Source organism: Thermobia domestica, chromosome 14 (genome assembly GCF_964235325.1).
Source record: "Thermobia domestica chromosome 14, izTheDome1.hap1.1, whole genome shotgun sequence".
NCBI classification, from domain to species: Eukaryota; Metazoa; Arthropoda; class Insecta; order Zygentoma; family Lepismatidae; genus Thermobia; species Thermobia domestica.
The window spans coordinates 130,761,719-131,050,076 of record NC_137467.1 but is presented as its reverse complement, the minus strand read 5'-3'; the positions used below and the strand labels follow the sequence as shown (position 1 = coordinate 131,050,076).

Sequence of the window (288,358 nt, the reverse complement as noted above, 5' to 3'; positions counted from 1 at the left end):
GGATGTCATTATACAAGATAACATTGAAGTAATAACACATCAGAAGTACAAAAGTATGTTGTGGAGATATAAGCACAGTATAAGAATCCATAGATACGCAATAATGCTCTCTTCAAAATATTATGTATATTATGGTGAACTAAAATGAGGGAAATTTTATCTTAAAAAGGGAATTTTTGAACATTCCTGAGGGAAATTTTAACTTGAAAACCTAGAATCACTGCGGATATGTATGATGAGGAAGTGGGAAGTCAACCGTCATCACAGACGATCTTCTGGACCTTGTTCGGGAAAGCATCATGCAGAATCGTCGCTTCACAATAACGGAATTCAGCGGTCAGTTCCCGCAGATTTCCCACTCGTTTTTACATCACCATTATCACTGCTCATACTTCACACGCAGCGGGAGTGTTATTGTAATTTTTTTTTTAAAGTTTGTTCAAAAAGTACATATTTCAAAGAGCACTGTAGGGAATTACTCCTTCTTCTATCACCAAATTATACATTCATAATAAAATCTAAAGTCCTAAAACTTGTTTGCAATGTTTTTAGTGCGTCTATTATTATTTAGCAATGTGTTATAATTTTTAAAAGGCCTAAAAGCCCCAGGATACTATAATAAACAAGGTCAGATTAGCCCAGGATCGAAAGTGTAAATTTCTATGGAGTCTAAGGAAGATAAGAAAAAATTCTCAACGCAGTTCAAAAGAGGTTATTTTTAAACGAAAAACATAGAAATTTAGGCACTTTTAGTTGAAGTAGAAACTCTAAACTTGGCATACTCGTAAGTTTTTGAAACTACCAAACATGAAAATAGTCAAAAATACTTTTAAAAATCTGCTTTTAGAAGGTTTTATGAGATTTTTAAAATTCACTCAATGTATTTTAAATGAGACTATACTTCCATTTCCCTAACTGTTAGGTACTTCCAACAGATGCAGGATCTTGACATTTTTGTAAATTTTTGGGATTTGCGATGTAACCAACAGGAAATGTTTGTTAGGTTTGTTTTATATAGGGGGAAGCTATTAGAAAGTATACACAGGGTGTTTCAAAATAACACCGACAACGTTTGGGAGGTGATTCCTGACACCAAGATAAGACAAAAAGTATAGACCAACTTGGGTGCACAAATGCTTCCTTTCGGAGTTATAGGCTGCTGAAACCATGAAAAAATTAACTTTATAGATCATTATTTATAGATAACTTTATAGCATTGAAACACTATATATATATATATATATATATATATATATATATATATATATATATATATATATATATATATATATATATATATATATATATATATATATAGTTATAACTATAGATATGCCACATTGACTTGACACCTACTTCTCCATTCCAAGTGCTGCTATCGGCTGAAGGAATTCCACTCCCTATCGCTAATTCTCTCTCGCTTAGCTCAACGCGTGGGTCTGGTTGTGTCGAGGGTGTGAGCTTTAGTTCGAATTTTTCCCACGGCTGAAGACATTTTGGCAGCTCTATAATCTTAGTGATACGATAGCGTTCGCTGTTTTGATCGTACCAAGATGATACATGGTATGTTCATTTGCTTGGTAGAGTAGTTGGTTTTATTTTTGGTGAACTACATTTGCCATCTTGAATCAAAAGGGTAGCCGTTTGAAGTTATAAATGGTCCGTAATTCCTTAATATTCACGCTAGAAGAAAAATGAAAAAGGTTTCTCAATCCTCGTAAGGATTTCTATCTCTCTTTCTATTATAATTTTTTTTTTCGATACGCCATGTTATTTCAAAATGGCAGTTGTTTTAAATTAAAAATATCCATAATTCCCTTACTGTTGATCGCAGAGGGAAAAAAAATGAAAAGCTGTTTTAACAAAAAGTAGAAATAGTAACAAAAAAAACTGTGCGAAGCTATACGCCGGGCAAACGCAGGGCTCTGAGAGAAAAGTTTTCAGCTAGCCGAAGGCTAGTCTATAGATATATTATTTGGTCTAGGAATTAATTCGTGCGGTTGGTACGCACATATTGAAGCTGTAGTACAAACACAAAATACATAAATACCTTAAGAAAAATATTGTCCATCGCTAGCCACCACTTTCGCCCATCTGTCAGGCAATGTACGGATTCCGAGGCGAAAGAAGTCCTCATCCTTGGAAGCGATCCAGTCAGAGACCCATGTTTCGATATCTTCTGAAGAAGTAAACCGCTGTCCAATCAAATCGTTGTTCATGCAATCGAACAAGTAGTAGTCCGAAGGAGCAACGTCTGGTGAATACGGCGGGTGGGGTAAAACTTCTCATCCGACATTTTCTAAATAGGTTTTGACCGGTTTTGCGACATGTGGGCGAGCGTTATCATGTTGAACAATAAGTTTATCATGTCTGTTCTCCCATTCTGGTCGTGTTCTGGCCAGAGCTTGCTTCAAACGCATTAATTGTCGTCGATAACGTTCTCCATTCATAGTTTCACCCGGTTGCAGCAGCTCATAGTACACCACACCTTTCATATCCCACCATATGCACAGCATAACCTTTGCACAGTGAATATCTCGTTTTGGTTGTGATGGACCTGGTTCACCTGGTTTCACCCAGGCCTTTTTTCGTTTAGGGTTCTCGTAATGGATCCACTTCTCATCACCCGTAATAATTCGATGCAGAAACCCCTTTCTGCTCTGTCGTTGAAGCAGCAATTCGCAAATGGTTTTTCGTCTTTCAACGTCTCTGTCTTTCAATTCATGTGGAACCCAATGTGACATCTTTTGAATCATTCCCATGGCTTTCAAGCGTTTGGAGACTGTTGTTTGATCAACGCCTAATGCTGCTGCAAGTTGTTCCTGCGTTTGACACGAATCCTGCTCGAGCAATGCTGTCAATTCTTCGTCTTGAAATTTTTTTGGCTGTCCAGCTCGCTCTTGGTCTGCCAAGCCGAAATCACCACTTGCAAACCACTTCTGACACGTTCGCTCAGCTAGAGCATGGTCACCATACACTTCCACCAAAATACGATGACTTTCAGTCGCACTTTTCTGCATGTTAAAGTAATGCAGCAGGACACCCCGCAAAAACACTTTATCAGGCACAAATTGCGCAATGTTCACTTAACTACAAACTGGTGTTGTTGACGCTTTAATCCACTGCCCTATACTACGAACGATACGCGATGACAGGGGTTTGCAACACATGTGTGGATACACGGAACTGTGGGACGCTCCGTTCGTTGCGCCATCTCTTGTCCACCCGCACGAATTAATTCCTAGACCAAATAAAATGCTACGTTTATATGTACGTCTGTACCAATTCACTCCCTTTGTAAATCCTCGCGTCTTTCACTTACGTTTGTAAAGTGATATGTAGAGAGATGTGGTGAGGAAGTGGCAAGGAGATTCATGTTAATGTTAGAGTGATGCGCTATGTAGACAGCATAGGTTCATCTAGTTACAGTAATAATAATAATAATAATAATAATAATAATAATAATAATAATAATAATAATAATAATAATAATAATAATAATAATAATAATAATAATAATAATAATAACTTTATGGAAGCCAGGTTGGCAGATGCCTTAAGCGATCATGTCATCGCGATTCTACGTGTACTACGGTATTTATGCTCTATAAAATCATCAAATCATTTAAACTTTAAAAGTCCAGGGCTGCGGTGGCTCAGTGGTAGAGCGCTCATTTCTGGTGCGTGTGGTCCCCACTTCAACTCCAGATCGCATCAAATTAACTTTATGGTGAACACACATCGTGTGCGTGGATTTTCTCTGGATTTTGCTATTTTCTCTTTTTTTTCTTTATTTCGTTCACTATTATCATCATCGTTTGCCTTAGCCTCCCATATAGCAAACGACGTCCCTAGGGCGTCATATTTTGATCCCAATTATTCTATATAGTTCCTGGGATTATCGAGACAATGAATAGACGTCTATGAACTTCCTGCATGGGACGTCCTAAAGGATTCCCACATAGGATGTCCAGGGTACGTCCCGGATGGGACAGGAGATCCCAGGGAAATCCCACGCCAAACATACCTAGGACCACATTATCACAAGATTTACCAGTGGACATCCCTTTGAGGTCCCGTTGAATATCCCGTTTTGCGGATATTTGGATATCCCACGGAAGTCCTATGAATGTCCCAGGAGCAAATTCAAATGATTCGGGATGTCCCGTTGTCCATTGCGGGATCAGTCTTGTGCTATGTGGGCTCGGTCCATAAACGTGGGACGTTAAACTAGATATTTCACTTCATTTAGAAACACCAAGAACAAACTAGTGAACATTGAATAATGCAACTTTAGATAAATATAACTATGACTCTATGACTATATATATACAGGGTGGCCCAAAAGTAGGTATACACCCCTGTACTGATCAAGTATAGCATTCTAGTTTATGGATAGAGGTCTGCGCGGATTCAAAATATCGCATCCGCATCCGTACCGCATCCGCAGCATCTCTATCCGCATCCGCACCCGCATCCGCAACATCTCTATCCGCATCCGCATCCGCAGATAATGAGGTAGCAAATATATTCAACTTACATATTCTGTACTACACGTAGTTTTCTGAATCAAACGAAACAATATATCAGTTTCCTCATGATCAAATACCAACTACGATAAATAAAATGCAATATAAACCGTGCAGATACAAATTAGAAATTAATTAACGACTTATGTACTTACCCAAGATCTTCAAATGCAGATATCGGACCAAAATAATGCCACGTAGGTAACATCCCCTCAATCGACTAATTTTAGAGCACGTCACTAAGTTTTTAAACTTCATCATTACTCATAAAAAATAGGCATTTGTTCTAAACACTAAGCCGAAATAGAAATAATCGTAATTAAGAAATAAAAATTAATCATACCACCGCAAACACATCCACATATCCCGAACTGACACTAGCAAAAGTAAGTGCACTAAATTTTAAAAATAAGTGACAAAACTAACAACGCAATACAATGCATGCTTTCACGACCAAGCTCCTTCGTGGCTATGCGCCTTTGGAGTGGGAGACCCGGATTCAATTCCCGGCGGGAGCTCGTGTGGTTCGGACTCCACGTTAATCAATGGGTCTACGTCTCATATTGCCTCGCTGCTGAACGGGACGTTAAACTCAAAATCAACTCAAGCTTTCACGACCACGCTTTTACTGAAACTAGAAGTGAAAATAACTTCGAATATACAAATAGGAAGTCTATACCGTTAATTTAGGGAAGAGGCAATAGAGGAAGTTTAGAATTTACTTCTTTTGTTTGCAGCCCCCACTCATTGTTGGACACATTTAGGGTAGGAAAAACAACGCATTGGTTGTTCTTTCTTTCTTTACCAGAGGCCCAGAACATACATACATATACACATATACACAAGAAGAAAGAGAGAGAAACAATTGCTGTTATAAAACTCCAATCCCTCGGAATGTTCATTGAGGTCCGTGGCACCTCTCCGAAGAGAGAAATCTGTGGGGTCGCAAATGTGCATTCAGTATCTGCTGTACTTCAAAGGAAACATTGAAGATTTTTTTTCTTTTTTTTTAAGACAGAGGGAGAGAGAAAGATGAACGTATGATGTGATTTGTTTACTATTTCGCTTCTCCAGTTTGTCACAAAAGGCAAAGATAATTCTGCTGACCGGTTTTCAGTTTATGGAAGGGGATGTGGTGTTTTAAATTAGGGATTTGGTTCCTGACCTCTCAGGCTAGAAAAACTTTATTTGAAGACATTTCTTCCTCTTCAAGGCGAATGGTCTGAAAATTTTCAGCTTTATCAGAGGGGCTTTGGCGGCAATTATTTTTCTTTTTTACAGCAAATAGCAGTACTTGAGGAGTAGCGATGGGGCCTGTCGTTTCTTTCTATTTAGGTCAGAGATGTCATTCACCTACAAAACGGCTGCTAAAAATGTTGAAAACAGCAATAAAAGGACAACTTTCTCGTGTCATATTTTGTCCTTTTGCTGTCACTGAGTCACAAGTTTCAAACTTGTGTAATAGTTCACACTTGTATTTTGATTTTAGTATTTTTCAACTGGTTTTAAAACTTTTAATTCAAAACGAACATTTCTAGTGCTCTTTCCACCATTATCAGAAAATTCACAGCATTTTTTAGATAGAATAAATGTAGGAAACATTATCCGCAACTTTATCCGCTATCCGCACAGAAAAGAGATATATATCCGCAAATACCCATTTTGATGCGGATATCCGCGGATATATCCGCGGATATCCGCATCCGCGCAGACCTCTATTTATGGATTTATTTGCTTTGACTGTTCTGGGCTTAAGTTATAAGTAAAAAGACGTTAAGAACAAATAATAAAGAAACTAGGTCTACGTGTCTGATTACAATAAGAAATGATATAAAATACGGGACGGGACTGTATACCTACTTTTGGGCCACCCTATATATATATATATATATATATATATATATATATATATATATATATATATATATATATATATATATATATATATATACTGTGTGTGTGTGAATTTATGAGTTTTTATCTCACTAGGGAACGTATAGAATCTACGTTATTTTGCTGAATTTAACATTTTCGCGGATTTTGTGTGAAGATAAACATTTGTTGTTCTAATACATTATCTTTTAAAAAGAAACAACTTCCTGCTACGCTTGTTGATATATTCAAGGTTAAAAAAAGTGTTACAAAACCACCAATGGGAATTCCTCGCAAAGCAGGAAAAAAAAGTATGGTAACAGCTTAGCTGGAAATTGTGGTGAAGAGAACAAGCATGTAATGTATAAAACATTAAAGAAAAGTCTCTAGTCCTATATAGAACCTTCCTGTTTATTTCTTACGAAATACGTCGTTACTGAATTTCTCAGTAATTCCAACGAATTATGCTGACATAATTTCTGAATGTTCTCGTAGAATGTTCTAAATGCAATCGTATCTTACGATTTTCTTGTTTTAATTCAATCTTTACTACAGAATATTTCAAGTAGTGTGACATTAATAGTGGTACAGGATGTTTCTGAATTCGTTTCACAACATCTACAGAAGAACATTGAATTTGTTCAGGAAAACAGTATGAAGAAATCTAAAAAATAATTTTGAATAGTGTCTCAAAAAAGCATATGTATCTATGAAGAGCAATATATAGAGTGCTCTCTCTATATATTCGCATAACATGTGATAAACACTAATGATCCCATCAAAATTTAGTGGTTCCCTTACTAGACCCCCTAAAAATAATTCTAGCCACGCTACTGATGCGGAACCTGCCTTTTGGGCCCCCTTAAACCTTTACAATTATTTGTAAATGAATAATTATCAAAAATCGTGTTTTCATGCAGAATAAGTTATCTTACGCGCCTTTATTGTGAGAGACCGAGGTTCGATTACCGACGGGAGCTTATGTAGTTCGGATCACACGATAAGCTGTAGGTACACGTCTCATATAGCCTCACTGCTGAAAGGAACGCAAAACACAAATTCAACCACTCAATCGTGCAGAACAGGCGACGAGATTTTTACATGGGACTCGGTACAATATTATTATCGTATAATGAAAAAATCCAAGGTTGATTAGGTGCGCAACCAGAAATTTTTGTTGGAAGGGGTCCAATATTAAAAGCCACTACGTCTGTGTAGTATCGAACGAGTATTATTTTGCACCTGAAAAGACAATACGTAATTATAAAATACTTCCACCTATATTTTCAGGAGTTAAAATAGTGATAGAATTGGATCGTTTTTATAAGAAAAAGAGCACAGATGAAGGGTAAGATCAAATTTTCATGCTCCACACTGAGAAAAAAAAATCATATGTGGCGTAATTAAAAACGTATGTTACATGTGTAAATCCTGTAGTGTTTGGACTTAACATATAGCAAACGTATAACTGAAAACGCATGATTTATAATATTTTTCGTATAAGTGTTCCATCTATACGTACTTTCCGTATGAAACAATATAGGCGGTCAGGATCCCACATACAAATGGATGTATATAACATAGCTGAGGAATGCAACATACGTATATGTATGTAGTATAAGGAAGACTGTTAGATGTCAGACGTCCTGCAACGGCATGATATAACATCTAAGGGCAGTACGTATGTAGCTTATATGGATAATGTATGTTCCGTACTGATTTCTGTAGTAAGCAAGAGGATTCCGTATATGTGTACAGCATACCGCTGTCCGGATAACGGATTTTTCTCAGTGCATCAATCATTTTCACGTTAACCCTTAAGTACTCGCGCGGAGCTTATACAGACCCCCAAACAGGTAAATTTTGTGTTCCCATCCAGAAGTCCTGATGAAAAAGATATAACTAAATACCTCAAAATGAGTACAAAAAATCTAATTGCAACAAATACTTTTTAAAAATATGTCTAGAGTTATGCTACATTGGCTTAATTATTTTTTAAAAAATATTTTTATTGTAAAAAAAATAATAATATCAATTTGGGGGTCTATTGAACCCTTGCGCGAGTACGGCTATCATAAAAAGGGCGCGAGTACTAACGGGTTAAAGAAATATAGTTTTATTTAGAAAATGTACAAATGTATGTTGAGTTAGGATTTTTTGGGGGGGGGGGAAGAGATCCGAACCCAATTGACTCCCCATGAGTACGCCCATGGATCTATAGATCTCTACGACTTTAACAAAATGACATGCTTGAGGTTAAACCCTAGTTCGTACGTTTCGAGAAAATCCATTCCATGCACTAAGTTAAAACTGAAAATAAAAGAGACGCGCATCAACACTTCAGTATTGCCAATTTAACCATTTTATGGTTAATCTAGCCATTTTTAGAGAGTGTTTATCCATTAAAATGTAATTTGTATATTAGCTATAATTTTGGCCAATTAACCATAAAATGGCGTTTAAAGTTACCAATTTAGCCATTTTATGGTTAAGTTTAGCGATTTTCAAAGGATGTTTTATCATTTTGGATATTAGCTATAATTTTGGCCAATGATGCGTTTAAAGTTGCCAATTTAGCTATTTTATGGTTAAATCTAGCCATTTTCAGAGGATATTTAGCCATTACTAATGTAATTTGGATAACTGTTAGCTATAATTTTCGCCAATTCTGCTTTTAAACTTGTCAATGCTAGTCATTTGTGTTTTGCGGTAGTTGGATATCTGATCAAATTCAAACTTCTCTAAAATTATAAATAAAAACAGAATAAAATATTACTTGGTGTTTTGAAAGTAATTTTGTTTGTTAAAGTTACTTTACATGTACACACCACAATCTATTTCACGTATCTTATAATCCTCACTTCCTAGCATGACTCTTGGCAAATCAAAATTCTGGAAATTCCAAATTACGATATAGCTAATTTGAATAGATAATTAATTTGCAAATGAGAATTTTCAGTATATGTTCAACGTGAACGGTGTACTTTCAATGTTATGCAAAATCGGTGTTTCCATAGAACTATATCCCACATTCCCACAGAAATAGGGAACGAAGAAAGTAATGTCAATGGTGCAAGCAAAGCATGCTGTAAATATTTTGAGTATAAGTTATGGGTTAAGGATAAAGGTATTTGATTTGAGAATTATAATTGAACAGGAAAATTATGAAGTTTTTGCGTGTTTTATTGTCAAATTCTGTTAGCCATAACTTTAGCTACAATTTTCCAAGATTTTAGTCATTTTTGGCTACATTCTGTGCACCATTTAGCTATACCCTAAAGATAAATATTGGCAACACTACTTTCATTCTGACACTAGCAAGATGACAGTGTATGCTATCGTTAATGAAATATAACATAAAATTATCATTAACTTTTACACTCTAATTATTATGTAGACCTAATATATGTGTATCAATCAAAGGATGTCGTTGAGTTGAATAAAGTAAAGTATATGTGTTTCATTTGGTAAATACACTTTGTGGTGGACAAACACCGTATGCGTGGGTTTCCTCATGGTTCTCCCGTTTCCTCCCACTTTCTTTATTCCACCATTTCATTCATTTCTCATCATCACCGTCTCCTCTAGCCCTGCCGGCATAGTCGTGGGACGTAAACCTCAAATATTTCATTTCATTTCATTGTTACTTGTAAAATACAAAAGGAAAGCACATGATTGTTTGTATACTATTACCTGCTTTCTATTCCTGAAACGTCCTAAAAAGATGACATCCTGCTCTCGTGGTTATACTTTCTAACCCCAAATAGGATTAGAATTTCTAACTTCGGGTTTAGTCAATCCTTGCGGAGCTATAGGATTATTCACTACTTTACTGCACGTAGCTCGTACACCTATTTTAAATGAGCTCCATCATGGCTAAGCGGTTAGCGGTTAGCCTTTGGCGTCGGAGACTCAGATTCGCTTCCAGGTGGGAGCTCATGTAGTTCGGTTTCCACGTTAATCAGTAAATCCCGTCTCATATATCCTCGCTGCTGAAAGGGACTCAACTCAAAATCAACTCAACTGAACGTATTTTAAATATCAAACAAGTAGCAGTGTACACCATGTGAACGAATTTGGTTTTCATGGGATAATATTTTTTTAATATTAAAACAGGAAGTGTCAGTAATTTCTACCACTTCCGGTTTTAGTAGAGAGATTGAATATATTCTTGGGACGCTTAATTGATTTGCAGAAAACCGTTTCACGTTATATATTAACGCCTATACCGGAAGTAGTTGGTTTCTTCCACTTCCCATTTGAATATAGAGTTAATAGAAAACGTGATACCTATTCGTAAAACGCTGAATCAATTTTAAAAGGACGCTTATTGCTGTCTTATCGCTTTTGCTCTAAGCAAATGAATATTGAAACCAGAACTTAAAAGAAATGAAATGAAATATTTCAGTTTAACGTCCCATGATTAGGCCCTTTAGGCTAAGGGAGACGGATGATTTAGGCAAGTGAACGAAAATGGAAGAATTGGTGGAATGAGAAAGTGGGAGTACCGCGAGAAAACCCACGGACACGATGTTACCCACAACAAGCTTACTTGGCTAGTGATCGAACCAGGGACCTCATGCGCCAGAGGTAAGCGTTCTACCACTGACCCACCATGCCGCTTTACCTTCCACCTCATGGTACCTCAACCACAATAAGCTTTAATGTCAAACACTTTTCATAACTTAACCTCAGTAGCTATATGTCCTTCCGTCACGAAAACAAGATGGCGGACGTTTAATTAAACTGATATTACGTTGTATTACGGGCTTTTTAGCGTTGCGGTGTTGTCAAATTATGCCCTAAAGGGTTGAAATTCCCTATACTTTGTATATTTATAGTGTAAATCATGCAACATTGTAAGATATAATTTAATTAAATTTTGATATCAATTTAATTAACCCTTTAATTAAACTCTTATCAAATTGATTACCCCTTTAATCAAACAGCTATTAATTTATTCAATTAAAGATGATTACGTAGAATTAATGTAATCGCGTATGATGATATACGTACCGTTATTACCTTATAGTATTGTTTAATTACGAACGGGTTTAATGTATTATTGAAATAATGACTGCAATTATCTTGGATTGATAACGCGTGGCAGATGGTTCCGCAGGCGCCATTACTGTCTGACCGCAGCGCGAGTTTCCTTTATACTTTTCCGCCCATTTACTTTGTATATTACCGACTGTCCATTAACCGCACTGTATTGAACGTTAGCTTTCCGCTGGCGCCATTATTGTCGCGAGTTTTTTTTGCCCGCCCTTTTTGTATATTTGCCGCTTGGTAGCCGTGGACGCTAATGGTATTTTCCTTTTATAGATACCGGCACACTTTGTATATTTATCCAATATTTTAACTTAAGTAAGAAGAGAAAGTTTACTTACCTTTGATGACACGCCCGCTATTTTGCTGTTTATTTCCTGGTTGCGGTTGGTGGTTCATTGATGTTGACAATCTTCTTTATGACGTAGAAGAACTTGTTGCGCGAACCGAAAGGAAACAAATATTGCGATACCGCCGTTGTATTTTCGGTTTTAGGTATATTTATAACCTCGGTTGACTATTTGATTCAGGCTATTTTTGAATTTAATAAAATAATAATTAATTAGCTGAATATATAAATTTGATATTGTAATTTTATGAAAAACATAATTATTGTGCACTTATGTATTGAAGAATTTTTTTAAAAAAGTACGAGAAACTATACATTATTGGAGTGGGGATATTTTTATGGCGCTTACACGTACACTATCCGAAACTAGCTATGTTTACAAGCTAACGTTGTATGTTGGTACTTTTATGTTGCTTTTTTTCCCGGAAGCATGGCTTATTTGACACTGATTGCAGGTACAGCATTTGATTGTAGGATATTTGTTGTACCTTGCAAGTCAGAACTATGTTCTTTTACACAGTTGGCTTGATAATACAGTTTCAATTGGAATTTTTGGTTATTATTATTATTATTATTATTATTATTATTATTATTATTATTATTATTATTATTATTATTATTATTATTATTATTATTTGAAGTATGAAAATAAGTATTATTTTACGTAAATAGAATTGGAACTTGGGCTCTGATTTAATACTCCGTTATGTTAGGATATATATGACTGGAAGAAAGTTAGTTTTGTATGCTTCATGAAATTATTATAAGTATGTGATTGCGTTTTTAGTATATGAAATTGGATAGAAATAACAGTACATAACACGTAGATGAGATCGTTTTTATTCCATCCCCCTATTATTTAATTGTGAAATTACACGTTACAATTATTTGATATTATAATACAGTTATTATTTTGTTACTAATTGCGGAGGCCATATGATTTTAGTTTACTTTTGGATTGTAATATTTAGATTTTAATGTTTAGTGTGTGTATCCTACCAGTTATGTAATTGGCAAGATCGAACAAACAATTTGAAAATGTGTAGAAGTCTTGTTTACCAACCTAATTTTGTGCTGTTTAGATTTTCATATTACATATATATAAGAATAGACATTCCATACATAGGTTGAAACTGAAATTGTATTTTAGATATTTTGGAGGGTGGATTTTAAGGATACCCATTTAGATACTTATTCTTTTATTTAGGGTGCTGCATTTTATTTACAATATTAATGCATAGACATACAAGATATAAGACCCGAATTTAATAATTTTATTACTAATTTAATACAGCTTGTATTCAAAATAATGGTGAGATTATGGATTGTCAAGTCAAGCGTGAATTTTACTAATTAAACTATATTTACTACGTATGGCACTAATTTTACTAGAACTTGCAATGGTTTTAAGCTGTTTTGTTTGCATGAAATTAATATTAGCGGTTTGATTTACGTTGGAGTTATTTGAATTATGCTTTGAGATTAGTTTTTTATTTATAATGGGAAACTTTATAGTTGAATTTACTTAGAAATCCTGTTGCAGCGTTTGAATGGTATATACGTTTATAGCATGATGGTTATTGTTTTTGTAGGTGAAATGAATATCTGTTTACTGAATGAAGATATGATTACATAAATATTTGATTTTGATAGTATTATCAGGAATTGAACTAAACATTTTACGCTCCAGAGGTTACAATTGAACACTAAATAATTTTAAGTTTATCGTCCTACGATTATACATGTTAAGATAACTTGTATTAGAACACTTTGTGGTGACTTTCCCTTTTAAGATGAATGAAACGATGGAATGAGAATGTAGGAGGAAACGGTAGAGCCATGAGAAAATTTTATATGTATGATGATTGTCCATTACAAACATACATGGTCCAGAATTGAACCAAGAGTATTGACGATACTAACTACGAAGTGTGTTCACTATAAGTAAGAATAGAGGGTATTCCATTGTTTGAAGCGATTTAATGGGAAATAGTTGAGGGGTAAAAGTTGTTTACTTTATGTGATAGTGTTGCAGAACTATTTATATATTATGTGGACTTACAATGAATACAGTACTGGGACTATTGATTTAGGCGAAGATTATAGTTGATGCCTTTTATAGGGAGTTTTTTTTTTAGTTTAAGCTTGCTGAGGACTGTATTATTATACTTTGAAGGAAATATACTACGGATATTTAATCTTGTACTTACAAGTGGGCTTGATTCACAAGCCTTCTGGTTAACACTTGGATGTGGTAGATGATTATTTATTTTCTATGCTGCACAACAATATTTTAATGTATATGGTTTTATTTGACTCAATTTATGTACGTTAAAATTACTGACAGAATCATTATAGGTAAAAATTGTTTTTGTCTCGAAATTTTATGTTAAGTGTTTTGATTGTTTACCCTAAAAATATTTTCTATGGAGTATATGTGAATTTGATTATATCTAAGACTAGAATATATTGTTATTGACAGAGTATTTGACATAGGTTTAATTGAAGTTGGGAATCAAAGATTCACAAATTGTCATGTGATGCATATATGGCACATTGATATTTAGTATAGTGTAGTGGAAATATATTTAAATTTACAATGCACGATAATATTAGAATTTCACATATTATGTATTGTGGTAAAAGATTACCCTACAGAACCAACATATGAAGATTTGGATGATTACACTTTGTATTTTGCTGAACTAGGTCCTTGACGAGATTAGTTTTGTATAGAGATACAGATTAACTACACGCTATTACTGTATGATGATGAAAATGATTGATACTTTATTGTTTGGATATTAGATATATGGGTTAATGGTTTTTAGAAAAGAATTTACGGAAACTTGTGTCCATTAAGATTTTGGAATTTCAGATTGCAAGATAGAACTTTGTTTGATGTTATTTGGTTTATTTATGGATGTTGATTTAAATTTGTTGAATTATAATTACACTATTCAAACTTGAAACTTGTTTACTGTATTATATTTGTGTGACATTACCAGAAATAACTACAAATTAGTTTGTTATATTACATTAGGCCATATTAGAAACTATTTATCAGAATTGGTAACTATATTTGAAATAAGATTGAAGACAAAGAACTATGCTTGAATTTCGCGATGAATAATATTTACTTATTATACTGATTAGAACTTTAATTATGTGTTATGGTACCACCACTAATTTAATACTTTACTGTTCACATATTGCATACATTTTAGGATAAATTAGTTTTTTATGACTATATGTAGATATTACACTAAGATTAGAATTTATTTTATATTGAAATATGACACAATATTAAGTATGAACTATTGATAACTAATACTAACTACAGTTTACTAGGAACACAAGTTCACACTATACTTTGTAGGTTTGAAATCATTAGTCTTTTAAGAAGTAGATGGTTACTATGTTTTAAGAGCAAGGACAATTGATTTGTACAATAGTGACAGCTATTATACAGGATTGGAGATACTCTATTTATATAACTTTAATTTATTAGTATTGCAATTAGCAGATAGAAGTACATTATTTATAAATATTGATGATAACGACTCTCTTAATTATCTATAAATGGTATGTTTATTATTGTTATTTAGATTTGTTTAACTGGAATCAACTGAAGTAACAGTTTTAACTATGACCAATATTATGATCCACTGGAGAATGTTTTTGAGTTGATATCAGTGAAAATGTACAGTAGAGACTTATTATATCCTTGGAATTGTAGTTTTTACTAAGAAATGCTATGATTATGAATTATTATGATTTTGAGAGATATATTGATATGTATTGCTTTAATAATAAGAATTAATTGATTTAGAATATTAAGATTGACAGATGATTCCTGGAATATAGTTATTTATTTATTTATTTTGGATACAAAGCACCACAGCTAAATGACAAGTATTATGCTCTTGAACTACTAAGCACATAATTGACAGATTGCCACATAGTACTTTATAACATAAATGCATAGCAATTACATGTAATGCTAACTGAAGAGTGCACTATCGACATTTACTTAATAGATAGCCAGGCCACCACAAATAGTGACAACTATTGTTTTGTTTAAAGCTATTTAAATATAATTGACAGATGGATATGTTTTGCTTTTATAATAAGATATATTTGGTTTACATTTATGGAGACACTTTTGTTTTTTGGTATTAGTCACTTATTTTAGATATGAGGCTGCGCAACTAACGACAGCTATTATTTTATTTGAAGTATTAAATACGCGAATGTTACTGTGATTTGTTTTTTTTTTCGTCATAAGATGTATTTGCTTTACATTAAAGTTGGATATTTTGATTATTACAATACTGAAATCTATATATGTTAGATAGAGGGAAATACAACTAGCGACATCTATTAACTTATTTGCCAGTTTGAATGTCAGTTTGATTTGTTTTCTTTTCATTATAAGATATATTAGGTTTACATTTAAGGATTAATATTTGATTAGTATGATATCAAGACTACTCATGTTAGATAGAAGCTAGCACAACTAGCGACATCTGTTGACTTATTTGAGTTATTAACTGCATGAATGTCAGATTGAATTGTTTTACTTCAAATATTCATTTATTAAACCATAAATATTTTTAAAATGATTGTATAGTAACAAGGTATATTGACGCTAAATACGACTCAGTATACGACATTACCATGCACTACTTCGTATTTAAATTATTAGATTTTGAATTACAGACTAGGACGTTTTGCTGTTATACTAAAAGACTAATTATTTTGAATATTTATTCATTCAATTAATAAATACTAATGGATATGCATTATATTTTCTTTTACATAACTTTATATTTCAATAATTTTGCTGCTTATATTAACTTGTTATTGTAGACAGTTTCTTTTGTTAAAGAAATTTGATAAGATAAATATAATTGTATAAACACAGTTAAATTGAAATTATATATTTATAGCCTACATATTGAATAAGTACTGGTTTGATTTACGAGTTGATGATGAAGAGTTGAACGAACGCACTGTGAATTTTATATTTGTATATCGGTAAGCATAACATTAAGGATAACTTTCTATGAATATGGAATAATTTTCTTGTACTGAAGAACACTGTATCCTTATTGAACAGAAATTTTTCAAATACATGAAGTTTAAAGAATCATAAGAAATATTTACAAGTAATTGATAAAAACTAAAACGATGAGACCTGACATTATGATGTGGAGATATATCAGGAGAATATGATGGATAAGAAAATAGCAATTTTTACTTATGAAGACTCTTTATGTATTTTTTTGTTTAATAGTGACATCAAGTATTTTTATTTCAGATTGTTTACAGACAAAAACTATATACTATTTTCACTACTGATGAATTACATGATAATTTAATTGTATTATAGATTATGACACTTTCAGTATTAAGTGCTTTGAAGGTTTGAAATCCTCCCAAAACAATGTTTGTGAATAGATGAATGTTATGTCCATTTATAAATGTTTTAATAAACGTATTAATCAGGGGATTAACACATTGTAGGATTTGTTCATAATTTCAGCACATACAAAGAATAATTTAGTTATCAGTAACTATAAGCGCTTGTTTATCTTAGGTGACAGTTTTGAGATTATATTGACTTTAGCAATTGCATATTATTGTTTTCATTATAATGATTCCTTTATTTTCTGCAAGATATGTTTTATGTTACGTTTGTTGATCCTATCTTTTCAGTATAGTGACAAATGTTTCAGCTGTATTATGATATTTGAATGAAAATGATACTAACCAATTTGTTTTATTATTAGAGGTTCATTTTACGGAAGAGTATGATGGATATGAGGTTGTAATGAAGGAGAAGATGGATTGATTGTGTCGGCTGGATGTTTATATGATTATGTGGGACTTGTGGTGTGAAGATGCTTTGAAGGAAATCAGCAAAAGCATCAGCTTTGGAGGAATCTGTCTATATATGTAAGGCATCATTTGATAGTTGATATGCTGTTTTACTATGTTTTTTCGCAAAGAGCATTGAAATGTTTTCAATACTTGTTAGGACGAGTGACGTTAGAGAGTATTATATATTTTAATTCAACACCGTAGCTTGTAACCACAGATGTAATTTTTTGACCATTCTCTGAAGTTGTTGGTGATGACGGAGTGATTTTGGATTTTTTTTGTACGTTGATAGTTACGCTAAAATTGTCGAGAGCGAGTGATAAATGTGAGATATTTTATTGGCAATGTTGGTCGATAAAGCGTTGATGTAGTTACTGGTATGTAAAGTGTACTAGCTTCTTGGATTGAAGATGTATTGGTATGAATGTCATGATATAGTGCGTCCATTGATGTACGGTTGTAATGGGTCTACTGCTGTCGATAAAGGTGTTTTGTATTGTTTACAGTTGAATTTGTTAACGGATGATAGTTCTTTGAAATTCTGTAGATTGAGTCGTATGATGAGTACTAAGTTGTAATTTGATCGGAAGAGGCTCACTTTCTATTGGATCGAGAACATTAATTTGGATTTGTGAAATGTGATTAGCGAAGTAATGACAATATCAGGTATGCTTTGTGATACAGGCCTACTGGGTTTGGAAGACTTTGATTGATACCAGATATGTAAGTTATGACAAAGGTTTGAAAGGTAGATTTGTCTCTTTCTGATTTGCTGTGCATGTTGAACTTGGCCATAATTATGAATTTCTGATAATTATCGGAAAGGTGTTGCACGATTACAGTAGGTAGCAGGTTTACAGGTTTGATATAAACTGTACCAACGATTATAGTTATATTACGGAAATATAAAATAATGGTGAGATATTCAGGAAGATCTGGCAGCCTACGAAAGTGGCGGCGTGATGGAATATGTGGAGAAAATTCCACAACTGTTTATCCATTTGTGCATCTCCTAGAAAGGTGCTAGCCTGTAGAATTAATGTATATCCAGAAAAATTACATATGATCGAGGAAGTGAGAAAGGTTTCGTTAAGGATAAACACTACAGCTCTTTCTTCCACTAACAGCGCTTCGAATAAAGCTTTATTCTGATGAATGGATCTAATATTGAGAAATATAAAGACTATATCCATGATTAGTAGGTTAGACAGTAGTTTCCAAAGGTACTGTAAGAAAATAGATATTTTGACCATAATAAGTAGTATGAAATGTAACATGGAATATTTTTGCTGCGTGGATGATTTGTTTTAAGGCATGTGAACGATGAATTGGTTGAATATTTTGAAGAGTATGCGTTAGAGAGACCACAATATATTGCGTACTGTTATAGAAGCGTCCAGTGATTGTAGAACGTTTGCAGAATAGTTGTATATACGTAGTGGTACCACCACCTACTTAGGGTGAACTTTGGTATGGACGGATTTGCCTTTACACTTGTAACTATATGTCGGGTGTTGTTTATGGCAAGTGTAACAATTTGGGGGTGTAGATTGGGATATGAATGACTGGAGTGATCATCAGATCAATAGCTGCAGACAGAAGTATTTGGGCATATTGCGGTAGAGTGTTGATTATATGTACAGCATTTTTCGCATTGAAGTGTTAGGGTGTTGGTGACCGTGAAAGTTTAACTTTGTTTTTGTTATAAATGTATGCCCCACTAGTTAGAAGAGAATCATTAGTGGTTTGAGAAGGTGTTAGTACTTGAATAATGTACGTGGGACATACGACATTTCTAATTCGTATAATCTTTAGGAGTGTGTATTCTTTGTAGGTAAGTTTCTCCTGAATTCTTTTTTTTATCTGTATAAGGATTAACACCCCGATTCATCACGGAAAGGAGAGGAGGACGACGAGGTGGTGGTATTTGCTTGCCTTGAGATGCATTGTGGTTAGTAAGTTTAACATTTTTTTTGTTGAAGGTTTCTATATGTACTTTGTTTTTTATAGTGCTGACCAAGTTTGCATTTTCTGTTTTGAAAATAAAGCCGTTCCTAGTTTTGACTATTTCTTTGAATGACGCACGAGGAAGGTACATGTACAGTCTTGTTTCTCAGTCGAGAAACGTGAATCGAAACGGGTCAACACAAACGATTACATTGATTGAGATAAAGTTCGAGGTAAAGTTGGAGCCACAGTAGAATTTCTTTCCATGTTTATAGTGTTGTCCACTATATTTGGTTTTTGGTGTAGCGTGTGCTTTCTTTGTAGCTGGTGAGAACTGCAAGCGGTTAGAATAAGTTTAAATCATTGAAGAGCGGGAAGCCACAGACATAACAGAGCTTCTGGTACGACCAGATAGGTTTTGTGATGGCCCCTGCATTTTTCACTTTAGTGGAGCAACCAAGAAGTTTACGTTAATTATTGCTAGCTAGTAAGGTTACAATTGATACTTTGATACATTTTGATAGTTTATACTTGGGAGTTGGCATCAAGAAAGATATGCTAGAGAATTTTTATTATCGATAGATGCACCCTATTATAATTAACAATAAACATTGATATGTTATGAAATATGGAGAGTTTAATTGACACGTTAATGTGTTTTAGGTTCTGATAAGAACTATTTGATTTATAATATCACAGAACAATATTTGATTGGTATATCAGTGTTATTCATATGCAATAGATACAGCATATCGCATCTAGTATCAATAATTATATTATTTGAAATATGATAAGCACACATGATAGTTGTTAATTTAACTTCTACATAAGATATGGTTTATGAATTTTTGTGAATTAATGAAAAAAAATGAAATGAAATCTTTGAGTTTTACGTCCCACGATTATGCCGGTTAGGCTAAAGGAGACGGCGATGATGAGTAATGAATGAAAAAGGTGGAATGAAGAATGTGGGAGGAAACGGGAGAACCACGAGAAAACCCACGCACACGGTGAATGTCCACCACAAAGTTCTTGTGGATTTGATTACTACAGAACCGTTATGTATCAGCATTAAATATGAAGTATCATACCAATTGGCAAATATTAACATATTTGAAATTTTAACACCGTGATTGTCAGACTGAAATGTTTAGTTTCACAAAAGTTATGTACATTACAATATTAAATCAAGAGTAAACAATATTATACAAATTTTAAACAAACAAGAAATGTAAAACTGAAAAAAAGTGCAGAACGAAAAATACAACATGATAAACAAAAAAACAAAAAAAAACGGAAAATGAAAAAGTGTAGAAGTAAAAACAAAACTGCAACTTGAAAAACAAAAAAAATGTAGAATCGAAATAAAATACTGGAAACAATATTAAGAATGCAAGTCTTGCAATGATAAAAAAAAGAATTCAGGAGAAACTTACCTACAAAGAATACACACTCCTAAAGATTATACGAATTAGAAATGTCGTATGTCCCACGTACATTATTCAAGTACTAACACCTTCTCAAACCACTAATGATTCTCTTCTAACTAGTGGGGCATACATTTATAACAAAAACAAAGTTAAACTTTCACGGTCACCAACACCCTAACACTTCAATGCGAAAAATGCTGTACATATAATCAACACTCTACCGCAATATGCCCAAATACTTCTGTCTGCAGCTATTGATCTGATGATCACTCCAGTCATTCATATCCCAATCTACACCCCCAAATTGTTACACTTGCCATAAACAACACCCGACATATAGTTACAAGTGTAAAGGCAAATCCGTCCATACCAAAGTTCACCCTAAGTAGGTGGTGGTACCACTACGTATATACAACTATTCTGCAAACGTTCTACAATCACTGGACGCTTCTATAACAGTACGCAATATATTGTGGTCTCTCTAACGCATACTCTTCAAAATATTCAACCAATTCATCGTTCACATGCCTTAAAACAAATCATCCACGCAGCAAAAATATTCCATGTTACATTTCATACTACTTATTATGGTCAAAATATCTATTTTCTTACAGTACCTTTGGAAACTACTGTCTAACCTACTAATCATGGATATAGTCTTTATATTTCTCAATATTAGATCCATTCATCAGAATAAAGCTTTATTCGAAGCGCTGTTAGTGGAAGAAAGAGCTGTAGTGTTTATCCTTAACGAAACCTTTCTCACTTCCTCGATCATATGTAATTTTTCTGGATATACATTAATTCTACAGGCTAGCACCTTTCTAGGAGATGCACAAATGGATAAACAGTTGTGGAATTTTCTCCACATATTCCATCACGCCGCCACTTTCGTAGGCTGCCAGATCTTCCTGAATATCTCACCATTATTTTATATTTCCGTAATATAACTATAATCGTTGGTACAGTTTATATCAAACCTGTAAACCTGCTACCTACTGTAATCGTGCAACACCTTTCCGATAATTATCAGAAATTCATAATTATGGCCAAGTTCAACATGCACAGCAAATCAGAAAGAGACAAATCTACCTTTCAAACCTTTGTCATAACTTACATATCTGGTATCAATCAAAGTCTTCCAAACCCAGTAGGCCTGTATCACAAAGCATACCTGATATTGTCATTACTTCGCTAATCACATTTCACAAATCCAAATTAATGTTCTCGATCCAATAGAAAGTGAGCCTCTTCCGATCAAATTACAACTTAGTACTCATCATACGACTCAATCTACAGAATTTCAAGAACTATCATCCGTTAACAAATTCAACTGTAAACAATACAAAACACCTTTATCGACAGCAGTAGACCCATTACAACCGTACATCAATGGACGCACTATATCATGACATTCATACCAATACATCTTCAATCCAAGAAGCTAGTACACTTTACATACCAGTAACTACATCAACGCTTTATCGACCAACATTGCCAATAAAATATCTCACATTTATCACTCGCTCTCGACAATTTTAGCGTAACTATCAACGTACAAAAAAAAATCCAAAATCACTCCGTCATCACCAACAACTTCAGAGAATGGTCAAAAAATTACATCTGTGGTTACAAGCTACGGTGTTGAATTAAAATATATAATACTCTCTAACGTCACTCGTCCTAACAAGTATTGAAAACATTTCAATGCTCTTTGCGAAAAAACATAGTAAAACAGCATATCAACTATCAAATGATGCCTTACATATATAGACAGATTCCTCCAAAGCTGATGCTTTTGCTGATTTCCTTCAAAGCATCTTCACACCACAAGTCCCACATAATCATATAAACATCCAGCCGACACAATCAATCCATCTTCTCCTTCATTACAACCTCATATCCATCATACTCTTCCGTAAAATAAACCTCTAATAATAAAACAAATTGGTTGGTATCATTTTCATTCAAATATAATACAGCTGAAACATTTGTCACTATACTGAAAAGATAGGATCAACAAACGTAACATAAAACATATCTTGCAGAAAATAAAGGAATCATTATAATGAAAACAATAATATGCAATTGCTAAAGTCAATATAATCTCAAAACTGTCACCTAAGATAAACAAGCGCTTATAGTTACTGATAACTAAATTATTCTTTGTATGTGCTGAAATTATGAACAAATCCTACAATGTGTTAATCCCCTGATTAATACGTTTATTAAAACATTTATAAATGGACATAACATTCATCTATTCACAAACATTGTTTTGGGAGGATTTCAAACCTTCAAAGCACTTAATACTGAAAGTGTCATAATCTATAATACAATTAAATTATCATGTAATTCATCAGTAGTGAAAATAGTATATAGTTTTTGTCTGTAAACAATCTGAAATAAAAATACTTGATGTCACTATTAAACAAAAAAATACATAAAGAGTCTTCATAAGTAAAAATTGCTATTTTCTTATCCATCATATTCTCCTGATATATCTCCACATCATAATGTCAGGTCTCATCGTTTTAGTTTTTATCAATTACTTGTAAATATTTCTTATGATTCTTTAAACTTCATGTATTTGAAAAATTTCTGTTCAATAAGGATACAGTGTTCTTCAGTACAAGAAAATTATTCCATATTCATAGAAAGTTATCCTTAATGTTATGCTTACCGATATACAAATATAAAATTCACAGTGTGTTCGTTCAACTCTTCATCATCAACTCGTAAATCAAACCAGTACTTATTCAATATGTAGGCTATAAATATATAATTTCAATTTAACTGTGTTTATACAATTATATTTATCTTATCAAATTTCTTTAACAAAAGAAACTGTCTACAATAACAAGTTAATATAAGCAGCAAAATTATTGAAATATAAAGTTATGTAAAAGAAAATATAATGCATATCCATTAGTATTTATTAATTGAATGAATAAATATTCAAAATAATTAGTCTTTTAGTATAACAGCAAAACGTCCTAGTCTGTAATTCAAAATCTAATAATTTAAATACGAAGTAGTGCATGGTAATGTCGTATACTGAGTCGTATTTAGCGTCAATATACCTTGTTACTATACAATCATTTTAAAAATATTTATGGTTTAATAAATGAATATTTGAAGTAAAACAATTCAATCTGACATTCATGCAGTTAATAACTCAAATAAGTCAACAGATGTCGCTAGTTGTGCTAGCTTCTATCTAACATGAGTAGTCTTGATATCATACTAATCAAATATTAATCCTTAAATGTAAACCTAATATATCTTATAATGAAAAGAAAACAAATCAAACTGACATTCAAACTGGCAAATAAGTTAATAGATGTCGCTAGTTGTATTTCCCTCTATCTAACATATATAGATTTCAGTATTGTAATAATCAAAATATCCAACTTTAATGTAAAGCAAATACATCTTATGACGAAAAAAAAACAAATCACAGTAACATTCGCGTATTTAATACTTCAAATAAAATAATAGCTGTCGTTAGTTGCGCAGCCTCATATCTAAAATAAGTGACTAATACCAAAAAACAAAAGTGTCTCCATAAATGTAAACCAAATATATCTTATTATAAAAGCAAAACATCCATCTGTCAATTATATTTAAATAGCTTTAAACAAAACAATAGTTGTCACTATTTGTGGTGGCCTGGCTATCTATTAAGTAAATGTCGATAGTGCACTCTTCAGTTAGCATTACATGTAATTGCTATGCATTTATGTTATAAAGTACTATGTGGCAATCTGTCAATTATGTGCTTAGTAGTTCAAGAGCATAATACTTGTCATTTAGCTGTGGTGCTTTGTATCCAAAATAAATAAATAAATAACTATATTCCAGGAATCATCTGTCAATCTTAATATTCTAAATCAATTAATTCTTATTATTAAAGCAATACATATCAATATATCTCTCAAAATCATAATAATTCATAATCATAGCATTTCTTAGTAAAAACTACAATTCCAAGGATATAATAAGTCTCTACTGTACATTTTCACTGATATCAACTCAAAAACATTCTCCAGTGGATCATAATATTGGTCATAGTTAAAACTGTTACTTCAGTTGATTCCAGTTAAACAAATCTAAATAACAATAATAAACATACCATTTATAGATAATTAAGAGAGTCGTTATCATCAATATTTATAAATAATGTACTTCTATCTGCTAATTGCAATACTAATAAATTAAAGTTATATAAATAGAGTATCTCCAATCCTGTATAATAGCTGTCACTATTGTACAAATCAATTGTCCTTGCTCTTAAAACATAGTAACCATCTACTTCTTAAAAGACTAATGATTTCAAACCTACAAAGTATAGTGTGAACTTGTGTTCCTAGTAAACTGTAGTTAGTATTAGTTATCAATAGTTCATACTTAATATTGTGTCATATTTCAATATAAAATAAATTCTAATCTTAGTGTAATATCTACATATAGTCATAAAAAACTAATTTATCCTAAAATGTATGCAATATGTGAACAGTAAAGTATTAAATTAGTGGTGGTACCATAACACATAATTAAAGTTCTAATCAGTATAATAAGTAAATATTATTCATCGCGAAATTCAAGCATAGTTCTTTGTCTTCAATCTTATTTCAAATATAGTTACCAATTCTGATAAATAGTTTCTAATATGGCCTAATGTAATATAACAAACTAATTTGTAGTTATTTCTGGTAATGTCACACAAATATAATACAGTAAACAAGTTTCAAGTTTGAATAGTGTAATTATAATTCAACAAATTTAAATCAACATCCATAAATAAACCAAATAACATCAAACAAAGTTCTATCTTGCAATCTGAAATTCCAAAATCTTAATGGACACAAGTTTCCGTAAATTCTTTTCTAAAAACCATTAACCCATATATCTAATATCCAAACAATAAAGTATCAATCATTTTCATCATCATACAGTAATAGCGTGTAGTTAATCTGTATCTCTATACAAAACTAATCTCGTCAAGGACCTAGTTCAGCAAAATACAAAGTGTAATCATCCAAATCTTCATATGTTGGTTCTGTAGGGTAATCTTTTACCACAATACATAATATGTGAAATTCTAATATTATCGTGCATTGTAAATTTAAATACATTTCCACTACACTATACTAAATATCAATGTGCCATATATGCATCACATGACAATTTGTGAATCTTTGATTCCCAACTTCAATTAAACCTATGTCAAATACTCTGTCAATAACAATATATTCTAGTCTTAGATATAATCAAATTCACATATACTCCATAGAAAATATTTTTAGGGTAAACAATCAAAACACTTAACATAAAATTTCGAGACAAAAACAATTTTTACCTATAATGATTCTGTCAGTAATTTTAATGTACATAAATTGAGTCAAATAAAACCATATACATTAAAATATTGTTGTGCAGCATAGAAAATAAATAATCATCTACCACATCCAAGTGTTAACCAGAAGGCTTGTGAATCAAGCCCACTTGTAAGTACAAGATTAAATATCCGTAGTATATTTCCTTCAAAGTATAATAATACAGTCCTCAGCAAGCTTAAACTAAAAAAAAACTCCCTATAAAAGGCATCAACTATAATCTTCGCCTAAATCAATAGTCCCAGTACTGTATTCATTGTAAGTCCACATAATATATAAATAGTTCTGCAACACTATCACATAAAGTAAACAACTTTTACCCCTCAACTATTTCCCATTAAATCGCTTCAAACAATGGAATACCCTCTATTCTTACTTATAGTGAACACACTTCGTAGTTAGTATCGTCAATACTCTTGGTTCAATTCTGGACCATGTATGTTTGTAATGGACAATCATCATACATATAAAATTTTCTCATGGCTCTACCGTTTCCTCCTACATTCTCATTCCATCGTTTCATTCATCTTAAAAGGGAAAGTCACCACAAAGTGTTCTAATACAAGTTATCTTAACATGTATAATCGTAGGACAATAAACTTAAAATTATTTAGTGTTCAATTGTAACCTCTGGAGCGTAAAATGTTTAGTTCAATTCCTGATAATACTATCAAAATCAAATATTTATGTAATCATATCTTCATTCAGTAAACAGATATTCATTTCACCTACAAAAACAATAACCATCATGCTATAAACGTATATACCATTCAAACGCTGCAACAGGATTTCTAAGTAAATTCAACTATAAAGTTTCCCATTATAAATAAAAAACTAATCTCAAAGCATAATTCAAATAACTCCAACGTAAATCAAACCGCTAATATTAATTTCATGCAAACAAAACAGCTTAAAACCATTGCAAGTTCTAGTAAAATTAGTGCCATACGTAGTAAATATAGTTTAATTAGTAAAATTCACGCTTGACTTGACAATCCATAATCTCACCATTATTTTGAATACAAGCTGTATTAAATTAGTAATAAAATTATTAAATTCGGGTCTTATATCTTGTATGTCTATGCATTAATATTGTAAATAAAATGCAGCACCCTAAATAAAAGAATAAGTATCTAAATGGGTATCCTTAAAATCCACCCTCCAAAATATCTAAAATACAATTTCAGTTTCAACCTATGTATGGAATGTCTATTCTTATATATATGTAATATGAAAATCTAAACAGCACAAAATTAGGTTGGTAAACAAGACTTCTACACATTTTCAAATTGTTTGTTCGATCTTGCCAATTACATAACTGGTAGGATACACACACTAAACATTAAAATCTAAATATTACAATCCAAAAGTAAACTAAAATCATATGGCCTCCGCAATTAGTAACAAAATAATAACTGTATTATAATATCAAATAATTGTAACGTGTAATTTCACAATTAAATAATAGGGGGATGGAATAAAAACGATCTCATCTACGTGTTATGTACTGTTATTTCTATCCAATTTCATATACTAAAAACGCAATCACATACTTATAATAATTTCATGAAGCATACAAAACTAACTTTCTTCCAGTCATATATATCCTAACATAACGGAGTATTAAATCAGAGCCCAAGTTCCAATTCTATTTACGTAAAATAATACTTATTTTCATACTTCAAATAATAATAATAATAATAATAATAATAATAATAATAATAATAATAATAATAACCAAAAATTCCAATTGAAACTGAATTATCAATCCAACTGTGTAAAAGAACATAGTTCTGACTTGCAAGGTACAACAAATATCCTACAATCAAATGCTGTACCTGCAATCAGTGTCAAATAAGCCATGCTTCCGAAAAAAAAAAACCACATAAAAGTACCAGCATACAACGTTAGCTTGTAAACATAGCTAGTTTCGGATAGTGTACGTGTAAGCGCCATAAAAATATCCCCACTCCAATAATGTATAGTTTCTCGTACTTTTTTAAAAAAATTCTTCAATACATAAGTGCACAATAATTGTTTTTCATAAAATTACAATATCAAATTTATATATTCAGCTAATTAATTATTATTTTATTAAATTCAAAAATAGCCTGAATCAAATAGTCAACCGAGGTTATAAATATACCTAAAACCGAAAATACAACGGCGGTATCGCAATATTTGTTTCCTTTCGGTTCGCGCAACAAGTTCTTCTACGTCATAAAGAAGATTGTCAACATCAATGAACCACCAACCGCAACCAGGAAATAAACAGCAAAATAGCGGGCGTGTCATCAAAGGTAAGTAAACTTTCTCTTCTTACTTAAGTTAAAATATTGGATAAATATACAAAGTGTGCCGGTATCTATAAAAGGAAAATACCATTAGCGTCCACGGCTACCAAGCGGCAAATATACAAAAAGGGCGGGCAAAAAAAACTCGCGACAATAATGGCGCCAGCGGAAAGCTAACGTTCAATACAGTGCGGTTAATGGACAGTCGGTAATATACAAAGTAAATGGGCGGAAAAGTATAAAGGAAACTCGCGCTGCGGTCAGACAGTAATGGCGCCTGCGGAACCATCTGCCACGCGTTATCAATCCAAGATAATTGCAGTCATTATTTCAATAATACATTAAACCCGTTCGTAATTAAACAATACTATAAGGTAATAACGGTACGTATATCATCATACGCGATTACATTAATTCTACGTAATCATCTTTAATTGAATAAATTAATAGCTGTTTGATTAAAGGGGTAATCAATTTGATAAGAGTTTAATTAAAGGGTTAATTAAATTGATATCAAAATTTAATTAAATTATATCTTACAATGTTGCATGATTTACACTATAAATATACAAAGTATAGGGAATTTCAACCCTTTAGGGCATAATTTGACAACACCGCAACGCTAAAAAGCCCGTAATACAACGTAATATCAGTTTAATTAAACGTCCGCCATCTTGTTTTCGTGACGGAAGGACATATAGCTACTAACCTCAACAATGGCTGGGACATTGCGGGTCTTATTGTGCACCTGTCGTGAAGAAGAGAGACTGTGGTGGGAAAGGGCTTTTTCTACATAAGATTATCTATATATCTACCGCTGGACTGCATTCAAGCTCTGTGTAGTGGCCCCACATAGTGTAGTTGCTAACGCTCTCGTCTTTGATGTGAATGGTCCCGAGTTCGATTCCCCGTGGAGACATTCGATCGAAAAATTGTAAAAGCTTTTTCAGGTCAGCCATCCTGCGTGAGGATTTCCTGGATTTTCCTCATTTACACCAAGAAAATGCCGGAATGGTACCTAACATATAGGTCCCAAGCCGCTACTTCCTTCCCTTTCCTCGAATAGTGTGATCACGGAGGGACGCCATCCTTATACGTGACGGGCTAACATGGCTATAGATGCCAAAGTCCAAAATTCTAATTCCTAATGATAACTAAGTCCTGGGGTGGTGTTAGACTACGTAAAGTTTGTTCTTCACAATCTCAGTGTTAAGTAAGGACGTTAGTTAAGGCAAAATCAACTTTAAAAACTGCATTCTTAGCTGCACATTTTGTAGATTGTATGTAGGCTAATCGAGGCATGTCTTGGGAACTGAAAATTACAAAAATAAAGTTGAAAAATACATCGGTTTAACATAGTTTAACATGTATATTTTTTCCTATTAACAGTTTGTCATAATTTATCCAACAATTTCGACCTCACACTCCGAATGGCAATGTTATTTCTTTTGTAGAGGCTACATTGGCAATTGAGTTGATTGGCAAAAGCTCAGCAAAGTGACTAATTACGAAGTAGGGCCAATGTTGGCAGTGGACAGTTACCATGTACTACTCTTGGTCGTACTATTCAGGGTGTTAGCGTTATGGACATTTGAAATGAGATTGTAGTTGAACTTCATTATAGTCTACTTTTAAAAAATGAATGAATGGATAAACTCCCTCGTGGCTATAGGCTGGTGGCAACGGGCCAAGTACTCTCGGGCGTTTCGTTTCAGATCACGAGGCGCAAATTATCAAGGGTTCGAGTCTCTCCGGAGAGTATAGACGTTCTAAACTCTTCTCAATGTTTGTGTATCGTGTCCCTGTTATGTTGGTTTAAGTAGAATGTTGAAACAAATCATCCTGAACACGATGTCCTGGATGAGGCGAATTAAGAAAATAAACAAATAAATAACGAACCACACACATACACAGTGACCCACGGATTACAGAGTGAATCCGCTTCATAGCATTGTTCTAAACCGAAATATTCGTAAGCCGAAATTATTTTTTTCAGTTTACAATTAATCAATTTTAGACACAGAATAATGGCTCATGTTAGAGTGCTTACCTCTGGTGCGTGCGGTCTCTGGTTCGATCCTGGGCCAAGTGCGTTTGTGGTGGACAACATTTTGTCCGTATGTTTTTTCGGGGTATTCCCGTTTCCTCCCACATTTCATTCCACCGATTTTTCCATCATCATTAACTTGCCTTAACCATCCGTCTTTCTAGCCTTACGGGTATAATGTGGGACGTTAAACTGAAAGATTTCTAGCCACAGAAATATGGTCTTGTATGTAATTTTATATCTTCAAGTGATTTGTGGTGAAAAGTATAATTGAAAACATTATGTTTCTAAAGACAAATAATGTTTTTAAAGACACTAAAATAAAGAAAATAGTGTGTGGCCTTAAAAAGCACATAAAAAGTAAAACAAACGCAGTGTTTTTATAACAGCGATCTAGCAGATAATATTCACGCAAACGCATGGAATCGTGGATATACGCGTGTGTGGTACGTTCGCATCCCGTATTGTTCGCATTGCCAAGAAGGAAACTGTTCATAAATCTTGTTCGTAAACCGATTATATTTGTGAACCAAGAGTCCATCCTATACGTGTCCACTGCTTAGCGTTCACCCTTTTGTTGACCGACCCGGGTTTGATTTCTTGTGGGAGCTCACGCGGTTTTGATTCCACGTTTTACCTGTGTACCCATGTGTCATATAGCTTGCTGAACGAAATGCTAAACTCAAAATCGATCAACTTAAGAAAAGAAAAAAAGAGAAGGGTTCAGATCAACAAAACAACACAGGTGTGTTTCGGTGAGGCTACTGTTAGAAATTAAAAAAAAAAACTAACGGAAGGAGGGGAACAATTTTAAAAAGTCTCTCTCACTGTCTGCTATTGTTATTGTGAATGAGGCGATGTCATTGGGAAAGTCCACCTGCCTGTGTTAATACAGACAATGTAGTGTACCGTGTGTTGTACTGTAGTACAGTAGTAGAGGAGTAGACATGTCTTTTTTATGCAGTGTTTATCCAGAATACCTTATCTCCACCGAAACTTTCATCCGACACTGCAGCACCACACCAATTAGTGGGACAATGGCCTGGATTTCGCTTCGACGATCAAGCGGCCAAGCTTTCTCTACGCTCAGTCAACTCGAAATAAAAACACAAAAACACAAGAGACGCTCTCCTCCCTTCTTTTCTACACGTATGCCATACCCAAGTCCCAGGGAATAATTCACACAACACAACGTATTCTGCAACTAGCACACACTTCTACAAGCCGCGCGCCGCGTTATCCATAATATAATTTTATCTACCTAACTATATATATGATCAACGAATATATATATATATATATATATATATATATATATATATATATATATATATATATATATATATATATATATATATATATATATATATATATATATATATATATATATATATATATATATATATATTGGTATTTTGTTATCTAACGAGTATCAGTTTTAACTTGAGAATCAGTATTCATATAATATGTATTAGTTTAGAGAAAGTTCAGTTTATTCGGAAAGATTAATCATATACAGGATACGTAACTTACACAATAATCCCTGTGGTTTCGACAAGATTCACACAGAATGGGTTGCAAAATCAGTTTTTAAACACGATTGAAAGACTATATTGTAAGCAGTGTTTAGAGGTGGCAATACACGTATTATAAGGTTTTTGTTTCTTAGTTGTATGAATTAATCGATTGCCTATTTCAGTATACCGATATATGTTTCCCAAAATCTTAATATCCAAAAATTATATCGATCAATATTTAGATATTTCAATATTTGGATATATAGAATATACAATTTATCTTGAAATGCCCATATAACTTTTAAGCTAATAGTACAAAAAATAAATGCATTTTGTACGATGCCAACACCAAGAAGAGAACATTGTTTGACATCGCAATACCATCAGATTAACAATGTTGCCAACCCAAAATAAAGCTTCAAAAATGTATTACATCAGATTATAATCTACATACTAACGAAAACTTACAACAAAACAACTATTAATCAGTATTACATACGAGGGTAACTCAGAAACTAAAGACAATTTTGTGTTTTTGCAGCAATAAACGAAGACTAGGCATGTCTGACGTTATCACGTGTATACTAGGGGGTGACATACTTATCATTGGCATACTTAGTCGAGTGTCACGTAGCAAATAAGCCACACATTTCGAACCATCTCTCCACGAAAACACCATCGAGGAACAGCGCGCTGTAGACGCAAGTGGAGAAACAGTAAATATTGCAAGTTATTGTGCAGTCGTGCAACAGAAAATGAAACCTATAATTTCACTACGATCGCTGTCTAAATGGTTGTTCTTACTCCACGTCAGGTCGAATACAACAAGGGCAACAAAAGACACCATGAACTAGTCATGTGCTATGCTTGAGTTGCTTCCCAATCCTTCGTACAGCCCTGTTCTGCTGCTATGAGGTTCAGGGGCGGCTTTAGGAATTTAATCTTGGGTAGGGCCACTCTCTCGCTTATGGATACATATACACATTTGGTTGCTTAATAACAGCAGGGAATTACTTTTACAGTAGGCTAGTGGCTGATGCTATTTTAAATAATGTTTCTATTTATTTTATAAAACTTACACAAATTATTACAAAATAAATACAAATATTATTTAAAAATAGTAAACAAGGAACATAGACAGCATGATAAGTCATCAATTACCGTTGAGTTCATTTTTCTAGTCGCTGCCCTTTACCTAGATTTTTGAGTAATTCAAATTCTGGTCACACTGTAATATCTATGGATGGCAACACTGAAAATTCTTCCGATTCGTATTTTCGGGTGTAGAATAACATTATCTATTATTGTGGTAAGTTTCATTTTATTACCTCTTTCCACTTACGAAAAGCGGGCAAAAGAAAAAAGAAACATTAGTTTTTCAAAAATATTTAGTAGTCTGCCCCCTTAACAAATACATTTGATTCCGTCCTTAAGTCTCTACTAAAAGCGAAAATTATAGAAATCCACAACGACTTCCGGGTTTGTTATTGATCTAGATACAGCAAAAACAATGAGACAGCGTGAAGCGGTTTCCTGTAATCAATTAAGCGTTCCAGGAACATGTTCCATCTCCACTCTAATCTCTCTATTAAAACCGGAAGTGGTAACAATTTACTACTTCCGTTTGAATAATCATTGAGAAAATATTACACCATACAAACCAAACTCCTTCAAGTGGTGTATATGTGTCACTTCTACTTGTTCATATCTTCGGAACAGATTGAGATATCATTTTGCTCTAAGCGACATTATGATCTTTATTATTATTATTATTATTATTATTATTATTATTATTATTATTATTATTATTATTATTATTATTATTATTATTATTATTATTATTTTGCAAATCATCTATGTGATTGAACGTAATATCGAATCTCTTTTTCGAAATAAATCCCTGAAAAAAAGTCAATTTACAATTCGTTGTAACTTTGGTGCTACTCAGTCCAAATAAGTCATATCGCGATCACACTATTCGATGATAAAGTACTTTGATGTGAATTTGATGTGCATTGCAAACGTTCTTCTCATTTGGGCTGTCACTGATATAGAAGCCTCCAAATTTGACTATTTAGGGATGTTTGCGTGATACTGTAACGTAATAATAAAAGTAGTATTGTAAGTTTTCGTTCAATATACAGAGCGTTCAAAAAGTCTCTATACACCTGTATCGTGGCAAGTCAAAGTCGCATTCAGTCACATGAAATAAAATTTTATGCGAAGGTTTGCAACACTGCTATATTATCGCCTTGCGTGAAGTTCCTTTTTTAGATTCCAGTCGGCAAAGTGACGTTGAAGTGAGGGGTTTTCTCGTTGCTTTGAATATGTGACAATTCATGTATATAGAGACTTTTTGAACGCTCTGTATTTATTTGAAGTAATGATTTGACGCGGTGCATTTGAAGAATAAAACTTTACCTGGGTTGGAAACACCGTTCATATGGAAGTATTGGAGAATATGCCATACAATGACCTTCTATTGAAAATGAAATGAAATAAAAATATTTCAGTTCACCGTCTCACGATTATGTCCTTTGCGCTAAGGAAAACGATGATTAAAGCAAGTGAATGATGATGCAATAATTGGTGGGATGATAATGTGGGAGGAAAGGGAGTAGTATCCCGAGAAAATCCATGGATACGATGATCTCCACCACGAACTTATTTGGGACGATCGAATCAGAGACCCCAAGAACCAGAGGTCAGTGCTTTACTTCTGAGCCACTGTGCCCTCCTCCATGACACTTTGCTGCTACTTGTAACTTCATATTAATCAAGCGTGTATCGTGAGGTTATATATATATATATATATGTGTGTGTGTGTATATATACAGAGTGTTAATTAATTCGTGTGTCTATTTCATTTGTTCACTGTGCAAAAGTGGTATGATGTAAAGCCGTGCACTTTCGTGTAACTTTAGACGAAAAACATAAGTTTTGTTTCACCATAGAAGCATGCCACTGGTACTAAAGATTAAAGAGATACAGGGTCAAAGGTCAAATTTCGATTTTTTCCTTATGGGACTGCAATGGTAAATTCTGAAAGAGCCTCAAAAAACGTAAATCGAAGTGATAACAAAGAAAAAGCTGTATGGTATGATTCTATGTCGCAAGCCGACCAAATATGCGTCAATCAAGTGTCAAGGTCAGAGGTCACGGTCAGATCAAGGTCACAGGTCATCTTGAGAACCCATTTGAATACACTGAAAACAATGCAATGTCCGTACCTCATCATGTCAAATGGGTTCTCAAGGTGACCTGTGACCTTGATCTGACAGTGACCTCTGACAATGACACTTGATTGACTCATATTTGGTCGGCTTGCGAGATAGAATCATATCATACAGCTTTTAATTTGTTATCATTCCGATTTACGTTTTTTCAGGCTCTTTCAGAATTTACTATTGCATTCCCATAAGGAAAAAAATCGAAATTTGACGTTTGATCCTATATCTCTTCAATCTTTAGCACAAGTGGCATGCTTCCATGACGAAACAAAACTTATGTTTTTCCTCTAAAGTTACACCAAATTGCACGGCTTTACCTCATATCATTTTTGCACAGTGAACAAATGAAATTGACACACGAATTAATCAACCTTCTGTATATATATATATATATATATATATATATATATATATATATATATATATATATATATATATATATATATATATATATATATATATATATATATATATATATATAAAGTTTTATCATTTCAAGCTACATTACAAAAAATAAAACAGTGTATGAACACTTCTTAGACGTCTTTTAGAAACTACTTTGAACATTGGTTAATGTGTCAAAAACTGTCTTAAAGTGTTCTAATAGTGAAGAAAAATGGCTAGAATATGTTCAAACACAGTTAGAGTGTTGAAAATATGCCCAAACAGTATGCGTTTAAAAACTATTTTTAAACACAGGTTACTTTACATTACCAGTGGCGTATTTAGGGAGGGGCTTCCGGGCTTAATCCCCCCCCCGAAATCTTATTTACTAGCTATATTAAAGTAAATGAAATATCTTGCAGAATTTTCACATTTCCTGGACCAAAGTGAGTAAAGCCCTCCCCCCCAAAACAAAATCGTAAATACGCCACTGCACATTACCGACACTCTTTGAACACCTCCAAGTAACACATATTCACCTCTTTTACACACTTTTAGACATTTTAAAAAAATAATGTTGACATTATGCAATTACATATGAAAAAATACTTAAACAAATCTAAGATTCCAATAAAAGTCTGGATCTTTCAGTGCTAGCCTATGAATATGTCCCTACCATTTGCGTATCTATGTGTTAGCACTCTCTTGTCACGGTGTTACGTACCTGGGTTGGTAACATCGTTCATATGGATGGAATGGAGAATATGTCATACAACGAGCTACTATTGAAAATGAAATGAAATCTTTCAGTTTCTCGTCCAACAGTTACGTCCTTTAGGCTAAGGGAGACGATGATTAAGACAAGTGAATGATAATGGGAGAAGGTAGAATGATAAAGTGGAAGGAAACGAGGGTACCTGAGAAAACCCACGAACACAATGTTGTCTACCACAAACTTACTTAGCCAGGTATTGAACGAAGGACCCCATTCACCAGATGTTTACCAGGGAGTAGTGATGTAAGGTGGAAAATTGTCCGCTATATTTTTCCGGAAAATTTTCCGTTCTCAAAAGAAATGTCAGTAATCAAGTAACAATTCCTCAGCAATCATAAAATTGGTTCAATTCATGTATAGAAATATTAAAAAGTGAAAGATCGTTTAAAGAATCTAAAAAATTTCATGGCTCAGACAATTTTCAGTACTATGTAGGAACAAGTTAAATAATCTTTCATGAATCGAAATATTTTCTGTCTTATAGGGAAAAATTGAAGAACTTTTTATGAGTCGGAAAATTTCCATCATTTTGGAGCAAAAAGTAAAACAACTTTTTGTGAATCGGAAAGTTTTATTTCTCTGTAGAAACAAGTGAAAGGAGTTTTCATAAATCGGAAAATTTTCATCACGATGTAGAAACAAATAGATAATACTTTTCATAAGCTGGACAATTTTGGATATTATGTATACCGATGTTAGGTGGAAAATTTTCCACTATATTTAACTGCATATAGAGCTACAAAATTGAATTTCTGTAGAGGAAAGTTAGTCAACAACAAATTATAATTTTCCAATTAGCTTTCGGGAACCGGAAAATTTTCTAATATTTCAAGTTGGGAAGTAAAATTTTACACAGTGCTTCTTTCTCTCTCTTCCTCTGCGAGCTCCTTCGTTGCTAAGCGGTTAGCATACGTGCCTTTGGCATGGAAGACCTGGCTTCGATTCCCAGCGGGAGCTCATGTAGTTCGGATTCCACGTTAATCAGTTGGTCCCTCTTATATAGTCTCGCTGCAGAAAGGGACGTTAAACTCAAAATCAACTCAATTCAACTCCTCTCTCTCTCCGTCCCTCTCTCTCTCTCTCTCTCTCTCTGTGTGTGTGTGTGTATGCAAAGTGCAGAGAACATACATTGAGCTCCTAGAGTACAAATATCCCATTCTATTATTTAAAATTTCAATTTATTAAAAGTCGTGAATATTTTCCGATTCATAAAAATATACTTCACTTATTCCTACATCGTTGTTTAGTCGTAAAATTTATTGGTAATAAATATTGTCTTAAAAAGTTTCATGAAGTGAAAATCTAACGATTCTTCATTTCATGAATGTTTCAAAAACTTCAATGCGTTCTTCCCTCAGAATCCACCTTTGATCTTACACTGTTAGATTTCGTCAGTTTAATACGCATAAGACGGTTTTCTCATAGCTTTACTACTTTTATAGATTTATATACTACAACATTTATAAATAAGTAGATATAATATAAAGTGCCTACTGTAAATTTTTGACTACCCAAAATTCGAGTTTAAGTAACTCATGAAAGCAAATACTGACCATTTTCTGGAAATAAACATTTATTTATTCATACATTCATTCAGAAGAGAAAGTGAAATATAAGTAATAAGCAAGCTAATTTGTGTAGTTGTTCTTCCAATAAAATAATAAAAGAAACATAAAAAGCTGCACTATTAGCGCTGCGTTCTAAAAGCATAAAGTAATTTCATTTTAATTTACAAAATGGAAAATACATATATATATACAGATAGTGATCAGAAAAATGAAAACACCTGAACGAAATTGCAACTTACAAGATTAATAAGGTGTCGGGCCACCTTTCGCCTTCCGAACAGCCTTGAAGCGGCGTGAGATGGAGGCATAGAGGTCGTGAATGGTAGCAAGTGGAATTTTACACCATTCCTCATGCAGGGCATCGGCCAGTTCTGTGAGAGAGAATGGAGGTGGAAATCGTCGCCGGAGTCGTGTTTCCAAGACGGACCACAGATGTTCAATTATGTTGAGATCTAGGGATTGGGCAAGCCAGGAGAGGTGTTGAACTTCATCCCGATGTTACTCAAACCACGCTGCAACAACGCCAGCTGTGTGAATGGGTGCATTATCATCCTGGAAGATGGCGTCATTGTCCGAGAACACCATCTGGACCATAGGATGCAAGTGGTCTCCTAAAATTGCGACATAATCGTTGGCAGTGATTCGTCCGCTAAGTGTGACCACAGGACCCAATGAAAACCATGATATTGCGGCCCACAGGATCACCGAGCCGCCGCCATGTTTCCAAGTTGGGTGGAGACACTGCAGATCATAAGCTTCTTTGGACGTTCTCCACACATAAGCACGGCCCGAAGGGTGAAGGATGACTCATCCGACCATATCACACGTTTCCAGTCCTCAACGGTCCAAGTTGCATGGTTGCGGCACCATTTGCGGCGTGCGAAAGCGTTATGGTCCCTGACGAGCGGTTTCGCCCGTGCAACACGACCCCGTAAGTTCATGTCATGTAACTCGCGGCAGACTGTGATTGTCGAAACAGGGTGGGGGAGGTGCTGATTGAGTTCCTTCGTCACTTGCTCCGCAGTGGCACGACGGTTCTGCGTGACAATGCGCTTTAATACCAGGCATGACCTGTCACTCATGATTTTCTTCCGCCCACTGTTCTGCTTCCTCGATGTGGTTTTCCCGTGTGTTGTGTAGGCCGTCATCCCCTTCGACACTGTCCCACGCGACACACCTAACACAGTAGCCACTGACGTCACACTCACTCCACATAACCGCGCACCAACAATTTGCCCTCTTTGAAAATCTGAGAGGTCTCCCATTTTACACTACCTCCGTCTGCTGCAGCCACTGGACACTGCTGTTCCACTGCGCCTGACGTAGTATTGAGACCGACCCAACACACCACCACCAGCGGTCCGGTGCTGCGGGCGCCACGACACCACTGCCAACCCATACATCTGACGTGTTGCCAACTACAGGTGTTTCCATTTTTCTGATCATCATTTGTATATATATATATATATATATATATATATATATATATATATATATATATATATATATATATATATATATATATATACTTGTTCTATCGAATCCTCATTATTTCTAATACATTTTTATACATAAAAATGGTAGTTTTACAATACAAATATTTGCTCTAAGATGTTGATTATACAAAATTCCAATATTGAATTTATGATTTACGAGTGTTAAACACAATAAAATCATTTTTTTTTATTTTCTGTTACAAAAATAATCTTTATAAGGAACTTTTATGTAGTTATTTCATTACATAGGCAGGCCCACATGTGAAGAAATAGAGGAATTTTCTATTTCTGAAAGTGATAAATTCACAGTTTCTTTTCAATTTCTTGTTGCATTTTAAATATTGGAATGGGATATTTGTTCTCTACGAACTCGATGTATGTTCCTTGCACTTTACATACACACACACACACACAGAGAGAGAGAGAGAGAGAGAGAGAGAGAGAGAGAGAGAGAAAGAAAGAAAGAGAGAGAGAGAGAAATACTGTATATTTTTACTTCCCAACTTGAAATATTAGAAAATTTTCTGGTTTCTGAAAGCTAATTGGAAAATGATAATTTGTTGCTGTCTAACTTTCCTCTACAGGAATTGAATTTTATAGGTGAATGTGCCGTTGAATATAGTGGAAAATTTTCCACCAAACATCAGTATACTTAATATCCAAAATTGCCCGGATTATGAAAAGTTTTTTCACTTGTTTCTACATCGTGATGAAAATGTTCCGATTCATGAAAATTCCTTTCACTTTTTTCTACAGAGAAATAAAACTTTCCGATTCACAAAAAGTTGTTTCACTTTTTGCTTCAAACTGATGAAAATTTTTCCGACTCATAAAAAGTTCAATTTTTCCACACACAACAGAAAATATTTCGATTCATGAGAAATTATTTAACTTGTTCCTACATAGTACTGAAAATTGTCTGAGCCATGAAAATTTTCAGATTCTTTAAACGATCTTTCACTTTTTAACATTTCTATACATGAATTCAATCAATTTTATGAATACTAAGGAATTTTTACTTGATCACTGATATTTGTTAAGAACGGAAGTTTTTCCGGAAAAATATAGAAGAAAATTTTTCACCTCACATCACGGCTAAACAACTATGTAGGAATAATTGGAATATGTTTTTATATGAAAGAAGAATAATTTATAATATTTTGTAGTTCTAGAATCATTTTTCATAGTTTAAAAACAGCAAAAAATACTACATGTGATTTTTTTTTTTTTACGACAACCTATATACTGCTTCATATTCTTAATTGTCGCTCATTTGGGAACGTTCGCGTACAAAGTAATCATTGTCGCTATTCGAACAAGCGACTGGAGGCACGCTGGCTCAGAGACAGTGATGAAAATTTTCCGGAAAATTTTGAAACGGAAAATTTTCATCACTGCCACTGAACCCCGTGCCTCCAGTCGCTTGTTCGAATAGCAACAATGACTAATATTGTTGTTGTAAAAAATTCACGTGTTTTTTTTTTTTTTTTTTTTTTTGCTTTTTTAAACTATGAAAAATGATTCTAGAACTACAAATATGTATGTTATTCTTCTTTCATATTTATGTCACTCCAATGATCCTCCTACTTGTATATTTTTCAAAGTTAATCTCACCTTCCACACTTTTGTTTATACTATGCAATATCTACTTACGATTTTTTTTCTTCGTAAGATTTTAAGAATTATAATTAGATATATGGAATGCAGTACCTTTCGCATCTCGATCCAACTGTCATTATTATTATTATTATTATTATTATTATTATTATTATTATTATTATTATTATTATTATTATTATTATTATTATTATTATTATTATTATTATTAATATTATTATTAATCTTTTTGACAGAAGTGTCTGATATGCGGTACCAAATTCACCTGCCAAAATAATAGGTCCCTAGTAAATTCTCACTCAAATCCTGACTGGTCGAAAACTTTTCACTGAAACCGTAGTTAGGAATATTACGTACACAAGAACTCAGTAACTGTGGCTCCATTTCGCAGCTAGTAAATTTCACGAATCACTTAATATTCTTTCGAAAAGCATTTTAACTTCCTACAGTATCAAGGAGCCTGATGTTCAGATATTCATAGACACAAGAAAAAGTGTATAAATAAATTTTCGATTTGAAAATGACAAAAATATGTACGTGCAGTATAATCAGCAGCAAAGTCTAAGATTACCAGTTAACTATACAGTGGAGACGTGCATCCATGTATCCATATTACAATTTTAGTCCAACCTATAGTCATAACTAAACTGTAGCTGGTGAAAGAGCTTAACGTGCAGTTTCGTTATTAAATTTTTAATTTGACGTTCACATCGGCAACTTTTTTTTTCTTTCTTTTTATTAACGAGAAACGTGCAGTGCTAGAAGCTGAAGAACTATTATATGTGTATTCTGTTTGCCCATGAATATTAATACGACAAGTACAGCGAGGAAACTGAACGCTCTTCATGGTATCTAAACATTTTTTCCTTCTTTTTTTGCTGGCTTTCAATGTATGTATCCTTCTTTTTTATATTCTCTGTTTTAAGTGAAAAGAAGAAAATGGTACTTGAAAAACATCCTTGGAACAAAGGAAGAAGAGAAGGCCAAAGCAGAATATTGATTCCTTATCTCTCCTTTCCTTTCATTTGGGGGCTCTCATTTCCGTTCGATTCCCAACACTTCCAGTTCTTCTTTTGGCCCCGAAGAATGACGTCAAACTTACGTCAGCTCTTGGCGCGGTTTTGCTATGTAAGGATGCTTTCCTCTTTGGCTTCCGACAAGAAGGAGGACGATAATTTTTACTTTATTTTTCTTCTCCTTTTCTTACAAAGAAACGAAAGGGAGTAGAAGAAACTTTTATTACGTACTTAGAGAAGTTCTTTCCAAAGAATCGAAATATTCACGTTATTTGTGTTCGCGAACACTCAACTATAATATTACTTCTCTCTAGCAGTTCTTTTTTAAAATTTCTCAAACCTGGTTATCAAGAATTCTATTGAAAATTTTCTATTGTTTTGCTTTTGGTGCTTCAAAACGGATTGAATTGGTAGTATAATCGAGTGATCTTAGGTTAAAGAGGGAGTTAGAGAAGCAAGCAAGAATCGTTAATTCCCCTTTTGATTTTCCGGGTATCTCGTATTGTTTCAGCATTCTTATACGAATAATTATTCAATATCCGAACATTCGTTTTCAATATTAGGATAACGAACGTTCAAAGAATACCTTAATCGAATATGCTGATTATAAATACTCGAATATTAACACCACTAGTATATGAGCTACCTAACGTGGATAGGCGAGCCACTAGAAATTCAATTGAGTCAGGGTTAAACAAAGTCAAACACTATATTAATGGTTTTATGTTTTCCTGTTTCTCAGGACCTGTATGGATAGGGCTTTTTTTTTTTCTTTCTTTAATCAAAGCCGCATGTTTTTCTTATTCCTAAATTGGAAATTTGGGCATGATCAGATTCAAATTTTGTTAAAATAGAGGCACTGTTATAACAAAATAAACAGCCAGTTCCACTATACATAGGCTGTACATGCAGTTGAAGTTTTTGTACTGTTTGCTGTCCAATGGTTCTTATGGGAATAATATTATAAGTTATTTCTTTGTAGTTCAGTCAACTTAATGGAAGAAGTTGGTTAAATTGCAATATATATTCTGATTGTTATACAGGGCCGTAACTTGTGTGGGGACATGGGGCAACTGCCCCTCCAGGGAAGCTACCCGCCTTTGAGGGGGACAAAAGTTTCTTATTCTATACACGATACGAACATGAAATTATAAATGAAGCATCAAACAGGTTCACTATATTACATAAACAAAACAGCACACGAAAGGTAAATAAAAAAAAAATGAGTCGTGGGCCCATTTCAGTAAGAAATGTCTACAATTAGGGGCCCTAGAAATAATATTTATTCGTATGGCTTTGAAATTTGTCAATATTGTTCCCTTAATTAATTTGTTATGTATGGAACGGGCCAAGGGGCGTAACTAACGGCCCCGCAGACGTGCGGGAGGGCTCATAGAGAGTAAGAGAAAAATGAAAAAAGGGGGCCCAAGAATTAGAAAAACAACTTCTTCTAGGGGCCCAAATGAGCGTATTAATGCTTCCCCCCGAAAATATCTAAGCTACGGCGCTGTTGTGACAGTAGGCTTACAAATATTGGAAGATTGTGTGATACAGATTTGTACAAGCGAAATGTAATAAAATTCGGAAAGAATAGCCTAAATCCACCTCAGGAAAGTGACCAGGGGGCACATACAGTAACGGTTTGCGTAAATGCAACGCAAAATTTGAGATAGTCGGCATAACAGTTGACACTTCGCGTTGCGCTGCTGTACACAGAATTTGCAAAGAATACGGGATGATCCTCTAGGATTTTGTTGTGTGTAAGCAATTTAGAATGTGTTATTATTACTTTCACATTAATAAATCACACGTCTCAGCAGAAATTATGGACATATTTCTGAGATGCTTGTGCATCAACAGACAATTGAAGCTTTCTCCTAAATAACGTTGTATGGCACATTTCAGTGAATCGACAAAAACTGCGAAAACTGTAGTATGCCTAGTAAAGTAACTGGGGGAAGGGAGGAAACGGGCTTGAGTCCCGGGTGCCGGGTTGGAAAATCGCAAAATTGGGCAAATATTTGGAGGAACGTTTTGTTTTGGTTGGTCAGGGGGGTGCTAAGGCGAGTTCTTGCCCCAGGTGAGAAATAGCGTAGTTGTGTCGCTGAGTATGCTTGCATTACAGCAGGAATGCAAGTAAGCAACAAAATTTTACTAGCCCAAGAAAAAAAAAGCTACTAGCCCACATGCTACAATAGAAATCGTTTACTTACCTTTGAAATAAATCATAGCGATATATAAAGAAAGAAAGAAAAAAAAACGCCCGCACCGATGAACTACTCGTCCCGGGCGAGTGGTAGGCCTATTTGCATCCCTGCATTACACCAATGCTTCAAGCAAAGTTTCCTATTATAGACTATTAGGGCCATATTTTGGGCAATGAAGAATTAAGCTTTTCAGTATGTGAGTCATGTTCTATAGAGCATAATTGTACTCAATAAATTCCAAAATGTGCCACACAGCATAATTCGGGTTGCTTCAATTGTTTTATACAAAACAAGAATCAGATATCTGTAGCTTTTGACTGATACATATATAACTGATATACAGGATGGCCCAAAAATAGGTATACACCCCTGCATTGATCAAGTATAACATTTTAGTTTATGGTTTTATTTACTTCAGCTCTTCCGAGCTTAAAATGTAAGTAAAAACACATTAAGAACAAATAATAAAGAAACTGAGTCTACCTGATGAATAGTAATAAGAAATTATATAAAATGCAATGAGTTGATCAGTACAGTACAGTACACCTACTTCTGGGTCACCCTGTATATGAGCCAGTTATGGCTTAAAAATGGAGAGTTAAGAGATAATATTGAATCTATTTTTAGAACACTAAATCGATTCCAAGAAACCGTTTCTTACTAACTCTGATCGTTTGCTCTGTAGATCAATATTGGAACGGGATCTTGTAGTGGATTTCAACCACTTTCGATTTTTAGTGAAGTTAAGGATAAAAATATATATATATTGTATTCTTTGAATCCTTATTCGATTACAGAAAACCATTTTTCTTTATCTGTTAGCATTTTTGTTACGTAGAAATGAATGTTAAAACCGGTAATGGTTAATTTATATCACTTCTGGTTTGAATATCGGGACCTAAAACGAACTCGATTCTTAAATCTTGATCTTCTATGTTTTGACTAAATTTGATGATGATTCTTTAATTAGTTTTTGAGACTTTTTGCTCCCAGAAGTACGGGGTAAATACCTAAGTGTATAAAGAAGTTTTGATAATCCAAACTCATTTAACATTCTAGAAAGAAGCCATATAACAAAAATAAATGGGATTGATTCATTTGTGCTGACGTTGTATGTCAGCAGCAAGAAAAAGACCTACGGTTTGAAACGAAATATGAAGGAACGTAGCTATGGCTGTGTGATATCTGGATTTAGTAGATAAAATATCGAAACAATCGATGTCTGGAAATATAAAAATACTCAATACCGAAATATAAGAAACTATTGCAATATTCAATATCGAGTTGAGTCGATTTTGAGTTTAACGTCTCTTTCAGCAGCGATGCTCTATAAGACGGGAATCTACTGATTAACGTGGAATCCGAACCACATGAGCTCCCACCGGAAATCTAACACGGGTCTCCCATGCCAACGGCGCGTACGCTAACCCCTTAGCCAAGGAGTAGTTCAATCAAAATATCGAAATATCAAAAATATTTAAATATATATAAAAATATTGAATACCCGGTGTTCTATTTAAATAAGAACGTAAAACACACAAAAGCTTAAGGACGTAGTTTACCACAGTTAATGTGTAACTGAAAAAGATATTCAGATATACGATATTTTAGCTATTATGTTATAGAGTTAGGCAATGGCGGCTCTTGAAGGGAATCACATCGGTAAAAAAATAAAAGTTATCGCTCTAAGCTAAGGGATTCCTAATATATTAATTTTGTATACAGTTTTTTGAAGCTGTATTGAACTTTCTTCCCTTAGTTTGTAGCGATAACTTTTTTAAATCGATGTCATTTCCTGCAACAACCGCCACTGGACTTAGGTTTCATGTGTTTATATTGTCCACTGAAAGTTCAAAATAAATACCTCTTTTACTGTGAAGAAAGCATTTTTCCAATAAACTTTTCAAAATCGTGTTCAGCAGTAGCGTAACTTCAGATTTTGCCAGGGAAGGGAGCAAGATTGCCCACTGATGTCTCTCAAACTTAGTCGGGGACCAACTGTTTCCCCCTGTCCTCCCCAAATGACGCCTGTGGTGCTCAAGTATCCGAAACCAGAATCACAAAGTCACGGGCAGGGCCGGCTCTACCATATGTGCAATATGTGCATTTGCATGGGGCGGCTAGATCTGTCATAACTATATTATTTGAAATAAATATTTCTTGTTGGAAACAGACTTCATGATGATAGTTAAATTTACTAAGCTGATCTTGTATTTGAATACTACATTCATAAGTCATGTTTAGGTTGCATTAGTTTGAGGTCACATGGACAGTGCTAGAGCAAATGGTCAAATTCCAGCATGAATTGCTTGATTGTTGTCAAATACCAGCCGTTCCATTTAGTTAGTTATCACTCTTCTCTTTGTCATAAACAATTTCCTTATCACTGAAGGTGGAAACAAGTTTATGTTTTTAAATTTTTAATAGATGTAGAAGGAAAATCAAGAAATAAACATAAAAGAGCTAGTTGCACCGGAATTGCAAACTGGTATATTGAGATTGAAGTTCGACGTTGAATTCAATAAAAACTATTATTATCTTTCTTCTGCAGGTATGTTTGCTTTATCTTTCACTAACATAATAGATTATTATTTAAAGAAAAAAAAAAAGACACAACGAGTTTGTATTTGTGGTGTTTAGGCCTTTCTGATTGGGAGTGCCCTTTCCCTTCCCTTTGTTGTTCATGATAGGGTAACATACTTAAATCTTAAAATCGTGGCATTTTAACATGGGCGACCGCAAGATTTTTTCCAAGGAGGGGCAAGACACACACACACAATATATATATATATATGCACGTAATCCTTCATGTCGAACTGATCAATTATTTTAGCACATAGTATTATTAGGATAGCATTGACAGGAAAAAGACACTCTATTTACCCTACATTTCATTGGTGTCCTCCCACTTGCGACAGTCCTATTAGCGACAGGAACTGTTAACTGTCCTATGAGCGACCGATTCGATCTGTTAACTGCGCTATGAGTCACCGATTCGTTCATACTAAGATAATGGAAGAAGATAAGGTTCTCTCTTCTTTAACTTGTTTTATGCTAATGTGATTTAGAACCTAACAAAATGTACTATGAGAAATTTCGCTCTACCTGAATTTAATACGTGAGACTGCTCTCATTACATTAACAATCTTTTATACGTTTTTCCTAATATTATATTTTTGAATTAATTTCTATAAATACACTGACTATAACAAAGGGAAAACTAATTAAATATTTAGAGTAGCTCCGCCTTTGTCTATGATTCTAATATAATTAAATATTTCATGTTAAAATGATGCGGAGCATAAGTTTAGATTGAATATGTTTATGGCATAAGAAAGAAATCAGAAAGAGGTAGGGGCGCCCGAAGAAAATTTTCTAGGGAGGGGCATCTTCATGGTTGCTGTATCACGTCTGGTATATATGGTATTTAATATAAATGGTTTGCTATATTACGTATACATTTTCTTGAGCCAGGGGAGCGATCCCTGCCTTCCCATCGGGCGCCTATGGAAAGAGGGTGTTCACCACTTCAGGATATCAATGAAATCTGAAAACACGGTGTATCTTTCGCAGGACATAATAGTTTGTTTAGTTATAAGGGATTATTTCAGATTGCTATACGACAAGCTTTTATGTATAAGTGAAAACAAGGGAGGAACGCAAATTAAGCAATTAGTTTACGTTTTAGTAGCTTACAATAGGGGGTAAGGTAGTTTAAAGAGTTTATTTACCTTTTGGGTTGCTTAGAGTGAACTGTATTTAATTGGTGGCATTGGTTGAGAATAGCCAATCAGATGTAAGGGATCTCAAAAGCTGTTTTTTATCATTGACATTTTTTTTATTTTATTCACAGTGTCTTAGAAAGTCTAGAAAGGAGATAGTTGGCAAACAGTTATACGTTTAAGTTTTTCAAAATAAAACATATTACTGTGCTCAGTGAGTAATTAGATTTGAATCAAATTAAGTACAGAACACAGAGCTTTTGAAGAAAGGGGATATTACAACTGTTTTTTCAATAATTACATAGGAATACACTTTTCATGGAAATATCCCTGTTGTCTCGTTATTTGATATGTTTTACTAAGTCAAGTCTAACTTAAAATTAAAATAAGTTTTATTTGCACTCACAGTAGAGAAAAAATATATTTGAGGAACGGTATCACTGGCACGTACATATTTCATACCATGGTTGTTCGGGCGCTAATACGCCAGAGGCAAACATATCTTACGAGATGGAATCATATCATCTTCCATCATCTCAATGTAAATGAATCGGTCGCTCATAGGACAGATAACAGTTCCTGTCGCTAATAGGACTGTCGCTTCTGGGACTAATTCCATTTCATTCACTGGTGTTCGTTGAACAGAAATTCTAGCCGACGAGGATCCTCCTTAGCGAATATTTTAATTGCTTGCTCTATGAACACATTTTTGTTTACAAGCACATGTTTTCGGTGGACACAATATACACAGTTCACTGAGTCTTTCTTCCTCCATTCTTGAACGTAACCAAGTTTTTACTCTCATTAAAGTACTAAATGAACGTTCTACTGTGCAAGTAGTCGCTGGAAGCGAAAGAAATATCTCTGTTACACTCCCAACAGCGACAGCCGAGACTGTGGTAGCTGTGCATAGTTGGTGAAAGCAAATGAAATGAAATCTCTAAGTTTTATGTGCTACGATTTTTCCGGCTAGTCTAAAGGAGACGGTGATGATGAGAAATGAATGAAATGGTGGAACGAAGAAGGTGGGAGAAAACGAGAGAACCCCGATAAAACCCACGCACACGGGGTTTGTCCAAAACAAAGTTCACTTGGCGCAAGCTGGGATCGAACCGAGGACCCCATGTACCGGATGTGAAAGTTGGTGAAAGCAGTTGCTAACATCTCAGCGATGATTTTCAAACATGTCCAAAATAACTTCCATGTGTTCTTGTACCTTGCAAAGATCTATTGCCTTTCCTTGTAGAGCATTTGTAGTTGGCTCTAAAATAACACTGCATTTGGCTATGATGTGCATTGATATTATAAATGTACCAGATAACGCTGAAAAATGTTAGTACGAAATGAGCACTTTGTTGCGCGCTTCTGTTTCCACCAGGACACAGCTGTTTTAGGCAATTCACTATTTCTGAGATTTTTCCAAAAATATTCTGATGCTTTTGTTCTTTGCTGACCACGATGTTTCACAGAAGAGAGGCACATTAGGAACAAGATTTTTTTCTGACAGATCTTTCAAAAAAAAAAAAAAAAAAAAGATTATATTTTGTATAGTTGCAACTGAATTTCGAATGTGTTTAACTTTATTAGTGTCATTAATAACCAAATTGAATTTATGACTAGTACAGTGAAGAAATAATGCCTTAGGATATTGTTTTTGTATTATTCTGTTCACACTACCTTTCCGCTCCTACGATTGTGGCGCATCCGTCATAACTCTGTCCACATAATTTCGACATATCAAGGTCACATTTTGACAAAAAGGATAAAACTTCAGTTACAATTGCCTTTGCATTAAGTTCTTGTAGAGCCACAAAACCAAGGAATTCTTCTATTTTGGGTTGATTTGGAGTTGAGTCTAAATATCTAATTCCTACTGACAACTGCTCTACTCCAGAAATGACCACATTTTCATCAGCAATTACCCAGAATGATTTTCTATATTTGCTTCCATAACTAAAACACTTTAAAATTCTTTTTCACAAACTGAAATTAATTCAATTTGAATTCATTGTGAAGTATATTTCGCATTGCCGATCGTCCTTCAATGTGTTCTTTGAACACAGTTGTTCCAAGCACAGTCGTTCTGACGCGTGATTAGTGCCATACAAAAGAGTTCGACTAACATATGTTTCCTGCAGTAGTCAAGCTTTTAGTGTGACGCTAATCATACGTCTAAACGACTCTGCATAAGGCAGAGTGTCTCCAGCCTCGACACGAAAGTCTAACAGATCAAGGAAGACGCCCGAGTTTGATTTATCACCTCAAAGAGATATATCATGTGTTGTGCAGAAAAAGATGGAAGATAATATAGGAACTAACTTTCTTTCTGTTACTTTCAACTTTCTTGATTCCGGAATTCGGACAACGCTATTCTCATCTTTTGCCTCTTAGAAAAAAAAAAAAAAAAGTCATATCCATTCTGAACACTACACCATTAACAAAGATTTTTTTTAAAAAAATCATCTTCAGCTTCCGAAAGCAATTAAACACAAACTTTTGTCACCAGAAGAGACTATAAAAGTTAACTATTTTTTCGAAAACCCAAGGGAGGCAATTGCCCCCTCTTGCCGCCCTCTGTGGGCGCCCATGCTTTTTAAGATTTGTTATTTCTGGAAAAAGGGGAACATATGATGCCATTACACGGGACGGCAAATCACCTAAAATCGGCCCTGTTCATTAGTTAGTATTATAACCGCCATTATTCGCTATATCTCTCTCTTAGTTTATTGTTTTTGGAATATAATAGCTGAGGAACTTCTATTATAAAAGTGAAGATGATGGAATTTGAACTCATTTATCTATTATTTTCCAAGAAATGCCACCATCATAATCATCCCTTGTGTTCACTGAAAGCTTTTGTTTGAAACATTCTACAAATGAAAGAACATTTCAATCTTAACTCTGCTCATATAGGTAACAAGTTCACGTTGTTTACCTAATCAGCTGTATAATATTGATAAACGCGCTATGACACTGTTACCAAGCATTGGCGTTTATCTTATCTGAAATATATCTTGTAAACATTACTTAATGCATTATTAAATAACATAATATAGATTAAAAAAGAAAGACGTAAATGTAATAACAATACCTGAAACTTACGATAGATCTGACAATATTAGCGGTGACACCATAAATGATGAGATAAAGATATTAGGAGCGTCATTGTTTTAACCCTTTGCGGTCCTTTTTTTTTTTTTTTTTTTTTATAGAAATTAGATTTCTGGGCATTCGGCATCTATGACTGTGTTAGTCCGTCATATAGTTCCTATATCAGAGAGGATGTCCCTTGGCGATCACACTGCCCGGGGTATTGGCGAGGAAGAAGGAAATGGGGAAGGAAGGAAGTGGTCTGAAACCATTATGTTAGGTACAATCCCGGCATTTCCCTGGTGTGAACGAAGAAAACCAAAGAAAAACTTCATTCAGGATGGCTGGTCTGAAAAAGCTGTTACACCTTTTCGACTGAGTGATTTTAGTTTTTCATTTTCTTTTTTCTAATTTCTCTGAACAGCTCTGAGTTACTTCGCTAAATTATAGCGTTTAGTTTTCTGTTTCTTATAGGTTCCAGGTTTCAAATTACAGGTTCTTATCATACTTCACAGAAAGCATGTCGATCGTGACTAGAAATCGGACTGAAAAGGACAAACTAAAAGTCGACAAGGATCACAAAGGAAACACAAATTTCACTCTTTAACAACATTTAGACACAATCGTACTTTTCACTCGTATGTTGTATTTAATTTTTCTTAAGTTTAAAATGGCAATTTGATGAAATATCCACAGAACTTACACATGATCAAACATTAAAACAAACTTGTAACTTTTGTTATATGTTAAATACTTTTTCATTATAAATTATTTGTTCAGGTAGACCTAAAGAATGTACAGAATGTCCTATATTGATGAAACACATTTGGAATATAAACATTTTGGGTTGTAATATTCCAATTTACTACAAACTTTGTTGATTACATAGCTAGAATACAACAATTTTGTATTAAATTTTGAATATCACAGGACCCTGAATTTGAAACAATTGCGACGAGAATATTCCAACACGTTGTCTCTCACTGTCAGCATGATGTGTTATTTTTTCTTTCAGATAGCCCCAAAGGAACTGGTATGTTGGTATTAGATCCGGTTATTTTGATGGCCAATGGACGTAACCTAACCTCTAAATTAGGCGTCATGCGAATTGTTGGCGAAGGGCTGCCATGGGTAGTCATGTAGTATGACAAGTGACTTCGTCCTGTTGTGTGCACATGGGGATAGGCCAATGCGTTGTAATTCGGGAAAGAAAAACGCGTTGATCATGTGATTGTAAGATTCGGCGGTAACTTTGAGGCAGAACTATTTTCGTCCGCAAAACGTATGGACTGATCACGTTGAATTCTCCCTTTGCAACTAGACTGCCTATGTTGTCCAGAGACGCTATTTACTGACATTCCCTGTCTCACAAAAGTTCCGAACTACACGAAGGATTACTTTCCTAGATAGTGGATCGTGTATCCTGGTATGCTTTCTGAATTGCCTTTGTGCAGTGATGATCGAACCCTGACTAGCAAAATATGCTTATAAATCGTATGTATTTCACTCGAGATCCACGATTCACCATGAAAGCTTACACACCTACAACAAATAACAAAATAAACTCCCACAAATTGCCCTTACTAAAATATAGATGGGAAAGGTCCCTCATGTTTATGTAAATTAAAAATGAAGAGTGTCCCATCAAATTGAGATGAGACACTCTGTAGTTGGTGATACTTCGAATTACATGCCTGTAGCAAAACTCCCTCATATTCGGGAGCCTATAACTCCGAAATGACGGATTTCTGCACTCAGAGGTTGGTCTATACTTTTTGTTTTATCTCGATGTCAGGAATCACCCCAAACGTTGTAGGTGTTGTTTTGAAACACCCTGTGTGAGTTATTAGTATTTGCATAATCTTTACTTTAGTAAGTGGTATAATCTATTATACCACTCAACTATATAATGTGATACTTGAGTTTTATTTAGAGTTCATTTTGGAGTAAAATTCAATCCCAGAGAATTACAAGAATAGAACGCGACGATAACTTGTGGGCTGTAGAGCCTAATTCAAGAAACATTTTCATGTAATATATTTATGGGACAAACAACTGACACTTTCTTTTAAAGTATTAAATTAAAAAAAAAAAAAAAGGGTTTATGATCTGTGAAAACCAGAGTTCTGATTTAACTAAGCTTCAACATTTTTTTACAGCTTCAAAAATTAATTTATCCTAATACTTCGGTTCCAGTTATAACCAGGGGTACGCGGGGGAACGCCGTCCCCCACCTCCAAAAATATGCACATCGTCCCCCAGTTCCTACGAAATTACAATTGGCAAAAATAGGCAGGGGGATGGCGTGATGTCCTGCCGCTTCCTACCGTCCCCCTACCTTTTCAAATCCACTTTTATCCCTGGTTATAACCAGTAAGTTTTGTTTTACAGTGAGAAACTACGGTAACTTCCAAAATATGTGAATTTAATACTTTAATTTGAAGTACTACATCCATAACTACAGGTCCCCATAGGTGAATAAGATCAAAGATAGACCCTATTCCTCGGACGCTGAATCCATATTTAAAAAGCCATTACTCGCTATCTCTTATAATTTGGCTGGTATGCGGGTTAACATCAAAACCGGAAGTGGTAATAATTTATGTCCATCACTTCTGTTTGCAACAAAAAGAATAAAATCAAAGATGAAACATATTCGTCGCTATTTTCGTTTTATCCATCAAACGATTAATGTTGTAATTGGATAAACCTAGATTTACACCACTTCCGGTTTCAACAGATAGATGAAAGTCAAGATAAAATCATTCTTGGGGGGCTGAATTTATATAAAAAAAAGTTCTTTGATATGCTCTACCTTATGAAAAATTGTATTGAAACCGGAAGTACTAGTAAATACCAACCGCTTTCGTTTTCGGTAAAGTGTTACGGATGATGATACTATATTTCCTCGAGAGGCTAAACCAATTGCTGAAATTCTCTTGTTGCTATCTATTACCGTTTAGTTCTATGGCAATCAATGATAAAACAGGAAACGATTAATTTGTAAGACTTCTGATTTGAATAGAGAGCTAACGGAAAGTTTGGGACCTACTCTGGAGATGCGGATTTCAATCATTTCCGGTGTTGCAAGTGGCGATGATACGTTCTCTTGAGACGTTGAACCGACTGCAAAACAGCTTGTTGCTATCTATTTCAGATTTGCGATCACACCTTCGAAATCGGAAAAGGTTGATTAGAACTATTTCCAGTTGAATAGACGATTAGACTGATATAAAATCTATTCTTGGGACACTCAATCGACTGCAGGAAACAGCTTTTCGACATCTTTTACAATTTTTGCTAAACGGAAATCAGTAGACCTACTGAAACGTTAAGTATTAGTGTAGTAAATTTCAACCACTTCTAGTTTTGGAAGAGTATTGTGGATTGCTGTGATATGTTTCCTTGAGACGCTAAACCGACTGAAAAAAAAAAAAAACTTTCGTTATTATCATTACCCTTTCTGTTATCTATAGCGAACAAGTTGAAAGCGGAATGCCTAATTTCAACCACTTCCGGTTTGAATTGCTGGTTAATGGAGGAGATGGAAGCTGTTTAGGAACGTGAATCGATTGACAAAAAACATATGTTTACTGTGTTTGCTCAGATAACTGTTGCCAAACAAGCAGAGGGATTACATTGCCGTTCCATAAGACTTCTGATACTTACACATAGTTTGGAAGTCTAATAACATGACCAAATAAAAAGTAAACCCATTCCACTTTTTGCAGATTTACCGTGCTTTAATGGCTTGCCAAACTAAGGAGAATGAAAATATTTGAGTCTCAACGATTAGGCCCTTTAGGCTAAAGGAGATGATGATTAAGACAAGTTAATTATTATGGAAAAAGTGGTGGAATAAGAAAGTGGAAGGAAACCGGAGTACCCTGAGAATATCTACGGACATGATGTTGTCTACCACAAACTTGTTTGGTCGGGGATCGAACCAGAGGGAAGCCCTCTACAACTGAGCCACCTTGGGCTCGAATATATATATATATGCCGATACTCGTCACATTGTAAGCCGATACTCGTCACGGGAAAACGGCAGAACAGTTTGAAATCCATTTTATAACGTCTTTAAGTACTACCTGGAGCTAGGATTTTGTAACCTCATTTTAATTCAAAATTAAGGGGGATGCAGGGATCAAAATAGTAATAATAATAAAGTACTACACGTTAAGACGATGAAACGTAATAGATAAATTCCTCATTAAAAATAAGCGATCATGTGTCCCAGCGTTTCGAAAACTCTAGTAAGGTGAGCTCCCTCGCTCCTAAGCGGTTAGCGTACGCGCCTTTGGCGTGGGAGACCTGGGTTCGATTCCCGGCGGGAGCTCATGTGGTTCGGATCCCACGTTAATCAGTAGATCCACGTCTCATGTAGTATCCTCGCTGCTGAAAGGGACGCTAAACTAAAATCAACTCAACTCTAGTAAGGGGGGATATCTATAGGACTATTATCGCCACGTTGACACGGACGTCTTTGATTTTATCATGGAAAAACTGTTACCCCTTTGAAATGAATTTTGGAATGTAGTGCATGCTTCAAATCTGACTAGACTTTTGCGTGGGATACCCGAGTTTGATTCCCGGTGGGATCTCATGTGGTTCGGATTCCATGTTAATCAGTAAGCCCCACGTCTCATATAGACTAGCCTCACTGAGGGGCGGACCCAGGACCGACTTCTGGGGGAAGGGCGGTGGGTTGTCATACTGCTACTTTTAAGGGCTCCAAACTTTGGGATGGATTTTATATATATATATATATATATAATAAAGTTTCATTTTCTGGGGGCCAATCGCCCTCCCCGGATCGCCCCTGGCCTCACTACTGAAAGGGACGCTGAACTCAAATTCAACGCAACTTAACTGACCGGAATTTTATCATGTCACTTTGAAAGAGCGTATTGCTATGTGGTGGGGGTAGAGGGTTAAAACGTATGCCAAAAGTTTATTATTATGAACTTTTGTCATTACATCTTCATGGAAATGCGTATCCTAAGGGAAAGATGTATGTTTATGCATATTCTCTCTGTGTGAAGAACGTCGACTTTAGCTAGTTACAAATATTATGAATGTTCACATAAGAGACACATCTAGTTTTCCTGGAAATAAATATAAATTAGTGAGAATTATTATTACTTCTGTAGGTAGGGTCGACGAAGTGGACGATATCCACGTGTCCAATAGCAAACAGTATCCACGATGGAAAAGAACTATAAACTTAAAAAAGTTCAACGAATGTATACGACTTTCCGTGTCATCGAAAATGCCTGATACACTAAAGTGTTTCAACTGAATTTACAAAATTTACATCTACTCTATCTAAGATTTTTAACTTATATTTTTATTATGTAAATTGTTTTGAATTATTTTACTGAAAACAGTTAACATATGACTAATTTATTCATTAAGTTGGCAAGAGTCGCTCTGTTTCCATGCAAAACAAATTCCTCGAAAAGATAGAAAAAAATGAAAGAAACAGTTGAACAGCTCATTGCCACGATGGAAGCGGAGTCGAAATGGAAGAATCGATTTATGAAGCCTCAATATGTGATGTTCGTACGGTAGCATTTCAATCCTACAGAATTGAAAATTAACGAAATTTTACTTATATCTTACTTAACAAACACAAAATCGAAGTTTTAGTAACACTTAATTACCAAATAACAAAATAACATCCTCCATCCCCCCAACCTAAAAGAATCGTACTGCACCATCACAAGAACAGACCCGACTTTGACAAATATTGACGAAAGATGGCGTTAATGCCGAGGTTAGAAGAGGATGTTTCGTAATTCATTTATTTTGTTTAAACTCTAGTTCTGATTATTTTAAAACTGAACGTGATTATACCAAAAATATTAATAATTTATAACGTTGAAATTACTTGAGTATTTGTCTTTATATGATGTCTAAAGGGTAATTATTTGTAATAATCTTTGACTCGAAGCCGAGAGCCTCCGTGCGAGTCTCGTGACATCGTCCCTGTCACCCTGCTGGCCTGTGGCTGACGTACATGGAGTGAAATGTTAAGGACTAGAATGAGTGTTGGGAAATGTTTTCAGTGAAAACGTTTAATAAGTTGGGTAAATGTGTTGTTTACCCATTCTGAACCTCTGTTTTAATATTGAGGAAATGCATTCTTAAGTGTACGTAATTGTAGTGTGTGTGTGTTGTGTGAGGGAGAGTTTTTGTGGTGATATTTTGTGCAGGACAATATCACGATACGCCCGTCTGAGACCATTTCAAGATGGCCGAAATTTGAAGGACTCCTTTGTTCCTGATGTCAGTATGAGAGAGGAGTCCTTTCGAGCGGAAGAGGAGTGTGAGAGGTAAGAATATTTACAATTAACGAATAAAATTATCTGTACAGTAATACAGAATATTTACCTGAATCTTTATCTGTAGGGTCGGTACCTGCTTGTGCACTTCACTTCGCCTGCTGGGAGCAAGGTAGTGCTCAAAATTGATGCATGTTTATGTTGCAGTGCTTGTTTATTGTAATATATACAAAATAGGTTTTCGATGTACATAATTTTCTTTTTTTTATCTGGACAGGAAACCATATGGTTAGAGTAATGTCAACTATGTGTTTACAGTACGGTAATACGGATTGTGTGTTTAGCTAGTATTTACAATAGGTGCATCCTTGGTTGAGGCGGATTTTTTATTTTATTTTCGTGATTAATTGCTGTACCGTATTGCTTTTATATATTATTTTTATATTATGTTACAAGATCTGAATGTTCTCGTTGCGTTGTTATATAATATGAGTTGCTTCGATATTGATGTTATAGTTGTATAGGCTAATTTGGTCTTGGCTTGGTTGACTGCAAGGCTTTCGTTGTTCCCGTAGTAATGGATAGTAATTTGTACGTATGATCTGGATTTGCTTGTTTCTTATAGTTGACTTTTTACATAGAATTTTTGCGCGATGTTGGGATTTTTTTTCTATCCGTACAACAACCCTTGTACTTAGTGCAAGGAATGTTTTTTTTTTTCTCAGTTAACTTGTGGAAGCTTGAAAGCCTTTTTACATTAGATGTGTACGAGACGAATTTTAAAGTCTGGATTGAAATATTGAGTTTTTCGATCTAACTCGTTTGCGTGATTCCAGAATTATTGAAATTGATGTTGAAATAATCTACTTCCGTTCATGGTGTCGTCATAATGGAAGTTTGTACAGAGCAGAGTGCAGTGAGATAGTTCAAATTAGGCTAAATTTCTTATTGGGATTAATACGTACGTATTTGCAGTTTCTCTCCAAACTCATTTTGATTTTCTTTTTTCGGAGGCTATAGACGGAAGATAACAGATTTTGCCTCGTGTAATTCTGGCTAGTGGTAAATAGTTATGTAGGTCTACAACTTTGTACTCTGTCTTACTCTTCTGTCGTAAATGTTTTAGATTATTGTGAAGAGTAGATTTGTATTTATGATACGAGAAATATTTTAAAATTGACACCAGGTTGTTAATGACATTTAAGAAAGGCGCTTTATATGGATGGCCGTTTTTGATGTTTCGTAGGAACATAATGTAATGAATTATTTTTTTTTTATTATTTTTAAAATATTTATTATGCCTCGGTGCAGTTCTGCTTTCAATAGAGTTTGATACTTGGATTGCGTTCTCAAGTTCATTAATCGCTTCTTTCTGGTCATTATTATTGTTTTTCGTATATCGGAAAATTTTGTGCGCGGTTTTGGATTCTTAAATAAAAGTGCATTTCCTATACCGTGACGTTTATTGTCGTGAAAAAATGCAGGAGACCATTATGCAGGGAATATTATTTGTGTAACAGGATTATGATCAGATGATATGTGTATTTGTGTTAGCACCTACAATCCGGAAATGTTTGAAATTTTTTGAAGTTACTTTCGTCACAAACACTTTTTTTTTTTGGGGGGGGGGGAGTATGTTTTACTTGTGATATTTTCTGATATGAAATATCTGAACATGCACTGTACTTTCTGTGGATACGTATTCGTTCTATATGTAAAGACTAAGTAAATAGCATTCGTTTTATGTGAATTATGTTTTTCTGTTTGATTATTCTTTTGAAACAAAATAGAGGACTATTTAGGTAAACGTTTCATTGCACTATTTCTGGACTTTTATTTTTTATTTATTTATTTTTAATGGAGAAAGCCTGCAAATTAAAAGTAAACGTTTCACGTAGACAATTTTGTACGTAATTTTTGCAAGTTGGGCTAGTTAGTAATTTACGTTGTGTTTTATATTCGTGTTTACCTTTGATGTATTTAGCTTCCTGGTTGTAGGCTATTTGTTTTTGCAGGAATGGTGGCTAGAAAAATTAATTATAATATCTATAACACTACACATAGAACACATTAAATGCATGAACTTTCTGAAATTCTGTTGTTCTGTTTTCATTTTTGTTGCTAGTAAATGTCGGCAGCTTTCTTACTCTTCTGCCTTGAATAGAACATTTAAGGAAATTTGAGGCAGTGCAAGAGGTAAAAGTAAATGGTGTTAATGACTATCTTTTGCCTATGGAAGATTTTGTTTTTAATTGAACAACACTTTTGTGACATGGAGTGTTGAAAATTCAAACAAGAGGTGCGTCTGTATTTATTTTTACCTTCTGCAATACCTCAGATTTCCTAACGGATACCATCTGAATGTTCTGATATACCTACAAACTAAGAACCACATGTTCCGTATCCTGGAAGTTACCAGATACAGAAATTGAGAATGGGGCACCGAGCCTTAGGAAGTTTCGAAATGTAGGGGTATTTTTTTTTTTTAATTTTTTTAATCGTGTTCGCTACCAATATAAAACCTTATTTATTTTTGAGGACTTCTTTTTCTTTTATTCTTTCCCATGTTTTGTTTTTCATTAGAATCGAAGAGCACAGTGAGTATAACAGAACTTAACACACATGGTTGCTACTATGAATATGATTTGAGTTACCTGAGGGTCCAGATAAAACTAGTTGGAAATGAATTTCCTGTTTAATTGTTTGTTTAATAATTTCCGAAACCGATAATTAAATTTATTATGATTTTTTTTTCTTAATCAGCAGTGAAAATCTAGGCATTTCAGCAGTGGATATTTTAAGAATGGAATATAGTTTTCTTATAGACGTATATAGTACTGTAGTTCAGAACTTGGAAGAATTTGAAAATGTAATTGCGGTTCTGTAAGGAACAGACGAGAGTTAAAATCATAAACATAATTTATAGTTTAACCGTTCGTGGTTTTGAATTCGAGCAATTCATCGTCTGGAGGACAGTTTTTATTTATTTATTTATTTTTTAAGTTGAATTTTAAATTCTATAAGGCCGTGTCTGGGTTGAAAATTTTGTGGCGGAATAAAATCTTGGAATTAATCAGTCTCTTAAGGGTGATTCGGACGAAGATAGTATAAATAAAAAGATCGCCCTTTTTAAGCATCAATTTACTATTGTTAGTGCTCTGCTTGTATAACTTTATAACTTTTTTTTTTCTGGAAGGGAACAGGGATATCATTTAGTGTTTCCCACAAATTTATCGACTACTCCGGAGGCGGTACTGTAATTTTATAGCGAGCCGTTGTAAACGATCTCGTTTATTTTATATATATATATATATATATATATATATATATATATATACTCACCATCACTAACGCGCCAGTTCTCTACGGGCGCACCACTTCGATACCTCTCGGCACCTCTGCTGCGCTCCTGCCCTGACTCGGTTACATAATACTCGTGCTTTTTTGTGGCCACCTAGCACTATTTAGTTCGTGTCTTATGCACTGTAGTTTTTATGCCATAATGTTCACACTATATACTCATCCTAGCTACAAATAACGAACCGCAGTCACTACTATGTGAGGCATAATCACTAGCAAGTGATTTTGGGGAAAATCTAAGTAATAACCGTCAACAGTCTCGGTCCGTAAGTTACGCTATTTCCCAATATTTAATAGTCGCTGCTCACTACGTGTGCTACCTGCGTATCTAACGCGAATAGATGGCACAAGCAATTCGCAACTTAAAACTGCATTATTTCAGTTTAATTCCTGCAAAACCGGACAACAGCTATAACCATATTTAAATTTAAGCATTAATATTTTTATATTTTGCAGTAATATATTGTGACGATTTAATTGAGAGTCAAATTGTATTGTTTCGATTTGAAACGATGATGATGATGATTTTCAGTATGAACATGATTGCTGTTTATTAATAAGACAAGATCCTTATACAATGTAAATATGATTGTAATTACTTCCACAAGTATCTGTTCCATGCCAAGCGCAAAATAATTTACTTTAGTAACTAGACAACCTTCAGACAGTGCAATATTTAATACTCAAAGGGAAGCACACTACCATTAACCATGTTTAGATTTGTGTAGTGTTAAGCAGCGCACGGCAAGCCGAAGGCTTACGGGAACTACTAGTATTCATAAAAAGTATTTCATTTCTTTGCTGTAATGTATACAGTATTAATAAATAAACAGAAAATGAGTTATTTAGAACATTTCCGTTTCATTATGATTGAAACATATTTAAAACAAAGCATAAGTGGGTTGATTATTTTTCAGTTTGTCGCATTAAGAGGTGAATTGCATTCGATGGGAGTAATGAGGGAAAGGCTTTTTGTACTAACTGTATATGCTGAGCTGGGAATATATATACTAAAGTTATACGCTGCGATATGTTGTATTAATTTTGTTACTTGTGAATACATCACAAAGATAATTTCGATGTTTCATGTGTTTACTTATTATGTTTTGATATTAGCTCTCATGCATTTATGAAAAACATGCCAATAGATAAAATTGTGGCCATTAGTTACTGAAGTTCATCTCCTCTTAATGACTGACATATTGAGAAAATAGCTTGCATTTTTGTGCGCGTTTTAATGGAAATTAGCTGGTACTACTGCAGTTGTTTGTGGGGCGTCATTTGCGTTTTGGTTTTAACGCTTTAAGAGACGGGTTATTTTAACCATTAAAAAAAAAAAAAAAAAAAAAAAAAAAAGTTCGTTTGAGGACAGACGTTGTATAGAAACACGAAGTTGAAGGACGGTGGTTTGTAAACCTTATTTGCGCTTAATTTGTGAATTTACTTTTTCTGTTGCAATAGTTTTTTTTTTTTCTTTCTTCAGAGGAAAGACTGATGTAAAATATCCGTTCCTGCAACGTTGAATCTATTGCCCATATGTTTTTTTTTTCTTTCTTTCGAAGATGTGTTACAATTCAAAAATTTCAACATCAGGCATTTTGTCGATATGCGTTGTAAATACACAATATTCTCTTTTAAAATACAGATAGCTTTTTGCATGTTACAAGTAGATTATATTTCTTCAGACAATTTCAGTTTTTGCCTTTTCTTTATATTAGTACTAACCTCCAAGCATCCTTAAAAAGTCCCTGCAAAAAGCTTCAGATGGTTCCGTCAGCCAACTTTCTGAGTAATGTAATTTTACAGATCGTAGATAAAGAAATCTTAAGAAATATCAGCTGACACATCAGAAATTTACCAGTTCAAGTAGTTTATGAGGCTCAGGTGTGTCACTTCATATTTTGTGTTCTGATGATTTTTCGTTCTGTAAACTACAAAATTATATTACTTCGTGACATGAACCTTTTCCTGTTGTCTTTTTCTTTATCTTTCAACATTACCTAGTTTTTAATTTTGTAAGTGGTAGAAGAAACTGCTTTCTTTTTAACCAAGAATTCTGAGTGTAAGTGCATGTTTCAAATTTGACAAAGATACATGAAAATGCCGTTTTGTTTTTCAGTGAACACCCTGATCGTAAGTCATAAATGTTCATTTTTCCCAATTTAAGTAATTAAAAGGTACACATTTTCGAGTGTATACACTGCAACGAGAATTTATCCATCACATTTGTATATATTTCTCATCGTCTCGTAGTTGGAGGCAGCTGCTCAGTGTGAAGAACCAAGCAGCTTATTTTTTATTTTATTATTCACACCATTGAAGTCAACGGTGGGTTGACGAAACCATCCTTAACTTTCTACAAGGATTTTTAGGACGTTTAAGGTTAGTCTTTTAAATATTAAGTATGCATCCAGGGAGTCTTTCCGTCTTCCTTGTAGTTCTTGTACTTCTCATGTCTCAAAAGTTGCTGCTTAATTAGCGAGAAGTTTTTATATTCCTTACGGGCCAGCTATCCACTGGTTTATTTATCCATTTATTATTATTTTTTTTTTTATGGTAATTACCTCAATTTTCCTAATTCATCCTATAAAATGACAGTGTTTTATCATTTTGACTAGCCTTTGGCTAGCTGGATGCTCTCCTCCCCTGATCCCTGCGGTTCCTTGGCCTACAGCCTCGCACCTCTTAAGCCCGCAATTCTAACAAATTTCAAGTTTCTTTTCACATTTCTAGTATCTAGAAATAAGATTTTGTATCCCAAGGAAACAGCCATTTAAATGACATTCATCACCTTTAGACCCCTTAAAATCTAAAAATATTCACTTTTGGCTATTTTCCTGTGGGTTAGTCCCGGAAGGCTACAATCATGTCAAATTTCATCATTCTAATCCTGCTGGAAGTGGGGGTGTAGATGTCATAAACAACGGGGGAACGATTTTTACAGTTGGAAATTTTTATTTTTGGCGATTTACTGAGTTAACGCCAACGAAAATGTATAAGCATACCCAATTTAAAGTTTATATCCCAATTCCAAGTACCTGAAATATGAGATTATAATAATAATAAAAAAAAAGCCCATTTAAATAACATGGGGAATTTCTTCATCGCCCCTTTAGACCTCATAAAAATTAAAAATATTCACTTTTGGCAATTTCCTTGTGGGTTAGTTCCGGAAACCTACAATCATGCCAAGTTTCAGCTTTCCGCGTCAACTGGAAGTACTGGAAGTACCGCTTTCTTTTATGTCAGTTCATGTAGTCAATTACATATAGTATAGTTGGGATTAGAACGGCGCAAAATTTCCGGTCGCCAAATCGCCATTGTCGACTAGAAATTTAGATCTGGTGACCAGTGTTCAGTAGAAATGGTTTCTTCCTAAACTCACACCACTGCGCAGTTTCTGTTTCGCACGAAAATAATTGTCACTGAGGGAGAGAAAACACAGAATGTGAAGTCTTCACAATGGACACGGAAAGTGAAGTCTTTACAACGTTGTAATTCGCCCCTCTTTTCCCATCCTCCATTGACGTTGTTTGCCTCCTGGATTCCTGCCTTACGAGATTCCCAAATTTGCTTCCATTTGTCACATTTTGTGCAGTTCTACCTGTAAGTACTGCTTCATGTGAGAGAGGCTTCAGCAGTCTCAACAGTTAAGACTGCCTACAGGAATTCACTGAAGACTGTCACACTGAATGATTTGCTGACAGTTTTCATCATGCCCATCACGTAAGGACTTAGATCCGAAAACTGCAATCGACACCTGGTGCTTCAGTGCAGAGAGAGAGAGAGCGTTACACCAATTCAAAATTGATTATCCTGAATCTAATTGTCTGGTTTTGAAATTTTATGCCCTTATGTAATCTCTTTCTTTGTCCAACCAAAGGCCAGGGGTGGTGGGGTTGGACCTCTCATAATTTGTACGTAAGAGATACTGGCGACCATCAATTTTGGATTGGCGAGTGCGTCTGACTTCGAAATTTTGCGCCCTGGATTAGAATATCACCCAGTCTCATTATTTGTGATTCCTTCCTCCCCTATGGTTAACTTGTTAAAGTTACGAAACATGATATCATCGTGGTGACTCAGGCTTCATAACAGCGCAGTGGATTTTTTTTTTTTTTTTTTAATCTCCAAATCAAGTCTTAATGTAGCAAAAATCTTTGTTTTAGGCAAAAGATACAGATAATCATTTTGAGTGAATGATTATAAAAGGAATTGTTGGAATGAGAATATAGGAAACGGGAGAATACCAAGAAAACCAGCGGACACAATGTTGTGCACCACAAACTCTCATCATCTGGGATCGAATTAGAGACCCCGCGCAGCACGGGATAAGCGTTCTACCACTGACTCATCGTGCTCTCGAAAGTCTTGTATTAACGTAATTTTGCTGCTGTCTTGACGATAAACAAGCTGTTATATTGTACTAAGGTAAATTACGGTCTTATTTGTAAACTGTCAGTGTATATCAGCATTTTATTAAATAATGAATTTTAATTGTTTCACAACTTCTGTAGCGCTCTTACTCTTACATTTTTATCAAAGATTTTTAACTAGTGTGTTGTGCAGTGCCGTTATAATTCTAATATGTTCTCACATTGAAAATAGATTATTACAGGGGCTAATATTTGTATCGTTTTAATAGCATTTAATTAGAGATTAATTGTAAAGATTGGTATAGGTTAATAGCGGGGAAGTGTAATTCTAAACTCGATTCTCGCTTACATGGAACCCTTAGTCTTGTTTCTCAGTCTATCCTTTTGTTCAGCTTTTCACCGGGCTGTTTCTTAGATCTCCTTGGTAAAGAGTCGCAGCCTTTGGATAGAATTCTCATCCACTCAGTATGTAATTACATCCTATACGTCGGTGTCTACTTTTAAACAGTGATGTGTAAACAACGGAGTCTGCCGTTTTTCTAATTCGTTCTACTTCTCACAACCATGGATAGGAAAGTTTGTCATTCTTTGTCTCTTAGGAAGGATCGGTTATTATACTGACACGGCAGTTGACTCTTAAATTTTCTGTACTAGTCGATCGTGGTGTTGACATGGCATACCAGCGCGTTTAGGACAGAGATCAGTCTCTTGTAGTTCTGTATTGCAGAGAGGTCGTTAGGTAGTCAGTTATGAAACCTGGATCGCAGCTACGATTTGTTTCCTTGATTTAAATTTGTCGAGACGATTGTTTCAATGGATCACACGCTAGAAACTAGACCAGCGGAAAGGGCCTTTAGGGAAAGTGTGTGACTCATCAGCATATTGTGATTATTCCACTAAAGCGTCCAGTATAACTAACATTTCGTTGGAAGTAGTAGTTATAGACCGTAGGCAACAGGATAATACATCTTCCTCTATATGTCAGTTCGTGTCTTATTTTGCTGCAAGTACAGAATTTGTCTACAAATTAATTACTGGAGACGTAATAGTTCTGGTGCTATGTACCTTTTCTTTTCTTAAATTCCTCTTCATTTTGCGTGAATACTAACATTCGAAGAATTCACCAACTGGTAATTCCTTCGTGGTTTAGTGATTAAGCATCTTGCCTTTGGTATGGAAGGACTCACATTTGATTCCCAATGAAAGTCTATGTAGTTTGCATCTTATATTACATTGTAGACCCATGGTTTATAATAATGTAGAGCAGTAAAACTATGCATGGAATCAACTTACGTGATGTATATTCATGTTTTTACGAGTTACAGACAGATGCTTTGATTGATTAAAACTTCTAATAGTTTTATTATTAGTATATAGCAGGGGCTATTAAGTAGCTTCACACTAGTATTGTTCAGTTCTCAGTTGACTACAGTAGCAGTAGCTGATTGATGTAAACAATATGTTCTGGTATGGTTCGTTCTAAAACGTTGTTTTTGTGAAGGATTTCAATCTTGTTACATTGTAATTTAGTTAGTTCACAATGAATAGAAAGTTATCAAAAAATTAACGTGTTTGTACTTCCAAAGGGATGGTTACATGACTATAATTACCATAATATGATTGAGTTATTTGTGTATCTTCTTAAATTCATATTCGCTTATATGGGATAAGGAAAAAAAAAGCTAAAATAAGGCTTTAGATAATTTAAAAGAGCTTTTTTTTTTTTTTTTTTTTAAATTTTATAAATTTGTGTTGTATATTCTGTGCTAATTTGTGTATTGAACATCAAGAACATTTGAACACTTGATTTAATGATATATAAATTCAGTTTCATAGTTGAATTGATTCATTTCAAACGTATTTTCGTCAAGTGACTTACGGTATTTTGGTTACAAGGGGAAAATCTGAGATGTAGAAATAACGCAGTTGAAATGTAGTTCATTAAGGGATCATGTAGCAATCAAAGATACAGACCGTAATATACTTTCGATTACCTCATTAAACTTATGACGGTAATTTGTGAATCTCTTGTATATGGTTTATTAAAATCATTTTGTCTTCCGTGAATTGGATTCCTACCGCAAAAGTATCCATTTTTAGCTACCATGATCTGAAAACATGAAAAGTATCTTCTATGTATGTCAGTGCAGGAAAACCAATGTATCACACTTCTTTGCAAAGAAGCACTAAACAGTTCATAGCGTAATCATATTGGAACTAAGGACATGGTCGTGACTGTGCAATAGTTTATCAATGAAAAGGCAAATAGATGAACTTCTGCCAACAGAAAAAAAAAAGTACACTTGTTTGTAGTTCTGATATGGACATCTGGTTTCTACTGTATGACAGTTACTTGAACTGGCACAAAGTATCGGGAACTAATCATAATTATATACAGGTAAAAATGTTAACACGTACACAGAATTCACCTTGACCACTTGAGTGTAAGATACATTTTTTCACGTAAGGAGTAACTTTTGTCGTTTTAAAGCGATATTGCATCGCAGTTTCCTGCAGAAATGATAGAAATGCGATGTGTAGCAAAATGCAATACGTCTACAATCATAATTTATTCTCGAAGTGAGTTACTTTTACGACAGTTTATTTATTTATTTATTTTTCGATAACTGTCCTAAGTCGTAACGAGGATGTGATTCCCTGTTATTCCAAATTGGTATAGGTAAATTAGTTTTCATTGTCAAGCATTTGCCTTAATAATGGTGTGGTTTTTCTTTTTCGATTCTCTGAAGTATGTGAGTCTTTCTACTTTTACAATTTTTATTACACGAATTGATTAAAAAAATTCAGGATCTTCTTTTAAGCTTTGAAAAGTTGTTTATGTAACTAACTCACGCATGCGGTAGTCTTTCGGTATTTCCTATATAAGCGACCTGTTTATCTTAGTGATTAGCGGGATGTCTTTTATGCTTGCCGCTGAGATTAAACTACTTGCCTTCTATAGGGGTAGTTCCAAAAGATAAAAAAACAGTGTGTAATCTGAGATTTTTTAAAAATGTTGTTTATCCGATGTTTGTTTTTTGTATGGAATTTTCTAGAAGGTTGCTCGTAGTTATTTGAGCTGCATAAAGTTGTATAAGTTTTATTTTAAAGTATCATTGTTTCAAACCGTTACATTTCTGCTAGGTTTTTCGTCTATTAGTTTTATTTTTTCTTTCTTGTTTCAAACAAATTTATAAATGGCTTGAGGTATTTCCTTGATGCTCTTTTCAGGTTTTTGTGTTTCATTATGATTCATCCGAAGTAAATTAACAAACTATTTATCTTAGCAATGTGTACACGTGCTTTTGTTCCAGTTTCTTTTGCTGCAGGGATTTAATTTTCTTGAGGTAAGGATTTTTACGCGCATTTTGGGCTTTCTTCTTTGGTTAGAGAAAGTTAAGAAATTTCCCAAAGATATTTAATCCTTAAATGTAGAGTGTTATATTTATTCTAGTTGGTACACATGAAACTTTTAGTCAAAATATCGTCCTTGTTAAATATGTTCGTGTCTGATTCGTAAATTGACAGTTGAGTTGCCAGTGGTATAAAAATTTACTTGTATATAGTGATGTTGCAAAGCATCCTTAATCAAAATATCTACCGAATTATTGCATTTTAAAAACAGCAAATGGCTAATGGTTAGTTAATAGCATTCTGTTCAACTTCGATGTTAGATGAGACTTAGATCTGCAGCATAACGTGAGATAAGAACGGTGTGACCTCCCCTCGAGAATCGAAACCGGGTCTCGCTAACTATGTAGCTAGGGGGGAACTCTTTGCCACTGTTCGAGTCGTTGAGTGCTCAAATAGTAGGGCATTCCTGTTGCAAACATTAGATCAAAATTTGAGTACCAACCAACCTAGTGATTAGACCTTTTCCTGTTTTCCCAATCGTTGCTTTTAATCAACCGAAATGTTAGCACATCATAAGTCTTTAATTCTTTAGGAAGATTATACTAATAGTGTTATATTCAAAAGAAGAATGAACTTTAAGTTAAGAGCGGATGGATAAAGGTACTCATATCCATACCACTGGCTGCGGTATGTTTGAGTTATTTAGTTTCCTTTATTTATTTCGACGGAAATTTATATGATTCTGAAACAAATGGATTGTCTATGCAGTTTGATATGAAATCTTGCGCTGAAACATAACAAATCTGAGATCTTACTTCATAACCAATACATTGATTTTAGTTGTATGTAATTATTAAGAACACCGATCTCGATATATATATATATATACGATCAGGGCCGGATCCAGGATTCTCTGAGGAGGGTGCACCAGTAACTACCAGTACATTTTAATTAAATTTGAGTTTTTTGAATGCCTTTAGGCATCTGTGATGTGAATGAGGAATTCCTTTGGAAATGCTAAGTGTCTGCTCTCAATGATATCTGTTCCTTCAACCTTCAGAAAATTGACTTAAACTATTGATTTTGCAAAACTCACTGTTAGTTTCTCACTTTAGGTAGTGTATATTTACAACAAAGGAGGGGGTAGTGCACGTACACCTTTGCACCCCTCCTAAATCCGGCCCTGTATACGATACAAGAAGTTGTATCTGAAGGATTAAGATAAAATCTTAATTTAAGGTTAATGTGAAGATTCGATTATCGCCTATAGGTGACAGCACATTTCCCTTTTATTGCATTTTATAAGGAGCGACAATACTCATTATAATTCGATTAAATTCAAGAGATACATATCCTACATTGATCCAAAGGCTTAATGTATATTGAGAGGATAAATTTATCCATTTTAAATTGTTTGGTTTTATTCATTGTTAAGAGCATGTAATTTTATTCTTCTGAGACATCCTCCCAATAATGAAACATTAAGGAATGAAAGAAACAAAATATCGAAAAGCTGCACGAATTATTCTAAGATTTATTGATTTTTTTTTTTTTTTTTTTAGTTTCGAAATCCGTCTCTATTTTGTGAATTATGGCGAACGTTGTTCCTTATCAAAATAGATTGAAACGATAAGGGAAACGTGTTGTCATCTTAGTGATTCTTGGAATTAAGTTTTTTTTTTTCCAGTTCTTGATTATTTATTTTAATTTTAAGGCAAATGGTTAGTATCAAGCCGCCTTCCGCACGAAAGATGGGAACTCGAGCCACGAGGAACCGTTTAATTTTTTTTTTTTTAAATATTTCCTTTAAGAAAAATAATTGCCCATACTGCAGGATATGAGAGCACAACAACGCATTACACAGTTTTCTTCGTTACAATTTAAATGAAAATAAAATGAAACCTTACAATTTTACATCCCACTTTATGCCTGGTAGGCTAAAAGAAACGGTGATGATGAGAAATGAATGAAATGGTGGAGTGAAGAAAGTGGGAGGAAACTGGAGACACGATGTTTGTGTATATATAAATATATTCACAGTACAGATTAGTACGATATTGAGCTTCCTCGTGGCTAAATGGCTTATGCTTAATATTGTGTTACTATTTCATATTAAATTACAAAATAAATAATAAGGTCCTAATAATGCATCTTAAACTCAAAGAAATAATCAGATTGAACGAATCTATAAGGAAAACTTAGTTATAAAAGCAGGGCTGAAAGTTGAACACATAGTTTGTCACCATTTCGAATGGCAGTTATGATTATACTTTTATTTCCGCTCATACCCCAAAAGACCATTAGGGACTGAAAATAACTATCAGGTTGGCAGCACTGGGCTTCGTCATAGCTTGTTTTCATGCGATAAGGTCCATAGCTAAAGGTACCACATGATTCTGTGATTCATAGACTACGTTGAAAAGGATAGTTCACATATTTTCAAGTTTTTGATGTAAAAAGCTATGTAAACCTGTATGTTTCATTTTAGTTTCATCGTAAATGCGTGTTTGTTGTGGTTGCCAAGAAAATGAAGCTTCCTGTAAATGCTTATCTACTATCCATTGGCATGGATTTACACGTGATTGGCTATTACATACTTGCGCAATCTTTATTTCGAATAATTATCTCCGTCAGTGATTACATTGGTATACGCATCATTCACCTAATTGTACGTAGTTACGAATATTTGTTTCTTTTAATTTTAAAATCATTAGTGCATGTGTTAATTTTGGTATATGTAATATTACGTAGTTACAGTGATAAGATTTTCTACTTGACTGTTTCCTACTTCATTGCGATATTTGACTTGAAGTAACCATGGAAATTTATTAAGTAATTATTTTTATTAAGTAATTACTCTCGTTTTTGAATTTTGCAGTTTTTTTTGTGTGTATATGTATATGTGTGTCTGAGCTCTGCATCATCAAGCAAACATACTTGCTTCTAACAATTGGAAACTTTATAGCAGTTCGTTATGTTACAATTTGTCTTAATTTTGCAATATGATTAGTGTGTGACAAAGAAAAAAAGTCCCTGGGATCGAACCCGGGACCTCAAGCACCCAAGGTGAACACACTACCACTGAGCCACCGCGGCGCCAGCAAATCGAAAGAGAAATTAACTTTAGTGATACTGAAAAGTATGCCGTTCTTTGCCAATAATAGGCCGTTTTCATTTTGATGAAAAAAAAAAATATATTAAAGTACTCTATATATGGCAAATTCCAGTATTAAATCTAAAGTGCACATTTATCAAAAGGCATATTTACAACAGTCGCATGGGGAGCTCAGAAAAGATTCCATGAAAAACTCTAGGCTGATGTGCCGCGGAATTCGAACCCAGGACCTCCCGTTGCGAAGTCAGAGCGCTGTTCATCTATATCGGCTTGCTGATAAAAGTAAGGTGTTACATTTTTTTTTTTTTCAGTGAAAACCTTCGGTAATGTAGTTCGTGGTATTTTGTAAGGATTGTAAAGATATAAATGTGAAACGCTGCGAAATTCAATGAAGTTGGAATTTTGAGAAGGCGTTCGTAAAGAATGTTACTGACGGTTCTTGTTATAATGAAACTAGTTGGAAGTAGTTTTTTAGAATGAAATGTTTTAGGACAGTTGCCATACGTTGATATTTTCCTTCTTTCTTTTGTAGTCAGCTTGTAGAAGCCGTGCTAACTAACACCTGCAGGTTTTCTTTTTGAAATCTCTTCAATACATGTAGAGATATCAGAACTTCTTTCTGTGGGAGCAACTACATGGTTTTTAATAGATAGGTGACGTAGTTAGAAACTTGGCTGTCACCATAGAAACAGCGGTTACGACGTATTTGTGTCTCAGCCCATAACAAGAAAGAAGTCTTACAAACTTCTAGACACGGACTTAGTAACAGAATTGACTAATATGCAATTTGTTTCTATGGAAACTTTTCAATGCTAAACTGAACTCTGTATTTTATGTGTCCTCTAGATTTACGTGATATGATTCGCCTTCGCTTCTTTAATAAAAAAAGTGATAAAACTTAAAAAATAACCGTCGTTTGACGTGTGAAGGTATACATCCTCCTCCCCTAGGGAACAATTGAGTCGTTTGTTTGCTTCTGTTAACGTGAAATAGTGCAAATTTTCACCCGCTCTCTGTTGAAGTTACTTTTGAATTGTTACAAAATCGATGTCCTGCCCTCTTGGAAATATCGTTAGCCTGCAGATCAACTCTGATTGGTCGTTTAATGGAAAAAAATATTGTGGATGGACAAAAAATATCTGCTTCGGAATCTGAGCTCAATAGTTGACCACATGTATTCAATAACGTTTCAGATCTGGGGGTTATACGGACCAGGAGAGATGTAGTTTATCCCGATGTTTGTGAAACCACACCTCAACGATGTGATTTGGCACTGCATCATTGTCAGAAGACATCGTGACGGTAAAATACAAGTGGTCATGTAAAATATTCACATTATCACTGGTAGTAGTGCGTTATGTGAGTATAATCACAGAACTGCCGTCATGTTTCACAGCGGGTACGAGACAGTTGTAGCGTAAGCTTTTTTGGGTGTCTGTCGTACATAAACACGAGCTGTTTTTGGAAATAAGAGGGTTGATCGGACCATAAAACGCTTCCCAATTATCGGGGAGGGGAAGAGGAGGACATTTTGTAGTCTCGAAACCGTTTTTTTTTCCGCTAAAAGTTGTTGGCAATAAGAAGAAGCGATGGTTTAGTTTTAGGAACTTTCTTCTGTGATTGCCATTATAGGCTGTTCAAGGTTCTAATTAGATTCCTTCAATCACTTTTGCCACATTCGCTCTACGGGCCTTGGTAACGGTCTTCTTCAGAGGTCAAAGATACCTGTCCACAATTACTACAATTACTCTTGTTTTTCCATGAGTTCTGTAGGGTGCCATGACCTAGGATGATACAGTGGTCACCTTTGATACGTATGCTTGCACATCCACAATATTAATCTCTGAAACTCAGAGAGGTATCTTATTTTGCATCACCACTGTCTGCTCGCTCCAACACACGGCCCAGGTCTACCCTGCGTGACGTACTACATACGATCATAATGTAATTTATAATATTAATAATCGAAAAACCCACAAGAAAATATCTATTTATGTAAAGTGGATCTTTATGTGCCCATGAAGCTCCCATCAGTAAAACTATATTAACATATGTCGTTTACAGTGAACTCTTGTTCCCCCCCCCCCTTTTTTTTAAATCAGTCTCGATATATAATAAAATGTGTTTGTGGCGAATATTAAATCGAAGCTTAAGCAAATAGTAACTGAATGCACTCCTGGTTCCTCTTAAGGTAGATTATAGAGAGACTAGTTTTTGTGGAATAATATGTTGCTGTGTTAGTTATACGGTATTACTAATGTAAAACGTGTTTTAAAAAAACCAAATCGCAGTGTGACACTAAAAGAATAAAAGATACTTATGTTTAAAATGTTCAGATTTTCGTTATTATTTTATTGTATATAATAAAAGGAAGAGACGTGCTTCGTTTGGCGGTGTTATTTAGCTGTTGACACAGGATGACGCAGGTAATTATGTCTGTCTATTAATTCCAAAATGCTGGCATGTAAACAGCAGCTTCAGCGAAATCTGATGTAAGCGCTGTTACGAAAGCACTTATTTGAAGCAACTAAGGTGATGACATTATAATTAAATTGTAACGTAAATTTTGTAATCATGTTTTGCATGTATTACGTGTATGCACGAATGATTTAATATTATTCGTATATGCATATTAGTTAATATTGAAAACTTCAATATGTGGAAAATAATGTTTGAAACAGTCAAGTGAAATAAAATACAACATTTAATATAACGTATCATAAATATGTATGATAGGGTTTTAGAAAAAAAAGAATTGTGATTAAACATATATATATATATATTTTTTTTGTATGAAGCGGGAGACCTATGAGCAAACTCGTGGAAACTACATTGCCTGCCACAAAGTTACATGGTCTGGAATTCAACCAGGAACCTTTCGCGTATAGGGAAAGCGCTCTAGTACTCCGCCATGTTTGAAGCTGATATGCATGGCAATATCATATATACAGGAGAGAGAGAGAGAGAGAAAATTCACCAGTTTTGAGAAACAGGCGTCCCAATAATACATGTCAATTTGATTTATAGGCCTATATGATTTGACCTTAAATTATAGTTTATATAGGCCTATTTATATAGGGTGTTTCAAAACAACACCGACAACGTTTGTGAGGTGATTCCTGACACCAAGATAAGACAAAAAGTATAGACCAACCTGAGTGCACAAAAGTTTTCTTTCGGAGTTATAGGCTGCCGAAAACATGAAGAAAATGGAACTTAAAAGATTCATAGCTCCAAAACTATAGGATCTACCGTACCGGGTTAAGCCTTCACTTAGGAACTAGCATGTGCCCTATCCAGATATCCAAGTTTCATATTCCTGCGATACTTCTGCAATAATTTTTATAGAAATAGTTGGTGAGTACTTCAAATTATATCCCCGTAGACAAACTCCCTCTATAAAAATTGTTGCGTGAGTACCTTAGGATTCTGAAACATGTATTTTTGGATGGCGCACATACTGGTTCCTAAGTAGTCTTAACCCGACTACGGTATGTCCATAATTTTGGAGCTATGAACCTTTAAAGTTATTTTATTTATTTTTTATGTTTTCGGTAGCCTATAACTCCGAAAGGAAGCTTTTGTGCACCCAGATTGGTCTATACTTTTTTGTCTTATCTTGGTGTCGGGAATCACTTCCCAAACGTTGTCGGTATATATAATATGATGCTGGCGAGTTTATAATATCACTATTATTTATTTCAAAGGAAAGTAAATGATTTCTATTGTCGAGTGTGGGCTAGTAGCTTTTTTCTTGGGCTAGTAAAATTTGTTGCTTATTTCCATCCTTTATATATATATATTTCCATCCTTATCTCGTTTTGTTTGTAGAAGTAAAGGTGCCAGTACGCTGGACCTCAGGACTATAATGTTTAAAAAGGATATTATGATTATTAACAATAATAACAATAATGTCTAGTAATATATCACTGCAGTTTTGTAAGTAAAAAGTTCTCATTTACACACACACACACACACACACACACATATATATATATATATATATATATATATATATATATATATATAACGATGCTTTTAAAATCCTTTCATCTTGATTTTCAATACAATAAACTCATTGATAATCAATATTTCTTAGTGATTTGTGTTTTGCGTTTTTCCTTTTCTGTAAACGGGCGAAAGTAAGCTGCTGTTTGTTTGTTTTCAAAGCCATCACGAGTTCCACAAATACTGAATTTAAGTGACAATACACACATAGTACATTGTTCACATAATGTTCTTCAAAATACTAGTCTTCATAGCAAAATGTTCTACAAACCTCTACTAAATTCATGGATAAACTTTGCGAAAAAATCTGGGGGATGTCCCCTTCCAAATAATGAATATAAACAATTAATTGGATACATTAAAATGGGAACTGAGTAAATGTTTGTGTGCGGAGAAAGTAAAAGGTGGAGGTGGACAGTTTTTCAGAGGTGGAGTCTCAACAGAATTCTTGCACTGGCTTTCAGTTTAGTCGAACTTCAGAGACAGACACATTTGTTGAGATTATTTTGTTTTTGGAGGTCAGTCTTTTCAGAAAAAAAAAGGTCGATTAAGAGCCTTTATGATTTATAGTACCGTGCGAAAAAGGAATGAAAAAAGGGAGGTCCGAGAACATGCCAGCGAGCGAGAGACACTAGGACCCAAATTATTTCTAGTCGCTGAATACAATTACTACTAACTTTAAGAATAAACAAAGATTCGCAATTCTTTTTGTAGAAAGAAAAAAGGAAGGAAAAACAATAAAAACTGATTTCCAATAAAACTATATATTTACTGTTTCGTATTTTATAAGTTTCTCGTCAGCCCCTTTTAAGACGGAAGAGGAAATAATCCGTTCTCATTAAAAAGGTGCCGGTACGACGTAGCGTCGCGTACCGCCAGAAATAAAATAAACTCTCTTTTTTATATATATATATATATATATATATATATAATATAGCTAGATAGATGCCGGATGGTAAGAAACTATTTGAACAGACTTCGGGAGCTGATTCCCGACACCGAGACCAGCAAAAAGAGTCCTGTGGAACTTCGGTCACTGATGGATAGTTTCGGCGATATAAGGTGCCGAAAGCGTGAAAAAATGAACTTCAGAGAGCTGTAATTCAGGAACAACGCAACGCAGAGAGTGCGGTTTAGAACATAGCACTGGAAATCATACCTGCTTGATTGAAAAATATATGTTTCAAACCTCCGCAAGTTGTCTGAAGTTGTCTGCGAGAGATTCCTCAAAGGAACGTAGGGATTACTTGCCAGGTTAAAGGGAATCCCTACATTCCTTTGAAGAATCCCTCGTAAGCAACTTTTATATATTTGATGGTTAATCTGTGAAGCAACAGAAATATGTTACCTCGAAAGCAAAAACACATACACACACACAGCATAAAATAAAGCGATACAATAAGTAGGCAATGCTCGCAATGGAAGGGAACTAAATATACTTGAGGTTCATTGTAAATTTACTGTAACTTATTTTCAATCTATCCAAGAATATGAAAAGAGAATCCTATTTGCAGGCGGGAAACTGGGACTACGAACGTAAAAGAAAGAAAAAAAAGTTACGCCCCTGACTCGTATTCCTTGGCGACCTGGCCCCCGCGATATACATTAAATCACACAGACATGACCAATTCCAAATTGGTATCTTCAGCCTGTTCACATGGAAACATGTGGGTTGGCTAAAATACCAGGGTAAGTTGTACGTAATTAGCGCACTAGAAAAAGGAGAGAAAAACATGAATAACGAGTTCTTTTCCCTTGCTTGTAAAAATAAAAAAAATAATAATAAAAAAATAAAAAAAAGCACAGACTTTTTGAGAAATAATAAATAAAAGAACAGTAGTAATGGTCTTTTGTGAATGCATTTCCTTTAGTCGTATGGGCATTTGGGAAAACAAGAGGAAGAAGTTGGAATCTCATTTCCCGCACTTTGTAAAAATATACTGTATATGATTGGGAACGGGAGTTGTGTATTACGTGCTGTACCAAACAAAATACGTAGTGCAGGCTTTGTTACCTATTTCATATGAAGACCCCCTTTTATCTCGTCCTCTTGCCAGCAAACCCCTGTAACTCATTTCCGGATTGTAATAAATGTTTTGATTATTGTTGTCTATCGCTTACACAATTCTCTATTTGTAGAAAATTGTTTTAATATTCTTTCTTTTTATGTTTCGAGGGCTGAGACATTGTGGGTACTTCGTATTTCTTTACATTAGAAGTACGTATGCTACAATCTATAATTGTTTCTGCTTTAAAATGCACTTACTTGTGAGTTGACCACAGTTCGATAGACTCTGTGGTGGCTAGCATAGACAAGTTTCACTGTATTGTGTAAAATATTAAGTTCGATACACCCAATTTATTCGTTGAATTTCTGCAGTTTCGAATAGACATGTATGTTGTAATTGAAAGGGGTTTGTAGTCACGAGGGAAAGTACGTGGCATTGATCCAGTTAGGCTTGTTGAATGCTCATCAGTGAAAAGAGCTCAGCCTCATTAAATTGTTACACACATGGGTTTCAGCGCTGCATTGGGTATTTTGTAATCGTAAGAAAACAGAATACCTGTGGACATTGCAAATATGTGAAAAACTTTTTCGTATTGTTTATGAATCATATTCATCACAGAAACAACATGAATCACATTCACCTGTTAGCTTGTTTGTGTAAACTTTTAGGAATACGCGTTATCATATTAATGTATAAATTTAAACTCATAATGACAAAACTATAATGAATTGGCTAAAATACCAGGGCATTCAAGCCTATATGTTTACTAATATTTACTGCATATGAGTCACGGTGAATCTAGAGGTCAAAAAATATCGTCTGTACATGTTTTTGTTTTGTTAATAAACTTTGTTTTGATGTGTATTGTGAAGGGCGTGCACTTAGTCAGGGTTATTTATTATAATAAAGTTAGTTGAGCTTTGTGCTTTACGTCCTTATGCATTCATCACTGGAGGTTAGGAAGGACATGAAACCATACGTAAGGTCTTCTACAATGCCTCTGGACTTGAAAAAAAAAAAAAAAAAAAAAAAAAAAAAACCGAAAAAGCTCAAATAGGAGAGTTATAACTCAATGTACCATGAAACACCCGTATGGTACAAATTGTACTATGGGTTCCCCAAAGGGTTAATATCGGTCACTTTCAATAGACTTACATATCTCCTCCTCCCCCATGTTTCGAGGCACGGCATCGGAAGTGTCATTGTTTATCTCAATGACCTCGAAAACCATGAGTTCGACATTGATAATATCATTTTCGATAATTTTATATATCTCGTTCCTCCCCCAAGTTGCGGTGCTGAATTTGCATTTAAATGGGATCGGAAGTATCACTGTTCACCTTAGCGATGTCGAAAACTATGGATTCGACACTATTTGGTCATTTTTGATAATTATTATGTATCTCCCTCTCCCTCAACTTACAAGGCTGAATTTGGTCATAAACGGTATCGGAAGTATCAGTATTCAACTCAGCGACCACAAAAACTATGGATTCGATACGATATTCGTCATTTTCGATCATTTTTATATCTCTTACCTTCCCTCCTCCGCCAATTTGTATTTAAAGAACATCGGAAGTGTCACTGTTTATCTTAGCGATCCCCAAAACTATAGATTCCATTCTAATACCGGTCATTTTCGATCATTTTAAAATATTTTCCCCTCCCCCTCCCCTAAACTGCACCGCCAAAGTGATATGACAGAAACCAGCCTCATCTATGTTGAAAATGAGATAGAGTTCGGTCGGGGGGTTCAAGAGTTATTAAATTTTATTTATTTTTGTACATTTTCATCCCCTCCCCTCCCCTAAGTTCTACCGTCAAAGTGATATGATAAAAAACACTCCAAGTCCGAACCTCATTTATGTTGAAAATTTGATCAAGATCGGTTGGGTGTTTCAAAAGTTTATATATATATATATATATATATATATATATATATATATATATATATATATATATATATATATATATATATATATATATATATATATATCCCTCCCCTAGGTTATACCATCAAAGTGAAACAAACTCAAAAAAAAAAAAAATTCAGGACCGAATTTCATACATGTTAAAAATTTGACTGAGATCGGTTCAAGAGTTAAGCCACAAACTTAGTCACCTTTATTTGTGTTTATATTGATTCTTGTATATCTCCCCATCCTCCTTCTCCCCTACGTTGCTCCGTCAAAGTGAACTAACAGATAACATTCCAGGCTTGAATCTCATCTATGTTAAAAATTTGATCGAAATCAGTCTGGTGGTTCAAGAAAATAGGAGTCACAAAAATAGTCACTTTCAGTTTTATAATAGATATATATTTATTGTTGTAGTATGTTATATCGCTCAATCCTCGATGTGCCGTATACCTAAGGAGGCTAAAAGTTACAGTATGTTAATAAACAATTATTCAACGTATAAGCATCTGCCCTGAAATCAAACTTGCGGTCACGTGCACTAAGTTTTTGTCAATGTCATGAAAATATTATTTCGATATTAATTTTAAGAGTGCACTAAAAATTTCCAACGGATGCTTGAGTCTCGGAGCCAAGGCCATACCCATGTAGCCTACACCTATGGTATACGGTATTACCGATGTTCAATACTACATTTCTCTTTAGTTTTGAAAGAAGAACACCATTAATATGCTTTGAAATGAAATGAAGTATCTAGTTCAACGTCCCACGTTTTTGCACCAAGGCTAAGGGAGACGGTAATGATAAGAAATGACTGAAATAGTGAAATGAAGAAAGCAGGAGGAAACGGAAAAACGCCGAGAGATTCCACGCACACAGTGTTTGTCCCTCAAAAAAACTCACATGGCGCAAGATGAATCCTGTGTGGCTTGAAAACGAGCAATATCTGCAGAAAACGCGAACAACCAATTCAGAAAACGACATACTGGAGCTATATGCAACAAGGGCAGATCGACTCTCACGGATTGCAGAAACTACTGGGAACACATTCACTACAGCAGCATTTTTACTGAAGCCAAGAAATCCATCTCCTTCTTTTTTACATTCTATAAAAAAATTCAAGTAATGCCGGTAGTTGCGCAAGAGTCTTGGTCTTGGGTCTTGCAGGTATGGTATTGGTCTTGCATATGATTTCTTGGTCTTGGTCTGGCATGCAAAACTTGCAAAAACTGCAAGACCAAGACTCTTGCGCTCATCACTAATTTTTGATAGAGAATGTAAGAGAAAAAACTCATGCTTTCGTGGCACACCTTCATCCCTCCATTTCTAGGCGGCAAATCGAAGTTTGAGTCCCTGCTAGTCGACTCAGTTGATTATGAAATCCAGCGCTCTAGCCGCACTGGTAATGTCTGCGAAGTCAAGCAATGCCGGATGTGATTACAGAAAAGATGGCTGAGGGTGTTGGGATTGTTGCGTCCCATCATCACCACGCATTAACCCAAAGACGTGAGTACTACAAGCCGGGTGGTAGACCCTGTCCCTAAATGGCTTTTGGGCAAGTAGTTTAGATTTTAAATTGATTGCTTTTATCAAAGAATTCATGGTATGAGAATATGGGGAGAAAAAGAACAACCCTGATTTCACCCACGGATACGATGTTGCCTACCATAAAATCATCGCCTTAGATATAACTAGAGACGTCTCACACCAAAAATAAGCGCTTTACCATTGAACCACCGTTCTTCATCATTTTCACTGCCCCATTGATTCCACATTAGGCAAATGGGTTACAGACAAGATGAAGACTTGTGGTTGTATATTAGCACAAGGCGCGGTGGGCCAGGATTTGAATTCCATGTTAAAACTGTAGATCCTCATATAGGCCTACCTTTGGTGGTCACAAGATTGGGTACCCCGGTGTAACACACCGATTGTGATGAGATTGCACAGACATAGAGATCATCGAAAAAGAAGCGACACGTATATATATATATATATATAATCTCGGCCAACAAGCGCATTGAAAGGGTCAAATAGGGGCATAAAAATTGGGTCAAAATGAGATTATGTGGAATATAGCGAGTACGAGAAGAGATATCGGAAAACATTAAATGTACGAAATACTACCCATAATCGACGCAAGACAATCAGGTAGAACACACCCATGCGAAGAAAGCAGAACATCCGGAAATGGACCAATAACGTGTACAACATTGTCATAGTGTGTTACGGAAATGAGCGAAGAGGGTGATAAGGAGCTGGAAGAAAGAAGAAACGAAAACAGAAAATATGTGTTTTTGCTTTGGGTGCATATGTCGCCCGTATTTGAAAGAGACGCAGATTCATCTCAATTCACGAAGATGGGAAAACACGAAGGATACAAACGCCATTCGTATAGGCATCTAGCGAGACAGCACTGCACAGTGGGTTGCATATATCGCGGAGTACCATCCTTGTCAGAAAGATACTTCAAACTTTGAGTCAACCAAGCAGCTATAACCCCAAGAATCAAATGAAGACCACACAAATACTGACTACTACAATTTTCTCAATTGTCTGTATACCGAAGAAAACTCGGAATTCTACCCTTCTGCAGAAAAATGCATACTCTGAGGCTTTGAGGTCGGCTGTATTTTGATAATTTTGGCATATATTTTGTTTCATGTTAATCACTTCATTCTTTGCTTGCTTATGAAACAACATTGCCACTAAAAAGTTTGGACTCTACTGGTGACATAAATAGGTAGGTGGCTGGCATCGTTTTGTGGAGCATTTCTCTCTTTTCCTTTTCTCCGTGAAGCAGAGTGGTTATAGTTTTTAAAATTTTCAAGCAAAATCATATGAGCATAGCGTAACATTACTGCATGACAAAGGATGGCCTACTAGCACTACGATATGGCTTTTTATGTGCAGTCTTTAATATGTGTACTCCGAGATAAAGCATCTCTCCCTCTTTCAGGATTTAGTGTCATGGTTTAATTCCAAGTCTTCACGATCGCTTCGTGTTGAATAAATGTGATTAGTTAAAACTTCCTATTTTTTTTAGACTTCCAAACTGTTATGTTTAGATGTCGGAAGTCTTATAAAACTACTTTGTCTGTTCGTATGTTGACAGGTATTACGAGCAAAAACTGGAAGAGACCGAGAAGCGGTTTTTTAATCGATTCCGTGTCCCAAGGAGAGATCCCGACTCCTCCATTAACTATCTATTCAAACCGGAAGTGGTTTAATTTAGCCATTTTCGCTTTTGAAGTTTATCACTATAGAACGGATATGGTAACAGATAGCTAGAAGCTTTTTTTTTTTTTTTTTTTTTTTTTTTTTTTTTTTTTTTTTTTTTTTTTTTGCAAACGATAAATCGTCTCATGACAACATATTATGCCTATCTACAACACTACAGATAACGGAAATGGTTCAAATTAACTATTACGTCTGGTTTCAATACTGATTTCCGTAAAGGAAAAACTGTAAATGCTATCATGGTGCGTTTTTTGCACTCGATTCATCATCTCAAGAATGGTATTCATTTACTCCATTAACCCTTTATTCAAACAGGAAGTGGTCAAAATTATCCACTTCTGGTTTCAATGTTTATCTCCATAGAACGAAAATTGTGACATAGCGAGAAGCTGTATTTTTACGAACAATTCAAGTCTCAAGACAACATACATGACAATCGACAGCACCTGGCAAAACAAGTAGTAGTTCAAATTTATTTACTTCCGGTCTCGATACCGGTTTAAATGTTTATCGCCAAAGAACGGAAACGGTAGCAGATAGCGAGAAGTGGTTACTTCCAAACGATTCAGCGTCTCAAGATAACATGTGACAATCTTCAACTGTATTGAAACAGGAAGTTGTTGAAATTTTGTATTCCGTATTCAGTACTGATTTTCGTGAAGCAAAACGGTAAAAGATATCGAGAAACGGCCTTTGTGTTTTCAGCGTCCCAGCAATAGGTTCCATCTTTGCTGAAGCTCTATCCAAACCGGAAGTGGTTAAATTAAGCCACTTCCAGTTTTAACGTTTATCGCCATACAACGAAAACTAAGATAGATTTTTTTTTCTCCAAACGATTCAGCACCTCAAGATATTGCAACACAGTAGCAAAACAGGATGTGTTTCGAATGTATCAGTTTCAATACTGATTTGTATGGAAGAAAAACGGTAAGAGAATCGGATGCGGATTCTTTAAAAATCGATTCAGCTTGCCAAGAATAGGTTCTGTCTTTTCCGTTAAACTTCTGATGATTGAAATAAGTGATTTTTGGTTACAATCTATTGCCGTAACACAATAACCGTAAGGGATAGCGATTAAAGGCTTTTCGGTATGGATTCTTCATCCGAGGAACAGGTCATATATTTCATCTTGATACTCTGTTGTACTACTTCAAGTTTAAGTATTGAGTTTGTATAGACTAGTTTGGAAGTCTTCGTTTCACACTGTGAAACGATACTCACTTGTTTAAAAATAAAACTTTGTAGTAATGTTACGTGTTTTATACATTTCTACTTTATGGATATGATAGATATATCTGAATTCCCATAATCCAAAGCTTGTCGGGCAGAACTATGTAATTTATCATACTTTATTTTTTTTTAATGATAGGAATATGTACAGTGAGCGACAAAAGTTCTTTTCGTTGGTAAAATTTATTTTGGAAATAACGGTGGTATGGCTGGAACGTACAGAAAATTACATTCTTTTTAATTTACTGAAAACTCAAATTGTCCTTCCATTCTGAAGTTATTTACGAAACTAACTTCATCAAACGGAAAGAACTTTTGTCGCTGCCTGTACATATAGCTATTAATGTGAAATTTAGAAGGCAGATTATAAAGGATTGAAACGAAAATGTGAAAAGAAAGTGGAGAACCTTGAGAAAACCCATGGATACGGTGATCTCAACAAACTCTTATTGCCTGAGGTCGATCCAAGAACCCTTCGCACTAGAGGTAAGCGCTCTGCCATTGTGCCACCGTGCTCCTATAAACGTTTTTAGTTCCTAACTTATTTAAATATTAAAGTTCTCTATTTCCCTAAAATTTCAAGATACACTGTATTAAACTCACGTTGTTCGCCCTCTTTGATAAATGTCCCAATTTTGGATTTAAAAAAATAAAATTGTAAATTCTAGTTTAAATGAATAATGTTGGTTATTAATTCAGTTCGTGGAAGGATGTTTCATGTTGTCATCTTGTAATAATCTAACAACGCGTGTGCGACATTAATCTGATTCATTATTTGCGTGCTCATGTAACGTCATCAAGTAATTGAATGCCACATTCATTTACCGATCGACCCACATGCACATGCTGTTCAGTTGCTAGTATCTAAAACCTATCTAGTCAGTGCTAGGCGGATACTCTTGTCGCCATTCTTTAGTTCTGTGTGACTAATAATGCTGATGACTGTTCCCTTAGCTACCACGAAAGCATGGAAAATAGTCTCATGCATAAGTGACTTGGTTCATATTAAGTCCATAAGTTTCTCAATGAATTCTTCGTAAACCATTTAAATAATGCATCACATTTGAAACCTATGCATTTTTTTAAAAGATATCTCTGTAGTTTCTTAGGTGTATGCGAATTAATGCACGTGATTTCGAATTCAATTCCAGGTGGATTTTTTAAAAATTTAACGTCCCATAATCGTGGTTTGAGGCTAATGAAGACTGTGATTATGGTAATAAACGGAATGTTGTAATGAAGAAAGTGGTAGGAAACGGGAAAACCCCTCAAAACCCATGTATGCTTGTTTTTCATCACAAAACTCATTTGGGGCGAGCTCGGATCAAACCAGTGACCCAAAGTATCTGATATGAGCTCTCTGCCATTGAGTTACTACGGCCCCCAGGAGTTTGTTTCTTTAGCAGTTTGATCAATGTGGTGAGGTGACTAGAAATGTTTCGGAAATGGAGAAACGTACTGTAGATCAAGAAAATTAAAATACTGATGACCAATTGACTGGGTGAAGTTAACACACACTACCGAGTTCGAATATGCATTTATATAGCCACTCGCCCCCTCCTGGTCTTAACAAGGTTACGCTTTATTTATTGACTAGTTCTTTTAAAAATTTTAACAGCTGAACCTGCGCTATTTACACAGCGCACAAGGCTAATATGAGCGTCAATCTCCTTCCCACTTTTCACTATATCTGTGCAAGTCTCTTTACAGACACACGTAAAGGAAAGAAAGACCCATCAAAGGGAGTGAATTGCTGTAAACAAACATATAAATGTAGTATTGTAATGAACATAATTTTGGGGGGAATTTGTTGCAAACTTCGATAAGTGATAGATATCAAATGCAGATTTCTTTCTTGTAATTTCATATCCGAGTATGTCACATATGGGTCCACAAGCGTTCGAAGTTGCCAGCTTGCAGTAAGTTTCGTCAATCTGGTTAAAGCAAAGCGCCTGAAATGTCCATCAACTCGCTGTACGTAGCTCTTATATGGGTTGCTTATCACAAGGGTATCAACCTTTACGTCCTAGTGGCAATATTAAACTAATAGGGTCGAAACGACACCTAAAACGTGGAGTAGAAAAATAAAGACAAGTTTTTTGTTTTTGAAAATTTGAATGAGAACTGACAAATCAACACAAAATTTGGAATCGACCAGGGAAAACGGCACGTTTCTAGCACTTGTAGTTTTTGAGATCTCACTGTCGAAAAGATTGGCCACAAACAAACTTTTCCATCATTTTAATGTATAGACTAGCTGAACCTGCGCTCTCTACACAGCTCATCATTCACATATGAGCATGAATCTCCTTGTTATTCCTCACATCTCTACATGTCCCTTTACAGACACAAGTGAAAGACGTCATGATAAAAATCAGTGATATATGGTGTTCATTGGGCAAAACACTCCAAACAATAAAGATTAAACTTAGATTGGAGAAATGGTTATCCATCGTTTTTCATTATAATTTGGCCATAAAACAAACACCTGAGAGGTATACAACCCATTATACAGTTATATGGTGTTGGAATGTATAATGCGTAGGATATGTTGCTTTAGTTTTTTCTTTTAATTTCAACACTTTCAGTGTATCCGTAAAAATGTACTAAAGAAATAATGACCATGTTTTTTTAAATATTCAATCAGAATTGGACAATCTACGCAAAATTTTCAATCGATCAGTGAAATCTTTCTAGAGCCTGTAGTTTCAGAGATCTCATTGTCGAAAGGATTGGCCACAACCATATAAACGTCCACAAACGTATCTATCTATTAAAATGCTACAATAGCAATTAAAAGTGCCCGAGTTCCAACCAATAACTTTAGCTTTCAAATCTTTCATTTACGGTTATGTGTGATTTCACGTTTAACAGAGACAAACAGATTAAGTATTTGTACTTTAAATAGTCTAAATTAGTTAATTATATCTTTTTTATAAAGTTTATGATATGAAATTAGTGTTCAAAACCTTTGTATTTTAATAAGCCTTCTCCAAAATGAATGCAAATGAACTATGCTGCCATCTTTATAGTTATTTTAAACTATACGTTACTGGAAATGTATATGTTTGTGGCCAACCCTTTCGACAATGAGATCTCGGAAACTACAGGCTCTAGAAAGATGACGTTTTCACTGATCGATTGCAAATTTTGCGTAGATTGTGCAGTTCTAATTGAATATTTAAAAAAGACATGGTATTATTATTTCTTTATTACATTTTTAGGGTACATTGAAAGCGTTGAAATTAAAAAAAAAAAAAAAACTAAAGCAGCATATCCTACGCGTTTTACATTCCAACACCACATTGTTGTATATTGGGGTTGTATATGTCTCAGGCGTATGTTTCATGGGCAAATAATAATGAAAAAGGAAGGATAAGCATTTCTTGAGTCTAAGATAAATCTTTATTTTTTGAGTGTTTTGCCCAATGAACACCATATATAACTGACATTATAATTAATTGTATATGTCATGTTTTTGCTTACTACATACTGCATGCAAGAAGAAAGAAAACACTGGTCATACATGAATTAGAAACTCCAACCGGAAGTATGCTCAAATCTTGCAAACGGTGCGAGATATTGAGAAAAAATAATCGAAAAAATCTTCCATTTATGATACCCCTTGCCGATTTTTTTATGAAGACGTGTTTCACTTGTGTCTGTAAAGGGACATGTGCATATGTTGTGAGGAATGAGAAGGAGATTTATGCTCATATGCGAATGATAGGCTGTGTAGAGAGCACAGGTTCAGCTAGTCGATCTATTAAAATGCTACAATAACATTTAAAAGTGACTGAGCTCCAACTTATAACTTCGGCTTTCAAATCTTTCATTTACGGTTATGCGTGATTTCACGTTTAACAGAGACAAACATAACATTTTGAGTATGTGTACTTTAAATAAATTAGTTAAATACATCTTTTTTCATAAATTTTGTTTTAAAACTATTGTCCAAAGCCTTTGTATTTTAATAAGTCTTCTCTAAAACCAATGCACGTGAATTATGTTTCCATCTTCCGAGTTCTTTTAAACTATATGTTGTGGGTGTTTATATGTTTGTGGTCAATCGTTTCAACAGTGATATCTCGGAAACTACAGGCTCTAGAAAGATGGCGTTTTCACTGATCGATTGGCAATTTTACGTAGATTGTCCAGTTCTAATTCAATGTTTAAAAAAACATGGCCATTATTTCTTTATTACATTTTAAGGATACAAAACAAAAGCTCAAGGCTTATAATCATTAATTTTCATTCTAACACCTGTCTCCTTAACCTAAAGGGCATATTAAAAATTTCATGTCTTTTTATTACCTTAAATATATATACGACATTAGATCGAACAAGAGCTTTACCGACCAAGATAACTTACAGTTAAATGATGTGTTATCAATACATCGATTTCCATCGCCGTTATTGTAGTCTTTCTAGGCCCGAGTTCGTGTTGTTTCTTCGTCCAAACAACTCCGTAGTTGCCTCATAATGCCAGGCAATATCAGAAATTATGTGGCACTCGCGCAACCTTGGGCTAAGCGGGAGCATGCCATGTATTTTGTTCATGTACACTCATGTCCAAAATTATTGTCGCATGTCTATAAATGTGTTGTTCTAGGAATATAATTTGATAACGAATTCGCCCAGTATTTCTTACACCGTTAGTATGTGTATAATGGGCAAAGACATGTATGTGGCAAATTTTATTTCAAAAGAGCAGTAAATAAGAACAATAAAATGAAAATAAAACTTTCTTGTCCATTTAGCAACATTTTGTTTTACTCATTCTAATTTTCGTATTTATAATTCTTTTCCTATGAAATTTACCACAAATATACACTTCCCGATTATACACACAGTATCAGTGTTAAAAAAGTACCCTGCAAAATCATTATCAAATTATATTCTTACAAGGAGACAGTTATATATATGCGACAATCATTTTGGACATGAGTACAGTGATATGACTTGCTCTTTCGAAAACATCAGTCAGCACGACCGACTTAGTCGAATAGTTCGTTCTTTCTGTTATGGAGTAACAGAGGTTGTGTGATGTCAGTGGCTTAATATTGAAATGAGTTGAATCAATGAAAACGATTGATTCTTCTTGTGTATTGTCCGCGATTCGATGTTATCGGGAACAAGAGTAGTATAGACTACAATGTGCCTGAACCTCTCACCTCAGTTCTAGTCTCGAAGTCGAATCAAATGCTTCATGAAACCATAAAAACTTCTTTTAATCCGTAACAATAATGCAAAAAGACTAATTTGCGTTTCACAGTATCAGTCTTCGCTAGCTTTTGATCTCATTCTTGCTCTTTCATGTAGCATTTCATTAAACGCAGTTGCTTTTCTAGTGCTGTAAAAAGCAGCGGCGCAAATCTGTCTTCAACATTGGGGGGAGAAGGGAGATGTATAAGACCGTTTCCATATATATTTTTTTAAGGCGATGTTCAAAATATTTATGAAGTTGAAAAACAATGCTGTGGAGGATCAGGGGTGAGACTCATATTGCGGTAGATGAATGTGATTTCTGAAGTGAATCCTGTTGTATATCATACAGCAAGGGATATCAATTTCATATCACTTTTCTTTTGTGACAGTCGGACACAAATCTCGTTCCCTCCGAAAAAAACACATTTTAAATCGGATTATTGGAGGACAGTCCCCCTAGTTCCAAGATTGGTGGGAACGTTTCTCTCATCCCCCTGGGATTTGGGGCAGTGGTAAAAAGTTGCATATAATAGTGTTTGTGCGACTGATCTGATCACAACTTGTACAGAGGTTGTTTAGTCTACATTTGGCCAATTTCGACTTACCTAAAAATTTAGAAGAATCCATGGCGTCAGGTCCGTAAGTATTCGATGTGCTTCCCTTGGTTCCTAACAATAGCCCGACAGCGTAATTTCCACTGTAATAGGCTTCTGGGAGGGGAATCTTGTCCCATTCCCTTTGCACAGCTTTCCAAAGTCCTTCCACAGTTGTCACACGCCGTTTTCCCAAAGCCCGCTTCAGCAATCCAAATCCACAGTAGTCCCTAGGACTTGCATCTGGAGATTTAACAGGTACCTCATTGAAAGGTATCACCTGTATACCACTTGCCTCCTCCATCTCCCTGTAGAATGCGAGGGACGATCTTGTCCATGTGAATGCGCACCAGATTGGCATTATATCCGTACATTGTTGGAATCTCATGCTCGTAGATCGGCCGCATGATCTGCTTCTGAAAATACTGCGAATTTATTTTGCAGTTCTTCGCCACCCTACGAATCTTCAGTTTACCTCGGTAACAGTAGCCAGTAACGACCATAAACCCTTTTGGGAAGGATTCTTTACAGACACGGGCCCACCTTCTGAAGTTCTTGGTACCTTTCTCTCGGTACATGATGGCTCTCGGTTTGCCGCAGTCGGAAAGGTAAATCCATGCTTCATCTAGCGTTACGACGTACATCCACCATTGTTTTGCCAGATGCCGTTCGTACAGCTTCCGGGCGTTACACTTTCGTTCCTTTTGGTGGGCATCCGTGAGAAGATGGCCGCGAGCTTTCATGACTTTTTCCAGCTTGAGTTGATGGTGTAACGTCCGGCTCACAGTCCCCAAAGACACGTCAAGGCGATTAGCCATACACCTTCATGTTGGTGGATTTTCTTGCATTGCCATTTTGCGAAGTTTCCTCTGCATGGTGGAGGTGGCCTTGGTGCATTCCTGCTTCCTAGGCAACTTCGTTAGTGATCCAGATGGTGGAGCTTCGTTGCCCTTGTACTTTTTAATAACATATTTTATTCCACTTAAACTGATGTTGCAACCATTCTTCTTGCACTGTTTTCTAATGACAGAAACACTAAAGTGGGTGTCATAAATAGCCGCAACATAGCCTTCCCAAAACCGGCTTAGTTTGTGCGGCATTTTGGTCACAGAGCGGAAACCCACACACTTGGAAACAAATTTAACACAACACTCACAACAATGGTCCTGTTTTGTGCGTTATTGTCGTCCGCGCGGAAAAACAACTCCGTTCCCAGGAAGCCACTTACAACACTGCAGGACGCCATGAGCCAGGTTGGGTGAGTCCATTCTGCCCGGGAGGGGGAAGGAACGGAATCGGCCAAACGTAGGCTTGAACAACCTCTATAGACTTTGAAATCCTACATTATCTTGAAACCTGACAGGGCATACGCAGGAGCAGGCTTATATATTTATAACTTAAGATATTCGGGAAGAATGTAATCTAAATCAGAATTAAAGGTATATTAATTCTTTTGAAGAAGTGGATCGATTTTTTAGTTGAATCAGATTAAAGCATACGAATGAATAGTGGAAACTGTGTTGTAAGTGAGAAGTATATCTATTAAGTCCTTCAGTTCGCTGTTGAAAGTAAATTTGTACAATTTTGAGGGCGAAACAGAGTGGAAGTGTTTAGATTTAGAAGAGTTACAAATAAATAATGTTTGACATTGCCGTAGTTTCTGTAAAGGTATCTGTTTGTAACCAACCATGCGCGAGTTGCTAGCTAGCAAGTGAAAGTTAATATTTATTACACATTTGACTTGCATTTCTCTGGTAACTGATAATAATACAGCACTTTGTATGTATTGACGCTGAGAAACTTTATTCAGTCAAGCTTTTATTGAACTGAATGTAGAGCGCGATTTTATTGAGTCATCAGTTACGCGCAGCAAAGGCATGCGTTTCTTACGCACGGTCGGGTGAAATTCGATGTAGTCTTGATTTGAGCAGCACTCTTTGATAGGAATGATACAGTGGAGAAAATGTTTTAGGTTTTTAATGAAAGATTTGTTCGTGAATTTCTGTCTAATTCTACACACACACAAAAACACAAGAGTTTTGTTTGTTACACCGAGATTTCAAATGGATTTTTTGTGTTACAATAAAATAAAACGTTTATATCATACACGTGCTGCGAGAGATGGTTTCCGAGTTGACACGTGTAAATAACTTGTCAACAAGTACAGTTCATGGAGTTCCGTAGAACAAAAAAATATACGTCTGAAATGACAAAACGGACTGTAACAATTACCGAGAAATGTTGTTGCTTCAAACATATTACGAGATATTATGTAACATTCGTGTAGTTTAACTGCGTGTTTAGATGAAGGAAATTAATTGAAGTTTCGTTTGTTACTTAAGGGTCTTCTCTCAGCTAAGTCTTAAGTTCCACTTAAAAAAGAAAATAGTGAATAATTTTAAGACAATGAAAAATATAAAAAATGTAGGAAGTGAACCTGGTAGTATAAATAAAATATTGTTAAACAAACTAATAATAGTTTCCAGACCTTAGTTCGTATACTACGAGCGTATGCAGTTTTGAAATTAGAGTACACAGTTTATGACGTCATAATTGTTGCGCATCCAAATTTATACGCTACTAGTGTCGATTAACCGCTTCGATGGGATAAAATAAGAAAAAATAGTAATATATTCCGTTAGTTAGTCACTTTTTACTATTACTGAAGTACCCTCTGATATCGGTCATTTTCGATCATTTTTATATATCCCTCCCCCAAGTTACAGGGCTGAATTTGAATATAAACTACATCGGAAGTATCACTATTCGTCTCAACGACCACGAAAACTGTGGCTTCGACACCAGTATTGTTCGTTTTCAATCATTCTTATATATCTCCCCCTTCCTTACGTTGCACCGTCAAAGTTTAATAACAAAAACCACTCCAGGCCCGAACCTCATCCATGTTGAAAGTTTGATCGAGATCGGTCGGGTGGTTCAAGAGTTATTAAGTCACAAACATAGTCATTTTCATTTTTATATATATAGATAGATATGCACGGTCTTGGAAACAGTTGTCAGCTCATGATGTATTGTGCAGATATTACCTGGGTTACTTTCTACTTTTTTATTCTTCATTGTCTTTGTTGTTCATTAAATTTCAAAATGTGAGGTAAGCTTAGAGGAAAAGCTTAAAGTGTTTAGCGTCCAATTTCCCGGCGGCGACACTCGGTCAGAAAAGTATAAGTTTTTTTTTTTTTAAAGGACAGCTATTCTGACTGAGCTTTTTGTCATTCACACCAGACAAATGCCGAGATGGTACCTAACACACAGGTCCCAGGTTACTTCCTTTTCTAGACAGTGTGCTCGCAGAGGGACATCATCCCTCATACGTGACGGGATTAAGGTCGTAGTTACCAGTAATGGCCAGAAATACGTATAAATAAATAAAATAGCGTCCCATTTTAACATCGGTTCTGTGTGAATCGTGAGACTCAACATAAGAGGGGGACGGTGCCTCAGTGGTAGAGCGCATACCTCTGGTGTGTGGGGTCCCTGGTGCGATTCCAGGCCAAGTTAGTTTGTGGTGGACAACATCATGTCCGTGGGGTTTTTTCGGGTTATTCTCGTTTCCTCCCACTATCTCATTCCACCAGGTCTTCCAACATTAACGTGCCCTAATCATCGTCTCCCTTAGCCTAAAAGGCATGATTGTTGGATGTTAAACTGAAATATTTCATTTTCAAACCACACGAGATCCCATCGATAGTCAAACTTGGGTCTCACGCACAGAAGACAAGAACATCAATTATTTAGCTACAACTGAGTCTATGAAGTGAATGGAGATTTGTGAATGTGTTCAGAACTAATAGGTCGATACTGGCACTTGAGAGAACGAGGGAGTACGACAATACGGTTCACCAGATTATGTGTAGACGTTAAAGCAGACGGTTCTTGGAAGAATTCGGAATTTCCAAGAGCAGTGATGATTTCAGAAGGTTTCCGGGGGGGAGGGAAAGGTTTTCAATATCAATAGGGGAGTCTATCCATCACGACTCTGGAACTCACTAAAGAAATAATAAACACTTCTGACCAGAGTATATACACTTGTTTATTAAAAACTAAATTCCAGTGTAACAGTTTCAACAACGTAACGTTGTCTTCATCAGACACTAACTCTGATCACAGACATCAGAGTTAGTGTCTGATGAAGACAACGTTACGTTGTTGAAACTGTTACACTGGAATTTAGTTTTTAATAAACAAGTGTATATACTCTGGTCAGAAGTGTTTATTATTTCAATAGGGGAGGTTGAAAGTAGTGAAGCGAAAATACTAGTAACCCAAGTTGAGCATGATCGGAGGTACTTCCAGGGGGAATTCCTCTCCTTAGGCCATTCCTTGAAATCATTACGTGCCAAGAGTTGTAAGATTACTGTTTGGAAAATGAAAGATAATAAATAACTTTAGAATAGCCTTGAGTTGACTGAACCAATTCTTGTGTAAGTGGCTACTGTGAACATAAGAGATTATTTAGGTAAGATTAGAAATTAGATTTCTGGGCTTTCGAAGTATAAAGTTATGTTTGTCCGTCAAGTATGAGGGATGATACCTCTCGGCGATCACACTTTCGGGGAATTGGAGGGCAGGAACGGAATGGGGAAGCGCCTTGGGACCATTGTTAGGTACCATCCTGGCATTTGCCTGGTATGAGTGATGATGGCTGACCTGAAAAAGCGTTTATACTTTTTGACCGAGTGTTTCCCCGGGAATCGATCACGGGACTGCTCACACCAAAGGCGAAAGCGTTAGCAACTACAGGGCCACAAGGGATGATTTACATAGTGCAGCAACATACGAATGGCGTGTAAAAGAATCAGCCTCGAAGTGAGCGTAGATAAGACTAAGTACATGGTGTGGAACAAAGTTCGTAAAGCATAGAAGTGTCGAAATACGTGAAGTGAATCAATTTAAGTACTTAGGTATAGTTTTAACAAGACTTGTAACTAATTTCTTGATTACGGAAAAAGTTCCTTCATTGATCGTAATACATTTCTTATTATAAATAGCGTCCCATTTTAACATCGAGGCTATATGAGTCGCGAACGTACAACTTAACGTGGGACTCAAACCACATGAGTACCCATCGGTAATCAAACATGTAATTGTAACCTCAAATGAACAGGTTTGTTCGATTATTTCGTCCTAATTTTTGTTTTAAGTCTGTGAAATGTTTTCTGCGAAAATTTAATTAGGTCTGAACGCAACCTTTGACTCTTCAGCTCATAACTCGAAAACCAAAAACATGCACAGCAAAATATTTCCCTGGAGCTCACTCCGGAGTAGTACCTTCCTCCATTCTCACTAGGGATATACAGTGCTGCACAGCATAAGGAATGATACAGTATTCTTCTCGATAACACACATGACTTGGATACCTCCATCTCTGACGAATCAGAGCAGTTCTTAGCCTATTAATTAGTTAAAAATTTTCTTGAAGTGTTTCCATTATTTTAATAACCATTTGTGTTCACACTGATGAAAAAGATATTAACTCTTTGAGCGCTGCAGTGAATTTTGTGGTTTCTTTAAATGGGCCGCTATATTAATTTTGTAGATTAAAAAAAAAAAAATGCAATGTTGCTGAACCGTTAGCACAAAACCCTTCTAATAGAAGTGTCAACGAGATCGGACTTACGGTCTCCTAAAAAAGTAACGAAACAAAGTGGACATGTCGGTTCCATGGAGCGTACATGGCGCTTAAGAGTCTTCATCCCGGCGAAATTAAAATACCGCTAATTTTACAGTAATTATGTGATATCTTCAAATAGACAATTGAAATATGGAACAAGAGCGCCCTAGACAATATTATTTTGCGTGAGGTACCGTTATCACAAGTCACTAGTGGCTTTCCGTTTTCAACTGTTTAGAAACGCGAAAATAAATGCCGATTTTCAAAATGGCTCGAAATCGAAAGCAAATAAGTGAGTCGTGATAACGGTTTCTCATGTAAAATAATATTGTCTAGGGCACTCTTGTTCCACATTTCGATTATCTTTTATCTATTTGAAGATATCACATAATTACTGTAAGATTAGCGGTATTTTTATTTCGCCGGGATGAAGACTCTTAACGTGTTTTACACACTAATGATCCTGCACTATTAGTACCTGGCGCTGAGAAAAGAAATCATTGAAAATTCTTTTGCGTTATCTGATTATTCAGTCGAGCTCCCTCATAGGTATATGGTTAACGTACGCGTTTGGCATGGCAGACCTGAGTTCGATTTCCAGTGGGAGCTCATGTGGTTTGGATCCACGTCTCATGTAGACTAAATACTGGAGGAGACTCCAAATTCAAAATCAACCAATTGTTATTCAGTTAGAAACCGAAGTGGTGATCGATCAGCAAGGCAGCTGGCAGCAACATGATACTAACTTCGTCTTACGTTGTGCAATATTGCGCTGTTCACAGATTTGAATGATTTTTTTTTTTTTTAATATTTCGTTCTAAAATGTTAGGTTTGTGTTGACTTATATGATGAGTGTAATATTGATTATTGTATCTGAATGTATAACTGTATTAATCTGTAATTGTTCTTTGTTTTTCAGGGAATGCATGACATGTTCATCCAATCCCAGCATTCCGGGACAAGCAGTAGTGGGGTGGTGTTGCAACACAATCACAAGAAACGAAAGTTGGATCATTTGCAACAGGACTATTCCTCAGAGGGAAACAGTGTTTATTCTCTGAATGGTGGGAACCTAAATTTGAGTCAATCTGTGGTACAGCGAAGCAATCGTAACAATGTGCAACACAAGAGCCCTAATGGGGTTATGCCACAGAACTTTATACGGGCTTCCACCATAAAGTTGTTAGACACGTATCAGAGGTGCGGACAGAAGGTTAGTAGCAGTGTATTTCGAGATTATATATAAAAAAGAAAGCTCTATTAAGTTACACCGCTATGAAAGTGAGCTGCAGATAGGGCTTGTGAGCTTAAGTGCTAGTGATCTAAAAATATTCTTCCTAAGTGGATTGTGTTTCTTTTTTAGTGAAATCTGAAGATATATTGATGTGTTGTAGTGATAAGCCTATGCACGGACCTATACAAAACCGGTGACGTGGTTCTGTATATCTTGGAGGCGATATATTGTATATTGTTGCCCATATTGTAAAGTTTGATCTTAAGAGGGGTAATCAGAATGTAAGATTACATAGCCTGCAGTGAAATATGTTTATATTATTTCATACAACCAATGCAGCCAACAGATAATACATACAAGTTATTTTTCAACAGTCTCCATATTGGGTGAAGTACCTGTCGCATCGTGGGATGAATTTAAAGATCCCCCCCTGTAAAAATCCTGTCCTTGCGTGTTCAGCCATGTTGTCACTAAGTGTTTCACCTCCTCGTCTGAAGTGAAGTGATGGCCTCCTAGGTGTTCCTTCAATTGCGGGAACAGGGGAGGGGGTGTCACTTGGAGTGAGGTCTGGGCTGTAGGGAGGATGGTCGATGATTTCTCAGCGAAATAGCCAGTGCTTGGTCTGCTGCTGCACTCTTCGTTGGTGACGTTATCTTTACCAGCCGCAAACTTTTGACACAATTCTGCAACATGCTGACGAGACATTACAGTCTCTTCGTAAACTTCTATGAGCTGCCAGTGAAATTCAGTCGCGGGTACATGTTTGGCTCACAGAAACCGAATAACTGAGTGGATTACTTCGCGAGACCAGTTTTCCAAACGAGTTATCATTTGTGTTTACCTGCAACTAGCACCGTAGGTGGTTAATGGCTGAAACTATACAGTTGCCAACTCCATGTATTAAAATTACCGCACACCCCTCATTCCTATATAAGAGACAAAACTGCAGAAATATTTCCCTTGTAACCTTAGTTTCTGATCGTTCCTCATATATGATTGTCTGTGCATCTGTCAATTGGACCGGGTTCAAGCCCTGGTCGTAGTTCGGAGCCCATGTTAGTAGGAAGTACTGTCCTTCATGATTTCGGTGTTGCATAAGGACGAAAAACCCTATATCTCTTAGGTAATTAGGTAGAAGGGTACCGTGACACATTCAGCAACACTGAAAATAATCGGATATTTTGAATTCTTGCTTCATATAATTACCAAGTTGCTTCCGTCCCCCACTATTTAAATCGTACGGCTTCATTTCGGGAGCGTAGGCCCAAATTATAAAGTATATGTATAGTCAAAATGCCCAATACAGTTTTGGGTTAGTAAGAGTCGTAAACAAAAATACGGACTTATTCCATGAAACTGTTTTCAGAAACGACTTCGAAAAAGTGAATCTGGTTGAACACAGTTTCCTTTTACATAGAAGATATTTCTTCGTAAATATCTTGAATTTAAAAGCGTATTAAAACAGTTCTGTTTTCTTTGAAGAACATGAAATAGATAAATGTTTGTACTAGTTTTTTTTTTTTTTTTTTTTTTTTAAGTAGCTAAAGTCGAGAAGTGTTGCTCTTTTTCCTTTGATGCGGAAGCCCGGCTTCGATATCCGTTGAGAATGTGGTTGAAACTTAACATGTAATAATATACAAGGCTTACATGTCAAGCTACATGGCTAAATGGTCTACAAGAATAGAGATGCTGCGCATATGTTTCTTTGTAATAAAAACATGTATCGTTTTACAGTAGAATTACAAACGAAAACAACCCTTCTTATCAGGAGTATGCTGTCGAAAGGGATTTAGTTCTACCACCTAAGAACTGTTAGTGGTAAGTTGTGTTTAACTACCAGTACAAAGAATCACTTGTACAGAACTACTTATCAGTAGGAGACACAAACAAGTGATCTATTCTTCCAAAGCATAATGTTGCCCATAGCTAGGGGGAAAGTTTATTTTGTTTTTGTGCTAATCACTTCGTATCCATGAGCAAACAAAAAGAAATTTTGATTCACTTTTTAAAAACTTCAGTTCACAGAAACTATGGAAGGTCAGATACAGAAGAGTTCGTTGCAGATCATGGGGCTAAAGGAGGAGTTAGTTAGTTTACATACATTTTTAAGCCCTCCCCTCTGGTCTAGTAGCTAGCGCGTGTTGCTTTGGTGCATAGTCTGTTCTTACACTTTCTTATGGAAAATTTTCTTCCACAACTTTTTCTGGAATCTCGAATAGAATCATTGGGCAGCATTGTGCTTACTATTGCTTCATGTGCTTCGATTCACCGCCAAAAGTGAATTTGCATAACTTCGAAGAAGCAAACGGAATGAAAATATTGGGATTTAGGAACGCTGATCCTTGTTATGTTATGCAGAAAAGAATAGTGTAACTGATGATATATTTTCTAAACGGATTTATTACAATCTGGTGTTAGGTGTGTGATTCTGCACTTCCTTAAACAAGCAATAAGAAAAGTAGAGAGTATAGTGATAAAAACTAAAGTAAGCACAAAAACAGCAGGGAATAGGTCGGATGGGCATTAGTGTTTTGAATATGTAACATTCTATGATATGTTCAGTTTTCTAATGTGACATGTCTAATGCGTGTGTGATTACTTCCGCAATCCGCATTTTATACCAAAGATAATATTTCATATAATGAAACATTAAGGGATGTTTCATTTTTCATGCCCAGCACTTAATATGCTCCATTGATAATAATAATTACTATTGTGGTATCACGCAGATTTATTCTTCAGTCACCAAATAGGACTTTCAGCTAGTCCTTTAGATTTACCGAGACAAATTACTACCGCCTATTTTGAAAGTGATCTACAAGACTCAACGGTCGACTCTTAAGCTATCTAGCTATCTTGACCACACATTAGTTAAACGAAACATGTGAATTTGTGCTACAGCATCTCTTCCCTGATAATTATTAATGAAAGTACTCAAACATGTTTTTTTAAGAAATTGATAATTTTTTAGAACACGATGACACAAATTTTCTGCTGTAAATACTTGCATGAAAAGACCTTCTAATATGTGAAGATGCATTACATATTGTTCTGTTTAATGAAGGTATGTATTGATGGAAGTCAAAATGTTTATCTAATGGATTGTTTCATGTTTCAGAGAAAATCTGAAGAGACAGAGGGTAATGATCATAGCTCAGGCCAGGAGGCAACCACCACGACCACGACGTCCCACAGCAAGGCAGCAGCCCCCCAGGGCTCCTCCAACGCGGACGGCGACTACCAGCTAGTCCAGCACGAGGTCCTCTATTCAATGACAAACCAGTACGAGGTCCTAGAGTTCCTGGGAAGAGGCACATTTGGACAAGTAAGTGTGTTGGTTGCACATCTCTATGTTGTTATGCAGTCTTGTACAACGTACAAAGTTGTACCTAGGTATAAATACAAAGTTGTCTCAGAAAATGCACGTAGATAGAAATACACGGTATTTTCCAGGTTGGAACTAGGTAATAGGTACAGGTACATGTAAAATACTTAAGATACTCTTTAGGAACTACCCAAGTGTATATATATATATATATATATATATATATATATATTTTTTTTTTTTTTTTTTTTTTGAATTGTGCATATAATTTCATAGCAAACTGAAAATTTTTAGTAGTTAAAAAATAACTTCCAACAACGAAACGCAATCGAATAGTAATATATATATATTTAAAGTGTCTAATCTAAGTATTTGTGAGGCCACAACAAATATGTACAATACAATCGACTTCAGAGGTTCTTTTGACTCGGATAATATGCTTTTGCTAGTACTTTATTCTTTTTATTAATATGTCTTGTACAAATAAGGAAAGCGTAGAGCAAAATGTATCTATTATTAACAGTGATCAGATACAAATATAGGTTAATGTATTTTATATTCGGTGCTTTCGTAAACTACCTTTAAAAACCTATAACTTACTATTTTTTTTTTTCTCCAACCCAGTATAATGCACTGAATACAGTATATTTGGCTTTTGTTTTACTGCATTTTGTTTCGTCCAAGTTTTTATAGTTGATAGCCAATGCAAGTAGTTCAAAGTTCAAAGTTGAAAGCGCATTTGGGAAAAGAAATTATAGATTATAAACTTACTCTGTTATTTACTACGTTTAATAGTTAATGTATTATTAACTGTAGTGTTTCGGAGTTCCCTGGTATCTTCCTCAGTAATTCTGGGTAACTCACGTTCAACTCATCACGCATCTTCCAGTTTTATCTTGCATTATGTCGTATGCATAAAATACAGTGATGTGGTCAAAAAACTTAGTATGATAATGAAAATCTTATACAAAAGATTTTTATCAAGACAATTTTGTGCTAGTTTGAAGAAATTTTACTTTTAAGAGGGAAACAAGTTTCTGTATCTACAAAGTGCATTGTTCCCTCGCACTAAATCACGAATTTGCACTTTTTATTTGTAATTTTTAACCTGAGGTTATAAACAAGGAATGTTAATTCTACGGTTTCTCATGTGGAATTCGTAAAATAAAATACAGTGATACATCTTGACTTTGAATTCTAATGTATAACTCTGTACACAGTTCTTAAGTTAATTCTCTCCCAAAATCTTCTGACTTCTACCCATATATTCAGTATTTAGTACACATTCTTGCAGCAAATATGGAAAGAGAAAAATATCTCTTTTATCCATTTCTAGATAAAATACTTAACTGGGTTAGTTTTAGATTTTCTGAAAAATGGATGCTGAGGTAGGCTGTACATTATTAATTAACCCTACAGTGCATGCATTTTTGAATTTTTTTTTCTTTTTGTATGACTTTATTATGAAAAAATGTAACAGAAAATAATTTTAAATTCTTTCTTCTGTTATAGTAATTTAATTATTGATTTTACGAAATGTTAAGATAATCTCACCTTATTTTTGGAAATAATACCACAACATTTTTACTTCTTCTTCTCAGCCAATAAAATTTGCGGGGGAGAACAACATAATCTTCCATTAGATGCTGTTACCATTTAATGTCTCCGCGCTACGAAAATTCAAGTACATGAGATATATGGGGAAAAATTACAATTAGAACTACAGCAGGGCATAGTAAATGCATGGTATAACCGTTTGGAATTGTACTATTGCTGCTATAGCAAGATGGATAAAACGTAGCCAAATGGCAACATCATGCACTAGAGGGTTAAGTTAACATTCATTCGAAGTTCGTGTGACAATCAAACCACTAATTTGTCTTCGTACATGAAAATGGAAGGGGAAGAATCTTTTATTTTATGATTTTTGTTATTGATTGACAAATACTGCTTAGAGCTGAAACAACTTTTAAAACTAGTTTATAAATATTTGTGTACGTACTGTATACAGTACTAATAGTGAATTAATTTAGATCATTAGTTGTCTGCGACTTTTTGTGTAACGTTTCTTTGCATAAATTTTTGGAGGAGTGACTGTGTTGTTAACGTGCAATTACCAATTTATTATTTAATTTACAGGTTGTTAAGTGTTGGAAAAAAGGCACAAATGAGATCGTCGCTATCAAAATTCTCAAGAATCACCCATCGTACGCACGACAGGGACAGATAGAGGTAAGAGTTCGTTCAAATTCCTGTTGTGTAATGATACAGAATTTCAGTATTGGAAAAATCAGCATGCTAAAAAACTAAATGTACCTTTTTTTTCTTATTAATCACTGGATTAAGTTGTTGCATCCGTTGTCATCTGATAATTTTTTCAGTCAGAATAAAAGACAATGAAAAGGTATGGACAATTGTCATATTATGGTTAAAGGCTACTCAGATATACGTCAACTTCAGCTTCATGTTGCTGATCATTGATATATATTGTATTTTATTAGTATAATATTTATTTTATAATGTGACTGATAAACATGAAGCAAGCAATAACAACTTCAAATTTTAGCCGCTCAAACAATAATTTTCAGTCTTTACCTAGGCAGGCGAGAATGGACGAAGACATGACCACTTCCTCATCGCTCTCAGCAGAAGAAACTGTTGAGAATAATACACAAAATTCGAAATGAAGTGACGAAGTCTAGTCTTCGATAAGTTTTCGGGAGACGTAAACGATAATCGAAGTACGAACAGTCTTCAACAGAAACAAGGCAGAAAGACATGACTAATTAGCAGTCGCATTCAGTAACTTTTAAATGCTGACGGAAAAGAAACAAACAATAAGAAACAGAATGTTATTGTGTATATTATTAATATTTAAGAAATGAGATACTATTTCTTTCAGTTGATAGTTCCACTGTCAAAATACCTATTTCCATGAAAGCATGTAATGCTATAATCGTACTCTGTTCTACAATATGCTTTGTATTAGCACGTTAACATCTGTTGCGGATGAAGTGGAGAACTTGTATTGAGAATATTGTGTACAGAGAATTTGTATTCATTTGGTGAATTTACGGTTCATACACATTTGTTTTCACTTATTTGAAACAGTGATTTACCATATGGATGAAAAGCATTGTCCGGTCAACTGCAAACGAATATATTGCATGATTCACCACTTTTCACAAACTTGTTTTGGCCTACCCATTTCGAAACTTCACGCTACTTACTGGGTATGGAGAGAAAACGTTTAAAGACGAGGTAACTGTTATACTTACCTAACTTGAAGTAAAGAATTCACTCACAGCAGGTGAGAATTACCAGTTTTCTTACTTCGTTGATACCCTTTCTACAGGTTTTAAAATTGTTCTTTTCCATACCTTTTCGTTCCACTTTACCTACCATTGATCCAAGAAGTTGTTAGATGACAGCGAATGTAATCAACTGAATAATTACAGAGACTTCTGAGAGTAACAGACAATTAGGGGAACATTTAATTTTGTAATTTAAATATGTGCTTAGTGTTAACAAAGTTCAATATGTCTTTTATATATATATATATATATATTCATTCCTGAGATAATACAGGTATTGATTTTGAAAATATTTTAGCTTTTTGATTATACCTAATTATATCATAAATACTGTCACAAAGTTTGGAGTGGTGCTGTAGGCATCCGGAGTGGCACAGTGCTCCATCTGTGTATAAAGCGGAAGATGCTTGTAGTGTGTGTTTGACTGTTCATGACATACGTTGCTATTGTACTGAGTTCTGATGGAGTGGAGCGATTACGAAAATCGTGTAGCAGTAATTGCACTACACAAGGTCGGGAAGACAGCAGGTGAGATTTTCAACCTCCTGAAACCCCTACAAATCAGCAAGAGATTCGTGTGTCGCGCCATACAGCGATACACCGAGACTGGAACACGACAGCTGAAAGGAGTGGCAGACCACGAACGAACCCCACAGGTCCAGAAAGCAGTCGCAGCAAGAATTCGAAAAAACCCTGTTCGAACACAAAGTGTGATGGCTGCTGAGATGAACATCTGCAGAAATTCCATGTCTCGTGTGCTCAGGAGTGACCTACATCTACGGGCGTATAAGAGGCGGACTGGTCACTTTCTTACCCAAACATTAATGCCGCAGAGGGTCCTTAAATCAAAGAGATTGTTGTGGCGTTACGCCAATAATCTGCACAGAAAGATTCTGTTCACTGACGAAAAAGTGTTCACAATTGAGCAGGCCTACAACGCCCAAAGGACCATGTGTATGCCACATCATCTACTGCAGCTGCTGAGGCAGCTCCAAGGGTTCAGAGAGCACATCATCCTGCCTCAGTGATGGTTTGGTGGGGAGTGAGCTACTCAGGCACAACCCAGCTTCATTTTTGCGAACAAGGTGTTAAAACATCTGCCAAGATGTACCAGGACACAGTGGTAACATCTATAGTGAAACCACTGTCTGCTACCATGTTCCCTGGAGAAAGGTGGACCCTCCAGCAGATTCCGCTCCAGACCACAAAGCGAAAACAACCCAGGACTGGCTGGCACGGAACGTCCCTCACTTTATTTCTACCGCTGATTGTCCTTCTAGCAGCCCGGACCTTAATCTGTTGGACTACAAACTTTGGGGAGTCCTTCAGGCAAAGGTCTGCCATAAACGGCATTCATCTGTCAACAGTCTGAAACAATCCTTGACCCGAGCAATGAACAATTTTCCCATGGACGTGGTGCGTAATGCCATTGACCAGTGGCCGGACAGACTTCGTGCCTGCATGAAGCCCAAGAGGGGACATTTTGAAAAATGATTCGTGCGTTGGTTGTACAGCGGGGGACACTTCTAAATGGTACAGCCATATGGAGATTTACGGCTAAGATGTACCATTTAGAAGTGTCCCCCGCTGTACAACATGTCAATGTAAAACATGACCAAAATAAATTGCCTGGTGTTAATATTCTCTGTTATTCACACTCGTGACAGTATTTATGATATAACTAGGTATTTTGAATCTTTTTACTTTTTCACTTAATCCGGTTCTCTTTTACCACTTTGATGTTGAGACTTTCCAGAGATCTCCCCGTTTGCTTTTGTCCTGCGCTAGATTCTTCATTCCATCTGGTGGAATGTTGTATTTCTTGGAAGTCTTTTCTCTCGCCCCTTTCCAAGTCGGTCTTTTGACCTCCCTTTGGTCTTTTCGTCCCTAAACCCTCTTTATCTTCTTCCCACATTTGTTTTGGAAACTTTTTTTCATCCTGATAATCGAAGGGTGAGCTTACTCAATATTTAACTTTCAATGTTTGCCTGATGGTTTGATTACTAATTCTGTCCTCCTCTGTTTTCCCTGGATCCCTTCTCAAAATAATTAATCTATTGCCTGTAGATTTTGTTCCTTTGTTTCTCAATTTAGTATCTATAACTTACAATCATAAGTAAGTGTAAGAAAATTTTGAATCAATAAGTTATGTTTATGCAAGTGTTGTTATTTATAGACATTCTTTTATTTATTTTAAACAGGTTAGCATTCTGTCACGTCTAAGCCAAGAAAATGCAGACGAATTCAATTTCGTTCGTGCGTACGAGTGCTTCCAGCACAAAAACCATACGTGTTTGGTATTTGAGATGCTGGAGCAAAATCTGTACGATTTTCTCAAACAGAATAAGTTTAGTCCCCTTCCTCTTAAATATATCCGTCCCATCTTGCATCAAGTACTCACGGCTTTGCTCAAGTTAAAGGTAAGTAGAATTCGTTTATAATAAGTAGTTGTTCACAACGAATACACATGATTCATAATTAAGTGTAAACAAATGTGGTTGTGTTCAGCAAAGTAATTTCTAGAACAAAATGATGGTGAAGAAACGACTAAATTTGTTGGCTTTAGATTGCCTACTATGTTATGATCACTAGTATCTAAAGTTTCCTATTCGTCATTATGAAATGCTCCGCACAAGTATTCGAAATCATGTGTTGAAATTGCAACTTTGAACAGAACTAAATGCCTTAATATTCGTTAAAAAAAAAAAAAAAACTAATTTTTTCATGTTTTCTGGTCACATGAAAAGTGTTAATGGTAGTTTAATTTTATATATATATATATATAGAACAGAATATATAGATACATATTCTTATACGTCTATATCCTTTTAATATATTCTTTTAATTTTAGGTACGCCAAAATTCGGACAAACATTCTAGCAGTTAGTGTGTTTCGATCAACTTGTTAATCTGGAGTAATTGCGATATATAAATTAATTATAACTGGCTGTAATATGTTAAAATTATTATTCTTTTCTTGGCTGTAACTAATTACGTATTTTCTTTTCTTCCAGCAATTAGGATTAATTCACGCAGATCTGAAACCAGAGAACATAATGTTAGTAGACCCAGTTCGACAACCGTATAGAGTAAAAGTAATTGACTTTGGAAGCGCATCTCATGTGAGCAAAGCTGTGTGTAACACTTATCTGCAAAGTCGATACTATAGAGCTCCTGAAATTATATTAGGTACGTATTTTATATATTCACTTTAATCTATATACACACAAATCCTCCTGTGCTGACACAGTATCCATCATAGACTCCATTCATAATTGTACGAATACGATATTTGATAACTGTCAAAGCAATACTTATTTCCCAGAAATCCTCGCCACTTATAAGAGGGTACCTGTAAAGTTGCACAATCCGAACTTCAGAGCATCAGAACTTTAGAACCATAAGTGCGAATGAAATTCCCACCCAGAAAAGACCCTTCTTCGTAGATATTTTAGAGATATAAAACATGTGGTGGAGGTTCCACTTTCGTCTTAACGAATGCCAGAAACACTAGAGGTGAAGATTTTTTTTTTTCACAAAACGTAAAAAAATCAGGAATTAAGGCAGTTATAGCTGCTCTTTGCGGAGAGGGGCACAGTGGTTCAGTGGTAGAGCGTTTACCTCTGGTGCGTGGAGTCCCTGGTCGATCGCTAATCAAGTAAGTTTGTGATGGACAACATCGTGTCCATGGGTTTTATTGGGTACTTCTGTTTCCTCCCACATTCTCATTCCACCGATTCTTTCATCATCGTTCACTTACTTTAATAATCCATCTCTCTTAGTCTAAAGGGACGTGGGACGTTAAACTAAAAAAAAAAAAAATCGTTTTTTTTTTTTTTTTTTTTTCTCTTTGGACAAGTGGACATGTTAATTTGTAGGCTGGGTAGTAATGTATTATTCTGGAACAAGAGCAACATATTGACACAAAGTGTAGACATCCCACAGCTATAATAATGACTTGCCGTTAAAAAAAATATTCTGACATTTTGGCATAATACAGCAACACTGACGGTACCAAAAGGTGTCAGCAAGTCTGACTGGCCTACAAAGAGACAGTTATAAACAAGAAACTTGCAAGTCATTGAGGAAACGTAATAATTTGTCTACGGCTTGCCATAACTTCCTGAATGATTTTCAAGTTTCTCGTTTGTAACTGTATCTGTACAATCTGAATCAAAATTAATTTTAACTGATTGTTAAATCTTTAAATATTTTCAAATTCTAAAATTTCGTGACACACCCTAAAGAACTGCATGATACATCGGTTCGAAACCGCTGATTTACAGGATCCTACTCGCGTGAAATAATGGTTGGAGGTATCGCGTGTAACATTGGTATCGTAAGTGGGCTAAACCCTAATGCCTTGGTAGTTATTTAGTTGTTTTCCACCCCAGAAATAGTTATTTTTTCTTTTGTGTGCGTATATATATTATTATTAAAAAAAAATCCCAAACAGCACCAAGTTAATTGTATCATTAATCATACAGTTATGAAGAAAGCAAGCAGGATTCCTTAAATTATTTTTCAAATATCCTGTTTAGTGTGTGTGTAGTGATTTTAGTTCTCGTGTTTCTCGAGCATTTACATATGTTGGTCGTACTTTAAATTGTTTTTTAATACCTGTAATGACACTATTATAATAAAAAGTATTTTGTTTTCCTTGCAGGACTACCGTTTTGCGAGGCAATCGACATGTGGTCATTGGGCTGTGTTGTTGCGGAACTCTTTCTGGGTTGGCCGCTCTATCCGGGTTCTTCAGAATATGATCAAATACGATATATTAGTCAGACGCAGGGACTTCCGACGGAGCACATGTTGAACAATGCCTCAAAAACTACGAAATTTTTCTATAGGGACGTAGATAGTACATACCCATTTTGGAGGTTAAAGGTAAGTTCATAATAGGCACATCACTCAATACAGTATTGCTCCACATTTAACGTTTTCCTTCCTGGCTACATTTTTGGAAAATGCCCTTCAATTTTTCAATGTTCACAATGTATTATATACTCGTTTTTACGTTGAAATTTCAATTTTGCGTTGATAGGACCTGACAAAGAAATCGACTATGGCCTTTTTCCGTTGTTCTGTGTAGGCTTCTAAACGCTTTTTACGAGAATGTGTCGATCCTCGTGTGTTCAGCCTGCTCTAAGCTTTTGTAATTATTATTACTGCTGTGTCTTGTTTGAAACCGGTTTCAGTTTAACACTTTGGCAAGTGTAGATTATTTGAAGAGTTCTTCCTCTCCAAAGAACTTCCTGACCATATGATAAGTTTCTAGTAGTACCGGTTTTTTTAGGTTTGTTAGGATATACTTTGCATTTATCTGTTCCAGTTGCACCTCAATATTTTTAGATTGATAGCTGTAGCTGAGATAATAATTGGTTGCACTATAACTTCCTGACATTCCGGAACTTTTTGATTTTATCCGCCAGGTTTCGATATTTGCTGCTTATTTCCGTACACTAAATATTGTACGTATATTTTGAGTCAAAAGCTCCGTTATATTTATTACTATTATTATTACGAGGGCTGTCCAGAAAGTAAGATGTTTTCAAATAAAAAAAGTAACAGAATGAACAAACCAAATTGCATTATATACATTTGAAAGGTACACTTTTCAGCTATTTTTCCACATAATCGCCATGCAAAGTAAGGCACTTACCACACCGTGGCACAAGTTTTTCAATACCGTCGCGGTAGAAATCTACCGCCTGCGATTTGTGGTAATCAAGTTTTTCCACCAGAATTTTATGCACCCGACTCCGTGAAATTTGGGGAAAATGTTCAGCAAGGTCCGTAGTCGTAAAACAACTATTTGCTCTAATTTTGTCGATTTGCCTCACCAATTCATCAAACACAGGGCTAGGCCTACCACTGCAGTCCTCATCGTGCCATAATGCACTATTGCCTCACTCGGCCTTCACTCATTGTTCCATATCCGTTCACTTCACACAGTTGGTAATGGATTTCAATTTTTTTTTTCACCAAGAAACTAATCACAGAAAGCACAGTAAGAGCGTTACAGTCCCCATGCTACCACAGATGGATGTGTACAGTGTATGGCAACTTTCTGACACCAAGATGGCGACTCTAGCCCCGCCCACTGTGTCGATAGGCCAAAATGTCTGGAACTTTCTGTACAACCCTCGTTATTATGAGTTGCTAGGATTACGCAAGTAAACTTATAATTGTAATATTAATACATCTGTCCATCCATTGCTCGACACGGTAGCTCTTGAACAAATGCGAATTTTTTATTTTTTGTTTTCTTTTCAATAGATAGCTAGAGTGATTATCTCGGCCTGATTCATCAATAGTATCAATCCTTTAACATTGTCACGAGTAACAGAGTAACGATGGCTATACATGTTCCATTTTCTGCTATTGAAACAAGTGTATAAAAATGCTGGAAGTTAACACATCGCACCATTAAATGACAGATAGCATTCTTGAGTGGTTGACATCTACCGTACGAAATTGAAATATCGCGTAATCCTCTTTACTGTCTTTAGAAGAGTTTATTTGTATTGTTATTCAGCTACTGTTTTTGTTACTTGTTAGAAAACATTTTTAGCACTTTACAAATGACAAGATAATAGTAGAAATAATTCAAAGTTTATAACAGTGTGAAACAGATCACATTATTTAGCTAATATTGTGTACTGTCCCATCAAACACTTTTACATACAGACATTGTGTAATATAGCGGAATGTGAGTAAACAAAATCTTAGAGCTCTTCCTCGTTTCCTGAAATTCATCTTTCTCTGATTTACATCATTTTGCTTCTTGTCGCTTGGGAAGTGTAAAATCGGAGTTTCTCTAACGTATAATTCTATTAAGAAGGTCCATTCACCTTATAAAAGCTTTGTGCTCTTGCTCATAGATAAAATGTTTTACTTACATGAGAACGTCACGAATTCCAAAGGAGATATGGTCAAGCCACTAGTTTCATAAATAGCCTTTTATGCCCTGAAATCTAATAAAGTTTAACAATAAAATAATGATTATTGTTATAAATTAATTAATTAAAAAAAACTTCTATAGATTAATGAGAAAATCGATATTTATAAGATACTATTCAGACTTCCAGATCGATTTTCTCGTTAACCTATGGGAGATTGTTTTTTAAATTTTACTGTGTTACTCGTGGCATAAAGGGTTATTTGGGGAAACTAAGTGACTTGGTCATATCTCGTTTGGAACTCGCGAGATCTCCGTGTTAGTACCCTGTGGTGTGATAGCTTGTCTTTTGAATATGTAATATGCACGTTTATGTTCGACGTAGCGTTTAAGATTGATTGATAAAAGTCGTTGATTTGGATCGACTACTGGAATGAACTAATTTGCAGTGTGTACAGGTTTTGTTTTTCTATTGCGTTTTAGTAAACCTTTTACTTACTTGGAATTCTGATTGCTGAAAATATCTTATACTTTCTAGCTTTGGGTTTTCCCTTGAACCTTGTTCATGGAGATTAAACGTAGAAGAAAAAGTTACGAAATATGAAGGAAATAAAAAGAAACGTATTCACCAGGGTTAGAGCAGTGCAAAGTACTCCTTGTTGGTAGCACCGGTCACACCTCAAACAGTACATGGAACTGTGGCAAATTAATAGTACGCATAGACCATTTGGCATATGATCGACAACAATGTCTTTTCATTACTCTGCCCTAGCACGTCCTTTTTATTTCGTTGGTCTTTATTTGCTTTTCACCCCCATTTTTATTCTTCGTGAGCAAGGCTCCAGAAGAGAGGACAAAGTTTGGAAGTGTAAGATATTTTCAGGAATCATAATTTGTAGTAAGTAAAAGGATATTTAAAAAATCCTGAATGTGCTTGCATGTCTATATTTTATTAATTAGAAGAAACGTATAAGTTTAGAAACACCAGACTATATAACTAATAGATTATTTTCAAAAGTTACATTAATTAACGGGCTTAAAACATTCAGTTGTCATATGAAGAAAGAGAACTGGGAACATTTTCAGGGAGAGAACTGCACTTGTATTAACTAGTCTTAGATTGATTTGTTGATTGGAGGTCAATGAACGCTTCTTTGCAGCTCGGAGATTATATGAAACGAGAAATGCTTGAAGTGGTATTGAATCCACTCTTTAGGCTTTTATCCAAGACTAAAGCACGAATGTTGTTAGGACTTGATTACTAATGGGTTCTTGTAGCTATTTTCCAAATACTCTGTATATTTTAATGTTCTTTGTGCTAAATTTACTCACATTCTATTTCATTTTCTAGACTCCTGAAGAACATGAGGCAGAAACGGGAATTAAATCAAAAGAAGCACGTAAATATATCTTCAATTGTTTAGATGACATAGGACAAGTAAATGTACCGACAGACTTGGAAGGAGGCGAACTCCTGGCAGAAAAGGCAGATCGACGAGAGTTCATCGACTTGTTGAAAAGAATGTTGACTATGGACCAGGTAGAATGTTATTTATACCTTCATAGTGTATTTTTCTGCATGTATTAGGTGTTACTTCTGTTTGATTAAATTCATCGTGTGGATCTATTTGTTTGCTGAGTGTGTACTCCGAGCCTCTGCAGAACATCTTCCATGTAACTCTCTCCATGTTGACTCTGGAATTATTACTTAAATAATTAATATTTTTCTGACCAGAGTATGTACTTCTTTATTAAAAATTAAAATAATTCGTAACAATTTCCATAACGCAACGTTTAAATACTAATTATTTAAAGATCTTCCAGAATTTGTTTTTCATTTGGGAAAAAATCTCAGAAATGACGATTAAAATTTGAAACAATATTGTTGTATCGTTAGTTTTAATTAAATGAAACTGGAGAGGATAAGAGTTTTATATACTAAGGGGGATATATAATGACACATACAGAGTATAGTACTTAAGCATACAATCTGATAATTGTATCCACAAACATGATTGCGTATAATCATATTTTCTAAGACCTATTTAAGAAATATTTCTCCATATGATGGATGGAGGGAATAACAGATTTTGTATCACACCAATTTTTCTAGAGCAATATTCTCAAATTGTTGTCCTCAGAGTGTGCCGTTGTAGTCTTCTTAGATTGAATATTAGTCTAAAAAAGACAGAGGCACGTGTATTATTATCAAATAATCATGATAGCCTTAGTTTTATATATAAAACTTTTTATTATTACGAGTATAAATTTAATATATTAAAAGTATAAATGTACTGGTAAAATGTTCAAAACATTAACGAAAAAAAAAAAAAAAATACTTACGGAGAGGACAAGAATAGGTTAGTCCGTAGAACATCTTGATTAATAAATGCGTTTCCCACTTACAATAAAAATAAATGTAAAAAAGAATGAGAAACACTTTTCTATAAGGTTCAAACATAGCATGGAAAATGCACGACAGGATCGAGAATCAAACCTGGTACCGTGCCAGTGCGTGAACTATTGTGCTACCCAGTCTGCTCCCTAAACAGCCGTACGTTCCTTCACTGGAAATAGATGCTGTGTTACTCAAACTAAACACAATGTCTGTTGTGTTTGGGCAACCGATTGTCTTTGTACATTACAAAAAACCTTTGACAGTTGAATTCGCACCTATAAACGACTCGTGTGAAGTAAAATCAGTTGATTTTCTCCATTAACGCATATAATTCAACCGTGTTCCATATAGTGGTTCAATTTAGGATCTAAGTTAATCAGACTAAGAATCATCATTTCAAGCGGGAACTAAAGACTAAATTTAGTATAAGCATTGACGTCTAGTAATTCTAAAATGAAAGATTGAACATGGGAAATGAAAGAAGCGTTCAGTTGAACACTGGGCAACACGGAATGTAGAAATTGGAAATTATTCACAGCGGAGTTCACTTATTGTCCTTTGTTATTGGTAATATTGTTGGCACGTTCGCTGTCCCGGCAATTTTTGTTGTGAGTTAGCTTTGTCTCATATACGGAAGATTACGTGATGTCAGATATGTTTATGAAAGCTGATATAAATGTGTCCCTCTCTGTGTTGTAGCGAGTTTTTTCAAGTTCAGTAAAGCAAAAACTGCTTTTCTTTAATTTCTGCTTTCTAAACCATAGTTCCTGAGCTAGTTTACCCAATGTTATGTTCTAGGACTTTTTCGGAATTCACTTATAGCTACAAAGAGCGCTTCTGACCCATGTTTATTTACATTTTTCTCTTTCGTTGTTTCATTTGGTCCGGAAGTTTGTTCCCATCATTTGAAATTATCCAAATATTAGTTGTTTATGTAATAATACTTGGATCGATTTTTCTTCTCAAGTCCTTCAGTTAGTAGATCTCTTTGGCATTCATGCCTACTTTTGTAGGGAATGAATTTGCCTGTAAATTTTCAGTTTCTTTTTCTTTCTTTCCTTCTTTCTTTCTTTTTTTCTTTTTTTTTTTAAGTCCGTAATAGGGATCTTTTCAAAGATTTTTTTTTTTCCTTCACATTTTGAAGATTAGGAATATAAGGTTTGTTTTCTAGACTTGACAGTCTTAATATATCGTCCTACTTTTGATTCCTGTAGAACTTTAGCTGTCTGCTCTTTTGTGGACTCTTGGTCACTCACGACGATTAAAAATTGAAGAGAAAACAATAAAAACATTGAACAAGAAATAAAAATTGATGTACTCATCAGAGCAATGCAAAAATATTTTCTAGACACACTGTTTTTGCATTGACTCTTTTCGGTGAGTTTACCTGTTTTTATATGTTGTTCATCTACTCTGACCGGGGTTCCATTAGATAGTTTTAGGAATCGAAAAGAAATTACGGGTGTTATTTTTTAAGTAAGGTCCATTTGTGAACACCGTTTAAAATTTCGCGTGCTCTTGGGAATGAATGAAAGTGTGTACAGGCTTAGCGGTATCCATTGTGTACACAATCGGGCGTCATTTGTATTATTCGTGGCGTAATTGGTACATTTTACACTGTGAGATTAAAATACAATTAGTCGTCCGGTCACAGACACAGGATGCCCACCCAATCGTGAATAGACCGTGAATTTCGTTATCAAACCTTGAAAATTAAGAAAAAATCCTAATTAGGAGAAAAACGTAGTTTTTGAGTCGCTTTCGAACCGTGAAATTGAAAGATTTTGGACCAAAAAAAATAACTTTGAGTGGAAACCCTTCAAACAAAAAGAAACATGACATCTGTGAATATTCATCTCCATGTGCGTCAGCTGTATAGTGACAATGTAATGAAGTGCGCAAATAGGAACCCTATAATTCATGGAAAGTCGAGTCATATGCTATGGCTTAAATTAAAGATTCGATCAAGCCTTTTGGCTGGGAGAAACTTAATCATCTGCCATACAGTCCACACTTTACGGCAAACGTTTAAACCTGATGAAGAAGTAAGAACGACCGTAAATAACTGGTTATCATTATGTGAGAAGGGTATCCAAAAAACTCATTGTTCGCTACGATAAATTTTTAAACCGGCAAGGGAAATTACGTAGAAAAATACGTAATTATGTGTAAATTCTATATATATATATAAATCAGTGTTTTCTTGTTTCGTTTTTATTGCAAAATGGATCATACTTAGAAAATTTCGGTCGTATATGGTCAATTAATTTCCTGATAGTGTTTTTATATCGATTGTTTTTTGTTATATTTATGTGTAAGTCATGTGTTTCTTATATACCGAAAGCAGTGTTTCTTCTATTCTTTCCTCTACAATTAATATTGTTTGTCTATCATTTTCAGATTCCAGATAATCTCGGGGTATGCTCCGTGGCAGTATTGTAATGCAGCTAAATAATATTAATTACGAAGATGATAATTTTATCATTGTTCAAATTCATTATACTCTCATACGTATTTTAACTGAAAAATACATTATAAAATCTCATGCATTTGAAACGTTGTGTGGATATAATAATAAATAAATATACAGAAGGAATGACACGCAATTCGTACTTTAACTTGCTAGTTTCAAAAGTATTAATATAATAGATCTTAGACGAGATATTCCCATGTTAAGATAGTTACCATTAAGCTTGATAGGAATTAGGTGTGTGTTGTATTGACTCAAACATAAGACTCGCCTGTTTTGACCAAGTATGCTCGTAAATGAGGGTGCGTCGTAGAATCGATGACATGGTCGATTCCTGTGCATCGCGTCTATTACAAATTGAGATATTGCAACTCTGTGAAAAACAATATATTACAACTCTCTAATGTGAGTGAGATAACGACTTGCCATTGTCGTCAAGAAATATTGCATTGCAGAAGCGAAAATGTCTGTATAAATAGCAGAGAAAATGTTGCTGTAGAAAATGACAAGGTTGCGTACATCTACATGGTATTATTCCACTTATTGATTCAGAAGGAAAAGAATGAACCTGTGTCTTAAGTTTGCCAGCAATTTATATATATAATTTTAAGGCGCGACTCACAGTTGATAACATCTTACATTCGAGTAAATACGATATATAGAATTTACAGATCATGTTCCAGTTCGACGTGTTTCAACAACTGCTGAAGCTCAAACTCAAAGGAACTAGGATAGAATTTGCTTAGCATTTCATATTAGTATTGATAATGTTACTAAAATTATATATGTTTTTGTAAAGACTAACGCATAAAGTTTTCTTCAAGGAAGATTGTAATTATTAATATCTGTGCGTATTCAAGAGTTGCAGTGTAGATAATCGCTTCGATTAACGAAGAAATTTTCATTAAATTATATTCTAGTGTGAATTGTTCAAAAACCAAACTTCCAAAAACTTAATATTATTACATCTTATTACATCTTGGTCCTAGGTCCATATTCCATGCATCAGATCTTTATATATATATATATATATATATATATTCGTGGCTAAGCGGTTAGCGTAATCGCCTTTGGCGTGGGAGACCCGGGTTCGATTCCCGGCGGGAATTCCACGTTAATCAGTAAGTCGACGTGTCATAGCCTCGCTGCTGAACGGGACGTTAAACTCAAAATCAACTCAACTCATTATATATAGATTGATAGATATGAATAAATAATTGTTTTGACCGTGACACTTGTTTAAATATTCAATGGAGGAATACCAAATTTAATATAAAAGAATAAGAGAAGACGAAAACGATTCATTACTCTATGAAGAATAATGTATATGTAATTTTTACAGCCGTGTAATTAATATATTAATCTCTATGGCACAAAAAAACAGTAATAAAGTAATTGACAACTAATAAGATTATGGGCGTCGTGAGTTTAAGTCTAGATTTTGTCATCTCAGAGGGGGTGAACAAGAGAACTAAAGACAGTTCTTACCAGTTGTGAAAGTAATTGTGAGTAGTGTATATTGGTAACTTCTGGGCCAAAACTTCAGGCCAACCCATTTTGGACATATCTTTGACCAGCACAGAAGGTTAGCGCAAAGTATTTACATAACTATAATTCTAAAGTGAGATTAAGTGAGGTGCTCTGCGCATAGGCTTTTATGACATATACAACCATAAAATACTTACATCTAAAAACATAACTAAAACTACATTTTTCAAAGTAAAAAGCAGCAAAACTGGTACTAACTTTTCAATACCGTCGTTTGTACGGGGTTTAACTTTTCAATAGATATATCAGATGTTTTCCTGTGCATATGTATGTTTTGCAGATAATTTCACCCCATCCACTGCCCTTGCACAAGATCACACATTATTAAAACTTGATGGCATAATAACCATAAAGAACTTATAACTAACTAAAGCTAAACTTATATCTACAACTCTTCTAACTTACAATGTCCCCATGGCAAGGTAGTTATCCCATACTTTAAAACACATCTTTTATCATCAACACAACTTAATGCTAGTTTGTTTACTTCTATACCGTACAAATTGTGCTTATAACTTCTGATTAAATTCATATTTTTATAGAGCTTCCTCGTGGCTAAGCGGTTAGCGTACGCGCCTTTGGCGTGGGAGACCCGGGTTCGATTCCCGGCGGGAGCTCATGTGGTTCGGATTCCACGTTAATCAGTAGGTCCACGTCTCATATAGCCTCGCTGCTGAAAGGGACGCCAAACTAAAATCAACTCAACTCATATTTTTATAATGTTCTTTTTGATTAAATAAACATTCTTTATAATCGTTAAATGAAAATTCTTATAACATTCTTCTTAACTCCTTTTGTTTTTTTTTTACAACATTTATCTTTTTCGAATTTGATTGAATACATTTTTGATCTTAAACCAACAAATTCTTCTATGATTGTTCCTTTAAGCTCATCTTTCATTTTACCAGTACTTCCTTATTTATTTGTGGTATCTCGTATTTGTTATTTTTTGGGTAATCACTTGTATCGAAGTAACTAATAAAACTTTTGAAGTCTTCGTATATATTTTTAGTTTGAATTTGATAAATGTAACTATCTGTATCTGTGTAACAAATTTCTATTTTGTCTTGATATTTAGGTTTCATCACATTATAGTGAAAATCGTACATTAAATGTTTTGACAAATCTAAAATTGACATACCCACATAAATCGGTTTGTTAAATTGCACGTTAACTTTATTCATGTGAACAGCTACTAAATTTTCCGTAAAAAACTGTACTGCTTTTATAGTTTGGTTTTGTTACAAGCTTCTCAAATTTTTTCTCATCACTTACTAGTTTAATGTTAACTCTCTTTCTAATATTTTCCATAGTCTTTGCAAAAACTGAATTGTTCATTAGCTTATAAAAATCTTTCTCAAGATCATTTGTTGCTCTAGTTCTCATCTATGTGTTTAAATCTATGTAATTTTTTAACCAATCTGATTGTTTAAACTCTATTATTCGATGAATTTTCTTAAGTTTTAATCCAAGTGATAAACATTGTTTTAAGTTTCGATAGTGAATTACATATTTTTCTTTATCGTATAAAGTTGTTAACAGTTTTGATTGTTTGGAACCAGGCGGGCACATGTTTTGAGGAGCTAATGGATAGTCATGTAATTCTTTCGGATATTCAAGATCAACTTCTAAAATGTAAGCTTTATCACAAATATCAGGAACATTTGCAAAATCTGTTGCTTTTATTTGTTCTTCACTTAACCAATTAAATCCCTTAAATGGTAAGTATTGGCTCATTGCCCATCCATACAAGTTGTTAGCATCCAAGTACATTAAGTAAGAATCTTCTTTATTTTCATTATAATTTTCCATAAATTTGTTGTTTGCTTTTACATATTTTTTACTACATTGTGAAATTCCCCCTCTTATACCTTTCTCTATCATCAATGCCATATCATAATCTGTTAATAATTCTAATTCTATATTTGTCATCTTTAACATTGCATCCCAAGCTAAACCTGGCGCTGTCATATACCAAGCAGGATCAAGACCATAAGCTTTAAGACATGTTTTCCTAAAATTCTCGAATATATCTGCTAACAATAATACATCTCTTTTTAAATATAAATCATGGTATTTTCCGAGATTCTTAATGTTAAATGTTTTCCATACTTTCTTTGCATGCCCATAATCTTCATCACTTATATGTGTTAGTAAGCTTATTGAAGAATGCTTCTTTTGGTAGAAATTTTCTTTCTCTAAACCTATTCCAATCGTTAACATAATCATATGGATAAACACCTTTTCTTGTTACAAGTTCAAATTGTTCTTCATTAGGGTAGAAGTGTTGTGTATGAATCATTTGTTCTCTTGTTAGGTTTGGTGATAAGTTCTCTAAACTAGAAGCCATAAATCTAAATGAATCAATAAATTTTAATTTGATTGTTCCAACCTTTTTACTAAATGAAATGTAGCGTTCTTCGTTATTAGTTATTAAGTCAATTGCTTCTTTATTGCACCCAAGCTCTTTAATGAATAAATGCGAGTCATATCCTGTTAAGTTATGTACAATGACTGGTACAAACTTTGGAACTTTAACTTTTAAATTGCAATTATTACATAAAGGAGTTATAAACTCCCCTGTTATATGATCATGATGTTTAACTTCATAATTCATTTCAGTATATTTTTCTTTACAGTAATAACAAAATTCGGATCTATTAAACTCTTTTCTCTGTTTCTTCGTTAAAGGCAATTTATTGTTTTGCTTATAAATGTTTGATATTATTTTAGCTTCTTTCTGCAATTTATTTATGAACTTTTTAGCTGCATTTTTACCTCTAAACAAAGTAGGTTCGGTTTTAGTTCCATCACTTTTTACAATGTAATAACAAAATCCCGAAGGTTTATGTTGTTGATATTTTTTGTGTGTGGTTTATTTTTTGGATAACATTCTTCACATCCCATAACCTTATGGCATTCTCATTCTATATTGATAGTTTTTAAATTTAACATATGTGATTTCTTCAGGCATTATTATTTTTACCGCTTCATTCAATGAACAATCTTGCTCATGTTTATCTAATGCACTTTGAGTAAAAGTATAACAAACATCGATCACATAAATATTTTCGAGTTCTCTTTTTTGTTATTTGAGAACTAACTAATCTACTCAAGTCTTTAATCCAACAGTAATGTGTTTTAACTTTTTCTTCAACCAGTTTTATATATAATAAATTTACATGTTTTTCTTTTTTGTTCTGTGTGTGATGTAATATATAGATTGAATAGTCTTTATCATACGCATAGACATTTAGAGAAATATTAAGTAATCTTTCAACTTTTGGAATATCGCTTAGTTTTACAGGAAAATTAATATCTTTTAGTTCAAATTCTAAGTTTGTCAATAGTTCATTATTTTTTGGTACTCGTTCAGGATGTGAATTTGTAGGATAGAAGGCTTTGTATAATGAGTATAAAAAGCATTTTTCATCTTCATTCTTTACATTAATTACTGCCTTTTTGTTTTGAATCTGTTTAGGTAATTCTATGTATGAAGGTCCTTTGTATGGTACATATTTAACGATTGCTAGTTCTAAAAAGTTTATAAGAGCCCAGCCAGAACCTCTAGCTTGAAACTCATCCATTCTTGTTCTTAATGCTTGTTTCATACTAGTTAGTGCTTCTTTTAAATTGGTTGATTGGTTTATTTCTTGGTTTTCAGTATTAAAATAAGACTCTTGAATTTCTTTTCCTTATATTTCAATGTAAACATAGATTAATTTTCAATGAGCCATGTTTTTGTAAGCCGAGTTGTATTCTGTTTCATATAGCTTTAGATAATGTTCTGATGGATCTTCTGGTTTATATTGTGTTGTGAATCTCCATGTTTATAATCTTGATTTAAATGTAGTATTTTGACTTTACATCGATTGGTATTGATTCAACTTTGATTTTCGGTTCTTCAAATACCTCTTCTTTAAATGGAAACTGTTTTAAACCTTTCTTCCTACCTAATCTCTTAGGTTTTGGTTTTCCAAAGATGTCTTCTTGAAATGGGAATATGTTCTGTATTTTTTGGCTTCTTTTAAGTCTTTTAAGATGATATTTTTTTATTAAATAAATCAGGACTGCTTTACGCAGTCGGGAGTAACCTTTAATACTCCTTTCTCTGCTTCATCTTATTTCTTATAACAAGAAAGATATTTTTTAATTTCATTTTCCTAAGACAACTGTTAACATTTGTATGCTCCTACCATTGTTCATATATGTTAGCACGCTGTGTTAGTATAAAACTTTCATGTGAATATCCCATCAAAATCATTAGTGATATAATAAAAGTTAATTCATTTTCGTTCAATTAGCGCTAGTATAAAACCAACTAGCACGTTACCTATTTTAATATAAATTTCTTGGTATTTCTACATCTGTGAACTTCCCAGAGAACTTTGTTTTTAAATTCTATCATAAATGATTCAGTTAGTTTATTAATTCTATTATCACAGTTTTCTTCTATTATTCTCCAATCTATTTTGTCAGCATATTCCCTCATAATAGCTTCTGATAACTCTTGATGATATGATAAAGCATTAAAGTCAAATCTATCGTTATAATCTCTTATAAAATCATCTAAAAGCCTTTGATACTCTGATATTAAGTCAAAGTTGATTTTATCATCGTATCTTGTCATCCAATCTTCAGACAATCACCTGTACAAATTGTATCCCACTGTTCTTCAGTTAACGTTTATAGCATATAAGGAGAAAGATCCATAGCATTAGACTAATATAACAGATTCTAGTTCTTTATTATTTTCTGTAATTGCTTTCTTGACCAAATGATCTAACATATCTAAGGACATACTAAAATTGATCTTGTCTTTAAAATCTAAATGATCACAAATATTGTCGAAAACAGGTTTGAAACGAACCACTACTCTCTCCATCTTTATTATATAGAAAATTTTTGTTTTACATTTCATTTTCGTTATGCTGATAGCGAATATATTATTGGTCAAAATATTAGACTTATTAATAACTTCTTCCCACATCTGTTTTCTCAAATACAAGTTAGTAAGAATGGACAGATATTGGATATTATAGATTATCCTGGTTTAACTTCAACAGCTGTAAACACATGTACGATTTCAAAACCAGGAGCAAATCATTATGATGAATGTCGATGGGAAGGAATTACATGACGAAGAAATAGTGTTTTTGCTAAGACTTTCGCCAGGATTTTGTTCAGATTTTAAAAATATTATATGGAAAGGTGGATTAAAATATACATTTAAAAGAAGTGGTTCTGATGATAATGCATTTGCTATTTGGAAAACACAAAAAGCAGGATGAAACATATGAGAATGATCAACCACATCCAGGTAAAGTTAAGATTATAAATATGGAGTTGAGAATGTCTATTGTTAATTATGAACGTAACTATGCTACCTTGTTAAGATCTAACATGTTAAAAGAGAATAAGATTCCTATTTCCTTCAGCACATATCAATGTTTACAGAAATCAGTTAGTGGTAAATACTTAGCGTTTGATTTAACCACACAATTTAATTCAAGTGAATTTGATGTGCCTAATTTCGTGATTACATTTTTTCAAAGTGATAGGAATGATAATCAAGAAAGAGATTCAAGCTATTTTGGTCATTGTAAAGTCCAGAATATCCATTTTCGTAATTCTAGAAATGAATCTTTTCCTTTAGAATCTTTGAACTCGAATTTTAGAAAAGAAAGAAAGGAAAAAAAAAAAAAAAAACATAACAAAGCTTACGAAATGTATACGATATATAAGAGAGTTACAATTGAAAACACTGAGATGTATTATTATCCTAAAGAGTTTTTAGAAAATAGACCAATGTTTGTAATTAATACAAGCAAGCATAAATCAATAATTGCAAGTGATAGAACTAATTTGAAATTGACTGTTAATTTTGAAAGCGATGTACCAGATAAAACGATTTGTTATGTTGTTATGAATGGTAAGAAAAACTTTGAATATGATGTGCAGAAAGAAAAAATGATTGAGAAGATATAAATCAATTATATGTTTATTAGATTTGTTTAGTTTGTAATGTTTTTATGATATCATAAAAACTTATTTAATGAAAATGAATATTCCAGATAGAGATGCAAAAAAGCCGGCTTTTTTAAATCGATGGTTTTTTTCACATAAAAAGCCGGCTTTTTTGGGAAAAAAACGAGAATTTTGGAAATTTTGGCTTTTTTCAACTTCATGATTTTTCTATCTAAATAGCTTTCTTATAGTATATTCTATAGTTAGATAAAAATTCCAGACCTGAATGTGATATTTCGCTCTGAAATTCACCATCAAGATGGATGGAGCACATGTTTTACGAATTAAAGCTAACATGAAGAATGTAGTATTTGAGGGTAATTTTAGAGGCTATTTAACTTTATTTTAACTTTTGAGTTATCGACATCTTTTTTCTTCTCTAGTTTGTCATCCGTGTTTCATTTCTAAGAGCTTTTAGTACTCTTGCTTCTAGCGCAAATGTTAAACTTGCCCGTTTTTCTATTTATCCCTCAAAGCGTACGTTTTTCAATATATCCGTCAAACCGTACTTCCACATTTCTGTTATACTGTAGCTGTGAAATGATTTAGCAATAATTTTCCGGACACAACCTTGAATACCAATTTATACAAATAATCAGTAGCGGATTTAGAAAAGTACTTTAGGAGGGTTTTTTCTGATTGTTTCGTTTCCTAAAAAGTCCTAATTTTATTTGGGAAGTGCTTGAAGTTTATGAGTACAGGCATAACTAATATTTCGTTTCGTTTATATGTTTAGCAATAATCTTTCGGATACAGCTTTAAAAATCATTTTATACTGAGAATCAGTGGCGGATTTAGAAAAGTATTTTGGGAAGGGTTTCTTACTAATGTTTAGTTTTTTTAAACATTCGTAATTTTTATTTGACGGTAGCTTAAAGTTTATGAGTAACGGCATAAATAATAGATATTTCGTTTGTTGCATACATTCCGTAACTTTGGGGAACGGACTTCAGTCCGAAAGACCGCCCCCCTAACCTTCGCAAAACCGTCACTGCTGGTAATTAGTAATAATAACGATTTAAAAACAATAAAAAAGGAAGTCGCCCAACTCACAGTACACGCACTATTTCTACATTCACAGATGGAATGAAGAAAAGCTTTGTCAGAATGGTCGAATGCTGGTTGAATCCCGGACTTCCCGATAGAAGCGCAAAAGCTAATCACTCAGCCATGTTTGTTGTGCAGTTGTATTTAGCTTAACTTAAATATATTCCGTAGTCTTTTTTTTTTGGGGGGGGGGGGGGAGTTCCGTAATGATATGTTGAATCCCTCTTGTTAAAAATTCAGAAAACTTGAGGATTGGGTAAACTGTGATGGTGGTTCTATAAAACTTAACTGTAGAATTTCAAGAATATACAGAACCAAAAGATCTAGATGTGCAGCCTTTAAGTGTATCATATAAATCTTAAGTATTTCTCTCATGTTTTATTTTAATTTTATTTTGTTTCAAAAAGAGGGTGTGGAATATTTTAAAGTAAAAATACTACATACTATTTTGCTAGTTATTTGTGTATTCTTTAAAAAGAAGTGTTTACTTTTATGGTTGACTGATTTACACCAACTTTTTTTTAATAACTGGTTTAAACCACAAAAATAAAAAGAATGAAAAATGCGAATCGTGTGAACTTCATGGTAACGTTTCCAGATATCAAACCACCTGCAATAGTTTTATTTCCCTTTCACCTTTTAATCAAGGTGTCCCATGTTCAATTCTCGGTCGAACCACAATCCTTCTTTCATGCGTAACCCAAGTAGCGGTTCGGATGTCAGTTTAAGCGAAAGTCTTCTCCTTGATAACCTCGGTATTTCGTAAGAATGTTAAGCCTAAATATACGAAACAAACCAAATTGTATATTTCTACATGCCTAAATGCGTGTTGTTTTATAAAGAAGCCAATATTGCTTAAATATATTGATAGAAATTGGCAAAATTTATCGATTGCCTACGTAGCTTCCAACATTAGCTTGGATTGGACTTTCAATGATATCTACGTACCGGTACTAAATTTGTAATTTAATACCTCAGTTTTAGCGTACTGATTATGGTACGTTGACCTTTAAATTTTACATGCAAAGCAATAACAGGATTTTCCCGTTATTGTCTTACATTTCAAGTAATGACGGGATTTTCCCAATGGCTAGGGCGGGAGATTCTCAACTTAAGAAATTTACTGACCGCACTTCTTTAAGCTTATGGGAGTTCTTCCGGCATAACCCCGCTGTTGCATAATAACATCAAGGCGAAACAAACTTAGGCTATTTCTGTGAATATGTAATATAAATACATAAAGCAAAAAATCTAAGTCAAAAAAGCCTGGTTTAAACCAAAAAAGCCTGGTTTAAACACCCCCAAAAAACGCGTTTTTGGCATATTCAAAAACAACCACGGTTCTTGCCAACTCTGCTTACTTTTGTATATAGGAGGTTAAAAAATTCTTATTATATACATTGGTTAATCCTGTGGAATTCATAATGTAAATATGTTGAAGAAAAATTGTTTGAAATATTTTTTCGAAATTCATAGTTTATTTTCGATGTTTTATATTATTATCAGCATCAACCACTAATTAAATGATTTTTTGTGTTATAGAGAAGCGATACAAAGTCTGTTTTATCAATTTAAAGCAGTATTTTGAAAAAAGCCCAAAATTTCCGAAGCAAAAAAGCAAAGCAGAAAAAACCGAGTTTTTTTCCAAAAAAGCCGGTTTTTTTCCGAGCCCTTGCATCTCTAATTCCAGATAACATTCCACGAGAGAATCTAATTGCGTTAATTGAGGATACTGTATTAAATCTTGAGAAATTAACAAAAAACAAAAGGAAGTTCAAAAGAATAAAATGTACATATATCACTCTTATTACGTTATCAATTCTACTATCAGCTTCTACAGGGTTTATTAATATATTTATTCCTGTTACAGTATATTCGATTATTACAACAGTATTTGCATCAGCTTCTGCAGTAATCACTGGTCTATCAACACGATTTAATATAGCTTCGAAGAAAGAATATTATAAAAATATGGTGTATTAAATTGAATTGTTTAAAGATGAGCTTAATGTTATTAAAATAATAAATGGAGAATTAACAGACGAACCTACAAAAGATATTGTTGATAGAATTACCCTATATTGACTGAAATAAGATCATTACAAAAATGAATAACTTTTTAAAATATTTTGTACAATAAATAGGAAACGGCATCACAATTAAACAAGAAAAACAATATTAACGTTTTAAGACTTGTTAAATTGTGAGATCTGGAAGAAGGAAAATCTTAATGGAAATTGATACCAACAAAATACACTGGTGAAAGAGTATTAGTACATTTAAATGAAATATACAAAACCTTATTACCCCAGAGATATAATAAAGATACTGATCAAGTTTTAAAAGAGATGAAAACTAAGAAACTTTATGAGATATGATGGAATGAAAGAGCTTTCTAATGGTTATAGAATACACCAACTGTTCTTCAAAAATGAATCTAAAAGTAAAAAATGAAATAAAAAAAATATTTTTTAAATAATATATTGAGTAGTTAGCATGGAACCTCAAAAGGAATTCATTCTTACTAATAATTTCAATGTAATTGTGAGAAATGTACAAAATGAAACGCAAGTAGTTTTCGAAATCAATCGATGTTTGTTCAGTCTCAGCTACGATCAATGGACTGAGTTTAAGAAATCATTGTTTCCCATAGAGAACGAAATAAGCAGAAGATTTCACTATCAGTATCCAAACTTTTAATCATGTAAACATATAACATACAAATACAGAATTTAGAAAGTAAGTTTTTATGGTTATATCGTAAAAGCTATCCTCGTATATAGTTGCATCTTGTTAAATGCTATTCAAATATGTATACTTTGTTATGTCTATTATTAGTTTTTGACTTATTAGGAAATATATAAAAAATTTATTTATTAACCTACCCTCGTATATACATAACTAGAATAGATGCTGTTAAATGCTGTTCAGATATATATATATATATATATATATATATATATATATATATATATATATATATATATATACACTTTGTTATGTCTGTAATTAATAATTTTCGACTTATTAGGAATTATATAAAAATTTACTTATTATCTTACCCTCATATATGCTTCAAATAAATTTCCCCGTCGAAATATATATATTTTGTTAAACCATAGATTAAGTTTTCGATTGGATGGAAAAACGATAATTATAATCATACGAATTTCCAACCCTGAAACTGACAGTAATCCTACACACTTTCGGTCTACTATAAATGATTGGCTTTGGCTGTCATCTGGCGGAAGTTTCTATAACCAGTTTTTCTCATGCAACTGAACCTGTCAATTGCATAGTTAAAGTTGTCCGTTCAGAAACTTTCTTAACTGACGATCGCAATTCAAAAGTAAACAGACAGACACTCCGCCGAAAAATGTGGCGGGATAAGTCTTTCTCAAACTGAGCAGGAAGAGAAGCATGAGATACATTTGGCTGAAGTCCAAGAGCTGCTAAAAAAGAAAGAAAACATGTTGCTGCTGCTACAAAGCTCTAGGCATTATGTGAATCATATGCATATACAAGAAACATTGAATATATATCTATATATGTAGCGAATGAATGTGTAACCTTTTTTTGTTCGTTGTTTTTGCCTTAAGCTGCGTACATATATATATAAGAACGAATATAAAACTACATCTTTAAATGAATACAGCATCAGATACAAGAGTTAGCTCTTTCTTAGATTCTCTTACTAACCAAACTTAAAATGAACAAATTGAATTGAAAATTGTACAGCTGAAACTTAAGAAACAACGAGTTAGAGATAATATTAGAAAAATTCAAAAAAGAATGCGAGAGCAAGCTGAAAAACTTAGAATATATTAGCTCAAATTACAAATTTACAGGATATAAGATCAAATAATGAATCTGAAGATATGGATCTAAGATAGATGTTACTTTTATAATTTTTTTGAATGGGGATGTGGGATGCAATACAATGGTTGGCATCCACAGGCTACTAGCGTTGGTTGGAGCTGTATCTACCCTCCAGTGGCGTATTTAATAGAAGACAGCCTATGCGTAGAGCATTATATATAGACCATAAACTGTACACTAAGTTATTTTCACTGGAAAATACTTTTCAGTTGTGTATTTATAAAAGATATTGAGCGATAGGGGGACATGATAAGATAGAAGAGTTGAAGATATAAGTTTAGCTTTAGTTAGTTATAAGTTCTTTATGGTTATTATGCCATCAAGTTTTAATAATGTGTGATCTTGTGCAAGGGCAGTGGATGGGGTGAAATTATCTGCAAAACACATATGCACAGGAAAACATCTGATATATCTATTGAAAAGTTAAACCCCGTACAAACGACGGTATTTGCTGACCAAAGATATATCCGAAATGGGGTGGTCTGGAATTTTGGCCCAGAAGTTTCATAAGATCATCTATAAATGCTTTGTGCTATTCTTCTGTGCTGTCCAAAGATATGTCCTAAATGGGTTGGCCTGGTGTTTTGGCCCAGAAGTTACCAATATACACTACTATTGTGGATTATGCTTTATGATGAGAAAGGATAGGAATAATATTTGTAGGACAGAATGTACTTTATCATGGCGCGCACATTTAATTAATATTGCATTTGAAAATTGCGTCTTGTCAGGTTTATAAAGCAAATTGCTTTTTCTTAACCCTAGAAAGTGAAAACTTGCATCTGCTACGTGAAGGATCAAGAGGGAAGGGGCTCAAATTTGCTCGTGTTGGTTGTAATAGCTTTCAGAGTATATTTGTTCAATTAGAGTTAACTGGTTGAATGAATTACAAGAAAGACATTTTTCAAGGAATTATGTATTTTATTTGTAAACAACGGGCTAAATACGGTGCGTAAAACTGCTTATATATTATACCAAATTTCTTATAATATTCTGCGGAAAACCAGTATCATAACTGAGATATTGAAGAAAACAAAAACATGTTACCATTACGATCCAGTACTTGGCACTTAGTGGAATAGCTTTTCCTGAGCGTTTAAGCAAGCAGTGCGGTTTCAAACATTTTTTAAACATTATTTACATTGTCTCGTACTCGCTGATATAAAAATCTCGAAAATCGCAAAATGACGCTTGGTCAATTGATGCATAACACCGTTCAAATAACACTCGACAAATTCTATAAAAGCCTAAGTGTTTATATAAAGGAGAAAAGTAACATTTTTAAAAAGTAGTACAACTTTTAGATACAAAAAGAAACAAATGAAAGGAATTTTGGGGAAAACAAAGATGAGTAGCACCTATAACCAAGGGGGGACCAAATCGGCCGGCACGACATGATTTTTTTTTTTTTTTTTTTTTTTTTTTACAAAAAAAAAGTATATTCCAGTTGAAAAAAGCGAAAATGTACCTTCCATCAAAAGGAACAAAAACAGAGAATGCTGAATTCATATTAATCCATATAAACTAAATAAAAAGAACCCGTGGGTAAAATTGCCCCCTCTCCCCTTCCTGGTCTTTCTAGGGTTCATAATATGTTTATTTTTGTACCTCGGAGTTCCTAGATTAAGCGCGAAAAGTGGAAAAGATAGTAATTGATTTTATGATGACCACTTGTTATTTACTTTACAGGAAAGAAGAATAACACCTGGCGAAGCTTTGAATCACGCTTTTGTGACGTTAGCTCACCTAGTGGACTATGCTCATTGTAACAACGTGAAGGCGAGTGTTCAGATGATGGAAGTATGTCGAAGAAGTGGATTTAGTTCCAACAACAATCATCAGGCGACGCAGGCACCTCTTGTTGCCAACTTTGTGCCCAGCTCAAATGGAAACGTGACATTGACATTTAACAATCAGCTAACGACTAATCAGGTACAACGCCTGGTTAGAGAAAGAACAAGTGGATATGACAATCTGGTGTGTTTTTTGTTTAGCTTTTCATGATTTAGTTGATGAATTTAAGAGTTTATCTGGGTTGCAGTTTCACCTATTATGTTGTTTGCATGTTTAAATTAAAATTATTAAATTTAAACCGTACCCGCGAACATGTTTTCATATTATTAAAATTGCATTTATAGTGAGATTTAAAAAAAAAAAAAAAATCTGAGAAGGTATTAACTATTAAAAGTTTGCGGATAAGTTGGAAATAGCTTCAGATATGTGTTTGTGGTGCAAATCAACCCCAAAATGATATGTCACGTGGATCTCTTCCTATTACATATATTGAACCTGAATCCAAGATGGTAGGCTTCAAGTTGGCGGTCATGATGGCACTATACTGTAATAGATAACGAAGATATGTTGTCACTCACTCTAGGCGTACCAAACTCAGGAGATACCTTTGGCTCATATTATGTACTGCAAATACATTCAGAACTTGAGGTCGCTTTGTGCACCATCTAATATTATTGAAGTGGGCTAAATTTTCTCGTGAGTTACTTCGGTCTGATGTGGAACCACTTTATGGGGTGAGATTCAAAGAACTGTTCTTTGGAGCTACTTGAAATGCACAAGGTTTGGGAGGGAAGGGGGGACCGAGTTGTGTTTATGTGCTTTTATATATATAAAACCTCGGCCGTGAAATTGAAACATTTTGGACCATGAAAATGCTGAAAGTCGTGAATTCAGTTATTCAATTTGAGAAAGAACACTAACTCTCATTCATTAAAGCTCTTGGGTCATAGTTGAAAACTCAAAATCTTATTTTGTACCCCCAGCTGCTGATTCTCTTCAGGATATTATTTCACTCACATTTCTGTTCTCTGTGGGACTGTGTTCAACCTTTAAACGCAAATGTGACCTAAGCTGAAATCTCTATAGATTACATTAGATATCCATATCCTGCAAAAGGAAAAATGACTCCCAAGTATTCCGTATTGTACTCTTGTTAGTTCTACTCAACATTTGTAAATTTTTGTCCGAACACTCCCAATAGCTTGAAACTCAGTTACAAAAATCTTTTGCGTCCAACCACTTCCTGTTCCTGTTCCTGTTACTTACTTTTTAATCTACAATTTTTACAGTACCTTAAAGGAAGTTTAAGTAACAAGAAGTGGTTGGATTTTTATTAAGACACAGGTTTTTGTAAAGGAGGTTTGAGTTACTGAGAATGTTTGGACACAGAGTTTACAAGTGTTGAGTAGATATATCAAGCGTGCATTGTGGAATACTTAGGAATCATTTTTACTTTTGTGGGTTACTGAATCATAAATCTTATGTAATCAAAATAGATTCCAACTTCGTTACAGCTACGCGTGAACACGGTCTCAGGGAAGACTGATATATTGTGAATGCCTTGAATAGGATCAGTAGCTAAGGTACAAGGTAAGATTTTGAAAAAAGCGAACGTGTTTGCTCAGTCATTGGTTAACACTTTCGGTCTTTGCTGTGTGTGTTCTAAGTTCAATTTTAGGCGAAGACATAAGTTTTTCTGTAACTTTAAATCCAACATTTTATAGCAATCGAAGAATATATGAATTCAAAAGTAACTAATTTTCATTTCGTAAGTTAGAAATAACTGCGATGGAAAATTACTAAAAATGGAATTAAATTCGGAAATGGGTTAAATTTTGAACAGCTTTTAGTGTGCGTAGTGTATGGCACAGTTGCCAGATAAATCTCAGTTATTGTATTGAAAATCGTTCTGAAAAGTTGAAGACTGCTATCTATCTAGGAAACAAGACATGATAGCGTTATGGATTTATGCTAAGCATATTATACAACCGAAGGATTTCGATGAGAATCTTGTGCCTTCGCTGTAGTAATTGCACTTAGGAGTGATACGAAGTAAGATTAAGCAGATGAAACGTTCTATCCTCAGTAATTAGCCAGTAATATATATGGAAGTTTTCACTTTTATTATAAAAAGAAATTGTTGTGATAAACTATTATTATTTCGTAATTCCTAACAATACATACCTTTCAATGTTACTGGGACCAGGTGAATAAGTAGGCAGTGAAGTAATACCGTCTACAGGGGTTTAGTTTCAACCACTTAAATCACCCCACAGATTTTTTGCACTATACTTTTGTATTTATCTCCGTTAACATTCAATAAAGTAGACGTTGAGTAGGTATAAACAAAATATCTTAAATAACAAATAGTGCATGAGTTACATAGTAAATAGTAACATAATTTATTATATTTTTGTTGCATAAAGATGATAAATTAATGGATATCAGTAAAGGATAAGATAATAAGAGTAATTTCTCACTAGAAAGTGTATAATCTAATTCCGTATCACAGTATGACAAAAATGACTGTTACTATACTGTGCTTCGGAAGGGTGCATGATAAGTTCTTGCGTCGAATATTTTGTTTCATTTAAAATAGCATGATTACTGTGTTACACTTGTAGAGTTATTGTACCAGTAGAACCATTATATTTGGTAGTTAGAAATAAAGTAGAGTAATGTTGATAGTTAAAAATTGTTTTTAACAGGAAGCTGTGATTTTTTTTTTTTTTAAGTCATTCAGTACTAATAATAAGTATTACCGTATTTGGTATTGCTCTTCAGACAACATTAGTGTATTAGAGCAACTTATTAGCTAACATGAGAATACAGGGTCTCTCTGAAAAGTAATGCCAAATTTTATTGAGACGATTGTGCGTTGCAGCGCGCTATCCGCCGGGATCGAAGGTGGTGTAAGTCAACTGCTGAGCTACTACTTGCTCAGTTGTCTCCCAGCTGTCAGAGGTGCAGGACGGGCGATTTCGTAAACCTTTGTTTCGTCTTTTGTACAACTCGCAATGCAGCGATCATTGGAACAGAGATACGCGATCAAATTTTGTGTGAAATGTGGCAAACCTGCAGCGGAAACTTTACCAATAGTTCAACATGCCTTCAAGAATGAGTGTTTATCACAAAGGCAAGTCTACAGATGGGCCAAGGCGTTTTTGGAATGCCGTGAAGAAGTCGACGACACAGCCCATACTGGAAACCTGTCAGCTTTCTCAGTCGAAAATGTGACTCCTGTGAAAGAACGTTTGCAAACAGAGCGTCGAATGAGTGTTCGTTTAATGGCCGACATGTTAAATATTCCAAAAAACTATCGTCCAATAAATTGTGACCAAGGATTTGGACATGAGAAAAGGGCCTGCGAAGCTTGTCCCAAGAATTTTGACCGGCGATCAAACGTCTTACCGAGTGGAAATTTGTCAAGACGTTTTGCAAATTTTGTAAAAATGATTCTGTTTTTGGACAGTGTTATTACGGATGATGAAACTTGGATATTCCAGTACATCCTCGAAACGAAAAGGCGAAGTACCAAGTGACACACCTCGGCGTTCCCTGAAAGACATGGTTTCAGAGCAATTGACGCCGTGAAAGCAGGTTGTGAAATGGCTTTAAACGCATTTTCTGAACAAGCCTTCCAGGATGCCTTTGCAGATTGAAAATCCCTTTGGCAAAGATGTATCGACGAAGGAGAACCATATTTTGAAGACTTTGAATGTACAGCTATTACTGTTACGTAAGTAGACTTCGGGACATTACTTTCCAGACAGACCTTGTCCATTACATAGGCGTGTATTACGTTTGATAGAGCTGTTCCCGTAATGTTAACAGTAATATGTTTTCGAATTTTAAACCACCTTCTACGTATATTGTGGTTGTTGATGGAGATTTCTGACTTTATATATATATATCCTTCGTTTGATATAACTAAAATATGAATTAATCACATGGATAGTACATATCGTACGCAACCGATGAAACTTGCCCGATTGTGGTTGAACGTGGCATGTTAATAGACCTAGACGTGTTCAAGTACGCGTGTGAAATATTGAATGATGTGCAGACCTTTTTCTCCCGAGTTCTGAGCCATGATTTTTTTTTTTTTTTTTTTTTTTTTTTTAAACAGTCAAATATTCAGATTTTGTATATGTATGTGCACGCTTCGGATTGACGGGGGAGGGTATTTAGAACAAAGTTCATCGAATAACTTTGTAAGTCTTGTTATTAAATGTTAATTTCACCCGTAAGAAAGTAAATGATGATAGGTTGATTAACCATGCTATAAATGCAATGTCTACTGATAATAAAGATTCATTTAAAACAATCAGAGAAGGACAATTTTTCTCCGTAATAAGGAAACTTGCTAGTTTGTCCGATTCATACGAGTACGGCGTTTATAGCGTTATATTTCGGGGCACACTAGCTCAGTGGCAGAGCGCTCATCATCTGATATGATGTGATGACCCCGGATCTAAAACCGGGACACATATGATCTACAGGTAGGCCTGTGGTTTTCTCGAGTTCCCTCGTGTCCTTCACTATTCTGTTCCATCAGTTCTCTCCAGGCGAGGAATGTAGAAAAGGAATATGGATCAAAAGTTGAAGTGATTCAAGATAAGTGGACCAATCTTATATTGCAGATCTGAATCCGAATTCAGTAGTAAAGCGCTTTGCTCTGGCGCGAGGGTTTTCGTGGTTTGATTTCCGCCCATACGAGTTTGTGAGTTTGTGGTGGGCAAAATTTTTTTTCCCTCGCTATTCTGCCGTTCTTTCCACAATCAATTATTTTAGTATCATTCACTTCCATTAATCATACATTCCCTTTAACTTAAAGGATAATTGTTTCATTATTTGTTCGTTAATTGCAGTATCAGTTGTACAATGGACGATCTGTGGCCCGACAATATGCTGGTGCGACGAGAGCTGATCCTTTCCAGCATCAGCTGGTCTCTTCAATATTATGTCCGTCTTACCAAGGCATGGGATCTCCAGCAAAACATGTGACGGTTGTGGCACAACAGCCTCCTCAGCTGCAGATTCAGCCACCTATTATTTCTCAACAGGTAAGACATAACAAATCCATTGCAACATGCTTCTTACGGTTTTTAAATTTTAATAAAATTAAATTAAATTACTTTATTAAAACCTAATGCAGTTGTCTATCAATACTTAATAAGTATATTGTTACTAAATAGGTAGGCTATGAAAATTGTTCAAGTTAAGTATCAGCTGCCTTTGTACATGGGTCACGCGGACCTGTAAATTTCAACGTACATGTCGTAAAAAGGACAGTAGTTGGAGATAATAATTGAAGAAGAGCGCTCAATACCAAATATGTTGATATATCAGTATGGATCAAAATGGCACTCAATAGAATAAGTATGGTTTGTGATCACTGAAGTCGGAAAGCAGGGATTTACCTCATTGAACCTTACGGAATGTAGCCTTATTATGCGTTCTTCGTAGTGAAATTTGTATCTGGGTCAAATATTACACTTCTTCACATTTCCTTCCGCACACATTCTTGTCAGTCCTGTTAAATATTAGAACAGTAGTTGTAGAAGTTCTCTTATCATAATTAATTATTTTCTTCTTTCTTTTTTCAAGAAAAGAGTATCTCACCAATCCCTGAAGTTAGGGAAATGAAATTCTACCCATACAGTCATCATTAAAAATAATTGGAACACGAGTTTGAGCGTTTTCAAATATTCCGCTCTTAAAGGGGAAATGAAGCAGTTTTTATAATATTCAAATTCCAGACTCTGTATTCAGAAAATTTCTAATATGAAGGTTCTCTTATGTTAAAAATGTGAAATTCGGTATATGAATTTTTCATTAATATTGAGTAAACATATGTTGCATTGTTTTCGAAAATTGCGCTCTTAAACAGGAAACGGGATACAATTCGTAGGTATTAAAGTTTCCGGTTTTATGAGTAACAGAATTCTTGCGAACGGCGTACCTTGTAGTTACTACGTAATCCATAACTATAATTTAAATAATAATGTTTAACGTTACTAAATTTTTTCGTAGATAGTGGAGAGGTCCATCTGTGATCTTGAAATAAAAGTCAGAACATGTCAGATAACTAGTTAAGAACAGTATCTTAATGTTTTTCATTTTCATTTACAGGTTGCTGCTCAGCAACAGTATGTACCTGTCTCAATGGTTGAACAAAGTGGTAGACAAATGCTTCTAACAGTAAGTATACTGATTACATAATAAAAGAAATTGACGTCTATTTAATGTTTAGCAGTGATACAAATGTTGCGTTTAATGCGATTTTTTGCATTATTCCCGGTATTACGCACATTAAGAATGCAGTTTCCAAATTGGAATTGGAGGTTGCAAACTATCCTTTTTATAATTTCCTAAAAATTAACTTAGCTTCTTGTAAGTGAAAAATGAAGAAGTGACTGTTAACATATGTCTAATTATAGTGACAAGAAGATTTTTACTTCGTACATTTTTAAAATTCTTTTTATGGTTTAAATCCTTTTTGAAGTGTGCCTAGGCTGACGATGTTCTTGGGAAGTATTTCCTAGAGATAAGGTTTGTTTCTTGCGGTGACTATTAGCCTTTTACTTATATTATTTCTAACGAAGAAGTGTGTTCTTCCTTACACTTGCGAATATTAAGCTCACAAACACAATATTTAACTGTGTATTTTCGAACATTGAGTAATTATTACGTTCAACGATCAGAAGTGTGTATAGAAGAACATACTTCGTTCTTTAATTATTTACAGGAAGTTAAGTTAATTTCAAGAAATTCAGAAGGATAATATTGCAGCATGCAAGTCTCAGTGTGAAACTATGATCTTTATTTGTGCACAATCGATGGTAATGTGAGATGGCATTATGGTGTAGGTTGTGTGAAGTAAGTATGCAGTAGAAATTTTCAAGCCACTTAGGAAATCATAGAGGCTTTGTCGAAACAGTTGACATTTTCAAATGGATACATATTTAGTTGTAAGTCATTACTAAATATTAACTCTTTGACTACTAACGGGATACATGTGTCCCATGCGAATAATTCAAACATATTTTTTTTTTCTTTTGTAAAAAAAAAAAAAAAAAAAAAAAACTAAAAAAAAAGTATATGTTGCTATCCCATCGGTTCAAATGTGACAAGGAGACTTTAGTTTCTAAAACTGTGTACAGATGTGAGGAATATCCCACATTAAAGGAGTCGTACATGTACAGTCCGCAGCAAAAAACCTGCAACATGAGCATGTAAGTTTATTGTGAAAGGACGAAGTCTTTTGCTCCAAAATAAGTTTGCAGGGGAGAACGCATAGTTTCTCCTGAGGTGATTTGTGCCACTTGGACGTTATGTTGATTCCCTGCGCTGTCAGGCGTAGTTTCACAATAAACTTACATGCTCATGTTGCAAGTTTTTTGCTGCGGACTGTACATATAAAAGAATATTCACATTAAAAGGATAGATAGTCAAAGGGTTAAGTAAGTATATTACTTATTAGGGGACACCGTAATCTAGTGGCTAGAGCGTTAGACTCATGTCCGCGTGGTTTCGGGTTCGGTGCTTCCCAATTTTCGGGGTCCACTCGGCGTCGTGGGACAAAGTGGAAAGTCACGTGAATAAAAGACATGACAGGTTTAGAAAGCTCCTGATACATCTGTTAAGAGACGGGGTGACACGTGTTAGTCGGTAGACTGACTAGTCTTAGTTTAGTCGGACGCTAACAGATAGCGTTGAAGCGTCTCAGACGAACAAAAGACTGTGACGTCATGATTTGATTTTCTATTAGAGGCACGAGTTTTTCGCAATGCGCGATAAAATGAAATGCGTCAGAATTAAGTAATTTTAAGTTTTTTGACATTTTATGATGTGATATTTGTATATATTTTCATTGGTTTCTGTCGCGCGATAAAACGCAAAATTGGCAGTTTTGCTCGAAATTTCTAACAATACGCGAAATTTTAAAAATACGCTTTCATTAATTTGAAAACGCCAGTTTTCCGCTGACGGAACGATAGAACGCGGCATGAACGGCGCATTTTGGGTGATTCGGACACGGCTATAGAGAACATGTTGCGCGTTGGCTATCACCATCGCAGCTGGATGGAGAGGAGCCGTTTTAATTAACTAGCCAATGGAATGGACTGGTGATAAGTGACAAACTTACAGCAATGAGAAAATAGTGGAAACATTTAACATACTTCGTTCGTTTGTTGTACAATTGATTCGAAACTTTACTGAAGTAAAGTTCCTGAAAATATAGTACAGGTAAATTGCCATGTATCATTTTTCTATGTACTATATAGTGATTATTTATCATTTCTTTTTCCTGTCTTTGGATTAACCGTGATTTTGAGTTAACCGTGGATTCTTCCCCTCTATTACCCGATAAATCGTGAGTCAAATGTAGTTAGAATTAAGTTGCCGTGAAAACTATTTTTTGATGTTCTATATGTTACCGACATATTCTTGCTACTATGTAGTCCGTCGTATGTGTTTGGGTAGTTATATGATCTAGTGTTCTTGCAACTTACAGTGACCTAATTATCTCTTAAAAATCAGATTATTATCTAACCATACTATGAGTGTATAGATAAACATTTCACTGAGTTGGTATTAACCATTTTTTTTTCATGTTTATTTCTAGAATGCTGTTCAGACTTCTTGGCCTACAAACCGCCAAATGGCGATTGTACCTTCATGGCAGCAGTTACCACCACAGCATGCAGCCATTCAGCAGCCGTTGCTGTCCGACGCTGGAGACTGGGGTCGTCCTCTTATTGTTGATTCTAGCACAATTCTTCAGGTAAATTCACGACACTTTAATTGATACTGGTTAATATGGACTTCTCCTTCGAGTAGCATAGAATTTAATCAACAGGCATTGTTTGCAAATCTACCACATCAAGTAACTTAAGAGAAGTTTATACTAATCCAGCTTTTTTTTTAAATTTAATACTTTAGGGTTACCACCTTTCATCTGAAGAAATCTCGGACATATCGAGAATTGAAGTAAAGTTAAAGAATAGTCATGCAAAACTAGTCATAATTCATTCCTTTTACACACCCACACGCAAGGGTAGACTCTCAATACTAAAAACATGTTTTTATTATTAGCGTAACAAGGTAAAAGAGAATAAGTGAAAAATTGTACTTTTAAAGAGCATTCCTTAGCAATCCTCTACATTTACTTTAAAAGACTTTACGTTTCCCCTTTGTCACTTCAGTTTATCGAAATTAAACATGTCATTCTCGTTGGTTTTAAAGCTTTTACTGTTTACTAATTTGTCATATATTCGTTTTAGGAACAAAGGCCAGTATTCCCTGTTGAGGTGCCTGAAGTGTACGATACGATGATTGATCATACGAACGCAGTTAGCAGTCAAGCTAGTTGGAACACGTCTAAAAGGAGCACCAAAGCACATGCTCCGCCAGTTGCTCACCATAATACGGTGAACCACCTCACAGTACCTGTCAGCACCCACGGTGCACCACCTCGGACCGAGAAGAAGGAGCCTACTCAACTAAGTCCAGTCAAAAAGCGAGTGAAAGAAGGCACGCCACCGACAGGTAAAGAATGATTTTACTCACTATATTTATACATCCGGTTTTTTAAGTGTGCATTATTTTATCTGAGTATTCCAGTCGAAATTTCCGAAGTATTTTATGTTTTTCTTTCTTTCTTAAAGTCTGAGTACAGAGAAAGCGTGATCTTATTATTTATGTGTCTTCATTATTGTATCAAAGTAGGGTAGTAGAGTCCTTCTATTTCAAGTGTGCCCCATCTGGCGCTACTCTCGATGTGTTTTCCCGTATCTTCCTCGAAAGAGGAGGAACAAGTTGCTGCGGCCGAGATCTTTCAATTGTTGGATGCAGAAGCGTTGCCACAATGAATTATTTCACAGACTTCGCTGTGCTCTATCCTGTTAGCCATTCTAAGTAGCCTATGATCTTCACTCGTCAAGACTAAACGACTGAATGACAAATTGGCTGAAGTCATTCACTTCTTTTTCTTAAGCAAAGGGAGGGTTCCTCCGTCAGTGGGGGACGAGGATGGGACCGTAGTGTTTTACATATTTTCCGAAGGCGCACCTGAAATAGACAGGCTCTAGTGTGGTGTAATATTTTGTTAGAAAGTTCAAACACGTTAAGAGGCCTCATCCCGCGAAATTAAAATACCGCTAATTTTACAGTGATTATGTGATACTTCCATTAAATAAAACATAATCGAAATGTGGAACAAGAGCGCCCTAGATAATGTCCAAACCCCGGGTCATAGCAGTAAATGCGGAGAGGCTATCCAGTGGTGCAAGGACCACAAGGCGTGGACTCATGTGCAGTCAAAACACGCAATATGGTCCGATGAATCGACCTTCACCTTGTTTCCAACAACCGGTCGTGTTTACGTATGGAGAACACCGTCGCAGGCCTATGATACAGACTGTCTGCTCCCAACTGTAAAGCATGGGGGTGGTTTTGTTACAGTATGGGCAGTGATATCGTGGTTTTCTGCAGGTCCCATCATAGCCCTGCATGGAATGATGAATGCTAAGGCGTATAAGGCCATTTTGGGGAACCAGGTTCTACCCATGGCCCAAATATTGTTCCCTGATGGTGATGGCATCTACCAAGATGATTTGGCACCCTGTCACGCGCAAAACCTGCGAAATCATGGTTTGAGAAGCATGACCAGGAGCTATCACACCTCCCCTGGGTCCCACAATCACCAGATCTGAACATCATTGAGTCATTTGGTCTGAGTTAGAAAGGCGTGTTCGATCTGCTACCCTCCACCAGCATCCCTTAAGGAACTGGAGCATGTTTTGGAGGAACAATGGTACAAACTTTCATACACTACGATTTAGGAGCAGTATACGTCCATTCCACGTCGAATCCAAGTTATTTTGGACGCAAAAGGAGGCCCCACACCATACTATTTATGATTTTCACATTTTCGCAAACGTTTTAGATTTTTTTTTTTTTTTGTCCAAACCCTGTAAGTTTGGCTTATATTGCCACCACTTATGTTCCACACACCCTTAGTTCTCTGTTCCACACACCCTTAGTTCTCTGTTCCACAGTGATAATCGTATGCTGTTGCTGTTTTGGATAGCAGCTATATACCAGAGACTGCCATTTTGCAATCGGAGCTTGCACGAGCTCAGGCACACTCTAGCTGTGGATCTCACACACTTGAACACGGGCTGTCTATCCTCAATGTCGCTTACGCTCACTAAGTTGATGGATTTGCGTTCAATTATTGAAATCGAGTCGGATTAGGCTCGAACGCGTGACTTACGAGTTTGGACGAGTTGTGCTAGCAGAACATGACCTGGAATCTCTCAATTTCTTGTCGCCAACTTAAATCTTCCAGATGTTGATTTTGCTTTTTGGTTTACAATTAATTTCAGAGGAAAGGAAGGATTTTAATAATGAACAGATGCTAACCTCGCACTGTAATTTTTTGTTAGAAGGTGTATTACTTCTTAATGCAAACCGATATTTCAGTTACTTTTCCGTATATGAGGCTAGATAAAGTTTATACTCAAGAAAACTTACTTAATAACTTAGTTATTATTATTATTATTATTATTATTATTATTATTATTATTATTATAGAATTGTTTTGTTACTTTGCGCATAAATTGTTGTTTATTTCTTGCTGTATGAAAGCAGTTCACTTTTACGTAGAAATATAAAAATTACGGTAAAGTAGCTGAAATACGGGATGTGTTATATATATATATATATATATATATATATATATATATATATATAATGCCAACGAACAATGTATGCTTTGTTTCAGAACCATCGACGTACAGTCATAGTCATAGTCGAATTCGTAATTCCCCTGTGGCTGTGTCACATTGGCATCCACAAGCAGTGGCTGGCAGTTCAGGGACCAACACAAAGCAAGAACAACCGGCACCAGCTCGTCAGCAGACGATTACCATTCATGACACACCTTCGCCAGCGGTTTCTGTCATTACTATCTCGGATAGTGAAGATGAAGCTCCTGGGAAGTGGTGAGTACTATTATACAATTTCTTTACAACGTTGCTTTTGAAGTAGATGGGAAATTTGTAGGCAAAATATGAAACAAGCGTTGTTGAAAATGCTGTAGAAACTAGTATTAGAGCCATGAAGAAAGCTTACAAATATATAGATAGGATGAAAAATGTCCAACATCATGAAGTGTGAGAGTAAGCACAGTCGTCAGCAAAACCTCGTATACATTTATCTATATTCTTAAAATTATAATTCGCAGTGCATGAACGAGGTTGAGTACGGTTTCAGGTAATTTACAGAAACAGTTGCTTCTTTTTATCTGAAGAATAATCGTTTAAATCGGTCGATTTGTTTCGAAGTATTGATTAGAAACTAGTAAATATAGATGTGCATTTTTACTGGCGACTTTAGAAGAGATTAGATACGGATAGATAAGCTGAAAATTTCCTTTATTTGTAATTAAAAGAGTAAAGGTGAGACCTCCACTACCAAATTATCAGTATAATCTAAAAGTTTTACAAAGAAATGAAAGGCCATTTTTACTTATTTAAATGTAGTAGAGATTTTAGTTTTCTTGTAAACTTCTTATAAAATTACTTCTTTTGAAATTATGTAGACGAGATAGATTCATAAGGTATCGAACCTTTGGTTGGAAAAAATACAGTTACTTACTTGGAAATCCGAAACAGTAATCCCCTTCAAAGTAATCTCTGTGGAATGCACACAATTCTCCTAGCGCTCCCACCATTGTTGGAAACACTTCTGGCTAGCAACCGTACTGTTGCATTCTGCATGGTGACTTCTCTTGACTCGAATCGAGTCCCTTCTAGTGTCATTTTCAGCCTGGGAAATAACCAAAAGTCATACGGAGCCATGTCGGGTGAGTATGGGAACCTGACGACATACAGCCTGAATAAAATTTCGCGGACACACTCCTCATGCCCAAATTCTCATTGAAAATTAAATGTACGGTTCCAGTTGAATGGTTTCCGCTTGGGTATCGCCAGGCTTTTGGCAAAATTTGATGCAGTATCGCTGCTCAGGTTTTTCTATCGTTTTACAAAAAACTGAAATCTGACGATCGATCACTACACGTTTTCATTACTTGGCCGACTGCCAGCGACTTACGCTATCTGCGGGCGGGAAAAAAATCACGACTGCGCATGAGTGTCCCCTCTACATCTACACTGAATAAAGCCTCCCGCGGTTTATTGGTTTACGCGGGGGGAAAAATGAGGTTCGATACTTTTTGAACTCACCTCACAGGACGATACATTCGAGTACGACGAACTAAAAATTATTATAATATGATGTTTGTATGAGTTACTTCATTCGTCAATCGTATTTTTGCTATACTTAACAGTTTAGTGCTTTGGAAATAAATAAATAAATAAAAACAATACTACTTTATAAAATTTATGTATAAAGTGTGTGAAAAATAGTGATAAACTTCATCGGAATTGGGGAAAAGGTAGTGCGTCACTAAAAAGAGTTCCAAACAAATCTTAAACTGTAAAATTTACCACCTCTTAACAAAAACTCGCCTATTAAAGATACTTAAAGTCAGTTATTTTCAGAAATTAATTGTAGATTTGACCACAGTAGTTGCAAAGCATGGGAATAAACTTTGCTGAATGATTCATTACGATAAGTGGAATAAAAGTGTATTAAACGTGTTCTTTCAGAAATGTGAGGTGGCAAGAGTCCAAATATAACCTTGAAGTTAGTCTGCTAGAAGGAAAACAGCACATTTTCTTTAAAACAGTTGGTAATTAAATTAGGACTTGAAAGTATATGAGTCAGAATTAGTAATCTCCATTTGCTAATGGACTTTTTTAAATGTTTTGTCCGAAAAAATATTGTAGACCAGTTATTTAACTTGATGAAAATTTAAGCAGTCCACAGTGTGTTCTTAACATTTGGAAATACTATGTATACACAGAAACGGGAGTGTACGTAAATAATAATAATAATAATAATAATAATAATAATAATAATAATAATAATAATAATATCCATATAGATCCTGATGTTCATTAGATTACGTTGAATGTCTACCAATACCTGCTTGAAAATGATCGTTGTTGATGATAGAAGTTACCACAGTGTTTAGATGCAAGTTAGTCTAGAATCTGTACTACTGCATGCAAAAGCTCAGGCTCAGTAGAGACTGGAAAAGTTTCTCTTTGGTAAGTCTGAACTTGTATCCACGACTGTAATCGGAATGTACTCCCAGCGTAATGTACAAGAATCTTAGATTACTCCTTCTAAGTTTTGTATTACTTCCGCAGATTATTCTTATCAAAATTAATGAGTGAAATCACATCAGAATAACTTGTATTTTGGAAACATGGTGAGAGTACGGGCACCGTTTCGATGCTGACTGTACTTATTGTTTTTCCAGTGTTAGTATGTTTCGTAATCACAGTATGATAGATATTCAGCCAGTTAACTCATTTTGTGTTGATATGAAGGAAGTTCATGAAATTTCCATATTCGCCTTGTCCTGAGAACAGAAAAAGTTGAAACTTGGCAGAAATATTGACGTCGTCATTTTGAAAATGTTTTCCCTTTTCTCCCCCCCCCCCAAAAAAAAAAACTAGGAATGAGGAAGAAATCCGAAGGCGCAAGATCTGGTCAATATAGTGTCAAAATATCCGACACACTGACGTGTTTTGACGAGAAGGAAACAGAATGCATGGATAGGCACGTTGTCGTGGAGGATGAGCATACCTTCGGACAGACTCCTTATTTGCAAAGCTATTACTTAATATTAATAATTTTATCACAAGATTTGACCAAGTTTACGCAGTTATCTCCAGTAATTATGTGGCCTTTCAGTAAATAATCCGTGAGGATAACACTACGTTCGTCCGGAAAAGCAGACATGACCTTTGGAGACATTTGGATTTTCCTTTTTTCAGAGGTCGGGGAAGTGATAATGTTTTCACTGTTTTGAGCTTTCTGTGCTTTCCGAATCTTCGTTGCTTTTGAAGTGGTGTCAGCGGACTCGAGATCCACCGTGCAGACGCCTTTGGCAAATACAGATGATCGTTTCATCCGCGATCTTCATTTATGAGGATTTCGACTTTTCGGATCAACTCTTCGTTCACTGCTGTTGACTGTCTACAAGATGTTTATTATCCCTTTTGTGCGTGTGACCACATTTGAGTATCTGTACGTCTTAGCAACAACACTATACTAAGGAGGTTCTTCACCATATACTACAAACATTTCCTCATAGATATGTCTGGGAGCTGTGCCTGGCAGAAATAGGAATCAGATCACTGCTGTGTATTCCACTTTGCGCATTTTCTTGCACCTCCATTCACTGCAGCACCTGCAATAGAAAGAGTAATTATTACACTGCAGTTATATTTTACACTTAACGTGCTAAAGGTTATACTTAATCTGCTAACATGAATTTCTTACTCTTTGTGAATGATTTCTGCTTGAATATGGAAACTTTTTGAACTTCCCGCGTATGAAGAACGAAGTAACATGTTTTATTGTTGAAACGTTAACCTAATAAGTTCAACGTAATTTTATTTTATTTTATTTATTTATATATTTATTGTAGAAAGATTAATTATGAAAATTGTTATGAAGTACAGGATTAAGCCATCTCTCTCTGTAGTGGTTAACGCATCAGCCTGGTAAACACAGGTTTGATTCCCGGCATAATTCTACACTTTTCACTCAATTTTTATTGAATTCGTGTCTTTAGGAGTATGATGTAAAGAAAATAGTTGATTCAATCTATTTTCTTATATAATATCGATCAGTTGTACTTGAATCTTGGGGATACACAATGAACAGTTTGCTGTACTAAATTTAACATCGTGCAAATAGATACATGTATCTATCGGGACTAATGACATTTACATTAATAATATTGCAGTTAGCCGCAGCCATATTTTTCTTCCATCTTTCTCTCGTACTTTTTATTTTCTTTGTCAATAATTAATATTCTATTGATGAAGGAGATAGCTAGTAGCCAACTTAATTTTTAAACTACACAGATGATTGAATGTTGCTAAATACATTTTGTCTCCATATTTTAGAATGGTGGTGGATTCTTTAGACTTCTTTATAATAAAATATCGTAGCTGGTGCGCACAATATCACTTTGTGGTTATTGCTAGCGCACAGTTTCTCTGGGTTACTAGTAAACGTCACAAACTGTGTTCAGAATATGTAAGTTCTGTACTCACCTATAGATAAATTTATATAAGGTATTTCAGAAGCAAGGAACCATGATTTGTGAAATTATAAATTGGATGAAAGTGAATAGAAAGACTATATGTGTTAGGCTTCAACGTTTAACTACAATGAAGGACAACAGCATGGTATAGTAAATGAATGAAATCTGTACCACAGGATCAAATATAATAGTCGGATCTCAATTGGAAGACGTGTTCGATCATGACAAACGTAATCTCTTCACTTGACAAATCGCGTACGCATGTGATAACGCTAGCCCGATTATTGTAGACATTTTACTTTAATGGTTCACGTAATATTGGTTTCTGTTAACATTTGTTACCTGAATACTTGCAAGGTCGTTCTTACTATGTTTTTTGCATGCACTGTTATGTTTCGGCCGGGAGAAAAATTGAAAGTTTTTAGTTGCACTTGCTGGTAACATGGGAAGTATTGCATGAATTTGCAAGTAAGGTTTCGGAGAACCGATAATTATATGTCTGTGTTTTGTTACTAGATAAGAATAACGGTCTGAAAGAAAGGTGTGTTCCAAGTTTTTAAAACGTGTCTGCTGTGATCACAATGGGAATCTTAACACATCTCAGTCAGCTGATGCATCGATTGTACTTTAGTGCATTCGTTGGATTTGTCATGGTACTTGTTTCGCGTGAATTCAGACAACTGATGCATATAGTGGTTAAGGTTGGTTTAAAAGGACAAGTTTTGCCGATAGATGTCACTACAATCTTTGTATATTTCATGTATTTTTTACTTTTCACGAAAATTCAAGATTCTCTTACAAATTTCGACTTCAGACTTACAGACTTCAAACTTTTAGGGAAGGAACTTCATAACCTATCAAAGGCAAAAATTCGTGCCGATTTTTTTATTTAGAATTTTCTTCATTGTTGAAACAGTATATTGTTAAAGATTTGGATATCCAATTTCAACAATTAAGCCATTTCAACAATGAAGAAGATTCTAAATAAAAAAATCGGCACGGATTGTTGCCTTCGGTAGGTTATGAAGTTCCTTCTCTAAAAATTTGAAGTCTGTAGTTTGAAATTTGTAAGAGAAATCGTGAATTTTCATGAGAGGTAAAAAAATAGATGAGAGATACGAGGACTGTAGTGACATCTATCGGCAAAACTTGTCCCTTTAAACCAACCTTAATGAAGGCTCATTCACGTATACCTAGTGATTATGACTTCGACCTCGTATATGCCATCTTAGACGACGCGATTTACTATTAAAAGTCAATTATATGTTTGAGGTTTTATTCTCTTAAAGTTTAAACTTGCAATCACATGCATTTTATGCAGATGCACTAATTATGAAGCTGTAGAAGCCTTCAGAACTTGACCACAGGTCTGTTGTTGACGATTATAAATTTATCTTATCTTTAGACGTTCCAATCAAATTTTATATGTACACTCATGATCAAAATTATTGTCGCATGTCTATAAATATTTTGTTGTAGGAATATAATTTGATAACGAATTCGACCGGTATTTCTTACAATGTTAGTATGTGTATAATCGGCAAAGACATGTATGTGGCAAATTTCATGTCAAAAGAGTAGTAAATGAGAACAGTAAAACGAAAATAAAACTTTCTTGTCCATTTAGCAACATCTTGTTTTACTCATTCTAATTTTCGTATTTGTAATTCTTTTCCTATGAAATTTACCACAAATACACATTTCCCGATTATACACATAGTATCAATATTAAAAGTGCCCTGCAAAATCATTATCAAATTATATTCTTACAAGAAGACAGTTATAGACATGCGACAATCATTTTGGACATGAGTGTACATTTTTGCTTTCATAACAACGTTCACCATTTTTCTTTCAAAATTTAATCTAAAATCGTGTTATACAGACGATATTCTAACATCTACGTAAAAATAACTTCTATTAAGACAAATTCCGTTTTGGTCGACCTCACGGCCTATAACTGATAACAGCTTTACGACAAACGATTAAGAAAATCATTTCGAACCTTAATGTGGAGGAGCGCGTTGTATAGCATAAAAACATTTAAATTCTTTATCAAAATGAAGGTGCACAATATGCCTGTAAGTACGTAGTTTTATACGATATTCATCATCGCCTAATCTGTCGTTTTCCAAAGCATTGGTTCCTTCTGAAATATCCTCCATATAAAGTTTAAAGGTAATTTGGATTTCTTCGTAGTCAGGTGATTGAGAGAACTCAAAGGAAGATGATTGTTGAGATCTACTGGCTGAATGCAACATTAATTCTTATGGACATGTAAAATCGCTATCACTGGGACTGCCCGCTCTAGATCCTTATTAAAAATGTTCCTTGTTAGATTAGAAAAAATTGAATGGGGTCGAGTTCCTGTAGTTGGATTTAATTGTTTATTAAATATTTGCATTAAAGCAAGTATTTTGTATGTAGATATGACTGCTACAACTTGTATCTGGCGAGGACAAAGGGTTGTATTTGGCATGCATCGGTTCCTATTAAAGTACTACTGTCTAAAATAATTTCAGGTAATTCTATATAATCAGCATAGGCTGTAGATGTATCTTACAACTGAACTTATTGGTCTTTCCTACCTTTGCACTTCCCATGTCTTGAGTAGCATACTTAATGAGGGTATTCAGTATTGTCACAACGTATTTTAATAGGTAGTTTTGTAATGTATTTATGTTTGTATGTATAGTTATTCACAAGTACACAGGTAGTCCCAAATACTGTATACTTAGTTTTATATAAAAAAAAAATGGTTAATATTGCCATTGGATCTTATCTTATGACGCGGTTCTTAGTGGTTACTTTCCTATACAAAGGTTGTTCTGAGCTCCGTGGCTAAACGGTTAGCGTACGCGCATGGGAGACTCGGGTTCGATTCCAGGCGGGAGCTACTGTGGTTCGGATTCCACGTTAATCAGTAGGTCCACGTCTCATATAGCCTCACTGCTGAACAGGACGTTAAAATCAAAACTCGAAGATGATTCTGAGCTGGCCAAATAACAGTCTTCACTTCATGGATATTTTCATGCAAGTGACATGGAAAAATGATGAATGCATAATGAAAGTGTATAAAATCTGTGGAAAAATGGAGGCGGCGGGTAAAAATATCACTGTTTTTCCCTTATGATAGTCATAAAAAGTAAAAGTGTTCATAAAAGCCAGTATATTTTATGAAGTTCGGACATTAAACGTTACATCTCTCTAAGACACAATTGGAAAATGTTGTAGGAAGTCACATAAAGAATCCCACAAACAGCATGATTGTTGATATTGTGCAGTTTAGACGATTTTCGGAACTTGCAACAACAATTCTAGTACTAGGCGTTTCATGAATGCTTGTTGATAAGTTTATGAACTCTGGTCTTCACAAAAAGAAGTATGATGGGTCATGAAGCGCCTCATGGTAAAATTGTTGTTACAAGTTCGAGAAAAAAAAAGTCTAAATTGGAAGAATATCAAAAACAATGCTTGCTTGCAGGGTTCTTTACGTGGCCTTCTACAATAACTTTCATACGCATCTTACAAAGGATGTAACGTGTAATGCTTGAACTTCATATGTACACGATATACGAATTTCTATGAACACTTATTTTTTTATGACTATCATAGGCAAAAAAAAAAAAAATAAATAAAAAAATAAAAATAAAAAAAATAAAAAAATAAAAAAAATAAAAAAAAAACCTATTTGTACCCATCTCTTTTTAATTGAGAAGCCTGCACGATGTTTATATAAACGTGTTATTGATGAGATTATTGGTGTTCAAAATCAGGCTTCTTACTTCCATATTCGGGGCAGAAATAGGTCTTCATCTTGCACAGTAGCAAAAAAAGGTACAATATTTAATATTACCAAGATATTTTGCGGTCAGTATTTACTTTTTGTGCAATGTTTTCTCATCGATTTTTTTTTTTTTTTTTTTTTTTGTTTTGTTTTGTTGTTTTCCTAATGTTAACACGATCTTGGGGAAGGTGTAGTACACTAAGACCTACTACGTTTCTGTTCGTGTGCTGACACTATATTGTCATCGGGTTTCATTGTTTATTTAAGAGTAGGTTATTATTATTTGTTCAAGGAAAAATATATATACAAATACATACAAGGAAAAATATATATACATATATATACAAGGAAAAATATACTACTGTTTTTTAAATAACAGTAATAATATTCATTCTTTTTAGAACTTAGAAAGTACTATGTCATAACATGATCAGTGGTGGCGCTTTAGAAATGCCATATTGATAAAACTTTAAATGTTACAGCTACAATCTGAAGGAAAGAAACTTCATACAGCCTAAGAAAACTATATATATATATATATATATATATATATATATATATATATATATATATATATATATATATATATATATATATATATATATATATATATAAAACAGGTAAGCGTTCTTCCTGTAGCGTATAACGATAAAATATTAATTTTTACCGATGTGATTATCCTCAAGAGCCACCACTGAACATGATTGTATTGTTTTCCGAACTGAACTATATAACTTGCATTGTGCACGATTTTGATGTTCTAGGAGTCCAGGTTTTCCAAATTCTAGATATACTTTTTAGTGAATTAAAAAAGAAAGAAAGAAAGATAAAAACAAAATGTTTTAATTTTATTTGGCATTAACGCGAAAAGAAGTATAAAAATGGAAAAATACTTTCCATAAATGTCTACTGTGGCCGAAATAATTATTCAGCAACCAGCCCACAAATGGAACAGACGTGGACGTACAGTTTAAGCGAGATCTGAACTACACGTGTTTTCGTTAGGAATTACATACGGATCACTTGACGTACTTTCTCGTCGTCTTCATTAGCTTTCAGAGCATAAAATCCATCTATTCAAAACTTACAAGGAAAATTAAAAAACAAAAGCCTGTGTACACTTTTTGGGACAACCTGTATTCTTTGCACTTAATGTAGAATAGTGCTAAATACATTGAACTTCCACCCCTTTTGCAGTTGTAAGGATAAAAACTGTACAGCATGCCATGGATCAAAGATCAGCGTATCTTGTAATATTAACTCCAACAACTGTCCATCGGTGCTAACAGTTACTCCACAAGACGAAGTGCACCATAGGTAGGTTTGTTCACTTGAGTATTTTGTTATGCTTTTCTGTAGAAGTAGAGCACAGCTTAATCTTTTTGTGAGCGCAATACAAGATATTAAGGGACTAAACTGTCGCATGATTACAAATATTAACTTGACTCATCTTATTATACATTGATAAGTGTAATTACTGAAATTTTCGTTGATTACTTCCATCTTCCTCATCATCGTTCTTCAGAACTTCAGCTGTACTCTTGATCACATCTCAGCGTCAACATCGGAACTTACAAGAAATAATAAACGTACAAGAAATTGGCGAAGTTTAATATTTTTATAGATAATCCATGGAAGTACTTGTGTTTTATCATTAAGAAGGTTACAGTGTTATACATCTAGTGCACCCATAAAATTTTCGAAATATATATTTATGCCATGAGTTGTGATTTAAGAGTAGCGGCTGATGTTTTGAAGTACGCCATTGAAGAAGATGGGACCTTTCATCGAAAATTCTTATAACTAATTATTTCGATGTATAATAAGGGAGTTAAGCAATACAAGACATGTTTTTTAAAGAATTTGAACGTACTGTAGAATGGGCTATGTTGGGTAAAAATTGGGATGTATTGTAGAAGGGATTGAAGTAGTGGTCCAAAACTTCACATGCATGAGTCAGAGAAACTGACCACTATTCACAAGCAATTAGGAAAAAAATCTTCGTCTTATTTTTCTTTTTCCAAGGTAAATCTGTTTTATAAATGTGTTCCATCTGCATTTATTATTTAATTCCATATTCCCTAAATCATTAATGCAAAGTTCATTTTGTAATAAGCAAACTGAGAATAAATCTAACAATATCATTGTCTAACTGCGGTTCTCGAAGAGGTTCACTCTAATTTTGAAATGAAAATAGAGAAATAAAGAAGCAGTGTCTTCAAAAAAAAGCTTTCTACTGAAATTCCAGGACAAAGTGACAGCACGTATACTATATTGGGCAAGAATTAAGGAGGAAGAGAAAGACAAGATGCCATGAGTCGTATGCAAGAACAAAGTTGCTTTAGTAGAAGCATAAAAAATGTGTGAATGTTACTACAATATCTTTCAGCCACGGTTGTCTGATATTTCTATTTCAGAGAAAAGAACAATGTAAAAATTTTAGCGTGACAGTTGCCGCATAGCTAAATTTCTAGGCTGCAATTTCGGAACCAGTTGTTTTCAACACAACTGTAAATTTAAATTGTGCGTTGACATCGTCATTGAGTTCACAGCTATGCTTGGAGGAAGATAAACGCTATTTTGGTTTCAACAAAACAAGGCAAAGACCCATACATCAAAAATGAGCGTAGAGATTTTTCCGTGAATTTTCTCAAGGTAGACTGATGTCAAAAGAGTTGTAGCTCCTCCCTTGCTCACATTTTTATTTATGGGATAATCTGAAGAACATGGTGTACCACAATCACCTCACGATACTCGCAAGATTCGCGGTACAACATAATTGAAACCATGAGAGAAATCCTAGTTAATGTATTGAAAAAAGTGTCAATCAACACGTCGCACAGTGGGGCGAAAACGCAAAAAGCTGGCCAAAAGTAAAAAAACGAAAGTTAGTAATATAGGATTTTTTTATGTAGTTGGCTAGAGTGATGTTAGAAGGGCCCAAATCCATAAATAGAATAGGGTTTTTACTTTATTCCAACTACCTGAGCCACTCTTAAGTAGACCCTTCAATGCGTAGAGAGCAATAGAAGAATTGTGACGCGTCCGTTGAAACGGTTGTAACTTTCGAACGCGTTCATAGTTTTTAAATCTCTAAAGTTTTCCTATATAGTACTGGTAAGTAGATTAAGTGTATGAAGTGAAAAATTAATAATAATGATGTAATAATTTATAATTTGAGTCGCAAGTCAGGCAAAATTTTCACATTGTTTATATATTTTATTAACTTAAAGCGTTCAAAACATTATGTGCACCCTCGTGCACCACGTTCATATTTTGTAGAATGGTAGTCTGAATATTAATTAATGCTGTCGACAAAAACGTAGCTGCCAAAACGTGCCAATTACGAAGCGTGTTGATGTTAATTATTGTTCATTTAATGTTACAGTGACAAGCCGGTGCAGTTATCATAACGGAATCAAATACCAATAATTTGTGTCATTTAAGTACTAATACATTTCTAATAAATAAGAGCGTAAGTAACAAGTAATTGTTCACCAAAATATGTGAAAAAAGTGAATGTTAAAGATACATTGTGAAAATTACGAAGTATGTTGACATTCTTTTTATTCCGCCATTTTGAAGCCGCCATTTTGTTTTTTTAATTTTAGTTGCAGAATCGTAATCAGCAACCTCAATAACTCCTTTATCGCCACTTTTGAGAACATTTCTACGACTTTTTCGACTTTTGGAAATTTTATTCCGCCATTTTGCTTTTTTCAACTTTAGTTGCAGAATCGTAATCAGCAACCTCAATAACCCCTTAATACTAAATTTCATTCAATTTCAATATAGTTATCATATTTTGGCCAGCAGGGCCTAGAGTTGAACGGCATTCACCAGGTTATGGCATATGCTGATGATGTAAATTTAATAGGGGATGATAGGAGAACAGTAGAAATAAATGCAGAGATATTATTAAACGCTTGCAGGGACATGGGTTTAGAAGTAAATGCAGAGAAAACTAAATACATGGAAGTGCGTCGGGACCGTAATACGGCAAATTGTGGAGGCGTTAAAATATTAAATAATACTTTTGATAAAGTGGATACTTTCAAATATTTAGGATCAATATTAACAGACGAAAATCATATTCACGAAGAAATTAAATGTCGACTAAAAGCAGGGAATTCGTGTTACTATTCGGTTCAAAATCTCTTGTCGTCGCGAATTCTGTCGAGGAATTTGAAGCTTAAAATATATAAAACGATAATCATGCCTGTTGTTCTGTATGGTTGCGAAACATGGTCGCTTACTCTGAGGGAAGAACATAGACTGAAAGTATTTGAGAACAGGATCCTGAGAAGAATATTCGGACCCAAGAGGAACGAGAATGGGGAATGGCGGAAGCTTCATAACGAGGAACTACATAGTTTATACGGTTTACCCAACATTGTTAGGGTCGTCAAGTCTAGGAGGCTTAGGTGGGCAGGTCATGTAGCTAGAATGGAAGAAAGTAGAAACGCTTTCAAAGTCTTGACTGGTAGACCCATAGGAAAACGACCATTAGGAAGACCTAGGCGCAGATGGGAGGATAATATTAAGATGGATCTCGCAGAGATAGGAATACAAAGTAGAAACGGGATCCAATTAGCTAAGGATAGAAGTCAGTGGAGAGCTTTTGTGAACGCGGCACTGAACCTCCGGGTTCCATAGGCCATAGAGTTAGTTAGTTAGTTAGTTTATTTTGGCCAGCTTTTTGCGTTTTCGCCCCACTGTGCGTCGCCGGGCGAATTTGTCTTGAAGTTAATGGAGGCCATTTTCAGCATTTTGTAAAAGTAATGTAAGGCTTTTCTAGTTTGTAAAATGTAAAGTATTTACTGTATAAGATGTATGTTCTGCATAGCTACATTTTTTACATTCTTTGACTAAATTTGAGTAATATCAATTCAGAATTCGGAGAATCACATTGTAATACTTTCATCCTAACCTAATAATGATAAATGTAATTTAGAAACATATTTTAAAACTTCTTTAGTAGGTAGAGCTAGGTTAATAAAATAGAGACCGGAATCGTCTCCCACTACCGATTTATTTATAAAATCTTCTATGAGCAACAATATTTACAGATACTAATAAAATGCTCTAATATAAGTTACAAGGTGAATGCAGGTTCCTCTCGACCTGACGGTCTCGGGAAGAAATCCTCAGTAGCATGCTGCGTGAGGGGTTGTAGGACACACTACTCCGCTGCAAGTAGAAGGGGTTAAGATTCCCGTCAGTGCTCCGCTGCAAGTCAGGCCGGGTTGTGGTTAGGATTCTCCCGCTGCTCCACTGCAAGCAGTAAAGAGAGGTAAAGTCTACGAACCGTTAGCTCCGCTGCAAGCCAAAGTTTTGGGGAAAGGTAGTTTCCTCTTAGGTGTCCCAGAGCGGCGGTGGCGCTGCTGCTGTCCTGTTGTTATGTGATTTGTAGGAGGTGCCAGTGGTCCGTCGTCTGTTACTCATAGTAATTAATCCCACGTGGTTTAGTACTTCGTCGTAAATCCATGTGGTGATCTTCATAAGCAGGAGCATATGGCATTGTTTGCATATAGAAAGACGTGGTCCAGTAGAATATATCACAGAAAAAAGAAAACAAAAAACAGTTATTTGTACGTCTGCAGTATCTATGAGGCAGAATAATTTCTATCTTCACTTTTCGTGGTCATACGAGACAATCATGAGATACCTTTTGCTAGGGTACGTAGAGAACGAAAGGAATTCATACGTGGCACTTATTATAGCATTACTTACAGTCTTCTTTTATGATCCTTAAGCTTATGCTTCTTTTATAACAAGCTTCATAATTTAATGCTGTTAAACTTTTATTACAGTACGCAATCTACCCCACGAGGCAGTACAAAGCAAAGGAAGAATGTAATTTCCTGTGTAACTGTAGCTGATAGTGATGAAGAACATAAGAGCCCAGCGAAACAACAGCACCACCACCATCATCATCATCATCAACAGCAACAGCAACAACAACAACAGCAGCAGCAGCACCAACAACAACAACAGGTCTTCCCGTCAACCTCCCAAGTAGTTCGTGAAATCAAGCACGAGCCTCAACCGAGGTGAGTAATACATGGAAAAAGTTATTTGTTGTCAAGTATGATATTCCGATGCTAAAATATGGCATTTCGTCCACAGAAACCTAAAATAATAATAATAATAATAAAGTTTAAATGTTTACTAGGCAGCAAACAGCATAGGTAGCCACAAGTGCACCCAGACAGCAGGCACATGATACATGCAATCCTACTACATATACAGCAGGCTTAGATTATATTTAACAGGAGGCATAATACACAAGCAATATAAACTATACATGAAGTCGATATCATAAATAATAACAATAATAAAATGAACATACAGAAATTTAAAAAAGATTACTTTTACATGTAAATAAAGACTCCTAAGATAAAAAAAGAACAACAAAGTATCCGAAGGAAACAAAATAAATAAAAGCTTAAACTAGAAGAAAAGGAAAGATGATAGGAAAATAAAAGAAAGTAGATGACTAAATTACGAACTAACAGCACTTGAGGAAAACCTTTCAAATGGTACCTCGCTAAATTAAGTAAGTAAACATTATAGGTCCTTTAGAAATTTAATAAGTTCTGAATGAATTTTAGCAAAGTTAGTCTGGAAAATATCTAGAGCAGAATAATATTTGTTTGCAGTATCTATAGTTTTATAAATAGAGGATCTGAGAGTAGAAACATTCGAGACAAAAGGAATAAAATTTCTGATGTTATGGTAAGGAGTTCTTATGGAAAATAAGCTATCAATAAGCCATCAGAAAACTCCATGAAGAATATTATGAAAAAAATTCAGATCAAAAATATAACGCCTATCGGTTAAAAATAACAGGTGGAGTTCTTTAGATATACAAGACGGGCTTATATATATATATATATATATATATATATATATATATATATATATATATATATAGTACGGGGTTTTGGATGGTTATATATGCTGTATATATTTAACAAAATTACTACCTGTACAGTCCTTTAAAGAAAGAAAAGTAAACTCTAAATGAAAAGCATATGAAATTTTGATGTTTAACAACTAAATAAAATGGTTTCTCAGAACTATAACGGTATCAAAGCAGAAATGGCGCCTCCAGAGAATAGTGCTGCTGCATGGGGTTCGTGGTTTGGTTCCAGCTCGCGGCCAGTGGGCTTTGTGGTAAACAAATACTGTGTTCGTGGTTTTTCTTTGGATTTTTCAGTTTTCTCCTGCTCCTTCATTCACTGTTTTCATAATGATCTTCTCCCTTAATCTCGGTGCATAACCGTGAGCTACAAAACAAGATATTTAATTTCCAGAAAACAGTAGCATGCCAACGCGATAAATTTGAAACTGCGTCCCGAAAATCATGTTGGAAAATCTAATCGGATAAGTTTTTTTGAAAACGAGTTAAGGTTGCGTTGGTGTGCAACATTCATTATACTTTAACGCAGATAAAGAGTGACACTTTTTGTTAATATTAACTAGAGCCTGTCTGTTCCACCTGTGCCCTCGGAAAATATGAGAACTATATTTCGGCCCCACCTCCGCCAACTTTTGGCGGATGAACCCCTCCGTGTGATTAGGGAAAAGAAGTGAATGCCTCGGCTGTGTTGCCAGTTTCTCATTCAGTCGTTTGGTCCCGACGAGTGAAGATCGTAGGCTACTTACAGTGGCTAACAAGACAGAGCACAGCGAAATCCGTGAAATAGTTCATTGTGGCAACGCATTCGCATCCAACAATTGAAAGATCTTGGCCGCAGCAACTTGTTCCTCCTCTTTTGAGAGAGGTACGGGAAATCACATCGACAGCAGCGCCAACAAGGGCACAGTTGAAATAGAAAGGCTGTAACATGTTTTATGTGCCCCGAAATTCTAATCAGATCCTACCGTTTCGAAAAAATACGCTATCTGATTAGGATTAGGGCGCACAAAAAGTAAAGCTTACTTAACCTTAACAAAATGTGCCAGATTATATCTGTGCCAAACTATATCGTATAATACTTTAATCTGCCAGTATTTTATCGTATGATATTTTAACCTTTTGCGGTCTTCTCTAGTTTCATGGAGTTTTTTGAACAGATCTGAATTTATTTGCTAAATTAAAGCATTTGGTGTTCAGTATCTTAGACTTTATAAACAGGTTCCAGGTTTCAAATTGTAGGTTCTCAACAAGTTTTTCCCATGCTTCGCAAAATGCATGCCATGCGTGATTCAGCATTGGACTGGAATGAAAAAACTAAATGTCAAGTGCCATGCGACAAAGAATCGGAAAAAAGTAACATTGCAGATTATATACGTCCATGTGCGCTCGATTCCTGGTGGAAGAATCAGATTTCTCAATGTGGAAGTAGCATGTGTAGAACAACGGCTGAGTTACTTAAAATAGTAAACTGTCGTTCAAGAAAGCCAGATACAATAGTGATCGGAATTGATAGGCTGTAGCTCTTACTTACGTTTTTACATTTTGTGTGTCGCTCACACTTCGTTTTTTGAATATTCAGACGTGATCTACTTTCGTACGTGTATTAGAGTTTGAACAACTCTTGAAATTACTAACAACTTCACGATGCCGGTGTCGCACAGCCTTCACCAGTTAAGACTTTGTAGCTTCCTATGAGAACAGTGTGGTATTAAACGGTGATATCTGTATTATCTTATTCCCCCTCTCTTGCATATATTTCAAGAATCTGTGTCGAAGTCCTTCTTTCATTACACTAAAAATTAAAGTAGCAAATCCTTTTTGCTCCTTCCGTCCCAAACGGTGAAAATTTATTATATACTGCAACGTCCGTTATCGGACACCTCCGTAATACGGACAGATTTTTTTGTCCCGACGAAAACACGTATACATTATTACGGGACGGAGCCTTTTACAATACGGACAGTCTTCTCCCTCTGCCAGCATTTTAGTAGACTCTCCATAATGGATAGAAAATATTCTCTATTTATACCTTTTTAACAAACTTAAAGTAATTCGCCATTGATCGGTGGGACAATAAAACACTGCAATTGATGCAGCAGTTACCAGCAAATTTCGGAAAGAAACTAATGTCCACAGGATGAAAGCGGTAGACAACTATTGGAGACTTTTCCCCATGAAATTCATAAAGCGTCATGATTGGTTAGTTATGTTTACGTTTTAATATGCAATAATAAAGTTGCGTGTTCTTGTTGCGTTACATTTGGTACAATCAATATTCGCGTTAAGGAATTTTTACAAGACGATGAAAGTAACTGAGGATAAAATTGAGGCCATTGTGTATAGTATTTCGATCTTACTGTATACAGTTCTTATTTTAGTAACTAACGTATATACTGTATAATGTATAAAATTACCACAGGAGCTATGGATACATTTCATTTACGGAAAAGTATTATGCTCCATTGTCCGTTATTCAGAGGTTTCACTGTAGTTTTGTTCTATTCTTGAGACGTATTTTCTTTTCTTCCTTTTTCAGCAGTAGCAGTTCGAATTACTCCGTGGGTGCGTCACAATCTCAGAAGAAGCGTCTTCTAGCAAAAGCACAATCGGAATGCATGCTGGGAGTGCCGAAACAAGAGCCTGGTGTATGTCAGAGCCACGAATTCCAAGAGCCCGCCGTTGTTTCTGTTCCTACGACAACCATTTCCTCATCAACTTCCGGGAACCGGGATTACACTCTACACCCCTGTCATAGTTCGAGTCACACAAAGGAGAACTATCATGCCCCGTCCTCTTCCCCATCCCATTCGTGCAGTCATATCAGTAGTTCTCAGGATCACCTTGTATACAGGTAAGTGTAGTAGCGTTTAAGGAACGCGGTATACATCCAGTCGAACGAATTATACAGTTACTGTGTTTCCTTTAATTTTTTTTTTAATCAAATATTATTTTAAGTAATAGTCAAAATAGTAATTTATATACATTATGTGTATTTGTAGCTACAACAGAAATCGGTGAACCATTAAAATAGGTAGCAGTCATTGCAAAAATTCTACACGGAACATGTTTGCAAAATGCATAAAATTGATTGTTGTACTGGCGAGAGAAATCAGATTACGGTCTCCTTGTTGCTAATTAAAGGAAATGTAGTTGCAAAATATGGTCCGTATTGTCAATGCAAATGGTGAATGTGTTTGACCCACTTAGCTTGCATGTTATGCAGCGTCTGGACGGAGATTTGACGGCACGCATCAAGAATACCAGTAATTTCAAATGGCGAATACCAGTAACTTTCCTGTCATAAATGACAGTCCACAAACGACTATATATATATATATATATATAAAGTTGGCACCCAATCAACTGATTGAAGAACTGAAAATAAAATGAAAATAAAATTACTGGCGTACGGTCATGTCGCAGTGGTGTATCTGTGTGCTGTGTGATGTGCTGTCTTACTGAAAGTGGAAAAGATGAGAAATGCACCATTCTTGTTCGGAACTAAGGATATGCAATCCTGGAGCATGTCAAGTTGTGTGTCTGTGGTGAAGGTGGAGTGGATGAAGATGAGATCAACAACTTTGGTGCTCCAACTAATTAGTCACTATTTATGAGACTGCTGTTAGGAAAAGTCGGCTCAGTAGGAATTCGTATCGTTCCAGTGCCGCAAATTTTGACAGTGATTTAAAGACACGGAATAATACGCGTAGTAGAAGGAATAATACGCGTAGTAGTGATAATATTAAGGTATTGATTTACAATTAAGGTTAGCATGTCTTTACGAGCAGAGGAAACATCGGAAAGGAAACGATTTTTTGCCATTGGAATTTAGAAATTGAAAGTATGTAGGAGAAAATTTGAAATCGAAAGGACATGTTCATGTTTTAAAAAGAAAAAAGTTTTGACTTAGCCAAATTTGCCATAAATCTTGCGTTCTGTTCTGTTACATTGAAAATATTAAATTTTGTGCATCTATTTGAAAAATATTACATTGTGGACAACTATTTCAACCATCCTGTATCAGCAAATTTTCTGAATTCCTAGTTAAAACTTCTCACTCACTTACTCTTCTTTTCTGTTTTATTTTTTACATGGTTTATCAGGTTTTAAGTTGATTTATTCACAGAAATAATTTGATTTCATGTTTTCTCTGTCTTGATTTGTATTCGTATTATTTTAGTAAGACTTCTTGAGTTATTTTAATTTGAGTTTGCTTATTATGTTCTTTTTTGAGTTTAATCGGAGTCCTGCCTCTAATTTGCTATAGTGACAGGAGGCTTTCTTGGCCTAGGGAACAGATGGCACCACCAGCGGCACATACTCGAGAATTGTTGGCTCCGCCCAGTGCTCACCGAGAACCTTCTTCGTTGGCCCCACCAGCTCACAAGCGGGAAATTATTACGAGGGAGCATCTGGTTCCACCTGCTCATCGAGAATACCACGTTCCTTCATCAGGTTTGTTATCAGTTTCATAATTTGTAATGATAAGTAAACTGCAGTGTCTTTATATATGTGTACTTTTGTTGACATTTTAAGAGTGTATGATGCAAGGTATGACAATTCCAGGAATATGCGCTAAGTGGTTGGTATTGTCTTCCGGTTTGGATGAGTATTTGGCTTTCCGGCAATAGGTTCTTCTGCATTGTTCTCCATTTCCGTTATCATGTTATACTGGATAGAAGATTTTTGTAAACAATGAGTGTAGGGGTAAAAACATGCCGGAGATACCTCGCAGTCGAGGTCGAGCTTTAAGTCGCGGTCGCTACCTCGATGCCTAAATATCGATGGATGAAGGGCCTACATAGCTTAGAGGTCGCGTCCTCTCTGTAAGTTTTCAGGTTAAGCAGAAACATTGCTGTGACGTGTGTGAAATTACTCCGTCAGTGTATGAAAATCACTGCGACACCATATTATGAAATTGAAACGATCAAACAGTTTATAAATAGCGATGGACGCGAGACGAGACATAAGAAATGCCAGTCTCTTTTTTCGTTTTTCGCAAAAGTATTTATCATCTATTATCTATCCCTATAAACTCTTTTTATTGCTAGAACATTCCTCACTACTTTTCTTAATATGTATTTCATAATCAAATTTAACAGTGCAATAAAACCTCTTGGGCATAGACACACACTCCTCTGCAGACGAAATTCTGAACAAATGAAGATTTTATTCCATGCAGTGTTTCGAGACCTCGGGAGAACCACTGAGAACACGAGTCGCAGCGATGCTTCCACTGAACATTGATGTAAAAACAAACTCGGTTGTTTATCATCGACCACTAATTCACCATCGCGGGGTCAACCTCTAGCTTGCAATGTAGCGTGTGTCTCCGGCATGCGCTTACCCACTTGAATCCATATGTTTGTGCCAACATCGAGGCAGCGATCGCGACACCTAAACCTCGACCTCGACCGCGAGGTATCTTCGGTATGTCCTTACCCTAGGGCCTGCGTAAGGTGATGTCACATATTCCTTAAAACATGTATATAACTTATTTAATGAAAAGAATCCGGCGAAATTATTACGCGGACGGCGCAACGCAATAGTTACTCTGATTAAATTGTCATACCTCGTAGTTTTCGTGATCTGTTAAGTTATTACAGGGTGTCTATTGGTCACGAAATCAGAAAACAGTCATGAAAGTAACGAAAAAGTCACAAAATTAGCTTTGGGGCCACAATTTTTTTTTAACTGTACAATCCGCGGCAAAAAAACCTGCAACATGAGGATGGAAGTTTATTGTGAAACTACGCCTAACAGCACAGGGAATGAACATAACCTCTAAGTGGAACGAATCACGCCAGGATAAACCTCGGCCTCCTCCCGTGCACACTTATTTTGGAGCAAAAGACTTCGTCATTTCACAATAAACTTATATGCTCATGTTGCAGGTTTTTTGCCGCAGATTGTACAAATGTAAGTACAGATTGGAAAATTTTGTTCTATAAAACGTCAAAATTCACCACCAAAAATGTACATGGTTCGGTTTAGACGCTACCAAATCGCAAGCAAAGTACGTTTCTGTCGCATGGATGAAAATTCGGCCTAATTCGAACCCAAATTCGCTCTTGAAAATGTTAGGAAATTTCATGATTTGTTAAAGAAAGGGTCACGAAATTTCATTTTGGAATTTTAGTAGACGCCCTGTGATTAGTATTTTGGTAACTAATGTGGAATTCAATTTGCACAGTACAGCAGTGGATTTTGAATCTTGTTAAAAATCTCCGAAGTCTTTGTGATACTAGATATAAAAATAACTGACCGATTTTATTAATCGTTATATTATCGGGTTTTTAATGTCTTTGCTATTTAATTACTTGTATCCTAACGATGTTTCACTATTATGCCAGCATAGTCGGGAATATGTAACACGTATTTGTAATGTATAAACATTGAAATGAACAGTATTACTCACTTAGAGTAACGTATTAGATTGTTTTAAAAAATGCGTGATTTTAGCCAGCAAATTCTAAGATTGTTCAGATTCTTATAGCCACATCACATATACATTTTCTGTGTGGAAATCAGTGTTAATCGGTTTTAAATGGGTTCTCGTATTGTCTTCTTTCTTTTCTTTTCTTCTTCGTCTTCAGACATTAAATGATCTTCCGTGCCCTCTAATCTTTTAGTTCTATCTTGTTGTCTTTTTGGATTTTCCAATGTACCATATATAATGTATTAACATTATTTTATACACTCTTTGGGTTCGTATCATGACAGTCTTTTTAACCGATGTTAATTTATAAGGAGTTTGGTTTACCAAAAACTCCTTTATATAATATCTATTTACTCTGTTCGTCGGTTTTGTCCGCCCGGGAAAGAGTCGATCTCAAGAATCACTTGATGGATCACTATGAATTTTAGACAGGATGGAGAGGGTCAAAAGCGAGGAATCGAGTTCATTCGTGGACGTGATCCATCGAGTTGAACCCAAGATATGGACAATCAAAATTCGGCTGCCTATATATTCCTATGGGAGTAATTATGGATATCCTTACTCGATAGACTACCCGCAATGCTGTTCAGATTAGTGGGTTAGTATAATTCTCAGGATGCAAAATACTAATCTGTCCGTGAAATATAGCGCGAAAATGAAACTGTCATTCTACTCGGCAAATCAAGTGACTTAAGTATTTTCTATTTTCAAATATTCATTCATCTTAAGTTTTTGAGTGGGTAATGAGAGAGGCGAGGGGAAATGGAAAAAAAATTCAAACTTTTTCATTTTGTTATTTTTTGTTATTGAACGTATGGAACCATAATAATAATCAACAACTCGTAATCATTTCTAATTTACTTCAATTTTCATGTTACGTACACTGTAACAAACCAAACCCTTTCACTGATACTGTTACTTGTTATGTTTTATTCTGATAACGCGTAAACTACAATGTTGATATTAAGGTTATACATCATATGGGTTTTTTTTCATACCTTGCGTCTACTTGTTCAATTTCCCCTTATATTTGGTTTCCTATGCTGAAAACATCTAAAGAAAGAATCCATATACCACATACACGATAGGCCTGTATCAGTAATTCGATTTTCTTCAGCGGATTCTCCCTCCGAATATGTTTCCAGCATAGGAAACGAAATATAAAGTAAAATTGAATAAGTAAACGCAAGGTAAGCAAAAAAACAAAAAACGAAACAAAACTGAATGACATACAATGTTGATGGTTTCCGACATTAAAACCTAGTAATATATTGATTCATTGAAAATGACTAATCACCGTGAAAGTATACCGTAACATACCAACATAACGAAATTTTAAGGAGCTCTGAACTTAATTTATTATAGCGAATTTTTCATTCTTTCTCCTTCCTTCATTTCCAGATATATTTCACGATTTCCTTTCAAATGAAACTGCTGTCGTCGTGTTCTAAAATCATACTTCCGTTATAATGCTAAAATAGATACTAAAATACACGCGACTTTACGAACGAAACACAAAGAATGATGGAAGATGGCGATGTAAATAAACGAAGTGGTAAATCAGATATATAAGATCGTAGCGGTCGTTAGTAACTTCATAAACTTCTGACGTTTGAAGATACACAAAGCTTTATTTAATGAAAGAACACTCATTGATTAACTTTAAATTGCTTTCATGCTCGACCGATCGCATACATTTATGAAAACTAACTATCATATAATCCGAATAATAAAATAATGTAGTAAGGAATATATTTATAGTATAAAACAAGATAAATTTCTATTGCATTTTTTAAAAAGTAAAGTTACTTTTATTCGTTATACTGACAGTTCGGAAAGTTGTAAAAATGATTTTTTGAACATATATTGAATAGGGAAAAGGAAAGGGATTTAAATAATTACTTACCGAACATGTGGAACACGTCAAAATAAATCGAATTACGTAGTAGTGTTCGGCACAATTTATCTTCTTTCCGGTATTTCGAATGAGTCACTTGGTCATTCTTCGTAGGCTCACAAAAGCTTAAGTCCTTAGTACGAATTCTGTAGGAAAGGTAGACAGCAATAAGCTCCAAAAATTTACGATGAATGAATTACCACTATGGAGACACTCGTAGGAAAGACTTAAGCTTTTTTGTGTTACAGAAAGAATGACCGAGTGATTCATTCGAAATACAAGGAACAAGGATTACTACTAGAGGCCTAATATAATAATTTCACAATTTTAAACGTTTCGTTGTACTGGCGTTCATTACAGCAAAATTTTATTGCATTGAAGTTGATAATTTATAGTTACGTTGGCATTTTGTTTGTTAACAGCAGTCTTCGACTGTATTGAGTCTTGTAGGTAAACTTTAATTTAAATATGCTACTTATACAAGTGATTCAAGTGACACTGTTTTATATATATATGTGTGTAGTTATGTGAGACACGTGGAATTGTGTGTGTGTATTGTATTATGTCGTACCAAATTTTGACAGTGCAAACAAGTAACATAGGCGTAATTTCACTCCTTAGCTGCAGGTGAAGTTGCTGTGGAAGTTGCCGACAATCCACAGCAGAAAAACCGAGGCCTTAGTGATCTTCCATACTGGTCTGTTAAATTAAGTAAGTTCTACCAATTTCTCATGGGTAGGAAAGAAACCTTTCCGTGAATAGTTTCCTCTGGTGCCGTTAATGTTATATACAGAAAAAGAAATTAATGCATGAAATTGTTGTATTGTGGTGGTGATGGTTCTTTTTTCTTTTAGATCGTATTTTTCGTGTGTATATACATAGGAAATCATGTTATGGCGAGCTTGTCAAAAGTGGTTTAAGCCCAGAACCGTGGTTAAAAGTGATGGTCCGTAAATATTTCCTTTTTTTTTACCGATGCAAACTTCGCAGTCAGATCAAGAAACGTTCCCTATGTCAGTTCCTAAAATTCGGAAAATTTTCCGCTCTGGCAACATTTCAGCAATTGTGTTAGATTTATTCGTACCCTTGTACGGACCTCTCCAAAAGCAAGGAAAGAAAGGAAGATGAAAAAGGAATCACTGGAACTGGGTTGAAGTTGCGGATATATTTCTACAGCTAGATATTTTCAAAAATTTCACTTAAACATTGAGTTTTATGAATGAAAAATTCTTTTGCTAATATATTTTGTAACAGTGGCCTTAGTTATTGAGCTACATAGGAACATTGAACATGGTCGCAGAATATGCAACAAGTGTGTTCAGTTTTAATAAATTTCTATTGTATTTTTACTTTTGAACGGCAACAGCAGTCTTACGAGTTTTCGAGAAATCTTCTTCTCTAAATTTGAGTATCACAAAGGATAATGTCAGTAATTTTAGTTGTATTATTGGTAACACTGGTTTCATGGTCACAGTCAACACTGTCTGGTGTCCGTGCTTTCAAGATCATATGGAGCATTTCAGTCGTGAAACCATGGCTGGTGTGAGTAGTTGCAGTGTCCCACTTGAGAAACGGTTATGGCAGTCGTGATGCTAAAACGACCGCACACACAGCAAACAATGAAACAAGTGTTGAATGCGTACATCTTTCTCATTGTCTGTATAGGACAAAGAAAGAATTGCATGAAAATGTGGAGGAAGTCTTCTGTCACAAGATTTGGGAAGTGTAGATTATTAGAAGGTGAGTTTTGTCCGGATGATTTTCTCGAGAAAGTCTTACAATACGGTGTTATTTCCTTTTGAAAAAAAGTTTCTAGGGCCAGTTGACTCGTGATGTGCTCATTACAGATTTCTCGAAACGACACTGACGATTTTGCTGATAGTTCATTAATATGTATGTCATTGACAGTCCAGCAATGTAGAATAACCCATTTGAGACAAATTTCCAGAAAGGGTAGTTTACCGATGGACTGGGTTTCATCCCAAATAGTCTCAAAAATGGCCCAAAAATTTCGTTCGAATTTCGTAAATGTATACGTATATCATTAACAGTCCTAAGTATGGAGTAGTTCCCCACATTAAACTTCATTAAGAGTTATTTATCGTGTAACGTATACTTTATTTTTCTAAAATTGTTTAATTTTGTTCATTTAATTTTTTCAACATCAGTTAAGTTTTTGTTCCCATTTTGTTATAGATACATAATACGGAGTAAATAATTTCTTCAAGGAAAATAAAGCGGTTTTGTTTATAGGTATTTTCTTCGAGCGAAATTTTTCATAAACACCTGCCAGTCGTGTTTGTTTCATAAATATGTACTTCAGTAATTATTATTACTACTAGTAGTATTAGTATTATTATTTAGGTACAAAATTCTAATATCAATCAATCCATTCGAGTATCTTCCTTTTTCTTACTTTTGAAGTAGTAGTTTGTAAAAGAGGACGAATGCACCGCCGACATGGTTGCTGAGAAATTTGCAGAGTAATATGTATTACTAATTTTACAAGATAATATAATCGCCGCGCGCCAAAATAACTAATTTCTTACTTACTTTCGCGACTAAAACATTCGAAATATATTAAATATTTCAACATACAACTACTGGACGGTCACATTCGAAAGTGGAAATGTATCATATTAAATCACTAATCAATCAGAGTAGTTTGTCGTAAATGAGAAACCACACTTTTGAACGTAACTGGACAAACAGGAAGCTTGTTGTTCGACTAGATAATTTTCATTGTTTGCTTGTAGAGACGTAGTTTTTGTAATATTAAACCCTGGTGTGTATGTGTGTAATCCATTTAGTTCATTATTTATTTACTGTTTTCAGCACACGTGTGCAATTGTTTCATATACCGTATCCACACTTAGAATAGATAGCCATGTAAACAAAAAGAATAAAGTATTCGTGCGCGTCATGTGATCGGACGCTACTTCAATAATGATGTGGTTCAGGCTGATATTTATGGACACTTCATAGAGTGTATTGTGTTATAACAGTATACTCTTAATATTCTTCTTTCATTATTTATATTCTCTAAGAATATATTCTTAAACCAGCAGCACGATTGACTTAACGGACATTGACAAGTTTATTATGTTATAACAAATACCAACAGTTCGTACCAATAAAATATACCTTTAATGAGCGTCCGTTATCAAGTATTTAAGAAAATAAATCTGATAAAAGTTCAAATTCCCAATCAACGACGAATCTTGGCTATTGCAATTCCAGAAAGTACAGATTGTACGAAGATTTCATAAATGTACTTCGATTTTGTATTTTTCGTTGTGTTGATACGCAACTGACGGAGAGAAACGTCAATAAATTGAAGAGTCAGTTTCTCTGAAATAGTTAACATTGAATGTTTCGTTTTTTCCCACGCCATTAAGACAGTAGGTTTACTGTCTGACTCAAACCTCGTGACGCTTAAGGTGTGCCCTCTTTTCTTGCAATACCCAATGAAAGTTACGCGAGGTTGTCTAATACTCGATGCGTGGGAGAAATATTATTTGCATTCAGAAGTATCTTTGTTAATAGAATGTTAGTGTATGTTTAGGAAAAAAGAAAGTAGTTTCTAAATAATTAGGGGAAAAAAGCATGATTCTACGTACAGTGGTTCATTATTTTGTTTAAAGATTGTTTCTTCATATATAGGTCAATCTAAATCTGTGTTTATTTTTTTTTATTTTCTCGGTTTGAAGCATTTACTTCGTTCTCCCATCTGCGTTTCATGAAAGAAACATATCACGTTATACTTGTACACGAAAGGAAATGAAATCCGACAACGTCACTCTTACGCGCTATTGACTTTCGCCAGACGTCAAGAGGTTTGAGCCGGACAATAACTCTGAAATTTCATTGCAATGTCTTACACAAACCACGCAGCTATCTAGAATTACTAACAGCTGCTCTTCTTGAACATGGAAACTTCCATACATCTGTTCATTGTACCAAAATAAATTAATATTGTCAACATTGATCAAAATAATGTATTTATTTGATTGTGAACTGAATTATATTTCATGTACTTACTCTTCAACATACAATAATAGTAAAGCTTGACAGTAAATAAAAAGTTTTAATACACGTGCTTTAGTTTCCGTTGTTGTCTATTCCAAGTGTGAATGTGGAATAATACTGAAAAGCTGTTGTGGACCTCATTACAGGATAGTTCTTCATGTACACAAATCTAGTGAGATCATCACTGACAATTTGTAATAAGTATAGGTTAAAAACAAACACAAACGAAAAGTTAGAGGCATGAGAAATGCAAGTAATAATAATATTAGATAGCTATAACCACAAAATGAATAGTATTTTATTCATTCTTTCTTTCTTTAAGAGTCCTGTTACTTGTTCCGTGTATATAATAAGTATAATTAGCTTAATGTTAATATGTATTCATCGCGTTATTGTGTTATCTTACACGCGACCACTGAGTTACGATGTCTTAATTTATTCAAATCAGTTTCTAGTATCTATAGAATTACAGTAGATCTTGCTAATCCGGACTAGATGAGAGTCCGGATCAAACGGAATTTGCCTTAAAACCCACCTAATGCTAGATGGGTAATAGTATAATTTAATTGAATTATATAGTACAGGAGTAAATCTGCTTTTTCGACTATTTTTTAAAATCCTGCCAGGATTAGCTGAATGCCCGGATTAGCGGGAGTACACTGTACATATAATTATAATACGAACAAGAAATTTCAAACATCGCCTTAGTAGCTGAGTTAGTATATTTAAATCGGTTACCTCGAAGCGTGGGGATAAGTTTGGTTGTAAAATATTGTTATCTCGCTGAAATCATTCTGGTTCGATTCTTTTCATGTGACAATCGTTGTGACTGAAAGTGAGTTTGCAGTGATTGAAAAGAGCTGTGATGATATGATAAATACAGAGTTCGTAATAACAAATAGTTTTCTGATCGAAATATCAAGGGGCCCCAAGTCAGCGGTTAATTTCTCATTTAATAATAAGAGTGCTCTTGTTTGAAATCTCTTACGCTAGTGTCTTCTGAAGAAAATAATTCCCAACCCATATTTATTCGAACACCGTCCCTGGTTCGATCCAAGCTCGCGCCAAGTGGACTTTCTAGTGGACAAACACCGTGTGCGTGGGTTTTATCGGGATTCTCCCGTTTCCTTACTCCACCATTCCATTCATTACTCGATCATCACCTTATTTAGCCTAGCCGGCATAATCGTGGGATGTAAAAGAAAGATTTCATTTTATTTTTATTCGAACACTTTTTGATACATTTGATGTTATTAATGATCTCATGTGAAGTTTTTCAATTATGTTATGAATTGTTCCAAATATTTAATACCAACAAGAAAATGAGAACATCTGATTGATTTTATAGTAATTGAATTTATGGTGTTCGAAGCAAAACTAGCAGATAAAGTTTTGAGTCTCTAATTACTGACCAATTGATAAAAGTGTATTGCGTGTTGCTTTTATGGTTTAATTTTTTAAATATTTTTTTGTGTTTTTAGGGCATAAAGAATATATACAACCGCCTGCAGCGCATTCGAATAGGGAAGTTCCCATAACAGGCCGTGAACAACATCTGTTAACAGGGCACTCTACAGCGAAAGCCTGGCCAAGTTCCGCAACTCATCCAACATTGCACCAAACATACAGGTTAGTGAGACCGGTTACGATAAATGCAGGTTGTAGTGGAAAAGAAGATTACTCATTTATTTGTTTATTTCATTATTATTGTAACTTTTAATTGAGCTAACGGGTACTGCAGAAGACTTCTTGATTGCTTTTGTTCTCTGGTTTGTTATTTTGTAGTACGAAGATATATATATATATATTTTTTAATCAGAGTGTATACTTGTGTTGGCGACATTACGTTGTACATTTACGTAATGTTGCTCGTTATTGAGACAAATACATAAAACATGTGTTAGTAAAAATTAAAATCTGAACAATACGTTCGTTACTGAGACAATACGTAGAACATGTGTAAGTAAAAATATGAACAAAACAAAATTTTGTTTAAGTTTTTGCTTTGATCAGATTTTTATTTTTACTTAAGTTACTTCCTAAACCATAACTAGCGATAAACGTTTTTAAAATTAAACTAGTTGTTAATTGTGCAACAGAGATGTGTAACTCTTACCAGAAACAGCTATAAACTTTTCAGGTACGTAGTTGCAACTCACCATTAAGGGATGATAATAGCAAAAGTTGCATTTGGATCCTCAACTTTATCATGTGGAGAATTGTAATGGACACTTCTTTATATCCTAACTTTTAGCTAATTTCCAACACCACAGCTGTGACATTATTCGATCATAAAATAAATCAAACATACACACTTGTTAGAGAAAATTGATTATCATGTACAAGACCGCCATATTTTCAAAGGTCATATTTAATCGTTTTAAGTCATGTATTAACAAAAGTTTTGAAATTTGCCTCAGTTTTAGTGTAATAAAATACACTAATATTGCGTAAGGTATGAGTGGTAAATATTGAATACATTTCACAAATTATGATACAAGTAAACCGAACTTTTTCTTCCGCTGGAATGTTTTAGTTAATCATAATATGCTTGTTCCTGCTTGCTTAAATAGTTGATTTACAGAGTTCTCAATCAGTAAGTGCTTACTTTATGCGTAGTTAATTTAGTAATTGTGTCTAGTATCTATCACCTTGTGGCCAATAATGCATGTGTATTTGTGTGTATATGTTATGTGTGTGTGTGTGTGTATGTGTATGTGAATCTCTTAGCTGTAAAATCTTGATCTGCAAGACCACTGTTGTGAAATTGTTTGCTGGCTATCATACTGATATTAAAGGTTCGTGCATACGAATAATATTATCTTTCAGGGCATACTTTGAAGTTGAACATTGATCATAAAGACCTTAACATAAAGATAGCAACCTTTTAGTTCCATGATTACGCATGTCTTCATCGCCATTCTCATCGTAATAGATAAGCATTTCCATAACGAGTCTTGCAGATGGAAATTTCTTTTACAGGCAAGAGGTTTGCAATTTGTTTTCACGCAGTATAACCCTAATTAACTATTAACATACAACCCATAAGTAACTGTGACTAATTAAATGTGATACAACAGAATGTTTAGTTTGTGTATGAAGGTCAAGTTCCAGGGAACAGTGGCTTCGTTATGCCAGATTTTTAGAATGCTGATAAAATATATTAAATTTGTAAAATGTATTGAAGATCCCTTGAATGATGCGCTTGTGATTGAAAAAGAATTACAACGTAGAATTACGTGATAAAAATTGATAAAGTATATTGAAGATTCTTTGAATTATGTGCTTGTTATTGCATGAGAAAGTATTTCAGCGTAGAATTAAGCAATAATCGAACACTTCTCAACTTCCAAACAATTGTACTTACTTAAAGGTGTTGGTTTTTAAGAGAATCTATGTTCTTCAAAAGAGGCAGTTCGTTCATTAAAGGATTTCATGCGAGTTCAGGTAAATTTTCAATGTCATCGTGCAATATTAACAGAAGAGGATTACGATAGAAAGTTGTACGAAGCTGATGATTTCAGTGTATTAGGTTTTTATTAAATACTTATTAATTAGTGTTCATTATTTCTTCGTCGTCTTTCCATATTTTTATGAAATAGTTGAACGTCACGTCTCATAATCACAGATAATTTTGAGTTGTGAGTAATGGTATTAGTTTCATAGAAATCCCCTACGGATCAACACAAATATGAGAATGTGCTATTCATTGTAATAAGGAGATGCGATATTATATTTTTACTTCTATGGCTGTTGTTTGTAGACTGCTGTAGCACTATAGGGCAAATCAGTTGATTACATTCTACAGTTAGCTAAAATTTGCCTATGATAGAGAGTATAATACAGTGTTAGATTTAGTCTGCTGGTCAAACTTGTGAAACCTATGCTTATAATTAACATCCTAATCGTTGTAGCTAATCATAAAAAAAAAAAAAATCGCGATCAGGAGTTGTGTGAATGAACGAACGAAGGCACACTAGAATCGTTGATTTTGAGTTTAACGTCCCTTTCAGCAGCGAGGCTATATGAGACGTGGACCTACTGATTAACGTGGAATCCGAACCACGTGAGCTCCCGCCGGGAATCGAACCCAAGTCTCCCACGCCAAAGGCGCGTACGCTAACTGCTTAGCCACAGAGGAGCTCGGAACACTACAATCGTATATGACCCACAAACGTAATCCTAATAACACACTGGCGCACTGGCGTTACGTCGAAAGAAAATCCTTTCTTTCCTTTCAGAATTAAAAAAAAAAAAAAAGAAACGAAAAATGTTGGAAGTTAGCTGGACATTAGGAATGGAAATGGAAAATGAACATAACCAAAGGGCTAATAGTACGCAATCTAAACTAAAACCTTCTGGCATGAAGCACTTAATACAACCAGTTTTCGATTTATAAGTTGAGGGTTATGTGGAAAGCACACTCGTACCCCTGTTGTCGTTGCGGATGATTTTCTTAACCACATTCCTTTCTTTACTTCTGTCATTCAGTTAGTTCTATCTACCTTTGGGACTGTGGATAAACACTCACTGGCACTTATCTCCTTTTCCGCAATGATTACCCATCCAAATACTGATACAGGGGACCTTATAGGAATTGGTAGAGTGTGCGGATACTAGGGGTAGTCACAATATTATACTATCATCATCATCACAAGGAATTTATGCGTTAATTCTAAAATAAAAACGTATTAAAGCTGTACAGGACTATAATACACTACGTTCTAAGTAATTTATTAAGAAATTTATCTTAAAACACATAAAGATAATTTCAAAAGTGATTTTCTTTCAATAAACCGGTTTTTGTTTAGAGGATATATTTACAACTCTTCAAAGTTCTATTTATTTTTATTTTATCATAGAGGCATTGATTTTGGACAGGCTTTTAGTAAGGTAACATTCTTGTTAATGTGTCGTTATTGTACACTAATAACAGCCGCTATCTACGGCGTCTTTGGGTACGTGTGAGGTCGCCTCTGTGGTGGGTAAGGAAATATTTGCTTATATTTTCCCCGAATGTATCTTTGCAGGTCGCTACGTAACATCTACCTGCAGTCAGCTTTTATTTGTCGATTTAAAACGGACAAAGATTAACCAGTATAAATATGTGAAGTCTGGTTTACAACTGGTGCAAAAGTTTTACAATCAGACGGGATGCATCATATCTTCCAAATTATACGTATGCAAGGTGCAAAACTTTTCACACAACCCTCAGATTTTGAGAGTATATTCTCAACAAATCGAAAACATGGAGTAGTTGTTTGCTTTCTTGATATTTGTCAAAAGTACGAAAGAAACGATAACTAGAGCAGTAGGTACCTAAAATAATTAATTCGTGTATAACCTTGCTTCTTCGTTGAATTGCATGCCTTTAAGTTAGTACTGTAAAAGCTTATGTTAGAAAAACAATAGCAAAAGTAATGCTTTTTTTGTCTTTTTTTGGTAGCAGTCGGCATAGCAGTTCTCATCTATCCCCTCAGCCCTTGGCTCATCCCACGGGTGGTACTCGCTTGTCGCCTCAACATCCGCTAGCTGCTGCAGGTCAGCCTCTGTATCACCAGCCAGAACTCTATCGCCGACCTGCTGTGTATGTCACCACTACACAGCAGGCGTATCTTCCTGCAAGCCATCAGGTGGCTCCATTTACTGCAGGGTTAGTGTTAGTTCATCTTTAGTAGCAGCTTTTTGTTATAGAAGTCATGCTTGTGTTTATTACTTTGTTTGTAGAGCACTTTATCATTACATCATCTATCTTGAGGTTTACCAAAGTCTGTCTGTGTTCTGTTACGATATAATGTGTAGAATAGGGCTGTTTCAACCTTTGGCCCTCATCCTCGTAGATATTATTTGTTCTTGGTGATTACCATTAAATAATCAACACTTACAGCATTTTCACAAATTTACCAAGCGCTAAACAAAAGTACTTTCTCATTGTATAAAATTATTTTTTAAGAGTTGTTTTGAATAATGAAATAATCAGGCAGTTCCTTTGTTTTGGAAGGGAGTGGGGGTGGAGTTGATATACAAAAAGCGAAAAGTAGTTGTTGCGAAAATTCTATGTAGCACATGAGTAAGCAAATGAAGTATGTGTCGAACAACATTGTAATGTCGTTTGTAGCTCAGTGGTGGAGCACCCCGCTAGCACGCGGATGACCGGGATTTAATTCCCCCTTTTTTAAAAAAATGTGTTCACACATTGGTATTACGTAATAAAATTTTGTGGGTGTATGGTACAAAGGGGGGAGGGGGGTGAATTTAGGAGGTTACACGGTTGGAATTGAACAATATGCTCAGTAATGTTCCAGGAAACTTGAACATCTACGTTACGTTTAAAAATTTGTTTTCCACATTGCTTGGTGTCATTTTATGATATATTAGACCAAACAAATTATTCAAGAATCGTATAAAATGCGCTTTCGGTTGCGACAGTTTTACTTGAGAAGTACAAAAATAGAATTTCTGATTTCGTTTTTTTACGGGAACAGATCAATAAGTGATGCATATTTTTTTTCTCACTCTTTATGATACAGATTTGAGACGTGAAAATCGAAAGAGAAGTACTTTGAAATTTGCTTCGATAAGGTGAACCAGCGGTAGAAATGTGAATTACTGAACAAAGAGAGTGCTTCTCTTTGTGAAGACCAGAAGGCTGTATACTTCAATGGGGAAAAGGCAAAATCCGAATGAAATGCACAGAAAAATGGTGTGCATGTATGAAGAAGACTATATGGGCCGTAGGAACCTTTTCATGTGATGCAAATTCTTTAAAAAGGGCCATGTGAACCTTGTAGATTTGCCATATACCAGGCGTTCAGTAATAGCATCAAGCGAACTGAATGTGAAAGCTCTTGAAGAAGCAATTCATGATTACAGGCGATTTCATCTTCAAACATCGTTTAACATTCCTTATGTATTATTATTATTATTGTTATTATTTCATGACTAAAATCTTAGCCGACCAACAAGTCAAATTTGTTGTGTACAGATGGCTGGCTATACTTCCAAAAGACGATCTTCTGTGAACAGGGTATTTTGAAACTTGTACCGCGCTGGGAAAAATGTGTTGAGAGTTTTAGCAGCCAAGTTAATAAGTACCTTTAATGTACGGATGTGCACTTTGTTCTTCATAAATTGTTGCGCATTACTGATTGATCTGTCTTCATAATGACACTGCGAACCCCAGATATATGAATAATATCAAGACATCTAGCAGGATATGATCCTTAACTACAAAGCTGGCTTAGAAAATCTAAAATTCAGGTTAGTAAGTCCCTTGAAGAGTGACTCCATCTAGAGTTGTAGCTGCTAATGGTCATAAATAGCAATGTAATGGCACAATAAAAATTAGGGATTATTGACCCAGAACGGTAAAATTTAAATATTTTCAGTGTACATAATCAGTGAGATACCGTTGCAACATATGTGTTACATATATTATTTTGAAGCATTATTACTGTTACAAGGAATGCAGTGTTGCCAACATGGTAGAAGCTTACATTTATGTTCAACGGGACTATGTATGTTCTTGCTATGCCTGTGTAATGGTAAGCAATAGGGTGTCTCAAAAGTCCCCTGACATAAAGTAATCGTTATCAGAGTTACAAAAATGTAAGAGGGGAAACCGTCTCCAAATGATGATTTCAATCTAAAGGAAATGATTTTTTAAAGTTGGATTGGCCGTTTGGGCTGTACACTTTTTATGCGCCCAATGTTAAATAAAAATGCAACATTGTCATTTACATGGACCCACAACATAAGTGAATGAAGTGACTGCCTTTTACGTTAACCCTTTAATGGGCAAGCATTGATAGCATTACCATTAAAATATTTAGTGTGTTTTCATGGTTAAACCATGTCTTCCTGATCATAATTTCGTAATTTTTAAAGTATTTTTGTACTTTGGTTACAAAATACAGGGTGTTTATTTCATAGCAACATTGCCATAAAATAGGTCTTACGTGTAGCTGCTGAGCAGCATTGCACTATTATGGTGAAATATCATAAGAATACTCTTAGTAATTACCAACAGTTTCCTTGAAATATGTTCCTACAGAGCAAAAAACCACAAATAATAATAATAAAAAAAAAGAAAAAAACTCGCGGAATGTTGGAGATAAAGCTTCTACCATACTAAATTTGACTGTCCCCTGTTAACGAAGATTAGAAGTATCTAAAGAAGCGACATGCAAATCATGTATGAATATTGTATGAAAGCAATAATGACAATTAAATGATCACTGAAGCTATAATTCGTGCGGATAACGCAATAGAATGCGATGTTGCTTGAGAGCAACACTGCCCACTAAAGGGTTAACGTGTCGATGGCCAGCCCCCATTCACCATACTCTTACAAAATTTATCCATCTTCCGCCTTGCCCTGGCCTCCCCAGCCCCTCTATTAATTTCATGAGGTTCATGAGGTACTCCTGGGACCCCAGTTAATGTTATGCTGTCAATTGTTTATTCACAAATTAACTGCATAAGCCACATTTACAACATAACAACTGTTAGGTGGTACTCATCACAATAGAAACAAAAAGTTTGAACAGTACGTAGCTACATCAGGACAGTAGGTATTCGAACTGATAGATGGGCTGGGGGAGGGCAGGGCGGGGCGAAGGTGGATAAATTTTATAAGAGTATGTGAATGGGACCATGTTTGAAATGAGGGCTGGCCCGCAACGTTGCATTTTCACTTAACATTGAGCGCATAAAGAGAGTATAGCCCAAACGGCTAGTCCGATTTAAAAACTTCTTTCACTTTAGACTGAAAACATCATATTTGGAGACAGTTTCCCCTCTCACATTTTTTGTAACTCTGATATCCTACCCTATGGCAGGGGACTTTTGAGTCACCCTATATATATATATATATATAAAATATAGGGTGTCTCAAAAGTCCCCTGACAGGGTAATTCTGTTATTATCACACAAAATTATTTATTACTCTGCAGGTTTGTTCCCAGTGTATCGTTGACTCGGCTGAATTGAAATAACATTCTTCCTACACTATAATGTTATATTCACCTCTATATGTTGGACAGTTATGTGATCTTCATTTATTAGGAATCCTTCCAGAATATATTTTATTCTTATGTATTTCAGGAGGTCATTTAACGGAAGGGAGAAAGGGAAAACTTGTCCATCTCTAGAAATACAATAGGGATGTACTCTTGGTTACCTCTATGCCTGTTTTCGTATATATATATATTAATAAATTGGCCCCTTAAAACTTTCCGTTCATATTCTATATTTGATAGTTCAGTCCAAACGGATCTATATTCCTTTGTTTGACATCTTCTAATCCTGTTTTCTTTTGGGGAGCTTGCAGAAAAACGGGGATAAATGCCTTCTGATTCACGTTGGGAAAAGTGTTGCTGACAAAGAAGAATAAGATAACAGGATAAGTTTTTCTTTCTTTCGTTCCGTTGCTTGCTGGTCAACAACCACAAAGAGGCTATGTAATACGTGTTTGTGAATGTACAACATGGTCGCTGTTGGTGTTTTACGGCTTTGAGGGGTGAGACAGTGGATGTTTGTGTTATTTCCTGAAACTGACTATTTTTTTTATCTGCATGTATCGTTATAGGTGGGGGAGAGAAAAGGATGAAGAATGTGCCGTAACGCTTTGTAGGTAATTAGCATGTTCAAATTACATTAAAAAATAGTGTGTAAATGGCAAAATGAGAGAGATAGTTATTATATACGACGTCTTTATGTTGCAGAAATAATTTTCGTCCTTCGTTTGATTTTTCTTAAAAAATAAATAAAATAAATGGATGAAGTTTATGGTACGCATTTGAGATATTATGGTATCAGGCCTTTGATTCCTGTGGCCATCAAATTAGAGTGAAAGGGTATTTTATATGTCGTGTTATAGACGACACTAATTCGATCCTGACCAAACTTGGCATGGTTTTAGACCTTGAAGAGCTCAATACACATTTGAAATATTATGAAGTGCAGACCATTGATTCTCGAGTTATTGACCTTCAAATTTCGATTTGGAGCCAATTGAAATGAAGAAATTCCATTAAATCGTAATCGATAATTCATCCGATCTTGACGAAACTTGACTTTGTGGTAGACATTGACAAGCTTTGTACACATTTAAGCCATTGCGAAATACAAGGTAACCAAAAAAGTTATTGCCGTTCTAGAGCAGTGATAAACAAAGAGAAATACAGTGGACGGTTCGTACTTTTAGATTTCGAAGCAATCTCCATCAGCATCCAATACCTTTTGTCAACGTTCCTGCAGCTGCACACTGCCCAGGCGATAAATCTCGACGGCCATGAATATAAAGAAGTCTGCAAGTGCGCTCGGCAAGTCTATCTCATTTGCGAAAGATCTCCCACGGAGGTGGTTGTCGACGGAATAAAACAAGTGGTAATATGTTGTCGCAAGGTCCGATGAATATGTTGCATGACTGTCTTCCAACCAAGTTGCTGAAGGGTCTTCAGGGTCCTGTTTTTCCACATGTGGCTTTGCATTTGTCATGCACGAACAGCACAGCCTTGCGATTCATCAGTACCGGCTCCTTTTGCCACAATGCACGATACTGAGATTAGAGTGATGGTTTGACCAGGTGGAAGGAGCTCGTAATGCACCATTTGCCGACAATTCCACTAGACTTCCTTTCGTAGATGTAGTCTTGAGATGTGAGGAACAGGATCACATTGCGACACCCAATGTGTGGTACGCTTAGGACTCATAGAGGAACCACTTTTTGTCAATAATAAGCAAGCAATCAAAGGTTGGTATGTTTAGGTCTTGAGTGAGAAAGGACAAACAGGTTGTCACTCGTTGTTCCTTGTTGGCTGCTGACAGTGTGTAGTTATTTGCTTGACTTGTATGGCTTCCCTATTCCATGAGGCGCAGTCTGACTGTTTCAGCGGAACTGAACCTTTCTGCAAGTTCATCACACGTTAGACCACTGTCCTCTTCGATGGCTTTATCATTAGACAGACGTGATCGTCCACTGCGAGGTTCACCCAAAAGGCTCACATCTCCCGAACGGAATTTCGGAAACCAATGCCTAGCGGTGCGTTCGTTCACAGCGTTCTCTCCATATGCCTGGCATATGCAGCGACTTGATGCGGTAGCTGACAGGCCCACTTTAAAGTCATACAACAAATACACGCGAACAAAGTTAGGTTAGTTTATTTTATAAATTAAACGAGTTTGTTTCTGAAAACTTTTTTATCTAGACACAAAACTATGTACATGCATAGTAGATGAGGAACCCTGTGGTCGGGACAAATATAGTTGCTCTTTTACATTATATATAGACCTGAAAATTTGTGAATCGTAACGTAGAAAACGTGTAAAGGTCGAGGAATTTGTGTTCGCCAAATAAGTGGGAGCGTTAGGTGTGCAGATTTTTAGTTCTCGAGTTATTTGCCATGTAAATCTGGATTTGGACTAATTTGATTAGGATTAGGAATTAGATTCCTGGGCTTTCGGCATCTATGGCCATGTTAGTCCGTCATGTATGAAGGATGTTGTTCCCCAACGATCACATTGTCCGAGGAAAGGGATGGAAGGAAGCTGTCTGGAACCTATATGTTAAGTACCATCCCGACATTTGCCTGATGTAAATGAGGAAAACCAAGAAAACCTCACTCAGAATAGCTGGCCTGAAAAAGCTTTTACACTTTTTCAACCGAATGCCCCCACTGGGAATCGAACCCGGCACCGCTCGCACTAAAGACGAGAGTGTTAGCGACTACACTACACGGAGCCACTTTGGACTAAATTTGAGTCCACAGTCGAAGTTTATAGCTAGTAGCTTAAAAACAAAGGCTTGTATACCACGATATTTCATACTCGTGTTAAGTTTGTTAAGTCTACCAACATTTCAAATTTTGTCAAGTAGAGACGTTTGGTTCCCAATTTATTGACCACTAATTTCGGCCTTGAACTTAACAAATCTGTTAATAGAAGTAAGTGTAGTGTATATTTAAAAATCAAGATTTGCTAAAAATCATTGAAGGACGATTTTTTCCGCTATAGATAAATGTACTAGTTACTATATATTGTTTTCAGAATACAAACTGATGACGTAGACAATAATTAGTTGCTGTGTTACAAGTGTTTATTAACAATGTTTAATAGTTTTTGTTTCAAAATACATTTATTTCCTTTAAGTTGGACACTTTCCAGTTGAACCGATTGCCAAAATAAACAGGTTTCAGTGTATATATTGGAACAAAAGAATGCCAGAAGATTGGAACATAATCACACATGTTCATAAGCGCTTTCATAAGTGCTTCATGAGATAGGGGAGCCGAACTAAAGAACAGAAAAGAAACTGCAAAAGGTTGCGAGTTTGCGCCATGTTGGAATGCAGGGTAATAGTGTTGCTAAACTGAAAGTAAAATGTGTTCAGGTATTTAGGGGAAAATAAAGAACTAATGGAACTCATGACTAATGAACTATTGGAAGACTGAACAGGTTGTCCGATTATATATACGGTGCACCCTGAATAATTGGACAGATTTTTTTTTCTCCTGACAAAATTATATGTATTATTACGGAACTAAACCTTTCTTTTTACGGAAGTCTTCTTTTCGCTCCAGCGTTTTAGTAACCTCATCGTAATGGACAGATAAACTGAGTTCGTTCGTATTTTCCACAGAAAATAGTTACAGCAATTGACTAATAAATCTATCTGCTATGTAGTACAATAGACAGTGTCATAAGACAATGACCTAGTAAACTCCTTCACATATCTGTCGCAAGCTAAACTTGAAATTCTTTCTTTCCTCTATGGTTAATAAATTTCTTTCTGGTGGAAGTCGTAGAAAACTTTCAAAGAGTAGAACACTAGTCGTACGGCCAAGGATTCTATGTGGACTTTCCCTTAGTGACAAATTCACTTCTCTTTTCCTTGAGGCCTGCATCTTTCAATGCAACTTCGAAGATAAGGAGCAAACGTTGTTTACTCTATGATAAAATTTTTAACTTCCTTAGCTTTTTAGTATCGACAAAGTGGATACTTTCAAGTATCTAGGATCATTATTAACACCAAAATCGTATTCACGAAGAAATTAAATGTAGACTTTAAAAGCAGGGAATTCATGTTATAGATCTTTTGTCGTCTTGAATTCTCTCGAGGAATTTGAAGCTTAAAATATATAAAACGATAATCATGCCTGTTGGCCTGTATGGGTGCGGAACATGGTCGCTTACTCTGAGGGAAGAATGTAGACTGAAAGTATTTGAGAACAAAATCCTAAGACGAATATTCGGACCCTAAAGGGACGGAAATGGGGAATGCTGAAAACTTCATAACAAGGAACTGCACACGTTATACCGTTCAGCAAATATTGTTAGGTCATTAAGTCTAGCAGGCTCAGGTAGGTAGGTCATGTAGCCAGAATGGAAGAAAGTAGGAACGCTTTCAAAGTTTTAACTGGAAATCCATTCGGAAAGCGACCCTTAGGAAGACCTAGGCGCAGATGGGAGGACAGCATTAAGGTGGATCTCGCAGAAATAGGAATACAACGTAGAAACTGGATCCAGTTTGCTAAGGATAGAAAATAGTGGAGAGCTTTTGTGAAGGCGGCGTTGAATCTCCCATCTCTATAGACCATAGAGTTAGTTAGGTTCATCCATATTATTATTGCTAGAGGACGTTGTCGCCATATATTGAAAGAACACTAAACTACTTAAAATTAACTTCCATTTGAATTTATTGTGAAGATTTTGGCGAGTAAAGAATGTGTATAATTGTATATATATATATATATATACCATTAAACATTTTGTGTAATTGTAATTGATGGTGCTTTTGAACACAAATATCTACCAAGTTGACAACACTCCATACCTATGACTAGAGACCGGATGTCCAGGCACGAGCATTTATAATTCAAGAAATACTAAAATTTAATTCGAAATAATGAGCATAAACATTCAATGACGATAAAAACCAAATTTAAATTAAGAATCGTGTTCAGACGGTTGATTGTTTATATAGGACGTCTTCTGAAGAAAGAAGAATGATATTGAAGTAAGATTTGAAATTGTTGTTGTAGACTGAAAGTATTTCTTCAGTCTACTTTGGAAGAATGAAATTGTTTCTGTGTACATTTATACTTCATACATCCGTCCAAAGTCGGCAGCTTCGGACTGATGTATTATTACTTTGCTCACAACAGTGTAAACGTATGAATAGGTAGATTACTAAATGTACTTTAATCTAATACATTTTGACTGACTTTCGGAAGGAATTATTCATTGCGATTGCTCATAACAAGGTGTTTTTTTTTTTAAGTTGTCAGTTATGTCTTTCATTGTAATATACTTCTGTTTTCCTTCTTTATATATATATATATAAAGAAGGAAAACAAAAGTATATTACAATGAAAGACATAACTGACTGTTTCGACTAACAAGAATAAACTAAATTTTCAAAGATGAAAAGTGTATCTGATAAAAATGTTCTTCCCTGCTTTAAATATGCCACGATTACAACCACGGAAACAGGATTGTTTATATATATATATAAAAACAATCCTGTTTCCGTGGTTGTAATCGTGGCATATTTAAAGCAGGGAAGAACATTTTTATCAAATACACTTTTCATCTTTGAAAATTTAGTTTATTCTTGCTAGTCGAAACAGTTCTTTCACATTTGTTGCAGTGACATTGTTATGTCTCGGGATAAAGCTTGAGTTTGATCTGAACATAAGTTACATTTTGTTATTTTAAAATTTCTTGGAACTGAAATAAATCTTTCTCGAAGGAAGAGAGATATGTAGTTATCCCGATGAAGTACTGATTTTGAGGGTAATGCAAAGAATAGGCAGTACTAGGCATTTAAACAATAATTAAAGCAACATAAAGTAAAGTAGACGAAACAATTTGGATAAAAGATCTTGGACAAATTGCCCAGGAAACAACTGTTCTTTGAATCATGGTGATAGTCAAGAAACAGTTAAATATTTAAAAGTTGATGCTTTTCCTTTCCATCATATCTGGATTATCAAAAGTACATAAAGAAATAATACCTCTAAGAACAATTATTTCAGAAAATAATTTTGAGAGCTGAAAATAGTTTACGAAATTTATCACCAACAGCACAGGAAACTTTAAATACGTAATCAAAAATTGTCTAATCTTATTTCAGATGTAATTCCATTAGTAACTGCAAATAAATTTAAGTTAGCTTTCATCGATTTGGGTCTTATTCTAATTAGATTCCTACAGAACAGAAATTTTCGAAATTCTCAGCGGAAGATATTTCATTTGATATGGTTTTCGACACTTCCATTCTTTACATATTCCGTCGATTAGGACAGTGGTTCTCGGCGTTTTCGAACGTAGTCCCTCTTTGGGTGAATGCGATTGTTCTGAGCGTCTCCCGTTATGTTAACCCAGGACCCGTTTTGGAAAAGAGAACGCTTCTGCTGGGCGTTCATGCCCACGTTGAGAACCACTGGATCAGAACATCAAAAACTGGATAAAGCAAAGTTTGAATTTTCACTTGAAAAAAAAATCTAGGAATTTTTTAACATACAATTTTCTCAAAACAAAGCTCAGGCGATTTCGTTCATGTCATATAAATAAATGTCCCATTAATAACCGTGCAAATGGCACAAGTTATTTCCTTTGTAAAACTTCACACATGGTAATTTCCTATTTTTTGTTCGACAGAGTTGTCGAAAACGATTGTGGCGATTTTGTTCACATTGAATAAATAAATAGTTCAGCACCAACTGCGACATGATAGTGATTTAATTTTAAAATGGCAGCTAGAAAACTGTGACCCGTATCTTCTATTTTATAATATATTTTTAGCTCTACCAGTGGGTCTGATATAAAGCTACCACTGATGCAGGCATTGTGTTTCTTGCAATGTATCGAGATTTGTTATTTATTTATTTATTTGAGGGCATTAATGTTCTAATACTGGTTCGAAAGGTTTTCCTTTTAGAGAGATGGGTAATTAGTAGTCCGGGTTGTGTTGATTTGGAACTGCATTGATAAGTTTTTAGTTCCTGCAGTGAGAATCTTCGGGAGGATTTTGAGTTTCTTAAACCTAAGAATTGTTTTTTAAAATAACTGGTGTCACATCACAACGTGTTCAAATAACATGGCTGTTCATAGACAAAAGATTTAATTTTCTTGGGAGACAATATATACATCAAGCAAGTGTCTAAATTATGTTTTATGTAGATTTTAAGGGAGAAAATATTTTATAAATCAGAATATTAATAGGTGAATCTCGCTGATTCAGTGCTTAAATATACTTATAATGTAGTAAATCACGCTCAATATATAACGTTTCAGCTCCGTTATAGAGCCTTCCTGAGAGAAGGAGGGACAGTTTGAGGAAGGTTATTGTACTTAGTTGAAATTTAACATTTTCGTCCTATAATTTTGAGTGAGATTCATAGAAAATAGAAGCAAGCCAAGGTAATGTAATCGTAATAAGCACTTAAGGCTTTACTTAATGACATAATAGGATGAATAATAATAATAATAATAATAATCACTGAAGCGTCCAAATGAAAGACTTCATGCCTATGCCACGTTTCAATGACCTTGTCATCTTCATTATGCGGGATTTGTTAGGAAGAAATTATACTCTTCTAGAATTACATAATTCTGTCAGTATCCTTCAGTTGTACGGAAAATGTTAATGTGTCTTGATTCTGTTACTAAAATTTCTCGTTAAAACTGTTATTTCCTCGCTTCATCATTCGTTCCGGAAGTACCGGCAAAACTGTTGTATTAATACACTTAATAATTATGTTTCTATAAAACTGCTATACTACCTCAGTAAAATTGGAGGATATTGATAGAAATACGTATGTAGTTCCACAAGCATCATTTTTTTTCTAATATATCACGCATGATTAAGATAAGGAAGTCAGCGTCCATACGCTGTCTTAACTTTCGGGTGCTTCAGAATTTGTTTTTTTAACTTCGGGTTTGTTACAAACAGCACTTGCAAGTACTGAAATGTTGCACACAATTTTGAAGTCTTTGGACTTCGACGGTGTACGCGCAAAAATAAATAAATAAAAAATAAAGTAAAAGTCTCAGTTTTAGAAGATCCCAAAATGGAAATACGCAAAACACGTCATACAGCGTAGTCAGTCGGTTTTCTGTTAGAAAAATGAAGAGTTGTTCAGCACAGTTACTCATGTGCGTATGTTACAGCACTTCTTTAAAATGTGACTGTTGCCTCGATTCGCAGTAAATGGGAGGTGTATGGCTTAAGTTATCTTAGGTAGTTGACCATAAAAGTATTTTTTACGTATATAAATAACTTTGATAAGTACATCAAAGATATTCATATAAGTACATACATCTCTAACTGCGGCCGGAGGAGACAAGTAAGACTGCTAGATTTACCCATACTCAAATAAAAACGTATTGAAAATACTTCAAATACTATAGTTAGTTTTACAGTAAACATGAAGGTAAGAATGACTATTAGAATAACAATAAGAAAATCGTAAAATTAAATCAGTTATTGCCACATCGTTCGGCAGGATTGTAATTGCTGTTCATTGATTTGAGCTCTGTGTGAGGAGTCCAGTAAATTTTGTGATGCGCTTTTGTTGATTACCAGAAAACAGAAGAAGCAATGTTTAGAATAGCGTAACACAATACTGAAATCAGTGTCCCCGCGTAGCATAGTCGCTAACGCTCTTGCTTTCGGTTCGAGCGGTTCCAGGTTCGATTCCCGGTGGGGCATTCTGTCAAAAAAAAGTGTAAAAAGCTTTTTCAGGCCTGCCATTCTTAATGAGGTTTTAATGTTTTTTTTTTTTCTTATTCATACCAGGCAAATGCCGGGATGGTACCTAACATACAGATCCCAGGCCGCTTCCTTCTCTTTCCATAGATAAGTGTGCTCGCCGAGGGACGTCATCCCTCATACGTGAGGGCTACCCTGGCCATCGATGCCAAAAGCCCAGAAATCTAAAATCCTAAATCCTGAGTACTGAAATGAGTTCAGTTGAATTGATATGGTTATTGAGTCACCGCTATCTGATTCGCTTTTTTGTTTCTTTCTTGAGCGGTATTATCTCTACTAGTATAAGTATTAATAGGAACGTCACGTCCGTTTTACTACTTTCTAAAAGTGAGATGGAGTTGAGGTATATAGATTTGGTTCTGTGTCAGTGTCAGCCATATTAAATATTACTGAGTGTAACTCTTGTTATTATTATTTTCTATTCAGGGCTTTGCCTCCACCAGCTCATCATGGAAGTGCGCGTCCTGTTTTGGCCACACATCCTTCCCATCCACTTCCGGCGCACATGCAACCAGCTGCAGTGTTTCCAGCACATCCACAGGTTGCGGCGTCGTATGGATATGCTCCTCTTAGCCCAGTCAAGTCTCAATACCAGCATCTATGGTTCACAGAATAAAAACCGACGTAGTAAGACTGCTCTTTTATGTTGAAGGTTTTCATTTATTTCACCCTCGTTTCTGGAATTAGCAGAACAACGGACTGCATATCTTAATAATGAAATGACCATTTTTTTTAAAGATAAACGGAAAAAAACACCTGTGTTTTATTCTTTCTTTCTCGTCTATTTGTAGCATTGTTATTGTAATTCTGTCTTGTCTTTGTTGTGACAAATAATTTTAATGGTGTGTAATTAAAAGAAGATTACAATCGTGGGTTGTGTAATAGTTGTTAGCCAACAACTAAAAATATAACAAATGATATATATGTAAATATATATATGTAAATGCAAAAAGTGACCAGTGACAAAAATGCATTAATAGAAGGTAAAAAGTATGCATTTGAAACAAGTGGTTTTTCGACAGAAATGGTTACGATAGTGTAAATTAGCTCGCAGTTTTACTAATTTTTGAACAACAACAAAAAAAAGTAATGCATGTTTTTTAGAATCAGTTTGATCAATTCTTTGTGACGGTCCCCGTTTTTTATTTAATGGTTGAGCCTCTTTTACGAATTGGATACCAGATGATTGGTGACAGGTTATATTATATTTCTCTCTTGTTTGAAAGACTTCGTTGCATTATTATAGAAATGCATTTGTAAGTGACGAATAATGATGATGAACCAGAGAAAGTTGTCTCTCTGGGATTGAGGGACTCAGCATGAAATACTTCTAGCAATTTTATTAATTTTTCCTCTTGTATTTTTTTTTAATTTATTGTGATGTATTCCCGCATGGTGATGTCTTAATGAACCATGCAGAGGAAAGTTGTTTTTTCATTAATAGTTGAATTGTGTATATAATATATATATTATATATATATATATATAGCGAGAGAAAGAAAGCTAGATATTAAAACCCCATCAGAGAACAGGGTTTGTTGAAGTCAATTTTTAAACTAATTATTTTTTTTCTTGAACGGGTATATACATGTACATAGTGAGTGACATTTTATCGTGCGACCTGCTTTCGTGTAGATAATAAATTTGTAAAGAATGGGGAAACATGCCATGATGATGGTCGGATGCAATCGCTAGATAACGCAAATTGTGAGTACCAAAAAACACGGAACACACACACACACACACACACACAGTCAACAGAAGTTAATGATAGTACGTCCAAGCATCATCCTCCCGCGAGGACATAGCGTCCTACGTGTAGTACGCACAGAAACTTGTGCGAATGGATGTAAACTTGTACTGTCAGCAGGATGTAATTGAGTTTCGATATATTAGACATACATACATAACCTGTAACGAAAACCTGATTGGTACAATTTCATGACATTGTTCCTTCGTTATCAGCTTTAAAGCCAGGTCTGTTATAGATCAAATGTAATTATACCTTTGCAAAGACATTCGTTATATTATATTTTGAAAGAGCAGTGTGATGTTTCTTACTCTTTATTAATTTTACTGTTCGTATTACTATATTATAACCCCCATAGCAGAACATGCCGCGAACTGCGATATGATCGCAGAAAATCTCCGCGCCTGTGCAGAATAATTGCCATGTAACGCTGTAGTAAAAACATGATAGTATCATCTTGATTTTTTATTTTGGGAATTCCTGCAGAAAATTTTTGACTTACAAAAGCTCATCGCAGAAAGACAAAGAAAGTTCTACCATTGGAATTATAACTAATAAATATACTTGAAAAACGAAGAGCGAGCGGTCCTGAGTTCGATTCCCGGTGGAGGCACTCGGTCGAAAAAGTGTAAAAATCTTTTCCAGGCCAGCAATCCTGAATGAGGTTGTCTTGGGTTTTCCTCATTCACACCAAGCAAATACTGGAGTGCTACCTAACATATAGGTCCCAGGCTGCTTCCTTCCTTCCCTTTCCCCGAATAATGTGCTTGCCGAGAGACGTCATCCCTTATACGTAATGGGCTAACATGGTCATAGATGCCGAAAGCCCAGAAATCTAAATTGTAAATCCTAAATCTTCGAAAAACGAATAATAATATAACATCATAACAATACTTCCGTTCTGCGAGCACGACGTTTCTGTCTTACTAAAAGGGCTACAGCATTACCAGGAGGACAAATGCTTGGACGTTCAATCATTAAGTAATTAACTTGGTCTTTCTACTTCTAATGAAACAAGTGCCGTGGTGATGGCAGAGCATTTTTTTTTTTTCGAAAGGTTTGTATTTTTTCTCTCTTATCCCCTGCTCGTTAAGAAAAAAAGTTTTAAGAAGTACAGGTGGCTGATACTTTTAAATCACATTTTCATACTAGTGTTTTATTATTGTAACTACATGTTTGCTATTAATGTTTCATCTTTCAATGTATTTTAGCATCTAAATTGTATAAGGAAATATTATAATTAAGTAGTAGACAAAGAGAAAAACGGCTTTGTGACGGTAATTCTTAACAGCATTATTATACATATTGTAATTTCCTCGTAAAACAAGAGAAAGTAACTGTCATTTAATTTTTAAGTGTATTATATCACCTTTTGCTTCTCAGTACTCACAAACTTCCATTATCCATATTGTGTATTGTTATGTATATAATCTATTAAAAAAATAGCATTATCATTAACGCATTTGCATTTTCATCATGACATTGTAACGGTGTAAATTGATTGAAGTCAATAGATGTGATAATTAAGTAGCGATGAAGACTACGATTTTAATGTAGATAGTGATGGGTTTTTGACTATAAACAATTATCATGTCCTCTTTGAGTATTGTTTTTGTGTATTTAAAATATATAAATATATATATATACATGCTGGAGAGTTTGGTGGGTCCGATCCTATTGCCATATGTACTCTCAGTGATATTGTAGTGATTATATTAATCATGTCAGATGAACATTATTTTTGGAATTAAAAAAAAAAAAAGAGAAAAAATGGGTGGGAGATTTATTAACGAGGGTGGTATATACCCTCATATTGTACATTGTAGAATTGTGTTCATGTAGTATGTGAGCGTGAATGTGTGTGAATTGCAAAACCTTTTACTAAATATATTGGTTCCTGAGTCGGGGTCCGCAGTGTTGTGGTAGAGCCCAGCTAGCCTTATTTAAGTGACTTGTAGTAAAATATTAAAAATACAAAAAACAAGTAGTGCACAGGAACTCTATGTTTTTGGTGCATTGGATTATGGGTAGTATTCTTTTTGTTTTTGTTTTTTTTTTTCAGTCATAGATAAGTGACAAGTACAATTGTATGCAATATCATTGACCCTTATACACATTATGAAATCAAATATAGTAGTATAATTAGGTTATGCTTTTAGTATTAATCAACACGTATAATTATTAGGTTTTTCTTTTTTATATATGTGTGGACAATTCATATGTATTAAATGTTTCGGTTAGGTAGCTTGGACTTTTCATTTTTTAAATTGAAAACAATAAAATTGTATACTTTGCTTGTCACAGATAAACAATAAACGATTCTTCAGCATCACAGTTTTCGCAATTAAATATTATATATATAGGTAAAAAAAAAAAGAAAAATAGTGTTACCAAAGAGAGATGTTCCTTGCAGTTAAACAAGTAAGTAAGAGGTACTACCTTCTCTGCATACGAGCAAAAAATGTGACAACCTTGCATCATATGATTTATTTATTCATTTTTTTGCATGAACTAGTAAGTACTACATATTTAAAAAAAAAGAGTAGACAATATGAATCAGGTATTGTTATATTCAGTGGATTTTTTGTGCGCGTTTGTGACACGTGTTGTTTGCTGGATTCAGATTGTTATAGTCAGCGTTTAGTTGCTTGTGATCTGTGTGTATATAGATATACATTTTAAAACATGGGAATTTATTAGAAATGTAAAAATAATCATATTCTACTAGACGTTTGCAGTGATGGTCCCTCTGTTACTTTTTTTCTTAAGAATTGATTATTATTAAATGGCCACTACATAAACAAAACTTAAATAGATTATTACATAGTGTATAAAAATATATATATAGAAAAGAGATTATATATATATATATATATAAACGGTTTTAGTCATGTTCGTGTTTTTCATTGTAATGAGCTTACTAAAGGAAAAAAAAATAAGTGTCAATTTATTAGAATGCACTCTTAAACATACGCGCATTTTTAGATGTAAACAAAAATAGAAAACCAACACTAATAAACGTGTCTGTATTTTTTTCTTTTTTCCTTTTTGTTTTTAAAGGTAATTTGGTGGCCTGGTGATTAAATAGATGCATACATATATAGTATTCTCTATATATATAGATATATATATATATTTTTTGTCACATTCAGTAAAACATTGTTTTCAAGTATTTTTTTTTTTTTTTCGTGGGTTTAAAATATAAGATAGCCTCAGTATTTATGTTCGTATATTTGAAGCTTAATTATGAAGGCAAAAGATTAAATAAATATAGTTGCTGTTTTATGTATACAAAGCAAACTTAATGCGTTCCACTTGGTAAAATCAGCAAGTAAAATATTTGAACAGCAAGTAGTTGTGGGTTAGTGAATGAAATTACAAGTGGTTGTTTGAGGTATACTGATGAATTTGTTGTTGTTAAGATTTGTCTGTTTCAAGGTTGGGAGGTGTAAATATTTTGAGTATTTAGGTTAAAGTAAAGGATGATGAGAAGTCTAGAGTACGAAGAGTGTAAATTATGAGTGTTGCCAGGTGCCTTTATGCGTGGGGTAATCCCTCATTTTTGAGGATATTTAAGAAAATTAAATTTGATCGCTACAGCGTGTACTGGTAGGGAAATTTGAGCTTCTGGTATTAGACAATTGATGAGGACAGAATTTCTCTTGCTGATCTTTTTTTACATATAGAGACTATTATGTAGCCAAGCCTAAACGCTAAAGTTGCTAATTTCAGGTTTTTATATATATATATATATATATATATATATATATATATATATATATATATATACTGATAGCATAATTGACACAGGGAAATTCTTATAGGGTGGTGTACACTACTATGAGGGGTCGCGGTGGCTCAGTGGTAGGGCGTTCACCTCGTGCATGGAGTCCCTGGTTCGATCCCAGCTCGCGCCAAGTGAACTTCGTGGTGGACAAACACCGCGGTCATGGTTTTCTTGGGGTTCTCCCGTTTCCTCCCACTTCCTTCATTCATTTCTCATTATCACCGTCTCCTTTAGCTTAGCTGGCATAGCCATGGGACATAGAACTTAAAGATTTAATTTTTTACACTATTATGAAAGCTTAAATACAATATTTTCTCTTGCGTTGATAACTGTCAGAAGACGTGCAATTATGAGCAAACATTTTTGAGAGTATAAAAGATTCAGGATGCACTTTATCATTGTCGATGTAATCGAGAGAAGTTCAATGGGACAAAATATATTGGCTGTGAAGTTTTGTTTTATCAGTAATTGTAATGTAAGTTAAAATGAATCACACTTCTAGTTTACTGGAGGTCTCTTTTTTTATGTCTTAACTATGATAGTTGCACGAAATCACACTTCAAAATGCTTGTTTTCTGATTTGAACTCATTAATTTAAAAAACAAAAACAAATGATTAGACACTGTTCGTCCTTGTGTAAATATAAATAGCGAGAATTGTTGGAACGCCTGTCACTACAAAATAAAGTAGAATCATCTTTTATGATTTCCGTCAAATATATGGATTCACATTTCTTGGGATATTTTTAGTTCTGTTGTAATAGACATAAGAAACGTGCATCAGGAAGATAGGGCTGTAGGACGTAATTAGGCACGCAGCAGGCTCAAATAAAAGCAACTTTTTACGTCAGTGTATAATTATCGTTTCAAGGAAGAATAGGTTAAAATTTTGTGAAGTTAACATCAACTTTAGAAATAATAGAGCTCTTTCCGCTTGAAACATACAGCACGTTAGATAATGGTGTGTCAGTTAGATATGATAGTGGGCTTCGAGTCCTTGTAAATAAAATTGACGGTATGTAATATATTTTCAGAACAACTAAAACAGACGGCGAAAGTAAAAATTTTAGAAAGAAATGTCCCTAGAAGTTCAGAAGTACGAAATGTAATATTTTCTCAGATGGGATTACAGTTAAGAAGAATGTTACGACCACTATGACGCCGTCTCTCTCAGCTGTAACTAACGTTTTTTCTACTCCCACCACTCTTTTAACTTAGTTTTCTAGCAAGCTGTATTTTTTTCAGGCATTATTTATCCGTTTACAGTTCTAAAGAAAAGATACACGGATTTCGTTTTGAACAATTACGAACATGAAATTTGATCAGTTATAATAAGTATATTTAAAATGGCTGATAAGTTATGGAATGTTAATTTCATCCCTAGTTGTACTGGCTTGGCTACATGGTATAAACAATAGCTAGTTAACCAATGCGTAAAATAGGATTTTTTGAAGCGTAAATTTGACGAGTTGGAAAATGAACGTAGAGTAAAGCAAATACCAAGTTTCATTTTAAAAAATAGTAAAAAAACATGAACTTGTTTTCTCTCCTAACAGTCTTGAATTAAATTAGAATTCTGTAGGAACATGGTTCTCATTCGAGATTATACCAAGTGGTTCGTGTTTTTTTTTTATCATATATATATATATAACAATGGAATCTAATGGAAAGTTTGTTGTAATGCGAGGAAGGTAGGAAATTTATCTATCTCTCTCTATATATAAGTAACATACATAAAGGAACCATGTGATAAAAGTTCTGTGCCAACCTAGTTTTATACTGATGTAGTTGCCTGCTCTGTATTGTATCGACAATCTCATGTCTCATCTGTATTAATTCCACGTCATTTATAAATTTAGCAAAAAATTAAATAAATAAATAAAACTTTACTTGTGGGTGTAAATTCCTGTATATGTTCTTTTGTGTATATTGGATAAAAAAACATATCATTTTAATAACATAAGTGTTATGGCTGTATTTATCGCAGTGAAAAGCAAATTAATCAGAATTAGTACATAATGTGCATTGTAGCCAGTTAATAGTACATAATAACATTTTTCCTTATCATAATTGACACTAGGTATGTATAAAAAGAAGTATAACTTTGTTTTTTAAAATGCCCTTTTCAATTATTAAAAAAAAAAATCTCATACCTGTAGGGTCATAAGTTGCGGAGAGTGAGTGAGTGATTTTAAAAATAATGGTTCTAACAGATCTATTAGAACAGATGTTCAAGTTAAAATTGTTTGTTTTTTATATGTCTAGTATGCCTTGTAGTTCTGTGGTACTGTTCGATCTTTTCACCAAAAGCAACACAAAAGAAAAAGAATGCTTTTAAAGCCTATTAAAGGTAATCTCGAAATGCTAATAATAAGAAATAAAATCCTGTTTATTAGGAATTTCTTTCTTGGTCCACTAGAGACAGCGTAGCAGGAGAACTGTGTTCTTTTCAAAAACACGAAGAAGCAAGCAGGTTTATGTAAAATGAGTATTGTTTTGTGTACCAGGTACTTTACAGTCTATTTGAGCCTCAGTAGAATGACTAGTTCGTAAAAACTTAAAAAATAAAAAAAAAAAAAAATAGCAAGGGGGATATACGGCACTATTGTGGTATGTTTTCCTGAAGGCATGATGGTGTAGGCTGCTCCGAAAGAGAGGAGAATGAACAAAAAAAAAATGTACGAATTATCTTTGTGGAAACCGTATTGCGTGCTTCACTACTACAATTGAGCCAAGAATTCAGATGCTGTTGCGAGAAAGAGTAGATCTTTAAGTGTTTATTCACACTATAAATGAATGATAAGTCATCTAAGAAGCGCATTCTTTTAGACTTGTACAGAAGGAAGCAAAAGTACATACTTAGAAAAATCTCCTCGTTCTCTTTTTCGTGATTGTCTGTCTTTGAACATACTGTATTTACTCGAATACGAGTACAAAGTTTCTTAAGTATAGGCTAAAATTCTTTAGGAGCGCTTGTAATCGTACGTTTTTAAGTAAAATACACTGTTTAATTTTTCAGTTCATAACATTGCGTAATATTTTTCAAAATGGATAGATACTACCGGTAGTTCTATCTGGAAAGATATTTCTTACAATTGCTGTGCATCTGATGATGATCCGTTAGTTTGGTAGTTAGTTATCTGTATTGATCTTACAGAATCTTCAAACCGACATAATTTTTTAGACAGGTGCGTATATTTGATTAAATACGGTATTTGTCATCAATTTATATCGTAACATAAGTGGATCTCTGTTGATGAATATTTAAATTTTCTGTGCACGAAGCGACTTTTGGATAGTGCTTGGATGGAAGACCCTCCAACATGGTTTTTATTTTCCCAATAGGCCGTTTTGAATATAGTTGGTCCGTTTCCCCTTTTAGTTTCATTGTAAAATTGGCGACATGTGGGTATATGCTTCAGCTGGCCGTTCTGCATATACAATTCGACTGCCATCCCTTCGGTCTTAATTATGTTCTTAGTCTGTAGGGCAAATTCGTGTGTCTTAGAATAGATTCGAAGAATCGCAACAAAATACCGTTAATGGATTTGATAGAACTATATTGAATGTTAGGACAAAGACTACTTTTGCACACAAATATATTTGTTCTTAATTGTTTATGGCAATTTTTATTAATTGTTTATGGCAATTTTTATTATTTAAGTGTACGCTAGCTTTAAAATATTGAGAAAATTTGTCGGCTGTAATGTTTTAAAATTTATATTCCGAAAATGTTAAATTCACTTTCGTATGATGTAGAACCTGAATTACTTAATCATCAGAAACGAAAATTGACATTGTGTTGTAGGCAAATTATCGAAGCTTTATGTAACTTCTAATAATATCGAAATAAACAGTGACAGGGTAGGTCTATGATAAATGAATTCCATCTACCTCAGACTTCGTTTCGTATATGCAACAATTATGATTGATTATAGCATTTGTAATATATATGCAATAGGTGTTGAGTGTTGGTATATAAGTACGGCGGGTTTTGTGTGTATGTCATTCTGCAGGAATGTTTTTGTGTTCATCTTGAATGTAAAGTATCTTGTACATACATACACAATAATAATAATTCCATATTGACGTGAGATGTGTGATAAGAGCTCGAACCAATTTAGAAGAGGACGTAAAATATATATATAAAAAAGTAATTGTGTATATTTATATGCACATATATACGCTCATAAATACTTAAAGAAGGAAATTGACCATTACACTTGAGAAGTGTGTGCATAAAGGAATTTCTTTTACATTTTAAATAAAATAAATTTCTTCATATACATAAACACGTACATACAAAGATGGTGCCTCTATTTAAACTGAGCGTGAATGTTTTCAAATTTTCAAGACTGTTGCACCTGCCTGCCATCTGTTGACAGTGGGACCAAGCTCCACTTACATGGGTGTTTTTAAAAAAATATATTTAAAAAAAATACGGAGTCATGATCTCAGTCAGTCTGATATTTGATGACTCTTTGCAACAAGTAACGTGCTGGTTATCATGACTTTGAAAAAAAAAAAAGTTAGAAGTATCTGTATGTAAACTGAGCTTGCATAGAATTTACAAATATTTTATGGTATTGAAGCTCTGTATCATAAATGTTGCCTTTTTATGTCATACATTGATATACATATATAATTCCTTGTTAGGAAAAAACAGTGACTGAAGAAAAACAAAAAAATTGTAAATTTCTTAACCACAAAAAAAAAAGTATGGTGTCAGTAGTTTTTTTCTCTGCTTGCTTGTATCCGTCTCCTAGTCAAATGCAGAGGGGAAAATGGTGTACATTTGGCATATTAAATTTACTAGTAGAAGTATACCATGTTTTATTTTTACAAAACTTTTTTTTAGAGTTATTCTACACAGTATCCACGTACTCCTAGAGAACAATATCAGTTTAATTTAGTTGTGGTATATGTAACACTAATTTCATACTCACTGTCTGGTATCCCTTTGCGTTCGAAGTCACGCTGGGAAATTGTTGATGCACGAACGACCATCCATAGGGCTAACAATTACCCACACACAGTGACTGCGTTCATAGATCGCTTTGCCAAGAATGATCTCGTAAAGCAACCATGCTTGAATGGGCTTCAGGATATGTCAGACAGGCCGCGTAGTGGCTGTAAGAAGATACATGAAGAAACACGTGTGCTGCCGTCGCTCAGTCAATTACGATGTCCCAGTTAGAATGCTTCGCAGAAGAGTAGGTGAACTGAATATACCGAGTTCAGCAATGCATGACTATATTGAAAATGATTTGCATACGCTGCTCTCGGAGATTCTCAAAACCAGGAGTAATGGAACTTCTGAGGTACCCTGTACTCTGCCCGAATCTGTTTTCTTCCAGAATGGATACGCAGATTTTGCTGAAGAAACTGCCAAAGTAGTTGGCCGTTTGTAAAGTTCGTCTACACAATACTTATGAGTTTGTTAAGGAGAGCTGCCAACTTTATTGCGTGCGGTAGAAATAAAGGAGACAACTCTTAACAGCTGTTACGAATGAATTTTAAAATGCTTAGATTTGCAACTTTTTATTACACAAGAAGACGATAAGGTAATTGCAGAGTATTCAAAGATTCCAAAAAGTCAAGGTACTTTTATTTCCAAAAGAAGATTGCCTACGTAAGAATCAAAGAAAGAAAGAAAAAAAAAAAGCTTAAAAACTCAGATATCACTTGCACTTTCATGATTAAAGTGGCCATTTTGCTGACCATTCTTTTTAAATATGGAAGATTTGAGCTCAGATTAAGTGGATCACTAGATGTTCTCGGTGCTATGCTAAACGCTGCTTGAATAGTGCGGCGTTGCCAGGTAGTGTCGAGTGTTTACTGATGTTAGATAATAAAGGAAGTAATCATAGAATCCGCTGATACTTGGATACTTACTGGAGAAATTAATTTTCGACCCTTACCGCAATTCACAGCTAAGTTCCGCTTGTCGAGCTACACCGCTAGAATCCAGGAATTTAAAGATACAAATTTGGCAAGAACACATTATGGCGTTCTGCGCAATTTTCTTCTCAAAGTCTATTTCCTTAAATGTAAATTAATATTTAAATAAAATGTGAAACAACACGAAAAACTGTCAAAAGAATATCCAGCAAGTCTTTGTATACTTACAACCATGTTGACAATACAAATTCTCGTTACTTTCCCACAATACAACTGATCGGTAACATTACGCGAAGAAGTTCCCTCCACTTGCCAAATAATTCCATGTTATAACCACATACATAACAAACACGATTTTCGACCTCCTTACATATTATCAAGCACATAAACGAGCAAATAATCTGTTTCTTCCTGGTAAATTTTCAAAATTTTGCTAGAAACGGACGACCAACTTTGGAACTTAACCCCTCTGCAGTGACTGGTGTGCTAGACCTTCAAATTAAATCAGCATGCTTTCTACAGAAGTGTTCAAATTATTAGACGCAACATTCAGTTTCTGAATATTATACTGTTCTTACATATTACGTGAGAAAATACGTTCGAACTTAGTCCAAATTACTACTTTGTAGCTCTGTCCTAATTTCTAGTGGGTGTGGCATATGCTTTTCAATATCGATAAAACAAATGTGTAAGTAACATTCACATATAATTACTATAAGGTATGTATATCCAAATTGGAAACAAAAAAACAAAATGGAATACTTACAAGAAAATTATCTCACACAAAGATTAATATTTCTTTTCAAATCTCTTATTCTTTATTGTCTTTTATCCTTTGTGGCATCCTATGTACGGGTTTAGATCATTTTGCTTTCAATTCAGCATCGTAATACCACAAATTGTTGATCTTGATCAATTGAAGTTTGGTTCTAATGTACTTCTTCTCTAGCTTTTCTTTCATGAGGCTCCAAAAGTTTTCAATCGGGTTCGTATCAGGACTAATGCATGGCCACAGAAAATCACTAATTTCGTTGTCTTCGAAGAATTTTGTCACAGCTTTGGCCCGGTGGCATGGGGCTCCATCACGCTTAAAGATGAATTGCACGTCATAAACCAGAGTGCAGTCTGGGAAAGCTTTTTGAAGAACTTGTAGGTATTGGTCGTGCTTCATTGTCCTCCCTACTACATAGTCTTCCAGGCCCGAAGACAGAGATCACACCCCAGACCATGACTGAAGTACGATGCTTCACGGTTTATTAAAGACATTCCAACTTGAATTCCTCCCAGGTCAACGTCGCACATATTGTGAACATTCATCAGACACAGATACATGATTCATCACTGAAACACACTTCTCCAATCATCAGCAGTCCAATATTCTAGGCTTCGTGCCCATTCGAGGCGCTTCTTTGCCATGATTGGAGTAGACTCTGTGCTTTTATTCCCTCGGCACCAAGAATCCTTCGAACACTTTCAGGCCAAATGTCTGCGCCATACTCAGCCATTTTTATGCTTAAGTCTATTAGAAGTTGCACTTCTGTTTCCAGAGCCAATCTTTCAAGTTTTCTGATACCTCTTAGCAATAGCTTTGGTTTTCGCCCACACTTCCCAACACTATTTTGGCTCTTGTTCATTTCAACAGATTCTACTCATAGATTTTTGTTCTATCCCAACTCTACTAGCAATGTAGTGCCGTGTATATTTTATTTCCACCAGAAGTATTTTGTTAACTTCCATTTTACGCGGAGAAAGGTCTTTTGCTTTTACCATTATGCTACAATTACAGGACTACAGAGAATAAAATATTGATACTTGAAACACGTCACAATCATTTTAAACTGGCCCATTCGAACTGTTGAACGTTTTGAATGTCGTTAACTTCTTACGACAGTAATCACAACACTTCAGGCTGTAACTTGCTGATAGCTATCTACAACTGAAACACCACTTTCAGAATTTCGCCTCCTCACTAATACCATCTCTGTTCAACGGTGATATCACCACTTCAACTGTACAGTGAACAAATGGAGTATCCTATATCATTGGTGGTTTAACCATTAAATTAAATGTTCTAGAACTCTGAAATTAGGACTCCTACATCAATTTTGCATTTTTCGAATGTGAGTCTTAATAATTTGAACATGACTGTACATTTTGATTTAGCGTCCCTTTCAACAACGAAGCTTCGATCTACAGCTTAACGTAGTATCCGAACATGATCTCCCGCCGGGAATCGAACCCGGGTCTCCCACGTGAGCCACGGGTATGGCTAACCTGGATCTCCAAAAGCGCGTACGCTAGCCGGTTAGCCACGAAGAAGCTCAAACTCTCTACAGATACACACTATAGCGTAATTTTCTTTCGAATCTGACAACATATTTTTTAATGTGTTCCTATCAATATAACTGATCTTGAAATGAAAGTAATGAATTAAATCTGTTTCCTCAGCTCAAAAGAAAACAATCAATCAACCAAGAGATGATGATTTGTGTCTGCTTTGGTATTACATAGACGTGGTATGAAATAATTACAATATTGCAATAGCTCCATGACCTTACAGCAAACTAATGCAAGACAAAAGGGTTTCATATGTTAGTATGATTTTTGCTGCAAAATAAATTCTTTGGTGACAGGGATATTCTCTAATAAAGCGAATTGAGGCTTTCCAGGTAGTAAGGGTGAATTCAACTATAGTTATGTGCAATCTGAACGCTCAGTAATTACATACGAGATGTTTGAGTAGTAACATCTGTGGCATTCTCGTGCCTGTATGTCTATGTGCAAGACCTTCCTCTTTTACGTAGAAAATGCAGTTTCAAAATAAATGGACGATTATTTTGACCATTGGGAGAGAATTTTCAGGAAACAAGCCTTTGTTGAGTTCGCTCTTAATATTCTGAACGCTTCAATTTTTGTTACTGCGAAGGAAAAAAAAAAAATACGTACTGATTAAACACCAATCCCCACTGTTTACAAGTACTAACTGCAAAGCTCTTTAAAATTGAGGTGCGTTATATAACAGAACGCACATTTTAACAAGTACTTGAATGTGAACTCTAATCGCAAATCGAACTCTCTCACATCAAAGTCTAATACTAAACGTATAGCTAAGGAAAATTCATGAAATTTGTGGTCACTATTTGACACTTTCGATCCTACGCCAAGTAGGGCTCGAGGTAACTTATTAATACAAATGGACAAAGCTCGAGTCTTGCTCAATAATACTGAAACAACTACCCAACAGCACCAATAAATGTCATGCTCTTCTTAAATTAGGTTTGAAAATTTGCTTGCCATGTTATTTCGTATGCTTACCTTTCTTCTGCTACTTGATACCTATCTTTCAAAACTGCACTAAATTGCAAGGGTGGATAACTTAACGAAATGTGCAATATTTACAATTTGTTATCTGTTACGGTTACTATTTTGTAACCCATCTCTGCACCTAGTTAATAACGTTATTAGTCAGTGTAACTTTTAAAATGGTACGCTCTGAATTACGTTACAATGAGTAACGTTATTCAATGGAACATTCTGCATTTCGGTACTGTAGTTACAGTTACCAAGGGATTAGCGTTACTCGAAATACCCACCTATGTCGTACCTGCTTGAGATTGTTAAGATAAAACTGGTTCCACTGAATACCAGTTCTCTCTCGAACCCAAAGTGTTTTGTTCCTTGATTTTAGCGATATGAAACGTATTGAAATTCTGCAGAACATTTTTGTGTAAGTAGACATATTTTTGTTATAATGAGTACCATTTCTATGTTTCTCTTTTCTTTATTGGTTACCTTTTGTACCTGTATTTCATCTTCTTCAATTCTGAGGGTCTTGGAGTTACACTTGAGTAACGTTTAAACATCCTTGGCGACAGGGGGCCGTATGCAGAGTCATTTTGACGCGTGATTAATGCCATACTAAAGAGTTCGACTAACATAAGGTTCCTGTAGTAGTCAGGCTTTTAGTATGACGTTAATCAAACTTCAAAACGACTCTGCATAAGGCGGAGGGAGTCTAAGGTTGGCTTTAAAAGAATCTCCATTATACTAGCAAATAAATTCCACGTTTTTCAGTCTGTTTTCTTTTTCCTCATACTTAAGATTCAATAAACACCTTAGGCCCCCAGGCACATGTCCTTTGAGAATACCATTACTTTGATTGCTCTGTATTTAAAAAGAGGAAAAAGAGAAATGATCAAAGAGTGAAGTTTTTAAAATAAGCTTATTGATAACGGGGACCTATTGATTAACATGGAATCGAAATCACATGTGCTCACGCCGGGAATCGAACCCGGGTCTTCCAGGCCAAAGGCGCTAAGCGCTTAGGCATGAAGGAGCTCACTGCTGGTAGTCACCATATATGTTTATTTTACAACAGTCTTGCACTGATCAATGTGATTGAAGCTCGAGCTCACTTCCCAACAAGGATCGAACCCGGAGCTACATACACCAAAGTTACAAAAAAAAAAAAAAAAAAGGCCCCCAGGGAAGCAGGAAGGACATTTCATTTGCTTGCAAGCAATTTAGTTTATAAATCAAATACACATCAGACATCAGTGGCGTAGCGAGAAACTCATCAATTGGGACCAACACACAAGATTTGGGAGAAAGGATCTTCTGAGGGGTGCACCAATAACTACCAGTACATTTGAATTGAATTGGAATTTTTTAAATGCCTTTAGGCACCTGTGGTGTGAATGAGGAAATGCCCTGGAAATCCTAAGTATGTGTTCTCGGTGAATCCTTTTGTTGAACTTTTAGAAAATCGACTTAAACTATCGATTTTGCAAAACATCCCTTTGATTTAAGTCCAAATCGAAACATGACAGAAGAAACTTTCGGAAAGTGTTGCTATTTTCACTCCTAGCTTCTCACTTTAAGTAGTGTATATTTACAAGGAAAGGGGTGCGCGTGCACCTTTGCATCCCAATAAATCCGACCATATATATACATATATATATATATATATATATATATATATATATATATATATATATATATATATATATATATATATATATATATATATATATATATATATATGTGTGTGTGTGTGTGTGTGTGTGTATGGGTTGAAAAATCCGGAGTGCCAGGTCACCATAGCTACTTGAAATATGAATCTGGTGCAGGGTTGTTTTGTTTAGAACAAAATGTTTGAAACAAGTGATTAAAACTTGTTTTAAACAATTGGTTTTGTTTAAATCAAATTTTATATACCTTTTAAACATTTTGTTTTAAACACGCATTTTTAAGACTTGTTTTAAACATATTTCTATTTTATCTTATTTTTGTTAAAAAAAAAATCTGCCAGAGAAAGAAAATTGTCAAAAAGTGCTACCCATTCAGAAGATTATTTTCTTTTCATGTGAATGTTTTGACTTCTCGTGGCAATGTGGTAATCTACGGTTTATTTTGTCTCATTTTCTCCCTTTGATTTTTAATGTTCATTGTATTGTTTAAATGCTTATAAGTTAAATTACGAGAAAGTGTCATAGTCGAAGGTTGTACTACTTGTAGAACTGATATTAAAAAGTAAATAAAAGAATTATCATGGAAACAAATTTTTATGTTGCATTCAGAAAACAAACATAGAGTTCTTGCGGTTCTAAATTGCGGTTCTGAAATTAATACATCGCAGGCATTCGTTGATATAGTAGCCTACATGTTAATTCTCACCAGGTACATTCGCGAAGTGTCCCCTCGAGATTCGTATAAAATTGATTTAAATACAAAGTTCTCTGCTGTCTAATGTGTATTGTACTAAATTTAGCTGCCCATGCTGGTAATTGGCATATTTATGGGCCTTCATATATCCGGAATTCTACCATATACTACCATAACGCTCAGACACAAAATTTCTTTTAGTTTCTTTAGATGTTACTCACTGGACATGAATATGGGCATATGCAAAACAAATTGGATCAAGTACTGCTTCTGAAACATGTTATCCACCTTGGCCGCCATCTTAGATCCGCCATATTAGATTTTACTTTCGTTTTTTTCAAATGGAAATAGGTGCAAGTGTTACATCGGACACGTGCAAGTGTTACGTTTACATTCACTGGTGTAATGTATTTTACCGTAGCTTGCACCATTTGGAAGGTATTTAGTAAATTGATGAGTAGCTGGAATGTGCCATGTAACTCCAGGACAATACTTTCACCTATTATATAGGAGCTCACGTATTTGGTTGTTTTCAAAACCATCTCCCATCTCTTGATTTGGTTTAAGGTGGATCACCACCCGGAAGTCAGTACATATTTTAGTTCATAGCTTTAACTACTGCGCAATGAAACTTTATATATCATAAATATTGTACTATAAAATCAAGTTATGTTTCAGCTACAACACAAGACACTGGTTCATTTGGTTGCGTCTTCTGATATCGAAAAAGGTAACAAATAAAAAAAATATTTGATTCGTTTTGCAATGAGCACACAAGATGGCACTTGCAATTAGATCTTACTAGAAGTGCTCAATTTTATGAAATGTTTATTTGTATGTGTAAAGTACTTTAAAGTAACGATCTTATTACAAAATAAATTCATGTTTTATATTTAGAATTAACCATGTTACGCTTGCATTCCAATGAATGCTCTTTAATGCTTGTAGTACACTGAGGGAATCTGTACAAATGCAAGATACCATTAGGTTTTGTTGTTTGATATATAATAAGGCTTGGCGGATGGCAAAAGCTTCTGCTTCAAAAATAGATAATGATAGAGGTAGTTTATATTTCAAAGTTATGTTTTGTGATGGAATGAATATTGCAGCTCCCACTGAAGATTCTGGATATTTAGATGCATCTGTATAAATCAAAACTGTATTAGGTGGTAATTTTTGAATTTGTTTTGTCCAAATGTTTTTGTATATTTTATTTCGTAATTCTGAATTATCTATTTTAAAGAAATTTGGAATATTAGCTTGAATACTGACCAGATTCGTTGTATACTGCCAAGTAAAACAAGGAATAAGAGGTACTTTATGGATGAAAGGTTTTAGGTATTTTAAACTACTATATGCTTGATATATCCACGGTTGATCATTGAAATATGGTGTGATTTTTTAAAATAAATTTTCCAGATGTTCTAACTTACTAATCATTGAAGAAGTAGTTCTGCTAAATCTTGATAAAATTAATTTTCCAGCCGATTTTTGCAATAAGATAGATAGTGGAATTTATTTAGTTTCTTCTAATATTGCTTGTTTTGGGCAAAAACTAGGTTGTGAAAAGATAATCTTCAGTAAGTTATAAATGATGTTATCAAATCGTTTATAAAATTGGATTTGATTATGTGGATAGAATACTCCACCATACATAAGCTTAGCCATTACACTTTGTTTTAGAATTATTACTAGACTAAAAGGATTGGTACAATATTTCTTAGTTGCTATGCACTGAAAAAGATTTGTAAATTTAATCGCTTCCTGTGAAAGATAATTGAGATGTTGGTTCCAATTTAATTTTTTATCCAAAAATAAACCTAAATATTTAATATAAGATTCATTCGGTAATTGAATATTTTGAATATTAATCTTAGTTATAGGTATGGATTTTTTCCGTGAAAAGATTATAAACTTGTTTTTTTTTTTTTAAATTTATTTTTAATCCATTTTGATTGGTCCAGTTAACTAATGATAGAAGGAAAGATGTTAGTTTATTTTTCCCCATCTCTAGATTAGTTGTAAGTGTAGTAGCCAAAATATCATGAGCAAAGGATACTAATTGAATTGATTCTGTACTTAATTTGAATAAGTCATTAATATAAATATTGAATAGTATAGGACTTAATTTACTACCTTGTAGGAGACCTTGTGAAGTACTACGATAAGTGTTATAAGAATTACCAATTTTGATATAGGGGAAGGTAGTACGCAGTGGATCAATTTTTAAAACTTTCAGCATAAATCCGTTCAATGTAAGTATTACTGGAATTTGTTTAGTGTAGAACATGGACACATGTCTCCACTACATTCGTAAGTAATTTATTAATTTGTAGCGCTTCTCTGTATCTTACAGTTACAGTTAACGCTAATGCTTGTAAAGTGATTCACTGTGTACCACCATCGTACACAGTGGATCAAAGGAACAATGTATTGAAAGTAATGAATAGAAACGTATGATAAAGGGCCCCATCGTTTGCAAATCTCCAAATCTACATAAAATTGTAAGCATTATTGTCAAAATCTGTACTATTACTCACAAAATAAATTTTAAAATTCCAAATAAAAGAATTGAAGTATTACAAGATCTTAATAGCATACTATTAATTTCAGGAATTGATTACCAAAATAAATAATACAAACGACTCTTATAAAACAAACGTTTTAGACAATTAAATTGATATGTTATACAGAGGATCATTGGTTCCGGATTAGTAAATTTAGAAGTTTAAGTAATTATGCACAATAACATAAGTAATTTGTTATAAGAATGAAGTATTCAATTTTCTGTACTGGGTTCAATTTGTCTGATTATGCAAATTATTAGTCAAGAGGTTTTGGAAGCCCTCTTACTATTCAAATATTGTGTATGGGTTAAATATCTGGATTATTTGGTTGGATGAAACTTTCAGGTAAGATACAGAGCGAAATCTAAAGACATTTTCATTGTTTTTCCTAGTCGTGATTTGATCAATGTAATGTCCGTGAAAGAAATCTTACAAGAACGCAATCACCAGGTTGAACTTCTCTTTGACTCTGTTTCAAATCATCATAAGTAGTAGTTTCTGTCTCTAAAGTAACATCGACCGTCTTCCTTAGCCTGAGGGGCATAATCGTGTGACAAACTGAAAGATTTTGTTTTCTAAAGTATCATCATCATCTGGAGAATCTTATAATACAATTGGCTGAAAATCATCATTCTCCGTTGAACTACCATTTTCTTTCACTTTCTTCGGGACGGAACGTCTTTTTTTTTTATCCTTTTTGTTTCAGATTGCTGCTGAATTTGGCCTCCCTTTATTTTTTGGCTTTGCCTTCAAAACGTTTGGCTCTTTCCGGAGTGTCTGTGAAGAAACAACTTCTAACTTTCTTTCTACGATGTTTCTTGAGGTGACACTAAAACACTGTTAAAGTTCTTCTTTCTGGAAAGCATTTTCTTTCGAATCTGCATCTACATTCTCTACTTCTTGAATTAAAGGATTGTTGCTTAAGTTCCGTAAGATCCCAATATTATGATATGTTTCTAAATGAGTATGCCAAATACTTGAACTTCTATAAACACAATGAGGTACGGAGTGGATCAGTCCACTGTGTACCACACCGATGTGATCCACTGTGTACTTGTTGCTGTCAACCCAAACAATTTCCCACGCCAAGGAACTATTAAAGTAGAAGAACAAAATAAACAATGCCATATTACAAATACATTCTTACCTACTTCTCATGACCATGATATTCTAAATTACAAGATTAATAACAAAGTCAGAGCATTCACTTCTGTTACTTAATTTTTTACTTTAGCACGAGGAAAACAGATGTTTCACTTCACTACAAGTTAGAAGCATCCACAGTTGTTGACATTTCGTTAATAAGTGTGTAATCTGAAAACAGAATAACTGACATGCGCCAGTTGAATTTGTGCAATAAACAAATGAATAACGCCTTCTGATCCACTGTGTACAATGATCCACTGTGTACTACTTTCCCCTATATTTTCCTATTTATTAACGTATTATGAATTATGCGAATGATCTTACTCGGTATATTTAAATTATATAATTTATTAATAAGGATATATCCAAAATTACGGAATCATATGCTTTTTCTAGGTCAATGCTTATTGCTAGTAGATATTGTCTAGTATAAAATGCATAATGAATATTCAATATTACTGGCGCTAAAGCATCATACGTAGAAGTGTTTTTTCGGAAACCAGTTATATTATTATTAAAAATTTGATTAAATTCTAGAAACCAATTCAAACGATTGAGTATAAGATTTTCGAAAATTTTATATGCACATTTCACACATTTTTCACAAAGCAGCAAACTTACTCTCTCTGAAAGAAGAAACAATAAATCGAATTCATATCACTTTTCATTAAGCACTTCCCGCTAACATGAAATAATAGTTCTGTAATCATGATGAACGATAATACATAACAAAATTAATGGAAACAGCAGAATTAACATAAAGTTGACGAAACAACTCAATATAATATAATTGAACTAGACAAAAGTTCCAAAATAAACAAATATTAGTCAACTTCCGTCATTCAAAGTATGTAGCTACATTAGGAAATCACAAACAGTAAAAGTAATAACAGTTCAAGAGGTGTTACAAAACATTATTACAAATTGCCGCAGCCATCGATAGGACAATTTTGTGCAATTCGTTTATCTCGGGCACCTATTTTGTAAGGTTTATTTCGGTTGAAAATGTCGATCACCCAGACAGACAGCATGTAGCTCAGGAGGCAAGGATAAGATATTTTGTACGTTTAGGTTTCCAAGTAGAAAAAACATCTCCGCTGGACACTGGTTGGTAGACTTACACTAGATCTTGGTCTTTAAGATCATCTCTCAACTAAGTATTACTCTTTTCGCATTTTAACCTTTAGCTCCCTGTGCCTGCGTGCAACCAGTTTGCTTGAGAGAAGTACGCAGAAGTAAGGTGGTGCTTGATGCGGTGGTATTTACACAAATCCTGCCAACAATTCGATGTAAATTTAGGAACTTGATCGCCCACCACGATACGGATACGGGAAGTGATAGAAGCAGTAATGCTGGGGTACCGGTATAATTTCTCGAGTACCAGTACGAGCGTTACGTATAAGATAGAAATTGATGACTCTCGAACAGACATCAAAGACAGATAACACAGTAAAGCACATGACTGTTCGGAAGCTTCCCCAAGATATCGACGCACAGTTTTTTGTGTGGATAGTTAGCTTCTATGTAATATTCTTCAACCGCAAAGTTTTTATAACGGACTTTGGTTTGCTCATAATTCATGCAATCTTGTATATATGCATAAAATCCCTCTTCTCTGGTTCTTCAACGCAAATATCGAGGGAGCGAACAGGTATTTCTTCTCCTGAAAGTGTTCTTTCGAGTGAACCTTACTTACAACATCATAAATCAACACTTGTGGAATCACCAGCATCGTCTCTTTATAGGCTTGTTTTATCTTGAATGAAGACTAAAATTTTCGAATTCAGCTACGTTCTAATATTTCTTCCTGTCTCCAATAAAGTCTTTTAGTTTTTGACAATAACTATTCGATTGCTGATCTTCTAAAATTTGATTCACTAAAACGATTTCTGGATCTTCCGAGAAAACAAAGTTGACAGCCTGTATGTTAATGGAGTCCGGAGAGTTTGTATTTCAACCTTAGTAAAACACTTTCCCTCCTAAATCCGTTGCTAGGTCCGTTTTCCTAGTACGAATCAATGTGTATTTCAGTCCATCGGTTCACTTCTTGACGACTGACCACTAAGTTGTTTTCATGTGTTGCCACAGCATTCACCACAGCGTCACTGGTTTCCAAGCTAGCGTCTAGAGCAAAATGTCGTTTCCTCTAATAAATGTTAAGGCTCGAGAAATACTATTCTCCGGAAAGATGAAGAATTTCTGAAGGGAAAGGTTTCGTCCATCCGAGCGATTATAATTTCCGGCTTGAACTACCATGTAAACTGACGCTAAAGACTTCTGATTCAATCCTGCTGAGTGGACGTATGCCGGCCTCGATCCACGGAAGTTAGATGGGTTATGTGCTCCCTCTACAGAATTAATGTTGTGAATTGTAGTAAAAGATCCTCTATAGATTTTATTAGGACCACTCGAAATAATCACGACTCCACAGGAAGAAGACAGGTGAGTTGAATATCACGTAATTCACGTGAGGCCCGCAACCAGAGGGGGGCCGGACCCCTAAACTTTTCGTGGCCCCTCCAGACCTACCTAAATACAAAATGCTATTATTAATACAAAAAACACAACTTAGATGTTTGTAAGAGAATTTTTAATGATGCGCCCCCCCCCCGCAAACCTCTGTGACTGGTAGAGATGCAAGGGCTCGAAAAAAAAAACGGCTTTTTTGGATAAAAACTCGGTTTTTTCTGCTTCGCTTTTTTGCTTGGGAAATTTCGTTTTTTTTTTTCAAAATTCTGCTTTAAATTGATAAAACAGACTTTGTTTCGCTTCTCTATAACACAAAAAAATCATTTAATTAGTGGTTGATGCTGATAATAATATAAAACCTCGAAAATAAACTATGAATTTCGAAAAGATATTTCAAACAATTTTTCTTCAACATATTTACATTATGAATTCCACAGGATTAACCAATGTATATAATAAGAATATTTTAACCTCCTATATACAAAAGTAAGCAGAGTTGGCAAGAACCATGATTGTTTTCGAAAATGCCAAAAACCCGTTTTTTGGGGATGTTTAAACCAGGCTTTTTTGGTTTAAACCAGGCTTTTTTGATTTAGATTTTTTGCTTTATGTATTTATATTACATATTCACAGAAATAAGTTTGTTTCGACTTGGTGTTATTACACAACAGCGGGGTTATGCTGGAAGAACTCCCATAAGCTTAAAGAAGTCCGGTCAGTAAATTTCTTAAATTGAGAATCTCCCGCCCTAGCCATCGGGAAAATCCCGTCATTACTTGAAATGTAAGACAATAACGGGAAAATCCTGTTATTGCTTTGCATTTAAAATTTAAAGGTCAACGTATAATCAGTACGCTAAAACTGAGGTATTAAATTACAAATTTAGTATGTAAATATCATTGAAAGTCCAATCCAAGCTAATGTTGGAAGCTACGTAGGCAATCGATAAATTTTGTCAATTTCTATCAATATATTTAAGCAATTTTGGCTTCTTTATAAAGCAACAGGCATTTAGGCATGCAGAAATATACAATTTGGTTTGTTTCGTATGTTTAGGCTTAACATCCTTACGAAATACCGAGGTTATCAAGGAGAAGACTTTCGCTTAAAGTTACATCCGAACCGCTACTTGGTTTACGCATGAAAGAAAGGTTGTGGTTCGACCGAGAATTGAACATGGGACACCTTGATTAAAAGGTGAAATGGAAATAAAACTATTGCAGGTGGTTTGATATTTGGAAACGTCACCATGAAGTTCACAAGATTCGCATTTTTCATTGTTTTTATTTTTTTGGTTTAAACCAGTTATTAAAAAAAAAAAGTTGGTGTAAACCAGCCATCCCTAAAAGTAAACACTTCTTTTAAAAGAATACACAAATAGCTAGCAAAATAGTATGTAGTATTTTTACTTCAAAATATTCCATACCATCTTTTTGAAACAAAATAAAATTAAAATAAAACATAAGAGAAATACTTAGATTTTATATGATACACTTAAAGGCTGCACATCTAGAGCTTTTGGTTCTGTATATTCTTGAAATTCTACAGTTAAGTTTTATATAACCACCATCACGGTTTACCCAATCCTCAAGTTTTCTGAATTTTTAACAAGAGGGTTTCAACATATCATTACGGACCCCCCCCCCCAAAAAAGGACTACGGAATATATTTAAGTTAAGCTAAATACAACTGCACAACAAACATGACTGAGTGATTAGCTTTTGCGCTTCTATCGGGAAGTCCGAGATTCAACCAGCATTCGACCATTCTGACAAAGCTTTTCTTCATTCTATCTGTGAATGTAGAAATAGTGCGTGTACTGTGAGTTGGCCGACTTCCTTTCTTATTGTTTTTAAATCGTTATTATTACTAATTACCAGCAGTGACGGTTTTGCGAAGGTTAGGGGGGCGGTCTTTCGGACTGAAGCCCGTTCCCCAAAGTTACGGAATGTCTGCAACAAACGAAATATCTATTAGTTATGCCTTTACTCATAAACTTTAAGCTCCCGTCAAATAAAAATTACGAATGTTTAGAAAAACTAAACATTAGTAAGAAAGACCCTTCCCAAAATACTTTTCTAAATCCGCCACTGATTCTCAGTATAAAATGATTTTTAAGGTTGTATCCGGAAGATTATTGCTAAACATATAAACGAAACGAAATATTAGTTATGCCTGTACTCATAAACTTCAAGCACCTCCCAAATAAAATTAGGACTTTTTAGGAAACGAAGCAATCAGAAAAAACCCTCCTAAAGTACTTTTCTAAATCCGCTACTGATTATTGGTATAAATTGGTATTCAAGGTTGTGTCCGGAAAATTATTGCTAAATCACTTCACAGCTACAGTATAACAGAAATGTGGAAGTAGGTTTGACGGATATATTGAAAAACGTACGCTTTGATGGATAAATAGAAAAACGGGCAAGCTTAACTTTTGCGCTAGGATGCTAGAGTACTAAAAGCTCTTAGAAATGAAACACGGATGACAAACTAGAGAAGAAGATGTCGATAACTCAAAAGTTAAAATAAAGTTAAATAGCCTCTAAAATTGCCCTCAAATACTACATTCTTCATGGTAGCTTTAATTCGTAAAACATGTGCTCCATCCATCTTGATGGTGAATTTCAGAGCGAAATATCGCATTTGGTCACGGAATTCTTATCTAACTATAGAATATACTATAAGAAAGCTATTTACATAGAAAAATCATGAAAATGACAAAAGCCAAAATTTCCAAAATTCTCGCTTTTTTTTTCCAAAAAAGCCGGCTTTTTATGTGAAAAAAAAAACATCGATTCAAAAAAGCCGGCTTTTTTGCATCTCTAGTGACTGGTTTCGGGCCTGATTCAGATTCGTTGTAATCTTCCGCGACACTATAGTACCACTAAATCAAGTAAATTCTAATGTCAAATGCTTAGTCTTATCATACCTCACCAACAATTGCCGTGTCTACTTCAATTGCTCAATTGCTGACAGTTGCCTTTTTTTTTTTTTTTTTTAACAATCAAAATTCGATACAAACCTTGCAAACCACTTACAGCCTCCGAATTTTGACTTTCCACCTCCAAACTCCAAATCCTGGCGGAATTCCTGCTTAATTGTCGTATTAGAACTCACTGTAAAACCACTGAAGTAATACAAGTATGCAGGGGTGCCCACAAGGGGGGGGCTATGACGCAAATTGCGTCATTGAAATATTTGGGGGAGATTAAAAATCTATATAAATATGTTTGAGAGGGTGTAAAAATTAATCGAAAAGATTTTTTTTCATGGAAGAACAACTACGGATAGGCAATTGAGGGGGGTGCGTAATGGACATGAGGGGGGGTGGGCACCACTGAAGTATGATAAATGTAGAAAAGCAGTCGAAAAAAAAACAAGAAATATCGTTAAATGGGCTTATTGAGAAAATCGAGTTTTAATTCCTTAATAGCCTACTGTTTAAACGTATCGCCAAATATGTAGTACTAGCAGCGTTCACCCCGCTTCGCTGCGGTCACCCCGGAACGCAATAAACTTTGTTACTTAGATAATTTTTACTTTTTCGCTTTCAAGTGATATGATAAAAACCATAGAAGATTGCAGTAAATCTTAACATTATATCGCCTGTCATTTATGTTAACCCGCCCCGCTTCGCTGCGGTCATCCCGGTGCTGGCATATTGTAAAAGTGTCTGTAAAAATAAGCAAATCAATTAAAAAATTTTAAACAGAAGATTCAAGCTATTTTCCGCTGTATATCGCCTGTCATTTATGTTAACCCGCCGAGTGACACGGTCATGCGGGTTGCATATAAATACGTTTATTTTTACCTATGATGAACTAATAACAAAGGATTTGTACGTTATGGACACTTGAATGGTCAATTATCTCAAGACACTGGTAATTAAAAATTAAAGTGATATGATAAAAACCATCTAGGGTCCAAATCCTAATAACCCCCCAAAAATGAAAGAAATTGGTTCAGCCGTATTAGCGTGATGAGCGGACAAAATTTTGTACGTTCTCTTTTATATATATAGATTGTTTACTAACGTCATTTATTAGTTGGAGGAGGCGACCGGATGGCATCTATGTCCCACTTCTGCTCTTGTAAATACCACTGCTGGAAAGAAAAAAAAGAAAAAAAGGAGGCAGAAAAAAGTTAACAGTGAAATTTTGTACATTGTCAAATTTTCATGAGATTCCTTTTTGTGTCACAAATGTATTTATGAGAAAAGAAGAGGAGGAAAAAAGTACTAGATTTGTTGGTGAAAGTACTAGAACACTAAAATATTATAAAAAGTACTTAGATCTAATACGAAAGTACTAGCGGTGGTCACATTGACTTGAATATCGCTCGAACTCTTTCAAATATATTCTTACCGTCCCAAGCGTCATTTGACAGTTAAAATGGGGGAAGTCACGTGGATCCTTTGGTTTCAACGTAATCCCATCAGTATTCCTGTCACCATTGTTATGATATTGTTATGATCTCTTATCAGTAGTGGGACTTAGCACATTGAAAATTGGAAGATCTAGTGTAAATCTGAATTAAGTAAATTAGTTCCTCCCTTGCTCAACAAGTTAGATATGTACCGCTTTATGCAGAGTGGTTTTGATGGATTATTAGCGTCATACTAAAGGCCTGACTACTGCAGGAAACATACGTTAGTCGAACTCTTTAGTATGGCACTAATCACATTACAGAACGACTCTACATAAGGCCCGTAATCACTTGCATCATAAGTGTTCATGGGTTTATGCCATGTCGATCTGGAACATATAACGTCAGTTTAATGTTGTCTCAAGATGTTGACGACAGTAGTGACCGTTTTAGCTACCGCAGTTGACTTGATAGTCACAGTTGATATTATTGGACCTTGAACCTCATTTTTAAAGCGCAGTGAGGACAAAAAAAAAAAAAAAAAAAAAAAAAAGATACACCATAATGTATCAAAATCAAACAATTTTACGACACTTATCTTGTAACCAGTGGCGGCTCTTGACGGGAGTCATTTCGGTAAAGTTTTCAGTTTCATCTCTGAAAGCTTTGGTAAGACAGCTTATCTAATATGTTAATTCTTGTATACAACTTTCTGAAGCTATATGAAGTTTTCATCCCTTAGTTTGTAGCGGAAAAATTTGAATGTTTACCGATGTAATTTCTTTCAAGACTCGCAACTTAATTTTGTAAGGACGAGGGTTCGCCCTTACAGTGTTTATTTTTTTGTGAATAAATAATTAGTGTACAAGTGTATATAGGCCTAATGTTGTTATTGATAAAGGTAAGTCTGGCCAGACGTATATTTAATTACATATATACGTATTATGTGTTATATACGAGGGCTATCCAGAAAGTAGATTACGTTTTGGAATAAAAAATCAACAAAGTATAGGAAACAAATTTTATTATATACAGATGAAAGCCACACACAAATACTACTTTTCGACATAGTCACCATTCAAATTAAGGCATTTATCGTAGCGATGTACGAGCTTGGAAATTCCTTCGTCGAAAAATTCGGCCGCCTGCGACTTCAACCACTTCGTTACCTCTTCTTGCAGCTGTTCGTCGTCATCAAAACGCTGCATAGCCAGCCACTTCTTCATTGCTGGGAATAGGTGGAAGTCGCTCGGTGCCAGGTCGGGACTGTACGGCGGATGAGGAAACAACTCCCACTGAAAAGATTCAAGAACTTCACGCGTGACATTTGCCGTGTGGGGCCGGGCGTTGTCGTGAATCAACAAGATCTTAGAGCTCAACATTCCTCTGCGCTTGTTTTGAATTGCTCTTCTGAGGTTTTGCAGAGTTTGGCAATACCTTTGAGCGTTTATTGTAGTGCCTCTTTCCAGGAAGTCCACCAAAATCACACCTTTTCTGTCCCAAAAAACAGTCGCCATCATCTTCCTTGCCGACATTGTTTGCATGCATTTCTTGGGTTTTTGGGGAGAACCTGTGTGCCCCCACTGCATTGATTGCAATTTCGTTTCACAGTTCACGTGTTTCACCCATGTTTCGTCACCAGTAACGATGCGATCGAGTAAAGAGTCACCATCCTTATTGTAGGCGTCCAAAAAGTGCAACGCTGCAGCCATTCGCTGATTTTTGTGGTCCTCTGTCAAGATTTTTGGAATCCATCTTGCACAAAACTTGTGGTAACCAAGCTTTTCGCTGATGATTTCGTGCAACAAACTTCGCGAAATTTGTGGAAAACTCAAAGAAAGTTCCGTTATTGTGAACTTTCGATTTTCACGGACTTTAACATCGACTTTTTCGACAAGTTCGGCAGTCACTTTGCTGGGTCTCCCACTTCGATCTTCGTCGTGAACATTGGTTCGGCCATTTTTAAATCTTATGACCCACTGTCGCACTCCACCTTCAGTGATAATGTTGTCCCCATACACTTCACACAGCTGCCGATAGATTTCTATCGGTTTACAGTTTTTTGCTGTCAGAAACCTTATTACTGCACGCACCTCGCAGCTCGCGGGATTTTCAATTAACGCAGACATTTCAAACCGTCACAGTATCTTAACGGAGCACAGCACGAACCTCTCACTAGCACGGCTAGATGCCGACTGAGCTGCGCAACGCTCTGACCCCAAGATGGCCGCGCTAGCCCCGCCCCTAGCGGACACAGACGAAAACGTAATCTACTTTCTGGATAGCCCTCGTATATTTATAATTTCATCTTGGCTATTGCTTATTTGTATGTGTATATCTTGCTTAAGCTGTGCATTCTTGCTTCGATTTCTTTTCAGCTTTATTTAACGAACTCAACATTCAAGTTTTTTCTATATATATTTTCTTATAGTGATCGATGAAATTTTCCCGAGGCTTGTGACGGTTGCTCGTTTTCAAAAGACTTTTTTGCGGATTTTTAAGCGAAAATAAAATTAAGTAAACTAAAAAGGGGAAGAGTCATCGACCATATAAAAGGAAGCCTCTTGCCGCATAGGGGAATACTGCTGGATGACTACGGCTGTTAGAGCCATTCTACGTTATTAAGGTCCTGCTTCGGTTTTTTAAACTTTCCTATCTTGTAGGGAACGGTCTTTATGGACGGAAAGTTGTAGTCAGGCTTTCCTGATAGAGGTAGGCGTCAGATAAAACTGTGAGGGAATGACGGATCGGTGGAGTCTGACTAAGAAAATTGTAGGAGTCTGTTGGTCTGAGTGATGATCTTCCGACTTAAGGGATAGAGCTCTGAAGTGAAAGAGCTCCGTATTTTTTTTTAAATTTTGCCTTAAAGAATTTCGTCGAATCACTTCGATTTACTTATTATATAAATAAATATTTATCTACCCTGATATGACTAGTCGTTTTCATTTGAGAATATAACAACCCATATATTTGATGGAAGTTTTTAGTAATTTGATTGTGGTTTACATTATGAGTGGATACCCTTAGAGAGCCGTAACAGACTGGAAGGAGGAAACCACAACAATTTTAAATTAAAGAAGGGGGATAAATTCTTGACTTCCTCTTCCTTGACCGATTTGCAACCCAAACAACTGTGATGATTGTGGATCTTAAGAAATAATACACGAAATAATACTAGCTGAAGTACCCGTTTTTCACACGGAGAGGATAAAGTTTATGTAGTAATCCCACGTAGTGTGTAGTACTCTGACGTAAATACATATAGTGATGTTTACAAACAGGAGCATATGACATTGTTTGTACAGAGAAGCACGTAGTAGCCTACATTACAATATAAATATGAAGATAAACGCCTGCGTTGCCACTGTCAATTCCCTGCCCAGCTGACATTTTGTCTTGCCTAAACTTGGACTTAAATGTCCTTCTGTCCGATCCTGAGAACTATGAATTCGACACTAACATGCGGTCATTTTTGGATGTCTTATTTTCCACCCCCTCATTATTGTAAGGGCCAAACTTGAACGGCGTCGTAGGTGTCACTAGTTACCTCAGCAACTCGGAAAACAATGAATTTGACTCTATTTGACACACGTGGCTCTCGGATATTTATTCTCTCCTTTTATGTATACATTTTGACCCCTTGCCAATCCCGAAAATCGAAAATTGAAAAGGATTCGTATGCAATTAGATTAGGTTTAAGGTCTGTGTGTACAATATTTGATAGCTCAAGGTGCGGAAATGAAATGGCAGACATATATTATTTTATTATTACGAGTATTATTAGTTAAAATGTTGCCTAAAAATCGAATACCTTTTTACAAAAGCCGTCGTCGAACGTATTTTTTTTTTTTTAAATTTGAAGGATAATTTCCGTTTTACTGGAGTAAATTCTCTATTCTTAACCGATTCAAGATTATATTTCAGTCTTTGCTTCCGTTTTCCGCACGACAAGAATATGTTTATGCTATTATTCTTTGCGAATGAATGTAAGCCCATTTTCTCCTTAGAATATGCATTGTAATTAAAATCAAATGATAAAAACCCCCAAGTACTGTGTTTAAAAATGCACATCAAATTGTTCACCCGTTTTCCCCTAATGATAAGACGACAACTTTGAACTCATTTTTATATGTTAAAAACAGATAGAAAGAAACTATCCCTTTCTCCTATTAAAACTGGAATTTCCGGAAACACTGTGGTGTATGTACACTTGTTTTGATAAGGAATTAATATACGAAGTTTCATATTTCTTAAATATCTCTAATCTTAAATGATTTCAAAAATCTTTCCTTTCAGTTTAACGTGCCACGTTTATGCCCTTTAGGCTAAGGGGGATGGTTGATTAAGGCATGTGAATGATGATGGAAGAATCAGTGGAATTAACATGTGGGAGGAAACGGGAGTACCCCGAGAAAACACACGGACACGATGTTGTCCACCACAAACTTCGCCAAGAATCGAATAGGGGACCCTACGCACCAGAGATAAGCACTCTTCCACTGAGCCATAATGTTTCCTTAAGTGATTTTGAAATATGGCCATCTTGTTATAACAATTACAACCCCATCCTTTTTCTTCCCGTCTTCTTTCTTCCCTTCTAAGGGAACCACCAGAAAATGCTGAAACGCGTGTTTAATTATATAAAAGTAAAATTTTAAATACAAATTTTCATGTCCTCACCTTAAGATATATCAAGATTTCACCATTTTATTTCAACAATTCGTTTTTCTTTTCTTGTAGGGAAAATAATCATAGCAAAATGGTGAATGCTTGTCTAATTATTTTAAATGGGAAATCTATATTCCAAATTTCATGTTTCTACCCTTTAGAGATTCGGAGGTATGGATATTTTACTGTAATAATTGTCACTCCTATTTTCTCCCTTCCTAGTCAAATTTCCGAAAAATCCTTCCTAAGTTGCATCTTACGTCACAAATCCTATGCACTGTCTAAATTTCAAATTTCTTGTCGTATGGCTTGGACGTTGATCAGTCAGTCAGTCACTCGGAACAACTACTTATATTAGAATAGACAATAACTATATATACGGTTATTATAGCTAGACCGAAGAGAGACTGCAGGAGATGATTGAAAGTTCAAACTGGGAAACTACATACAATGGGAATCAACATTGGAAATTCGAAAGTCATGAGAATATCCCGTATAAACGCACCCTTACGGATCAGAGTAAAATAAAGAGAACTTGAAGAGATCGATATTCCAAGTATCTGCGAGGTACTTTAATGAGAGACGCTTACTGCAGCAAAGAGATCTGGTCAAGAATTGCCATAACCGAAGAAGCATTCAACAAGAATAAGATCACTCTTAACTAGCAGGCTTAATATTGGATTAAGGAAGAAGTTGGTCAAGTGCTATATCTGGAGCAGGGGTGTCATTTAGGGGGGAAGGGAGGGGCATTTGCCCCCCTGAGTTTGAGATGTATGTAGATTTTATCAATAGAATAGTAGTAAATCAGTGAAAAACGCGAAATTTTACTTATATCAAGGGGTCTTGCCCCCCCCCAAGCAAAATCTGAAATTACGCTCCTGATCTGGAGCATTGGACTGTATGGTTCATAGACTTGATCTTACGGAAATTAGAGAGAAGAAATATTTAGAGAGCTTCGAAATATAGTGTTGGAGGCAGATCGAGAAGATTAAATGGATAGAAACAGTAACAAACGAAGATATTTTAAAACGAATAGGAGAGAAGAGGACACTTCTAGCCAGCATCCTTCGTAGGAAGGCCAATTGAATTTCGAAGAAATTGTCTTCTTCATACTGCCATAGAAGGAAAGATGGAAACAAAGCGAAGAGTTGGAAGAAGAAGAACGCAACTGATCGATGATTTGAAAAATACAAGAAAATATTGAGAGTTAAGAGACGAGGCTGAAGATCGAGAAACGTGGAAGAAACATTTCCAGACGCAAACCTATAAAAAATAGGCCTAAATAAAAATAAAAAGCCTAAGTCTTAGGGCCTACCAAAAGGCAGGATACTTAATAATAATAATAATAATAATAATAATAATAATAATAATAATAATAATAATAATAATAATAATAATAATAATAATAAATAATAATAATAATAATAACGTACATCAAACTCTTATGCCAGTAGAAAACCTTGCTTTCCGCCTCCCCCTAAGCAAAATTTGAACTCAGTAACGTCATTTCAGATTTTGTCAGAAGGGCAAACTTGTCCCCCCGAAATCAACCGCCTTATGCAGAGTCGTTTTGACTTATGATTAGCGTCATACTAAAAGTTTGACTACTGCAGGAAACACATGTTAATCGAGCTCTTTAGTATTGCACTAATCACTTGTCAGAACGACTCTGCATAAGGCCCCATGAGTTTAACGTTTTCTAGTGGTATATTAGTATACCATTTACAAAAAAAAAAAAAAAAAAAAAAAAAACTCAAACTGACCCCCCTACCTTTCCCAAATGACGCATTAGTCTGAAATGGCTGTATTGTATTCCTGTATTCAGTTCTGTATTCATTTGATTCCACTAAGTGTAGAAGGTTGAATCCAACGCAACAAGGGAATGGACAAAGAGAAAGAAAAAAAAGGTGAAAGCGGCATAGTTGTGAGTTGATGCGTGCAGCGATTGGCAGTGAGGAGGAAGAGAAGAAAAAAATACTAATTTATTACGATGTCAGTGATACCAACTCAAACATAATTATTGTAAGTACAGAAATAATTTGAAAGTTTACAGGAAGTTGTAAATGAAATGAATCTTTGAGCTTAACGTCGCACGATTATGCCTGTTAGGCTAAGGGAGACGGTGATTAAAACAAATGGATGATGATGGAAAAATTGGTGGAATGAGAAGTAGGAGGAAACGGGAGTACCCGAGAAAACTCACGAATACGATATTGTCCACCTACAAACTTACTAGGCCGGGGATCGAATCAGGACCCCGCGCACCAAAGGTAAGCGTTCTACCACTGAAGCACCGTGCCCCTCTTGGAGAAAATTGTGTATGGTACTATCTACATGTATGAGGCTCTCACACGGAAAGGTCCCACAAGTTGTCGCTCAAATCTGATTGCCACATAGCACATCTGATAGAGCATGATGAGAAATGAACATGAGCAAAATTTAAGGTGCTATGGACCATATGAATAGGAGCTACGGGGCTTCAAAATTTGAAAAAAAAAAATGAAATGAAATCTTTAAAGTTTTACGTTTCACGGTTATGCCGGTTAGGCTAAAGGAGACGGTGATGATTAGAGATGAGTGAAATGAAGAAAGTGGGAGAAAACGGGAGAACCCCCAGAAAACCCACGAGCACAGTGTTTGTCCACCACAAAGCCCACACGACGCGAGCTGGGATCGAACAAGGGACCCCAAGCACCGGAGGTGAACGCTCTACCACTGAGCCACCGAACCACCGCTTCGAAATTTGAATATCCAAAAAATTATATCATGGAATTATGTATGTTTAAAGTAAATATCTTGAAAACCATTAAAGCAATCCAAACAAAAGTTGCACAATATAATGAGAACAAAATACCCTATCGAAAACCACAAATACTGTTGCCATAGGTGAAGCAGTGTTCCCAACTCAGCATAAAAATATTTGAAATAGCACCATATGCAAGTGTGCACAGATTTAAAATGCACTATTATCACTAAACTTAACAGTGAAGTGTAGTGATACAGTGTTGCACACTGTTGGAGCTACGTGTGCCGAAAATGTTCAATGGAGAAGTCTGATACGTGGCAACAGATGGTACAAAAGGAATCTGTCTCTTATACTATGAATTTAGTTCAAATGCATAACACTGATAGTATAACATAGCAAAATGTCAGCAGTGTCACAAAGTATTGATGCATTTGAGAAACTAAATTGAGTGATGTCATTTTTAAGTCCTATGTCAACTCCGAAGCTATATAGGACGGGACCTATAGTGTAAAATGGAATCCACTGTGAAAGAGAAAGATAACAATGAAATGCAAGGTGAAAAGTAGAACAAAAACATGTCCGAGGCGAGAGTGGAACCCGCAATTCCTAATATGTTGGTTGTCTAGCCTTCTAGACCACACGGCCGACTAAAAACGAGGTAGGAATAAAATAATTATATTTCAAATGTGAATATGGTAATATTACGGTGTACAAACATAATCATATGGTATGTAGGAAAGGAAGTAAAAGAACATGTCACTTAACACGAAAGACATAAACCAAGAAAGTATTCTTCCAAATATTGATAAGATAATCTGGAGAACCAGATTACAGAACCAGAAAACACGTGTTTCTTTCCTTGCGTGTTTTGTTTTCACGAGTTGTCTGCTTATTCACCGGGGCTACAGAAGTGTAACGCAAAACCCTCTTTTTTTTTTTTTTTTTTTTTTTTTTTTGTAATTCATTCCTTTATTACCATCTGTCGTCAGATCAGACTTCTCTTACAATTTCAGCACACGTAGCTCTAACAGTGTGCAACACTATATCACTACACTTCACTGCAGTGGCGGCGATTGGACGTTAAAAGTGGGGGGGCAAGATATGATCAGAATATCTGTATATAAATTTTAGTTTCCCTGGTTGTTTCTAACACTTTGTTTGACGAAAGGTTGTATAACTAATAGGATACTATCTTTTTCGGTTAAAATACAGTATATCGTATTTCATATTTTATTAATTAAATTGACAAGAGCAACGCAAGTAGGTACTAGCCCTTTGTACTGTTAAACAACGAATGTGTAAGAAGAGATTTGATTACGCTCATGAATATCTTAAAATTTTGTGTGGAAAATTGTGTAATCAGATTATTTAATAACAAATGTACAAAAGAAATAAATAGAAAGGATAATATTAAACAGTAATGAATAACGAGTCTTGTTTTGTAGAAGTAATATTAAAACTTGGGATTAATTAACAACTTAAATTTTAATTCCGGACATGCCATTAAATGTATATTACTCTTAAAAATGAAAGGCAGTAAATACTACAAGCATATGCTACGGCATTTAAAGCAATATTTGCTTTTGCAGCTTCCCGAAACATGTTCGTTGCCACTAGGTGCACGTTTCACTTGCTTGGAACACATTAAAACACAACAATACTTACAATCATTCCACACTCCAGTTATAGAAAATAATCCTGAAACCTAGAATTGTGTTGAATTCACTAAATTTCATTGTATATACACTCGTACAGCCCTAAACATACCACTTCACGCGTATATTACACTACAAAACAATTAAAAAGGTGGAAGTTGTTTCTTATTACTGTCCTTTTAATCAATATTCCTTACTTTACAAAGAAGGAAAGACATTTTAATAACTGTCAATTTTTGTGTAATTAAATAATACCTTGTGAAATACTTATTTTCTTGGCGAAACGTTCTCTTAGTTAGCTTCAAAGCGGCTGACTAACATATCGAGCCCTTGTAGGAAGGGGGTATAGAAGCAAACCCTACTAAATCCATTTTCGAATTTTATCTGGGAACAAAGAAAAAGTGATGCCATCATGTTTTCCAAATTGTTGAACAACTTTTTTTCTTTGTTTTGTTTAGTGGTTGATTTCACTCATTTGTATTAAGTAGTGAACACTAAAAAAAAAAAAAAAAAAAAGTTCAACTTCTGAAACATGCGGGCGTCACTTCTTCATTTCCTGAGAAAATTAAAAAATGGATTTAGCGAGTTTTGCTTCTATATCCCTGAATTGAAAGTATGCTGGAATTGTTGTGCTTCAATAGGTCAATTTTTGGGCCATTTTCCATGGCAAAACGCAATTCCTGTAGGTTTCTTAACTTCACGGGAAGACAACCAATACGTACTCACGCAACGGCAATCATATGGCACCATTTTTTTTTCTATGAAACAGTTGTACATACAAAAACTACACTTCCAAATGAAATTATATACATTAAAGGATTACTTCAAAAAAGTGGGGGGCAACTGCCCCCTTTGCCCCCCTAATCGCCGCCCATGCTTCACTGTTATGTTTAGTGATAATAGTGCATTTTAAATCTGTGCATACTTGTACAGTGAAACCTGTCTTTAGCGGAATCGAGCGGGACTTGCAAAAATTTCCGTTAAAGTCAGGTTTCCGCTTAGTGGAGGTAGACCTTTCTTTTTTTAATACATGCTTATTAAGGGGCATACTGAGAAAATATATTGCTGTACGTACATTGTTCGATTACAGTGCTCTTTCTTCTACGAATAAATACAAAATAATAATAATAATAATAATAATAAATAAAAATAAAATAAAATGAATACAAAATATGCTATGCACACGTTTTCTTTATCTTTCTAATAGCCAAGCAGGGTTTTCTGTGTGCATTGCTGCTTGGCTGCTTGACTTTCTGCACACACTTTAGCCTGAGAAATTATACTAAGTGAATCAGAGTCATTTTTCCGTAAGGCAAATTTTTGCAGTTCCTTTAAACTTCTGAGAGCATTTTGATATGTATTTAATCTACACTCTTCTTGGAACTCGGTATCGTATTCCTCTTCTTCCTCTATCTCGCTTTCTTCTTTCCGACATTCCTTATGATTCTTGATTAAGTTGCGGGGGTTAAGAACAATTTGTGGGGGTGAATATGAGTAGTGGTTGGGGAAGGTCAACACTGTCCAGAAATATTTAACAAAAGAATGAACATTTTATTGCAAACAGTGTAATGTATATGTCTCACAGAATGTCGAAACATCTAAACGCTGTAGTCCGGAACTCAGAATTTTCCGTTAAATGTTTATTTTTCTTTCCGTTGTCCGCGTAAGACAGTTTCCGCTTAATGAAGGGGCTTTTACACGTTTTGTTCTCCAAAATTCATGGGACCGTGAAATATTTCCGTTTAAGACAGTTTTCCGTTTAATAAAGGGTCCGTTGAAGACAGGTTTTACTGTATATGGTGCTATTTCAAATAAAATATTTTTATGCTGAATTGGCAATACTGCTTCACCTATGGCAACACTGTTTGTGGTTTTCGATAGGGTATTTTGTTTTCATTATATTGTGCACCTTTTGTTTGGATTGCTTTAATGGTTTTCAAGATGTTTACTTTAAACGTACATAATTCCATAATATAAATTTTTGGATATTCAAATTTTGAAGTCCCGTAGCTCCTATTCTTCTTGTCCATAGCATCTTAACTTTGCTCATTTTCATTTCTCATGATGCTCTATCAGATGTGCTATGTGGCAATCAGATTTGAGCGACATCTTGTGGGACCTTTCCGTGTCAGATATTCTGGTTCAGCCAGGACGTCCCGGATTTAGAGCAACTGTAGATAGAGTAGGGGCGTCATTTGGAGGGTTGGGGCCCAAATGCACTCCCTGAGTTTGAGATTAATATACATTTTAATAAATAGGATAATAATGTATTTTTATTATTATTCAGTGTTTTTGTTACTATTATTAAGTATTCTGCCTTTTGGCAGGTCCTGGGACTAATGACTTTTTTCTTTTCTTTTTTTCTTTCTTTTAGGTTTGGTTCTGAAATTGTGTCTTCCAAGTTTCTCAATCTTCACCTTCCTCTTTTAATTCCCAATATATACTTCTATTCTTCAAACCATCGATCATTTGTGTTCTTCTTCTTCCTATTCCTCGCTTTCCTTCCATCTTTCCTTCTATGGCTATGTGAAGAAGACCAATGTACAGTAACAGTGGAAAACGTGAAAATCAACTTACATCGGGAGTTTGGCGCACCCCGTAGCAAAATCTTAAAAGGCGCTACTGCTATTCAGTGTCTCATTTTAAGATTGCTTGGTATAGAGGAGGCTAAGATTTCCTCAATAAGTAGATTTTCACGTTTTTTATTACTATATTGTTTTATTATCGTTTAAAATGTAAAGTCAGCGATAAAAAAATATTTCCGTTTGGTAAAATTTATTTTGCGAATAATGATGGTATGGCTGCAACGTACGGAAGATTACATTGTATTTAATTTACTGAAAACTGTACTCAAATTGTCTTTCCATTCTGAAGTTACTTATGAAACTAATTTCATCAAGGGGAAAGGATTTTTGTCACTGACTAGGGATACGCACGAGACAAGATTTCTGGCTGTTTCGACTCGACAATGTGCCGTAAAAGTGATGTCTCGACTCGAAAAATGTATATTTCTCTATTGGAAGAGCCGTGTCTCGACTCGAATTTTGTCAGGAAAATCCTGTCTTGACTCGTCTCGTGCGCATCCCTATCGCTGACAGTATACACTGAGAAAAAAAAATGTAGGTGGCATACTTAAAAACGTAGGTTACATTCGTAATTCCTGTAGTTTCTGGACTTAACGTACAACCGTATATAACATCCTGCAGCAAACGTATAGCTGAAGAAGTATGTATTATACAAACTGTCTGCATAAGTGCAATGACGTCATTCGTATGACGTCATCTTCAGTAACAAGTATATACGGAGGTGATATCTAGCTTTGTGACGTCAAGATCGTATGTAGCATGTGGGTTAATAATGACGACACACACTGACTATCAGGACGGAGCATAATTTCAAGAAGTATGCAATATACGTTCTGTACGTGTGTTTCTTGCGTTCAACCCCGAGACAGCATCTATATTGTACTTGTGCCCCGTACGTACGACTAGATACAGTATACGTATTGTACGTATGTATTATACAGATTTTCCTTATGTCGCACACAGCTTGTCCCGATATAGCATACAGAATATCCGTATGCACCATACAGAGTGCACATATGTAGCTTACAGACTGTCTGCATGCAGCATATAGATTATACGTATGTCGCGTACAGGTTGGCCATATGTAATGTATGGATTGGATGTATGTAGCTTATAGATTGTCCATATGAAATATACGGATTTTACCTGTATCGCATACGTATTGCCTTGTTGTAATATATGGATTGGACATATTCAGGATCTAGATTGTACGTATAGTGCACCATTATTGAAGTGCTGCAACATACTGAGAAATGCATGATACATTCTTACTGTAATGTTGTCACATATTGTTTTTCTCTGTATGGAAACAAAAATAGCTTAAAATATGGTTGATCTCCATTGTGCCAATAATAATAAAATTAACAATGCTGCACTTTTCAAATCTTAGTTTAGAGCAGTGAAACTGTCCAAAGAAATGTATTTACCTGCAGGGTGTTCTGTAAGTTTGGGCTTCCTGCTAATTCGTTGGAAAGCTACTGCAAAGCCAAGTGTTGAAAAGTGACACAAGCGTTAATTTTAAAATTATGGGCACAAAGAAGGTTAACCATATGTTAAACTATTTCCGTTTTCATACAGAGTAAATCAATATATGATATATTACTGTAAGAATTTATCATATGGTTTGCAGTTAGTTGCAGCACTTCAATAATAATGCAAAATGCACAGTCATATACAATCCTATATTCAAACTCAAACAAGATTTACGTATAATCAATTATTAAGCTGTTATCATCCATTGCTTGTACGATATAAAGATTATTTTACCTCATTCTTTTCCTTAATAGTATCTTTTTCTAAAATGCAGTTGTTACCACAAGAGGCCTGAATAGAATTTTCCAGAAATAACTTCTGTGTACATTTTAATTAACAGGTATGTTTTTTTTAATGTCGCAATAATTAAAAGTATGCTGACAGCCGAAAACGTGTTCGCTCACAAGATGATTCCTACTCAGTACTCGCCATTAAAAATGAAACACCAAGAAGGAGACTGGGTAGCTGCACCAAAGTTCCCAGGCAGATACCTAATAGTAAGTGCAGAATATTCTTAAACGTCCGCTGTATTCGCTGTGTGACAACGTGGTGACCGCGGAGGCGTTGTGCAGCCATCGACTAAACATATTTATTCTTCCCTGCTCTAGACATTCTGCAAATTTGGACTTTCCTGGATGCATCCTTCTTAGTGCAACATTTTAAGCAACGAGCAATTTAACAGTCTCATACATTGCTTAAAGAAAGAGCAATGATTCTCAGAACTACTCGGAAGATATATATACACAATAATTTAAAACGGTTATTTCAAACTTTGCAATTCAAAGCACGAAAAGAACTATAGATAAAGGAACACTGATTTTAGCCAAATAGTAATTAGTAAACTCAATCACACTCAGTACCATTAGTTGCTTGGTGTTATCCGTAAGTCAGAGATCACGGTATCTCATTTCGTGTAGATTTTTGCATTTGTTTAATGCTAAAAATGTATTTTATCGCTAATTGAACCCAGTACCATATATATACCGATAGGACCTACCTTAGTCACAAGGTGACATGAGTGATACACTAAACTATTCGATTAACACCTGCAGCCTTGTCAACACTAGATAAAGTTACAAAGTGAGCAAGTAAATACGGAACATAGTTCATACAAAGTATAGCGATGTATGAAGTCTCCGTTTCATATGACTTGGATAAAGGATACATCAGAAATAGCAACAAAGAAATATATAATGTTTTCTCTGGATAATTTGGATTAGTCCAGAATTCGAACTCGTATACGTTGGTAAGTCCAACTTTTTTTTCTTTCTTCGGATTCCCAATAAAACAACACCTTCGCTAGACATGTTCAGTATACACATTGCCTTACATACAGAACAATACATTAGTTATTAATGCATGTCTGAAATAATAGTGCTTCGTATAGAATTTTACTTCATCCAATCGTAATAGCACAAAGATAAAAAATATTGCGAGGGATAATGTTCTTATTACAGAAAAAAAGAGTTGAAATGACTTAACACTAACAAACATTTTCTTTAAACAGAGATAATATTTTATTCTAATTTATGGGAGAAAAATAATTTGTAGTGCAGTATCTTTATTAAGGTTATATATTCGTACAAAAGAATGTAAATACTATTGGGTCTGTCTTCAGAAAGGACGTACTTTTAGCCACAACCTACACTGCTTCTTTTCACTGTCTTCCAAGCAGAATCCTGGTATTGTTTTGGTGCACGAAATACCTGAAACAAAAATCAGAAAATATTTAAAATATTAAATTCAGTGTGCTTAACTTGGTTGTACTTAACAATACAAAGTATCTTAACATTTTTGAGATTAAATGGACAAAATCTATTCGGTCAGGTATGGACTTTTGGGTTGCACGTAGAAAAACTATGAAGTGTTTATTGATGCTGAACAACTCAAAATGTATTACTATTCAAAAGTAAGTGGGTACCCCAATGGTGTTTGGGGTACCATGGGGTACCTAATGTCTGTATTTTTTTTAGATATGTGGAAATGTATGTCTCTAAAATGTAAGGAACTGACATTTGTTTACCTAAAACCTCAACTCGGTAAGCCTTAGGGATATTGAGATATGGGAAAATAAAGAGCGACACCATAAAAGTGTGGGGTTTGCGTACTAGGTGGTGCAGTTTCGGAAACGTAATTACGAGGGCTTACAACACCTCAAAAGTATTTCAATTAAATACACTACACACGCGCCCTCATGGGGGTTTTCGGGTACCATGATATTCGCAGAACTCTCATTTCTAAATATTCTAAAATATGTCTTAATAACGTTTTAAAGAATGTTAGAGGTGTGTGTTTACCGAAACCGCAAGTCGGTACGCCTAACAGTTACCGAAATATGGTGAAATAAAATGCGACACCATAGGTACGTGGAGCTTGCATATTAGACAGTACAATTTAGAAAATTAATTAAAATATGACTATCAAGATATTGTCAAATAAAGGGAGGATTCATATAGTTATGGGGTTTTCGTGTTAGGTGGTAAAATTTCCGAAACCGGTCATGGAAAGTTAGTAAGCATCAGTAGCAATTTCATCTTAAAATAATTAGGTATTTCCATGGAGTTTAAGAACATCATGGGGTCTAACAAGATTAAATTTTAAAAGCTTTGTAAAATATATTTTGACATTTGTAAAGAGTATTAGAAATATGTATTTACCTAAAACTTCCAGTTAGTACATCTAGCAGCTACAGAGACACCATACAATAAAAGCGTATTAGATCTTGAAATTTCAGAAAACAATTATTGATCCTAACAAAAGTTAAATAAGATGGTACTTATATGGGTTAAGTGAGTACCTCAGACTCGTCAGTACAATTTCGATCGAAAGATTAATTCAGCTCTAAATTTTCTTTGGACAATTCCAAGCGTTTATCGGGCTCTGAAATAAAGTGAACATTTTTCGTCAATATCTAATATAGCAAGCGAGATATAAGGAATTATGCATTTTATGACGTCGTAAAAATAGAGACCCACATGGATTTGTACTTTTGAGTATTTGCTGTAAGAAGAAGAAATTTCAGAAAACAACCGTATATACCTTAATAGACAATTAAATGGGCGGGGGCACGGTGGCTTAGTGGTAGAGTGCTTACTTCTAGTGTATTGGGTTCTTGGTTCGATCCACGGTCAAGTCAGTTTGTAGTGCACATCGTATTCGTGGGTTTTCTCGGGGTACTCTCTTTCCTCCCACCTTTGCATTCCATCAATTCTGTCAACAACATTCACTTGCTTTAATCATAATCTCCCTGAGACTAAAATGCATAATCGTGGGTCGCTACACTGAAATATTTCCTTTTATTTAATTTTAAAATTAAATAGGGAGTTAAGTATGATCGTATCTCTACGGATTAAGTGAATACTCCAATATTTTCTGCAAAAAAGATTAGTTAAATACCCTATCACTAAGCTACTGTGTCCCCGCCCACTGAATTGTCTATTAAGGTATATACAGTAGTTTTCTGATTTTTTTTCTTATAGGAAAGACCCAAAAGTACAAATCCGTAAAGATCTCTATTTTTACGTCATAAAATATATAATTCCTTATATCTTATTTACTATCTTAGATATTGACAGCGAATTTTCATTCTTTTGCACAGCTCGATGAACCCTTGGAATTGCCTGAAGAAAACCTAGGACTGAACTAATCTTTCGATCGAAATTGTACTGAGATACTCATTTAACCCATAGAAGTACCATCTTATTTAATTTTGTTGCCACCAATAATTGTTTCCGAAATTTCAAGATCTCGAACGCTTTTATTTCACAGTGTTTCTCCAGATGTTAGATGTACCAGCTGGAAGTTTTGGGTAAACACATATTTCAAATACTGTTTACAAATGTCAGATTATATTTTCAAAAGCTTTTAAAATTTAATTTTGGTAGACTCCATGATGTTCTAACACTCCCTGAAGATATCTAATTACTTTAAGATGAAAATGCTACTGGTGTTTATTAACTTTCCATGACCGATTTCGGAAATTTTAGAATCTAACACGAAAACCCCTTAACTGTGTTGGTCCTCCCTTTATTTGACAACATCTTGATAGCCGTTAGTCATATTTTAATTCAATTTCCGAATTGTAGCGTCAAGTATGCAAGCCCCACATACCTATAGTTTATTTTCCCATACCTCGGTATCCATAAGGCTTACCGAGTTGCAGTTTTCAGTAAAAAAAAAAAAATCAGTTCTTTACATTTTAGAGACATGTATTTCCATATATCTAAAATGCAGAAATTAAGTACCGCATTAAAACCCCATTGGAGTACTCACTTTTGCATAGCAGGGTAAAAACGCCAGTGGTTCTCACTTTAAGTGGTTCTATTTTGTCTCTTCTCTGAGCATCGTGAATCTGTCGGAGCTGTACCATAGTTGGAAAGACTCACTGATCCTTCCTATAATGACCATGTAGTTAGAATTAAAAAAGAAGTAGCCGTTGGAGGAAAAAGAATATTTTAAAATCCTTGCAGCAGTAGTCGTCACCTTAAAATCAAAATGTTCCAGTAGTAGTCAGGATTTTCTACCAGTGTTCGTCACTCAAATAACTTGACATAATTTATTCAAAAACGCACTGTGTATCAGTTTAGGGTTAAGAATACAATATAAAGTAGTAAGCTTAATAACTTTGCATCACTTTTAGCACTCAAGAAATAAAATAAAAACGTTTTTACATACTTTTTAAAGCAATTTCAGAGAGAAAAATGTTAACTGAATTCAAAAGTTAACTGTATATCACTTCCACGTTAAGAGTACAATATTAAATACTATGTTTAATAACTATACGTCACTTTAAACTCTCAAGAATGAAAATAAACGTTTGTACATACATTTTAAAAACAATCTGAGAAACAAAATAAGTTAACTGAATTCAAAATTTAATTATACATCACCTTAAGCTTGAGAATACACTATAAAAATCAGAGATTAATAAAAAATGAAATCTTTAAGTTTAACGTCCCACGGTTATGCCGGTTAGGCTAAAGGAGACGGTGATAATGAGAAATGAGTGAAATGGTGGAATGAAGAAAGTGGGAGGAAACGGGAGAACCCCGAGAAAACCCACGAGCACGGTGTTTGTCCACTACAAAGTCCACACGGCGCGAGTTGGGATCGAACCACGGACCCCAAGCACCGGAGGTGAACGCTCTACCACTGAGCCATCGCGCCCCCCTGAGATTAATAACAATGCATTACTGAAGAATGAAAACAAAAATGTTTTAGCTACCTATATTGTATTTACATGTTACCGGTATTTCTCATTAACTTTTTTTTTATTTTTTTTATACCTCATGATCAAGTATAGGGATGCGCAAGGGAAAAGATTTGAGATTGTCTCCTCTCGAAAAGGTGCCGCGAAAGTTATGTCTCGTCTCGAAAACTGGATCCGTTTCTATTGGAAGAGCTCTATATCGTCTCGAATTTCGTAACAAAAATTCTGTCTCGTCTTGTCTCGTGCGCATCCCTAATCAGGTCCATAGCCAAAAACTTCATTTCGGAGGGGGTTCGATAGGGCTTTGGGATATCCGAATTTAGATATAGATAATCGATATCGACAAACTATCGAAACTTGTTCGAAATATCGACAAATACAGCAATATCGAAATATAAACAATATCAAAAATCGAAAATATAGAAATATGAAAGAGATCAAAAATATCGATATATCGATCAAAAGTGTATATATGATTTGGAATACGATTTGGTGGAATAATGAGGGAGGAAAATAATCATTGATTAAATATTAAATTGAAAAGAAATAAGAGCCTGACGCTCAAATACTTATCTATCCGGCACCCATCTTGATCCCCATAAAATATCATGAAGTGCTTGATTGATTCTAAACCCAATAATAGTAATAGTAATTTAACAATAAACACAGAATATATAATTTACGCACCTTGAAATGTAGAAATTAATGATTGTAATCCCCAGCTTTCCAATAGACGTTTGATTTCTCCAAATGAAGATTCGGATATCTTGTTTCTTCTCAAGCAATAATGGGTTACAATAATCAGTTGCAGTCCAAAGCCAAGTCACTAAGTTAAGCATGAAAATAAAGAATTCATTAGTTAGATGCATACAAAATCCTACGCATGTAAATCCGAATCTACTTGTATTAAATTGTAAATTTAAACAAACTAAATTATACTACTTTGGAAAGCGTCTTCAAATATAATGTTTTCATTCTAAAGTGAAGGAATTTTTAAAATCGGATGACCCGTTTGCGCTGTACACTCTCTATGCGCCCAATGTGAAATGAAAATGCAACATTGCCATTTACCTGGACCCACAACATAAGTGAGTGAAGTTACTGTCTTTTACGCTAACATGTCGATGGCCAGCCCTCGTTTCAAACAGTAACTTCATTCACTTATGTTGTGGGTCCAGGTAAATAACAACGTTGCATTTTCATTTAAAATTGGGTGCATAAAGAGTATACAGCACAAACATCTCGTCCGATTTTTTTAAAAAGTGTTCACTTTAGATTGAAAACGTCATATTTCGAGTTGTTTTTCCTCTTACATTTTGTTGTAACTCTGATAATAACAGAGTTACCCTATGTCAGGGAACGTTTGAGACATCCTGTATACATCATAAGAAGTTTCTTTCTAAATTCTACACGGCTGTGGTTTCATTGAATGTGAGGTGGGTGATACACATTAGGCCTTTTGGGAGTACGTCACACGGACGACCGTAATTTTGTGTTCAAAATTTTTATGAACTGATGGGATATGTGATACATATTGCCACGGGCTAGAATTTTCTCAGTATGTCAAATATGCAATCAGATTTCATGAAGCTTAATTTGGTGAAAAACTATTGCCAATTGAACGTTACATTTACCTCTTTCTTGCAGATGTTGAACCATGCCGTTAGCACGTGAGGAATGGATCGAAATAATCAAACTGTGGGGCGGGAGGAGTATATGTGCAGTGGTTGCCGATTGCAGAGTCATCCACAATGTGACTCTGTGTCACATGTTTCAGTGTCACAGTAATTAACTAAATTTGAGAAGACGGGCACATTCGTGAACATACATCGTAGCGGTTCAAACTCGCGGAACCTTTTTCCTTCCCCATTTTGAACTGGTACATGAAAATGCGATTTTCTTCATGCTTGCCTGCGCCGATTTTGAAAATTCCTTCACTAGTCAATTTCCCTCGACGAGTACTACAAGAATCAGTTAAAATCTCGCGGTCGTCTTTTCTTCCCCATTTTGAACCGGTACTGAAAATATGATTTTCTCCATGTTTACCTGCGCCGATTTTGAAAATTCTTTCAGTAATTTATTTCTGTCGTCGAGTACTATAAGAATCAGTTAAAATCTCGCGGGCCCTTTTTTCTTCCCCAAGCCAATATTTTTGTATATTTTGAATGTATTCAAGTATGGAACAAAAGTATTATATAATTCCCTTAGTAGGCTTCTCAACTTAATATTTTTCAACTTAAATTTTATTTATTTTAATTATTTATTTTCTTGTGACTCAATATTTAATTGCAATCGTTCATTGGGGCAAAGGGTGGCCATTCTGAAATATATAAATATAGTATTCTTAAAATTTATGTGTTCTCGTACTATTAGTTTCTTCCACTAGACCTGGAAATTGCAAAATTAATATCTGGAAAACCTGGAAAATTCAGGGAAATTGAGTTCCATATTTATGTAGGGAGAACTGTACAAAAGGGTGTTTTGGGAATGGTATAACAATAGGTTTCTGGGAGTGTTGTTCGAAATGAAATCTTTAAGTTTTACGTCCCACTATTATGCTGGCTAGGCTAAAGATAACGGGGTGTTGTTCGGTGGGGGTCAATGTTGCCAATTTTGGGTAAAGTCGCTAAATAAGGGGAATTCGACCTCAACGATAGCGTAGGTTGACCATAAAATTTTCAGTTAAAAACGGGACAGGTTCTTGCAACCCTAGACTTTTAGATCTACCTTTGTTCTTATCAGTGCCTTGATATCAGATTTCCTCTTCTCTCTCTTTGTTACAGAGCGGGTACTTATGAAAAAGGAAAGACACGTTGAAATTTGTTCAACACACAACCAACTGCTAAAACCTCTGCTGCCTTTCGAGCAGTACTGCGAACTATAGAGTGTGTTTAATATAGGGAATTTCAGTTCAATTTTTGCCTCTTTGTTATTATTAATTATTAATACTTTTAAAAGGAGTAAAGGTACTGGGTTTGTTATTTACTTCTTTCGTTTACATAAAACGGGATGAATACTACTTTTTTCCATCTACTGACGGGACGGCCGGGACACGCCCCTAAAACGGGACTGTCCCGGTCAAAACGGGACGTATGGTCGCCCTACGATAGCGACAAAAAATATTTTTTCCGATTGGAGACTTTTTTGGGTGATTTTTAAATGACGATTTACCTACTTACACATTTAGCGACTTTTTGCTGCAAACAAAATGTTCATCTGTAGAGAAGCATTATTAGTTCAAAACAGTTTTTACGTTCTTTTTTTCTGTTTGTTTGTCTTAATCAGCGCAACTGATGAAGAGTTTGGAAATACAGCGTACTCACTGCCCCAAAATCCTGCATTGCTATGTTACCCTTGCCCTCTAACGAAGAACAACTACAAACTTGATGTCCTTTAGTTCGCAGAGTTTCCGTTGAGAGACGCACGTAATACATCATTACCGATAGCAACAAGATTAGCTATAGATGCGTGAATAAAGGCGAAGAAGATGTTTGTTATATTTGTCCTTTGGGGTCTTTTAATTATTCTGCACTTTTTCTTTTACAAAAAAATTGCTTAACGTAAGTACTGTAGTGTTAATTATTTCGGAACTATTTTAACCACAATATGAACAAAAGTACCCGAAACAACCTGAAATGATCCCTGAATTAAAGGATTGGTTGCGCCCTGTTTACAAAGATGTGAGTAGAGCCAGCGACGCAAATCTGTCTTCAACATTGGGGGGGGGGGGGGGTAAGACCGCTACCATACTTTTTTTTTTGGCGATGTCCGAAATACTTATGAAGTTGAAAAACAATGTTTTGGAGGATCAGAGTTGTCTTCAGCGTTGGGAGGCTGCAGATTTGAGGCTTATTCTGGGGGACATCTATTTTATCTCACGTTCCTTTGTAGCAATCGGACAAAAATAATCAAATTTCTCCCAAAAAACACATTTCAAATCGGATTATTGGAGGGAAGTCCCCCTCAGTTCCAGGATTGGAGGGGACATGTATCCGTAATCCCCCCCCTCTGAATTTGCGCCAGTGAGTAGAACATATTGTTTAGTTTACATCTACAACTTTAAAGCAATGCTTATAGACAATGAATTTCTCGATTATTTTTTATAGCGACTTTTCACCCAAAATTGGAGTCGTCACCTCTCGTTTCGCAAACTTATTGCCAACATTTTGGAAACTGGTTGCGAAGAGAGCTACAATGGATGAGTCGAGTTATTTCGTCGCTTCCGCTGTGAACCTAAGTACAAGATTCCAAAGAGATTAAGAAAAAATGAAATGAAACCTTTGAATGGTGGAATGAAGAAAGTGGAAGGAAACGGGAGAACCCCGAGGAAACCCACGCACACGGTGTTTGTCCATCACAAAGTTCATTTGACGGGGGCTGGGATCGAACCCGGGACCCCAAGTACCGGAGGTGAACGCTCTACCACTGAGCCACCGCAGCTCTAAGAGATTAAGAGTCACAAACATAGTCATTTTCAATTTTGTAATATATATAGGTCTATATATTGCATCACTGACTGATAACTAAAATCCTTGGATTGTATATATAAAAGTCGCCCCCTGCCCGTAAAAAGCTTCATTCGAACTCGGAATCGAACAATTGCATCTGTAAAACAGTGCTGAGTTGATTTTAACGTTCCTTTCAGCAGCAAGGCTGTATGAGACGTGGACCTACAGATTAACGTGGAATCCGAACCACATACGCTCCGGCCGGGAATCGAAAAAAATGAAATGAAATCTTTGAGTTTTATGTCCCACGGTTATGCCGGTTAGGCTAATGGAGACGGTGATGAGTAATGAATTAAATGGTGGAATGAAGAAAGTGGGAGGAAACGGGAGAACCCCGAGAAAACCCACGCACACGTTGTTTGTCCACCATAAGGTTCACTTGGCGGGGCTGGGATCGAACCCGGGACCCCAAGCACCAGAGTGAACTTTCTACCACTGAGCCACCGCGGCCCCCGGCCGGGAATCGAACCCGGGTGTCCCACGCCAAAGGCGTGTTCACTAACCACTTAGCCACGAGGGAGCTCATCTGTAAGGCAGTGTAAGTAAACAAAAAAACGCACACTGGATGTTTGCGCAACTGAGGATCAAAACATTCTTAATGGAGTATGAGAAATAGTTAACGTCAATCAAAGTGTGCTTTTGCTTATTCATTACTTCGTTAATACTTAATTCCTTCTAGAAATAGTGAAACTATACTATGAAGAAACACTAATAAACTAATAACAATTACGTTGTATTTCTTACCACACCAGGAAAGTAATATACCATTTTTACCACCCATAGAATTTGAACCTAGTACTATACTGCATTAGTCACTCCGTAACGAAAGCAGAAATTCAAACACCTGGCACTCGTAGCTGTTGAAGCTGTGTTGTAGCTACCTGTATATCACGCGGCCTGCGTTGGTATTCCTCAACATAAATACCTCACAGCCCAAAGTCAGGAAACATCACAGACAGAAGACAGGGGCACAAGCAATGCCTGACACTTCACGAACTCAAACCCGCCAAGACTCAACTCAACATGACCTTCAATTACGTTCTAGAAACCAAACCAACGCTAAGGCACAAACTTACCAACTTCCTATATGAAAACACAAGAAAAAAAATCTAACTTTTTTGGTTCCAAAGTGATGACATAACAATAATACTAAAAAGGTTTTAATTTTCAGTAACCCAAACATTAATTAACTAGGGAACATAAAGCAAAAATAAATAAAAATAAAAATAAATTAAATTAAAAAATAAAAATCTGACAAGTAAACTCTCCCTGACTACTTTTTTTTTTTAAATTTCAGTGAGGCTGTAAAATATGTCAATATCTTCGTAAAATATATATATTTCAATGTAAACAAGTTCTTTAAACAAAAGAAAGCTTTGTAGTAGAGCGCTTACCTCTGACGCGTTAGGTCTCTGGTTCGATTCCTGCTCCCGGCAAATAGGCTTTTGGTGAACACTGTAGGTGTGGTTATTCTTAAGACTTTCCAGTTTCCTTACATTTTCTTGATTCCACCATTATCATGTATCTTATCGTCACCTTCTCTCTTACATTGATGTACAATCATGGGGCGTTAAACTAAAAGAAAAAAAATCTTGCAAATATCCTAGTAAAAATGAGTTTTCTAGACTACACAAGTGGCCCCGCGTAGGGTAGTCGCTAGCGCTCTCGCCTTCGGTGTGAACGGTCCCGGGTTCGATCCCGGGGGAGAACTCGATCGAAAAAGTATCAAAAGATTTTAAGTCCAGCCATCCTGAATGAGGTTTCCTTGGGTTTTCCTCATTCACAGAAGGCAAATGCCGGAGTGGTACCTAACATATAGGTCCCAGGCCGTTTTCTTCTTTCCCCAATCCCTTCTTCCCTTCCTTTCCCCGGATAGTGTATTCACCGAGGAAAGTCATTCCTCATATGTGACGGAATAACAAGGCCATTGATGTCGAAAGCCCAGAAATCTAAATCCTAAATCTTCACTACACAAGGAAATTTTCGCGCTGAAAACGGTTTATTAGCAATTATGTTAAGCAGTCCTGTAGTAAATCTGCACCAATTAATAAATCGTCACATATAAAACGGAATGAATAAACACATAACATTCATTTTGCTACCTTGAAACGTAAAATGTTTCAAAACATTAATATTCAAAGATTTCTCAAAATTCAGATTCACCCATTCCATTCTCCTCAATCATTAACGAGTTACAATAGTAAGAATTGTCATAAACTACATTACTTAGTTAGTACTATATTAAAGCAAGTTACACTAGAAGAATATATAATTAATGGAATATTTAACTAAAGTAATAGTTAACTATTGTACTTACCCAGGCTTTTGTTTCCTTCCTCTCTTCTTTTCCGTTTGTAAACAACCTCGTTTCGCAAGCAAAAGACGGTAGTTCAATGACGTCAGCCATGGCGAAAGAAAGAGTGTCTATAGGCGGTCAGGATTTCACACACAGATGGACGTATATAATATATAGCTGACGTATGAAACATACGTATACGTATGTAATATACAGAAGATTGTTAGATGTCAGATATCCTGCAGCAGCATAATGTAACATCTAAGCGGGTAAAAGGCAATACCTGTGTAGCATATGGATAAAGTACGCTCCGTACATATTTCCTTAGTAAACATAACGAATCCTTGTATTTGTACAATATACCGCTGTCCGGATAATGGATTTTTCTCAGTGTATCTATCTGGGGGCCGCGGTGGCTCAGTGATAAAGTATTCACCTCTGGTGTGTGGAGTCCCTGGTTTAATCCCAGCTTGCCCCAAGTGGACTTTATGGTGGACAAACACTGTGTGCGTGGGTTTCCTCGGGGTCCTTCCGTTTCCTCCCACTTTCTTCATTCCACCATTTCATTCATTTTTCATCATCACCGTCTCCTTTAGCTCACACGGCATAACCGTGGACGAAAACCTCAAAGATTTAATTTTCATTTCATTGTATATACATCTATCTGAAGCTCAAAATGACGTCCTTGTAGATTTGTGTAACTCCAAATTGTTGAAAATTCCAAGTGTCCTAAGCCCTCCCGGCTGGTCTAGTTTCTAGTGTGTGCACGTTTGGTGTTCGTGCAGTTCCAAGTTCGATTCCCGGTGCGAATGCTCTAAAATTTCTTTTACTTTCACAGTCATTCACTTTCATGAATCAACCGTCTCCTTTAGCGTAAAGAGAACATAATCGTGAAACGTTTAACCAAAAATGTCGTTTCATTTCCAAATGTGTGTGTATATATATATATGGCGCTAAATTCGTTGTACAAAATCAGAGGAGTGATTCCTGAGAGGAAAACAAACAAAAAGTTCCAATAAATATAGGGCGAAAAAGGACTCGTTTACGTATTATAGGCTACCGAAAGCATGAGAAAACAAACTTCACATGAGAAAGTTAAATATTTCTGTCGTCAGATCAGATTTCTCTTACAATTTCAGCACACGTAGATCCAACAGTGTGCAACACTATATCACTACACTTCACTGTTATGTTTAGTGATAATAGTGCATTTTAAATCTGTGCATACTTGTACAGCATGAGAAAGCATGAGAAAGCATGAGAAAGTTAAATATTTCACAAACTACTGATAGTAGACGTGATACGGCATGATATCGTCAAAGGATCCTAACCTGCTCTATCCAAGTTTGCAGTTTTTAGATTTGTGCAATGGCGGCGCAAGGTATTTCCCAAAGGACGTTAGTCATTCCCGGCTATTTTATGATGTAAATTGAGTGGACAAGAGCATGTAAAGGACGTCTCACTGTCTGGAATTAGTACTACGCGGCAAGTTAATACTCATACACGCAGATAAAAGATGGCGGATGAGGTAATAATCACCGTGCGTGGTTTCCTCAAAAAGTACTAGAAAAGACGTACATACAAGGATTCACTGGAAAGGTCACATCGCTACAATGCAAAAACACGTACAACACAAACTGATAAGTAACAGAACATAAAGGAATTCCGATTGCTCATATTAATAACATCACAACGCTTTTATGACGATCGGTTACTGCTGTTACTGTCGTTTAGTGTTTCGTAATGTATCGTGGCGGACATAAGTCTTTAACCAGGTAATGGCGACTGCTTTGAAACAAATGGAGAGTATGAGAATTAAATCTGTCATATCTGTAGTTTCGTGTGAAGAAGAAACAAACTTCTAAACCAAAGATTTAAGAACAACTCAAGTTATTAATATAAACTATGCAGAAGATTATTGGCTTATATCATGATAAAAGAAATACGAAAGACCTTTTGAAATGAAGAAAAGTAACGTATAACTTTCCAAGCGGAGGCAAAGAAGCCTAACGTAACCACACTAAAGACGAATTATTTACCGCGTAGTGAAAGTGGTTCAGTGATCAAGGCGCTCAAACAGTAATCTGGAGTTTCATGGGTCGAATCTCTGTCAGGGAGGTATTTTTACTTCTTTTTTCTTACTTTTCTTACTTCAGAATTTTGGTGGCGATAACACACGTTTTATTATCTTCAGATATTTAATACTCATATGTTTCAATACTTGAATTATCAAATCTTCAGGAATAATAATAATTATTATTATCTCGTAGGAGATTAAAAGCTAGGAACTAATTATCGCTCAGGTCATACCATTACAAGCAGAATCGTGACATTTGGCAAGAATATTTCGGTTTTGTTTAATGTTGCCCACGAGAGAGGAAATTTCTCATCTTGTTTCTAAAACAAAATAACATGAGAATTAACATTATACATTCGAGGCGGGACAAGGCTAACTCAAATTATCTTCTTGCTTTGGAGATGAGAATCGAGACGACTCGTAAACTATCATAAACATTTTTCGTCTTGTCTCGATTCTCGAAATAGTGTATGTCCATTCTTTAAGTAACAATTGCTCTTTAGACTGAATCTTATAGGCTATAGGCTATATTGTTACTTTGTATTTCAGAGCTCATTGAATTATGGTCTGTATAGGTATTTTTGTTGCAAAGCTTTTATAATTATCTCTGCATATCCTAAAAATTAGTTTTTTACATGCCTTACTGTTGATTGATATTCAGTTATTTTTCCTACGGTTATTTTCCTTAAGACATACAGTATAATACTTTCTGCATTATTACTACTGAATACTTGAGACCTCAATATTACGTCCTATTAAAATGTAAATAAGCATACTGAAGTTAAGAAAAATGAAAAGAAATTTTTTGGACTCTCTATAAGGATGAATTGACTTATAAGAGACACTTTTGAAGGAAAAGAAGGGGGGAAAAGGTGTCAGCTCCAGGACAATGAAAATCGAACCTTCGGATGCCTTAATAGAAACTAAGTAGTCTTTGTATTCATCACAATACATAGTAACGCCCTTTCTTTGAGTAAAAAATTTAGGATTATGTATGCGTTTTATTAATATTTTAACAAAATATACATACAAATATAAAAAAGAATAGTTCCTATTTACAAATTTTGGTTGAACAGATATATGGAACGTGTTGGAAATGGCGAATGAATATATTATTACTATTTCTACTAAGAGTGGAAGAACTTAGAAACAATTCCACAATGAAACAATAATGTTTCAGACATATTTATGACTTATACCTTATGTATTTATCAATTGTTTGCTAAACACGCTAGTTTTCAGAGAGTACGAATCGAGATCATGTCACTGTGACGTCATGTTGTCAGTATTTCCCATGAAGGAAGTCGTTTCAACTCTAACTTGTAAGAACGAGAGAACTACTTTTCATGTTATTATAAGTCAGAAATATCAACATTTTAAATTATAAAACATTTCTTTACTTCCTCGGCGGGAATCGAACCGCGGACCCCTAAATTATGAAACGAATGCTCAAGTGAGAGTCAAGGAACACTTGTGTAGGAAATTGCAAAAGTTTACGATTCCAATATTTTATTAACGATGAAACACTGATTTCGGTCATGATAAAATACTATAGTCCAGAGAATTCAAATTTAAATTAAAAAAAAGACTTTCAAACACGGAAGACCATAAAGGAGAAAGTGGTCTTAAGAGTAATTCGAATCACTAACTGGAACCTCGTGTCTCAGACCACTCTTTTTTCTGATTCACCGAAAGTATCCCCGTAACTTATCTCTATTATATTCGGTTATTCTTGTTTTACAGTTATTTCCAGTAACCTTGAACGACAGGGACACGAACACAGATACATCGAGGACATTTAATATTTCAAAGGCTCTCCCACCGGAATCGAATCTGAGACCCAGCCTACTAAACAATTTGATGGGTGGGTTACCTGGTTCGTTCCCAAGGCAAGTAAGCTTGATACGAATAACATTGTGCTCGTCAGTTTCCTCGGGACACTAACACTTTCTCATTCCATCAATTCGTCCATCGTAATTCACTTGGTTTAATCATAGTCTTCCTCAACCTAACAGGCATAATCGTGGGACATCAAACGTAAAGATTACATTTTCAAGCTGTTAACCCAAACCAATCCGAATCGAAAAACAGTTATATTTTCTATTGCTCATTAACGTGTTTTCACCAATATATATATATATATATATATATATATATATATATATATATATATATATATAGAGAGAGAGAGAGAGAGAGAGAGAGAGAAACATGGGAATTCGTAATTTTATTCAAAAGTAAAACAGCAGACTCATAATAAAATAACCTAAAACGAAACCATTATATATCGTTTGGAAATTTGCCAAAATACATACGGATATTCTGAAAAGTGGCAATATAGCGTGTGTTTTCAAACAAAGCTGAACCAAATTCCGGTTCGTTTTCTGAAATAAACGGACACGTTCTGTTTCAAGCTTAAACCGAACGCAAACCAGTTAACCGACCAGAGATGGCGTGGGTCAATGAAAACTTGACCCACAACTTACTGACCCATTTCCCACCATGACCTACACCCACCGTGACCCAATCTGACCCATCCCCTACTATGACACTCCGACCCACCACCCACCATGAACCACTGATCCACGAAAACTGATCGTCAACTTTGGCACATGATTCACGGCCTCTCCTCTACCGACTAAAGAGTTTACACTTGTAATAAAACCAGGTTGTGAAATTCTAACTAATCGGAGTTTGAATTTCTACGGTCAATCGCTCAAGCACCGCTTTGTTACAATAACGATGGATCTGACCTTTACAATATAAAAGGGTAAAGTGTTTGCCATCGGTAAAATTACGATGAATTTCAATTAAATTATAATGATCTAATAATTTCCTTGTTGAATTATCAATACTTTTCAGTGGAAAAACGGATGAAATTTTAAAAGTCCCAAATCAAGGTAAGTAATTTCGTTCCCAAGGCAAGTAAGTTTGAGATGGACAACATCGTGCTCGTGGGTTTTCTCGGTACACCACTGTAAATGTGCCTGAAACGTGCCCCATAGTTTTGGAGCTATAGGCCTTTTAAAGTTAATTTTTCATGTTTTCGGCAGCCTATAACTCCGAAAGGAAGCATTTGTGCACCTAGGTAACATTAACTACAATCTAGGGACTATTGATTTATTTATTTATTTCAGAAAACAACAGGCGGATGCCTAATTACAGTTTTCCATCATGATAATATGATTTAAAACACACATATGATAACAAAATAATACGATAGCAAAATACTTTAAAATACATGTAACATGATCTACACCTAATTTATTTAGAGTAAAATTCTGTCTATAGGTAAAAATGTCTATCTCTGGGTGCTTTTCTGACATCTTATACAATAAAAACATTTTTCTGAAAGGCGATACATCTAATGCATTAGTCCTTTGCGCTGAGAAATGGAATAAATATCCTATTATGGGGTCTGGTTTCTCTATGTGGGACGTGAAGTTTGATTTCTGATAATAAATATTCTGAATCTACTGTTTAATTTGATAGTTTTAATTTACATTTAGTATAGTGGTTAGTATCTTTTCTCATGATAACAGTAAATTACTAAATTCAGTAGTATGTGTGAAAAAGAAAGAATCTTCAAAATATAAATTTATTACAAAGAATAAATGTCATGTTACAATATGCAGACATAATAAATCAAAATGTTAATATTTCATTGAGCTCAAGTTTGTCTGCAGTGATTTACAATAGTGAGATTAACAATAAAGCAAAATTTAAGAGTCTGTTATCTATGAGGCCTTTAGCAGGAGACTGCCATAGAAGAAATTACTTCTTCTTAGAGACTGAAATTATTCAAAGGATAAAACTTACATGTGTAGTTCGGAGGTCTCTCTCTCAACTCAATGTTGACCATCTTCGTCGTGGCTTCTAGTCCAAATGCGAGACGCAGGATACAGACGCAAAGTATGATGTAAGATCTGAGTCGATGTCTGAAATTGAAAAGTTCTAATTTTCCGAAGCTTATATACTGGTTGGAGAGAGTGAACTACGTGACAAACAACTTATTTGTCTCATGACGTATTTTGTTATTTGTCTCCTGACGTATTTTGTTATTCTTCTCTAGTACTACACTATTGAAAAGTTCGTGTTCGTACATTCATATAAAAAAGTTTTTTAATATTTCAATAAAATAATCATAACATAGCCTCTTCTGCTAAAATTGTTCTTTCATTTGAATGTTTTAGCATCAAATTAAAAAAAGAATAATATTTTTAATATTTCAAAAAATTTCGAAGTGATGTATGTGTACTGTATATAGTGAGTACACTGAATAGAGAAAGACGAAAATGAAAACACGTTCACTTTCTGAAAAGCACTTCACTAGTGTTTATAAACATAGAAGCATAAAGGTTAACGGTGACTTGAAAACCGTGTCCATTGTCTTGGAGAAAGTTGACCTTGACAGTGAAGAAACAGCAAAGTGGATCGGCTGAGAAGGAACGTCTTCCTTTGATGATAAACTGCGATGATCGGTGACATGAGAAATGGAGCATCTGGTGAGAGACGAAACCATTGGACAGGAGCGTACTGATTCTCATTGTCCGGACTCCATAGAATCACGCTGACTGCGTATCAGGCAGGGGCGACGTAACAGGAAGCATCCTTGTTGAGAGGCCAGCTCTTCGTGGGATGACTGCACTGAACATCATGTCGGATGACGGAAACCCTATCTGCGAACTGATGTCATAAGATGTCAACACTGCCGCTGGTCATCTGCAAGTCTGTTTTGGGCACTAGTAACCAAAACAGTGATGCTGGAGAGCGAAGATGAACACAAGATGTAACACAAACGATATTCAAAGACGATAGTTTGTGGCGTCTTGTTGTGAATGTAATGAGTGAAACACATGGGGGTGGGGTGGGAAATTGTACTGGGGTCCATCAGGTGAGACTGGATCACTGGAGGTGACTGGTTCGTGTCCATGCTGAGTCCACTTCGATAAGGCATCTGCTGGAGAACCACTGGAAAACACCTGCTGGAACTGGAACGTTGACTGCATGGGATGCTGCTGATGACAATTGAATTACCTGGAATGCTGTGTAGATTGCTGTCTGCGGTCAATCATCGTGACTGGTCGTCCTTATTACTTAGGCATCTGTGATCTCTGGAAGCGAGATCATCTCGGAGGCTGGATACAGCTGAGCGATGGCTGAAATTGAAAAGTTCTAATTTTCCGAAGCTTATATACTGGTTGGAGAGAGTGAACTACGTGACAAACAACTTATTTGTCTCATGACGTATTTTGTTATTTGTCTCCTGACGTATTTTGTTATTCTTCTCTAGTACTACACTATTGAAAAGTTCGTGTTCGTACATTCATATAAAAAAGTTTTTTAATATTTCAATAAAATAATCATAACATGGTTCTATTTCTTCATATTCTTCCGGGGATAAGTCTAAAGGATGGCGTGAAAGATAATCACAAAGGGCATTCTGCTTGGATTTAATGTGGCGAATAGTAAAATCAAAAATTTGTATGTAACTTAACCACCTGACCATTTGTGCTGTGAGATTTGTAGTTTTCTTGACAGCTACTAATGCCAAATTGTCTGTCAAAATAGTAAAGTGTCCACCTATTAGATATCTGTAAAACTTACGAAGAGCGAAAAACACTGCAAAAAGTTCAGCATAATAAATAGGGTATGCTTTTACTCTAGGTGGGAGAGTAGCGCTAGCAAATTGTACAATAGACCAATGTTTTTCATTAGGAAGTTTCTGCAGAAGCGCCGCAGCACAGCCAATGGAACTGGAATCTGTGACGAGCATATGTTCAGCGGACGGGTTGTAAATTTGTAAAATGGGGGCTGAAGTGACCATTTGTTTTAATTTCTCAAAGGCTTCAATTAATTCTGGGGTCCACTTCAACAGCTTTTCTTTTGTTGCAGCAAATTTGTGTAATGGGGCGGCAACTATTGACAGTTTGTTATAAAACATTCTGTTATACTGCAATGCAGCTAAGAATGCTTTTAACTGCTTGGGAGTTTTCGGACGTTCTAATGAAGTTAATGCCTTGACTTTGTCAGGGTCCTGTGAAATAGTGCCCTGATCTATTATGTATCCAAGAAATTTAAATTTCTGTACTCCAAATTGAGTTTTGTTTAAACTAAACAAAAGACCAAATTTTTCTGCAGTTTGCAATGCTTTTTCTAAGACTCTAAGCATTCCGTCAAACGTAGTCCCGAAGAAAATTAAATCGTCCACATACGAAAGAAATTCTTTAGGGGAAAAATCTCTAAACATATCTTTAACTATTCTATGTAAAATTAAGGTTGATGTCCGAAAACCTTGGGGTAAAGTATTCATTTTAAAGAGGCTGTGAGGTAACCCTAATTGATGCACGCTGAAACTGGTTAATTCTTGATCGGCCTCGTCTAATTTGACTTGATGAAAGCTTTGCTCCATGTCTGTTTTTATACAGTAACGAGCCTGCGCTAATTGGTCTAAGATGTCCTGAACACCAGGGGATAATTCGCTGACCGGTTTTGAACGGGATGAAAGTTCCCTGAGATCTAAGAAGAGACGTACTTGGTTCGAATCTCGTTTAGGAACTGCTATGAGATTGTTTCTATAGAAACTGTCTGATTTTGATATGATTCCATTGTCAATCATTTCCTGTATCTTTTCTTTGACTTTAGCACGAAAACGAAAAGGAATGGTATATGTAGGAACTGTCCATGGTTCTCTGTCTACTACATTAAGTGTAGCAGAGTAGCAGTCTATAACTTGGAAATCTTTATTATGCCAAGAAAAACATGTTGGATGTCTTTTTAAAACTGAAAGTATCTTCTCTTGTTGATCTGGCGTTAAATCAGGATTAATATTAAATTTACTGTAGTCTATGTATGGTTTGATTTTTTCAAGACGTTTGGCCACCCTATCACGTGTTTGTTTTTTCGTTGGTTCGTAAAGTTTACGTATGAGATACACATGAGCCTTCTGTGTGTCCTTTGGTAATAAAGCGCCCTGAGCTATATGTGTTCCTTTCTGCAAATATTTCTTAGTATTTCCCGGATTTACTATCGGTAAATACATATTATTGGAATTTACTGCTGTTTGCATGAATACACAACCTTGCATATTTCTAATGATTGGATTTTGAACAATAAATTCAGTATTCGAGACTGGAGTGTCAAAAGTAAGAGGAATATACCTTATTGAATTTGGAGGAATGGCTGTACCTTGTCTAACATAGAAATTGAATTTGCAGTTTCTACTCACTTTAGCAGACAATGATGTTTCATTGTCACTTTCTTTAGGAAATCTATGGGTGTCCCCATAGTGGGTAAGAGTAACTGTGTTAGCTTTATATGAAATATTAGCCTCATGATTTGTCAAAAATCTGTTAGAAAGTAAAATAGGAATATTGGCAATTGGGGAAATACGGAATAAAACTTGAAAAGTTTTACCCGCTATAACTATCGGAATGTATGCTGCCTTTGTTAAATGTAATGGAGTAGAATTGATGCCATATACTTTAGTAGTTAGTTGAAATATCTTACAATTACGCGGCACTAAGGAGTAATGTATCAGAGATGTCATAGCGCCTGTGTCCAGTAAGAAGTTATACTGTTGATTCGATATGGTACCAGTTATATAAGGAAGTTGATTTCTAAATACTAAAGGGGCTGTTACTTTAGCATGGGATTGCTGAGGCTGAACGGCATGTGTATCATGCTTGTTTTGTTTTATACACATAGTAGTAGCATTATGTATATCACTTGCAAGGGAATTAGTTTGTGAGTATAAGAAACTGGTATGTGACTCTTGACTTGCTGTTGCCTTGAACGGCAAGTGAAATGATTGCCTTTCATGAAAAGTATCGACACTTTCTCTAGGAACGTGCAAGCTTGTGTGTGCAGTAGGTATAAAAGATGGTGCTTCCGGATTTAAATTTGAGGTGGAATATACAGAATTTGTTCTAGTTGGCAGAGAATATATTGGGATTAATTCATTAAATTGCGGGGTGGGAGTCCGAAAAAACATACTATGCCCATCCCCTATTGATTCCCGTTTTTTGATAATGGTCCATATTCTAACGCAGGATAGTTATTTTGTGGAGTAAAAGATGGAAAGTAGGAACCATATGGCTGTCCAAAAGGTGGCATGTAATATGGAAAAGGGGGAACAGCATAATACTGTTGATAAAACCTCTTAGAATTTTGTTTTCCATTGGAAAACTTATGTTTCTTCTTATTTTTGGGTTGTGAGTTATTTTTCCTACCTTGATCAGTGTTTTGATTTTTATTCTTGTAAGGAGAAACACTACGGGATTTCCTGTAATACTGTTTGTGATTTCCTTGTTGTTGAGAAACTGAAGCAATAACCTGACTGTCCTCTGCACAGAATAAATGTCATGTTACAATATGCAGACATAATAAATCAAAATGTTAATATTTCATTGAGCTCAAGTTTGTCTGCAGTGATTTACAATAGTGAGATTAACAATAAAGCAAAATTTAAGAGTCTGTTATCTATGAGGCCTTTAGCAGGAGACTGCCATAGAAGAAATTACTTCTTCTTAGAGACTGAAATTATTCAAAGGATAAAACTTACATGTGTAGTTCGGAGGTCTCTCTCTCAACTCAATGTTGACCATCTTCGTCGTGGCTTCTAGTCCAAATGCGAGACGCAGGTTACAGACGCAAAGTATGATGTAAGATCTGAGTCGATGTCTGAAATTGAAAAGTTCTAATTTTCCGAAGCTTATATACTGGTTGGAGAGTGTGAACCACGTGACAAACAACTTATTTGTCTCATGACGTATTTTGTTATTTGTCTCCTGACGTATTTTGTTATTCTTCTCTAGTACTACACTATTGAAAAGTTCGTGTTCGTACATTCATATAAGAAGTTTTTTAATATTTCAATAAAATAATCATAACACTACTGTACTATGAATTATTTTATGTAAGAAAGATAAAATGAAGTGAGTCCTCCTGCTTTCAAGTGATTGTAATGAATATTTGCTTCGAAGATCTTCATACTTCTCAAATTTCGGATATATCCCTGTTTCTCTATATGTTAAAAAAACGCACAAATTTATTTGGAATATTTTCGATTTTATTTGTATATTTCTTACTATCAGAACCCCATATTATCGCTGCATATTCCACCTTAGACCTTACATAAACAATGTATAGTGTTTTGAGGACGTTGGTGTTAGAAAAATCACTTCCTAATCTCATCAAAAAGCCAAGGTTCCTAAAGGCCTCATCAACTACTCTGTTGACATGAATATCGAATGATAGGTTTGACTGCAGAGTGACTCCAAGATCAGTTATATAATCTACTCCCTCAATTGGTCTTTGATTAATAGTATACACATTTCGGACATAGTTCATTTTCCTGGTGTATGATACTACTTTAAATTTTTTAATATTTAACAGCAATTTGTTTGATTCACACCATTGGAAAATAGAATGTATGTCGCTTTGCAAAGAAATAGCGTCTAATTCCGTGGAGATACTACGATAGATTTTTAAATCGTCAGCAAACAATAGATTGTGGGAGGATGTTATTACAGGTGGTAAATCATTAACAAATAATATAAATAATAGAGGTCCTAAGTTCAATCCCTGAGGCACACCAGAGTCTACGACATATTCCTCAGTTAAAATATTTTTGTATCGAACGCGATGTTTGCGTTGGCAAAGATAGGACACTATAAATTGTTGAAGGTTTTGTGAAAAATTGAATGTCACAAGTTTGCTTAGAAGTATATCGTGATTAATTACGTCGAACGCCTTGGAGAAATCTGTATAAATGACATGTACTTGTTCCTTTTTATCAACTTGATTAGCTATAAAATGTGTAAGTTCTGAGAGATTAGTTACAGTTGTCTCTTTGGCATGAAACCATGTTGAAAGGGAGATATTACTGACCGTACATGTGAGTAAATTTTTTCGTATATAATAATTTCAAGTACCTTAGATGGGGCAGATAGCAGTGTTACCGGTCGATAATTTTTTTATTTGGTCGGTAGAAAAACCTGTTTTGGGAATGGGACAGACGTTACCAATCTTCCATTTCATAGGAAACGTAGAAGAAGCTATTGACTTGTTAAAAATAACCTGTAGGGGATGTTTCAGTATTTCTGAGCAGCCTTTAATGATATACGGTGGTATTTTATCCGGTCCACAAGATGAACGTGGTTTAAGTTTTTTAAATAGCATTCTCAACATCTTCGATATCTATAAAGTTAATATTTAATTTATCCAGAATTTGCGAATTATTGTATTGCTCCATAGGAATAAGATTATAACTTGATTTATTGTCTCACTTGAATATTTGCCATAAATGCATTTGCAATAGTAGCATCGTCACTCAAAGTTTGATCATTATAGTGAAACAAATTACTTCCCGAGTTACTCATTTTATTCTTAACATACGTCCAGAAAGTCTTAGGATTACTTATAATATTGGCCTCACATTTGTTTAAGTATGCATTGTATGACTTGGAAATTTCTTTTTTCGAAAGAGCTCTCAATTCTTTAAATTTATTGTAGTGATACAGTGCGTCCCAAGAACCCTGCTTCCATTTCTTATGGTGATATGATTTGCTCTTAATTAATCTAATTATGTCACTTGAAAACCAAATAGGATAATTGAATTTAGCTCTTTTTTTTTTCGGGATGCACCGGTCAAAAATAGAATAGAGTATATTATAGAAAGAATCCACAGAGTCGTCCACAGTCAAACTATCTCTGATAGGTTCCCAATTTGTTTGTGATATTTCGCGGTACAGTTCATCAAAGTCAGCTTTAAAAAATTATAATCTCTTACTTCGCTTTTCGTTGTACACTTAGCATTTCTAAAGTTAATATATTTATATTCAATTAGTAGGGCTGGATGGTAAGCATCCTCGGATACAAGGGAAGGGTGTTCGTGTATGACCTCTACGCTAATAAGGTTTGAGAGTATTAAGTCAAGCGTTTTGCCATATGAGTTTTTAATATTATTCAGAGTTCGTAAATTATAAAAATTCATTAAATGAAATAATTCTTGACAGGTACCAGTAGATGCTAAGAAATTAAAATCAGTTCCCGTGACCTGTGAGAGATTGTAATCGCCTGTTAGAAGAATGTTACTCCCTGGTTGTAGTACGCTAAATATGTATTCAAAATATTCTCTATATGTTGATTGATTTGATCCAGGTACAATATACACAAGACATATATATATATATATATATATATATATATATATATATATATATATATATATATATATATATATATATATATATATATATATATATATATACAAGTAACTCTATCTACAAAAACTTTTACTGTAATACAGTCCACACTAGGAATGTTTGGGGGAGAAATTTTCTGTACTCAATATTTTTTATTTACTGCTAATACAACACCACCACCCAATTTTTTAGCAGAAGTAACTATTTCTGTCAGTTCTTAACACGACATACCACGAATCAAATAGTCCAGAGTCATTGTGACTGTCAGTAAGCCAAGATTCAGTTAATGCAATTGCCTGATAGTTGTTACTTAATACATTTTCAGTCAGTATTTTTAGCTTGGTACGAATTCCTCTTACATTTTGAACATATGTATTATAATTATCATCTTTTCCCCTAACTATATTGTCACTTTCACCTCTAACTTTGAATGTTTTTGTACTTACGGAAGTGCCTTGGTGCACTCCCCTCACGCTTATATATTTCTTCTTACTATACGTGTTCCACCAGAGTTAGAGTGGGTCAATGGGTCAGTGGGTCAAGTGGGTCGAGTTTCCTGAGTGGGTCAGTGGGTCGTGGGTCAACAGCATGTGACCCTCTGCGACCCACCACCCACCATGACTCCCTCTGACCCACCGAAACACTCTGCTCACTGCATTGTGGACAGCATCTTCTGAACAGCATAATTTTTCACCTCGACACTAGCCATAGGAACTAAAACACGTTTCTGATTGGTTGCAGTTTGCGATTGTCCAAACCTTCTGGTGTATGTATTTTGTATTATAGTAGTAATAGAAGAAAATTGTCACTTTGTTGGAATTGAAGAAGAACATTGAAGAAGCAGTTGAGATTAAATTTATATCAGGCAGTCAAGGTGGAACAAAACGAGACCTGCGGGGTTTCAAATCCATTCCTACTACTACTACTACTGCTACTACTCATACAGAGGAATCGTATAGCAAAACTGCAGACGTAACGTAACTAAATCACTTTTTTGAGTATTATTTTTTTTATAAAAATGAGTTTTCCTTGGCCCGGGTTCGAACCCACATCAAAAGCAATTATAATTACTAGCGGTAGTACGCTCGGCCACGAAGACCGCCATCAACAGACATTTGATTTCTCCTATATTTATGGTACATGGCAAGAAACTGATCTGAGTATTTAGTTCCTATGAGTAGGGTCGAGCGTGATTTAAAAATATGCCTCTGAACTCTGGTGAATTTACCTACGTTTTACTTTCAAGGCCTCCATTTCTCTTCTTCATTTGTTTCTGTTTACTTACCTGAGATTAGTATCTCTAGGTGAAAAAAAGAACTTGAGCCATTCTTGGATATTGATATTTGTAATTATAATAATAGCAATAGGACTTATACTACTACTTGGCTTTCGAAACCATTAGTTTTTAGAGGAGCTAACTACAGGAAAAAATACATTTTTGAATCACTGTAATATAAAAATTATTATATAAAAAATAAAGTAACTATGTGCTGCTGTGTGTGTAATGCTTAATCATTACGGCCAAATTTAGGGGCGTAAATAAGGGCCCCGCAGACCCCGCATTGCGGGGGGGGGGCTCAAGCCATCAGGGGGTCCCAAATCATGAAATGGGACGTAGAGAAGGGACTCCACTCCACGATGTTTGCGGGGAGGCCCCCAAGCCTTTAGTTACGCCACTGGCCAAATTGCAGTCAAATGAAATGAATTTTTGGATATAGTTCGGCCTTAATCCAAACTTGGATTGCTTTCATTGTAATAATATCGTAAGGGATAGTAGGGAATCCGAATTTTTGGAAAAAATGAGTATCTCACAAGCAGTTCAACTTACGGAGCTGAAATTCAGTATATTAACTCTTTATTGAAAATAAACAGAATGTCTCCTAGCATTTTTTAAACTTCTCCTTTATTGGGATGGGCGACACTCTATATATGGTAAATTGATAGTGGTTAGTTTGTCGAAAATGATCAATATTAGTTGAGAAACAAACAATACAAAATTTTGCATCATATATACATGTATGCTTATCATCAGGGGCGGATCCAGGACGGACTTCTGGGGGGCGGTAGGTTGTAATCCTGCTACTTAGAGCTACTTTTAAGAGCTCCAAACTCTGGGATGGATTTTATTTATATATAAAATGAGAAAGTTTCCTCTTCTGGGGGTGAACGATTGCTCCGATTGCCCCCTTCCCCTGGATCCGATTCTGCTTACCATGCGCTTTCTACTATAATAATTGCTGAAGCTTGTTTATTATATGGAGCGCTTAGAGCACAGGGCAATCAACCCACAAAGTTGTGAGAAAAATAGATATAAAATTTGCAATGTAAGCTTCTGTACGTTGGCCTACTTACTTGATTTGGGACTTTAATAATTTCATTTGTTTTTCTACCGAAAAGTATCGATAATTCAACATGGAAATAATTAGATTATGATAATTCAATTGAAATTCATCGTAATTTTACCCATGACAAACACTTTACCTTTTTATATTGGAAAGGTCAGATCCATCGTTATTGTAACAAAGCGGTGCTTGAACGATTGACCGTAGAAATTCAAACTCCGATTAGTTAGAATTTCACAACCTGGTTTTATTACAAGTGTAAACTCTTTAGTCAGTAGAGGAGAGGCAGTGGATTAAGTATCATAGTTATGTCGATGTGTTTTGGTGGGTGGTGGATCAGAGTGTGTCATAGTGGGCGGTGGGTCAGAGTGGGTCACGGTAGATGGTGGGTCAGAGGGGGTCATGGTGGATGGTGGGTCATTATGAGTCTGCTGTTTCACTTTTGAATAGAATTACGATTTCCCATGTTTTTTTCCTCTATATATTTTTTATGAAAACACGTTAATGAGCAATACAAAATACAACTCGGATCGGTTCGGATTGGTTTGGGTTAAAAGCTTGCAAGTATAATCTTTACGTTTAATGTCCCACGATTATACCTGTTAGGTTGAGGCTGACTATGATTAAACCAAGTGAATTATGATGGACGAATTGATATAATGAGAAAGTGGGAGTGTCCCGTGAAAACTGACGAGCATGATGTTATCCGTATCAAGCTTACTTGCCTTGGGAACGAACCAGGTAACCCACCCATCAAATTGTTTAGTAGGCTGGGTCTCAGATTCGATTCCGGTGGGAGAGCCTTTGAAATATTAAATGTCCTCGATGTATCTGTGTTCGTGTCCCGATCGTTCAAGGTTACTGAAATTAACTGTAAAACGAGAATAACCGAATATAATCGAGATAAGTTACGGGGATACTTTCGGTGAATCAGAAAAAAGAGTGGTCTGAGACACGAGGTTCCAGTTAGTGATTCGAATTACTCTTAAGACCACTTTCTCCTTTATGTTCTTGCGTGTTTGAAAGTCTTTTTTTTTTAAATTTAAATTTAAATTCTCTGGACTATAGTATTTTATCATGACCGAAATCAGTGTTTCATCGTTAATAAAATATTGGAATCGTAAACGTTTGCAATTCCCTACATGCACGAGTGTTTCTTCACTCTTACTTGAAAGATCAGTCTTAGGGTAGTGGCTTGAGCATTCGTTTCGTAATGTAAGGGACCGCGGTTCGAGTCCCGCCGAGGGAAGTAAGAAATAATTTAGAACGTAGATATTTCTGACATATAATAACATGAAAAATAGTCAATTTCTCTCGTTCTTACGAGCTAGAGTGGAAACGACTTCCTTCACAGGAGAAGTACTGACAACATGACGTCACAGTGAGATGATCTCGATTCATACTCTCTGAAAACTAGCGTGTTTAGCAAACAATTCATGAATACATAAGGTATGAGTCATAAATGTGTCTGAAACGTTATTGTTTCATTGTGGAATTGTTTCTAAGTTCTTCCACTCTTAATAAAATTAATAATAACATTTTCGTTCGCAATTTCCAACACGTTCCGTATACCTGTTCAACCAAAATTTTTAAATAGGAACTATTCTTTTTTATATTTGTATGTATATTTTGTTAAAAAATATCAATATAACGCATACATAATCCAAAGTCTTTTACTCAAAGAAAGGGCGTTACTATGTATTGTGATAAAGACAAATCCTACTTAGTTTCTGTTAAGGCATCCGAAGGTTCTATTTTCGTGTTGTCAAGGAGCTGAAACCTTTTTCCCCTTCTTTTCCTTCAAAAGTATCTCTTATAAGTCAATTCATCCTTATAGAGTGTCCAAAAAATTTCTTTTCATTTTTCTTAACTTCAGTATGCTTATTTACATTTTAATAGAACATAATATTGAGGTTTCAAATATTCAGTAATAATAATAATAATAATAATAATAATAATAATAATAATAATAATAATAATAACAATTAAAGTTTGAAAGTTGCTCTAAAATTTGACAAAACTTACTTAAAAGTAGGGATTTCGGGGAAGAGGTTCCGTATCTTCAAGACATACCTCTGCAACTACGCAATTCTTAAACGAAAGCGTTCTACTCAAGTTTCATATCGAAAGTGTTCTACTGTAGCCTATGTTTTAAGGAAAATAATGTAGTAAAAATAACTGAATATCACTCAAGCTGAAGGCATATAATATACTAATTTTTAGGATATGCAGAGGTAATTATAAAAGCTTTGCAACAAAAATACCTATACAGACCATAATTTAATGAGCTCTGAAATACAAAGTAACAAAATAGCCTATAGCCTATAAGATTCAGTCTAAAGAGCAATTGTTACTTAAAGAATGAACATACACTATTTCGAGAATCGAGTCAAGACGAGAAATGTTTACGATACTTTTCGTGTCGTCTCGATTCTCATCTCCAAAGCGAGACGATAATTTGAGTTAGCCTTGTCCCGCCTAGAATGTAAAAAGTTAATTGTCGTGTTATTTTGTTCGTTTTAGATGCGAGATAAGAAATTCCTCTTCTCGTGGGCAACATTAAATAAAATCGAAATATTCTTGCTAAATGTCACGATTCTGCTTGTATTGGTATGACTTGAGCGATAAATAGCTCTTAGTTTTAATCTTCTACGAGATAATAATAAATTATTATTAGTTTATTATTATTCCTGAAGATTTGATAGTTCAAGTATTGAAACATCCGAGTATAAAATAACTGAAGATAATAAAACATGTGTCATCGACACCAAAAATTCTAAAGTAAGAAAGAAAGAAAGAAAGAAAGATACCTCTCAACGGAGATTCAATCCAAGAAACTCCAGATTACTGGTGGAGCGCCTTTACCACTGAACCACGATTACTAAGCGGCAAGTGGTTACTTTAGGCTTCTTTGCCTCCGCTTGCAAAGTTGTATGTTACTTTTCTTCATTTCAAAACGTCTTTCGTATTTCTTTTATCATGATATAAGTCAATAATCTTTGGCATAGTTTATATTAATAACTTGAGTTGCTCTCAAACCTTTTGTTTAGAAGTTTGTTTCTTCTCCACACGAAACTAAAGATATGACAGATTTAATTCTCATACTCTGCATTTGTTTCAAAGTAGTCGCCATTACCAGGTCAAAGACTTATGACCGCCAAGATACATACTCGTCTATCTACGAAATCATTGATAGTTATCTCATCGGACTGTACCTACTACCACAATGCCTGACCTGGTGGGAGCATCGCATATTTTTGGAAAAGGTTCTGCCTGAACTATAATAATAATCTAAGAAAGTTCTGTCGCTTTTTCACCCACCACCTTCGAACATCGATATCTCACCTAAGATGTACATGGAAGATCCGAAAAAGTCCCCATCAGCATCGGATCTTCTGCCAATGTTCTGGAAAGCCATGGATTCCATCGTGGTAGAACTTGGTGGGTCGTGAAGCAAATAAGGTATCAAGTGCATTTTGCATCTCTGCTAGGCATTTGAACTGGCGTCCGCTGAGGAGATTGTCCAAAAAATGGAACAGGAGATAATCGGATGGTGCAATGTCCGGCGAGTATAGTGGATGCAATAGTGTTTCCAATCCAACGCGTAGAATGGTGACCCGAGTCATCCTGGCCTCGTGCGGACTAGCGTTGTCCTGTAACAGGAGGACCCCTTTGCGATTCACAAGTGCAGGCTCCTGAGTTTTGAGTTTTTCTTCAACGCGGCTCAACAGTTGACAGTATACATTTGCATTGATGCTCTGACCAGCTGGTAGCAGTTCGCGAGGCACGATGCCGCGAGCAGTCCATCAAATACACAGGAGCAGCTTCTTCTGGTGCAGTGCTGGTTTCGGCTGTTTTGGAACCTGTTCATGGGATGCTAACCAATGATGAAGGCGCTGTGTAGTTTCGTACAGGACCCATTTCTCATCACATGTAAACATCCTGTTCAGAAATGGCTCCTTCCTCAGACGAGACAGCAAAGAAACACAGGTGTCTGCTCGCGTTGCCTTCTGGCCCGGAGTCAAATCATGTGGGATCCATTGACCCAACTTGTAGTGCTCCTCAAGTTGATGGAATTGCTGTCGGATGGTTTCTCCACTCACATTGAATTGTCATCCCAATTCCTCACATGTCTGGCCTAGTGTTGTAAAATTTCCGGAAATTTTTAACCGGCTGGTAAAAAACCGTTTTTTCCGGTTTCTTTCCGGAAAAATTGGAAAAAATTAGGAAAATAACAAAAATCTTTGTATTAGGTTAGTTTTACTAGTAATGGGACAGTTTTTTTCGAACGCGTGAAAAATGTAAATTGAGAAATTTCAATATTGTGAAAATTTAAAAGAAGAAGCATTTGAAAATAAAACTGCTGTAAATATTCTTGAAAATTAATAGTCTGCACTCATTTCCTTTATGTGCCTTTTAGTCGTTTAGAACTACTACTGGTTGTGAATTAATTACATAAATTTTATAATTGCATACACATCTACCATCATGGAGGGTTTCTGTTGCAACAAATAGGGCTCTTGAATGAAACTGAGTTCTTAAATGTGCTCTTTGATCTAGTGAAATTTTGTTAATTTTAACCAAATTACTTCTTAAAAGAAAGAGTAGTAGGCGAATTTCACTAATACTCATGCACTAAGACATATAATTATTATTATTTAATATTCAAATACAAACTTTAATATAATCTTTATGTACAAAATTTTGTATGTAAACAAATACATGTTTTCTAATGCGACAAATTATCTTAACTATTTATAAAACTAAATGAGCTGACATAAATTATTGAGCACTTCCTGTAGGGCTACAATGATTAAATTTGGCATGATTGTAGCTTTCCGGAACTAACCCACAGGAAAATTGCTAAAAGTGAATATTTTTTACTTTTAGGGGGTCTAAAGAGGAGATGAAGAATTTCCCCATATTATTTAAACGGTCCTTTTTTTTTTTTTTTTACCTATAATCTCATGTTTTATTTTCTTAGAATTGGAATAAAAACTTGAAATTCGGTATGCTTGTATGTTTTTGTTAGCCTTACCTAGGTAAATCATCAGAAATAAAAATTTCCAGCCGTAGAGTGGTTTTATGGAGAAGTGAAAAATCTTTCCCATGTTAATTATATGGAACGTCTTCTACACCCCAAAATGTTTAGGGACTTCGGACAGGATTAGAATCATGAAATTTAGCATGATTGTAGCCTTCCAGGATTAACCGATATGAAAATTTCCAGAAGTGAATATATATATATATATATTAAATTTTTTAGACGTCTAAAGGTGGTTTCTTTTCCTTGCTATTTAAATGGGCATTTTCTTGTGATACAAAATCTTTATCTTTTAGACAGTTAAAATAGGAAAAGAAACAATAGAATTGTGGGTTCAAGAGGTGTGAGGCCGTAGGCCGAGCAAAGACACTGTGTGGGGGGCGAAGCCCCCGGATGGGCAAATTTAGGAAATTGTAAAGAGCAAGTTCACGAAATTCACTGTTGATTCAAAAGCCGATAGATAAGAAATGCGAGGCCGTAGGCCGAGCAAACTTGGGGTCTGGTGGAGGAGCCCCTAGCTAGCCAAAGGCTAGTCTACGTATATAAAATTAAAGTGACTATATTCGTAACTTAACAACTCTTGAACCACCAGACTGATCTCGATCAAAAATTTCAACGTACATGAGGTTCAGGCCTGGGATGGATTATACCATTTCACTTTGAAAGTGCAACTTGGAGGAAGTGCGGATATATATTGAAAATTACTTATCTTAGTGTCGAACTCATAGTTTTCGGAGCTGCTGAGATGAACAGTGACATTTCCGATGAAGCTTAAATTCAAATTCAGCACTGCAACTTGGGGGAAGGGGAAGGAGATACATAAAATGATAAAAAATGACCGATATTTGTGTCAAATCCATAGTTTTCGTGGTTGCTGAGATGAACAGTAACATTTCCGATGCTGTTTAAAGAAAAATTCAGGACGCAACTTAGGGGAGGAGGAAGGGAAGATATATATATATATATATATATATATATATATATATATATATATATATATATATATATATATATAATGGCTGAAAATAGCCTCTATCAGTGTCGAATCCATAGTTTTCGGGGACGCTGAAGTGAACAGTGACACTTTCGATGCCGTTTAAATCCAATATATATATATCCATTATTAGGTCTGAAACATAAATTCAGACTTTCAACATTTTTTCCGCCCTTTGTTTTCAAGATACAAGATTGAAATTTTGCACACTATTATGTATATACATCAAATATATATATTGTAGGGCATTTTATTTGGACACTGTTATATATTGTGCACATTCTCCTAATCGGCGATGTACTTAATGCATTAGTACTCTGTGGTGGTTTATGAAATGTTTCTAGAAGTGAATGTAGAGGAAACTAAATATATGGAAGTTCGTCGGTATCGTAATACGGCAAATTATATATGTGTTAAAATAACGAATAATACTTTTGATGAAGTGGATACTTTCAATATATCTAGAATCAATATTAACAGACGGAAACCATATTTACGAAGAAATTAAATGTCGGCTAAAATCAGGGAGTTCGTGTTATTATTCAGTTCAAAAATCTCTTGTTGTCGCGGATTCTGTCGAGGAATTTGAAGCTTAAAATATATATAAAAAACGATAATCATGACTGTTGTTCTGTATGGTTGCGAAATATGGTCACTTACTCTGATGGAAGAACGTGGACTGAAAGTAATTGAGAACAAGATCCTGAGACGAATATTCGGGACCAAGAGGAACGGGAATGGGGAATGGCGGAAACTTCATAACGAGGAACTACATAATTTATACGGTTTACCGAACATTGTTAGTCATCAAGTCTAGGAAGCTCAGGTGGGCAGGTCATGTACCCAGGATGGAAGAAAGTAGGAACGCTTTCAAAGTCTTAACTGGAAGACCAATCGGAAAACGACCATTAGGAAGACCTAGGCGCAGATGGGAGGGCAATATTAAGATCTCACAGAAATAGGAATACAAAGTAGAATACTGGATCCAGTTGGATAAGGATAGAAGTCAATGGAGAGGTTTTGTGAACGCGGCATTGAACCTTGGGTTCCATGGGCCATAGAGCTAGTTATTATGATTATTAGATACTTATTATTATAGTAAAGAAAACTAAGAAAGATGAGTCGTTATTATAATAGGAAACAAATACTCGAAAACAATAACAAATGTCCTTTACGATAGACTAGATCCAGTAATAATAACCATTTTAAACTCTGACAATAAATCACCACCGTGCTCATGGGGTTTCTTGGGGTTCTCCAGTTTCCTACCACTTTCTTCATCCCACCATCTCATTCATTTCTCATCATCACCGTCTCCTGTAGCCTAACCGGCATAACCGTTGGACGTAAAACTTAAAAAAATTCATTTCATTTTTTATTTTCTTCCTACACTACCTTTATAGTATTTAACAAGTTGTTATGCTCTTACTTATTTAACAAATTATTGTACTCAAAAACGAAGCAATATGTTAATATTTTCTAATAATTTGACGTAATTTCATATTAGTTGATTTTAATAAGGGAGAAGTTAACTGGGAGGGATGCGCTGGAGTCGAGTCGAGTCGAGATTTAAGCCTGTCTCGAGAAAACGTTGTCTCGAGTCGAAAATATGTTTCTGTCTCGACTCGACTCGAATTCTCGAAATTCAAGTCGAGACAAAATATACGAGTTAAAATATACGCATACATAAGGCAGAACATTATGATTTCTTAATTAATTGTCAGTATGTCCATCTTTGGCACGGATAACAACGGCGACGCGTCTTGGAATACAATAATTTATTGCATTGTATTTTGCGTTTAATTAAATTGAAATCCACTTCATGATCTTGTGTAAAGTATCGCTAAACTAGAATTTCTCTTTTTTATGGAGAACGTAAGCATAGCAATTATAAAAGGTAAGTAAGGTACGTATGTATTTATAAAAAAGTTCATTTTACGAGTGTTTTGTGGTTCCGCCAACATACTCTTTAGATTTTTTTTTCAAAATACTCGTATCTCATAAATAAAAGAGCTATTATAACATATATTACCACTATTCTTTAATACTTATAAAATTACATATACTCATACTTAACACATATAAAATTCTTTAATACTTATATAATTATAACTAGAAAGCGGATTTTAAGGTGCAGCACTTTTTCTAAAAATGTTGTTGTTAAACAACCAAAGTTCAAAATATGTATTTCCGGGCATAAAACGAACTGAAATGAGGGCACTTTGTTGCACCTTTTTCGTGAATGTTGCACCTTTTTTTACTAAATTAATAAATTTTCCCCCCTTTTAACTTCTTTTATCCTTCAGCACCTTTATTGCCCCTTTTTTCCATTAAAAAAATGGACACAAAAATATGGTTTATTTTCAATATGGTTTGCCCATAATATTCCATAAATATAGACACAATCTTGACGAATTTGCTAGGGACAAATTTGAACTGAATTTGTGAAACAATCCGGTCGCAGAAGGGTCATTCCATATGAATTCACCAGATTGAAGGAACATTTGTTGCTTCATAGTCACAGATTTGGCTGATTTTTTTTTTTTTTTTTGTACTGAAAGGTAGTGTGGTCTAGGTAATAGAAATGCAATATGAGAGTTTTTAAATAGATACTGCGGAAAATACAGGGTGTTCAAAAAGTGACGAATTTCTCCAAATTGGCCGTTTCTGAAAAACAGCCTACGACAGAAAAAGAGCCATATCTCAACAACTATTTGACCAATTGTAATGATTTTGGTCTTGTTTGAAAGTGGAAAGTCTGTACAAACCGAAAATGTCATTTCTGCATGAGGAACTCCAAAAATCTCAGAAAAATCTTGCGAAATATACAAAAAACACTATCCAAAATAACACCCGAAGTGACAATTTTTTAAACGGTGAATCCCAGGAGATAAAACAAAATAATTTGGTACATCACCATATCAACACATACACAATAACATAAATAAAAATTAAAAAGGTATTATTTCTGACAATGAAATATCACAATTTTATTGTACCCTTACCTGGTTGCTGTCTGACGCTTTACAAGAGTCTGTATTTTCGCAAAGACATGCCCTCTTTCGTTTCCCTTTAATTAATTTTTGGAGCATATCCTTATAATCTTTATGTGAATTGTTTGCAGCATCAACGTGACATTGTGATTATATGTAGGGCCACACAATCTTTGAAACGTAACTGGCAAAAATTAGAAAATCCAATAATGTTCTAGTGAATGTTTCTCCTTAAAATATATAAAGGATATATAAAATATATAAAATATATAAAATATATACATCTTATAGTATCTTGGCATACACTTGCTTCTTTTCTTTTCCCAGGTTTGGATGAATCAGAGCCATCTATTGAATATGTGAAGAATGTACATTGTTCAGTTCTGCCATCTGTGGGCAATTAACAAAACTACTTAGCTACATGAGAAACAACTCCAAACTTGTACAGTATAGTGAGTGTTGACATTGTCTGAGTGGGTAAAAATGGAGACTTGTTTCTTTTGTAGTGGTGAGCATGTGGAGATACAGCCATTGTACTCTGTGTCTAGTTTAAGTGCAGAAAACCAAGAACTTCTTAAATTAAGAGCAAGACTTGTCCAGAATGAAACAGGTGACTTTGCTTCACTACATATTTGTGAGCGTCACAAGATAGAATATCTCACAAGATATGAACATAACCAAAGAAGATGCTGTGACCCTCTGAATTTGCATTCTCATAAACCACGAAAGAAATCTCTTAAAATTATAACACTGAAAATGTTGTGTGAAGTCAATCTTACAAATCTGAACATTGCACCAGGACAGAAAGTGTGCATTACATGCTACCAAAATATTTTTACTGCAGGTAAAACGGAGCAACAAGATACATGTGCTTCACAGTCTGAAGATATAGAGTTTTCTGAACCAAGTACGTCTTTGGAGGGACTGAACACCTCCCTCACTGCTGTTGGGTGTTCACCTCTCAAAGTTAAGAAACTATCCAGAAAAAGGCGTACACCATACATGAAAAAGAAACTGTTAGATTTAAGTACAAAATGTGTTCAAACAGCAGCAGATCTATTACATGTTCCTCCTCATGAGTTACACAGTGTTCCAACGCCGTGCACTACCACATGTTCAGACTGTGACACATTGATGGAGGGGCTCAGGAGAAAATTTGCTGTATCTACCATCCCGGATAAGGTGCAAATACTGACTCTAGTTCCTAACTCTTGGACTATACCACAAACTATGGAATATTTTGAAACAACTGAATACATGGTTAGACAAGCACGTACGATCAGAAACACAGAAGGTATTCTATCCAAACCTGGCAAAAGAAAAGGTGCAAGTGTAAGCAATGATACTATAAAATGTGTTCAAGAATTTTATCTACATGATGATATAAGTCGAGTTTGTGCTGGTAAAAAGGATTGTGTGTCTGTGCCGACTGAGAATGGGAGGGAATTGAAACAGAAGAGGCTGTTATTGTTCAACTTGAAGGAAATCTTTACATATTTTAAGGAAAAGCATCCAACAGAAAAAATTGGATTTTCTAAATTTTGCCAGTTACGTCCCAAGGAGTGTGTGACCACTGTAAGCCGTGGAATACATTCTGTTTGTGTATGTAAATATCATCAAAATGTCAAGCTGATGCTACAAGCCATACACATACAAGATTATAAGGGTATGCTCCAAAAATTGGTTTGTACATTAGAGAATGAAGAATGCATGATTCATCGCTGCAAAAACTGTCCATCAGAAGAGTTTGTCAAGTCGGAACTGCTGCAATCCGAAATGTTTAACCTTGTGGATACTATAAAGTACTACCAGTGGGAAGAAACGGACAGATCAACTATTGCATGCATAGAACAGCCATGGGATGACTTTATTGACAAACTGGTTACCAATCTTTCAAAACTTACAGCTCATCACTTCATTTCTAAATGTCAGAGCACTTTTTTGCAAATATCAAGGGAAAACATAACACAAGAAACAGTTATCATTATTGCTGATTTCTCTGAAAATTATTCCGTTGTAATTCAGGATTCCATTCAGAGTTTTCATTGGAGTACTTGTCAAGCTACGGTTCATCCGTTTCTGGTCTATTACAGAGATGCTTCTGGGTCTGTATGTGCGTAATAAGTGACTGCTTGCAGCATGATACAAATACATTTTGGTCATTTCAGAAACACATTGTTGCTCATATTAGAAAAGTTGTTCCGGAAGTGGCCCATATTTTGTAATTCAGTGACGGCTCAGCAGCACAGTATAAAAATTACAAAAACCTCACAAATTTGTGCTACCATCTGGAAGATCATGGCACAATGGCGGAGTGGCATTTCTTTGGCACAAGCCATGGAAAAACGGCATGTGATGGTATCGGTGCCACTGTGAAACGAATGGCTACTCACAACAGTCTTAAACACCCAAGAGATAATATGATATTAACTCCTGAACATCTCTTCAATTATGCAGACAAGAATATCACTGGCATCAAAATATTGTATGTTTCATCATCAGAAATATCTTCCATTGCTTCTTCCATTGCTCTGGAGAAAAGGTACACTAATACACAGCCAATTCGTGGTATCAGGCACTATCATAGTTTCATCCCCATACCGAATTCACTAACAATGCAAGTGCACAGAGTTTCTGGTTCTCTTCATTCACACAATGTACACTTGGGTAAAAGGGAGCATGTACAGTCACAAGTTACTGAGTTACAAGTAGAGCAGAACGTAGCTTGTGTTTATTGTGGAAAATTGTGGTTGGGAAAGATCATTGATGTTTCACAAGAAAATGGTGATGTAAAAGTACAGTTCATGCATCCTAATGGTCCATCTATGTCTTACACCTGGCCCTCAACTCCTGACACATGCTGGATCCTCACAGGCCATGTCTTGAAGATCATCAATGTTCCCATCACATCAACAGGACGAACATATTACATCAGTGCAGAAGATACTGCCAATATCGTTTCCCTCTTCCAGAAGTAGTATTTGTAAGTATTTCTCGGTGAGAGCTTCTACATGCTGTACCTTCATACCATTGTCTTTTTTGGACATACTGTGATTATTATGTTATATCCTTGTTCATAACGATGTATAATTGGAGCATTTTGCCTTCTATTATGTGAGTGTTAATTCTTACACAGTAGTGACGTACTTCCACATACCTTCTGGTGTGCTAGAACTGTTCAATTTGTGACATATCTGTTGCGTTTGCAGAAATATGGACTCTTCTAAAGCGTCAGACAGCAACCAGGTAAGGGTACAATAAAATTGTGATAATTCCATTGTCAGAAATAATACCTTTTTAATTTTTATTTATGTTATTGTGTATGTATTGGTAAGGTGATGTACCAAATTAGTTTGTTTTATCATCTGGGATTCACCATTTAAAAAATTATCATTTCGGGTGTTATTTTGGTTAGTATTTTTTGTCTAGTTCACAAGATTTTTCTGAGATTTTTGGAGTTCCTCATGCAGAAATGACATCTTCGGTTTGTACAGACCTTCCATTTTCAAACAAGACCAAAATCATTACAATTGGTCAAATAGTTGTTGAGATATGGCTCTTTTTCTGTCGTAGGGTGTTTTTCAGAAACGGCCAATTTGGAGAAATTCGTCACTTTTTGAACACCCTGTATTTTCCGCAGTATCTATTAAAAAGTTCTCATATTGCATTTCTGTTACTTAGACCACACTACCTTTCAGTACAAAAAAATCAGCCAAATCTGTGACTATGAAGCAACATGCATCTGGTGAATTCGTATGGAATGACCCAGAAACCTTTGCAACGTCAACTGAACTTCCTGTCCATATGCTTACAAGCTATGCACCACTAATTTCCGTTGATGTCGAGCGAAGTTTCTCCACACACAAGGATCTCCTGAGCTCCAAGCGACAGAAATTAACATTGGACAACATAGAAATGTTGTGCATAATCAAGTATTACCAGTTTCTGAAAACCTAGTAGTAAGGAACGGTCTCTGAAGCCACAAGATTGTTAAATTAGTTTTTTTTTTAAATACCAAGTTAGTTTTAACCACAATTTTATTACAAAAATGTCGAATATTGTACAAGTTTATGAGAATAAATAAAACAATTTTGCAATTTATGTCAAATGTTTAAAGCCAAGTTTTTAACAATATTTGCTGGTGTAATAAATAAAGAATGTTCACGTAACTGTATACTATAGCACTTAATCAACATATTCTGTTAGCACCTTTTTAGCACCTTTTTGAATGATTTTTCAGCGTCTTTTATTCCCTTTTTCCTACCACATCTTTGCACCTTAAAATCCGGTTCTTAATTATACCAATGATAAATTACTATAGACTGCCAATTGCTCATTGAGAGAACTTATGAAGTTCACTTTATCGCAATAGTTTTATAAACTAGATATAGGCCACGGATAATAGTTTTATACAAACTAGATAATCAATTATTATTATTATTATTATATTTGAAGTACAATCAAATATCAGGACATTAATTATTAGTCTTAATTAACTGAATTGAGCTGAAAATTAAATCTTGATCTCGAAAGATTAACTATTAAGTTTATGCGTTATGTACTTTTCTAAAGTAATAAATGCTGGAATTGGTTTCAAGGCTGTCTCTGAGTAAATACTTTCTCCAAAATAATATTAAGACGTATAGAAAGACTTTCGAGACATTCGAGTCGAATCGAGATTTTTAAGAGCAGTCTCTACTCGACTCGTGTCTCAACTCGAAAATTCGAGTCGAGAAATACGTTTGTCTCGACTCGTCTCGAATTTTGCAAAGCGTGTCTCGACTCGTGCGCATCCCTAACTGGGAAACAGGTTTTACGAGAACTAATATTGAAATGAATTTTAGGCGTCGTTTTGCTCCTAGGACGTTAAGGTTGATACCCTTGTGAAAGGCAACCAGTAGAGGAGCTATGTATAGCGGGTTGATGGACATTTCAGGCGCTTGGCTTTAATCTCAATGACAAAATCTACTGCATGCTGGCAATTTTGAAGGTTTGTGGACCCACAATGAGGCGTACTCTGCATTTGGTATCATCTATTACTTACCCACGTTTGCCACAAACTCCCCCCTCAACATTCTATATATTAAAATGCCATATTTATATGTTTGTCTATAGCAATTCACTTCCTTTGAGAGTCTTCCTATCCTTTACTTGTGTTCGTAAAGGGATTTGCACAGATATAATGAGAAGTGGGAAGGAGATTCACGCTCATATTAGAACTGTGCGCTGTATACTATAAATACTGCAGATTCAGCTAGTTTGAGTATTATTCTGTTTGTCAATGTCTGTCTAAAGGGTGTTATAGTAGCTCCTTGCACGGTAAAATTTATTGATAACCTGTTAACAAAGAGACAAAATCAAGGCAGAATCCAATAAATGACTGTCCTAATTCAATTAGTCTGATCTCTTCAAAGATCAATAAAATAAAATAAAATAAAATAAGGCTATATGCTCTGGTTACGTACAGGGTGTGTATAAACAGTAGTGAGATCTTTTTTTTTTTTTTTTCCTGAAGCGACTGTAGGTCGCAGCGCGCTCACTTCGGGCCTTCTCGATAGAGGGCGAACAGTGGTCGAAGTGAGACGGTATGCGGTGGTATGCCATACTGCCTCTGGTTTTTCAGTGACGAAGGCATACCGCCTCTGGTTTTTCGATGATCAAGACATACCATCACTGGAGAGTAGATGCTACATTTCTTTATAAATCCACTTTTATACACAGGAATTGACAAATAGCTTTGCAAATAAAAAGATCTTATCTCTTATGTAGAAATAATTTTTAAGTTGACAACACCGACATTTTTCTTACCTTTTGTTTTTAAAATGAGGTGTCTTCAAAGAAGTTCATCTAGTTTATATTTTGATGTGCCATATTCAATTGTTTCTTTCGTATGTATGTGTATGTCTTCTTGTCTGAATTCATATAAACTTCGTGTTTTGAGCATGGGCAGATTTAAAGGTGTCTGCTCTGGGGGGCGGATCTTCGGGGGATCTTTGGAATATCTCTCATTCGAGTGGGGAGTCCGGGAGTTTTCCCGCAAGAAATTGTTAATATAAAAACTCTGTTTCTGAACATTTTCGTATGATTCTCTATAAGGCAACATAAGAGGATATTTTAATTTTAATTTTTTTTTTAGAAAGTTGTTGACGAGGGATCAAAGTTTCTCCATGTCTCCTTCCGTAACTAAAGAGAAGCTCTCCAGTGGTTTTCAATCATTATGTAAAAATAAATGCAATATTTTAGGCAACATACCGTCACTATATTTCAACATTTAGATAGTCGGTGTGTCGAGTCAAAATTGTAATAAAACATAGCGTCTCTGCTTTCTTTCCACTTCGAACATTGGGGAGAAGTAAGCACCAAAACGCACCTTGCGTCAGTCGCTTATGAGCTTCCGTGCTGTTCACATTGTGATTTAAGTAGACCCCCGTTTATAGGCTCGATGAAAGCTTAAAAATGCAACGTTCTATCAAACAGCACTACTCAGTTAAATTCTGTATAGGACTTGGAAAATCGGCTATGGAGACGTTGGCTATGATCCAGCAAGTGTTCAGAGTGAAAGCCTATCAAAATCTACTGTTTTGAGATGGCACAAGTGCTTTAAGGATGGTCGACTCGAGAGAGTGTGAAAGACGAATCCTGCGCAATATGTCCGTGCACGAGCAGAACCGAGGATAGTGTTTAACGTGTGCGTGATGTGTTGAACTCAGACCGATCGCGTAGGAATTGATAAAACGACTATGCACACCACCATTACCGAGGACTTGCAGATGTAAAGAAAAATCTGTGTCCAAGGAAGTTTCCTACATTGCAACTTCAGATGAAAAGTGGGTTTGCTATGGCAATCGTAAACAGTCTGAACAATAGTTGGATTGTGATCAACGTCCAGAATGGTTTCCTAAACCGAATACCCACTCACAGAATATGTTGTTGCTGATATCGTGATCTATGGTGGCAGTGATCAACCATGTTTTTCTCAGACGAGGTGAAACCATCAATGCAAATCCGATCTTTTCAGCAATACCAGGTGGTCAGATAAAACTGTTTAATGGGGGGGGGGGATCGTTTATTGCATACAACCAAAAACTCTTAATGAAATGGAGGAACGAATTAGCAAAAGTAGCGTTGGAACCCGCTTACTCAAAATTAAACCCACCACGTTCCGCCACTGATACCTGCAATGATAATAATGAGGTACCATATCATGTAATAAACGCTACTATCGCAATAAAAAAAGTGCTTTTTCTTTTATTAAAATTGATTAAGGATTTAAAGCGTTATAAACAATTTTCAGTAGGAGTTAATTTCCCGTCCATTCTGTTAACTAAACTATTGTTTTGTTTGCAACAGTTGGTGATACTGCTATTCACGGAAACAATGTGCATGGCAATTAGTTTGCTCAGAAGAAAACAAAAAAAGTTATTCCCACAGTTGCCAGTTGCATTCGTTACATGTAATGGACGGTTCTCTACATTTCTCTTTTTCTTTCTTCCTTCACAGCTCTTGTAATACAAGTAATTAAGGCTTCCTTTGTAGCTGTTTTCTTAATGTCTGACTTTTACAATTACAACTAGAATATGTAGCTGTACTGCAAAGTGGAAGCTGTTAGAAGGGTATAAAGGTAATTTTCCCCTCATAATTTGTGGCTACGTTTTGAGGTACTGTATTAATGTTGTCTTAATGCTTTGGCAAAAAGTTAAATTTTCGTACATGATCTTATTTTTTATTTCAGCCGCAAGTTCAAAAAATCTTTACAACATTATTAGCATTTAACGGAAAGAAAGTCTTGAGATGAGACATAGGCCTATACCAAATGATTTATTTCATTGAGCTGAACAAAGTGATATGAACAGTGCCGGGTTTAGATTTGATGGGGCCCTAAGCTATTAAAAGGGGCCCCTTAAACGTCAAGCTTTAGAGGCTCTTTATACGTCAAGTTTTAGAGGCCCTTTATACGTCAAGCTTTAGAGGCTCTTTATACGTCAAGCTTTACAGGCTCTTTATACGTCAAGCTTTAGAGGCTCTTTATACGTCAAGCTTTACAGGCTCTTTATACGTCAAGCTCTAGAGGCTCTTTATACATCAAGGTTTAGAGGCTCTTTATACGTCAAGCTTTAGAGGCTCTTTATACGTCAAGCTTTAGAGGCTCTTTATACGTCAAGTTTTAGAGGCTCTTTATACGTCAAGCTTTAGAGGCTCTTTATACGTCAAGCTTTAGAGGCTCTTTATACGTCAAGCTTTAGAGGCTCTTTGTACGTCAAGCTTTACAGGCTCTTTATACGTCAAGCTCTAGAGGCTCTTTATACATCAAGGTTTAGAGGCTCTTTATACGTCAAGCTTTAGAGGCTCTTTATACGTCAAGCTTTAGAGACTCTTTATACGTCAAGTTTTAGAGGCTCTTTATACGTCAAGCTTTAGAGGCTCTTTATACGTCAAGCTTTAGAGGCTCTTTATACGTCAAGCTTTAGAGGCTCTTTATACGTCAAGCTTTAGAGGCTCTTTATATGTCAAGCTTTAGAGTCTGTTTATACGTCAAGTTTTAGAGGCTCTTTATACGTCAAGCTTTAGAGGCTCTTTATATGTCAAGCTTTAGAGTCTCTTTATATGTCAAGCTTTAGAGGCTCTTTATACGTCAAGATTTAGAGTCTCTTTATATGTCAAGCTTTAGAGGCTCTTTATACGTCAAGCTTTAGAGTCTCTTTATATGTCAAGCTTTAGAGTCTCTTTATACGTCAAGCTTTAGAGGCTCTTTATACGTCAAGCTTTAGAAGCTCTTTATACGTCAAGCTTTAGAGGCTCTTTATACGTCAAGCTTTAGAGGCTCTTTATACGTCAAGCTTTAGAGGCTCTTTATACGTCAAGTTTTAGAGGCTCTTTATACGTCAAGCTTTAGAGGCTCTTTATACGTCAAGCTTTAGAGGCTCTTTATACGTCAAGCTTTAGAGGCTCTTTATACGTCAAGCTTTAGAGGCTCTTTATATGTCAAGCTTTAGAGTCTGTTTATACGTCAAGTTTTAGAGGCTCTTTATACGTCAAGCTTTAGAGGCTCTTTATATGTCAAGCTTTAGAGTCTCTTTATATGTCAAGCTTTAGAGGCTCTTTATACGTCAAGCTTTAGAGTCTCTTTATACGTCAAGCTTTAGAGGCTCTTTATACGTCAAGCTTTAGAGTCTCTTTATATGTCAAGCTTTAGAGTCTCTTTATACGTCAAGCTTTAGAGGCTCTTTATACGTCAAGCTTTAGAAGCTCTTTATACGTCAAGCTTTAGAGGCTCTTTATACGTCAAGCTTTAGAGGCTCTTTATACGTCAAGCTTTAGAGTCTCTTTATACGTCAAGCTTTAGAGGCTCTTTATACGTCAAGCTTTAGAAGCTCTTTATACGTCAAGCTTTAGAGGCTCTTTATACATCAAGCTTTCTATTTCAGCGACAAGTTGTCGCCGTTTTTTGGGTTTGAATACATGCTATATGCTAATTTATGGACCTAATGAATATCTAAATGGAAACAAGGGCCCATTACAAGCAGGATTGGGAAACGGGGGCTCCATTATAAGCGGGGCTGGATAATAGGGCTCTTATTATAAGTGGGGCTGAGAAATAGAGCCCAATTACTTGCTTTAAAAAAACCTAGTACATAACAATAGAAAACACCATTGTTGTGTGCACGTTTTATCATATTTAGTTTTTCTTGTTATTTGGAAATTACATTACAATAAGTTCTTTTCTTTAAATTTTTTGGGCCCCCAAACAAGTGGAGCCGTAAGCTATAGCTTATTTAGCTTATACGTAAATCTGGCACTAGATATGGATAAGAGTAAATCCCCAGGCGTAGTTTTTGAGAAAAACGTTTTTTTCTTCTGTAAACCTAAAAGTGTTGTAAGGGTTGCATGTCCCGATCGGATATACCATTGAGGAATATTCACCGACAAACTGGATGTCCATAGACTTAAGCTTGGAAAAGGATTTCATGCGCGAATTATTATTGTAAACAATGGTTCAGCAATAGGAACAGGACGAAGCCCGTTTCGTTTTGTTCTGCGAACATAGTTTTTCAAAGCCATTATGCCTTTTGCTGATATGTCAAATTTAACTATTTGCATGTCGTGTTCGTTCACGAAAACAATTCTGTTTTAAAAAAAAAATCTATGCCAAAAATTCTACGCTAAAAATGTTCTATGCATAACCAATAAAGGTCGATCGTTTTGTTCCAAATTTGCAATTAATGCATACCTAGTTTATTTATGTACTGTGTACCGGGTGTTTCAGAAGTCGAATTCCGTTACAAATTAAAAAAAAAAAAAGAGAGAAAGAAAGAACTATTTTTAGAAATAGTTAATTTTCAATCTGAAATGGCGAAGTTTTTTTTTTCATCATATTATATGGAAAGTTAAATTTATAATAAGTGGTCTACTAGCGCGGGAATAAAATTAAGATGAATTGTATTGGTACAGGTAGATGGACGATTTCGCTAGCTCTTAATTCAACTAAATTCTCATTTAATCATAGATTTGACGTAAATTTAGTTGGAGATCTACTAGCATTCTAGTCTTCCATCAGTTTTTTAATACGTCAGAGACGTTCATGCTAATCTCATAATGGAATCTTAATAAGTGGCATGGGTAGCATAACACTTGCTTTTACTTGGTTTTAATATTTTTCGGAAACTACGCATAAGAATTCATATTCTTGTATATAGGGTATCTCAAAAGTCCCCTGACATAGGGTAACTCTGTTATTATCAGAGTTACAACAAAATGTAAGAGGAGAAACCGTCTCCAAATATGATATTTTCCATCTAAAGTTAAGGATTTTTTTTTTAAATCGGACGAGTCGTTTGGGTTGTACACTCTTTATGCGCCCAATGTTAAATGAAAATGCAACATTGCCATTTACCTGGACCCACAATATAAAGTGAATGGGGGCATGTTTGAAATTGGGGCTGGCCATCGACGCGTTAGTGTAAAACACAGTCACTTCATTCACTGATGTGGGTCCGGGTAAATGGCAACGCATTTTCATTCAACATTGGACGCACAAAGAGTGTACAGCCCAAACGGCTCGTCCGATTTTAAAAATTCCTTCACTTTAGATTGAAAATATATTTGGTGACGGTTTCTCATCTTACATTTTGTAGTAACTCTGATAATAACATAGTTACCCTGTATCAGGGGACTTTTGAGACACCCTGTATTATTTTCTTAAGCTCAATGAGAACTATTGACTGGTATATATTTACTTATCTTGTCTTCGGATACTTTTCTTTCCATCGTTAAACGTTAATAATGTTGCTGAATTATTTTCATGTCCCCTTTTTTCCCCTATTTTCGTGCAAAAATTCCACGTAGAACACCATCATCTTCAATTCCAAAATTCTTCCCAATATTGGCAGAAATTCCCGAAGACATGGGTAAAGAAGCTTCATGCTACATCTAACAAGGCGTAATTTAATTCTTTTGCTAATGGTCTCTAGGAGAGAATTTTTCTTTGTCGCTCGCTCACAAAAACCTGTTACTGGAGTGGTATGACGTCATCCTTTTGCGTTTCATTCTCTAATGAGTATGAAGAGTTCCCCTTTCCATTCTTCATATCTTTTCTTCTTGTTTCCTTCCTTCTTCTTTTCTTCTCTTCCTCCTCATTAATATTATTCTTACAGAGGTAAGAAATAGTATCCAAATTATTATTATTTTTTATTCTTTCTTCTTTTTTCCTTTAGCGTGAGACAGGCATCGTTCACCTTTTCTTCCCCAGGAACTAGGACCTGAATCCATTGGGGAAAAAAAAAAACCTCTTGTTAGACTGGTTATGTACCCCCGTTCTTCAAACACAGTCAAAAGCGTTCTTCCCTTCTTCAGAGTCGGGGTAGACTAAAGTGTCAAGGTGTTTATTGAAATATTTGTGTAACTAGACTACTTCACAAGGTAAGTTATCCCAAGAAGAAAACCAGACAAGATTTTCGGTTATCTTTCGTGCTAATTTTTCTTCAAAGATTCTGGCTCCTTCATATTGTACGAAGTCAGAGTGTTTTTATACAGGCTCTAGCTGGGGAGTGACTTATCTCCCCTCCCGTGAACACCTTCGGCCCCCTGAAACTTCTATTTGTTCCTATGAACGTAAAGTGAACTGAATTAGTTTCCCCCCAAATTGGTATCAGCCCCTAGTCCGTCTCAGTATTCTGGCTACGAGCCTAGCTTTATATATGAGGAATACAAATTCATGTGTACAACTTACTACCTACATAATAGAGATGGCTTGGGTCAATGAAAACTTGACCTGACCCACTACACACCGTGACCCACTCCACCTTGACTCACTTTGACCCACCACCCACCAAAGCCGATCGTCATCAACTCTGATCCATGATCTACGTCCTCTTCTCCACTGACTAGAGTTTACACTTGTATTAAAACAAGGCTATAAAATTACCACTAATCGGAGTTTGAATTTCTACAGTCAATCGCTCAAACACCGCTTTGTTACAATACCAGTGGATCTGACCTTTACGATATGAAATGTTAAAGTGTTTGTCATGGGCCAAATTACAATGAATTTCAATTTAATCATCATATATAATTATTTCCTTGTTGAATTACAGATACTTTTCAGTGGAAAATAAGGATGAAATTTGAAAATCTCAAATCAAGGTAAAGGAGGCCAACATAAAGGAAGAAAGCAAAAAGAAAAAACTAAAATTCGACTGTGTTTCGGAAGCCAAGTAGTAAGTTCTATTGCTATTATTAAATTACAAATATCAATATCTAAAAGTGCATGAAGTCCAGAGGGGCAACAAGTTTTAGAAAGGGCTATTTAACCAAAAAAATCCCTTTCTTACCGATTTTCCCATCTCAGATACATGATGGAGACATGTCAATGGTACCATTTGAAAAGCAGTTCTATTCTGAAGAGAATGATGGACGAACTTTGATTCTAGGATGAAGGGTCTTTTGCGGTAATCTAGGGGATTGTGGGGTTATTGTTAAATATCGCCCTTGCTATTCAAGATAGAAGCTTGAAATTTGGTACACACATCTAGTACACCCCTTAGTATTTTTCATTTGATTTTAAGGTCTCTGCATTAACATAGGGGTCGAGGGAGGCTCAAAATTTGAGAAAGAAATTCAGAGAAAAATCCTAATTTCGCTGGAAATTCCCCGCCTCAGGAACATGATAGGGAAATGTGAATGGTACTATTTTAAAGGTTACTCTATTGCGAAATAAACGAGGTGTGAATCATGATCCTACGATAAATAGAAATAATGCTGTAGCCGCTTGACTGAAAGTCTATAATTTACCTTAAAAAAAAAAAAAAGCAAGATCTTTAAAGGGTTATATATTTACTCTATCTGTTTAGTGCGTCCGTATGGAAGTCAAAATCTGAAGAACTACTTGTCGGATCACTATAAGTCTTGACCAGGATGTAGAGGATCAAAAATCAGAAATTAAGGTCGTTGATGGAGGCGATCCATCCACCGGAAGTAGTAGATATCAACCATTTCCGGTTTCAACGTTGATCACTGTGGAGTTAAAACAGCCGAGAAGCTGTTTCCTGCAGTGAGTTAAGCGTCCCGAAAATCCTTCACCACCATAATCTCTCTGTACTATAACCAAAAATAGTAGAAATATATTACCACTTCCGGTTTAAATATTAATTGAGAAAATATAAGGTTCAGTCAAAAAGTTCCCGGAATTTTATTGTAGCTCTTTATCACTACAATACAGGGGCGGACCCAGGACCGACTTCTGGGGGGGCGGTGGGTTGTTATACTGCTACTTTTAAGGGCTCCAAACTTTGGGATGGGCTTTATTTATATATGTAAAATAAGAAAGTTTCCTCTTCTGGGGGGCGATCTTTCCCCTGGATCCGCCCCTGCTACAATATAATTACACATTTACTTAATCATCTTCAAAGTAGGCACCTTCGGAACACACACTTCCACCACCGCTGCTGTCATTGCTGGAAACACCGACGAAAGTCCTCTCTCGGTATCTTCCGAAGTTCAGTCGTCGTGTTCATTTTGATGTCTTGTACGGTGACGAAACGAGTACCGACACTCTTTTCCTTAAAGCATTGTCCCCCATAAACTGACTTTAAGGCTATCAAAGTAGGTATTTGAAGCAGAATTTCCCCGATTTGCACAAGAACTAAACTCTGTTCGGCCTAAGCTCTAAACTGCGATAAACAAAGCCACATGAAACTAAATCTCGTTGATTTGCTGTTGTCCTACCGACGCTTGTACTCCTCCGCAAAATAGTTCATATGATTTGATTATTACTTTTACTGTACTATGAAGCTCCATATAAAACTGCTACATTATTATAAATGACAAAAATATAATACGGATTATCTAATAAAACTGCAATCGAGTGTAGTTAATGAAACAATGGAAATAAACACTAAGCATGCTCAGTAATTAAAGCGCCAATTCAACTGTGGAGGCATGTTCTGCTTTCAAGCCTGAAAGTCGGCTGGCATGAATCCCCGTTTCGCGAGTGTTGTAGTGAAACACCAACAAGGTAAACCTTTACTCAAACCTTTACTCACTAAGCAACAATATTGTTTACCGGCGAAATTCAATTTTTTCTTTTATCTTTGGAGTTTTTTCTTTCTTTTCTGCTTCTGCTATAAGTATCTATAAGACAACACGAGACAGTATTGTCAAAATGCACGTGTATAATTTGCTCCTCTCCGTGGGCTAGTGGGAGTGATACATCATTAGCCAATCGTATTTGTGACGAGCGGAAGGATACAAATATTTTGTTTATCGGAGTTTAGAGCTTGCGTTGAACAGAGAATAGATGTTTGCGCGTTGTTCGAACTGCGACAATGTACCAACTAATCACCACATATTCCTCTGTTTAGTTACACTACTCGTAAATTTACTGTTATGATCTGTTCACACTTGTCAAATTCATAATTAGGCAGCCGAAGGATTGTTGCATCACAAATCAACAATTGCCGAAACTATAACAACATTCCGAAAACTTTCTGACTGCCCCTCGTATCTCGTCATTAGTAAATCTTAAATGCAATAAAAATCGGTTGCATTTAAATGCAATAAAGTCACTAAAATTTTTGAACAGGGAATGGATGGTGACGGGAAATGCATTGTTTGTAGGAGACTGGATCCAGCGTGTAATTTAAATTTGTATTTTCGCCTGTAGTCTCGTCTCAAATACATTATAGTGCTTGCGTGAGGAGTACTGGGTAACTTGAATGCCGAAAATTGTTAATGGCCACATGGCGACAAAGAAATTTCAATTGTTAAGTCGTTAAAAATGTTTTCAAATTCTCACGTTGGATACACTGTGTCAAACCAAACTCCTTCACGTACTGTATAATGTGACACTGTTAGTTAACTACAAGCAAAATAAACTGGCTATCCTACCCCTACCTAACTGGTTTAGGGACCCCATCCAGCAATGTTAAAGTAAATGGGCTCATTGATAGTCAATTCAAATGCCGAAGGAAATATGAAAATTCTGAAATGAAACTCTATCCTTAATATTGTGAAGTACTGAAACCATCCGAGACAACGGGATCATCGAGACATTTATTTTCTGGATACCCTGTAGCCACACGTCTAAACATCGATGAACCCGGAACGTTAAGTAGAAAAACAGAAAACAGACAACTCTTCGTAACGAACGCTGAATAAACAGCAGACAATTTTCTTCTTTCTGATACAACTTCATTTAAACCTTGTGTTTTCCCCCAATTTAACAATCTTTTTCGTAACCTCTTCTGTTTTGATTTCCTGGTCTATTAAAAATTAAGGAATAGGTAGAATTTGAGAACGTATGGCAAAGAGAAGACCGAAGCTGGTCTCAGAAGTGACAAAAAGCACCGACACTCTTAGAACAATTGTATCCATTGAGTCCGATCCTAATTCAAGAATGTGGGACAGGAGAAGATTTGAGTTTGCCAAGTGACCACTTAAAGACCCGGTCGCAGACCAACTGAGGATCCGACTAACGAAGACGAATTCGTGAAGATCCATCCCGTCCGTCCAACCGCCACATCGTCTAGCTAGCCGTAGCCCATTGATATGCAGCGGAATGAGTACTAAATCTTGCCATCAACTGGGGAGCTCAACCAGGTAGTAACACCAGATTGCGAACGTACTGTGATTGGGATCACTTAAGATCTTCGTTTATCATTTCCTCCTCCGTTGACCTTCTTTCATTGTTTATTGTATTATTATTTTTAATGTCCATTATTTTACTCGCAAACTAGAATAGATCCTTGTATCCAGGCCCGTATTTGGATATTTTAAGCCTCTGGGTCCAAGAAAATTTTACGCCACCATATTTGTTCGTATTTAGTATAGACCTAAGTATTTGTATAATCTAAAAGAAACTAAACATTAAGGTTTTTCTACAGCAATAAGTTCATAGTATTTTTTTTTTCTCTGATGTTGTCGTATCATCATGCTCTTCTCTATCAGCGAATATAGAAAAGTAGCTGAAACGAAAGGTAATTAAGTACAAAATGTGAGGTTCTATTGAATTAAAATTGAAGAATTTATTTATTTTATTATGGCAAAGTAAAAAGCCAATGTTTTAAATATATGTGTATACTTGAAGTAACAATTTAGATGAAGTTACATAATGAACGATGAATATACATACCTTCGGTTTGATACCCGGATCACCTTTACATTTGGCTGAAGTAAAAGTACGGTTTGAAGAGAAGAAATTTATTAACTTATTTTATATAATTTATTTCATAAACCTGATCTATTATTTAATGTACACCTATAGTTCACAATGCATTGCTGTTACTTGTTCTATATATGACTTGATGCTCTGTTCAATTTACACAATTAGCATCAACGACAACTATCCATGATATTCATTCTATTGTAAAGCAATTAACGACAATTGCATAATGGTTGCACGCTATAAGAGCCAAAGCCGTAGCCAGAGATTTCAGCGCCCGAGGCGAAGTAGAATTCGTCGCCTTCTACACTCACCTTACCATTTTTTTTTTTTTTTTAAATATAAGAGAAGAAGCTTTTGTTATAAAGCTACGCTGAATTTTTATTAAGCTACTTGGACAGACCATTGCAACAGCCAAAAGAGATCATTATGTAGGCCTTCTTATGTAGGCCTTTTAAAAATAAGAGCTGTTTCAAGATGTTTATTTTGGATTTTTTTTTTTTTTTTTGGTTAAACTTGACAAAATTACCTCTCGTTGTATACAAATCCACTTTGAAGAACAGTTGCGGAAATTTACAACTATTTACATGTACTATCGATAAGAAAGGAAGTTTCACAATACATTAGAAACTATATGAAATGAAATCTTTGAGTTTTACGTCCCACTATTATGCCGGTCAGGCTAAAGGAGACGGTGATGATGAGTAATGAATGAAATGGTGGAGTGAAGAAAGTGCGAGGAAACGGGAGAGCCCCGAGAAACCCCCCACACGGTGTTTGTCCACGAGCAAGTTCACTTGGCGGGGGCTGGGATCGAACCCGGGACCCCAAGCACAAGAGGTGAACTCTCTACCACTGAGCCACCACGGCCTCTAGAAACTATATGTGTGCAATGGGTGACAGCATTAATTTTCAGTAATAATTGTAAACTTTTGTAATTTTATTCTATTTGTGACCACAAAAATAGCATTTTAATTTCGATTCATTTACTGTAAAAAATATTTTGTGAAATGTAACGGAAATTCAGAAGGAACGTTCTTAGCGAATTTCTTAATATTAATCGATGGAGGTGAAGAATAAATGTTTAATGTTTGTATTTAAAATCCAAAATATAGTTTGGTCATTACATATGTTTGGAATTATAGAAATTACTTAATTTCTTAATGAATGAAAATTTTGAATTTAAGGTTACTAATTAATATATTAAAAATACATTAACACACAACTAGAAACGCACGCATTGGTTGTGGTCAGTCTTTGAAAAAAAAATGAAATTTAAGTTCTGACCCCTTAAGCTTCATATCTACGACTGCTTCAAGTTCGAAAATGTTATTCCCTTTGTTTACCTTCATTTTTAATATTTCCGCTCAAACAGGAGCTTGCATATATCTCTTCACTCCATTCATTTTTATACTTTCATTCCCATCATCGTGATTAATCCGATTGGGTTGAAAAACGTGATTAAGTAAGCAAACTCCACCATCAAAGCGTCGAACACGTATTTTAGACTTTGATTATTTCTGAATTTCAAAACGCTCCTGCATACATTGTTAAGTCAGTATTCTTCGCCTTATATATCACATCGTTATTAATAAATCATATCTAATAAGTTTCTTTAAGTAAGAGTAAACATTTGTTGTGACTCTTATTGGAACGTTTTGGGTTGCGAGCGGAGCGAGCAAGAAAATTTTTAACAAATCTATTTCTTTGCAAACAGACAATAATATTGATATAATAGGGCGCCAATACTTTTTCGAGGCGACGCGTCATTTACACATTTCCAGCACTTTTCCTTTCTTCTTGCTTGTTCGGCGTCCTCCCCCTAGCTACGGCTCTGATAATAGCAAATCCAAATGCATTATTACAACAGATTTTTGAAGAAACCTAACCTGACCTATTATAATTCAAAGGAAGAGCTAATTTGAACCTAATCTAAATTATTGGCAATACTCTCTAAATTAAATTTTGCTTTCTGTAAAAGAGAATATTGTAAATAATTTTAAAAATAACTCACAATTGTAATTTTATTTACTAAATTTAATTTCATTGAATTTAACAGAGTTGATTCATTTCTGTGTGAAATGATGTACTACCTACTCTTTAGTAGATGCGCCAAACACCCTCCATTGGCCTTTTGTGTTTCAAGAATTTCAAACCTAAATACCCTATTAGTACATCGTGTCAAGCACCCAAAACTTGACAGCAGTTCCACTTCCAGAGAATAACCAGTTTAATCGAGGTCTACAACCTTTACAGTGAATATGAATAAACTATAATATATCTTATTTATTTTGGAGGATGGAAAGTTGAGTGCAGGAACAAATAAAATGTAGACCAGTTATATATTGATATCATCGAAATTTGCTACAATATAACCATTTTCAAATGTATAAAAGCAGCATCTAACTCAATTTTAATAGTTAATAAGAAACAAAATACTGCTAATTACAGTTAAGAAATAAAACGAAAAATATCACGGTCAGCACAGATGGGATCTTTAAGACTAGTTAAAGTAATTGGAATTAGAAACCACAAGATCCTAGCACAATGCTACAATGGAACGAACATCTGTCATGAACGGACAGAATAAGAGAATGCAAGCACTGTTATGAGTGTTTGAACAGGAACATTCTTCACTATTTCAATCATCCGCTAGGTTTTGTTGTTACTAGTGCAATATAATCTGTTTCTGAACTAAAAGAATTCTTCGATATTTATCAATAACTCTATTTGTTTTTCAGGAAAGGATACGTTACAACAGAATACGTAGGATGAAGTTTAAAGTAGGGATGGGCAAAACCGGTTTTTACAAAAACCGAAAACCGATTTCTATAAAAACAGAAACCCGAAAAACCGACATTTCGGTTTTCTCCAAAACCGGTTTCGGTTTCCCCCAAAACCGGTTTGGTTTTTCGCCGAAACCGGTTCGGTTTTCACCGAAACTGGTTTCGGTGAAAACTTATCGAAAACACGTAAAACTATTTCTGTGGAAATGGATTCGGTTTCCGGAGAACAACGAAACACCATTCTGGTCAGAAATAGAACAAATTTTGGAAAAATAAACCGGAATCGGTTTTGAAGAAAACCGAAACCGGATCAGGTGAAAAACCGAATCGGTTTTGGAGAAAAACCGATAACCGGTTTCGGAGAAAACCGAAACCGGTTTCGGTGAAAAACCGAAAACCAAAAAAAACCGGGTTTTGTGCCCACCACTAAAAGCGATTGTTGGGATAACATTTGACCGGATATCTAGATTCTAGACACAGTCAAGATGCTTCATGACGACAGGCTTTACATATTAAATATGCTTATGGCGATCCGATATTCCCAAGAACATACCTCGTCATTTTATTTTGTTTAATAAAAAGTAAGTACCGGCAGACACTTATTAAGGTTATAGTCTCCAACGTTTTCTTCAGGGTAGTTGTAACCTTTGCAAGTTATGGATAAGATAACATACAGATAGTGAACATTAAAACTAAAACACTTGATAGAAAGCCATAATTTGTATTTAGAAGAGTGTTGTGGCGCCTCTGGCGGCCAGTTCAGCACTAACACGACCTGGGAAGAATTGATAGGTGCCCTTGCAAAGGGATTTTCAGCCATTCTTCTTGAAACACGGTGACAAATTCCGCACTTGCACGGGGGGGAGGAAAACGTTTCCTCACTCGATCCTTTAACAAACCCCATACAGGCTCAATCACGTTGAGGTCCGTCGATTGAGCGGGCCATGGCAGATGTTCAACCTTACTGTCATTCTCATCGAGCCACTCTGTGACAAGTTTAGCAGTGTGAACGGGGCAGTTATTACCCTGAAACACTTCCCCTCCATTCTGGAAGAGTACCGTATTCGGTAAGAGTGCACTTTGTCAGAATATTCATAGGAACCGATACAATAAATAGCAATACGAGCAATTACACTCTATTAATTTTAACAAAATGGGTCCAAATTTCCCTAACCCTAAGGTAACCTGACCCTAGGATACTTATTCTTACTTTGCGTCATATCAACAATGTGACAAAATCACTTGCTCTGCACCAAGTGCGCTTTGGCCGTGTGTTCGAACCGTAGGGTCTAAATGGTCCTCCAGAATTATCCTATAGTCCTTGGCAGTGACACGACCCTCTACATCAATCAATAACCCAAAAGTCTGTCAGGATATTGCACGCCAAAGCATCACGGATTTGCCTTCATGTTTGACTGTGGGCACAAAGCAGTCTGGGTTGTATGCATCAGAGGGACTTTTCCAGACGAACACACTCCCTTTTGTTTAGAAGACAATGTAGCTGGACTTATCCAAGAATATGACACGTTTTAGGTCACCCAAGTCCAGGTTTAATGCTCCTAGGACCACTGAAATTGCTTTGCTGCATTTGTGCTCTTGACGAAAGGCTTCGGTATAGCAACCCTGCCATAGATGTTGACCTTACGCAATTACCGACGGGCCGTTTTCATGCGAACAGGTTCTGTAAGGTGTATATTCACTTTTGAGATTATTGCTTATATAGTGGTTTTTCGTTTTCGTGCAACAATCCAATTAATGTCCTTTCAGCCAACTTCCGTTTTCACTAGCTGTTGCTCCTCGTGGATGTAGTTCTTCCTTCCTGTTCATATGTACACGTCACTCTGCATACTGTAGCTTGTGAGACATCTTAAAGTGTTGCATTTTTTGACACAGATGCACCTATTAGATGCGCCGCTGCGAACTGCCATATTTTGAAGTAGGGATGTGCCTCCCATTATTCCGCTCAACACACATGATTTGACTTTCACTGACGAACCTTTTCTACTGGAGTGGCTACCAAGGACTCGCATACGTGACTCGTTGTCCAAAAGCACTATATAAACTACAAGATGTTACTTGTGAGCCCTGCGAACATCCTATGCTATTTGCAATGATGCTTTTAGTTTCAGTGTCCACTACCTGTAACTATCCATTGCTGTGTGACACATTAAGAAGTACAGAAATGTAATATATTTATCCTAGAACAGTGATTCTTTACGTTTTGTTGGTCACGACACAGTCTTCTTTCTTGAATGGACCGGCAGCTTACTACCGTAGGTGTTGGCAGCATTGCGGCAAATTCTCATTAATAACTAATATCCATTCTTGAATATATACGGAAAATGTTCAGGCCCTTGGAATATTTTTCTTGTTCATCTTTTTTTCAGATTTACATTGAATTATATTACTTTTGTTTATTTTACACCTTCAATTTCGCATTGCCTCGAAAGTACCACAGCACATCGGTTATGGATCACCATCTAGAAGAACAATACTAACCCAAAGATTATAGATATACCAGACACTACCTAGGTATAATAGACTTCGATATGTTTATATGATATACTCATATGTTATATATCATTTTAAACTATAATTGTTCATAACGTTGTGTTTTACTATTTATTTACTATAGTTATTGTTATTTCAATTGAAAGTGAGTAAAATACAAAAATATACAAGAATTTTTATACCGTACTATATACAATAAACTACACATGTATCTAGAACTTATTTATGTTGTCTCAAGTACGAATGTATGCATTAACATGTTTACAGAGTGTCTTATTAGTATATCCGTTTTCTTTTGTTTTCTACACACAATGATACAAACACAGTAAAATACAGTACAGTAAATACAAATACAAATACAAATACAAATACAAATACAAATACAAATACAAATACAATTACAAATACAATACAAATACAAATACAGTAAATACTTTGGAGAAATAGTAAATACTTTCGTAACCACTGAATGAAAATTATATAACTACGCAATAAGGCAAACTACCATCGAAAGAGGGAAAAAGTAAAACATACACTTTTAATATTATCAGGAAAAAGGCGATTGATTTCTACCTGCGCCGGAAGAATTTTTTTGGTGGGTTCATATTTATCCGTCGTTTGCCTGGACTTTCCATGGATAAAAAAAGATAATTACTGCACAATAGATACTTGTTTCGTTTGATAAAAAAAAAACATGTTGATTTGCATCTGTTTTCTCGACGTGGTCACAATGAACAGACGTACAGTTAAAAGAAAAGGGGTAGAGGTTTTACCTTTGATACTAAGGTTACTTGGTTCTATCCCAGACCACGTGAGTTTGTGCTTGAGTTTCCGTGAGTTTCCTCAGGTTCCCCCGTTTCCTCCCGCATTTTCATTTCACCAATGTTTCACAATCGCTCATTTTCATTAATCATCTATCCTCTTTAGGAAATAATCGCAGATTATTGAATTAAAAATTTCGTTTTATTTTCTTACTTGCATCAACTAAAAAATAATGTTTTACCAAATTTATTTCACTTGACTTGGAACAATTCAGTTTGCATAAAATTCCCTTCCATCTTGATTTTTACAATTGTTACTACTGAAATTTATCGTTCGATAATTTGAAAACTTGGTAGGTAGTGCTAAAACGTTCAACTTGTAGCCATTTAGATATACAAAGAAACTCCGCTGAAGCTATTTACAAATAATTTTTTGATGGAAATAAATGCATAAAAAATCATATATAGGTGCCTTCCATTCCAACTCAGGCAAAAAAATATAAAATTTAACCATCACCATCTCAGATATTGTTGAAACTTTTTTTATAGCAACTAGACATGTTTTTAAGAGACCCATATTTTTTTGTTTTGTCGAAAAAAAATTTCCCGCCATGTAATGGGCCATCAAAGACGGGGAGTACAATTTATGAATTGTAGAAGACATTGAAAATGGTCAACTTCGGAGCCTCACCATTCGCCTACGGAGACAGGTAGAATTATAATTCTTGTTGTGGTATGTACATAGGGATATAAATAAACTATATTTTATTATAGTTTGGTTTGCGCATGCGTATCTTCTTGTACATAAATTAACAAATGAACGTCAATTTATCTGAAAAGTCGAAGTTTGCGAATTTTTTTCGAGCACTTCCGGTTCGAATTTTAAAATTCTGTTATCGCGGTTGGTAAGACCTAGCTACCCGCTTTCCGAAAAAAATTTTGTATCGCTTCTGTGTGCAACCGTTTTGTCGCAAAAAATTCGAGAAATTGTAAAATTTTCAAAAATCGCCATTTTTGGGCGCCATTTTCTCGAAAACACCATTTTTTAAAATTCTGAAATTTTGTCAGATGGTTCAACTTTACATGAATAATAAACACACCAAATACCATTCTCGACCAATGCTTCATGAATTAACTGCAGCCTTTTAAAGTTAGCGAAGTTTCGTTAACTTTGATGTCAGAGTTAGCAACACTGGGAACAATAAAAGTGCAATGATTTGATGATGTTTGTGGTTCACATTCATTAAATGAAGAATAAAAGGTTTTCTTGACTGTTTTGTTCATTATTTTGATCAAGAAGGCTCTCTGAAATAGTAAAATGAGCCTCCCCCTACTCCTCCGTTTTCTTAAACCGAAATAATCTGAGGTGGAAATTACGATTATGAAACG

The 288,358-nt window shown here is 35.2% G+C and overlaps 1 protein-coding gene across 10 annotated transcripts; it reads left to right on the top strand.

Moving 5' to 3' along the window:
- Window positions 1-57,407: 57,407 nt before the first annotated feature.
- Hipk (Homeodomain interacting protein kinase) lies at window positions 57,408-197,109 on the top strand. 10 transcript variants are annotated; one of them, XM_081738835.1, is made up of 24 exons: window positions 57,408-57,765; window positions 68,682-68,797; window positions 96,675-96,968; window positions 100,108-100,314; window positions 102,454-102,546; window positions 105,830-106,048; window positions 106,643-106,817; window positions 108,295-108,518; window positions 111,884-112,072; window positions 129,591-129,878; window positions 134,567-134,761; window positions 135,831-135,899; window positions 138,328-138,486; window positions 138,986-139,250; window positions 141,490-141,709; window positions 150,881-151,000; window positions 155,497-155,736; window positions 159,145-159,459; window positions 160,876-161,063; window positions 165,566-165,655; window positions 170,455-170,602; window positions 174,420-174,626; window positions 178,563-178,607; window positions 187,176-197,109. In XM_081738835.1, the coding sequence occupies exons 3-24, from the start codon at window positions 96,678-96,680 to the stop codon at window positions 187,363-187,365; spliced, it is 4,137 nt and encodes a 1,378-aa protein (XP_081594961.1). In that variant the 5' UTR covers window positions 57,408-57,765; window positions 68,682-68,797; window positions 96,675-96,677; the 3' UTR covers window positions 187,366-197,109. The 10 variants fall into 10 exon arrangements, with proteins under 10 accessions (XP_081594961.1, XP_081594960.1, XP_081594954.1 ...); XM_081738834.1 differs by lacking the exon at window positions 68,682-68,797; XM_081738828.1 differs by lacking the exons at window positions 57,408-57,765; window positions 68,682-68,797 and adding an exon at window positions 71,319-71,472 and having other exon boundaries at window positions 159,148-159,459.
- The last annotated feature ends 91,249 nt before the right edge of the window (window positions 197,110-288,358 follow it).

Bases quoted from the DNA above. Each gene is read 5' to 3' on its own strand.
- Hipk (XM_081738827.1), top strand. From the start codon at position 71,332: ATGAAGCTTCCTGTAAATGCTTATCTACTATCCATTGGCATGGATTTA. The intron at 159,460-160,875 runs GTAAGTGTAGTA...AATTTGCTATAG, and splicing joins CAGGATCACCTTGTATACAG to TGACAGGAGGCTTTCTTGGC. The intron at 170,603-174,419 runs GTTAGTGAGACC...TTTTTTTGGTAG, and splicing joins ACATTGCACCAAACATACAG to CAGTCGGCATAGCAGTTCTC.